This window comes from Bos indicus x Bos taurus, chromosome 17, assembly GCF_003369695.1.
Source record: "Bos indicus x Bos taurus breed Angus x Brahman F1 hybrid chromosome 17, Bos_hybrid_MaternalHap_v2.0, whole genome shotgun sequence".
NCBI lineage: Eukaryota > Metazoa > Chordata > Mammalia > Artiodactyla > Bovidae > Bos > Bos indicus x Bos taurus.
The window spans coordinates 68,450,030-68,686,149 of record NC_040092.1 but is presented as its reverse complement, the minus strand read 5'-3'; the positions used below and the strand labels follow the sequence as shown (position 1 = coordinate 68,686,149).

General features: G+C 45.8%; 2 protein-coding genes across 4 annotated transcripts; both read right to left on the bottom strand.

Moving 5' to 3' along the window:
• Positions 1–2,647: 2,647 nt before the first annotated feature.
• On the bottom strand, positions 2,648–15,458 carry TLR2 (toll like receptor 2). 2 transcript variants are annotated; one of them, XM_027513488.1, is made up of 2 exons: positions 15,216–15,458; positions 2,648–5,983 (listed from the first exon to the last, which is right to left on the bottom strand). In XM_027513488.1, the coding sequence occupies exon 2, from the start codon at positions 5,965–5,967 to the stop codon at positions 3,613–3,615; it is 2,355 nt and encodes a 784-aa protein (XP_027369289.1). In that variant the 5' UTR covers positions 5,968–5,983; positions 15,216–15,458; the 3' UTR covers positions 2,648–3,612. The 2 variants fall into 2 exon arrangements, with proteins under 2 accessions (XP_027369289.1, XP_027369288.1); XM_027513487.1 differs by lacking the exon at positions 15,216–15,458 and adding an exon at positions 14,694–14,891.
• A 29,026-nt stretch (positions 15,459–44,484) lies between these two features.
• TMEM131L (transmembrane 131 like) lies at positions 44,485–219,716 on the bottom strand. 2 transcript variants are annotated; one of them, XM_027513485.1, is made up of 35 exons: positions 219,514–219,716; positions 218,767–218,837; positions 205,814–205,857; positions 129,337–129,405; positions 124,401–124,524; positions 123,283–123,399; positions 122,325–122,435; positions 99,569–99,646; positions 99,219–99,372; positions 97,914–97,972; positions 97,482–97,590; positions 95,198–95,288; positions 94,513–94,666; positions 93,784–93,954; positions 92,415–92,484; positions 91,252–91,369; positions 89,335–89,476; positions 88,072–88,181; positions 87,020–87,092; positions 84,097–84,224; positions 81,353–81,495; positions 79,267–79,453; positions 78,882–79,067; positions 78,106–78,255; positions 77,182–77,780; positions 70,323–70,471; positions 61,826–61,950; positions 58,841–59,007; positions 57,561–57,746; positions 55,100–55,178; positions 54,132–54,211; positions 49,061–49,181; positions 46,960–47,051; positions 45,517–45,656; positions 44,485–44,891 (listed from the first exon to the last, which is right to left on the bottom strand). In XM_027513485.1, the coding sequence occupies exons 1-35, from the start codon at positions 219,635–219,637 to the stop codon at positions 44,616–44,618; spliced, it is 4,797 nt and encodes a 1,598-aa protein (XP_027369286.1). In that variant the 5' UTR covers positions 219,638–219,716; the 3' UTR covers positions 44,485–44,615. The 2 variants fall into 2 exon arrangements, with proteins under 2 accessions (XP_027369286.1, XP_027369287.1); XM_027513486.1 differs by having other exon boundaries at positions 46,960–47,048.
• Positions 219,717–236,120: the final 16,404 nt, after the last annotated feature.

Below are 236,120 nucleotides of genomic sequence, written 5' to 3'. Positions count from 1 at the left end.
ATTACTGGTCATTTACTAAATAGTCACCACTATACATCACACCAGACATCTGCAACACTTGACGACATTACACTTGAATGAAGTAAAAAGGAAACACGTCTATTACCAAAACACGGGCAACACGTTGCAGCAACATAGGTGACCTAGATTATCCTACTGAGTGAAGTAAATCAGAAAGACAAATATCCTGATATCACTTATACGTGGAATCTAAAATATGCCACAAATGAACTGATCTATGAAACAGAAAGACTCCCAGACAGAACAGACTTGGAGTTGCCAGTGCGGAGGGGGGCCAGGTAACTGTTGGATTGGGAGTTTGGGATTAGCAGATGCAGACTATTATATATAGAAAGGATAAACAACAACCTCCTACTGTGTAGCACAGGGAACTATATTCAGTATTCTGTGATAAATCATAATGGAAAAGAATATGAAAAAGAATGGACACATATGTATAAATGCATCACTTTGCTGTGCAGCAGAAATTAACTCAACACTATAAATCAATTGTACTTAATAAATTGAAAAAAATGTTGGCAATGTCCTTTATACAAAATTCCATCATAGTTATGATGAGATCTCACATTAAGATTTTTTTTGGCTGTGCCAGGTCTTCATTGGAATGCATAGGCTTTCTGTAGTTGCAGGGCAGAAGCTTAGTTGCCCCGAGGTATATGGGATTTTAGTTCCCCCACCAGGAATCAAACCTACATCCCTTGCGTTGGAAGGTGGATTCTAAACCACAGGAACACCAAGGAAGTCCCTCACATTAAGATTTCTACCTTTTGGTAATTTTCCTTCTTGAAACTACTCAATGCTTCAGTATTACAACTGGCTCATCATCCAGATTATTAGAAGATTTAACTCTAGTTTATTTCCCTACTCAGCAGACATTTCAACAATTCCATATATATTACATAGCAGCCATGTGCAAGGTTAAAGAGAGAAAACGAGATTCTTGAACTGGGTATTGACAAAGCACCTTGCAGTTGGATAAACACCAACTAACACTTAGTTTCTCTTCTGTACAAGAGTCCTTAAATGACCTCTGTTGTATGTGACCTCTGATGTGTTCGACCTCTGGGGTATTTGCCACTTATTTTTTATGGAGAGCTGCATGATGGCCCTTTAGAACTCTGAGCAAGTAAACCAATAGATGTCTGCATGGAATTGTGACTGAACTTCAGAACTTAGAAATGTTAGATAATTACCAAACAATATCAGGGGCAAAAAAAGAGATGCTATTTTCTTTATACAGTTTAAGCATGTAAAATCTAATCTCAGTTTTATGAAGTAATATATATATACACATTGAAAAAATTATGGAGAGCACTAACCTATCTCCAGTTACCAGAGGTTAGCTCAAGGTGAAGGGATAAGAGCTGACTCTTTCTTTTATATGCTGTAGTTTCTTCTCCAAAATTTCTACAGTTTAACATTTGTAATGAAAAAAAATAAAGATTCTTTTCAAAAAATTATTTTAGATCTATCAATTAACTATGAAGCTGTTCCTGTTGCTGTTTAAATTATTGAAATGAAATCTACAGATCACGTCCATGTTAAATTTGTCTGGTTCTCATGACAATGTTATACTTACGTAGGAAATAGAGAAGTGAAGCAAAAAGTCCATTTTGTCTTTGGTTTCTGTGGCATCTCTCGTTTCCTCTTCCTGAACTTGCCTGTTTTTTATTAGACTGGCTACTGTCTCCTCCATTGCATGCTCCCAGGAGTTTGTAAGAGAGAAGAACCCACCCTTGGGTTTCCCAAGGACTAAAACCTATTATGCATTTAATGGACTTATTTCTTTGGTATAACTTTCTGCAAACAGCAGAAAATATACCCGAGATCCCCACTAGGACCCATAACACAAAAATGTTCATTTACAAACCATAATATCTAATGAGATGAACCACTCCGTGGAAATAATAATCGCTAACATCCGCCACAGGCGCCTGTCGGCCTGTGTGGGCACCCGGGTCTCCATTCCTGCGGGCGTTCTTCTTGCCTCCTCAGCCTGAACAGCACCCCGGGTCACACGCCCAGTGCTTCACTGACTCTGCTGCATATCGGTCTCAACACAGGACCCTCTGATGAATTCATTACTGCCCTGTCTTTGTGACAGGGAAATATCTTCGGTCAGACCGACTTACCCAGAGATGCACTGTCCTAACCCAGGGCTTTCTGACTTCAGACCCCAGTAAACCACACAGACCCAGTTCTGGCTGAAGATGAAGCAAGGTCACTTCCTTCACACATGGTTCCCAGCTTACCAAGAGAGTTGCACAAAATCCAGGATCAGCTCCTTGCTTTTAAATTTAATGCATTCATTTAATGCCTTATTATCTAGATTCTAAAAATTAACATATGGAAGTAGTATCTTTCTTTTAAATCACTGTGTATCAAATATTTTTGAGTCATTGTGAGGAACCTCTAGGTCGATGCTTGCTTAAAAATTTATTTAGCTCACACATACTTCTATAACATTTCAGAAAGAGAAAAAGAGAGCCCTTTTTAGAATTAGAAACAAGACTTTTTAAAAGAAGGAAAAAGCAATATGATTCAGGGAGCAGAGTAACCAGACAGTAATGAGAACCTCACACATAACTAAAGGCTGAAGATCAGCATCAGGGATATAGAAGACTGCTTTAAATTCTTCAAAACTGAGTATTTATTTCATCAGTTTCATTTCCATAGAAATACATAATTTACTGCACCTTGGGTTATATACACTCTCTCAAGTAACTGTGGCTGGAGAAACTTAACAAATTCTGAGGAAGACGCACACAGTTCATTTTAAAATATACCCTCTAGGTATTTTAGTATCCTGTAAAGCTTAATGGGGACACAAAACAGCACTTTTTTTTCCTGAGAACAATACATTTGGCTGAAGGACTTTAACATTTTGTCTTGTTGCTCCTGAGAGCAGTCACACACAGAAGGGACAGCTGGGGGACAAAGAACACCCTCTCCAGACATGGATGAGTCCCCTGGCAGAAAGCTGATGGAAAGTCACTTAAACTCTATTCATTTCTGCTGTTTCCTAATGAACTAAGCCAATTGCTACAGATAATTCACATATCAATAATGGACTGAGATCATGACTGTCTCATAGGATAAATAAAAGCCTAGAACCATGTTTTTCCAATTTGGTCACAGTTTTGATAAAACAGCACTCTAGACAAAATTTGAACAGTTTTAGTCATTTTAGTAAGCAGGTCCTCATTCAATAGTTTATATATGGTTGTTGTTCGGTCGCTAAATTCCAACTCTTTGCAACCTCATGGACTGCAGCACACCAGGCTTTCCTGTCCTTCACTATCTCCTGGAGTTTGCTCAAATTCATGTCCACTGAGTCAGTGATGCCATCCAACCATCTCATCCTCTGTCATCCCCTTCTCCTCCTCCTTCCCTCAATCTTTCCCAGCATCAGGGTCTTTTCCAGTGAGTCAGCTCTTCACATCAGGTGGCCAAAGTATTGGAGCTTCAGCATCAGTTCTTCCAATGAATATTCACTGGATGGTTTACATATAATTAAGTCAGAATGGACTCAGTTATAACTAGTGATAGAAGGACCACCACCAGACCAAGACTGACCCTTAATGAAGGATCCTAGGACCTTATTGCAGCTCTCAAATTTAACCAAAACCCTTCCTGCTGAGTCTCATCCACGGGCCACTCCAGGTAGGTCTTGGTGTTCATGATCTTCCGCAGCTTACAGAAGCGCTGGGGAATGGCCTTCTTGTCAATGGGCTCCAGCAGAATCAGAATGGCAGCATCATTGTTCTCATCAAAGAGACGGAAATGGGAGAAGTCCAGCTCATACTTGCACCACTCGCTCTTCACAAAGTTCTCCGAAAGCACAAAGATGGTTTTGTGGCTCTTTTCAATGGAGTCAATGATGTTGTCGATAATCCACTTGCCAGGAATGAAGTCTCGCTTATGAAGACACAGCTTAAAGGGAGGGTTGAAGTGCTCCAGCTCCTGGACCATGAGGTTCTCCACCCAGTAGGAATCCCGCTCGCTGTAGGACACGAAGGCGTCGTAGCAGATGTCCCTGCGGGGAGCCTTCCTGGGCTTCCTCTTGGCCTGCAGCCACGCCCACATCATCTTCATGTACCACAGTCCGTGGAAACGGTGACACAGCACCCCCGTGAGCAGGAGCAACAGGAAGAGGGCACAGCACGCTGCGGACACCACGGCCGCCCTGTGGCATTCAGAAAGGGAGAGCCGGGCGTCCTGCACCCGCTGGCCCCGCACATGGGAGGGAGAGTCACAGCGGTAGTCATCGGGCCAGTCGACCAGGACACGGCCCAGTGCCTGCTGTCCCTGTGTGAAGGACAGGAAGTCACAGGAGCAAATGAAGTTGTTGCCACCGGCCTCCAACGTCTTCAGTTGCTGAAAAGAATCAAGTTGTTCCTTTGAGAAAGTATTTATTATATTTCTGCTAATTCTCATAACTGATAACACGGGTAAGAAGGAGGCATCTGGTAGAGTCTTCAACTTATTTCTGGAAATATAAAGTTCTTTGAGTTGTGGCAAAATCAAAGAAAATGAATCGAGATTGTTATTGCTAACATCTAAAATTTCCAGGGTCTGGGGAAGGCACTGGGTTAAACTGTGTATCCTTGTGCTGGATAAGTTCAGCTGTTTCATTTTTCCTGGCCACTGACAAGTTTCAGGCATTGAAAGAAAATTATTCTTACTGATATCAAGGTTATTCAGATTTTCCAGAGTAAGCAAAAGTTCTCCCGTTTTTTCTAGTGATTTCAAACGATTCTGCCTTAAAACCAAGGTTTGAAGGAAGGGCCAGGCATCCTTACAGGCTGAGTTTTTCAAGGTTTCTTCAGACATTAAGTTTTCACTGAGATCCAAATATTCTAATGATTTTAAATGTTGTGAAAGTAAACAAGGAACCAGAAAAACCTTACTGTTTTCTATTGTGACTCTTTTAACTCTGCCTGTGAGTGGATATATACTACTCAGATCATGAAATAAGAAAAACTGTGGAATATGCAACTTCCGTATTGTTAACGTCTCCACATTACCTAGGTGTCTAATTCTGTCCAAACTCAGTGCTCTAAAATCGCCAATTCCATCATGGGTACAGTCATCAAACTCTACTTCTAAGATCCCAGAAACATAGTTAAACAGTTTGACAACTTCAACAAAACTTTCATCGGTGAATTGCACATTTCTAAATATAAGCTTTTTAACCGATGTACTCATTTCACTGATGGATGCTTCTGAAAAATGGAAAGTGTGCAAATTAGTATCTCTCAGTTCAAAACAATCTAAGGAACTTACAATATCTACAAGAATGTCCACGAGTAAAACAGGCTGCTTCAGATGTAGAATCAGATGGCTAATGTTCTGGATTGACTTTAAACTCTTTGGCACATATATCTGCAGATTTTGAGCACTGATCTCAAGCTCCTCAAGAAAAGTCAGTCCAGTGAAATCCTTTTCATGAATCTCAGTGAAGCTGTTACTATTTCCTACTTTTAGGGTCCGCAGATTTGGGAGATGAGAAAAAAGAGATGTTTCCCCAAGTGTTTTGTATAAATTTCCCAGTAAGTTTAAGAATTTCAAGACATAAAGGGACCTGAACCAGGAGGATGATAAGTTAGATAAGCGATTATAGGATAAGTCCAAATATTCAAGATTCCTCAGGTGAAAAAAAGAATCTTCCTCCACTGTGTGAATTTCATTGGCCCCCAGCCTCAGAGTCTTCAGGTTCACACACCTCTGCAGGTCTCTGTTGCCGACATAGGTGATCTCATTGTTGGACAGGTCAAGGCTTTTCACACCTGCCGTGAGACCAGAGGGGATGGAGTTTAAAGATCTGGAATGGCCATCGCAGACACCAGTTGGGTCACAAGACAGAGAAGAAGCCTGGTCAGAGGCTCCTTCCGTGGACAGGATGATGACAGCCCAGACCCATGCTGTCCACAAAGCACGTGGCATTGTCCAGTGATTTGACCTACAAAGAAAAGAGGTTCAAATGAATGACTGTGTTTGACATCATGGCTTAATTCCAGTTCTTGAGAAATGTTCTGTAAGATATAAAACATGGGACTTCCCTGGGGTCCAGTGGTTAAGAAGCCACCTGCCAATGCAGGAGACTCAGCTGCACCACAGCTACTGAGCCCATGTGCTGCAAGTACTGAAGCCCATGCACCTAGAATCCATGCTCCACAACAAGAGAAGCCACCTCAATGAGAAGCCCACACGCAGCAACACAGACCGAGCCAGCCATAAATGAATGAGATATAACACACATCAGCTCAGTTCAGTCACTCAGTCGTGTCCGACTCTTTGTGACCCCAAGGACTGGAACACGCCAGGCCTCCCTGTCCATCACCAACTCCCAGAGTTTACTCAAACTCATGTCCACTGAGTCAGTGATGCCACCCAACCATCTCATCCTCTGTCGTCCCCTTCTCTTCCTGCTGTCAATCTTTCCCAGCATCAGGTTCTTTTCAAGTGAGTCAGTTCTTCACATCAGGTGGCCAAAGTATTGGAGTTTCAGCTTCAGCATCAGTCCTCCAATGAATATTCAGGACTGATTTACTTTAGGATGGACTGGTTGGATCTCCTTGCTGTCCAAGGGACTTTCAAGAGTCTTCTCCAACACTACAGTTCAAAAGCATCAATTCTTCACACACACACACATATACACCAAGAAATAACCAAGAGGGAAATGGAATATATGAATAGGATAAAAAATGAACTCCCTAACACCTCCAACAACACTAACACAGGTAGACCACCACTGAACAATGACATAAAAAGCACAGTACCACGTAGGAATATGGAGCAGGACCAATCATGGATTGAAAAATGAGTAAATGAATTATAGAGGATGAAAAAGCAAGCAGTTTAAGAAAAGGGCTAGGCTTAACCAAGTGGATTTACCACCTCCTACCTGTACCCTTCAGATCTTCCACTAGAACACACCTCTTGTCTGACCTGATGCCCCCAAGAGTTAGAGGTCTCACAAAGCCAAACAACAGCTCTCTCTGACCACCTTTCACTAGAAGCAGCTCCAGGAAGAGTGTGCTCTTTAACCAAAAGAAAAAGGTTCCATGCTCTTCAACCTGTTTTGCACTTAACGACTAGCATACAGGAGGGATGCTGAGAATCCCAGGCAGAGCAAGGGGGTTTGTTGGGTTGAGGGACAATCAGACCATCAGAACTTTCTCTTCCTGAGAAACTAAGTGCAGAAAGCAGTGTTTGACTCGGTGTGTGTGTGTGTGTGTGTGTGTGTGTGTGTGCTCGCGCCCGTGCTCAGTGGCTCAGTCATGTCTGACTCTTTGCAACTCCATGGACTGTAGTTCACCAGGCTCCTCTGTCCACGAAATTCTCCAGGCAAGAACACTGGAGTGGGTTGGCATTTCCTCCTCCAGGGAATCTTTCTGACCCAGGGATCAAACCCATGTCTCCTATGTCTCCGCACTGCAGGAGGATTCTTTACCTGCTGAATCACTGAGGAAGCTGTTTGACTCAGTACCTTTTTCAAAAGATCATTTTGGGGAAACAACAATACTACCTTTGCCAATACTCACACGTCCATCTAAGGGTGAGTGTGCCTCCTCAAGGCTCTCTATTCCAACCCGATGTCTACGCATCTGTCTTTGTACTGGCAACATTACATATATGACTCATCTTCATATCCAGAAGAGCAAGGCCTTCCTCCTTGTTCTTCTTTAAGTGAGCCTTGGTTAGTCTTGGCCCTCTGTATATTCTTATGAACTACAGAATTAGCTTAACAGTTTCAAAAACAAAATCCATTGATTTTTAATTGGCAATACCATCAATCTATAGATAATTTGGGAATTATTGACATCATTATAATATTGAAGTTCTCAATTCATGAGCATGATATATTTCTATTTATTTTGGTCTTCTTTATTGCAATAATACCTTATGATTTTTCCATACAGAGGTCTTGGCATATTTTTGTGATATTTATTCCTAGGTATTTGACACTTTTGAAGTTTTAAAAATAGTATTACTTATATATGGCATGTACCTATATATACAGAGAGAGAAATTCAATTAAATTTTACATATTTACCATACATTGAGCAACCTTGCAAAACTAATTCAGCAATTTTCACAGTTTATAAATTCCTGGTTTTTTGCTACATACATAATCATATCATCCAGGCATAATGATCGTTTTATTTCCTTTTTTCATTTGATTTCCTTTTTCCTTATACTTTATTCTGTTTATTCATAAATGCTGAATTTTATCAAATTCTTTTTTTCTTCCTGTAACTATTGAGATAATAACATTTCCTTCTTTACTTTGTTAATAAACATTGGTGACTACACAGATAAACTTTAGTGTTAAGGCAACCTCGCATTTTTAAAATAAACCCATTTGTCTGGATGTGTTATCCTTAAGAATGCTCAAACTACCACACAATTGCACTCATCTCACATGCTAGTAAAGTAATGCTCAAAATTCTCCAAGCCAGGCTTTAGCAATACATGAACCGTGAACTTCCAGATGTTCAAGCTGGTTTTAGAAAAGGCAGAGGAACCAGAGATCAAATTGCCAACATCCACTGGATCATCGAAAAAGTAAGAGAGTTCCAGAAAAACATCTATTTCTGCTTTATTGACTATGCCAAAGCCTTTGACTGTGTGGATCACAATAAACTGTGGAAAGTTCTGAAAGAGATGGGAATACCAGACCACCTGACCTGCCTCTTGAGAAACCTGTATGCAGGTCAGGAAGCAACAGTTAGAACTGGACATGGAACAACAGACTGGTTCCAAATAGGAAAAGGAGTTCGTCAAGGCTGTATATTGTCACCCTGTTTATTTAACTTATATGCAGAGTACATCATGAGAAACGCTGGGCTGGAAGAAACACAAGCTGGAATCAAGATTGCTGGGAGAAATATCAATAACCTCAGATATGCAGATGACACCACCCTTATAGCAGAAAGTGAAGAGGAACTCAAAAGCCTCTTGATGAAAGTGAAAGTGGAGAGTGAAAAAGTTGGCTTAAAGCTCAACATTCAGAAAACTAAGATCATGGCATCTGATCCCATCACTTCATGGGAAATAGATGGGGAAACAGTGGAAACAGTGTCACACTTTATTTTGGGGGGCTCCAAAATCACTGCAGATGGTGACTGCAGCCATGAAATTAAAAGACGCTTACTCCTTGGAAGGAAAGTTATGACCAACCTAGATAGCATATTCAAAAGCAGAGACATTACTTTCCCAACAAAGGTTCGTCTAGTCAAGGCTATGGTTTTTCCAGTGGTCATGTATGGATGTGAGAGTTGGACTGTGAAGAAAGCTGAGCGCCGAAGAATTGATGCTTTTGAACTGTGGTGTTGGAGAAGACTCTTGAGAGTCCCTTGGACTGCAAGGAGATCCAACCAGTCCATTCTGAAAGAGATCAGCCCTGGGATTTCTTTGGAAGGAATGATGCTAAGGCTGAAACTCCAGTACCCTGGCCACCTCATGTGAAGAGTTGACTCATTGGAAAAGACTCTGATGCTGGGAGGGATTGGGGACAGGAGGTAAAGGGGACGATAGGATGAGATGGCTGGATGGCATCACTGACTCGATGGACATGAATTTGAGTGAACTCTGGGAGTTGGTGATGGACAGGGAGGCCTGGCATGCTGCGATTCATGGGGTCGCAGAGTCGGACGTGACTGAGCAACTGAACTGAACTGATTATCCTTTTTATATATTTCTGGATTTTGTTTATAGTATTTTGTTTAGAATTTCTGAATCTATATTCATAAATAAAATTGCCTTTTGAATTTCCTTCCTCCTAATGCTGTTGTTGTTGTTAAATACATTAAATACATTAACAGTTACAGAATGATTCAGATTTTCTTTTTATTCTTTTGTCAGTTATGTTTTTCAAGGAATTTATCAAATTTTCTCCTAATTTGTCAAACTTACTGACATAGTTACTTACATCCTCTTATTATTTTAATGTCTACAGGACCTCTATTCTACTCCTTAGATGAGTTATTCATGCCTGCTTTCTTTTTCGATTGTCTTGTCAGAGGTTTATCATCTTTATTAGCATTTTCAAAAAACCAACTTTTCAGTCAACAGAGCCTCGATTCTCTACTTCATTAATTTGTATTCTTATATTACTATTTTCTTCCTTCTGCTTTCTCTGGATTTATTTTAACGTTCTCATTTGCGCTTCCTTGGACAGATGTTTCCTCATTCACTTTCAGCCGTTCCTCACTGCTGACATACCTGCTTCAGGTCATGGATTTTCCTCTGGGCACTAGTTTAGCTATGTCTCCATGTCTCTCTCCACTCTGCTCTTTCCATACTTTGGTCTCTTCAAGTTTCAGTCTAAACATTTTCTTCTGATCTATTTTCTAGTTTTTTTTTCTTCAACTATGTTTAATTTACTGTTAAATCTACCCACTGATTTTAAATTTTTTATTATTACAGTTTTAAGCTATGTAATTTCTATTTGGTTCCTTTACACATCTGCCATGTCATCGCTGCTGCTGCTGCTGCTGCTGCTAAGTCGCTTCAGTCGTGTCCAACTCTGTGCGACCCCACAGACGGCAGCCCACCAGGCTCCCCATCCCTGGGATTCTCCAAGCAAGAACACTGGAGTGGGTTGCCATTTCCTTCTCCAATGCATGAAAGTGAAAAGTGAAAGTGAAGTCACTCAGTTGTGTCCGACTCAGCAACCCCATGGACTGCAGCCTACCAGGCTCCTCCATCCATGGGATTCTCCAGGCAAAATAGTTTCAAATTCTCTGCCAAAATTTTCAGCCTTGATTTTTATCACTTTGAACACAGTATCACAGTCTGACAAGCTGCAGAGCATTTTTGACAGCCTCAGAAGACAGGGAGTTAAGTGTTAAGGTCTGGGGCAGTCATGGATTGGATAGGAAAGGCCAAATTAGAGGAAGATAAGTCCTTACAGAGGTTCCATCACAGCTCTGATTTATCCAGATGGCTCAGGCGGCCTCAATCTCTGAATAAGGACCAAGATCATTTCTGGAAAGCTAGTGCTCACGGGTACCTAGCACTAGGCAGCAAAGGAAAATTTGCTTCAGAAGAAGACAGCATCATCCTAGGCCTCAGATGTCATTTGAAAATCTGAAACAAGTTTTCAGATACAATGTCCAGTATAAAACAAAAACAACCAGGCACTAACGGAAGCAAGGTAATAAGCACAAGAAGAGCAGAAACAGCAGACAATAGACACGAACCCACAGAGGCCACAGATCCAGCATTGTCCCCACCTCTAAAAGTAACAGAGTTAAGATGAAATGACTATTACTGTTTGCGCCTATGTCTATGCCACTGTCTTCCTGCTTAATCATTGTTGGAGGAAAAATCCTCTTAGTATAATTTTACTGAACAACCAAAATTTACTTGATTTTTGTCCACTTTGTAAGATAGTACACAAATCTTAAGGAATCTATACCAATTTTTTTTTATTATACTAAGATTTAAAGTCAAATATGACTATGCCAAAGCCTTTGACTGTGTGGATCACAATAAACTGTGGGAAATCCTGAAAGAGATGGGAATACCAGACCACCTGACCTGCCTCTTGAGAAACCTGTATGCAGGTCAGGAAGCAACAGTTAGAACGGGACATGGAACAACAGACTGGTTCCAAATAGGAAAAGGAGTACGTCAAGGCTGTATATTGTCACCCTGCTTATTTAACTTATATGCAGAGTACATCATGAGAAACGCTGGGCTGGAAGAAACACAAGCTGGAATCAAGACTGCCGGGAGAAATATCAATAACCTCAGATATGCAGATGACACCACCCTTATAGCAGAAAGTGAAGAGAAACTAAAAAGCCTCTTGATGAAAGTGAAAGTGGAGAGTGAAAAAGTTGGCTTAAAGCTCAACATTCAGAAAACTAAGATCATGGCATCCGATCCCATCACTTCATGGGAAATAGATGGGGAAACAGTGGAAACAGTGTCACACTTTATTTTGGGGGGCTCCAAAATCACTGCAGATGGTGACTGCAGCCATGAAATTAAAAGACGCTTACTCCTTGGAAGGAAAGTTATGACCAACCTAGATAGCATATTCAAAAGCAGAGACATTACTTTCCCAACAAAGGTCCGTCTAGTCAAGGCTATGGTTTTTCCAGTGGTCATGTATGGATGTGAGAGTTGGACTGTGAAGAAAGCTGAGTGCCGAAGAATTGATGCTTTTGAACTGTGGTGTTGGAGAAGACTCTTGAGAGTCCCTTGGACTGCAAGGAGATCCAACCAGTCCATTCTGAAGGAGATCAGCCCTGGGATTCCTTTGGATGGAATGATGCTAAAGCTGAAACTCCAGTACTTTGGCCACCTCATGCGAAGAGTTGAGTCATTGGAAAAGACTCTGATGCTGGGAGGGACTGGGGGCAGGAGGAGAAGGGGACAACAGAGGATGAGATGGCTTGATGGCATTACTGACTTGATGGACGTGAGTCTGAGTGAACTCTGGGAGTTTGTGATGGACAGGGAGGCCTGGCGTGCTGTGATTCATGGGGTTGCAAAGAGTCAGACACAACTGAGCAACTGAACTGAACTGATGCCCATTTTAAAATTTGTCCTCGCTTCTTTTTCTCTTTAAAAGGTGAAGTGTATATGAGCAGAGGTCTTGGGCTATTTCATATAAATGTTATATGACACCTATTGCATGACCAGTTTTCAACAAATAATAATTATTGATAATGCTAAAACTATGGTTAACAACTTGATACTTAAGGTTAGAATTACTTGTCTCTCCTCACATTTCCTCAAGACATTATAGCAGGGGGCAGAGAACTCTTCAGTGTAAGACACCAGGAAAGGGAAGGGATGCTCAAGTTAGATGGAGTGGAGTCACATCTAATGAAGGATGTGGACCTGCACAAAGTATAAAAATCATGTGCCTAAAGAATTCAGAAAGTTGCCAGAGTGGTGAGGAATTATTGGTCCCAGACTTAGGATAGGACAGGAGTCTGAGGAGTAAGCCTGGCATTAGAGGCGATCTAGCTGAGAGGAAGCTGAAGCCCTGTGGCTCAGAGTGAAAGCAGGAGCAGACCTCTCTCCAGGGCAAGGGCTGGGATGCCGAGGTGAAGCCGGACTGGAGAGGGACAGGCTGGTGGCCAGATGCCTGGCAGAGAAGTGCAAGTGGGCTCTCCATAAAGCCAGGCGCAGAGAAGAGGCTACACCTTCTGTGAACAGGGCCCTCACAAATCTCTGCCTTCTGACCCTCGGTCTCCACCTGGCTAGAAGCTAGCATCCTAGAAATCTCCCATAAGGTCTGCCACAAATGCTGGTATGGATCCAAATATTAAAAGATATCAGTTTAGTTCAGTCACTCAGTCGTGTCTGACGCTTTGCGACCCCATGGACTGCAGCACACTAGGCCTCCCTGTCCATCGCCAACTCCCAGAGTTTACTCAAATTCATGTCCATTGTGTTGGTGATGCCATCCAACCATCTCATCCTCTGTCGTCCCCTTTTCCTCCTGCCTTCAATCTTTCCCAGCATCAGGGTCTTTTCAAATAACTAAGAATTTTTCAGAACTTAAGAAAAATGTAAGTTCATGAATTATAAATGTATATTAAATCCCAAGCAAAAAAAAAGAATAGAAATTTCTCATCTAACCTCAAAACAATGGAATAATAGCCCCAAAGGGCTGAGAAAACATACCTGTTAGTCTAGACATTTACATCCATTTAAATAATCATCCAAGAGTAAAGCTAAGACATTTCCAGACATTAAAGACCTAAAGAAGAATTTTATGCATAGACAGTTGTTAAAAGAAGTACCCAAATACATATGTTCTTTAGCAACATGGAAAATAAACCTAGTAAGAATAGATAGCAAGAAGCAACAACCGGATTTTTTTAAACATAACGATAGATAAGGAAGAAGACAGCACTCAGAAACTCAGACATGCCTCTTCTGTATGAGGGCACAGTGATGTAAATTTTAAATGATATTGTGGAGATAAAAAAAATTTTTGACAAGCAATTTACTTAAAGATATTTATGAAGAGGTTACACCAAGATGCCACATATAATTAATTATGCTCAATCAGCAAAATCAAAACAAGATATTTAACCAATCAAATCAAATTCTTAAGTAACACAATGAAAAAAAAATTAACTGACGGCTTAGAAACTTCCAAAACAAGTTGTCAACTTCAGGCAATGTTTGTAAAATGCGTTCACTACAAAAAGTTTAAAGATACAAATGTTTTCTGCTCAGAACAGGAAGAAACAAAATACTGGTGAATAAGGATATCTGCCTTTTTTGTGTCTCTACTTTCAAGTCAGGTCATCCTACTTCCCAGTTGCTTTTTGCCAAGATCTGAGTTAGCAACATTGCAGGCAGTGCAGAGGAGACCTTTTACAAGAGTACAAGCATCTCACCCACCTGAACTGCTCACACCCAGAACAATTTCTATTCTCCCAGATTTTTTTTTCTCCCCAAACAGGAAAAAGTATTTTCCTGCCTGGGATAGAAGTTCTAAACACAAGTTCTCATTTATAGAGGTTCAAAGGGCGTGAAGCCCACCCCGGGGACAGAGGCCAGGCTCGGGGTGCGGGGAGCGAGAGTCCTGGGCAGATCCGAGTCCTGACCCTGTCCCACTTCTGAGCCCTGGTGGGAAATCCCAGCCCTGGAAGCCGGGTCTCTGCGGTAAGCAGTGAGCGCAGACGCACCTGTGCACCCCGGAAAGCTTCCACCTGGGCCCCGTCACAGCCGCTTCGAGTGAAAGAGGCGGGAGCGGCCGGGTCAGGCACAGCGGCCGGCGAGAGGGCGGCCCTTCGGGGAACCTTGGCCACCCGCCCCTCGCCTCCGGGAACGCGGCCGCCCGCAGCGCGGAGCCCCGCTAGGAGGCTCCAGGACTCTGCGCTCCGCCGCCGCCCGCGGACACCCGGACGCCGAGGGCTGGGCGAACCCCGGCCGCGCCCCCGTCCCTTTCCGGGCGGCCCCCGCTCCTCCCCGGGACTGCGCGGGCGGGGCGGCGGGAGCGTCGCGGCCTCGGGGCCCAGTGCCCCACTCTCCCAGGGACCCGCGCGGTACGACGGGGGTCCCGGGTGCCGCCGACCGGGAAGCGGGGATGCCCAGCGCCCGCGTCCGCGCTCGGCCACCCTGGGGCCCTGCCTGCTTGGCCACCCGCCGGGTCCGGAGACGACTGCGGAGCGGGGATGCCAGCGGATCCTAATTCCTGACCGACGTACCTGGGACTTGCGCGGCCTTGCAGCGCCTTCCACAGCCTCCGGCCGGGAGCGGCCCGGGAAAAGCGCGGGAACGTGCGCACCCCCTCCTCGCGGGTGCGGGACCGCCGGTTCCGCGGAGTGCGCGTAACCCCTGCGGCCCAGCGCGCCGCCGCGCTTCCCCACGGTCTCCGGCGGGGACCGTGACCCGGGTGCTGCCCGGACAGCTGCCGGGTGCTGCCCGGGTCGGAGGAGGGCGCTGGGGCCCGGGTTGCGGGGAGATGCTTCACGCCTCCGTGTGGGATTCCCCCACCACACAGTTAGATTTCGAAACCAACGAGAAGGCTTATTACCCAACCAGTATTTTCCTGAAGCCTCGAGCACCCAAAGCCTATTACCCTGAAACACTCGGTCTTTAAACTCCACCTCTCCATTCTTCTTGCACCCGTGGATGCCCAAATTCAGGCTCACCCCTGCCCCTACGCCCTCTTCAACACTATTTCCCCGTCAGCATATCTACACGGCCCACCTCCACTCTCAAGTTTACAGTCTCCTGCATTAGAATAACTCATCAATCACTATCCAAACCAACGCAGCAGAATTTTGCCTGAAGAGCAGATGAGGATGAGACGGAGTTTAAACATTTCAGTCCTGTGGTGGTCCCTTTGTGGTGCGCTGACTGTCCGTCCGTAGCTGCCTGCCACCTGCCATCCCTGCTCTTATGATGAAAAGATGTGGACTCCACTTGCGTCTACGATTTGAGCCTAAGCATTTCCATCCTTGTTTCTCAAAGTGGGTAATTCCCAAAACAAACAGCCTAGTTTGGCTTTCTTCTTTGCCACAGAAACTAGTGAAGCGTGTCTGTAAGGGAAACGAACTACCTTGATAGTCATAAACTACATTTTATTTTCATAATTACATTTGCCCTTCCTAAATTGAGATCAGAGACTGAAGAAGCATTCTTGTTCCTCTTTGACACAGGAGGAAATGCCATGCAAATTCTAAGTGGCAGAAATGAGACTTGAAACCAGAATTTTACCCGAAACTAAGGTTTCTTTCTTTCTATTCTACATGCCTAGTCCTCATTGCAAAGGCACCCCACTCCAGTACTCTTGCCTAGCAAATCCCATGACGGAGGAGCCTGGTAGGCTGGGGTGGCTAGGAGTCAGACATGACTGAGTGACTTCACTTTCACTTTTCACTTTCATGCACTGGAGAAGGAAATGGCAACCCACTCCAGTGTTCTTGCCTGGAGAATCCCAGGGACAGGGGAGCCTGGTGGGCTGCTGTCTCTGGGGTTGCACAGAGTCAGACACGACTGAAGTGACTTAGCAGCAGCAGCAGCAGGTCTCATTAAAGGCCCCAGTCTCAGGCAAACTTAATCTACAGGCATGAACGTGAACTTGAGAGGGTGGAATCTGGTTTTCTGTACAGTTTACTGATTACCTGTGGACTTTTCTCCTCATTCCTGACCATCCTGGCTCTCCAGTTGTCGGAAAGACTTCCTTCTTATTACTTCAAAATCCCCCCCACCCTTCCTCATGATTTCTCAAGTGGATCCTTGGGAAAACTTCTTTCCAATTTTTTTGCCCTGAAACTAAAACCTCTGTTCTTTCTCTGTGAATCTTTTCTAGTAGAGCTGCCTAGATAGACTGATGTTATTGCTTTGTAATCCCAAAGTCGATTAGAATATTCTGACAAAATAAGGTAAAAATCATGTATTTACCCACAACGTATTACCAGTATCATCTCCTCGCAATGAAGATTTCTCCTACACTCTCCTCAAAACTCCGCATGTTCTCCTCTGGCACATCTTTGTACGTGTTCAGTTCTTCACATTTTCAAAGCATTTTCATATGAATCTTTTCACTTGAGTCTCCCAATAGCAGGTGAAATAAATAGTTTTGATATTATAACACCTTTCAGTTCAAGTGATTAAAGAATTTGACTCAAGCCATATGGCTCACAGCCAAGTGGCAAAACCCAGGTCAGAGTCCAAAATACCTTAGCTTCTTTTTGGTAGGATATCAGACCTTCTCTAACTCAAAACTTATTTAACCACAAAACTTATTTTTTTTAAAAAAATGAACACAATATGAAAATGTATTCACTTAAATATAACTTTAATGGTATCCATATTTTTGAGAATCTGACTGAAATTCTAAAATGAAGTTATCAAAAAAAGTCTGTGTCTTATTCACATAAAATATTTTGTACTAGTTAAAGAAAATAATAAAAAATAACATCCATCAAAAATCACTTAATGAAAATCTGCTGTAATCCTTGCACTAATTAATATACAGATCTTTGTACACAAATAATCGTTCTTCAAAATGTTTCTACTTTGAACAATGTCAATAACATCTGTAATTTTTGAAGAATAGAATTTAATAGTCCCTATGTAAAATGAATATAATCAGATTGATTATATTCTTTGCAGCTAAAGATGGAGAAGCTCTATACAGTCAGCAAAAACAAGACCAGGAGCTGAGTGTGGATTCAGACTTAAATTGAAGGTAGGGAAAACCACTAGGCAATTCGGGTATGTGTGCTGGTGGTTCAGTCATGCCCGACTCTTGCAACCCGACAGGCGGCGGCCCGCAGGCTCCTCTGTCCATGGGATTCTCCAGGCAAGAACACTGGAGTGGGTAGTCATTCCGCCTCCAGGAGGTCTTCACCCAGGGATCGAACCTGCTTCTCCTGACTACAGGCAGATTCTTTACCCACTGAGCTACCAGGGAATGACTTAAAAATCCCTTATGAGTATACAGTGGAAGTGACAAATACATTCAAGGGATTAGATCTGATAAACAGAGTGCCTGAAGAGCTATGGATTGAGGTTCCTGACATTGTACAGGAGGTGGTGATTAAAACCATCCCCAAGAAAAAGAAATGCAAAAAGGCAAAATGATTGTCTGACAAGGCCTTACAAATAGCTGAGAAAAGAAGAGAAGGGAAAGGCAAGGGGAAAAAAGGAAAGTTATACCCAACTGAATGCAGAGTTCCAAAGAACAGCAAAGAGAGATAAGAAAGCCTTCCTAAGTGAACAATGTAAAGAAATAGAGGAAAACAATAGAATGGGAAAGACTGGTGTTGAAGAAGACTCTTGAGAGTCCCTTGGACTGCAAGGAGATCCAACCAATCCATTCTAAAGGAAATCAACCTTGAATACTCATTGGAAGGATCGATGCTGAAGTGGAAGCTTCAATACTTTGGCCACCTGATATGAAGAGCAAACTCATTGGAAAAGATCCTGAAGCTGGGAAAGAGATCTCTTTAAGAAAATTAGAGATACCAAGGGAACATTTCATGCAAAGATGGGCTCAATAAAGGACAGAAACAGTATGGGCCTAATAGAAGCAGAAGATATTAAGAAGAGGTGGCAAGAATACACAAAAGATCTATATAAAAAAGATATTAATGACCCAGATAACCATGTGGTGTGATCACTCAACTACAGCCAGATATCCTGGAATGTGAAGTCAAGTGGGCCTTAGGAAGCATCACTATGAACAAAGCTAGTGGAGGTGATAGAATTCCAGTTGAGCTATTTCAAATCCTGAAAGATGATGCTGTGAAAGTGCTGCACTCAATATGCCAGCAAATTTGGAAAACTCAGCAGTGGCTGAGGACTGGAAAAGGTCAGTTTTCATTCCAATCCCAAAGAAAGGCAATGCCAAAGAATGCTCAAAGTACCGCACATTTGCACTCATCTCACATGTTAGTAAAGTAATGCTCAAAATTCTCCATGCCAGGCTTCAACAGTACATGAACCAAGAACTTCTAGATGTTCAGGCTGGATTTAGAAAAGGCCAAGGAACCAGTGATCTAATTGCCAACATCCATTGTATCATAGAAAAAGCAAGAGAATTCCAGAAAAAACATCTACTTCTGCATCATTAACTACACTAAGGTCTTGACTGTGTGGATCACAACAAACTGTGGAAAATTCTGAAAGAGATGGGAATACCAGAGTACCTTACCTGTCTCTTGAGAAACCCGTATGCAGGTCAAGAAGCAGCAGGTAGAACCAGACATGGAACAACGGACCGGTTTCATAACAGGGAAAGGGTACGTCAAGGCTGTATATTGTCACCTTGCTTATTTAACTTATATGCAGAGTACATCATGAGAAACGCTGGGCTGGATGAGGCACAAGCTGGAATGAAGATTCCTGGGAAAAATAACAATACCCTCAGATATGCAGATGACACCACCCTTATGGGAGAAAGTGAAGAGGAACTAAGAGCCTCTTGATGAAAGTGAAAGAGGAGCGTGAAAAAACTGACTTAAAACTCAACATTCAAAAAACTAAGATCATGGCATCCAGTCCCATCACTTCATGGCAAATAGGAGGGGAAAATGTGGAAGCAGTGACAGACTTCCCTTCTTGGGCTCTGAAATCACTGGGGATGGTGAGTGCAGCCATGAAGTTAGAAGACAATTGCTTCTTGGCAGGAAAGCTATGACAAACCTAGACAGTGTATTAAAAAGCAAAGACATCACTTTGCTGACAAAGGTCATAGTCAAAGCTATGGTCTTTCTAGTAGTCATGTATGGATGTGAGAGTTGGACCATAAAGAAGGCAGAGTGCCAAAGAATTGATGCTTTCAAACTGTGGTGCTGAAGAAGACTCTCAAGAGTCCCTTGGACTGCAAGGAGATCCAACCAGTCCATTCTGAAGGAAATCAACCTTGAATACCCATTGGAAGGACCAATGCTGAAGTGGAAGCTTCAATACTTTGGCCACCTGATATGAAGAGCAAACTCATTGGAAAAGATCCTGAAGCTGGGAAAGGTTGAAGGCAAAAGGAGAAGAGGGCAGCAGAGTATAGATGGTTGGACGACATCACTGATTCAATGGACATGAACTTGGGTAAACTCCAGGAGATGATGAGGGATACGGAGGCCTGACATGCTGCAATCCATGGGGTCGCAAAGAGTCGGACATAACTTGGCAACTGGAAAACAACAATATTGCTAACATCAAATATGCGATTCTACTTAATATTTGCATTGGATAAATTTTCTGGCCACTGATAAGATTTAAGTGAAGAACCAAGTTGACACTGACCAAATTCAATGTTAGGTTTTTCTAAAGAAAGTAACATTCTCCAAAGTTTATATATTATTTTGTCTTAAATGAAAAGTATGTAGGTAGCACAAGGCATCCTCTGAACTGTTTTCAATTATTCTCCAATCATCAAATTTTCACTGAGATCCAAGTATCCTGTGGATTTTAAATATTGTGAAGGAAGATATGACATTGAGCAGACTTTGGCACTTTCAACCGTGAATGTCTTTAGTTAGTATAAAAAAGCATGTCTTTAAAGTTCTGTCATGGTGGAAAATTCTCATAGCTAAGCTCTCGTTATTACAGTTTCTATTCAGCCTGGTCTGATCATGGAATTTCAGATATCTTGCTATCCATTTTCCATTTTCCTGAAGTACAGTCTTCCAGTTCTACATCCTCTAAACAGATTTTCAAATCATCTTGTTTAATAGCTACAACTTCTTTAACTATTAGTTTTTTCATGGGCCCGAATGTGAGATTGTCTTCTGTTGCCTATGATCTCATATGAAGAGCAATATTTTTCACTTTTAAACATTTTGGAAACTTGGAAAATTTACCAAAACCTTCAGAATAAAATTGACCTCTTCATATGTGGTCAAAAGGTACAAATTCTCAGTTATCAGATGCATAAATTCTGGGAAAGTAATCTTCAGCAAGGTGACGATAATTAATAATACTGTTATTATAACTTTGAAAGTTGCTAAGAGAATAAGTCTTAAAAGTTCTCAACACAAGAAAAAATGGTAACTGAAGTGATGGATGTTATTAACATGCTGGATATTATGTAAAAAGGTTGTAATAATTATTTCACAACACATACATATATCAAATTATTAATAATAATAATATCAAAATTATTATTGTTGTATTATTAAACTAATACAGTATTACATGTCAATCATGTCTCAATAAAACTGGGAGGTGGGACACATCGAGATACCATGGCCTGTTCACTGTGTTGTTGTCGGTTGTGTCCAACACTTTGTGACCCCGTGGACCTAGCCCACCAGGTTCCTCTGTCCATGGGATTCTCCAGGCAAGAGTACTAGAGTGTGGTGCCATTTCCTTCTCCAAGAGATCTTCCCCACCCAGATATCAAACCTGCATCTCCTGCATTGACAGGCAGATTCTTTACCACTGAGCCACCAGGGAAGCCCACGTGCTCACTAGAATGGCTAAAGGAATAAAGACTGACAATACCAAGTGTTGATTAGGATACAGAACAAACGTTTTCATACACTGCTGCTGGCAGTGCAAAATGACACTCCCAGAAAGTTTGAAAGTTTCTTGTAAAATTATATTAACACCTTATCAATGACTCGGTAGTCTCAATCCTGGGTATTTACCGACTAGAAATGAAAAATAAATCCACAAAAAAGCATATTCTTCATTCAGGGCTAGAAACAACCCAAGTATCTATCAACTCATGAATAGATAAATTGTTGTATATCTATACCATAGACTACTGCTGCTGCTGCTGCTAAGTCACTTCAGTCGTGTCCGACTCTGTGCGACCCCATAGATGGCAGCCCACTAGGCTCCCCTGTCCCTGAGATTCTCCAGGCAAGAACACTGGAGTGGGTTGCCATTTCCTTCTCCAATGCATGAAAGTGAAAAGTGAAAGTGAAGTCGATCAGTCGTGCCCGACTCCTAGCGACTCCATGGACTGCAGCCCACCAGGCTCCTCCATCCATGGGATTTTCCAGGCAAGAGTACTGGAGTGGGGTGCCATTGCCTTCTCCTACTCAACAATAAGAAGACAGAGGTACTGAAATATACAAGAACTGGATGATCTGAAAAGAATGATACTAAGTGAAAGAAATCAGACACGGGCAAATACATAGTACAGAATCCACTTATATGAAATTCTACACAAATCATGACAGAGAGCAGAGATATCAGAAAACCAGCTTGGGAAGAGGGCTGACTATCGGGGCCAAAAAGGGGCTTTGGGACATAATGGAAATGTTCTGCATCATGATTGTGATAATGGTTACACGACTGTATGTCTTTGTCAAGCTCAGCAAACGGTACTTCTTAGATTGATAAATTTTATTCTATACAAATTATCTCAATAAAACTGAGTTTAAATAATCCTCTCCAAGAGCAAAGAATGGGTATATCAGGCCTCCAAAACAGAGGACCATTTGTCTGTTTTTTATAGAACGAAGGAGAAAACATCTAATTTCTCCAACAGGTCATTCTGCCTTGCTTATAAAACATCTACTTTTACCTTAATAAGTTTACATTAATTTCTCACTTGCAAGAGATCTAACTAGGGTATTTCTTGATGGAAAGAAAATTATTTCTTAAGTAGCTCAGGAAGTCTAAACTACACAGAAGTATAAATCATAAAATCTTCTAATATCATATTCAGATGGCTTTATCCCTTCTGGAATGCTCATTTTCAGCTTTCTGTCTTGCCAATACTACTCCATGCATAGTCAGAGCAATTCATCACCCAAATTTTACAAAATCCATTCCAGGACTAGACTCATTGGGCTACAATGATTCCAGGAATTAATGTATTCCTAGACCATTCCTGATGGCCTAAATGTTCATTCTTTTAAAAAAGAAAGAAAGAAAAAAGAAAGGAGGGGAGAAAGAAAAGAAAAAAAGACAAAAGTTCTCAGAGTAAAATTGACTATTTCATCTGTTAGTCCAAGTGACTGGTCTACATTGATTTCAAACTTGTTGGTACATATTTCTAAGGATCAGAAGCATCAGTCTTAAGTTAATTCAGAACATAAAGCCCATAAAAATTTGTGATTCTTTTTTAGTTTAAAGAATTTGTAAGTATTTCAGGAATCTACAACTTGGAGAGATGAAAAAAGAGGGAAAGAGACTTTTCTTCAAGTTCTTTGATGCACTATCCCAGATGCAAAGGGCCAAACCACGAAGATGACATATGAGGTCAGTTGTTATGAGTTAGATTCAAATATACAAGAATCCAGACAAGGCAATAATCTTCACCTGTTGCAAGACATGTACTAGACGACAGACAAGGAGATTTCAAATTCGCATACAGCAGCTGGTTGTGGCTGGAGTATATCTCATGAGGGCGTGGCCTTTGTGCTCCTCTGTACAGGGACGCCTCAGCAGCCCTGAGATTGCAGGAGGCGCTAATCAACTATTACTTGTTGAGTAATGGGTTGATGAGTCTTTTTGGAGGGTTAGTTGGGTCTAGAGGAATGGAGTGTGGACATTACAGACACAGTGAGACTTCAAGGGACAGAAGTGTGACCAGTGACTTCTTGCCCCAACTTCCTATCCTTGCCACACGATAGCTGACCTTGTTTAAAAACAAGAATGAAGAAATGTTGGTGTATTCTTTCCAACCACAGAGTCAGACGAAGCCACTAGTGAGCAGCTGGTATCATTTTAATTCTGCATGGCCTCATCCATCAGGAAGAATAGGGAAAGAAGGCAGAATTTTATCAATTTCCCAGTTCTTTGGAGCGCCTGGGGAAATATGTTGAAATATTTTAAGAATCAGATAGCTGCTAAATCCAACCATGTGATGTGGCAACCTGCATAGAAGTTGCTGCCTTCCGTGTGGATGGAAAAAATGAGCTCATGATAATGACTCAAACCCAGGGACATTGCTGTGTGACCACTGCCTTCTCTAGCTTCAGTCCTATTAAAAAGCACAAACAGGGCTCAGTGTGTACCAACCACGGTCACAGACAAGAATGTTGCCAGCTTCATAATCCATATCATTGGCCACCTCTCTATGAGGGAATTCACAAATTATGTATGATGATGTAATGATTTCTTATTTGTGTTACCTTTCAAAGCCTGGAGGTTGCTGTCTTCTTGGACACTGTATAGATGGTTATGCTTGACCCAGAAAGTTTCTGGATGCAAACTCTGGAAGACTTTAATTAGTATTTACATTAATATTTTATGTTAAGGAATCCGTATTTGTTTTTTAAAGACTTGTCACATTTTTTTTTTTAATTTGGCCTATTAGAGTCAAGGTCAGGCTTGTAATTCCAACTTAAAATGCTTACTTCATTTATTGTGATTTTAAGCTGAAATTTTTCATTGTATAAACATGTATCCAAGTACTTGTCATACATTGAAACATTTAACAGAGTTTACAGTTTATCATTCTTATAAGTGTATTAGTTATATAAGCATTGTTTAAGAACTCAGTAAAGTTTTACTAAGTCAAACTAATACAGAGAATATCAAATACATTACACTTATAAATGCTGCTAAAATTATTTAGGCTTAATTAGCAAAATTTGTAAACAGGATTAAACAAAAGCCAAAGTCCCTTTTAAAGTGATGTTTAAATTTGGTAGATTTATGAATAGTGGAACCTGAACACTTAAGGAAGGACAAAGTTTTTAACTTGGCAAAGTTAGTCATTTAGATATTAAAATCATACAGCAAAGTTAGTCATTTAGATATTAAAGTTGGCAAAGTTAGTTATTTAGGTATTAAAATCATACAGCCAAAGCAAATTTCCAAATTCTCACTTCTGCAGACAAAGAAATTCTGAAGACTTTTTTAAAAAAGCCAACGCTGACAAAATTAAATTTGAGTCACTAACTAAAGTTTGTCGTGTCTTCCTTCCTTTCCTGCCGCCTGTCCCCGCGGCTTCCTCGGAGCTGAGTCAGCTTCCTGACCTCAGACCTCGTCTTCTGGTCTGCTCCTGCATGTCCTGCTGGTGTCCTTCCAGCCTCCCCTCAGCTGTGGCTTCCCTGAACTGTCAGTCACTGGGACAGATTCAACTGCGTATCCATTATTTACCACGCACTATTAACAGTGCCAGGCCTCTTAGATTTCTAAGAGATGATTTGAACTAAATCTTGGTTTATACAATGGGATTAAATCTATAGGGTTAAATCCGCAGTGTCCCCCAAAAGGCATCATCAGACCCAGGAACTCCACTTCCTGAGATGTGAGAGCCACTGACTCTTACCTCCCCAGCTACTTGTAAGAAAACCAGTTCCTCTGAAGTTCCAGGCTCACACACACCATTTGCCCTCACAGCCTCTTTCGTCTCACCACCTGCGCACCTCCTATGCCTTTGCTTTCACTTGTCAAAGACTTTGGCACTTAGACCTCTTAAGATCTACCAGGAGCCCAGATTCCCTGGTCATAGAGGTGACCTCCTCATCACCTCTCGGTTCCTACGCCAGCTCCTCCAGACCTCCTCCCCAGCACTACCTCGGTCACCCCCTGAACCTGGACATTACCAACTGTTGTCCAAGTTCAAAATGACTCACTTGGCCTCCTGCATCTTTCTCAGGGTCCACTTGTCCTGCCTCTTCCTCCAACTCACTGGTCATTTCTTACCTTCTCTTTCTTCCTTCTTTAGATTCAGGCCAGCACTTGGCACAAGCTGGAGCTCACAGTGGAAGGGCTAGCAGACCCTGGGGTTCCTATTCTCTAAGCATTCTATGGAGAGTCATACTTGACCCCAAATTTCTGGTTCACTAGGTTTTTCCCCCTTTTTGAGGGGAAAATACCAGCCTGAGTGTAGCCTCCAGATGGTCTGAATATGCATGTGTGCTGCACAGGGGCACCAGAGTAGCCAGCAGGAAGCCTGGGGGAAGTTGGGATGATGCAGCTCTTCTGACTTCAGAATCTCTGAATCACCCTTACCTCCCACACAGGCAGGCTCTTTTGTCAATCGTGCCACCAAACACAGGGTTGAAGGAGAGGGTTTTCCTTCCCCCCAGTCACCAGAATCTTCCCTGTCCTTCCATATGAACAATTGGAAGCACCATCACCACCACCAGGTTCGATCCCTGGGTCAGGAAGATCCCCTGGAGAAGGGAATGGCACCCCACTCCAGTATTCTTGCCTGGAGAATCTCATAGAGGAGCCTGGCAGTCTATGGTCCATGGGGTCACAAAGAGTTGGACAAAACTGAGTGACTAACATTTTCCCTGCCCCTCCATATGAACAGCTGGAAGCACTGTGACCACCACCTCTGCCAGCACCATCCCCACCGTCTCCATCGTCACGGCATCCCCAGCACCATCTCCACCATCTCCATCGTCACGGTGCCCCCAGCACCATCCCCACCGTCTCCATCATCACGGCGTCCCCAGCACCATCCCCACCGTCTCCATCGTCACGGCGTCACCAGCACCATCCCCACCGTCTCCATCGTCTTGGCATCCCCAGCACCATCTCCACCTGCCATAGAGACTCTCACTTCTCCTTCAGGTCTCCACTCACCTTCACTTCCCTTACTCTTCAACCTAGATATGTGTTCCCTTCCTTCATAGAATTTAGCTTAGATTGCAGCTAGATTGCAACTAGATGCTCCCATGTGTGTGATTAATGCCCGTCTCTCTCATGAAGCCATAAAAAGAATTATTTAGCTCACTATTGTATTCTTAATGCTTACCCAGTAACTTGTATATGGTATGTGTTCAATCAAAACTTTTGAATAAATCAAGATACTCAGGAGATAAAGAACTACAAAATGGAGTGCAGAAAGAAGCTTGAAGAACCGAGGAGAAGTCAGGAAACACTATCAAACTTGGCAGGTAGATTCCAAAAGAAAAATGGAGGAGTGGGAGATAGTTCCTTCTGTTGAGACCTCATTTTGTGTTAATATCTCTGCTTGTAGTTTAATGTGTATTTGTTTAATGCTTTAACAAGTCTATGAGGCAAACATGACCTGCATTTTAAATATAAAGCAGCTCAGAAGGGTTTAGGACTTGCCAAGTGACAGTTAGGATTGGAACCTCAGTCTGTGTGATTTCAAAGTCCCTATGCCACGCCTGTCACTAGATCTCCATAGACAGCTTCCTATGCTTCATAATCTTGCTTGTCTTAGTAAGGATAATATTATTCAATGAGAATGTGAATAAGCACTCAAATCATAGAAAAGGCTAGAGTTTTTATAGCATGTGGGTGTGTATATGCCCCTATTTTGTTGCAAGACTTCTTCATACAAATATTGTCCATATGAACTGCACAGTTCAAGTGTGACTGCCTCATATGAGACTCTTAAGCAAAACAAACCTTTTTAAGTGATTTTTATGAATCAATATTCATTCCTGGCTTACAACAGTGTTTCACTTATTTTCTGCATACATACTAAAATACAGGTTCATAAAAAATGCTACTCTGGCTCTAGAGGACTTACATGAATCACTGCCATAAGTCAGCTTCTGGACGGACTTAGGGCGGACATCAACCATGACCCACGCACAGCACAAACACAGATCCAAAGCCCAATGGACTGGTTTCCAGGACTCAGCACAACCGGTCACATGCCTCCTCTGCAGCCTTGCAGGGATAGGGCAGCACGGCTTGTGAGGGCAGCAGCTTTGCCTGAGAGACGTGGGCTAAAATCTTGCCTCTTCCACGAGACTCAGGTTTTATGTCTGTTACAATGCCCCGAACCTGGTTAAGAGCTCAGTGTTAGCTGCTGTTTTCAATAAAGGCCCCAGTATTAGAGGGGCTTCCCTGGTGGCTCCATTGATGGTCTGCCTGCAGCGTAGGAAACCCAGATTTGATCTCTGGGTCCAGAAGATCTCCTGAAGAAGGAAATGTCAGTGCACTCCAGGATTCTTGCCTGGGAAATCCCATGAACAGAGGAGCCTGGAGGGATACAGTCCATGGGCTTGCAAGACTAAACCATCACCACCAGCAGCATTTAAACTGTGGGGATTTAGTTCCTGCTCTAGTTTGCTGTAGGTCAGTCAGTCTAATCAAGTTATTGATGGATCCGGAAATAAATAATGAGAACATTTGTCCTGAGGGAAAGGAATCTCACATAGTCACTTGGTCTGCCCACAGCCACCTTTCTATTTCCGATTCAAGGGGCCACTACCTGTAATCCTCCGCCTCCCCCCCACCCCACCCCGAATCTGGGAGAACAGGGCACTAGGGAACAGCAGGAATATCACTCACCAATCATGAACCTGCTCTGTGTCCAGTGGGGTCTGGTCCTCCCTTGACTGTGTACCTGTTGGACAATCCAGATTGACTTTTAGAAAGTTAGGATGCCATGACTCTTGTTTGTTATGAGAAACAATATTTAAAAGTGATTTAAAAACATGTCTGCTGTGAAAGTGCAGTAGAGAGGGTGTGTGATCCTCACCAGTTATCATCTCTGTAAAAGGAACTTCATAGGATTGTTATGAAGATTAGGCATCGGGCCTTCTGCAAAGCACAAGCAGTGCCTGACCTTTGAGAGTGCTATGAGCTGTTTGCTATGAGCTGTTTGTCAGTCAGTCAGTTCAGTCACTCAGTCGTGTCCGACTCTTTGCGACCCCATGAATCGCAGCACGCCAGGCCTCCCTGTCCATCACCAACTCCCGGAGTTCACTCAGACTCACGTCCATCGAGTCAGTGATGCCATCCAGCCATCTCATCCTCTGTCGTCCCTTTCTCCTCCTGCCCCCAATCCCTCCCAGCATCAGAGTCTTTTCCAATGAGTCAACTCTTTGCATGAGGTGGCCAAAGTACTGGAGTTTCAGCTTTAGCATCATTCCATCCAAAGGAATCCCAGGGCTGATCTCCTTCAGAATGGACTGGTTGGATCTCCTTGCAGTCCAAGGGACTCTCAAGAGTCTTCTCCAACACCACAGTTCAAAAGCATCAATTATTTGGTGCTCAGCTTTCTTCACAGTCCAACTCTCACATCCATACATGACCACTGGAAAAACCATAGCCTTGACTAGACGGACTTTGTTGGGAAAGTAATGTCTCTGCTTTTGAATATGCTATCTAGGTTGGTCATAACTTTCCTTCCAAGGAGCTGTTTGTCAGTAAAGCCAAATGAATAAATGTATTTATTTTGTGGAAAATCAACTGGAGAAATGAAGCTGCCTGTCTGTATATGTACACACACATTCAGCATGTGAGTAATAATAATAACCTCAAAAATATGCAATGATAGGGTGAATGAGAAGAGAAATTGGATTGTAGGTCAATTGACTAAAGAACTCTTAGTTAGACACATGAAATTGCAGAGTGCAAACTGCGTTGGATAAAAATTCAGATGATGTGAATGGCTGTGGACATCTGGGTAGATTTCCCCCCCACTCATTCCAAAAAAGCATCTGTTTCTGTTCTTAAGCTGATTGCCAGGAAAATAACCACATAACAGCTGCCACTCAAATAATCGGATCCCAAACCTATCTTTCTGGTCCAGTGAGGGCAGAAGACCCAATAGGCAAAGAAAAGCCTTATCCAAAGTCGACCAAATACCAAGTCACTGACCCTCCTCTTGTCTCACTCTGAAAGGCAGAAGGTTGTCAAGAAAGAATTATTCCTTGAGGGACCTGGGAAGGACTAACTGGGCAGAAAGTCTCCATGAAAGTGGTGCCATAGAAAGTATTCACTTGGATGAATAAGGCCCTTGGATAAAAGTAAATACACTAAGGAATAAAAATATTATGGGCTTTCAACTTTAGGATGAATACTGTTTCCTTCTTGCCAACTTTATGAGCTCAGTTTCTCTCAGGAAATGAGGGTGTTGGGGACACAGGTGGAGGTGCGATTTGTGAGCAGAGGGTGTGGCCTCAGGCAGTTCAGTTGGGACGATGAAGGCCAAGTGCTGGGGAGCAGGGGGACCCCTGCAGCAGCAGAGAACAGAGTCCAGGAAAAGGGAAGGGGCCGAGAAAGGTGTGGGGGGAACCCAGGCCAGGAAAACCTCATTTGAGGAAGTGTGTGTATCTTTGTCAAAGGAGGGTTCCAGGCCAAACCCGCAGGCCCAACAATAACTTGTTGTTCCTGTTGGAGGGGAGAAGTCCCGGGCTCTGGGAGGGGAGGGACTCTTATTCTCAAGGCTGTGGCCAGCTCTGCCAAGGACACTCACTTCCCCTGGCATCGAGACGCAGGGGAAGAGCTACTATGCCTGAAATCACAGAAGGTTGGGCAACTGAGCCTGCCCCATCTCTGCCAGGAAGCTCTGTCCTGCTGCGGGCCACCCAGGGAGTGACTGTGCTGAAATTCCACTCTTGCCTCACATGTTTCCAGAAATTTCAGTTTTAGGAAATGAAAGGGACTGCTCCGGAGAACCTGAACTTCCTACGGTGTTGAAACCGCCCCAGGCTGGCACAAGTCATCGTGCAGGAAGCCAGCCCAGAAAGTGGGGACCTGAAAAGGGAGGCTGGCAAGACAGCGGGGCATCAGGCCCCTGCAGGCATCAGGCCTTTGCTTCCTGTCAGCCGTAATTATTCAGCGTGTCCTTCTATCAGGCAGGGAGTTTGTGGCCCGGGGTGAACAGCACAAAGTCATGGCCCCTGCCCTTGAGAAGTTCACAGTTTAAAAAAAGAACAAATACAAGAAAACAGACTCACAGATACAGAGACCAGTCTCACGGTGGCCAAAGGGGAGAGGTGGGGGGCAAAATGAGAGGGGGATTCAGGGGCACACACCCCTGGGGTAACATGAAGGTACGAGGATGTAACGCACAGCACAGGCGTTACGGCAATGTTCTGTAACAACTTTACGTGGAGTGTGCTCTATAAAAGTGTCAGATCACTACGGTCAACACCTGAAACTAATTTAATACTGTGAGTCAAATATACTTCAATCGAGAACAGAAATTCAGTCTTACACACGCAAGTAATTCCAAGAGGAACAACACAAACATTACAAGTAGGCGGCAGTCTCTCCGCATCCCCGTGAGAGAATCGTGAACCCCATTTTGCAGATGGGCCAATGGAGGCTCATAGAAGTCAGAGGATCTAGTAACACAGTTTAGAAACACAGTCAGGATCTGACTCTCAGACACCTAATTCTTTCTGTTAGCTGGCTTGGTCTCTACCACACGCATGTCACCAGGGTGAGCACTTGAATACCTGTTTACACGGGTGAAGAGCTGCACAAACAGTAGATGGATTTGCCAAGGGCAGCAGAATGGAAAGTGACAGGAAACAGTGGCCCCTCTCTTATGGGGTTGGTGGTTTTATGCACATCAGTGTTTCTGGACCTCGGTTTCTTGAGAAAGTTGCATTTTTGCAGGGTTGTTAAGATAAACTTAGATAGTAGAGGTGAAAAGTAGTTTGTAAGTTAAAACCACTGTTTCCATGCTTAATATTCTCGCTACTACTTTTCAGCTTTGCAAGAGATAGTACTGCCTTGGAAGCAAAGAGCAGGCACACTGACTGCCCAGTTGGAAAGCGGTGCGTTCCCCAAGTTCAGGCTCCTCCATTACACACCCCACTGTGTGTGCGGCCTCCTCACCCTGCCCTGTGGAAAGCTGGGCTCAGTGAACTACCCACAGTGCTGCTGCGCTAGCTGCTACCCTGGCCGAGAGAGAGAAGCTGGTCTCCTGTGTTCTGTCAGTACCCGTGGGACTGTGACAACGGGACTCTGGAACATGGCCCCTCATAACCAGCCTACATGCCCAGAAAACGGAAAGATGGAAATATTTGGTGAGCAGCATTAATGACCTACGCTTCCCCGGTGGCTCAACAGTAAAGAATCTGCCTGCAGTGCAGGAGACTCGAATTTGAACAGGATCAGGAAGACCCCTTGAAGAAGGAAATGGCAACCCGCTCCAGTATTTTTGCCTGGGAAATCCCATGGACAGAGGAGCCTGGTGGGCTACAGTCCCTGGGGTCACAAAAGAGCTGGACACAACTGAGCGAGTAAACAACAATAGCAACAAACAATGACCTACATAAGCAAACATGTAAATATACAATGTGTCGAGTGATGATAAATACTATGGAAAAAATAGAGTAGTGTATGGGGAGAGGGACTGAGGGCATGTGAGAATGGGCATCAATCAGGAAAGCTTAGGTTATGCTGCTGTAACAAGTGTAGAGTCCCCCGTGGGTCCAGACAAGTCTCCAGGGAAACCTCGGTCCAGGTAGTGACTCAGCAACTGAGCTGATGTCGGTTGCACCACCCTGTGGTCAAATCATCTGGAACATGTGCTCTGCCCTGTGACTGCAGAAGAGGGCAGACATCAACGTTATTCACTGACTCTGAAGTGCTTCAACCCGGGAGTGACACGATCCATGCTCAAAGTCATTGTCTGACGCTTCCAAAGTTCAGAAAATACGGAAGTAAAACCGATGCAACACTTAAATAGAAATTAGTAACCTCATTTGCTGTGTAAAATAAGTTAAACTAAGCTTTGTTTGTGTGATCCCTTGGGAAATGTTCAAGTCTGGTCTCTATCTGTGTTTGATTTTAACAGAAGCAGTAATGATGGGCAAGGAAGTACAATCTCCATGAAAGCGATCAGGTGATATTTGGATAAAAACCTCGACAGAGAGAGGGAGTACCATGGGGCCATCGAGGGAGTGAGTGCCCTGGGTGGTGAGAATAGCCAGGGTAGGAGATGAGGAGGTGCAGACAGGTCCTGCAGGATCTGTGGTGTCACAGCTCTTGGGCAGCATGGGAAGCCCCAAGTGGGTACAGAGTGGAAGTGTGACTCGGGCCAGTATGCTGAAAGGACCCTTTTCAGTTGCTCTCTAAGAACAGACCATCTCAGTACCCACTCTTTCAAACCAAAAGCCCCTGTATTCCATAATCCAAGCTTTGCTGAGGGGTGGGGCAGGCAGAGCCCTCCTAAAGCCTGGCTCTCTCATAGGTAACTTTTAATTGGTCTCTGAATATTGGTGGTGGTTGTTCAGTCACTCAGTGTGTCCAACTCTTTGTGACCCCATGGACTGCAGCTTGCCAGGCTTCCTTGGCCTTCACTAACTCCCAGAGTTTCCTCAAACTCATGTTCATTGAGTAGATGACACCATCCAACCATCTCATCCTCTGTCGTCCCCTTCTCCTCCTGCCCTCAAATTTTCCCAGCATCAGGGTCTGTTCCAATGACTTGGCTCTTCGCATCAGGTGGCCAAAGTACTGGAGCTTCAGCTTTAGCATCATTCCTTCCAATGAATATTCAGAGTTGATTTCCTTTAGATCTCCTTGCTGTCCAAGGGACTCTCAAGAGTCTTTTCCAGCACCACAGTTCAAAAGTATCTATTCTTCGGTGCTCAGCTGCCGGGAGCCAGCGTGAGGAGCTCCGCCTTTGGCAAAGGTCATGAGGAAGGAGGCTCGACATACGCAAAGGCGGGATCAAGCCTCAGGAGTCCCCCTGGAAATTCTCGAGCATCTACCCCCATAACCAGAGCCTGCCTACTTTACCACTTTGTGCTCTCACCTACACCTCTGACTTTACGGGTGGCTGGCCCCACCACCTCTTTCGGAGAAGGAGTTAACTTAGAGCTCCAGTTAATAATAATTCCTGGGCGTGACAGGAGTGTTCCAAACTTAGAAACTCCTCTGAAGGTTCTCTAGCCTGCCTGACAGGCTTGTCCGGCCACATGTGATTGCTCACAGCCTCCCAACCGTGAGAGGCATGAGATGCTTTAAAACTTCTAAAAACAGGTTCTTTAGAGAAGTTAGAAAACTATTAGTATAGTATAGTGGGCTGATTAGAAATTGTATTGGTGAAGGGTTTTTCATTTGTTGAGCCAATGTTTACTGCTAAGTCTCCACATCCCCTGCCCTTACACACATTAATGAATATATAGAAGCAATAAGTATTAACCTTTGATATTAATCACATTAGACCTTAGGCTAAGCAAATTCTTTCCTTAATTAAAACCCACTAGACCCTCACCCTATATTAATGTAACTTTATCTGGTACCTTCAGAAGGTGGCGTCTCTTTTAATAATCATCATCCCTGGAGAAATAAGTGTTCTGGTTGACTGACCACTGTCACAAGGAGAGGGTCATAAATTGTCAGCAGGCCCCCTGGCCAGAAGATGATGTAACACCCCTAAGACCTCTGTATACATTTGTATGAAGCACCTGACTTTAATAAAAGTCAGGACTGCTGACCCCACGTGACTTTTGTATCACATCTCAGTGTATAAAAACAGACCCTGGAAAAATAAAAAATGGGATCAGTTCCTCGAAAGACTGGTCTCCCCATGTTGTTCTTTCTCTCACCTTCTGGCTGAATCCCTATCTGGAACGTGGAGGCTCGTCAAGCCTACTAATTAGGCCTGGGCTTCTAAGATCTGACCGGGGAGGCCTTAGTGTCTCCTCTCCTTCGGGAGAACGGGAGGATGCCTGCAGCCTACGTAAGTGACATAAATTCCTTGCCTTGGAATTTTATTGGCTTTCCACGTAAACCAAGTTATTCAGCCTCTTTTCTCCACTGAATTTTCCTGCTGAGCTATCCTCATTCTATTACTCTTTATATCTCTAATTAATATTTAATTAAAGCTATCGTATCCTGATCGCCAAAGCTGTCTCCCCTTCGAATTTCCCTGGATCCACCAGGGCTGGACCCCGGCACTCAGCCTTCTTTATGGTCCAACTCTCACATCCATATATGGCTACTGGAAAAACTACAGCTTTGACAAGATGACCTTTGTTAGCAAAGTGATGTCTCTCCTTTTTTTTTTTTTTTTTACAATTCTTGGCATTATTTTATATGCTCTTTCAGAATGTATCAATTCTCCATTTCACCGTGAATAATTACTGGGAAGAAGCTGCCTATTCAGTCACTCTCAGAGATCTGATCCCATTTGCAAATAGTCACTTTTCAATGATGTGCTTTTTATGCTACCATCAGCTTTGGGTATTCTAGAGAAAACAGAGAGAAAACCAGAGGCATTTGGTTTTCTCCTTCTGAATCCCAGGCTGAAAAAGAAGCCTCTTTCTGAGCGTGCCCTTCCGTGGCAGAAGGAAAGAGAACGAGATAAAGGGCCACGCAGCATGTGTTCAAGCTTCTCTTGGAAATTAGCACAGTGTCACTTCCACCCACATTCCAGGCCAAAGCAAGACATCAGGCCAAGCCCGACAACAGTGCATGGAGTGTGTTCCATCCACAGAGGGTGCTACTCAGAGTGAGCACGCATGATCTACCATAGTCTCTGAATCAAGTCAGTCTGGTCTGAGATCCCTGCAGGAGGTCTCCAGCTTAGAAGTGCAGGTTCCAACCCAGTGTGGGGCTCTCTGGGGAGGGGGACAAGGAGGCTGAGAGCCCAGTCTCGGCATCACTCACTCTCCAAGGCAGAGTGAGGCCAGGAAAGGAATTAGGAGAGGAAAGGATATAGGGAGCAGAGGAGAACCTCCAGGTCACAAAGTTTGCGAGAGAGGTTCACCAAAGAGAGGGGGTCTGCAGGGGAATGAAGGATCGGTTGCCTAGATGAGGGGTGACCAATCCCACTGGGACAGTCTTTGAGCCACTGACCTCCTGCCTCAAGTCACCAGGATATGGAAAAGTGAGCAAAGCCAAGCCATGCCTGTAGCTCAGCCTGCAGCTCTCCCTGGTGTGGCCTGTCCGGTCCCATCACACTTTGCTGTGCACAGGTCACTGTCACTGGACTGCCAGGTAGCAGGCCCAGTGCTGCATGGAGGAGGAAGGGGAAGGCAGGATTCAGGCAGGGGTGTGAGGTACCCATGCCAGCATGTGTGCTGAGAGCAGGGTGCCCAGTGGGAAGCTGTCCGAGGCCCAGGGGGCCCAGCTCTGCTCCTGTGACCTGCTAGGTGGCTGAGGACAGGGCACCTGCCTCGGTCTCTCCCAGCCCTCAGGTCCCCTGGCCATGCCTGAGAGCTGGGTCAGCTTTTCTCCCATGAATGACCTGAGAAAAACAAAAGGCAACAAAACTGGAGTAAACATCATATTTTAACAGCAAGGCAGGGCTGTGCCGGTTTATTCTGTTGGCAACAGAACACACAGCTGAACCTCTCGGGCTGGCTCGCGGCTGCTGGCTTGGCCTGGGCTTAACACCACATCAAAGAGCCCCAGCGCCGTGCTCTCACTCAAGGGGGCCAGCCAGGGTCACTACCCTGCTGCCTCTGGACTGTCCTGGTCTCAGCCACGGAAGTCTCAATTCCCGGGAAATTGCTCCGTCCTGGGCAGTTCATCCTGCAGTGAACCGCAGACACATGCATCCCAACGTCAGGTAGACCCAAGTTCAAATCCTGCATGTGCTGCGTCACCTCCGAGCTATGATCTTAGGGAAGTCACTTGCTATCTCAAAGCAGGGGTAACGTTTGCCTCGTGCGATCTGTTAGAAGGTCTAAGTTCTTCCCTAACCGGGCACAGTGTCCCCATCACTTGTGTTCTTCCGTGTCACTGGCCGCTGTGCTCTTTTCCAAGCATGCAGAGCTCACGCTTCCTGCTCCTCCGTCAGGGAGAGCCTGGGTGTTCGCACACAGGCCCCTGCTTGCCGTCGGGCCCCGCAGCTGTTCTCGCCTGAGGTCTCTCCTGCCGGCTCACTGAGGCGTCTCCCAGGCACGCTTCGTCTTCTCCCATTTCGTCCCCTTCTTAGTGCTGAGCTGGAGCCGGAGCTGTCTTGTCCACTTGTGATAGGGGCAGGCAACCTTTGAACATGGCTCCCCGGGACCCCCACTACTGCTTGTCTCCACCCCGTAAGTGGGCGCAGGACCTAGGGACATACTTCTCACAAAGAGCATGTGGCAACGTGATGGCATGCTTCTGAAATTGAGTCCCACAGATGCAGCTTCTTCCTCCCCTTTCTCTTCCCTTCCCTCTGTCTCTCCCGCCTCCACCCTCCGCTTGCTTGTTCTGTTGAAGCCAGCTATCCTACTGGAGAGAGCCGTCTGCCATCAACAATCTGCAAGATGCTGAATCCTGCCGACGACTATGTGAATGAGCGTGGAAATGAACTTCACCTCCCCCCGCCGCCCTGCTGCTTGCTTAACTCGAAGGCAACTGCAGCCCTGACTCACACCCCGGCTGCAGTTGTGGGTGAAACTCTGAGGCAGAAGGCGCCGAGCGGAGCCACGATTCCTGACCCGCAGAAACTGTGACGTAAGACTTGTTATTTTAAGTCACTAAGCTCAGGGGTCATTTGCTCTGCAGTAATCAAGGACTAGTGCAGCGTTGCACTCTTCATTTCCCCCCGTAGATTCCTGGCGCCCTGAAGAAGGGAGTATGCCTATCTGGTTCATCCAGAGCACAGAACAAAGTCTGGTGCACAACAGTTGCTCAGTTATTGAATGAGCACATCGTAAGGACACAGACCGCTCACAAGGTGTGTCAGGACAGATGGAATAAATACGTGTTGAATGAATGACTCAGTGACCAATTAAACATGAAAACGGTTGGGAAGAGAGAGTGTCTGGGCAGACTTATCTGTAACTATCCAGTGTCCGGGCCCCTATTGTGGGCTCAGAAGATGCAACAAGGAATATGTTAGTAACTGAACAAACTCAGGCATAGATTTAATAAGGGATAGATAAGAAGTGGTGTTTGGTGTTGACACACTGAATGAGAAATATCAGTCAAACTTCTGATAGGCATTCAGAAAGAAATCTAGCTTTTTACAGAATATTAAATGAGAAAAGTATTTCACAGAATATGTGTATATCCTATTTTTGTAAAAACACACATATACACACGTCTGGAAGGAAATGTACCAAAATGTCAAGTGTTGCTTGGTGGGTGGTAGGATTACACTGGTTTTCATTTTATTTATTTTTTTTTGCTTATCCATATTTTCTACAACAAACAGAAGAAACAATAAATCTATTTCCACTTATTCTTAAAAAGTGATTTAAGAGCCCACAGCGGTTTTAAGTCAATACCCAGGTGGAAGAGTAACCATATGAGAGGGAGGGGAAAGGATTTGGTTGCTGTGGGCAAAACCCTAGGCGTTTGTAAAGCAAGATTTCTGGTTGGGCTAGTGAGAAAGCATTTGGTGTTGACTATCGGCAGCGATGACCCCTCCTCTGTGGCCACGTTCCCTCTGCCTGGCCCTACAGTCCCCATCTCTGAAACGTGTCTCAGGCCCGCTTTTCATTTCTGGCCACCACACCAGCCTAACCATTCTTTTATGCACACTCGCATGTCTATTGCCTTATCTAGCATTTGCCCAGCCCCAGAGGCTGTCTTGCATTGGACAGCTAGACTAACATCCCAGAATTGTTTTGGTCATCCTTCTTAATACAGGCTGGGCATGAAATCATGAGCTTAAAACTGCTTCAGCCTTCATCTCATCCCCGAATGAACTTGACCAGACTTTCACTTCCCATCGAGAAGTGAAACACAGGAAACCGTGTTATTTCCAGTATAGCCACTACCTGTTTCTCCAAGTTCTGCCTCAGAATTCCTCCAGCAGTGACTCCCTTCATGGCTCCCTTCATAGTATTTCAGGCTTACTTGTTACTCTGGCAGGCTGTTTGTGAATAGCTATTCAGCAGCTGACACATGTGACCGTGATCTTAGGCCTTATTTTTCTGAAGCAGCAGCCACACAGGGAACACTCACTGTGTTGGAGGAGTCAGATCTCCACGGGGGTATGAGCTGCATCTCGCTCCCCCAGGATGTGGGAGCCCGTTGGCGCAGGCGCTGCTGCCTTGGGTGAGTGACTTTGGGGCGCTCTTGGGATGGCGGGGCTCAAAGGCAGTGTCTGCTGGCTCTGCGGAACCTCTTCCCCACAAGGTGGCCTGGGCTGTGCTGGCCGCCTGGGGTTTAGACACCATGAATCTCTCCAGCTAGCAGGCAAAGACAGACACTTCTCCAAGACTGTGCAGTGCCGTTCAGTTTTAGGAATGCTCAGCAGCATCCACTTGCCTCAGCTTTGACGCATGGAAGCCTCTATTTCCTCTCGACTGGGACCATGTGACTGGTTCCAGTCAACCAACCAGCTGTGGGCAGAAGTGACAGAGCACAGTGAGTCTCCCCCAGCCCGAGCCAGGCAAACCCGCTGCGCCCTGCTGCCGCTCCTGTGGGTGTCAACAGCGAGACCGCGCGGAGACGCCAAGCGCCCGAGCTCAGCGGTCTGGACAGTCTGGACGCCGAGTCCCGCAGGGGGCCCTTGCCCTGAAGTGTCACCGAGCCCTGTTTGGGGATCTGTTTGTTCTGCACTGAAACCTAGCCTATCCCAACTAATACACAACCAGTTCTCGATTCTGACACATTATTCTGATTTAATGACCTTTTTAATTAAAGGCAGGCAAATGTGTGGTTGGTTTCTTTTCAGCAGCACCGCGGTTCTGGAACACGCGATGGACTGGGGGACACGGCCTCACCCAGACTGCTTGCTGCTTCTGAGGCAGGACTTGCTTTGCAGAGTGAAGCAGGCCAAGCGGCCGCGTTTCCTGTCAGTGTCGCTGTCCACACAGTCCTGAGGTCACAGAAATACACATTCATCAGATGAGATGACACTGGGTGAAGTTTTGTTTTCAGCTTCTAAATTAAGAGTTTTCCTTTGAATTACTACATATATTATGCATGCTGCTGCTAAGTCGCTTCAGTCGTGTCCAACTCTGTGCGACCCCAGAGATGGCAGCCCACCAGGCTCCCCCGTCCCTGGGATTCTCCAGGCAAGAACACTGGAGTGGGTTGCCATTTCCTTCTCCAATGCATGAAAGTGAAAAGTGAAAGGGAAGTCGCTCAGTCGTGTCCGACTCTTCGAGACCCCATGGACTGCAGCCCACCAGGCTCCTCTGTCCATGGGACTTTCCAAGCAAGAGTACTGCAGTGAGTTGCCATTCCTTCTCCAATATTATGCATACACAAATAATAAATACATTGTTTTACTGACATCTTCTCTGCACTCCAGTGTATTAAATTATGCAAATGTATGGGTCACACAGAAATAATTATTTTGAAATGTTGAGTTTGCATAAACATATATATTTTAAGTTGTATTTTAACTAATTATAATTAGACTGCATTACATTTTGTATGTTGGCTATAGAATGTTTAAAGACATTCTTATGTGCCTCTAATCCTAGCCCAAGTAATTACTACATGCCTCATTTTATAGGGTTTTTATTAGGGAATGCTTAGTGAAAGTTTCACTTTGCCTTTGCCTTTAAATTATGTTCTTTTACAGCATAATGTAAATTTTATTGACTTTAGTGTTTGTTTTTAGCATACTTACTTTCACCATTGTTAAATAAAACATACATTCCCTTAAGATTTAATTTTGAGAAGGGGGAATAATAGTTATACATACTTATAATAGGAAATACCAAAAAAAGAAAAGAAAATGAAAACCACTCACAATGCCGCCCACCAGATGGTGCGCCCCCTCCTCCCCCAAGTCCAGATGGGCTCCTGCTGCTCAGAAACTGCATCCTGCCTTTCACTGCCCGTGTCATCCTCTTCCAATGATTTTTAGAGGCTTCCTCATACTCCAACATCTGTATGTACTGTAATTTAAACATATTCCTGTTGTAGAGCGTTTGTAGCTCAGCACTGTTCTGAACACTGGGACGAATATACTAACACATCAGAGGCAGAACAATGCCCCTGTCCCAGAGATGCCCGCGTCCTAACTCTGGAGGCTCTGAACGTGTGACTGCATGGTGAAAACGTGTGACTCTGAAGGCATGATTCAGTTAGGAACCTTGAGATGGGGAGATTCTCTGGGTGGGCCCAATCTAATCACACGGGTCTTTGAAAGAACCCAACTGTGGTCAGAAAAAAAAAAAGATGTGACAACGGTATCAGAGTCAGAGGGAGGCCACGTTGCTGGATTTGAAGACGGCAGACGGGGGCCGCGAGCCAAGAAATGTAAGCTGCTTTTAAAAGCTGGGGAAGTCGAGAAAGGAGCAGATTCTTCCCCAGAGCATCACCTTGCTCTAGGTGGTAATTCCTAAAGGAATTCCGCCTTGCCAACACCTTGATTTTGGCCCAGCAGAACTTGTGTTGGATTTCTGACCTACAAAGTTGTCAGATGATACATTCGTATTCTTTTAAGCCACTAAGTTTGTGGGAACTTTTTAAAGCAACAACAGAAAACTGATACCTGATTTTTGTGCATGAATTTTTTTTTTTTTTTTTTACTGTTTTCCTTAAGAGTCAATTCCTGGAAGTTTTCAAGGTACCTAATACACATTGCCAAACATGCTGCCATCTCATCAGCAACGTATAACGGCCTGCTTCGCCTGGCCACTACTCAACCTGAGATTTAACGTCCTATGTATCCTGTTGTTTTGTGTTCATTTAAACTGATGTTAGTAATTACATCGGATACTAATGGTAGCCAAGCGTTTACTATGTGCCAAGCACTATCTGAACACTCATTTAATCCTCAGGCTTCCCTGAGAGCTCAGTTGGTAAAGAATTCACCTGCAATGCAGGAAACCCCAGTTTGATTCCTGGGTCGGGAAGATCCTTCCCTGAAGGGACAGGCTACCCACTCCAGTATTCTTGGGCTTCCCTTGTGGCTCAGCTGGTAAAGAATCCGCCTGCAATGCAGGAGACCTGAGTTCAATCCCTGGGTTGGGGAGATCCCCTGGAGAAGGGAAAGGCTACCTTCTCTAGTATTCTGGCCTGGAGAATTCCATGTACAGTCCATGAGGTTGCAAAGAGTGGAACACAACTGAGCGACTTTCACTTAATCCTCACAACTCTATGAAGTATGTTACCATTGTTATCCCTATATTACAGAAAGAGGAAACCGAGGCACAGGAAAGTTAGTTCAGTTCAGTTCAGCTGCTCAGTCATGTCGGACTCTTTGTGACCCCATGGACTGCAGCACGCCAGGCCTCCCTGTGCATCACCAACGCCCGGAGCTTGCTCAAACTTAACAATGAGAAAGTTAAATATATGATAAAGCTGGAGTTAAGACCCCACAAAGTCTGGTCCCAAAGGGGATGTTAATTGGTAAGTCTTCCACTAAAATCAAAGCTCCTGGAAGGCAGGGTTGGCCTCCTCTGCTGCTTCGCTTACTCTAGGCGTCCACAAGTTTCCCAGGTGGTAGTATTATTCAACATCATGACGACTGTCCTGAAGAGCTCTGTACATGGAGCTTAGCCTGTAAAAGCAAGGAAGTATGTTTAGTACATAAAGAACTGTGGTGATTCTTTTGCCTTTGCTTGTGGTCAGCCACAGAATAATGGAATTATTCTCTAATCATGAAGACTCACCTCTTCAGCTACGAGATACTGGTGCTCACACATGTCCCTCCACTCACTCCTTCCCACACACTCCCGTGATTCACACACTACGCCAGACAATGAACAGGACACGAGGGGAGGACCGTGTCAGCTCTGAGGCTGCCACACAAACCCCACACAGCAGTAGCCGAACAAGCAGATGCGTGTGCTGCCGCCGCGAGGCCTGGCCCCTGCTGTCCTGTTACCGGAGCAAAGGCCACAGACATTCTCTGCGAGGGACTGGATGAGCATCTCAGGCTGTGCACTGCTGGGTGGAGTCAGCAGTCGCTGTGTTCCAGGATGACCTGATCCACACAACAGTCCACAGGCCATGACATGCCACCAACAGTGGGCATCCTGTCCCTTCTCTAACAGACTCACCCCGCTCAGGTCTCCGCTGCCCACCCGCCCGGGGAGATGCACTGCCCTGTGTGCCAAGGCTCAGGTGCCTGCAGGTGACCCCCAGGCCTGCCTGCTCCCTTTCTGCCCAGTGGTCCCTGCCCCTGGCACCCCACACACATAGGCTCAGCTCCCCCCACATCTTCTCTATGGCCACCTCGTCTCCCATGTCAGCTGGCTGTGGCTGGCCTGGCTGAGGGCACCGGGCAGGTCACAGCCTGACCAGCCCTCGGGGCTCGTCTGACCACCTTCCTGCCTTCACGCCATCGTGGCCACTGCCTCCCCAGCAATTTCTCCCGTCTTCTCAGCCACTGCCTCCTCTTCGAAACAGGGGCCTTGGCTCAGAGCTCTGGCCCCATCTCCCAAAGAGGCCCCTCTAGAACCGTCCACAGAGGCCAAGGATGGACACCCCCACTACCTCCAGCCCTAAACTCCCACAACCTTCAGATTTCTTGAGGCCACAGTCCCCGCGCTGTCTGCATACGAGGTGCCAGCCTCCCCCAAGCCAGCATGTACCTGTCCCCTACATGGGGGCTGGTCCCCATCCAGCCCCACTCCCCACTCCCACAAGCCCCTGGTAACCTCTATTTCTTGACTAACCCCGACCACACTAAACTCTTCATCACAGTGGAATCACGTACTCCTGGCCCTTAGTAACTGGCTACTACACTCGGCTTCTTTTCCGAGTTCACCCGCGCTGCAGCAAGCGTCAGAACTCTCTTCCCTCCCGAGGCTGACCAGTGCCCGCTGTGCACTCACCGCAGTCTGCTTACTGTCTCCCGTCGGTGGACACTGGGGTTGTTTCCGCCTTTCGGCTACTGTGAACAGTGCTTCAGTGAACACGGTGCACAGGGTTTGTTTCTGTTCCTTTGGGTGCACACCTAGAACCCAAACGACTTTTCAGTACTATTCAGTTCTAAGGACGGGGTCAGTAGCCTGAGCGTTCCAGCAGCCATGCATGCCAGCTGGTGCTCCCTGCAGGAGGGCAGTCCCAGATTACAGCCCACTTACCCTCCAGTACTCTTGCCTGGAAAATCCCATGGATGGAGGAGCCTGGTGGGCTGCAGTCCATGGGGTCGCTAAGAGTTGGACACGACTGAGCGACTTCCCTTTCACTTTTCACTTTCAAGCATTGGAGAAGGAAATGGCAACCCACTCCAGTATTCTTGCCTGGAGAATCCCAGGGATGGGGAGCCTGTTGGGCTGCTGTCTATGGGGTCACACAGAGTCGGACACGACTGAAGCGACTTACAGCAGCAGCAGTACCCTCCTCACCCAGGCCCCACAAGACCATGAGAAAGAAAAAGCAAGCGAAGCTGACATCCCACTCAAATTCCAATAAAGACACAACATGTAAAAATAAGCCATTTTTATTAAAAGTTGAAAAGTTTTCAAAGTTTATACATGCAATCAGGTAATTCCAACATCAGGTGAATCTCTAAAATCACTGACAAGCAAATACACACTGGCCTGGTGACCACGCACCAGCTCTGTGACCTGCTCAGAGCTCGTCTGTGGACTCGGCCTGCTCGCTCGGAGGGAACCCTGACACACTTACCAGCACGTCCCTGTTGCTGCCGCCCCCCGGGACTGGCCTGATGGAGACGAGGGAACATGCCTGCCACGTGTCAGCAGAACAGCGCTGGGCTCTGCTCCACCCCGCAGCCGTGCCCACCAGGACCGGTGTGTCCAGGCAAGTGACTGGCAGTGAGGTTCCCAAAACCGGAGGCTTGTTTCAACAAAATCTCCCCACCTGAGCCGTGGGCCAATTATGACAGCATACCTGGGAATGCTACCCGATCAAGGTGGCTTTTTGCAAGCTCCCGGGGAGCCGATGCTCATGGAGGTGGACCCACCACAGCCCCTTCTTTCCCCACTCTTACCTTCTTAGATGCCGTCCTGGTTCCGATGTGAATATCTGGCATGTCGACGCATTTCTGGAGTCATGAGGCTTTGTTTCTATCACCGATTTGTGAAGGGTTAAAAAAACAGAGCACCCAGATTTCATAAAAAAATTTATTTTCATATAAAAGTGCCAAAATATCCACCAACGTCAATCTATCTCAACACCAGTTTACGCTAGTCACCCAAACACAAGCCTCTTTATTCACATTGTTTAGACTCGAATCCTTTTCATACGTTCCCACAGTAGCTCGAGTCTCTCGACAGTGGGAAGTTTGCATTCCTGTTCGCTGTGCTAGTCCATATGTCCAGGTCCATGTAGGCACGGAACGGGTTAAACCCGGGGTAATACTCCTTGCACATGACTGCCTGGTTCTCCATGTGAGCCGAGTGTTCCGTGGTGGGGTTGATGGCGCAGCAATTCTCATACACGTCGCTTTGCGGGGCCCAGATGGAACCAAAAAGTCCAGACATTGGAGACAAGCTTCGGGTGCTTGTGAGGTAGGGCTGAGGCATGCACGAGGAGGGGGGAGAAAGGAAACATGTAAAGAAATAAAGAAGCCTTAGAAAGCAAAGTCAAGGCTGACTGCATCCTCGGGGCTACCGCAATGGAATGGACCCCGGCCGCCTGGATGCCACCACACTATCCTCAACCACCTTGGTGTCTCTAACTCCTTTACTCAAACAGAAGGTCATGAAATTCCCATCCAACTAGATAAGCTCATTTCAGGTCGAATGCCCTCTATCTGTAAAAACGCGGTGGAGCAGGTATGACCGGGGGGAAGCCCTCCAGACCAACGGGTGACCCTGCCTGACCTTCCTGGAAGGTTCATCTCCTCTCCTCCCGCAGGCGGAAGGTCAGCGGGGCCACAGGAGCCCACCTGCCTCCCGAAGGGCTTCCTGGCCCAGGTGCAGCGTCACTGACAACCCTCTCTCCTTGATGCGGTTTAGGGCATCCTGACTGCCAACGTCTGCAGGCCCCCGTCCATCCGTCCACCTGGGAGGCTCCTGCAGAGAGGAGCTAGCGACCCAGGGGAGCAAACTAGGCTCCGGCGCATCTGCACCCAACCCTAACCCAGGATGACGGGGGCGGCGGAAGAACCCAGGGCACAGCAGGGCAGGCGGCACTGACCGGAGAGCTGATGAGACTGGCGTGTCCCCAGGCGGTCGGCACGCTGGGGGGGCTGCCCCAGGCAGACGGGGAGCTGTGGTCAATGAAGTCCGTCTGAACCTCAGCAGGACAGGGGAAGCCGCTGGGGTAGTTCATGCCTTCTGCAAAGAGCGGAGACATCAGCAGAGCAGAACACGGTTCAGGAGAGAATGGAATTCTCACCCTCAGGCAATAAGCTTTCAAGGACTTACTGTGTTGACAAGTTAAAGACAGACATAAAATAATTACTCCATGAGACACAGCACCTGGTAAGCCCTCAGTGAGGAAGTTCTTCCTCTGGGCTTCATTTTCTGTGTGTGATAATCTGGCGGGACTCTGTAATATACAGAGTATGCTGTAATACTGCTATGCTTTATAGTAGTAAATACTACTGTACACTTAAGAGTGTCATGGTTCTTTCTAGTCCTTAAACTTTTCTTTTATTGCCTGTCATGCCAACGTTGGCCATCTGCACATACACCACATGCACTGATAAAGGCAGGAGGAGACCAGGCATTTCTCAGACGGCAGTAAGAAGGCATAAACACAGCCTCACGCACAGGAAGACAGCAACCACAGCACCCCCTTGTGGTTGCCATGGAGCACTGCATGCATCAGAACCCAGATCCGCACAAGCATCTGCACATCAACACACTTGAGCACAAGCATCTGCGATTCATCAGTTTCCCCTCCGTGCGCTTTCCCTTCCTTCTGCAGCGCTATCCAGGGGTGTAAGAGTCAGAACATGCTGAGGAACAAGCACGTGAATCATTCTACCTCTCTTGGGACTTGTCTGCCTGAAAAGAGTAACTAACAGGGAAAGACCCAGCCCCCCAACAGATAGTGCCCATTCAGGTTCACGTAGGTCCAAAAGGCCCTGTTCCACCGAATCTGAAGCACTAAACAGAGCAGGGTTATTTGTACATGTCCCAGGACCCCTGGGTCTAGCAGGCTTTTTGAGGCCATATAAAATTACAAAGGCAAGCGTGCGGCACCCACATGAAGGCTCGGCGGACAGCTGGAAGATGACTCGCAAAGGCACTTTCTCTGCAGCTAGCGCCCTAAGTTGGAGAAGGCGACGGCACCCCACTCCAGTACTCCTGCCTGGAAAATCCCATGGATGGAGGAGCCTGGTAGGCTGCAGTCCATGGGGTCGCTGAGGCTCGGACACGACTGAGCGACTTCACTTTCACTTTTCACTTTCATGCACTGGAGAAGGAAATGGCAACCCACTCCAGTGTTCTTGCCTGGAGAATCCCAGGGACGGGGGAGCCTGGTGGGCTGCCGTCTATGGGGTCGCACAGAGTCAGACACGACTGAAGTGACTTAGCAGCAGCAGCAGCAGCGCCCTAAGTACACACACCCTTTCGGCTTTGACTTTCTGAGAATAAAAGGATGTCACTGGGACTGTCCAAGCAGCTTTACCTTCTGGAAAGGCATTGTAGTCGTTCAGTTCCAGGGGGCAGTACACACTGGGAAACTGGCCTTCACACGTGGCGTTCCAATCAATGAAACTGCTATAGAAAACAAGGGGTCTAGTTTCAGAAACAGGATGTCGACAGACCAAGGAAAGAAAGAGGAAAAGGATCTTACTGTCCAGCATCCTCATCACTGCGAGTTCTTCAGTTTGGGAAAATAAAAGAAGAACTTTATCGTCACAGGATCAAAGACCAACTCCAGGCTCACCACCAACAATACAGTGCGGCAGGAGGGACGGCTGGGACCGGACACCCCCCCTCCCTTCTCTTACTGGATTACAGCTGCTTTACGTCATGTGAGTTTCTGCTGTGCGATGACGTGAACCTCCGTGCACATACACGTACCCCCTCCCTCGGGGGCCTCCCCCGACGCCCCAGCCCACCCACTAGGTCACCACAGAGCACCGAGCTGAGCTACCACGGCTACACAACAGGGTCTTTCTACCTATTTTTTCATGGTAGTGTATATACGTCAGGGCTACGCTCTTACCTCGTCCCCCCCTCCTTCCCTTGCTGAGTCCACAGGTCTGCTCTCTACATCTGTGTCTCTAGTCCTGCCCCGCAAATAGATTCATCTGTACTATTTTTCTAGATTCTATATATATGCGTTAATATATATGTTTTTCTCTGACCTACTTCACTCTGTATGACAGACTCTAGGTCCATCAAGGGGACGTAATTAATGTACAGCATAGCGAACACAGTCAGTAATGCTGTAGCACTCTGGTGAGAGAGACAGAGGTAAGTCTTTATGTGATGATGATCATTTTGTAACTATAAAAATATCAAATCACCATGCTGTACACATTGATTATAATTCCAAAGAAAGTCAGAGGTAGAGTTTGAGCTCTTGAGTCCAGTGAGTATTTGGGTGAAAGGGGAGCAGGGGAGCTCTTTTCAAATGAAGCAAAACAAATAAATTCTAGATGGATAGGGGAATGGATCAAAACCTGGCTTTCAGTTTGCCAGAGAAGTACTTCCACTCAGACTGCAAAAACTTCTCACCCCTGGTTAGGTGTACAGCCATGTAAGCAGGACTAATATTTGAAAGAAAACTGCTCTCCCTTCTAACTAATAGCTATCATATTCTGAAAAAAAAATAAAATAAAAATAACCCCAGCCAGGTTTGTGAAGTGAAACCAGAGGCAGGATCCACGGCTGTGGCTCTGTCTGCAGCAGGAGAGCCGGATGCCGCTGGGGGTTCGGGCACCCACTCTGGGACTCTCTCACACCCGCGCTAACGACCACCTCCGCTGGCCAGGCCGGCACTCAGCTCCCGTGAACCGCGCCATACAGAATGGGATTCTCGGTAGATGCTTTGATCCCGATTGCAATCTGGATCTTCATTACAGAACAAGAAAGTAACAACTTTGTAATAAGCTGGAGCCCCTAAAAAACCTCAAATGGATTCTGATAAAACACAGATATTAACATTTTCTCAAGTGTTCATCATCAAATGATAAATCCAATGGTAAGTCTAAGACGCGGCCATTGTGTAACTATTTTTCAATACGCAAACTATTCGATCTTAAAAAGCTTTAAATGTGTTCAAGATTAATGCTGTGGAAAACAGAAATTCCTGTTCCGTTAGCGAGGAGGAATTATGACGGGCTGTTTTTGTTTTTTCAGTTGTTCCTTTCATCTGTTCCATTTAAAAAGGAAAGCACTGATGTGGTTACTGGCTTCCTTCCGGGCTTCCCTCAATTTCTGGCTTACAATTTCTCAGACATCGCAACTCAAGTCCGAAAGGCAGATGGCAACACCCCGCCGAGAGGCTGCGGAGGCAGCCGGGTCAGACTGCGGCGAGGACAGGCTCCCAGCCCCGCCCTGGGCGGGAGAAGGTACCTGCTGGGCACCCAGGCTGCCGTGAGGACCGGCTCCCAGCCCCGCACGCGGGGCCCCCAGGCCGCGGGAGCACGTACCTGCTGGGCACCACAGGGCCTGAGGGCAGCGCGGCCGGCCTGCCGCTCTCCGGGGCGCACCCAGGCTGCCGTGAGGACCGGATCCCAGCCCCGCACGCGGGGCCCCCAGGCCGCGGGAGCACGTACCTGCTGGGCACGGCGGCGGGCGGGGGCAGCGCGGCCGGCCCGCCGCTCTCCAGGGCGCAGCCGAAGCCGCCGGTCACACACACGGGCTGCGCGGGCCACAGGTCCCCTGGAGCACAGAGACCTGTGGGAGAGAGCAGCCCTCTCAGCCCCGCTTCCCGCAGGGCACGCACCTCCTCGCCCCCAGACAGCACCCCCACGTCCCCCACGGGCCTGCCACGCCCAGCACCGCGGATAACGAGGTCACGGGAGTGACTCCTCAGCATGGAGGGCCTGCTTCCTGCAAAGCCCCGTCAGGGTTCCAGGACACGGCCATGAACAGGCTGACGTTCAGGTGAGCAGAGACACAACAGGCAGGAAGAAGCTGGGGCAATGGCGCCGTGACAAGAGACACATAATTCTGTGGCAGAGGAGGGGCGGCGGCCTCGGCCCCAGGAGGCTCAGGGCGCGGGGGCGGGGTGGACATGAGTGAGCCCCGCTTTCCAGAGCCGCCCCCACGCCTTCCTGGGAGGTACCTATCCCGGCTCCCCCGTGCTGTGGAAGGCCTGCTTGCGGGGTCAGCGGACACCCGCCACGCGGTTCTGAACCGTCTCCTAAAGCTGCCCCAGGTACCCAGGCCTCTGCTCCTCCCAGCCAGCACCTGCCAGGACTTACACGGGCCTCCACCTTCACCACCACAGCTGCTGCCCAGCCATCTGTGGGATGCACGGAGAGCTGGACGGACAGACACACGCCACTGGTTGGTGGCAGAGATTAGAGACAAGCTGGCCATCTGCACACAGGCCGGGCCTCCACAAGGAAAGACTAGACTCAGCTGTTGGAAATGCACTCGGGACTGAAAGATTCACCAGCCAGCCGGCCACACGGGGGCACTGCCTGCCTGTGCTCCTAGAGGAGGCGGGGGCACTGCCTGCCTGTGCTCCTAGAGGAGGCGGGTCCACCGTGGGGGCCCAGCGTGTGGACACAACACTCACTTTGCAGGCATCCTATGAGCCCTCGGGGAGCTGGTGGTAATCACCCGCCTGCAGACCTGGAGACGTGCAGCTCAAGATGGTCCCAGTGACCCTCCAGCATTTAAAGAAACACCACTGGAGACGACGTAGCTACCACAGCAGTGGGGGTCCCTCAAAGATGAGGCCTGCCTCCTAGGACCACCCTGGTGCTTTAGGGCTGGCTCAGCGGCTGGGCCCAGACCCTGTGCTCAGTCCTGAAGGGCAATGCATCCTGTCCCGAGTCCTGGTGAGAGCCGCTGGAACCAGAGGCTGGATGAGCTGATGAAGAGATCTGGTTCCCGTTCTGTCAGTCAAATTCACCAAGAACTGCTTCTAGAGTCACATGCTCACGAGCAAACGAACCAGCGGCCAGGACCACACAGAGACGAGGTGCGTGCATGCTGCTGTGAGACCGTCTCTGGGGGTCTCAGGCGTCTCCACGCCCCCGAGAGGGTGCTCTGGCCGCCCACATTCTGACCTGTCTTTCCAAGGACAGCCACTGAACAAGGTCTCAGGAGATGTGGGGAAGGTCTCAAGTGTAGAGCAAGGGGCAAGTCTGCTTTGTCCAAAGTGATAAAGACGTCATCTCCTACCTATTATTAAAAACCAAAACACGTAGGTTTCCTAAGCGTGGGGCTCCCTTCCTGTAACGCGACCACAGAGCACTGCAGGTGCAGGTGGGCCCTGGGTGCCCCCCACATCACCCCTCAAAGTCTGAGGACCTGCAGAAGTGTGCTTATGAGGCTCTCAGGCTGCTCGTTGTGCTAAGCATCCTGTGCCTCTGACCCAAGCCTCCTGTCCTCTGGTAGCGTCCAGAGAATCACAGCAGGCAGGCCTGAGCTCAGGTGAGCACTGCAGACCCCTCACCGCTCTCCACAGTGACGCGATCCGATTCAGACCCAACACCACCCTCTGGCTGCAGTACTAACAACAGACGGTGAGGTGGCAACACATGTTGACTAGGCTCACTGTGGCGACTGTTTTGTAAAATGTACGTATATTGAAACCTGGAGGCGGGAACAGCAACCCACTCCACTATTCTTGCCTGGAGAATCCCATGGACATGACTGAAGTGACTTAGCATGCGTGCACACACATACATTGAATCACTGTATTACTTATATGCCAGAAACTAATAAAATGCATGTATCAGTTGTACCTCAAAAGAAAAAACAAAAGATGAGACAGTGAGGGGAGGTGAGAGCAGAAGCAGAGACTTGTCAGGAGATTGTGGTGATACCCCACGTGAGAAATAACGGTGGCTGAGAGGAGATGTGCTCAGACTCTGGGTCTATGTGAAAGGCAGAGGCTGAGAGGTCAAGGATGAGCCCCAGACCTCTGCCTGAGCAACAAGAAAGTGCGAGTGGGAGGCTGTGTGAGGAGCAGGCTGAGGAGGGAAGTGTTCAGTCTGGGACGCCCACAAAGCCCCAAGGACAGACGGCAGACGGCAGCTGGTGGTGCGGGGTCCAGGCTGACCGAGCAGAGGTGGGGCCATCAGGGGGCTGGAGGGGGACAGCCCCCCAGGGGAGCATGACCCAGACGAACAGGAGAGCTGGGGGAGTGGAGGGGGACTGCACCAGGACCCCCAGGTCACAGCCTGAGCAGAAGGGGCAGGGTGGGCGTGGAGACTGAGGACAGAGTGGGGCTCACAGACACAGAGGCAGCGGGGCCCCAGACACACAGGCATCACCGCACAGCCAGCCCCGCAGCCTCAAGGCGGACGGGAGGCTTGTCAACAGGCAGATGCTGCTCTAAGTGGCTCTGCAGAGACTGCCAGGCCCGGGAGGCCAAGGGAGAGAGGCTGCTGCTGCACTCAGGCCAGGCTGGCAGGGAGGCTCCCAGTGCTTCTGCTGTGCAGAGGGGGCTGCCCACTTGGAGAGAGCCCGGCAGCGGCACTGTGACACATGGGCTGCAGCAGAGGGTGGAGGACAGGGCGGGCGGAGCTTCTGAAGGCCTCTACCAGCTCCTCTCTGCCCCAGGCAAACAGGAGGCCTCGGCAGAGAAGACAGGGCAGAGCGCTGAGTGTGGGAGTGGGGAGGGTGGGGTCCACAGCGGGCCGACCAGTCATGTGCGCTGTTCTCCACTCTCTCAGCCACAGGCAAAGGAGCCGGAAAACCTGGGCAAAAGCATGCCTGTGGCTGTGGAGGTGCGTGCAGTACAGGGGAGAAGGCTCAGCAGGGATGTGATAGCAGGGCAGAGGGCAGAGGCTGGCATGGGGGCTGAGGGGTGGGGCGGAAGAAGAGGCTTGAGATAGGCCCTGCGGACAAGGACTATGAATAAGGGCAGTTTCTGCAGAAACTAAAGGGCCTAAATAGGGATTTTAACAGGTCACCAAAAAGTAAAGTAAGCAAACTTAATTCAACATTCAAAAAACTAAGATCATGGCACCTGGTCCCATCACTTCATGGCAAACAGATGGGGGAAAAATGGAAACAGTGACAGGTTTTATTTTTTTGGGCTCCGAAGTCACTGAAGATGATGACTGCAGCCATGAAATTAAAAGATGCTTGCTCCTTGGAAGAAAAGCTATGACAAACCTAGACAGCATATTAAAAAGCAGACACATTACTTTGCCGACAAAGGTCTGTGTAGTCAAAGCTGTGGTTTTTCCAGTAGTCGTGTACGAATGTGAGAGTTGGACCACAGAGAAGGCTGAGTTGAAGAATTGATGCTTTCAAACTGTGGTGCTGGAGAAGACTCTTGAGAGTAGTAAGAGACTCTTGAGAGAAAGGAGATCAAACCAGTCAATCCTAAAGGAAATCAACCCTAAATATTTACTGGAAGGACTGATGCTGAAGCTGAAGCTCCAATACTTTGGCCACCTGATGCAGAGAACTGACTCAATGGAAAAGACCCTGATGCTGGGAAAGATTGAAGGCAGGAGAAGGGGATGACAGAGGATGAGATGGTTGGGTGGCATCACCGACTCAATGGACATGAGTTTGAGTAAGCTCCAGGAGATGGTGATGGACAGGGAGGCCTGGCGTGCTGCAGTCCATGGGGTCACAAAGAGTCAGACACGACTGAGCAACTAAACAACAAAAGTAAACTGCAGACTGTTAACAAAGACGAGGCAAAAACGCACTTGAAACACATACGCACAACAGGCAGATGAGAAAAGATTCTCCAACTGACAGAAACACACAGGAGAAAGTGGGAGGCGTGCCTGCTTTGACGCAGGCTTTCTTCTTCCTCATCATGAGCTAAATCTCTCTCCCCTCTATCACCTCAAAGAAAAAACCTTTCTAAATCTTGTCTCAGAGAACTACTGAATTTAACAGTATTTTTTTCATAGAAAACACTTATTTTTATTGGACTCACAAATAACTTATTTCTGGTGATAATCGGACAGCCTCACGGAGCCTCCTCCTGCGTTCAAAGTTAACGCGCTCCACTGTGCCGAGCAGCCTTTACCTTACACCAGGGACACAAGCAAAAGCAAGAGGTAGATGGTGCCCCTGAGGGTGACCAGCAGGCGTAGCCTGCGCCTGGCGAGGCAGGACGGAGGCCCAAGGAGAAAACAGGAGACGTGAGACAAGGGCACGAGAAGGGATGGGAAGGAGAGGGGAGGAGGAGGAGAGGGGAGGCCTCCAGGACAGACCCTGGGCGGAGCGGCTTTCCTTCCCACCAGCCCCAGGTCCACGCCCCGGCCACTGTCCCCACCCGTCCCCACTGTCCCTGCTCAGAGGGGCCGTGGAGCTCAGCATGTGGCCTCGGCTCATGCAGGGAAAGACATGGGTGTGGTCGACGTGGCTAATGGAGGCACTGGACACTTGGTCTGCTCCCTGCTTTTCCGCCCTCTCAGATGAGAAGAGGAAATAAAGGCAGCGGCAGACCCCGTTGAGGGGCTCCCACCCCCGCTCTGGGGCCACAGGCCACCCGCGCCTTCCCTTCCAGGAAGGAGGTCAGGGTCCTAGCAGAAGGGGCCCCAGGAACACCAGGGTGGAGGGCAGGGATGCTCAGGAGCTCAAGGTGGGGGCCTCGTCCGGCCTCACCCCCAGGCCGGCTCCGTCCGCCCTCAAACTCCCTGGCCAGCAGGGTGGCGTGGACACCTGAGCAGGAGCAGGAGCCACGGGCCTCACCTTGCTCTTCAGCAGCAGCAGGCCCAGCAGGGAGGCTGGGGCAGGGAGCATCTGCAGGCGCGGGGAGGCCGCTCACATCGCTGAGGGAGAGCAAGGAGAAGAGGAGCCGCTGAGTGTCTGCAAACAAGTCTGACTGGGGCTTGACATAAATCCTTCCCCACACCAAAACAGATAGATACTACAGACGTGAAGGCATACACCGAAAAAGGGCTGAAGAATATTAGATTCCTAAGACCCAGCCAAGTCTTGTTTTAATAAACAGCACCTGCACAACTTTAACTAAAGTAGCTCAGACGCTCTGCAGTTCCCACTCGGCCTCCCTGCAGTTCCCACTCGGCCTCCCTGCAGCGGGCAGCAACCTTCCACACCGTGTTCATTCTCTACCCCAAAGAGAAAGAGCTCGCGCAGAGCTTTCCTCATCCAATTTCATTTTTGTGACATCCCCCTGTCCCGTGGCACCTAAAACCTATCTGCCCCCTCACTCTGAAACTCAATCCAGCTTACATACCCTACCCACCTCACCCCGCTCAGTAAATGGGCTTGTTTATGTTGTCTGAGGCTGTGGAAATCATCACACAGTGAAGCTGTAAACATGTGATGGTCTACTAGGTCCTTTCACATTTCTAAGAACCATCAATGCTGTTTTATTTCAAGTCCCAGCAGAGTACCTGGCTCCCATTCTTATTATAACTACTGTTCTTTCTACTTTCAGGACATAGAATTTTTCTAACACAGCTGTATCACTGAAAGGACCAGGGATACCAGAGATGCTCCTGCACGAATGTGTTATCTTGGAAGGAATGTATGTTTTAAATTATTAATAAAACCAATTCTACTCTCATATCATTAAAAGGTTTTCCTATTTTTAGCCTGCAGAACTGAAAACAAAGAAGAAACACACAAAATAGAAAAAACAAAAAAGCGGTACTTGAAACATATTTATAAAAGCTGGAAAACCAAACACTTACGTGGGATTGCAGATGTTACGAGAAAGATTCAAGGAGATGGGAGCTTCAGAAGAAAAGTCATTTTGTGAAACACTGTCTCCTGCATAAAAACAAAAAGATGATCAGAACTTTTTATAAGCATAATCTAACTGTATCTGTTCTGCATTTAAGATGCAGATTGCTAACATCATTGACCTCCTTGAGTGACTTGTTTTTCACTATTCACACATTCAGTACTTTTTTAATTAAAAAACCTTTAATGTATAAATATATATAAAATTGGGATCATACTTTAAAAACACTTTCTGCTTTTGGTCTTCTACATGATTATTATATTGGGGACATTTTCCTGATATTATGCAATCTCCAAACACAAGGAGACTGCACCTAATGCCCTGCGTCACAGGAAGGCATCAATCACCATTCTCTCTCTTACTGTGGGCCGCATCCCACAGGCAAGAGCTGCTCTTCTGTTCTTGTTCATGTTAAGCACCAATTTAAAAACACCCCACTAACATCAACAGCCAAACTGCCTTCAATGGCCAAGAACACCAAGCCCACCACAAACAAAATGCTGCAATCCGCCCTGCACCCAGGCTGCACGCGCTCCTCACGCGGGGGGCGTCGTGCCTGCTCAGGAGGGGACTGGAGAACAGCTGACGACTTATGTGTAAGGCACGGGACAGTCACAGAGAGATGTCTGCTGTATGCAGGTGGCACTGAAATTTTATGGGGGGGTCACTAGGCAAGCAGCGCCTAAAAAGATGCCTGCAGGAGAAGCCAAAAACGAGAAAAAGGCTGAGAAGACGGAAATCACAAGTGGGTGGCTGTCTCGGTTTTTATGGGATCAGGGTCCTGGTCCCCAAGACAAGAGCTTCTGTTTAGGTATCACTGTCGGCAGGAGAGAGCGCAGAGGTCTCTGTGAGGAGCAGGAGGCTGGGAAAGGGGCTGGGCTCTGGGGAAGCCATGGATTTCTGGGTGTCCAACAAGCCATGTGACCTCTCCAGGCCAGACACTTCGGGGCCAGGGAGCCAGCCCCCACTCGTGACCACGCACACACACAGTGAGTGCCCCCAGGATGAACCCCTGTCTCCCTGCTTGTCCTGGTAAGAGCTCAGCCTGTGCCATGCTGACTGTAACAGTGGAAAGAAGTGGATTAAATCTTCACATAGACACAGAGCTAGAGCAAACCACGCCAAGCGAGAAGCTAACAACGCAGCATGCTCCCTGAAGCACGGTCTCCTTTACGTACGTTAAAGACGATTCTCTACTTTGTTGATGGATGTATGAATGTAAAATAAAGCACAGCGGACAGTGAGTCTCTCAAGGAGGGGGAAGCGGAACAGACTATGACATATTACTTTAAAAAAATGAGGGTAAATATGACAAAATTAAGAGTTATTCATTCTAGGTGATAAAAATATAGGTGCTTCGTTGACATTTCCTGTATCTGTAAATTTTTCAAAAATAAGGGAGGACCACTGTTCATAGCAACATTAGTAGAGTACTCAAACGATAGAAAAATCCAGGTGTCCATCAAGAGATGAACAGCCAGATAAACTGTGCTATGAAAACACAATGAATAGTAACTCAGCCTTAAAACGAAGGAAACCCTGGTCCATCACAATGGGGATGAACCCTGAAGACATCACACTAGATGAAATAAGCCAGTTACAGAAGGCCAGGTATGGTATGACTTGACTTACCAGATACTAGAGTATTCAAATTCACAGACAGAAAGCAGAGAAGTTCACAGGGTTGCAGGGCATGGGGAAGGGAGAGCTGTGGATTTATAGGTACCGAGTTTCTGCTTGGGAAGGGGAAAAGGTCTGAAAACGGATGGTGGCAATGACTGTACAATAATGCGAATGTATCTAATGCCCCTGAACCGCACACTTACAAATTGTTAAAATGGTAAATTTGGGGTTACATGTATTTTACCACAATAAAAACATGTACAAGTGAAAAAATAAACATGGAAGTTCTCTGAGCTGTTTTCAAGATACAAACTTAAAATAATGATAATAGAGTGAGGGAGGGAGGGAGGAAGAAAGCACAGGGCTTCCCTGGTGGCTCAGGGGTCAAGAATCCGCCTGCCAATGCAGGAGACACAGGTTCCATCCCGTCTCTGGGAAGATCCCACCTACCACAAGGCAATTAAGCCCGCCACAACTTCTGAGCCTGTGGTCTGGAGCCCAGCAGCCGCATCTACTGAAGCCCCGGCACCCTAGAGCCTGTGCTCTGCAGCGAGAGAAGACGCCAGGAAGAGGAGCCCGTGCACTGCAGTTAGGGAGCACCCCCCACCGGCCCAACTACAGAAAAGCTTGTGCAGCGAGGAAGACCCAGCACAGCCAAAATAGGTGAAATAGATACAAACATTAAAACAAAAGCAGAGCAAAGCAAACACTGGACGCACAGCCTTCTGTGCCTGGGCGGGCCCTGCGCGGGGCGGGGGAGGCCCCTGGCGCAGCCGCGGACTTACCGGGCAGCAGGCAGCGCGGAGGGCCCACGGCCGGCTTCCTGTCCCCGTCCGAGCTGCTGGCGCTGCTCCAGCTGCCCCAACTGCCCCGGCTGGCACGCACGCTGCCTGAGGAGCTGCCACAGTCTGAGCCGGAGTCTGAGCAGGACTTCTCTGCGCCCTTCTTCCCCGGTTTCTGAAAGTAACCCTCTGCGGGAAGCGAGAGAGGAGCTGGGCCACTTCCAGAAGAGGAGAGTGCCCGGGTGGGGAGGAAGGCAGGGCTCGGCTTCAGGCCGCGCTCCCTCTGCCCCTCCGGCGGGAAGAAGACGCTCCCTGAGCCTGAGGACTGGCCTGAGCCAGCCGCTGCTGACCACGGGCCCCCACACTCTGCGGGCGATGCACGCCATCGGGGTGAGGCCGCCAGCAGCCGGGATGACGTCAGCCTAACAATAGTTCTGGGAACAGCAAGGATTTCTCTCCAGAAAATCAAGACTACTCTCCTTGGACTGGAGACATGGAGGTCATTTCTTCTATTCAAATGTCTAAATAAAACTGAATCATGTTGCTGTACATCTGAAACTTGACACAACATTGCAAATTGACTCTACTCTAATAAAAATATTTTTTAAAATGTTCATCTCGCATTTCAGAATATTATTTACGTGAAGGTGGGAAGAACCTCCAGGAAGACCACAAAGACCCAGGTCTGGGCAGACCCACGTGTGCAGGGCAGGAAGGCGAAGCCCATCAAGTCTGTGTTCTGGGTGCAGCCCGGTGGGCACATGGCTGGGAATGTGGGTGCTGGTAGGAGGATCGTGACTGCCCGCTCTACACCCCACCCCGGTGCTGCCACATCCACGGCTGTTCCTCTCCCGCTCTCTGCCCTCCCTAGATGGTCCCCGGCACCTCCACTGCCCACTCCTGGGGGCACTACCCACTCCTCTGCAGACGGCAGCCGGCTCTGCAGGAGGTGCCTGCCCCCTGGGGCAGGGGCAAGAGAACAGCCACTGTTCCCCCCTGGCTCTCCCCGGCTCCCCTCTATCCAAGGGGGTCCTGTCTCGAGCAAGCACCCACTCTTCCTCCGGCCGTCTACATGACACCATCGAAAATGGCCAGATTTCAGGGGTGTGGAGGTCAGAGGCGCAACGTGAGGGCTCGGGAGAGCCTCAGCCTCCTGTCCCATCCAACAGCTCTCCATTCAGGCATGACGACACTGCCTGGGAAGTGATAACCTCTCACCCCGGTACTTCCCCACGGAAACAAGCCCAGCAGAAGTGGGTTCGTAGCTCAAGGCGGTTCCGTACCTGCCTCTCCCTGCGTGGCAGGTAAGCTGCTTCCAGAGCTGGCACCTGCTTTGCATGCTTCCCCAGGGTTTTCCTGGATACGCCAGTTCCTTACGTTGATGTCACTGCTCAGCTCAGACCTTTCAAACTCACTGCACACCAGCTTTAACTCGCTCTGGTCGGAAGGCCTGGAAGAGCCACAGAAAATCCCGTCTGCACGGTATCCTGCACACACACATACCTGCTCTCCTTGAGACTGAGCAGAGGTGCGAGTATGAATCTGTGACAACTCAAGCTCTCTTCTCTCTGGGGGTGATGATGAGTAGGGCACAGAGATCAGGAAAGACAAGACTTTGCCATTTTAGAACCAGAACTAAGGTGGAGTTCATTTACTCGCTTTGCATTTTACAGTGAGCGGAGTGAAACTGCACAGGTTAAATGAGTCGTCCAAGGCCAACTGCTAAGTGGCAGGTGCAGGTCTAAAACCCACAACTCTCGGCGTTTCTTCCTCGGACTTGGTGTAAAACGACTCTGGGTGGATGATCCTGCTTCCTGGTGTCTGGGGGAAGGTCTCGGTGTTAACTGTTATCTTTTCTCATTCATTCATTTAGCAAACGTTTATGCAGTGACCACCACGAGTCACATATTGTTAGGAAAGGTGCAGTATCTATAAAGAAGAACATTTTTTCCCCAAGGAATTCACCGTCCAACACTTACATCTCTCTAACTAGACCATGAACTTGAAGGAAGACCTGAAATACAGGTCTTATAAATGGAGACACACAACTGTGCTGAGAACACTACAGGAAGACCTAGGTGCTTATTTCACACAGTCCGACTTCTGCACCTCACGTCACGTACGACTGCAGGATCTGAGCGTGAGACGGAGTCGGTGGTCTCCCTGGTTTCTGAGCACTCAGGGCAAAGAGTAGAGACAGAAGCAGGAGCCACGGGAGCAGAACGGCCAAGAACCGTCAGCTACATAAGCATCACGTGCTCATCTGGTCACCTATAAGATACTTCACAGTTATTCTGTAATAACTTAAATTTGTTTCTTTCGCATGTCAGAAATCTGCTTTCAAAAATATATCTTAACATTCAATTGATGAAATTCCGCCCTCACCTTTTATCTTTCTGTGTGTCCATATCAAGCAAATACACCACTTTAAAGGAACCACATAAGTCCATCAACCTTTTATGAGAATATAAGGGATGACTTTCCTTTCTATAGGAGACCACATTGTAGCTTTCAAATAATGTAAGAATAATTACCCATGAAAATAGTATTTAACAATTTAATAGATCAATAATTACCCATCAATAATCTAACAGTGGGTATCTGTCTTTTTTTTCCTATTTGCATGCTGCTGATTGCAGGGCACAGAACCAGAGCCTAAAGGCCCCCGGGGGGGTGGGGAGCGGACGACCCTAGTGGCCCAGGGGCTAAGACTCCAAGCTCCCGAGGCAGGGGGTCCAGGTTCGGCCCCTAGTCAGGGAGCTAGGTCCCACATACTTCAACTAAAGATCTGTGTGCTGGAGCTAAGACCCAGCACAGCCAAATAAATAAGTAGCTTTAAAAAAAAGGCCCCCTGGGGTCATTCGGCCCTCCTCCCCGTAAAGCAGGACACACAGGGGCGGTGGAGGGGCAGGGGGTGGGCATGTCACAGGGCTGCATCCCAAGGATCCAAACAAAGGACAGATGCTGTGAGCAACATCTAGGTGCCCCCACCCGGGGGTCCTGGCCGCCAAAGGGGCTGTTCTGCCAGACTTCCCTTCCAACCATGAGAGCAACTACCACAGCAACGTGGACTCTTCTCCACACAAATGTGGAGCTGCCAGAGAACAATGGGACAGACACACATGTAACCACCTAGCTGAGCTCACAAGAAAGAGGAACCTCAGAAGCCAGTGCCCAACAGAAGACAAGCCAGAGGGCGGAGGGCCAGCACAGGAGAGCAGGCTCTGAGGCCCACCCGGACAGGGGTCGGGGAGCCTGTCAGTGAAGGGCAGCTCAGCATGCGCCCTGGGGACCTGTGGAGGGCGGGGTCCGCGGGAGGGGCAGCGCGGGAGAGCAGGCTGAGGCCCACCCAGATAGGGGTCGGGGAGCCCGTCAGCGCAGGGCCGCTCAGCAGGCGCCCCAGGAACCTGCGGAGGGCGGGGTCCGCAGGAGGGCTCCATGTTGGGAGAGCAGACTCTGAGACCCACCCAGACGGGTCAGGGAGCCCGTCAGCGTGGGGCCGCTCAGCAGGCACCCTGGGGACCTGTGGAGGGCGGGAGGCGCTCCGCACACGGAGTCAGGATGGACACACTATTGATCTAGTGGGGAAAACCCTCGAGCTGTGGAATTGATGCAAAATTAGGTTGAGAGAGCCACTTGTGGAAACTCAGGCAAATGGGATTCTCACAAATCCTGGTGGAACCTTCACTGGCAGATAACCAAGGTTTATCAACAAAAGTGTCTAACTGCCTGGGGTCACATCTGGCTCTGGGTGCAGCCCAACCTCGTAGTGTCGGTACCTCACTTCCTGCAATGGAAGAACCTTTCTTCTGCAAGACGGAGCAGAAGATCCAGTGCCTGGGGCCATTCTCTTTCATTATCAGGACCCCAGGCACCCCAGACAGCTCAGGGTCAGGCCGGGAAGATAAGCCCAGGGCTTTCTCTACCACCTGCTCCCGTCACTTCACAGGCAGAAGAACAGAGGCCCTGGCGAGGTGGAATGGCAAGGTTTTCCCCTAAAACCTCCCATGGCTTTTTGCATTTTACCAAGTAAAATTTTAAAAATTTGTTCACTTTAAGGGGCTTTCAACAACAACAAAAGTAACCAGAAGATATGTTAATTTTAAGAATATTAATAACAATATATTTTCCTCTCAAAACACAAATATCTACACTCTCACATTATTGTATCCAACTCAACAAAAATAAGATTGAAATATAACAGCTAAATGTAAAATTACAAAGTAAATAATAGTTGAAAATTTAAAGGGATTGTAAAAATTACACACCTCAAGACCTGGGCAGCACCCCTTTTTTTGTTTTTTCTGCACATTCGATTTTTATTCCAATTTAAATTTTGTACATTTCCTTCTTTCTTCTCCTGAAGTGCCTTCTTCCTATAAGGATCTTCTTGCTAAAGAGGAAAAAAAGAAAATGTTAGTAAAGGCTTCACCTTTCTAATACACAGAAAAACCTCTGTGTGATTTTAACTTTTGAAGATTAACCCCATCTGAATTCAGAACATTCCAGAACTAGTGAACACCGAGGACATATATTTCTAAATCTCTAGTCTGTTTTCATTTCCTTTCTTTTTCTACCTCCTTCAACCTCTGCAAAAAGAAGAAAAAAAAAAAACACAAACTGTTGCCTATAAAATTTCTCAGGGGCTAAAAAGGAAAAACATCTGTTAGCAATTTATGGTCAGCTTGCTGTTAACCTCAACAGCAATAAATCCTCCGACCTTCACCTGTTTATTTGGTATGTGCAATTCACATGAATTACTACTGAAGAAAAGTCATGTAAAAACTCAACTTAGAGGAGTAATTTGTGTATTTATGTTTTTATTTGTTTATAAATGAACTTTAGGAGAACAGCCAAAACTCCAGAGAATACTCCAAACTAGTTTAAGCTTTTCAAGTAAACAAAACCAAGAATATGCTTGATGTTTTTAAATGTGGTTCTAAAAAACTTAAATTTAGCATGAGACATACATATATTATATATCAATTTTTAAAATTTGGGTTTTTTCCTCTTTCAAATGTTGAAGGGCATGCATGCTCAGTCGTGTCCGACTCTGTGTGACCCTGTGGACTGCAGCCCACCAGGCTCCTCTGTCCATGGGATTCTCCAGACAAAAATACTGGAGTGAGCTGTCATTTCCTCCTCCAGGGGATCTTCTCGACCCAGGGATCAAACCCGTGTTTCCTGAGGCTCCGGCACTGGCAGGCGGATTCCTTACTACTGAGCCACCTGAGAAGTCCTTTAAATGTGAGGCATGGTCATATTTTTCTAACAGACCCAAGGGGAGGAGGGGTCCACTTGCCCTTTAAATAAGTAGCTCATCTCTTTAATGTCCTCTAAAACTTTTTTTCTTTCTTCTACCATGCTGCCCCTTTAAAGCAGAGGAAAAATAAAAGGTTTCAGATGCCTGCATGTTACATGTCTGGGGCAGTGAAAGCCTCATGTATCTATCAAAGAAATATGATAGATATCACTACCATAAACGAATACTAGAAACAAAATGATATTTTTAAACTGCGTATGTGGTTGGATTATTGTATTTTTGCTATCTTTAACCTTTACTTCCCCCCCCAAATAAGTATTAACTTTTTCCTGATTCTGAGAGTACTTTTAAAACATGGCAGCCAAACACACAAAGTCCTATCCTATAGGACTTAGTGCCGAAAAGTTTGAAACTAAATAGACACACTAAAGATGTGTGGTCAGAGAAGGTGCGATTTTAAACATCAAATACAAAACACTTTTATTTGAATATTGCTCTCTTTGCAACTTGTGGTCAGGTAGGGGAAAAGCAGGCTCCTCCCCACCTCACTCTCCCCCTACCCCACCACAAGTTGGAAATACACAACACAGCGGGGATCTGAGCCTTTCTGTCCCAGGGTCACCCACAAGTGAAGGGCCAGCTTCTAATGGAGCCAGAAGGGCGAGCTGGGCCAGAGCCGCTCTGCTCCGTGGCCGCCTTCTCCATGCAACCTGGGGAGCGGCGAGGTGGCTCACAAGAGGGGAGCGCCGGAGGGCTACCCCAGAGGGAGGGCTGCCTGTGGGCTTCAGGAGAGTGAGCCTCAGGAGAGTGGGGGACATGCTGGTCAAGGCGTCCGCAGCAAACACAGGAGCGGCAGGGGAGAGGGTGCGTGTGTGTCTGTCTGTGTGTCTGTGTGTGTCAAAGAGAAGCATCAGGTGGTGCAGAAGCAGGTGGCCAGGATTAGCTAGGGGAGGACAGGCCAGCAGTTGAGGCCGCAGGTGGAGCTGAGGGGAACCGAAGCTACAGACTGTCGGGAAGCGGGAGGAAGACAGGGACAGGGGGTCTCTGGTTTTTGGTGGTGAGGAGGCAGGGCTAACCAGGGTCTGAAGAGTCCATGCAGATCTGAAATTAAGTCTCTGAGGCTGAACCGCCTGACCTGAACCCCACTCTGTATGACAGGCTCAGTCACCTTGGGCAAGTAGCTTCACCTCCCTCTGCCTCAGATGGCCAAGTCTTCCAAAAGGCTGTTGTGAGGCTTCAAGTACATGACACAAAGTAAGTAGCATCCATAAGACTGAGCTATTATCATCATCATTGTTGAATTACCTGATCTTCCTGAATGAGGGACAACTTAACTGACCACAGGGTGGGGAAATAAAATTTCCTAAGCTTTAATAATAAAAGCAAGGGAAGAAATAAAAAAGAAATCACAGACTGCACAAAGGCATTCTTAAAGCTACTGTACATAAGTCAAATAAAAGGAGGGAAGGGCAAACTACGGGAAAAAATTGTTTTACTATTTGACAAAGAGTTAACACCTTCACCTATGTCCTCAAAGAAAACAAGGGGCGGAAAAACACATTCAACAGAGAAGTGGACAAAGGACATGAAACGCAAGTTCACAAAACAGAGAAGGCCAAAAACACGAAGAGTTCCTCCAAAATGTTTAATAATAAAGCATGTCTTTAGAAAAGACAAATTATAGACCAACTTGTATCTCATCTTTCCATTTTGGCTTTAAAAACACAAGTGTGTTTACACTGCGTGTTTATGCCTGCAAAGACAGGGACAGGCCAGGGGTGGGGCAGTGCTCTCAGCAGGGCGAGCAAAACTGGCTTGGACATTCACATCTTAACTTAGAAAAAATACAAATTTTAAAAAACATCAGTGGTAGGATCTTAGATAATGGTATCTTGTGTTTTTCAGAATTTTACAAAAAGAATGAAGGAAAATCCTTACTTTTCTCTAGTAAGAGATGCAAACTGAAAGGAAGAAACGCAACTGTTTACCTATCCCACTGACCAAGACTTTGCCAAAGAACAGTGCTGCTGAGACCGGACTAATACGACCATTGTCATGCACCCTGCACGAAGCGAGACAGGCACCGCCTTTCTGAGAGCAAGCTGGAGGTACACGCGAGGGACCCTGACAGCTGATACTCTTTAATTCTATTTCTAGAAACCTATAGCAAGGATATACCAGGTATACAGGCCAGACTTAGTTCACCATCCTGTTATTCATGAAAATAAAAAGCTGCAAACAACTCTAATGTTCAACTGCAGGGAAATGGTTTGGATTACAGCACAATTAAGTGATGGAATGTTATATAACCATTGAAAACAAAGTTCCTCATTAATTTCTAACAGGAGAAAATTCAAAATTATGACATTACAACAAAGCTCTGTATACACAATAATATAATTATCCCGAGTTTTTCAATACTTGCACAGAGAGGCAAGAGAATACAGAAAAATGCAAAAAGTGATCCATTCTGGACACATCTTTTCCTCCCTTCTTTACGCTTCTATAATAGTCATGAATTTCTTTTCTAAGCGGGGGGCGGGTGGAGATCTGCTTATAAGAAAATAAACAGCCAGGGCTGGGACTAAAATTTGGTTTGTGGCTCCCAAATCTGGGCTTCAACCTCCTTCGCCAATAAATCTGGAGGAATGCTCCCCATGTGCTACAGACAGATTTAAACAGTCTTCTAAGCTGCAAAGTTAGGCCCCAAGAATGCACAGGAAAAACAAACGCTGAGCACTGCACTTGGGAATGTGTTTATTGAGAATGATTTTCTCCAAATGAACAATGAAATGGAAAGTACACTCAAGGGTTTGTAAAGAAGAGGCTACGAAACGGAGAGCAGGCCCCAGAGCCAGCAGAAAGGACTGCCCACAGCCCACCCCAACCCGGCCGCCCCGGAAAGCCACTCAGGGACTGTGAGGAGCCTCGGACCCCCGAGCACAGCCCGAGCCCCCAGACTCTTGGCCCCAGTGTGGCCCCCCGTGGAGCCTACTGCCAGCACAGAGCAAGGATGGGAGGAGGAGCCTACACGAGCCCTGGACCAGAGTCCAACAAGCGTCCGGGCTCCGTGCACGCAGGCACCGATGCAGAGGGCGAGTCTGGACAGGAGCCAGGGAAGCTCTGTGGCTGGGGGCTTGGGGGCGGGCACGGCGCCCCCCACGCGCAGACAGGGCCACACCTCCAGCCTGGCGGCCCTGCCCTGAGGACCCTGCCGGTATCGGCTCCCCACTCCCCTCCCAGGACGCATGGCCAGGGGGCAGCGGGGTCGGCAGCCCTTAGAGTCAGCCTCCCCTTCGCCGCAGGGCAGCACAGCATCCTGTTCCCAGCTGCCTCCAGTCCCTTCTCCCCCAGGTCCACGGACTCGACTTCTGCTCTTGACCGTGCGTCCTGTCTCTGTGGCCCAGCCAGCTCACCTGCTGTCTGTCTGTCCCACTCGCCCCGTCAAGCAGACTCAGGCCGCTGGCCTCGGTGTCCGCGTCAGAGAGCTGACATCACCTTCAATGCTAACCTCCACGGGGATGCCCCTGAGTCCCGGGCCCTGGGCCTGCCTCGCAACAGTGGTTCCAGTTCCGCATTACCCACCCACTGGGTGCTCCCGTGCCCGTCTGGCCTCCCCTCTGTTGGCAGTGATCACGGTCACACCTGTCACCTCCTTGATTCTAACTACTGGGCAGTGCTTCCCAAGGGCTGCCGTCCCAAGCACTTATCACAGTCACTCCTCTAATCCTCGAGACCCTAAGAGGTAGGAACACCATCACTACTCTCATGTTTCACATGAAGAAACTGATGTTGAGTAACTCACCCAACACTAAGGAGTAAGAGGGGCTGGATTCACATCAGCTGCAAAAAAACAAAAACAAAAAACCATGCCGCTTAACCACTAGGCAACACTGCCCTGAAATGAACAGGAACGCATCACTGGGGAAGTCCCGATTCCCCAAATTCTAGTTCCCCAGACTTCAAACCCTGGACCTATTTTTGCAAATGGCTCCTCTCCTTCAAGCACTGAGGTCCTCAGAAGTCCTGAGGTCTGTCTCCTACACTGTCCCATCCTGTACACCCACTCCTGCCAAGCCCGGCCTTGATTACATCACACCGCCCAGCAGAGGAACAGCGTCCTGGTGAGAAGAGAGCCGGCACCCATCCCTGCCGCCCCCAACCCAGCCTCCAAAACACCCAGACTGGTCCTGCAGAAATGCCCTATTCACACCTTCATTCGAGCACGTGCTAAACCGCCACACTGGCTCTTCATCACAGGCACTTCGCCACCTTTATGAAACTGAATTTAAAGATCCTCAATCACGACCTTCACGAAGACGGCAGCCTGCAGGTTGTTTTCCGTTTGTCATCCTGCCTCACCAGCCCCCGACCCTGCCCAGGGCAGAACCCTTCAACAGCTCTCATGATTTGCAGCAGGGTCCCCAAACGGGCCACCCACAGGCCAAATCCTCCAAAGAGACTTTTTGTTTGGGCCAGAGTGCTTTTAAAAATTTGATCCTGGAATTCCTGAGCAGGCAAGCATCCCTTCCCAGGGCCTGTGCTCACTTACTTCATTGAATCCAACTGAGATTCAGGGACTAAAATCTACACTTTGAGTCGGCCTGAAAGGCCTTGGCAAGCTGGCTGGACTCTGACTCTGCCTCCCCCACTTCCCCTCCTGATTGAGCTGCTTCTCGGTCAGACAATTCCCTCGCTGTGGCTCCCGACCGCGCTTCAGGGTCCCGTGTGCCGGGTGCCCATCTGCCCTCCCCAGGCTCTCCGAACACCCCCTGCACAAGCTCCTTACTGCTCGGGGCTTCCACGGCCCTGCAGGCTAAGCCGATGTTCCCACCTCTGAAACCCCTGTGACAACGCGCTGACCTGAGCACTTGACTACATGGAAATAGCTTGTCTTTCTCGACAGACCACAAATTTCTGGCTTGGAATGTCTGTGATTTTCTTATATGGTATCACACTCATTTACTTCAGTGAAAAATTCATGCTTTTTATAGAGTTTAAACAAAAACAGAATAGTATAAAAAAGGAAAAAAAGAAATCATGCAAAATCCCACCATTGAGAAATAACCCAGTTCTCCCATTGATTATTTAGCAAACCTTATTTTTTAACATGACTTTTCAAAACCTATAGGTACATAAGGGTGGCAGGACAGATGATGGGAGTAATTTAGAAAACTAACACCATGCATTTTTGGTTTTTTTTTTTTTCGTGATTTTATTTTATTTTTTAATTTATTTTAATTGGAGGCTAATTACTTTACCATATTGTATTGGTTTTAAATAAAAACTTAAGGCTCAATTTTATTTGAACCTAACAGAAGAAAATCAAGTAGAACCAAAGGAATGCAACTTTCAATACATGTTTCTTTTCCACGTGAGGCATTAATTTCCCAAGGATGTCTCTAAGGCTAAGAGGAAGACGGTGAAGCACATTTTGTAGGTTCTCACCCTTTCAAACTACATGCTTCAGTTTTGTACAAAATTGGCTCGCTACCAAGAAAGAGAAAATTAAAACTTACTTTACACTCATCTTTCAATCCCACCTCCTGTTTTTGCTGATTTTATTTCTATTTCTGCTTCATTAAAGTTTTAATATTTGAATTCTGTTCTGCAACCATAATTGACAACTGTTCAGCCTTAGTTCTGGATATAAAATAGGAAGAAACCTCAAAAGATCTTTAACACTGCTTCCTCGATCCTGAGTCTATCTTTATTTTTATCTTGGGTGCCTAAATTTCACTAACTTTGTTTTTCAAGCAAGGCTGCCAAGTTCATTTGCGTTTACAGATGTGTGTTTACTGCCTTTGAGCCTGAGTGCAAGCTTCCCTGGACATAACGTTCCTGTTCACATTTTCACTGTCTCAAGGAGAGAGCACTTCTGCTCTCAGATGTTAGATGCTTCTACAAAGTCAGAGGCAAACCTAGGTGTGTGTTTGATTTTTCCTGCCTTTTCTTTAAATTTTTTTATTTTTAATCAGATAATGATTGCTTTACAATACTGTATTGGTTTCTGCCATATATCAACATGAATCGGCCATAGACATATGTATATTTATTTCCCGTCTTCTCTGCACAATTCTTTAAGCTTTAAGTCCAACACCTTAACCAGGATGTGCCTACGTTTATTATCACGGATCAGCATTTCTGGTGTACAGACAGTGTCTCTGAATCTTTAAATTCAGTTTTACCATCACATTGGGAAACTTTCCTTCTATCACATCGCTGAATACTTTTCTGATCCATTGTTGGGTCACTTACTGAGACAACCGTTCTTTTACATTGGACTGTTTTTGTCTTTGTCCCCCTGGTGGCTCAGCAGTTAAGGCGTCTGCCTGGAATGCAGGAGACCCAGGTTCAATCCCTGGGTCGGGAAGATCCCCTGGAGAAGGAAATGGCACCCCACTCTAGTATTCTTGCCTGGAGAATTCCATGGAGTGAGGAGCCTGGTAGGCTACAGTCCACTGGGTCGCAAAGAGTCGGACACGACTGAGCGACTTCACTTCACTTCACTTCCCCCTATCTATTATCATCTTTTCCCTAAAATCTTCAATCTCTTAAGATGTTTCCTCCACATTCACTCTGGTTATCTCTAAGCCTTTCCTTCGGCTCAATAAGTCATTTTCAGCCACTGCCATACACCTCTTCCAACTACATCCTCACCTATTAATTTGCCTTTAAGAGCTTGTGTTTTACTGAATTCAGTCTACTGTGTGAGGCGTTCTCAAAGTTCCCTTCATGTCTCTGGATAGGTTTTCTGGATTGGAATCTTGGTCTGTTTCTGGTACTTTCTGTTCCTTTTCTTCATTTTTCCTACGGTATATCTGCAGAGTTGCAATTCTATTTTTCCCATTGTGCCTGTGCTAATACATAGACAGCTCTGTTCTGAGGTAAAGCAGATAAATCCTCCTAAATCCCTTTCCCACCTTTATCTGGGAACTTTGTTTCCTATCAGATCCAAGGCTGGGTTCTGCTTTTTAGACACTTTGCAGTGGTCTACACGGTGGGACAGTACAGAGCCAGCTGGGTCAGTACCCAAGCTTTGCTCTCTCTTCTGGGAGTCTATCCTGCCAGGGCCCACACACTGAAGCTAGATGGACATCCCTCTCCTGTGGGACACTGGCTTATGCTTCTAATCAGCAAGACTCTGCCCTTAAAAAGGATGTTGGGTAACAGTTAGAGAGAAGATATATGTGACCTGGTTCTGCTCTACCAATTTTACCCAGGAGTTAACCCATTTTGCTTAAGAACAGCTTCTCTTGCAGATAAAAGCTATCTGATGTCATCAAAAATTATTTTAGTATCTCCTATAGAATTAGAAGATAAATTTTCTGAACACATCAACCTCACCAATTATCCATGTGAAGTCAAAATATATAACAATCCTCTTTGAAAAGTATGAAAAAGTATGAAATACAAATGTAGAGTTATTACACAGATATTTGCAACTTAAAGCCCTAAAACTGGGTTTTGTTCTAAAAGGCAAGAAAAAAATGGATACAGACCTCGATTGAAGGTATGTCCTGTTTCTCAGAACATCCGTCTTCTTTAGCTGCTTTGTGAATCTTCTTCTCTGAAGAAGACTTTGTGTCAACCTTTTTCAAAGATTCACAATTGTCTACTTCATTCTTGACAGGCACTTGCTGGTTATTCCCTTGAATAAATAAAAATGATTCAATTTCTAGCTAATTATTTCCATTCACATTCCCCAAAGTTAAATTTCATTCCTACACCACGCAATCTCATTTGATTTAATGAGGCTTAGACTTAAGGGCTGTTTCTGACATCCACAATGAACGCTCTAAAAATTTATCTTGTTTACAGGTGAAAATGCACTTATATCGAGTTCTCCAAACAGTTATTAAGAGAGGTCATGGGAAGAAAGAGGAGGGACACACCACTACTCACTGCAGCATTATTTATAAAAGCGCAAAGGTAGAAACAACCCAAATTTGAGCACAGACAAATGGATGGATAAAGATAATGTGGTAAATAGCATGGAACACCATTAGCTTTAAACAGGATGATTCATCACACTACAATACGAATATAATCAGCACTGCTGAACATACAAACAAAAACGGTTAAGAAAGGGGAAAAAGGAATGAAGTTCCAGCATACGACACAACACGGGAACACTGAAGACATCATCAAGTCAAAGTGTTGGTCGCGCAGCCGTGGCTGACTCTTTGCAATCCCATGGACTGTAGCCCATGAGGCTCCTCTGTCCATGGAATTTTCCAGGCAAGAATACTAGAGTGGGTTGCCATTTCCTTCTCCAGGGGATCTTCATGACCCAGGGATCAAATCTGGGTCTCCTGCATTGCAGGCAGATTCTTCACCATCTGAGCCACCAGGGAAGACACTGTACTGAGTGAAATAAGCCAGTCACAGGACAAATACTGTGTGATCCTACTTGTCTGAGGGACCTAGAGATGTCAAATTCATGAGATAAGAAGGAGAATGGTGGCTGTGGGACTGGAGGGGACAGAGCTCAGTGGTCACTGCTTGATGGCTTTATTGGGAGGATAAAAAAGCCCTGGAAACCAATGGTTTCCACTGAAGGCTGTACAATGATGTGAATGGACTTCACGTCACTGAGCTTCATAATTTAAAATGGTAACTTTCAGCTTGTTTATTTTACCAAAGCTTTTTTCTGGCTGCATCATGTGGCTTGTGGGATCTTAGTTCCTCGACCAGGATCTAACATGCAATTTTTTTTTAAGTTGGAGGAGGAGGTAAACTCCTGGGTTATGGACGTGATTCAGACACTGATCAGTTTTATGATGGAGAAGGCAATGGCACCCCACTCCAGTACTCTTGCCTAGAAAATCCCATGGATGGAGGAGCCTGGTGGGCTGCAGTCCATAGGGTCGCTAGGAGTCGGACACAACTGAGCGACTTCACTTTCACTTTTCAGTTTCATGCATTGCAGAAGGAGATGGCGACCCACTCCAGTGTTCTTGCCTGGAGAATCCCAGGGACAGAGGAGCCTAGTGGGCTGCCGTCTATGGGGTCGCACAGAGTCGGACATGACTGAAGTGACTTGGCAGCAGCAGCAGCAGTTTTATGATCAGAAGTAAGTCTCTTAAACTGTCTGAGCTACAGTTTTCTTAAATATGAAATGAAACACACCTTATCCACCTGCCCTGAGTGACTGTTAAAAAGGTGCAACCAGAAAAGACAAAAATATTAAGGGTCATCACGGACAGACACACGAACGATGGGAGGACAGGGTGTCTTCCTGCAGGAGATGCCCTTCTGCCAGGGGAACAGCACCCTCGGGTGAGAACTGGGCTCGAGCCACTCACGAGGCAAGGTCGGCATCAGCAGGAAAGTGAAGTCGCTCAGTCGTGTCCGACTCTTTGTGACCCCATGGACTACAGCCTACCAGGCTCCTCCGCCCATGGGATTTTCCAGGCAAGAATACTGGAGTGGGTTGCTATTTCCTTCTCCAGGAGATCTTCCCGACTCAGGGATCAAACCCGCCATCTGAAAATGTGATCTCTCCGTTGTTCTTCCAAGTAACTTCATTCCTAAGTGTGTTTCTTCTTCTATCCTTGACTTCAAAATAAGGTAAATCAACCTCAGCCCCATGATAACTGGCCTCAAGACACTAATATGAGTCAGAAAGGATTTCATACCTTCCCCTTTCTTCTTTAAGGAAGAGTCCCCCATAACACCCTGGCCACCTGGGGAAGTGTAGATGCCTGCCTGCAAACACACCGCAGCCGAGCAGGCTACAGGCTGTCATCTGCTCGCTGAGGGGCCCGGGGCAGCACGAGGCCCTCAACACAGACAAGGAGAGCAGTCAAATGCCCTCCAGATTCTGCAACCTTGAAGCTGCACATCAAGCTGACTCAAGGCAAGAGGCACCCACTGTATCAGTAACACTTACAAGGTAAGTGCTCTTTTATTTTGTTAATGGAAAATTATGTAAATATTATGTAGCTATAAACATGCGGGGAACATGAAATCCTCTGCAACACAGATCAGGTGTGAGACACCCACCGGTGAAATATCCAGCACCTGTGGGACAACCCAGAGGGATGGGATGGGGAGGTAGGTGGGAGGTGGGGTTCAGGATTGGGGGACACATGTATACCCGTGGCTGATTCACGTTGATGTGTGGAAAAAACCACCACGATACTGTAAAGTAACTAGCCTCGAATTAGAATTAATTTTAAAAAAATATCTAGCACCACGAAGGAGTTGAGAAAGAGCCAAGAGCAAGGGAGACAGGATTGAAACAGAAAATAATGTCACAAAGACATCACTTTGGGTTCCTGAAGCCATCCATGTGACCAGAATACAGTTATTCTCTAAAAATGTGCCATGAATTTCCTAGAACCTTAATTCACGAGAAAATTATTTTCCTCAAGTTTTCTTCAGGCCAAGAACAGTACTAAAAGTATCAGACATCAAAGTTTCTTAGAAAGGATCCAAACTTAATATCTAACACTAAACTACCCCTTAAAAGGGATAAAGCACAGACTCAGAAAATTGCTAATACCTACTGTAGGGGTTAAGAATCAGGCAGATTAAGTCACTTCAGTTGTGTCTGACTCTTTGTGACCCTTTGGAGTGTATCAGGACCAATAATAAAACGAATTCAAATTTGGTCTTCCAGAAACTCTAACATGGCAATACTCAAGAATTCAGAAATAACCGTGAGCATATACTTGGCTTTAAAAATGGAGCCACCCCCGGGCATGCTACTGAGTGTGCGCGCTCACGGGCTCACACGCTCTTCTGCCACAGCAGGAGTGCCTGAGCCACAGAGATAAAGAACAAAACAAGATAAAAAGGAAGATAAAAAATAAAAAACAATCGAAAAATAGAAACAAGGAATGGGCCAGAATCCTGCTCAGAGTTTTGAAGCTATGAAGAACATAGCTTCAGTCTCGTGAGCTGAAAGCCCCCCAGGAGCCTCTTGGGAACGGAGGTACCACTCCGCTGAAACCAGTCAGCATCTGGGCCGTGTTCTCGCCGTTCCTCCCAGAGCGCCCAGACGTTCTTAGAAACACGCCTAGTGACAAGACAGCCTTTGGGAAGAGGGTCTGGGGAGGCGGCCTGTTTGCCGAGAGCACCGAAAGTGGGGTCCTGAGCCCGGTGGGACTCCGGAGCGCCTGAGCGTTGCGCCTTCTCACTCTGAGGCAGTGCTTTTTCTGAGCTGTATCAAATCTAGTTGTATGCTGTATTTTGAGTAAACCACTAGATTTTCATTTCTAGTTCTTGGTATCTGTAAGTATTTAAATAAATGAAATTATTTTTTTTAATTTCTGAAAATACTGGTATTTCAGAAATTTTGTAAGTATCTGTCCAATTCATTAAAGACTTCCAAGCACTGTTAATTTCAAGGCTTTAGGGTATTAAATTTAAAAGTTCATTATCCCTTACATTATTACAAGCAGAGGCAACAAAAAATTTGCCAAATATTCCTCTTTCATCATGCTGAGGCCAGGAGCGATTGGTCCCCAGCTTTAAATGTACATTATTTTGATCATAAAATGAAAAAATAATAGTTACAAACATTTGAAAAGAGATATATTTCAAAAGATCACTTATTTACACTACACATAAAGCCCTGCTCCTGTCAGACTGTCAAGAGACTCTGGACCATGTAACACACACTTCGAGGGTGTCACTGTTTCACAGCTGTTTGACAGGCTGATGGCCGTAGACAAGTGTGTCAAACAGAGCCCTGAGGAATCTGTCGGCAGACTGCACGTCTATCACGAATTTTAATTTATTATTTACTACAGGCCTCTCAGAAGGAAGCAGAAGAAAGAGCATGAAAGGGATGACACATTTTCTGTTACTCAGAAAACAGTTTCTCCAGAATAATGGTGAGCACGTAGCCGTTCACACACAGCTCAGAAGACTATTCTCATACAGCAGGCTACGCTCAGAAAAAGCACTGCCTCAGAGTGAGAAGGCACAGCGCTCAGGCGCTCCGGAGTCCCACCGGGCTCAGGACCCCACTTTCGGTGCTCTCGGCAAACAGGCCGCCTCCCCAGACCCTCTTCCCAAAGGCTGTCTTGTCACTAGGCGTGTTTCTAAGAACATCTGGGCGCTTTGGGAGGAGAACACGGCCCAGATGCTGACTGGTTTCAGCGGAGTGGTACCTCCGTTCCCAAGAGGCTCCTGGGGGGCTGAGTTCAGCTCACAAGACTGAAGCTATGTTCTTCAGATTCTAGAAAGGATCTTAAGACGGAAACACAAAGTGAAATCCTTTTCAAGATAGAAAAAAAACTGATGCTCCAAAGTTGGAAGTGAAAACTCAGAAGGGTCTAACACTTCTGGTTTTCTCATTCTTGAGTATTCTTTATACATGACGACTCCCCGCCTGTCACCATCTGCCAGCTTATCACAATGCCATCCTTTAATATCTGACAAGAGAACCCTGAACCCTCAGGATTACCATAAACCCCAATCCTATCTTTAAACTACAATTTTCTTGCCCTAGATTTCTCAGTCCGTTCTTACTTTTAAAATTCTCAATTCTTTAAAATGCTTAAATCACAAATTAATGGTGGGCCATTTGTTTCCTTATTAACCTCTTTGATATTTTCCTACAATAGTGATGTAAAGAGAAGACAGATCCAAATACATGTCAGTGAACGGGTTTCCCTGTGAGGAGCCTCTTGCTGACAGATTAATTCTGGGGAGAAATACAGGCCTGTGAATTAGCACCTCAAACATGGTGAAAAGCCATAGATCTTTGATCAACCCTGCTCTGATCTGACCCACAATCACCCCGACACTGCTTAACAGGCTGACAAGTCAGCCAAAGAACAGTTTCTAAAAAATTCTTGAAGTGAGAGATTTGTTTCCATTTAAAGCATCCTAAACATACCAGTCATTTGCACAGGGCAGGAAGGTTTGGGGACGGCGGGGAGTAACCATCTACAATCTATAAGGATACAAAAGCAAATTCTATGTTTGTGGGCTCCTCTATTTAATTTATTCACTCTTCCTGAGTGCTATTAGATATTACATGGTCATCTAGGCTCTATTACAGGAACTGAACAGCAAGAAGTAGACAAGGATCCAGGAGCATGGGTCTGAATCCTCTGACCCTCCCGGCAATTTCTCATTTGAAGGTCCACACCCTTCAAAGTGCTCTGACGCAGCAGAAGGTCCATCCATCCACCTGCAAGACCAAGCCCTTGCACACAGCAGGCACGTTTACACAGACGTCCGACAGATGCAACGGACCACAGAAGACGCACTTGTGGAGCGACAATTCCTTCAAACAAGTCTGATTTTAAGTTTGTGTAAAGTCAGTCTATGTCAAATACTGTTCTCAGGCCTATGTGATGCATGAAATGAGAAATACTCAGCTAGACTCACTCCAAAATTTCACCCTTTTCACAAGAGTTTTGTAGTCTGAGCTGCAGAGAACATCTGGGACAGAAATGGAAGAACAGGCACCCACAGCCCCACCATCGGCACCCTCAGACAAGCAACGCTGTGCCTTGATGAAGATGTGGTTGAGCACGTCATTCGAGGGCGCCCTCGCATGCCGGGAGAGGCCACAGGGACAGGAGTCCTCAAGCAGACACTGCTGCACGGAGCCAATGCCAGCAGGGCGGACAAGGGGCACCAGGAATGATGCAAGTGGCCCAAACCATGTCCTCCTCAGAGCACCCCGGCTTCCTTTCAAATTAGAAATGTCCTTTGAGGGAACATTTAAAATTCAGCTTGGAGTTTTTGTCCCCGTTAAATGCATAAAGCTCGTCAGCATCACCCAATATATGACTTCCTCTATAATATCAAGGAGTGAAAAATACGAAGTTATTTATATTCTGCTGTTTCAAGTAAGATCGGAGGTAACGAATTCTTCAAGATTAAAAAGTGTCAAAAATCCGACTGCTGAAGGGAACAGAAATGTGCTTATTAAAATGGTCAAGATGGATACACAAAAACAAGCGCACAAGTAGAGAACCAAGGATGAGCAGCATGCTATGGGGGCAGCTGTTAAGCCCAGGAAGTTGGCAAGTTTCATTCTATCAGAAGCATAGGTTGATTGATCTTTGCAAACAGTCTGAAAGGCCAAGACAAAAGATACTTAGGAATAGGTGTCCAACAATAAAACATGGCACCTGCATCATCCCAACGAATGTACTAGAAAAGTAAACTTAACCGCAAAGCTCTAAAAACTTGGTGTCCCACCCTACACTTTCCATCGAGCAAACAGTATTTCAATATTTACACCTGCGCCAATAAAACTTAAGGCATGAACTAAAAATTCAACAGCCACAATTCGAACTGAAGTCACAGGGGGAAACGAACTGCACCAAGAACGCACTGGAGACAGACAGAGAGAAGAACCACCGAGGAGGAGGAGGAAAACATTACCATTATTTTTCCTGGAAATGTCTGGCAAGTCTGACTGGCACTGAGGTGAACTTCTCGGCAAATGATTTTCAGGTAGTTTCTTAGGGGTCTTCATGGGACAGACCTCTCGCTCCTTGAGCTCAGCTACGCTTTCTGAAACCTGAAAGTCCGTTTCCTTAGGAAACACACACGTCTGTGCTCCCTCCTTCACGTGGCACTCGGAAGAAGGGCTACTGGCAGCAACTGCGCTTTTCAGGGTGTTTTCGTCTTTACCCAGGAAGCTCCTGGGGAGCGCTAAGCTCTTCTGCAGGTTGGCGCTCAGGCCCCCGGCGCACCTGAGGCCCACCCAGGCCTCGCCCGCCCCTGCAGGGCACCCGCCCGCCTTGGCCGGGGCTGGCCTGTCCTCCGAGGGGGCGCCGGCGCTGCTCGCCACGGCCGCGCCTCTGTGCCGCCCGTAGTACACTGAGCACTTGTGCTTCTTCTGGGAATGGCCGCAGGTGGCCGGGCTCCTCTTCGTCGCATTCTGGGTCCTGCTCTGCGGGCTGCTGACTGGAAGGCAGCTCTTCCCTCGGCCTTTGTCAGAGGGGGCGTAGGCATCGAGAAAGTTCTTGCAGTTGCTTCTGAATTTAAGAAGAAAAACATTTAACATGAAGGCAAGCTGAACAAACCTCTCCTCTCCAACTGCAGGAGAAAGACGGCGCAGTCAGTATGGTGGGGGCGGGGGTGGACTAAGGGCTTCTCACCTTTCATTCAAGCTCCACAAGGTACAAACTGAGCCCTTACATGAAGTCTAGCATATCCCAGAAGGGACGGCTTAGCTGCCACACAAGGACTTGAGGAAAACTGTACAGACTCTAAAGGTATATCACCTTAGCATAAAATCAGAAGTAATATCAAAAGTGAGACCTGCCACCATCTCCCCCACCCCACGACAAGAACCCTTACTTGTGAGAATGAGCGCTGATTACATCCACTGGAGCAGTGCTTTGCTGCGAAGAGGAGCTGGCGTTTTGTCTCTGTCTCGTTTTCATGAACTCCATGAGAATGTACTGTGCTTGCTGGAAGGCTATTAAAATCACACCCAGCAGGGACAGACTGAGGACAAAAACAACACGTTCATTCCTGCCTGGTTCTGAGTAGCATTAAAAAGACAAGCTCTACAAGAAGGGAATGAGTGGTGGCAGACGTCTAAAGAGACACTACTCAGATTCTGTAAGACGTACGACATTAAAATTTCTGATGTCTCACAATTTCAAGATGCAAAATTTCTAAACAGGTGAATAGTTATCATTCTGACATTTCAATTCAATTTTTATAGATTTTTCCAGGATAAAAATCACACCCGAAAGACTCATTCTAGTCTTGTAATCTCAAACTGCCATTGCCCTAAGCTAATAACACCATATACCATAGGTGATGTTCATATATCTTAAACGTTATACACAACATCTGTATCTTCCCCTGGGACTGCCAGTGAACATACTTGGAGTGCAACTGTCTGTTACACTCTCAGATCCTCGAGCTCTCCTACACTTAGTTCTCTGTTCTCTTAAAGCTCACCAGGAACCACTTAGCCTACTTCATGACTGTCAGGGTTCTCAAAGCAACGTAATCCACTCAATCCCTATGCTTCGATTCTGCCAAGCCACATACATTCCCTGCAGCTCGGCTGGATGGCGTCTCCCTTGGTGAGGAGGCGCAGTGGAGCAGGGGTGGCCTACCTAACGAAGAAGACAGTGAGCCTCCAAAACGACTCCTCCCAGCTGGGTCCCGGGACCACGTCCGCACACAGCGGCAGCAGGTGATGAGGCAGGGTCACGTTGAGAGTGAAGCGGAACTCCAGGTCTGCCGCTGTGACCAGAGTCAGCTCGCGGATGACCCAGGAAGACGTGAAGTCCGGAGTAAACCTGACGACAAGAGGCATCGTTATGAACTTCTGATGGTTTTCACTTTAGGCACAAAACAATCCTAATGACAGCAGAATTTTTACCTCTACAAGACAATTGTTTACATGAAAACAACTTAAGACAATCTTACCAGTGACAAAGCTTTTCCCCACAGTATAGTGAATGCACCCCCGAACTGAAGTCGAAACCCAGTGCTTACACGATGCTGATGTCGCGGGACGTGTTGGGACCCAAGGAAAACTGATGACAGTCCAGCACTTCGAATCCATAACCTTGGCAGTTATACCCATTAATTTTCAGAGATGTCACAGTTATAGGAAGTGGTCCAATATTCTCAACCTTAAAGTTCTTCGTAATTGATAAAATTTGCTTGCTGTCTTTCAGTTCTAGGGAGGATGAAAATGGAGATTTTAGTACAGATGAACTGCAAAATTTATTTTCAAATAATTTACTGAATCATTTACAGAATTAACAAAGCATGATCTACATGACTAAAATGCAGAAAAATTCAATATAACCTCAAAGCATGATTCCTAACTAATTTCTAGAACAGTTCTAGATGCTGCTATATTACCAAGATATGATAAAAATACTTAACTCATTAAGATTTTTCTTAAGTTAAGTGACCTGCCTAGGTACCAAAAGTAACCAAAACCTCTTCTTTGTTCTTTTACTTATTAAAGGTGAAGGTAGAAGATTTCATTCTTCTCAGAAGCCTCCTAGTTTGGATTTACCAAGAGCTAACAGGCACCCAGGATCCTTTCAAACCCAACAGGGCCAGTCAGGAGGGTGTGTGCGCTTCTGCGTAAACACACCACAGACATGAGAAATATGGTTAAAACTCTCATTACGTGAAGGGCAGGAAGCAGCAAAATCTTTGTAAATAAGTGAGAGCACATTTCATACTGGGCATTTAAAAAGGGAGGAAGTATCAGTTTGTAAAATATTCCTATATATCCATAATCTACAATCTATTCCATATTAGGACTAACATTTTATCTGGTTCCACAGTTTTTATATTCTTCCTTAATTCTAGCTTTTAAGGTCAACTCTAAACTATTCAATGAGTAAGTGAAGGAATGATTTAAAGAACACTGATGAAGATTTTGAATGCAAAATGGCTAATCTTTTCAGACAGTGCTCATTTGGCACAGTTTTCTTATAAAAAAAATCCAATCAGGCATTAAAATAGTTCTACAAGTTATCCAAAGGTTTCACCAGTTTTCTCCATGGGAAATATACTGTTACTCTAAAATGCTTTCAGTGTGTCCTAAAATTAAAAATAGTAGTAGGAAAACAAGACAGAATTTATCAAAAACATTTTATATCTACAGTTTGACTTTTGTCTCAGTTCCTGAGGAAGTTCTTAAAACTAATTTAAGTACTTTAGAAGCATTTAAATACATGCAAAATTTAGAAATTTCTAATGGAACACTTAAATAAATTTCTAAATCTGCATAGCCTGATATAGTTGCCACTGGACACATACGGCCACTTTAAATAGACTTGAACACCGAGTTTCTCAGTCACACGAGCTCTGTTTTAAGCGCCCATCACCCACGTGTGGCACGTGGTTGCCGCACTGGACGGCACAAACGCAGAGCATCTCCATCACTGCAGAACGTGCGCGGTGCTACTGGGCAGCTCTCCCTTAAGCCCCTCTCCACTGACATTTGGTGTGAGTTTCCATGATTAGGTAACAGATAACAAAATTAACAGTTTCATAAGACTGGTCTTATATTTTAACACTATTGGGAACTTAACATTATACTCCCCCCAACTACCATCTATTATTTAAGTTGGGTTACACATTTAAACTGTTGTTTCCTAACCAAGTGGTACCAGACTACATATGCTCAAATGCCTGCCTGATTGAATTACTTGCATCTGTACAACGAATTACTGTAAACTGTTAAAGACTCTGATAACCACCTCTTGCCCTTGGCTTCAGCACCCAGCCCCCCTGCCCGAGCGCCCTTGGCTTCAGCACCCAGCCCCCCTGCCCGAGCGCCCTTGGCTTCAGCACCCAGCCCCCCGCCTGAGCGCCCTTGGCTTCAGCACCCAGCGCCCCCTGCCCGAGCACCCTTGGCTTCAGCACCCAGCCTCCCACCTGAGCACCCTTGGCTTCAGCACCCAGCCCCCCTGCCTGAGCGCCCTTGGCTTCAGCACCCAGCCTCCTACCTGAGCGCCCTTGGCTTCAGCACCCAGCCCCCCACCTGAGCACCCTTGGCTTCAGCACCCAGCCCCCGGCCCAAGCGCCGTGCACAGACGACGCACAGACTCACGTCGCCGGCAGTCCATCAGCGTGGACTCGGGCACCTTAAACCGCAGTGAGCCCCCGGTGCCAGGCAGTCTTCCACCCACTTTCAGTAGCTCTCTCGCCCCAAATCCTTCCACACCAATCATGTCGATAACAGTCAAGTTATTCCTACAGAGACAGCAGACACAAACAAAAAGGCAACGCAACAGAGTTACAGCATACAACGCCCTTGAATTTAAATATTCCTCATTAGCCAAAAAGCATTTCTAAAGTTTTGGGGAAAAATCAACTTAAATAGTATGGCATCTCCAGCCATCTCGGAGCAGAGAAGCTGCTAAACGCACCAGAGTCAAGGCAAGCCAATTGGGCAAAAACGAGCAAATGACCGTGATCACTCTCCAATTTCCACCCAAGAATGGAAACCCGCATTTTTCTAACCAGGCACCAGGACGGTGATCAGACATCCAAGTGACAAAGGTGAGTAAACTGGGAGCCACAGAAAAATACTAATAAATGTAGACAAATTGATAAAACTGTTTACAGGGTGAATTAAGGAGTTTCCACAGGAATTGTTGACTATAAGCAATTCTTCCTTAGGGGTATTTCTAGAAATGAAATGCCACCCTATATTTTGAACCTAAGATTTAAAATAGCAGCCCTCAAATAGCAAGAATGTACTCAAGTTCTTATTAATCAAACAGTAATTCAGATTAGCTTTTGCCTTTTCATTAACGGAAATCATAATTCTGAGGATGGAGAAGTGGTAATGATGTTTAAATGATGCACTGAAAGGCAGTTATCATTAATGTAAACGGTAGAAGCAGACAGAGAATTCATTCCTAGTTACACAGAACACACTGAGATAGCTTTCCATCTGCATCTAAAGGACTACAGCCTTTACTGAACCATTTAAAAGCCTTTAAGTGATGTTAGATGATTGATATTGTTTACAGAAAAATACTGTGTCTCTCAATACAGAAACTACCAAGAATAAATTAGCGACTACAAAAAGCCGAGACTTTCAAGTCTGGGATAGCTGAAGCTGGGATAAGGTAAAGTTTAACTCTAGACTTCCCATGACCTTAGTTCATCAACAGAGAGTGAGTTTAAAGTGAAGCACCTGTCAGCAGAGCACTAACATGCTTATTAGAACATTAGCTACCGGTTCTACTCAGCATTAGTTGAGTGAAAGCCAAAGTCGCTCAGTCGTGTCCAACTCCTTGCAACCCCATGGACTGTACGGTCCATGGAATTCTCCAGGCCAGAATACTGGAGTGGGTAGCCTTTCCCTTCTCCAGGGGATCTTCCCAACCCAGAGATCAACCCACGTCTTCCGCATTGCAGGCAGATTCTTTACCAGCTGAGCCACAAGGGAAGCCCAAGAACACCAGAGTGGGTAGCCTATCCCTTCTTCAGCGGATCTTTCCGTCCCAGGAATCGAACTGGGGACTTGCGTTGCAGGCGAATTCTTTACCAACTGAGCTATCAGGGGAGCCCTAAGCATCAGGTAAAATGCTTAACGAAACAGACTCTTTTAAGAACTTTATTTTAGTGTACTTTCTTTTTAGTAGCATTCACTTGCAGAAGAATAAACTCATATAGTATATCAAAGAAAGTCAAGAATAAAGTTTTTGCCAGCTGTTCTGAAACTAGAGATTAAAAAAAAAAAAAAAAACAACTAAGGTTGGGACTCCACGCTTCCACTGCAGGGGTGGGGCACAGGCTGAACCCCTGATCAGGGAACTAAGATCCCTCATGCTGCATGATGTGGCCAAAATAAAACATAAAATCAAAAAATATCTAAACATCATTAATGAAAAATTAATTTGTGTTAGACATCTCACCAATGCAGAGAGAGGTTCAATCTATATTTACTGTAAATTTTTGAAACAAGACTCTCAATAAATTTAAGAATGAAAAACATTTAGCTGCTTAAATCAGTTGGCAAGTAAAAAGAGCCAGTGGGCTCAACTAAGCACTTTTTTCATTATCCTCTGGTGCTACCAAGAAGTACAGAAGCAAGACAGACAGGTATGAGACTGGTATAAACCCAAACACTGAGGAATGAAAACATATACAGCAGTGCTCCAATTATTCTTCTGAGCTGAGGACAGAAAAGTGCGGACATGTGTGTGTTCATGTGTTCATGTGTGTGTGTTCGTGTGTGTTTGTGTGTGTTCGTGTGTGTGTTCATGCCTGTGTGTGTGTTCGTGTGTGTTCGTGTTCGTGTGTGTTTGTGTTCGTGTTCGTGTGTGTGTGCACGTGTGTTCATGTGTGTTGTGTGTTCATGTGTTCGATCATACGTGTTCCTGTGTGTCCGTGTGTGTGTTCATGTATGCTTGTGTTCGTGTGTGTGTCCTTGTGTGTTTGCGTGTGTGCTCGTGTGTATGTTCACGTGTGTGTCCGTGTATGTTTGTGTTTGTGTGTGTGTCCATGTGTGTGTGTTCGTGTTTGCGTGTGTGTTCGTGTGTATGTTCGCATGTGTGTTCCTGTGTGTGTGTGTGTGTGTGTGTGTGTTCTGCCCTCTGTGATGGTGGATGAGGCACCGTGTGAAGGGAGCACACACATTCTGCCTGTACCAGGGAGGAGCCTGACACCCAGGGAGATTAAATGTGGAGCTTCGGGAAGCTGCTCTCCTCAGCCACTGCCTTTCCAGTCCAGCAACACAGCTCATCACTGGGGGCCTGAGGAAATCTCTTTTAGCTAAAGAGATCATGTCTTCTTGAGAGAAAGAGTCAGTCAACAAGAAAGCAACAGAGACACACCTACCGGATTAGGATGAGGGAGCTGACTTTTCCGTAGTCAGCTGGAGTGAACACTACACCAACCCTTTTCCTTTCCAAAGGCTGCAAATGTAAGTGGAGGATGCCAAACCTGGATCCCTCAGACCGCACGCCCTGAAAGTTACCAATAAACGCAATTAACTTCTGGAGAGCAAGACTCTATCCTCATTAAATGCATAAATGTGACTGCTGTTCCTTTAACATGGGGATCTGACCATCCAAATCAACCTGTGGAACTTGTTCATCACGACAGTTCACGCCCATCGACAGTTGCTGAGCCCAGCTGAGAAGCACAGGCAGAGGCTGCAGGACAGTCCAGTGTGGACGCTGGAAAGGGGCTGGGCCTCCTGGATCGGCTGCGAGCTGGGGCTACAGACCTTATCAGCAAGCTCACCTGAATGAAAAACGTCACTGAGAAAACAGACCACCAGCCTCTGCCTGAATGCTACAGGGATCCGACCAAAGCACTTTCCACTGCTGGACAGCCCTAAATTCTCTGCATTATTGTTTAAAAAGAAGCCATCTTTATTACATTTAGTCTCTCCATTCAGGAGAACGACCTATTTATTCACACCCTCCTTTTATTCTCCCCAAGATTTCTAACTTTCTCTGAATAAATTGCCTTCTAACTTTAACATTCAAGATTTAGCTCTTCATTACTGTGATAGACTTTCCCTCTTTCCATTGTTTTTTCCTAGCTCTTTCTCACTAAAAGTAATTTATTAATTTTCAGAGCTCTAACCATGTAATCTGCCTAATATCTCTCTTCTGTATTTTTAGTTTTTGCATTTGTTTTATCCCTCAGTTATTACTGGCATTTCCCATACTATCTGAAAGAAGAAACAGTAGTGCCATTTGATTCATTTTCCTTAAAATTATAAACTTCATGAAGGAATTCTGCTTTATACACATATGAATACTGAAAAAAGCTGCCAATTTAAGTATTAAAAGTATAAGAACGCACTAATTATTAAGTAATTCTTATATGCCAGGCACTGGACTACAATTAGGTATATAAAATGCTAAGCGTTCTATAAAACTATGAAATTTTCAAACATCATTATAAGTGAGAAAGAGGAGACTTGGAGAGGCCAAATTATTTACCCAGGACCACATGGAGGTACCTGGATTTGGAACTTTGAATGTCCAATTCCACATGCTCTTAACCAAAGGAGCTACACGTCTAAAAGCAAACCAACAAAAGAAAAATGCAGGCCTTTCTTAAACAACAAATGATTCTATTAAAAACTTTAAGTTAAACTTGTGTGTCAAAAGCACTGATATTGCTCAGGAGGGAGGGGATACATGTATACTTATCACTGAGCCACACTGTTGTATGGCAGAAGCCAACACAACACTGTAAAACAATTATCCTCCAACTAAAATTTTTTAAAGAAAGGAACGTTGATACTATCACTTTTTGTAAATGTAATAAATTAACAATGGGGATAATCTCCTTTGTCATAAAAAATGTAATAATCTATGAAAATCTTCAATCACAGATTACAGACCTTTTCCAAGTGAGTTGCACCATTTGCTTAAGCCTGAATAGAATACTAACGTGTAAAAGAAACAGGCATCATTTTTGGAATTTCAAATTACATATGATTAAATGGTCATGGGGCGAAATTATCTGTTAGCATAGAGGACTCGCTATACCTCCCAGCACTCCTGGGAAGCTGCCTGGTTGGAGGGGCCAAAAGCAGGACCAGCCCAACAGCACAGGACTCTGCTGCCTGGACCACTGACAAAGGGAAGGAGCACTACTGCTCGTGTCTCTTACTGCAAATAAGTCTCTGCTAAAAACCCATTAAAAACTTTGTTTTGATTCATTCTGTTTGAACTCACACTGGACGTTATCTGTGGCCTCCCTCTTTCAAGTTTCTAGAGCCAACAGTGTATCTTTGGAGGGTTATGAGTAGAGAAAGAAGAAAACATCTATGACATTTAAATATGTGTGTGCATTAAAAATACAGTGATAAGCATAAGTATGTCTACACGTGTTTGTATTTCTTTAGGAGATGCTTCATCTTTTAATTAACCTCAAGCACAGAATGCTGTGCTGTGCTGCTCAGTTGCTCAGTCATGTCCGACTCTTTGGGACCCCAAGGACTGTAGCCCGCCAGGCTCCTCTGTCCATGGGGATTCTCCAGGCAGGAATAGTGGAGTGGGTTGTTTTGCCCTTCTCCAGGGGATCTTCCAGACCCGGGATCAAACCAGGGTCTCCTGCATTGCAGGTGGATTCTTTACCAGCTGAGCTACCAGGGAAACCCCAAGCACAGAATACCCGTAAGTAAAATACTCGGCTACACCAGGGACCCACAGAAGGAATGAGTGAAAACTCAGTTTCTAGTCAAGCGACGTCCTCGCCACGTGACATGCTTATTACTCCCTCTCCAGAGTACTTATGCAAGACTTCATGAGGGCCCAGAGGTGCAAGAATTTCAGAGAAATCCTTTTATATAGGTAAGGTCAATATCACAGAAATTGGGTTATCTGCTAAAAACATGAAGCCAGCTTAGTAAGACTTAAAAAAAAAAAAAAAAGTGTTTGCTTTTACTTTATCTTACCCCAAAAAGAATTGATGGGGCTGAGGAATTTTAAGAGAATTATAAATTCTGGGGTCTCAAGTTTTACAGTTTTCTACAGAGGTCTGATTCAATTGTTATTTCTTCACTCACATGAACCTAAATAATTAAATTAAAATGATTTACAGGCTCACATGAACCCCAGGCTCCTGCTGCATTAGTTAACTAGAAAAAGCTGCTATGTATACTTAACTGCTAGAATAGAAAAATAGAGAGCCACATATATTACGAAAAGACACTTGAAACATAAATCAGTGAGGCCCATATGCTATGAGTCTAATTTGTCAGCATTCTTTTTTCTGTTTAAAGATGACATCCTACCAGGTAAGGGCAAGCTTTGGTAAGCTGGAATTCACTGGTTGTGAGATTAATCATTTGCATATCGGTGCCAAACCTATAAAGAAAAAAAAAAAAAAAAAACATTTAAAATAGCATTCAGATCACCAAGAAAGAACATATGTGTGTGTTTTCACACATGTCCAGTTCACCCTGACCTCTCATTCCTGTGCCCAGCTCCCCACACAGCACCTGGCACGCTGTAAGAGCACAGTGAATACTATGGAATGAATAGTGTTGGCAGCACAGAATGTACAGACTCCTTTGGTGACAAAAGCTCCCAATCTGAAGCAATTCTTTTCCTCCAAATGGTTCAAAGCTGTGGAAGCTGACAGGAGGTGACTCTCAACCAAGGACAACGCTATCTCCCAGCGGCCCCCTGGCCACACCTGGAGACACTTTTGATTGCCCGGCTGGTGAAGTCCTACCAGAATCTACTGGGTGGAAGCTAGGGATGCTGCCAAACAACCTCCAAAGCACCGAGCACATCTCCTCTCTCATCAGTCAGTCAGGGTCCAAAACACCAGCAGTGCTGAAGCTGAGACATGGGGGGTGAGGTGTCACTAAGCCAGAAGAGGAAATGTTCTAAGTGAAACCATGACTGTTGTACAAAGATAAGATTAACAGATACAAATTCTGATCTTACCTTGTATCAGAACACTAGGCTAAAATATACTAAACCACCACTAAACTCACTGCTTGCATTGCCCGGCGCTCACTGCTTTCAATTCTAAATTTTAGAGGAGTATATGTGAAAAATCATGGCGGGAAAGCTTCCCTGATAAGAATGCTGTTGGGCCCTGAACTTGACACAGTAACACTGAAGAGCCACATGATGCACGGGACTGGCATGTGCCATGGGGTCTGCACGTAGGGGCAGGGGTGGATGTCACAGGCTGAGCCCATGTACATCCATGCACAGAACCGGGGGAAATGCAAAGGACGCTGAACAGTTGCGGGTCTTAACAGGACAGGCCCTCAACTCCTCCTAGCAACCGCCCCTGCCCCGTGAGAGGTCTTCACCCGCTGGGCGTTACCATTTGTGCAGCAGGCGCGCAGCGGCCTCAGGCTTCGGGTACAAAGAGACGGGCAGGAGCTGCAGGGAGACTGGCCACGAGGAGGGGTTCTTCACCACAAAGTACTTCACCTAGACGTGTGGGAAGGAGAGTCAGTTCCGGAGACAGCACCACCCCTGAGATGCAGCTACAGAGACTGATCACCTGCATCTCACCAGGAACCATCACCTAGGCAATTCCAGGAACGGTCTAGAGAATCAACAGCCTGCGTGCATCACAACAGCTGCACAACGTGAGGTAGAGGAGCTGCAGAAGATGGAAGGAGACGCAGGCCACTGGGCCAGGCAAGGACAGGCCCTGGGCTGGATGCTGTAAAGTACGCATGTGAGTGGGATAAGTGGAAACCTTTGTACGGAGACTGCAGATCAGGCATAACTGTTGTACTTAATGCTTACATTTTCTGATTTTGATAGTTAGACTCTGATATGCAAGAAGATGTCTAGTTCTTAAGAAATTCACATGGAAGTGGAGTCGGGGCATCATGTCCGACCCTCTCACACAGCTCATAAAAACACGTGTGTGGAAAGAGAGGGGAAACATCAAGCCAAGTACGGCAAATGTTAAAAATAGATGAATCTGCATGAACGGCAACTGGGAGTTTTTGGTACTGCTCTTGAAACTCTTCAAGTTGAACTTTTTCAAAATAGAATGCTTTAAAAAAGCAGTCTTGGGATGTCTTCCCTAAGAAGCTCAATGAGTACCTGAGGAAATATAAATTATTACAAGGACCACAGTGACCTGGCTCTCAGGTAAGGAGACTTTCCAGATAAAACCTCAAGGCTGCTGTCACTGCCTTCGCTCTGCCCTCCTCCGCCATCAGCTCAGGAGAAGCTTGCACACAGGAAGGGAGCCGAGGATGCAAGCAAGTGACAGAGGATGCTCCCTTCTGAGCTGCAAACTCACCCACTTCTGCTGAGCCTGTGTCAGCCACGACCTCCTCTGCGGCTACAGCTAAGTACTCTCTTAGCTGGTGGATTCTGAGCTGAATACAGACTTCATAACATGTATCTGCTTAAAGCATTTCAGTCTATTCCTGAGTTTATTCCTTATTTTGTTCTTCCGACACCTCCCTCCTAAAAGCGCTGAATAGCATACATGTGTCACTTAAATTTCAACTAACTTTGATTCTGGAACAGTATCTCAAGGTGGAAATACTTGGTTAATGTAAAAACTCAAGAGCCGAGGTGTCGCGGATGAAGAAATGAGAAGACGTGGGAGCCTCACCATGCTGTTCCTCAGGGCGGTGGCACTGAAGTTCAACACGAGGCCAGGCTCAGGGACCAAACGAGGCAGGAAGACAGCAAAAGGCTCCGACTCCTTGGATTTCTTTGAATGGGCAAACCGAGTCACTCCTAAAACAGTCCTTCTGCGAAATTCGTAAAGAAAGAAATTACAGGAAATAATTTTGACATATAGAAAAGAAATCACTAAATATCACTCCAACTAAAAGGAACAAGAGTCTCTTGGGAAAAAATGGCTTATTCAGGGTATGCGTGTGCTCAGTCACTTCAATCGTGTCCAACTCTTTGTGATCCCATGGACTGTAGCCTGCCAGGCTCCTGTCCATGGGTTTTCCCAGGCAAGAATACTGGAGTGGGTTGCCATGCCCTCCTCCAGAGGATCTTCCAGACCCAGGGATCAAAACTGCCTCTCCTGTATTGCAGGTAGATTCTTTACCACCGAGCCACCTGGGAAGTCTATTCAGGGTATGGGGGAGACAAAGTACAAGATGATCTTGGAACATCCCGTCTTACTAGAAAGCAAGGAAGTGCTCAAAGAATGATGGGTACACACCAAAGACCCAAAAGCTTGCCTCAACGGGCTCCCATCAGCCTAATCTGGGACAAATCGACATCAAAAATGATGATGATGCTAATGATGGTAATGACCAAAGAATTCATAGTGATGCTCAAGAGTGTAGAATGAATAAAATAATTAGCAATATCACCATTTTTGCCGCCATCAATTCAATAACTGATCTCAGGCAATGATTATCAATGGGTGCCAAAATGCTACAGCGAAACATTCTCAGGGAACAGGAAATGTGTACAGACTCAAACTATCATAGCACATATTATTTATTAATTGCAAAAGGAAAAACATAGTCTACAATGGAGTCAAATGATTCAACCAAACAATGTCAATAATGGGACAAATTGATATTTATGTCCCTCCTCAGGTGACGCAATTATAAGCACACAAGAGCAACCAAGTAATTAGTACTTACTAATTTTAAAAATGTTTAACAGGAATGTAAACTTGAAGAAGCAATCCCAAAAAATCCAGAGTGTTGAATGTTCCCTAAGACAGCTGGCTATGATGCTTTAAAACATCACACTATGAAAGATGAGGAAAGGTGGGGGCACTAAAGAAAATTAAGGAACCATGATGACTAAATACAATGCACTCTCCTTGAATGCATCCTGGATTTTACAAAAAGGAAAAGACAGCTATAATGGATATTTTGGGGTCAACTAGGGGCTTTCCTGGGTTCAGATGGTAAACGCATGCAACGTGGGAGACCTGGGTTCAATCCCTGGGTTGGGAAGATCGCCTGGAGAAAGGAAGAGCTGTCCACTCCAGTATTCTTGTAGAGAATTCCATGGACTGAGGAACTTGGCAAGCTACAGTCCACGGGGTCGCAAAGAGTCAGGGCCGACTAAGCAACTAGCACTTACACTTTCACACTAGGGAAATGTGAATCTGGACGTTTATTAGTTCATATAACCTCATCAGTGTTAAGCTTCTTGGGCATGTAATGACAGTGAAGGTATATGCAGGAGAATGTTCCTTAGGAAAAAAAGTCTTTCTTAATAAAGTACTAAGGGCTGAAGTGTCATGGTATCCACAGCTTATTTTCAAATGACTCGGCAAAAACGAAGTGTGTGTGTATGTGTGCATATAGACACAGGTAGGGAGAGAGAAAAAAACAGCAGAAGTGGTAAGATGTAAACATCTGGTGAGTCCAAATTAGGAATATTTGAGTACTCATCATATTATACTTTTCAACTCTTCTGAGGTTTGAAATTTGTCAAAATAAAGGCTGGATATTAAAAATTCACTATTGAAATGTCAACACAGATTATGTTAAAGTGTCCCCCCAGTGCTGAATAAAAGAAACAAAGAGAGGTGAAAACATACTTGCAGACATCACCATGTTTTAACTTCTTCCATCTTTCATATAATGTATTTGCAAGTTCGGAATCCACATCCCAGGTAGACGGATCCAGAGAAAGGCTCCCTTCCCAGTCAGGATTTTCTACAAGTTAGACCAGACTTACTGTTTAGACGCACAGGAAACATAATTCACTTAGTAAATAATGCCAAGGGTTGAGGGCTAAAACTTCTCAAACGCAGAGGACAGTAAAGTGATCAGTGACTCCTGTCCGCTGATTGCTTTACTACAAGTCCCTCTAACTCAATGGCAAATGAGATATCAAATCAAAGGAACATGTATAAAACAAAACTAAATCGAATTATGGGAAGGTAATAACATAAAAGACACATGGCTCATGAATACAGCCTGAAACAAGGTAAAAATCATACTCAGACCATGTTCAACAGCTTTAAATCTAAAAGGCTAAACACTGCGTCATGTACGTGCTAGTCGTCTCTGCGCTGGGTTACCGGGCAGAAGGCCAACGCGCCAACAGGCGGCAATCCTCAGAAACGAGGGCTGCGAGCAGGGCTCAGCCTAAAGGCGCGCGTTTACACTCATAAACGGGTCCCCGTCTGCTGGTCTGCCCTGCCTTGTCTGTGCTAGAAGACAAGGGTGGGGAAGTGGGAGTCATGCAAAGGAAACTCCTGTGCTAGAACTCTCTCCTTAGGCTATATATTTTAATAAGTCAACAGGCAGGAAGCAAACTCGGAACAGCTTTCTCTATCGACACCTTGGCCTCCAGTCTCACACAACAACGAGTGCTCCCTATAAGATGCTTATACTCTCTTCAAAGACGATTCCAAATTATTATTATTTTTTTTTTTACTAACTTCTAGTCGGCCCCTTTATAAAAGAATCAGAGTCCAACTGTTCCTGGTGACAAGGTTGCTATTATGATCAAACATCGTGTTTGAAAAAGTCCCTTACAGAAGTGCAGGTTAAGACGTAAGGGGGTGTTAATTACACAGGCACCTCAGATGGTTCTGGAAGTCATTCGGTTAATGATCATGCTCTTAAAGAATAGAATATGATGCAATGATGTTAAAGGACTAATCATTCCATCTACAAATGTGAATCTTCCTCACTACTTCCCACCCCACCCAACACTAGAGGTCTACAGAAAGCCTAAGGGCAGAATACTTACCTGCTTTTGATTTTCCCATGAAATAATGCATGCCACAATGTGCTATCACTTCAAAACCCAGACTCCCTTCCTAGATTGAAAAGTAATATATGAATAACTTAAAACACAACACTAAACACAAAAATCCTAATGCACTCAAACGCACAGCACACATGGGCCTCCACCTCTGCGAACGTCCCTTTAACCAGAAGCCAAACAACTAGGAAGTGATTTCTTGGCCTTCTTTCTCCTTGGTTGAGAGCTCTGACTGTCCCTCACAGCAGGGTCACTACAGTGGATTCTGGGCAATAATCAACACCCACAGTGACCCCCCAGGGCCCTACAGACACCAAGCTGCCTTCTAAATTAAAGACTAAATTAGTCTCAGGACATTCTCAGTAGGGTTTGTAAAACACTGCATTCTAACCCATCGTAACTCCTAAACTATTCAGGACATTTAAATGAATGTCCCACTTCCTAAATTGGGAAAGCATAGATCGCCTCTTCCACACGTTCCTGCAGCCTGCCTGCTCCCTCCCAGTCACTCTTCTCATATGCAGCCCTTGATGGAAAAAGGAAATATCTAAGAAATCTCCCCTGCTCAAAATATGGATTAATAAAATTAACCTTACATTTTGTTTAGCATACTTTTAGACACCCTATCTTTAAGTTTTTAGCAAAACATGAGGCACTTCTATCTATGAAACACCAACGCTAATAAGTGAGAAAAATCATAAAGATGGTTGTATGAATGTCTCATAGTGAAAAATTAGAACCCAGCATTATACAGAAGAGCTTGGATAAAAAGAAGCAATAACAGTAACTAAATGAAAAGAAATAAACATTAAGAAAAAATGAGACATGTTCAAGGTAAGATCTAAATTAAATACAATATACAAAGACTTTAGAAAGTATTTGCTTAATCGTGAATCCTTTCAGGCTTTAGATTATGGCCCACTAGGAAATTCAAGGACTATGAGCAGCTGAGAGTCACTTACCAGAGGTCTAAATAAAGCATTTTACAGTTTATTTGAAATCACTGCAAATATGTACTAATGGCACAAATGTGTTTACTAGAGCAAGCACATATTCCTTGCTCATTTTGGAAATAAGTGAAAATGAGATCTATCGGTTTGTAATGCCTTATTTTCACTTGAAAATTACTTCATGTATTACTTTACGAAAAAGAGAAGCTGTTTTCAAATAGATTTCCATACTAAACAATTTATCATCTAAGACTGGCCTGGTAATATCCATTAATTTCTTAGACAGCCTTAGAAAATATGAGGTCAAGTCCATCAACAAAATCCAAGCACCATAAGGTAAGCTAATAAGAATAAATAGCAATTATTACAAAAGTTGTAACACATATGGAGTGTGTCAACAATACCTTGGTGGGCGCTGAGTAAATCTGAAGAGGTATTGCAAAAACAGCACCTATGTTTGTAGTCAAAAATACATGGGTGAATACATTTATGGCAATGTCTTTAACAGCAAGTTTCAAAGAAAATATTTTCCAACAGCCTGGAGGTAGAAATAAAGGGCCAGTGAAATTCAGAATCTAAAAAGAAAAGAAGTAAGAGAAATTACTTTCCTAACTAATGCTAATTATGATTAAAATCATCATACTGTGTGATACTAAAGTTCTTCTATACTTTGAGAAATAAAATGTTACTTAATTATTTCCAAGTCAAATACTGACATATTTTTCTATAAATAATAGGTTTCATTTAATATTTAACATGCACTTGTTTTTAAATTTCACAAAATAATCTTGATATGTTCATAGCCAGTATTTTACCAAAACCTACTATTTTATCATGAACGAGGCTTATTTTTACTAAATGTAATCTTCTTAGGATAAATTGTAATTTACAATATTCTTAAATAATGGTAGTAATAAATATCTCTAATGGGATATACCCTGGTCCCTTTGAGCTCCTTGAACAATAGTTTGAAAAAATAAAGAGAGCCTAAAAGTAATTCTGAAAATTTTTAAAGAAACATACTTGCTTTAAAATTTGTAAGTGAAAGATTTTATAAATAATTAATTTCATAGTATTTGACCTTAAACAAAGCTTAAAATAGGCTAAAACTTAAATAAAAATACCATATGTACCTTTAAAACGTGCTTGGTCTCCTTGGAAACAAACACATCATTTAATACAACACCATGGTCAAAATGGTTGAGGTACCACAATGACCAAAGCCCTGAAGTATTCTCGTGATTCTCTATGTGAAACTGGGTTGCAGAAGGGTCCATTCGAAAATACCTGTGAACACAGGACAGTCATGACATCAGTCCCGTGTATACAGACAACCGTAAGGGCGAGAATGAGCCTCTAACCGCAACACAGCAGTCACACATAACCCTAACCTAGCCTAAAAAAAAATACCATCGTTGCATAAAAGCATCACAGAATGAATGTGAGCACCTTCTTCAGCCTTCCTGCCCACAAGCGGAGCATCCGGAGGCGCAAGGGTGCAGTGTGGCCAGCACCAAGACAGCTCACAGAGGCCAAGGCAGAAACCAGGCCCCGAATGTAACTCAGAAATGTGGCGGGAATATGCTTTCCTCCTTCCACACACAGCTGCCCGGCCCGGATCCCATCCACCACCTCCATCATTCAGCTTCCCCTTTCCCATCCTGCAAATCACCCTTGCACAGCCTGCTAGCATTGCTAACTCTGGAAGGCAAGTCCAGAGAGAGAATCATACACGTTATCACTTCCTTGTTAAATCACCTCCGGGCTACGGCGGGGTGGGGAACCGAACAATTTCAGGGAAAGAGGAGTGAAACCCACCCTTGAACCACAGGGGAGGAGAGGCATGCTTTTAGTGTCGGGGTATCTTTTTTCTTGCCGTCTTCTCTCGCCCCACTCTCACAGGATGGAGCTGTTGGGAGGCAGAAGGAAATAAATGTGAAGAATCAGTATCTTTTCTTTCGTTTGCCCAAATGAAAATAACTGTTTTATTTATAACATTTTAATTACTTCACATTTTTGTCTCCATTATAATCGCGCATGAGATATAAATGGTAAAATCCTTTCTTGAACACTATCTTTCCTCCTTACTGGCTGGTTGTCAGTTACCCAGAACATAGTACTACCCAGCTCTTTGCTAAACCAACCTCTCATTTCTTCTTTTGGAGGAGAAGAGAGTCAACGCTTTGTGGCTCTCCTTTTGTAAAGATCTTAAGAGGCAAAATTGAAGGCAGGAGGAGAAGGGGACAACAGAGGATGAGCTGGCTGGATGGCATCACTGACTCAATGGACATGAGTCTGAGTAAACTCCAGGAGTTGGTGATGGACAGGGAGGCCTGGCATGCTGCAGTCCATGGGGTCGCAAAGAGTCGGACACAACTGAGTGACTGAACTGAACTAATAGGTAAGTCCTTGGGTCTGCAGAGACGACAAAAGTGAACAGTCAAGCCCACTAGGGTGGGTGAAGAGATGCTTGTGGAGGTGTAAGCCAGAAATGAACAGGTGAACCCAAGATCACAGAGGAGCCTCACAGCCAAAGTGGGACCTCGCTGCCAAAACACTGTTGAATCATCAATCACTCGTATGTGTTCCTTGAGCCAGGTCAGGACACCATCACACTGGGACTAAATTCTTAACTCTGATACTAATACCTGACTTTTTTTTTAGCTGTATGTTAATATATGTTCCCCTCCTAAAATTCAAACACTAACAAAAAGATGTGAAAATAAACATCTACCTTTCCCTAGACGAGAGAAACAACTGGCAGCAGACTCCTGAGCATCCTTCCAGTGCTCTAACACATGCAACACACAGGGACCCTTAGAGAACCACCCTGCCGACACTGCAGACTCCTGAGCATCCTTCCAGTGCTCTAACACAAGCAAACACACAGGGACCCTTAGAGAACCACCCTGCCGACACTGCAGACTCCTGAGCATCCTTCCAGTGCTCTAACACATGCAAACACACAGGGACCCTTAGAGAACCACCCTGCCGACACTGCAGACTCCCGAGCATCCTTCCAGTGCTCTAACATATGCAAACACACAGGGACCCTTAGAGAACCACCCTGCCGACACTGCAGACTCCTGAGCATCCTTCCAGTGCTCTAACATATGCAAACACACAGGGACCCTTAGAGAACCACCCTGCCGACAATGCAGACTACAGAGCATCTCTCCAGTGCTCTAACACATGCAAACCCACAGGGACCCTTAGAGAACCACCCTGCCGACACTGCACACCTGTTTATGACTCTTATACCTAAAAAGGCCTAGGCCCCACCCCCATGCAGATGAATTACAATTTAACCAATCTCCTGTTCTGTTGCCACAAACAATGCATATTTTTGTTATTACAATTCTGAATATATACAAGTGTATCTCTCATAAAGATACACTCCCAGGATAAGCTCGGAGAAGTAGAATTCAGGATCAGAGAGCATATATGCACATCTTAAGTTTTCAGAGAAATTGCCAATTTTCCCTCCTAAATAGCATGCATCAATTTATATTTATGTCCAAAAAATCAGTGTTGTTTTCTTTCTAGGCATTACTAACACAGAATACTAACAATCTTTTTAATCTTCACAGACCTAAGTCCCGAGTTATATCTCACTTACTGCTTTAAATTAACATTTCTTTCAATATAAGTGAGTCGGGTCTTGTTTTCATATATTTAAAATGCATTTCATTCCTTTGTAGAAACCTTCTGAACTATAAATAAGACTGAGGAGAGGACTGGGTTGACACTCACTAGATATCCTGCATTGCATTCTACACAAAGAAACCAACCTGGGGATGCACAACCCTACCTGTAAAAGCAGTACGTCCGTCACACACGTACAACCTGGCCTTTGAAACCACCAACTGAGTTTCGACCTATAAACTCAAAATCCTGCTCACGTGGCGTCACAGAAGCGGCACACCACTACTTCTTCCATCAGGTTACCTCTCAGAACTGTCAAGGCTGTGGAACTGAAATGAAGCCCACTGGCTTCAAAAGCCTTGCCTAGGCTGTAGCTGAGTCATCACAGAAAGAACTAGTGTCATAACGACTAAATGACGAAAACAAAGACAGTCTCCAGCATTTTAAAAATCTGTACCTTTGCAAGTAAAAGAAGCAATTTTTGTAAAGTTCGTTGTGGAAGTAGGTAGGAGTACCGGTTCAAACTGCAGAGACAGGACATCTCTCTGGGAGAAATGACGTACATCCTGTAAAAAAAACAATCCGCAATACTGCTCTTAGCGGGGTGGAGGCTGATCCAGGTTGAATCAACCCTGTCAAAACGGCTGAGAAGCTCAGACTGGCACAGAGAGCAACTGTTCAGTAGAAGGGTAATGACACGTGCTATTCTGTAATAGCACGAAGGGGTGCTGACAACCTTCACCCAAATATGGGCTCGAGCAAGGGAAAATGCGTTTCAATGGAAGCAAAAGATAACAGAGACAAGTGTTCTCTCAAAAATCCTCATGTTCTGTAATTAAATATACACTTGTAAGTTTAAACTATACTTTACACAAGTATTTAAAATTACCTGTATCCATATAAGGCTGTTTCCTGAATGTAATATATACATATTCACTGCTGAATCGTCTGTTCAAAAGAATCAAAGTAATGAGATTAAAATAAAGGGCCATCTCATTCTCACATTTTCATACTGAAGTTAAAGCATCACAGAACGCATTTCTATTAAAAAATGCAATTCATCTTCCAACACTAAAATTGAAATGAGGAGCTGTTTTCTGGTGGGTATTCTTTGAAGTCACAAGACAAAGGACTCTGGCAAAAAGACTGACCTGTCAACACTGACTCTCTAATGATGAAGTACTAGGAGAAAAAGTCTGAGTGTAGGGTCACACTCCTGCTCCCTAGATGAAACTAACCAACTGGACTGCTTCCAATAAAGCTGAGGTCTCCTACTGACCAGACAGCCCCTCACTTCCTTACTGGACAACCACACTCGGAAAAAATAAAACCCTGGATCTCAGGATGCAGGCTTCCCTTTAATCTTCACCAACAGAAACGCTGCCCACGCTGTAGGAGTCTTCCCTACACTGATGCCCACCTGGCCATCCTGGGAACCGACAGAAACTCAGAACCCCAGGACAAGAAAGCTCTCCTGCTGACCCATGACATATGTAATCGATTCTGAGGACGGGAAAGTAAACCATGTTTGACCAACAATTAAGACGGCCAATGTAAAACTGTATTTCGGTACCAGAACAGTATTGATAACCAATGGCAAAGCTGACATGGTAAAATTCATGGATCCTATGTCCTCTACAAAATCTCTCAGAAACTTAAACTGATAAACAAGGTTATTCTTGGCAAGTAGGACGCACAATTTCAAAGGTAAAATTCAAAGACAGGAACACTGAAATTCACACTACTCTAAGTTGTCAGGCATCCAGGATCCAGCCATACCAGGAACACACCATCAACCATGAAAAATACAAGCACCATGACTTGGTCAATTGAGCTTCTGCAAATCATAAAACAGAACCAAGACACAAGACTTAAAATACTGTGTAAATATTTATATTAGACTGTAGTGCCCATTTAATTTGTTCACCATCTTCAAAATGTCAAGAAAATTATTCCTCGGGAAAACACAGAATGGTTTGCTGGTGCCACTTAATTTACTTTAAAATAATACATGCTTACGAGCAGATGCAGATGGAAAACTAGTTACTACTGCAGTGTATTAATAATGAAAGCAAAATCTCTTTGTCTGGGATTGCAACAATGCAATCTGCGATCTCTAAGTAAATGATACAGAAAGATGATGCAGGTGAACCAAAATATATTTTACCAGAAAAGTTTAAAGAGTCTGCCATACCTGAGCTCTCAGATTTATCTGTAGCTACATAAATAATAGAGAGATGATCTAACAAATCTTGTGTGTTTTCTTCAAATTCTTTTGAGGTGTTTTCCATTGTTACAATTATGCTCATCTGTAGCCGTAAAACGTCATCCGATTCCACATAACAACTCTGAGATCGGAGGGATGGAAAAAAAGGAAAAACTCGAAAAATCAACTGAATTTTTTTATTTCAAATTTTAGGGGTGAAAAGCACTTAGGGGAAAAGCATATGCAATTCTGCAAATAAACATGCTGTTTTATTTTTTATTTCTAAACAAAGAGGCAGGAAGGCAGGCAGGAAGAAAACACTAAATTTTTAATTTTACCTTTAGTCGCTGACACACTTTATTATGTAAACTGCATTCCAGTTGCACCTGCAAGAGGCTAGAATTAGTGGTTTCCGCCTAAAAGAAGAAAAAGGAGAGAAAGAAATTACAAGGAAGCAAAAGTCTCAATCTACTATCAATAGTAAATAATCTATCACTTAATCAGAAATTAGATTTCTTCATTCATTTTATTCATTCAACATGTATTTGAGCCTCTGCTAAATGTTAGGCAAAATTCTATTTGCTGGGAATACAATAGTGAATAAAACAGAAAAATCTCTTCTGTCACTGAGCTTACATCTAATGGAAATCACAAGCTCTCCCATGGGCAACACGAAAATTCCTGTTATGGCAATAAGCAGATAAATATGTTCTAAATATACACAGGAACACTGTCGCTTGGCATTTCTTATATTTTTTGAACATTCTGCTCCAACACAGGAGCCTGCCCTTATTTGAAAGTAGGTTCACTCAGCTCAGTCGCTTAGTCGTGTCCGACTCTTTGCGACCCCATGGACTGCAGCATGCCAGGCTTCCCTGTCCATCACCAACTCCCAGAGCCTACTCAAACTCATGTCCATCAAGTCGGTGATGCCATCCAATCATCTCATCTTCTGTTGTCCCCTTCTCCTCCCACCTTCAGTCTTTCCCAGCATCACAGTCTTTTCAAATGAGTCAGTTCTTCGCATCAGGTGGCCAAAGTATTGGAGCTTCAGCATCAGTCCTTCCAATGTACACGCAGGACTGATTTCTTTTAGGATTGACTGGCTGGATCTCCTTGCAGTCCAAGAGACTCTCAAGAGTCTTCTCCAACACCACAGTTCAAAAGCATCAATTCTTTGGTGCTCAGCTTTCTTTATAGTCCAACTCTCACATCCATACTATTGGGAAAAACACAGCTTTGACTAGACAGACCTTTGTTGGTAAAGTAATGTCTCTGCTTTTTAATATGCTGTCTAGGTTGGTCATAGCTTTTCTTTCAAGGGGCAAGCGTCTTTTAATTTCATGGCTGCAGTCACCATCTGCAGAGCCAATTAATGGTTCTGATGCCTGGCTCTCATCAGTAGAGTGAACTTAGATGCTGCGACAAAACCATAGGAGAAGGTCCACCATTCAACTGGCTATAATTTTTAAGAGGTGGAAGAGAGGTGGATGGAAGAAACAAAAGTATATGAAAAGACTGCAGAATGTCATAAAGTTCAAAGATCTTAACACATGGGATGATACCGAGGAAATGCAAAGTCAATCCAGGCACGTGGCCATCTGGGTGGGAGGGAGGGGGAAGCAACAGCGAGCACACAGCAACGTCAGGCAGTGCAGCACGTCCATCTCAAGGACTCCCTCTTTTCTTGAGTCTGACACGTCTGGCATAGTAATTATAAAGGTGGCACGTGGCTTGGCAGTCTCAGTCAGAACACGAGAAAATCTCAGCAAGGCATGAAGGTATTCCCTACATCCTTGGCTGACTCACCTGTGGGTACATGTCAATTCACTCCAGGAGGATTTCATTTTAAGCAGAATCACCACAATTATGTTTAATTTGTTAGATTTATAAGAATATCTAAGTATATTATATAAAAATACATCTTTAACTACCTCAACTGTCATTCAGCAATTAATGTACAAAACAAGAATAAAACATAGCTAGCTGATCCTCAGTTCCGTGGAAGCAGACTGGAAGGAACATCAGCATTCTTGGGAGTGTGGTCCCTGGGGGGCTCCTGGATCCCACCCGCTGCAGACACTGAGGGACCATGGCATATTACACTTTAAAGTGTGGTAAAAATAGTTAAGGGGTTTAACCAAGCTGGGCTTCCCTTGTGGCTCAGCTGGTAAAGAATCCACCTGCAATGCAGAAGACCTGGGTTCGATCCCTGGGTTGGGAAGATCCCCTGGAGAAGGGAAAGGCTACCCACTCCAGTATTCTGGCCTGGAGAATTCCATGGACTGTATCTATGGGGTCCACTGTAGTCCACAGGGTGGCAAAGACTCGGACATGACTGAGCGGCTTTCACTTTCACTTAACCAAGGTTGTAAATCGGACCAAACGTTTAGCCAAGGCTCTTTTAAAAAGTAATTGCTCAAGAGAAACACCAATACAGTATGTTAACACATATATATGGAATTTAGAAAGATGGTAACAATGACCCTATATGCAAGACAACAAAAGAGACACAGATGTAAAGAACAGACTTTTGGACTATGTGGGAGAAGGTGAGGGTGGGATGATCTGAGAGAATAGCACTGAAACATGTATATTACCGTATGGGAAACAGATGACCAGTGCAAGTTCCATGCATGAAACTCGGCACTCAAAGCCGGTGCTCTGGGACAACCCAGAGGAATGGGGTGGGGAGGGAGGTGGGAGGGGGTTCAGGATGGGGGACACATGTGCACCTGTGGCTGATTCATGTCAGTGTACGGCGAAAACCACCACAATGTTGTAAAGTAATTAGCCTCCGATTAAAATAAATTAATTTTTAAAAAGTAACTGCTCATATCAGTTAGATTTAAACAGTAATATCATTTGTAAACTGAACCTCAAATCTCAAGGAAGAGCTAGATTTTTAATTCTGTGAGCCAAGTCTCACATCAAAAACATAAACAAAGAAAGCCCACCTACTCCTTGAAACTGTTAGTCGAGCTACAAGTGACCCCGTGTATCCCAACCCAATAGAAACCCCTCTTCTGCCTGACCCTGCTCCCCACTTGGCCGTCTCCTGGTGTCTCTCGTCCTCTTTGGCGCGTCCGCTGGCTCTGCTGCCTCTGGCACAGATGTTACAGTCACTGCAGACTCCGTCTGTCCCCTGCTCTCTCGCCCGACAAGAGGGGTGACCCTGCCCTCTCGCCTGACACGCCGAAGCCACCCACGCTATCTCATTGGTGCAGGCGTCCCTGCTCACACACAGTGCAGCCAGTGTCTGGGTGCCCCCTGCACCCTCCCACACAGCCCCTGCCGGGGGCCGCGTCTGCACGCCACTGCTCATAGCACTGTTTAAGCCAGAAACCTGGAAAGCAACCTCCCCGTGCCTTCTCACTCAGCCTCCCCCAACAACCCAGACCCAGGCGTACTGAGCGGCCGTCTTCTGCAGCCCCTGGATGTGTTCACTTCCCTTCATTCCTAACAAACACCCTAAGGATAAGGTCAGCACACTGTGCTCATGGCCCAAAGCCAGCCTGTGTGCAGATAAAGTCCTGTTGGAACATGGCCATGCTGTCTCTTTCGCAAACTGCCTATGGCTGCCTTCAGGCAAAGACGGCACAGTAGAGTCAACAGCCTACAAACCCAAAACGAACGCCTCTCTGGGCATTTACAGAAAAAGCTGACGGACCTCTGCCCTGGTGGGAGGAAGGAGGGGGCAGCAGGCTGGCACAGCAACTCCCTCCCCGTCTCCGCGTGTCTACCTGTTCTCTCCTCTGCACTGTCCACAATGCATCAGGAATGAGTTTACTAACACACAAACCAAGTCACATCACTACCTGCTCAGAACCCAGCCAAGACTGCCTGCTCAGCCAAAGCCCCACGTCCTTTACTGCACCAAAAACCCGGGCACCTGCCTCTTCTCTACCTCCGTGCTTATGCTTCAGCTTCATCTACCTTCTGCTCCATTTTGCCGTCAACCTCTGAACATGCTGTTTCTCTGCCTTGAACTCTCATTCCCAATCCATCCTCCGCTCCACCTAACTGAATCTGATTCATCCTTCATGTCCCAGCAGAAACACTACTCTTAGGGAGGTGGTCCTTGACAGCACCACGGGGGTAAACGCCAGCACTCACACTCAGGCCATAGGTCATGACGCTATAGCAACCTGTTCAAGGTCTGCCTTCCCCAGCAGACCGTAAGCACCCTGTCTGATGCTTTTACCATAGTGTCTACCACTTAATCAGCACACAGTAGACAGCTGATGTTGGAAGAGAAGTGTCACAAATGCTCACTTGAAAGGTGCAAGCCTGCTAGGGGCAAGAAACTAAAGATAAACAATGGCTCTAAAATAGAAGTGTGCATCGGAACCTGATATTTGGCATGTGCTTCTGATCTGAAACTTTCCCCAAAAAAAGTTTAAAGAGAAACCCATATCAACACATTTACGACTAGGTTGGGTTTTGTTTAATTAACCTACAACATTTTAACTATAGGTCTTAATCTGACAAGGCAATTTTCTTGCCTAAAATATTTCTTCACAGGTTGAAATAAAGTTAAAAGTCCAAAATTATGACTTTGAACATGATTAAAAATCCTACCTACACAGTGATTTGATGTGATTTTAGAGCCCACTATTTTGTCATTCTTGGTAAATTTTTGGATGAATGAATTTATAATTTACCATGTTAAATAAGATTCTTCTATCAGTTGGAAACAACAAAATAAATTATGTCGTTTTATTTGCTGCACAACATATTTCAGAACCCCACAAGGGGGAGTGCCAGCACCTCCAAACTGCCCTTGAAGATGCAGACTTTTCTCAAAGAGAAATTTAAACGTTCACGTCTCTTTCCCAAAAGAACAAAAGTACTGCACTCTTGACTTAAAAAGGGAAAGTACAACCAAAACACGCGCCACGTGGGGCAGCCACTGGCACACTGGGATAATAAATTCCCTCTGAAAGAACCCCAGCTGAGCACATTTGTTTGGACCGCTTAGGCACAAGTGTGCCTGGGCAGGTTATAAAAGAAAAACAAAAGCCTACTTTTCTTTTGAAACCTCCCACATTATTTTAACAAATTAGTTCATAAATTTGACAGCTGAAAGAAACAATAACTCCTCAGCAGTTTTCACATAAGTGTATGGTGGGAAAAGATGCAGTCTGCAGGGCTTAAATGACTTATCAAAGGTCCCCAAAGGTTAGCTAGTGGAAAAACAGGGGAGAAAATAAAAGCAGTTCTTTTATTAAGTCATCAGTATTTTTTCCACGTAAATCTGAACAGGTCATGTTTATTTCTCAGGTACTTGCAAGCCTAAAAATTCTTCAACATGAAAACATGTCTTAGAAAACTATACCAACAGAGAATGTAACTGTCAAGAAAACAGCCCTGTTAAGATGCCTTTTGTATGGCATGTATTTCTAAGGTTTTGTGGAGAAGTAGTCTAAACTTAGGTAATGAGATAAAAGAGAAAAAAATTACCTCCCTCTACTTGCTTAAAAAACTGGTCTTTGTGTACCAGGCAGGGGCACAGGGTGATTCTGGGGGGCTGTGTGCAATCAAACAAGAAAGAAAATGATGGGCTGAAAGTTCTAAGTCATTTGAGATGATTTTCATTGACAAGAACAAACCATATCCTGACAAAAGTATAGAAGAGTCTATAATGCATTAACTCAGAATGAACAAGAGACTTGAAATTATGATGTTTCCATTAATGATCACACATGAAAACTTCTCATTTAAAGAATATAATGCATGAAATATGAAAGAATTACTTAGATTACCCAATTACTTAGTAGATTCCCTTTCACGGTTTTTCTCACACGTGCTGACTCTCTTTAAACACGTTTACTTGTGTGGTTGTGCCCGTCTCAGTGGCACCACGCAGGATCTTCATTTGCAGTGCATGAACGCTGAGTTGCGGCGTGTGGGATCTAGCTCCCTGATCGGGGATCAAACCTGGGTGCCCTGCACTGAGGGCCCGGAGCTTTAGCCACTGGACGACCAGGGAAGTCCCCCTTTCACAATTCTGAATGCTAAACCCTAGAGGTCTTATCCAGGTAAATCTCTTCTGCCCACATGTGCCTTTGGAACACAGAGCCCACGTAAGTCATGTGACCGATCATTCCAGCCAGTGGCCCACCCACATGGTGCTACGTGAAACACATTCCATACAGGAAATGATTTTGTATAAAATGAGTACTTTCCTGGTCCCTTCTACACAGCGCTCACACTCTTTAACCGCAGTCCTAAGTTAGCGTCTCCTATGCAGCAGACAGGCTCAGCTGACTCACCAACAGGTGCTGAGGGTTAACTTACCCTGATATTAACCAGCCCTCACCACTACCACTAACCTGGTTTTCACATATGTAACCACTGAAACAGAATTTACTTATGTTGCCAGGCCCACTCACTAAAGTATCTGTAAAATCCTAAGAACTGGCTGAAATGAGTTTATTTATTTATTTTAAGGGAAAAGAGTTCAGCACACGTACATATTTTCCCTTACCCACATCGTTTTAGAAAAGGCAGTGCGGCCAAGTGACTTTGCAGTCAACACAGATTCAGGATGAAACCCCAGACATGAAACCTTGGGGATGTTCTCTACGAGCCTTTTCCAGGACTCAGCTTTCTCTTGCATAAAGCAGAGGTAATGGGCTCATGGACGTGTCAGCAGCGTTAAATGAGACACATGCCAATCACAGCACACCAAACAGACCCTCAAAGGGAGCATTTGCTTGTTTATTCACAATTAATGCATTCCATTAATGAAATCCCACAAGTAACTTAAATGCTTCTAGAAAGTATTTTCTCCACATCCAAGTTGTTAGAAGGGGGGACTTCCCTGGTGGTCCAGCGGTTAAGAACCCATCTTGCAACGCAGGGGACGCGTGTTCGATCCCACAAGCCTCAGGGCATCTAAGCCTGTCAGCTGCAACCAAGACCCAGTGAAGCCAAATAAATGATTTTTTTTTTTAAGTTGTTAGAAAAGAAACTCCTCTCCCCCAAACCTTTGGTTTCCAAGGGACTTTTTTTTCCCCTTAAACGCTCCAAATTCTTCTTGTCTTACCTCATAATTGGTTCAGAGCTCAAGAAAAGAGAGAGAAGTCATCCACTGTACTCCACCTCCCCCTCCCCCAACCCCTGAAATGTGCCAGGAATCATGAAAGACTAAACGCAGTGTGGAGAGCAAGCTAACACTGACTACGAAGATGTCCAGTGGGACCAAGTGGCAGCGGCCTGCCCTGTGCAACGTTCCTAGCCTCTACAGCCGGCAGCTGGCTTGAGCTACCACAGCCAGGCTGGCAGCTTCAGGGCCTCAGTGGGCTTCCACCGCAGTGGGTCACGGCGGCTCAACCCGACGGCAAGCAGCTATTTTATACAACTGGCTGATGCCGGGCCATAAGCAAAGGTAAGGGAGCCCTGAAGGCCTGGCCCGTCCTTGAGCGGGGGCCCCGGCCCTGCACGAGTGCAGGAGCAACACCACACGGCTCTGACCCAAGTAGGCACGGCACAGAGGGGGCTGTGAAAGAAAGGGCGTCTCCGTGGGAGACAGCATGGTGGTTCCTCAAAAAAGTAAACGCGGAACCTCAGCATGGTCCAGGGGATCCGCTCCTGGGTGCACGCCCGGAAGTGACGGCAGGCGCTCCAGCAGGTATTTCTACACCTAGACTCACAGCAGCATTATCCACAGTAGCCAGATGGAGACAGCCCAAAACCCACAGACAGCTGAACACGGGATATACACAGAAGGGAGTATTATTCAGTCAACAGGGGAGGGAATTCTGACACCTGCTACCACATGGCTAACCCTTGAAGACACCTGTGCTAAATGAAAAAGGCCAGTCACAAATGGACAAACCTTTAAAACAACTCTTATTGGAGAAGGAAATGGTAACCCACTCCAGTGATCTTGCCTGGAGAATCCCAGGGACGGGGGAGCCTGGTGGGCTGCCGTCTATGGGGTCGCACAGAGTCGGACACGACTGAAGTGACTTAGCTTAGCTTAGATTATGTATATTTTATTACAATTTAAAATCCTTTTTTGGGGGTGCTGCACCACACAACATTAAGGATCACAGCTGCCTGACCAGGGATCGAACCTGTACCCCCATGCAATGGAGTGCAGAGTTCAACCACTGACCTCCACGGAAATCCCGGAAGGACAAATGCTGTACGAGTCCACATATGCGGGAACACAGGACAGTCAAATTCGGGACAGAAAGTAGAATAAGGTTTACAAGGGACTAAGGAGGAATCGCTGCTTAACGGGGGCAGGGTTTCAGTCTGGGTGGACAAAGAAGTTCTGGGGGTGGATGGGGGTGGTAGCCACACAGCAATGTGAGTGTAATTCACGCCACTGAAGTGTACACTTAAAAACGGCTAAAACGGTAAGCAAATCGGGGGTTACCACAGGAAAAAAGGCGGGGGAAACAAAACAAAAAGGTATCCCAGAGTCAGGGCTCTCGTCAAGATAGAGAGAGCTTCCAGAACACGAAGGGAGCTGCGCTGAGTCCAACACCAGGCAGGCAGTATGGACAGGCTGCTCCAAATTCTGTTCCTTCTTATGCATTATCTTCAGGCCAGGAGTCAGAACTGTGAAAGGGTCTGTTTACTTTCATGCGGTTGGTCCGCAGACTCAAGAATTCCTCTCTAACTCACTGGCCCCACAGCTGACAACCGTCTAAATGCCAACTGCCACTTCCGATTTTCAAGATCCAAAGAGGTAGATTTATCCAGGGGTAGCAGCTCTTACAATACCTAAAGAAGCAATAAGGGTATTCTTATTAAAGAGACATGCTGTCATCTGGGCTTGGGGCAGAGAAGCAACGTAACAAAAGCACTGCATGCGTGAAGAAGGCAACCGCTAAGGGCTGTCCTTGGAACGGTCAGGCTCACTCCAGAAATCAGAGCGGTTAGAGAAACATTCTCGTCTTCCCATCAGGACAAGAGTAACTACAACAAAAAGAGGATGGCAGACTGATGAAGCAGGAGGGAGAGAGGGCTGCCCTCTGAGACAGGCTGACACCTTTGGGAATGACTAGACAAGGTACAACAGAAAAGGAGATCACGCTGCCCGGCTCAGCGGGCAGCCAGGGACAGCCTGGAGTCGACTCAAGTGATGGAGCTGCATCTTTGCGCTTGCTTGAGCTTTAAAAACCCACCAAAACTCTCCTACTCAAGGAAGACAAGCAAGATCTCAGAGGACTGGAACTGCTCCTTCAAAAGGCAACAGACTCAATTCTAGGAGCTTTGGGGAAACACACTTCTAAAGCCGGGTACAGACCCGCAGTGAGACAACTGAGGACCCATGTACATCTCTAAAGACGGAGACAGCTCTGCCGAGGACTACAGAAACCGGGAAGGCAGCGAGGCAGGGAGACGGCAGGAAGAGGCCTGTGCCCTGAGGGAACGCGCTTCCAAAGTTGATGGAATCAGGGCTCAGTCTGACAGAAGGCAAAGCATCGAGGAGACCCATTCAAGGGAGCCAGGGAGAACCAGCCAGACTGACCCCAGCCCTGTATTCAACGTTGGTCCACTGGGAAGGCGTCGCCAACAGACGAGCACCCAGTGTGGGGAAGAGACACAAACTCAGCAGACCCAGAACCTAGCAACTGTACCTCTCATGCTTTGGGAGAACTCACAAGAAAATATCTAGAGGAACATCTCGAGGAAAAACTACCTCTAGACCAAACAAGAAGGAAAAGGTTGAAAGGGGGCAGTGGGGTTGCACCAATTACAGCACACAGCAGGAGCTTACAAGTGGGAGGGACAAGGCACCAGCAAAAGCAGCTGGTTAAACAGAAACTCATCCGAGCCTCGCTGACGGAAGAGGGGACAGGAATAAACCAGCACAGCCTGAGGGCAAAGGATGGCAGGCGCACAAGCCGGAGGAGGGGGCACAGGACTGGGGCCCAGGTGCTAACCCCCCACTGGGCCCCCAGCCCCCAGAATGTCAACCACAGTTCCCCGTCAGGAGTCTGCTGCAAACAAGCTCCACCCGAAACCAGCAGGATGAAAAGGAAACACCTTCCCACAGAGCAGATTCCAGGACTCTCTGTGAGAGGTGGGGAAACCACATCCCACATCAGGCACAGGTCTCAAAGTACTCCCCACCCGCCACTCCATCCTGAAACAGAGCAGGGGCTCCACTCTGCAGAGGAATGCCTGCAACACGGGCTCCCTGCAGCAGGCAGGGGACAGACGCACGGCCACTGCAAGCCTCTCGGAGTCGCTTCCCAAGAGAGGAGGTGGCAGGCGCAGGTGGCTCCACCTCCGATTCCCCTCTGGACAGGCAACCTCTGCCCGTGGAGCTTAGGTCCAGTGGTGAGGGCTCCACCTTTTAACGCAGGGGGTGTGGGTTCAATCCCTGGTCAGAGTTTTTTGCCTCATGGCCAAAAAACCAAAACATAAAAAAGACAGAAGCAATACTGTAACATATTCAATAAAGACTTTTTTTTTTTTTTTTAAAGGGCACAGGTCTTAGTCTCAGAACAACCGGCACACACTGAAACTGAAACCACAGGTGCTCTCTCTCGGCCTCCACCCCTCTCTCTGGCAAATGACGAAATACCGGTGCCAGCTCTGCTCAGAATGCATGCCCTGAGGGCTGGGGGGCACGCTTTCCAAGTTTGGTGGATGTAAGGTTGATAATGTAATACTCCTACGTGTCAGAATTCTAGATCAAGAGAGACTTGGTGTTGAACTATATGCCTCCTGAAGCCCTGGGAAAGCACGCACATCCTCGTGGGGAGGGGTGGGGGCCAGGCTGGGGCTGCTGGCTCCCCTGCTGCACACAGGCACGGAGCACCTCCCTAAGACATAAGACAAAATAAGGAATGAGGGAGGACTTCAAATGCTCTGCATGTTAACTCACAGCCCAACAAAGTCTGATATGGGAGTAGAGCCTCCAACTTTCATGTTGTATGAATCTCTGAATTTTAAATTTCTCCCTGAGAGTTCATAGTAGGAGAGAGTTGATACACAAAACTTTTTAAAGTGATAAATGCATTTCAGATAAGTTCTAAACTTTTTACATGTATTAATTTATTCAACAGCTACAGCACTCCTAAGAGGTAGCACTATTATCTGTATTATAAACAGACATAAAAAGATTAGGTAATCTGGCCAAGATTACTCAGAACCAAGACTTTAATCCAAGTGGGTTTTAGAATTCACTTTATTTACTACACTATACAGCTCTAGGATGGGGCATCTGTACAAGGCTGGAGTTGTTTTTTTAATTGGAATATCTTAATTCTGCTATTTGAGCCTCTTTCAAAGCTCTGGGGAGCTATACTGGATACTCAGAAAGAACCTGGGATGGGAACCATGAGGACATGCACTTCAGGCTCGGGGCACAGAGTGGCTTTGGAGCAGACCACTGATGGGTTACTATAGGGCGGCTGAGAGCTTCCCGGGGCAAACCCAACGGCGCGCCCCAGCAGTCCCCCAAACGAGGGCTGGTAAACCGAAAGGAGAAGGAACAGGCTCGGAAAGGAAAGTGTATGGCCACAAGCAGTCAGCTCACCTCCGTGTCAGGGGTGGGGGGCAGGGGGGAGGCTTAACCACAGGTAAGTCCAATATGTCAAAGGTACAAAACCAAGGAGCCAATGGCATAAGGAAATTAAACAGGGATACTCCCGCCCCTCTGCCCCAGCCTGCCTTCCCCTCAAGGCGGAGGCGGTCACCTATGAGTGGGCCAGACAAGGAGCCTGTACTGCAGGCAGGGTGGCAGGCTGGGGACTATCGGAGGAGCTGGTTTCTTTCCTCCTCCTCTCTACACCCTGGGGAAGGGTGCTTGTCCTGGATTCAAACATCCCTTCCACAAGAGGAAATGCGGATGGCCGACAGGCACATGAACGGATCACTGCTAGTCATCAGGGGAAAGCAAATCAAAACCACATGAGGTATCACCTCACACTTGTCAGAACAGCTATCCTCAAAAAGACCACAAGTTACAAGTGCTGGTGAGGATGCGGAGAAGAGGGAACCCTTGTACGCTCTAGGTGGGAATGTAAATTGGTGCAGCCACTCTGGAACACCAGGGCTTCCCTGGTGGTTCAGACGGTAAAAAAATCCACCTGCAGTGTTCGATCCCTGGGTTGGGAAGATCCCCTGAAGGAGGGCACGGGAAACCACTCCGGTATTCTAGCCTGGAGAATCTCCACGGACAAAAAAGCCTTGTAGGCCACAGTCCATGGGGTTGCAAAGCGTCAGACACAACTGAGTGACTATCACACACAGCGTGGAAAACAGTCTGGAGGTTTCTCAAAGAACGAAAAATAGAACTACCATACGATCCAGCAATTCCACACCTGGGTATACATCTAAAGGATACAAAAACACTCATTTAAAAAGATACATGCATCCCAATGTTCCTAGCAGCATTATTTACAACTGTCAAGATATGGAAGCAACGACAGATAAATGGATAAAAGTGGAATATACATATACAATGGAAGACTACTCAGCCATGGAAAAGAATGAGATTTTGCCACTTGCAACAACGTGGATAGACTTAGAGATTATTATGCTAAGTGGAGTAAGTCAGACAAATATGGTATGGCATCACGTACATGTAGAATCTAAAAACTACAACTAACTTGTGAATCAGACAAAAAAGCAGCAGACTCACAGACATAAAGATCAAACCAGTGGTTACCAGTGGGGAGACGGAAGGAGGGTGGGGTAAGACAGAGGCAGGAGATTGAGAGATATAAACCATTCTGTCACATAAACTAAGCCACAAGGATACACTGTACAACACAGCGAATACAGGCACTATTTTACAACTAGAAATGAAGTATAACCTTTAAAACTGTGAATCACTATATTTAGTGTACACTTGTAACTTACATAACACTACACATCAACCTTTCCTCAACTTTTAAAAAAGTCCCTTCCAATGGGCCACACCAAGGTCTACCCTTGGGGACAGGGAGTTAGCACCTCTGACTCAAAACTGTCAGCTGACACAGGAGAACGCGGCTTACCAGCAATATAAAGAAGGCATTTTAGTGCTCCAGCTTCTGATTCTTATCCACCAGTCAGAACTCAAGGGGAAAAGTGCTGTTTATTAGACATGTTCAAATCTTCTCTAACAGAAGCTTCTAGAATATTCTAACACAGTTAATGTTGGCAGGACAACAAAAAAGATTCATGAATCTCCCTGCTGACGCAGTGCTAAAGCGTCTGCCTGCCAACACAGGGACACAGGCTCAATCCCTGGTCCAGGAAGATCCTACGTGCCTCAGGGCAGCTAAGCCTGCGTACCACAACTACCGAGCCAGTGCTCTGGAGTACACGCTCGGCAACAAGAGAAGCCAGCACCATGAGCAGCCCACTGGCCGCCACCGAAGAGCAGCCTGCGCGCAGCAACGAAGACCCAGCACAGCCCAAAGGAAATTAGCTAACTAATTAAAAAAAAAAGACTCCTTTCATAACTTTGTCAATAGCTGAAATTGCACCTTCTTGCTTTTTAAGGTGATTTATTCAGTCCTTAGGGAGGCCTGGCACACTGCAGTTCACGACTGAACAAAAACAATTCAATCCTCAAGCATTTATTTACTACAAGTTATCTGATGAGGCTGAGGCTCTGTGCCAGGTGATAAAAAAAAATTCTGATTAGAACATGATTGCTGCTCCTACGGTGCTTATAATCTTAGTGAAGGAAAACACACACCAAAAAAACCTTCCAGCATATTATCCTTGCTACGACTGGGGTCTCACACGTTTTTCAGTAAGGAGCTAATCAATTTTCCCAGGAGGCAAAAAAGGGACCAAGCAAATGCTGAGGTAATAGAGGGACCAGGAAACTGTTCCAGAACACTGTTGAGCTCTGCCGAGAGAACAGACACTTCAGAGCTGCAGGGGCTGATGGGTGGGGCAGGGGGGAAGAACGCCCCTGGCTGGGGGTCGGGGTTATACCACACCCACACCTCTGGGTATCTTCCTGGGCTCCACCAGGATCCCTCCTGGCTGCTACTTGCCAATCCTCTATCTCTTCCAAACTCCCATCCCACTGAGTCATTTTCACTGGAGGCGCCAATGAAAAAAAAATTTTTTTTAATAAAGCAGTTTCTTTGCTTTAAAAGCTGTATTCTGAGATAGGTAGGTAATGCAATATATTTTCCTAACATACAGTAATAACTCTCCAGAGTTGGACAGCCTAATGTTATTATGTTAAAAAAAAAAGATAACTTTTATCAGGCAAATTAGTGTTATTAGAAACATTATGATTCTACCCAGACTGTTAGGAATTCTTAATTATCACACCCAGAAAAGCTGTGTATTTCATTTAACTAATTATGTAAGATCTCAGGAAAACACGGCAGCTACTGAGCCCTTTAACCTTTCCCTGTTTTTATTTTCCAGCTCCAGATCCTCGTTCAGACCTTTGCAACTGGTGAGTGAGAAACCCGCCCCTTTCCACTTCTCCGTCAAACTGTGGCTGGAGCCGTTCCTCGCCTCCTCCCAGCAGAGTTTACAGCTTCCCTTGCGCACGGCCACCCTCACTTGACAGGGATCAGCACCTCGGCAGCAGCAGTGAGGCACAGGACAGCACTTGGGGCGCCCCCCCCCACCCCCGCCCAGCCTGGCCCCACGGCCCAGCCCACACCTGTCCCGCCGGGGGGGGGGCAGGGGGCAGGCCCGGGGCCGGCGGCGCGCCCAAGCCAGCCTGCGCCAGGCTTAAACGGGCAGGAACGCCAGGGCCGAGGTACATTAGATACCACCCAGAAGATCCAGAAATAATCTCCCCTTTACACAATCTAGTAACAGGACGCCGTGCCGGGAGGACAGCTCCCACCACGCACACAGGAGAGCTCAGCAAGGAGGTGAGGACACGTGCCCCTTGCTCCCAGTGCTGAGGCGCTGGTGCCCAGCTCTAATGTTTCACTCCTCTGGTTTCCTGCGCTTTCTTAAAATTACGCTGTAATTTATCATCATCACAATCTCCCTTTGAGAGAATTCAATACTATGATACCATCTTAGGACACACATATAAAGAAAAAGCACTTTTACTCGGTGGGCACTGTGTGTCATTGGTTTCCCTTGAAAGCCTCTCTGTTTCCCATACTGCCTTATAATTCCATCTTTGACAATAAATATTATTTTACAGTGATTCCAATAATAATTATTTAACTCTCTGAGACAACGTCATTGTTATAGGGGCCTTATATGCCAGATTCTAAGAGAATGCTAATTTTAAATTCTTTTTTGCTCAAATAAATCACTAAAAAGTTTCTCAAATCTCAATGGCTTGGATCCAAAACAACATTAAAGAAAAACGTTAAAAAAATAGAACTTCTTGGGACTTTCCTGGTGGTCCAGACTCTGTGCTTCGACTGCAGGCGGCAAGTGTAACCCGTGGTCCGGGAACCAAGATCCCACACACCGCATGGCACAGCCAAAAACCAAATGAATAAAAACAGAACTTCCTGCTTTTTCGTGAGCCTAACACAACTCTATTTACATATTACATCCCACTATATACTTTCTAGTTATAATCACAGAATGCAGTCTAGCTTATATTTTTTGCTTGCAGACATTTCTACATAGCATTATAACTGTAATTTGGAACAATGACTTAATATTGTACTATGCTGACACACTTAAATTTATCACACCCTTTCCCCACGTTTGAGCCTTTAAGCTGTTTCTACTGTTTTTGCCATTATATAAATGCTGCAAAAAAATTTTTATCCGCATTTATCTTTCCTGGAACATCAATTACGAAGTCAACAATATGAAAATCATTACCTGGGGAAAAATTTAAAGCAAACTCAGCCGGGACTGCCAATCCTAGCTGTGTCCTCAACCTCCACCAAGTAACCTAAACTCTAAGACCATTCTACAATTTCTAAAATAAGAATTTTAATACCACCTGCCCTGGTAGTAAATCTGTAGAAGGTCATCTGGTTGATGTGGTGAAAAGGTGAACTTACACAAATCTTAGATATTATGTCGAGGTGATGTGCTATTTGGGGCACTTAACTCGGATGCCCACTGACTCATCTACCTATTAAAAACTCTGGGGGCTGCCCTCAATGTACTAACTGCTGAGCTGATGCTGAGATTATAAAAATGAAGGAGAGACAGGCCTGGGCCCAGAGAGCCTCGTGGTAGAGTAGGGGAAGGAGGCAGCCCAGGAACCTCAATGTTGAAGCAGGCTTGAACCACGTGTCGAGGGACCTGAGCAGACATTGGCCCGGGGATCTGACAAGGAAGGGGTGGCTGAACTGGGTCTCAAAGGATGGAAACAGAAGGATAACGGGAGTTAGAATGGGAAAAAAGCTTGTGAATGGGGAGACTGCTTGGAGAAAGGGATGACAAGGGCTGCAAGCAAGAGTGGTTTATGAGGCCAAAGCTGAGAAGAGCAGGGGTATCTCTGAGGATGGAGAAGACGCTGGACCTGGGGGATGAAGGGCCCCAGGTCCCAAGCCAGGATGCTTGTGCTGGGTCCTGCAAACAACGGGGACCCAGCGATGCAGTGACCAGGGAGAAGAGCTCTGTTTAAGGAGACATCACCAGCCCGTGTGGCGGGTGCACTGGAGGCAGGAACGCCTGACCACGGAATGATCCAGGTGCCAAACGCGGACAAGACTGCAACAAAGCGGAGCGACCTGGGAATCTCACTTAAACCCACTCACAGTGACACCTTGTCCACCAGGAACGCTCGCTCAATAAAGGTCAAAACAAATAAGAGGAGGACCAAAGGAAAAGGCAACTCAACTCCCTGTGTCGGCCGCCTTTCTTCCCCCAGAGCAGCTGCAATGTGCACCCTCCTGTCCCCTGAACTCAGCCACTGCTAGAGAACTCCCGGCCAGCACCAATTTAGACAGAAGACCAATCACACAAACACTCTTGGCTTCAGCATTAGAGAGTGAGCCATTTAATCCAATTTGACTGAGCAGGAAAAATGCAAAAGTCAGATATGAATGGACACACACAAAAAGGGCCAGAATGAGCTCAATACTACAAGAAAAAATTAGATAACCTAACAATTTTTCATGGGCACCCTAGTTTATTCCACAGGATGAACACATTTTTTTTTGTTATTCCAGAAAATAAACAGATCTTAAACTCAGGATTCATATTAAGAGGGCAGAACCAATTATAATCTACATGACATTATACATATTCACATTATTTTCCCCCCATTCACAGAAATAAGATCATCAGTTCAGTTGCTCAGTTGTGTCCAAGTGTTTGCCACTCCATGGACTGCAGCATGCCAGGCCTCCCCGTCTATCACCAACTCCTGGAGCTTGATCAAACTCACGTCCCTCAATTCGGTGATGCCATCCAACCATCTCATCCTCTGTCATCCCCTTCTCCCCCTGCCTTCAATCTGTCCCAGCATCAGGATCTTTTCCAATGAGTCAGTTCTTCACATCAGGTGGCCAAAGTATTGGAGTTTCAGCTTCAGCATCAGCCCTTCCAATGAATATTCAGGACTGATTTCCTTTAGGATGGATTGGCTGGATCTCCTTGCAGTCCAAGGGACTCTCAAAAGAGTCTTCTCCAACACCGCAGTTCAAAAGCATCAATTCTTTGGTGCTCAGCTTCCTTTATGATCCAACTCTCACATCCATACATGACTACTGGAAAAATTATAGCTTTGACTAGACAGACCTTTGTTGGCAAAGTAATGTCTCTGCTTCTTAATATGCTGTCTAGGTTGGTCTAGCTTTTCTTCCAAAGAGCAAGCATCTTTTAATTTCATGGCTGCAGTCACCATCTGCAGTGATTTTGGAGTCCAAAAAAATAAAGTCAATCACTGTTTCCCCATCTATTTGCCGTGAAGTGATGGAACCAGACCACCTTACCTGCCTCCTGAGAAATCTGTATGCACCTCAAGAGGTAACAGTTAGAAACAGGCATGGAACAACAGACTAGCTCCAAACTGGGACGGAAGTACGTCAACTGTATACTGTCACCCTGCTTATTTAACTTACATACAGAGGACATCATGCAAAATGCTGGGCTGAATGAAGCACAAGCTGGAATCGAGATTGCTGAGAAAAATATCAATAACCTTAGATATGCAGATGACACCACCTTTACGGCAAAAAGCAAAAAAACTAAAGAGCCTCTTGATGAAAGAGGAGAGTGGAAAAGCTGGCTTAAAGCTCAACATTCAAATAAGATCATATGGACATATTTTATTTGACCATTTTCCCTAAATGCACACTCTTTTAAGAAAGGAGGACGGAATATGAAACAAAACCCTTTTCAGGGTACTTAATTATACTCTGTGAGCTGAGGTTGGGCTCTGTCCTGGGGGTTTTACAAATGCTCATTTAACAATCCAGCAGGATAAAGTGGGCTCAGTGGAAAGCTCAGTGGAAAGCTCTGCTTTCAGGCCTGGAAGCAGACTGAGGAAGATCAGCTTCTGCTTTCATGGATGTAGTTAATTTTTCCTCCAGTTTGTATCTGTAAAATAAATCCTGTTTTTTTTTTTTTTTTTTTTAAATTTCCCTGGTTGTCCAGTGTATAAGAATCTGCCTGGGAACACGAGTTTGTCACGAGTTTGATCCCTGATCCGAGAAGATTCCACATGCCTTGGGGCAACTAAGCCTGCTCACCACAACTGCTGGGCCCAGGTGCTGAGACTCCTGAAGCCCATGCACCTAGCACCCACGCTCCCCAACCACAGAGGCCACCAAAACGAGATGCCCGCATGCCAAACAGAGAGCACCCCTCTCCTCACTGCGACCATAGAAAGCCCGAGTGTGGCAGCAAAGACCCAGCACAGACGGAAAGTAATCTATTAATTTTAAAAATCAAATGAATCCATGATTTTTAAAGTAGCATGATGTAAACTTGATTTTGTAATAGCTGACTACATCTTTTAGAAGCTTGGAAGATACGACCAAGTACCGCCAGTCCCTCCAAGTGAGGCAGTGTGCGGTAAGCTACAAGGAAAAGTGAGCCGACGTGTTCTGACTGCAGAAACTTCTAGCTGCTGCTTTAGGAAGCAAGTTTAAGTGTGAGCAAAGACCCTATCTAAAAGATCCAGGACATATTCCTTTCTGCCTAAACCCTGCTCTTTAGCTTCTTTCCACCAGATACGCTTTCCACTCCATGCTGAAAAAGATGCAATTGTGAGCAATCCCTCCCACAAGCCCTAGCCCTCCGAGAGAAATGACTTCCCCAACTCGGCACCCACCCCAGATGATGGGTTCTGGACAACAGGAAGGAAGGAGACAAGAACAGGACAGAAAGAACATCAAAATAAAGACACTCCTTCCTGAGAAAGGACAGCTGGCAATCGTCCATCCATTTAAAACAATACAAAGACATTTTATGTCTGTGGTTCAAAGGTAAAAATATTGTAAAAAATAAATTTTGTAGGCTTTTTTGTTTCCCAGTGTATGTAGTAAGCCTTAAAAAAAGACTTTAAAATTTCTTTTTCTGAATCACCATAAAAATGAAAGAAATTTAGTAACTGACTTTTAAGAGAATTTTTTTAATATTTAGATCTCTGAATACTGGGCTCTAACAGAAGATCAGAACAAAAAAACTGAGCTTTATGTACAAACTCTTGAAATGTATTCTACATTGTCACATCACAAGAGCAGGGTCACTGTGCTGTGTTCACTGCTCTAACATTTCCTGGAACATTCGAGAGTGATAGCTAACAACTGTCTGCTGACTGATGGAGCAGCCTCAGAAAGTGACTTTACTAAACTCACAGATCCCAGTACAGATGAAACGGAAGGAGAGACTCTACTGCTGAGAATGGAGTCGAAGCTGACAGGTGCAAGGAAGAGCCGAGACAACCCAGTGGGGGAAGAACTGTCTGTTCCCCAGAGGTACTGGAGCACCGGAAACGCACGTGGAGAGAATGAACTCGGAACCCAAGCTCACGGCCCACACTAAAACGAAGCCAAAACGGGCCACAGACCTCACTGCAGGAGACGAACTGTAAACTCTCAGAAGAAGACAGGAGTAAATCTTCAAAACCCTGAGCCTTGCTAGATATGACACTAAAAGCATAAACGACTAAATAAAAAATAAGTAAACTGGAGTTCATCAAAATTAAAAATAAAAAGACAACCTACAGAATAGAAGAAAATATTTACAAATTGTGTCCCCGATGGAAGTCCAATATCTAGAATATACGAAGAACACTTACATCTCAACAATAAAAACAAAAACCCAATTTAAAAACGGGCAAAGGATTTGAATACACATGTCTCCAAAGAAGATATACACATTACCAAAAAGCACATGAAAAGATGCTCAACATCATTAGTCATTAAGGAAATGCAAATAAAAACCACATGAGATACCACTTCACGCCCACTAGGATGGCTATAAAAAAAACAAAACAAAAAACAGTAAAAAAAAAAAAAAAAACAAGCCTTGGCAAAGCTGCAGAGAAACTGGAATCCTTGTATATTGTGGTGACATTATAAAACAATGGAACCACTCTGAAAACAGTCTGATGATTCCTCAAAATGTTAGACACAGAATTATCATGTGAGCCAGCAAAGGTTTACATCTACATATAAACCAAGAGAATAGAAGACATACATCCACACAAACTTGTCTGTGAATGTTCACTGAAACATTATTCATAACAGTCAAAATAATGAAAATGAATTAAATGTCCACCAACTGATAATGTTTAAACAAACTGTGGAATATGTCTATACAACAGTATAGTATTTGGCAATAAAAAGGAAGGAGATTGATGCCATGAATGAAACTTGAAAACATTTTGCTAAATGAAAGAAGCCAGTCACAAAAGACCACACAATTCACTTGCACGAAATGTCCAATACAGACAGATCTATACAGAAGGCACAGCAGTGGTTGCCAGGGACTAAGGCAGCGAAAACGTTCTAAAATTGGGTTGTGAGATCGGGGTGATGGTTGCACAATTCCGTGAGGGATCGGGAGGCACTTTAAGTGGCTGAATTTTGTGGGATGTGAATTATATGTTAGTAAGAGCTATTAAATATAAACAAAAAGGGAAAAAAGAAACAGAAAAGTTTCACACCAGCTAGAGCAGAAACATAAACCAAGAAAAGCCACTGCTGCGCTGGGCCACAGGGCAGGGAGCAACAGCCACTGCTCCTGATTGTGAGGTGGGGAACCTGCAGCGCCTTCCTGGGCCCCTCTGACAGCAGGCTCAGGCTGGGCCGGGGACAGGCAGAAAGCCGAGTCAGGGGGCCCTGTCTTCATGGGGCTTAATTCCTCAGAGGGAAGGAGAGACTGGGTATGGGATCATCTCAAGGGATATGAGTCCTAACGGGAAAGAACACAGCTGTACTGAAGTCTGACCAAGGTCCGAGCAGAATGGGAGAGGCAGCAAAGTCCCAGGAGCGCCCCGGTGAGAAAGGAGCGGTGACGTGCAGGTGCACGACGGGACGCGGGGAGGTGCGTCTGGGCACGTGGCAGGACCAGCCTGAGAGCAGAGGCGGGGAGAGGCCCACGCGGGCGGGGAGGACGGTGCCAGGCTTTCCAGACACAGCCCGTGCCGCTCAGGAAGGGGACTGGAAAGGCCCAAGCAGGCACTGGGGACCAAGGAAGGGGTTGCTGTGATGCCCAGATGACGAAGGCCCGGATGTGGGGAAGGGCAGAGGGCGTCAAAGGAAGGTTGGGCTCTGCCAGACACAGCGGATGACAGGCAAGCTCTCACCGAACCAAGGCCTCTCTCCGAGGCCCCTAACACCATGTATCCTTTAATCAACTCCATTAACTGAGGAGATCTGAACACTCGCCTTGCTTTTAATGCTTTTATCACCACTAGCACGGCACCAGGCATTCAGAGCTCTCACTCGCAGTCAGCAGAGAAACCTGGCCCATCTCACTCCCCCATCTCCCGCCACCAAAGGACAGCCCCAAGATAAGGCTGAAAGTGCTCACAGGAAAAGCCCTTGCTGTCAGCACATGCAAACTGAACTTTCTCTAGGCCTCCCAAGCCCTTAACAGAATGCAGGTCAGATTAGCGCAGTCTCTGGCCTAAAACCTTTCAGTACAGTCCACTGGTTTGGGGACTTACAGCAAATCCAAATTTGCAAATTAAATCTTCCTTACAATTCTGAGGAAGGGCTATTTCATTTTCTAAAAAATGAAAATAGTAGTAATATTTTAAATCCCTAAGAATAACATATTTCGTGGCAAACTGCCCAGACATTACAAGTAAATTAATTTTTTTTGTCTCCCCACTGGAATGAGAGCTCCATTGAGACAGAAGTGCCAGACCATTACCTGGCCGAGAGCAGAGGCTCAGTGAGGCAGATGGTGAAGGAAAGCCTGGATACAGAGACCTACAGAAGTCCAAGCAGTGGGCTTTATTTACTCATTAGAAGAAAGAGCAGAGTAGTAGTAAGTAGTAGTAGCAGTAAGGAAGTAGTAGTAAGTAGTATATAAGGAGTAACATATATTCATAATATGTTGAGTCAAGAGCTTTTGGAATGTCAACAGTTGTCCACACAAAGAAATATAAATAATCAAAGGGAAAAATGGACAACCCTATAAGCTATTCATGAAATGTATATTAAAAGAATTTTAAGGTACCATTACATATACCTACTAAGACATGGGAAACCCTTCTTTCTGGTGAGCCACACCCAGGCAGGACTGGAGGCAGGTGGGGAGGGAAGATATTTGCAGGAATGTCATTAGTGGGGACCAGGGAGGGTCTGGCTTCCTGAAGAGCACTCTGGCAAGATTAACAAGCTGTACAGAACAGTGCACAGTCTTTAACTACAGAATCCTTTTTAAAAAATACACTCCAACAAAACAGGTAGTCCAAAAGAAAACCAAAGAAAGCTGTAAAATATGTACACCTGCTAATGACCACAATGAAAACCGGGACCCACTGCAGATGACCAACAGGGCTGAGCAACTACGAAATATCAGCACCATGAAGTACACAGCCATTACAAAGGAGTACACGGACTCCTCTGACACTTTACACACGCATGTTATTTCCCTATGTACCAGGATTTTCCCCAAGAGCAGAACACGTTAAAAATCCCAATTCTGACTATGTAAAAAGGGCTGTTTGTCCTCTTCATCAGACACCAAAATGTAGAGGCTCCAAAGTTGGGTGTTTACCAGCATTCAAAATAAAGGTACTACTAAAATCACCTGTGTTTGAGAAAGCTGAACAGTCTGGACCTGTGGAAGCAGAAAGTAAGCATTCGGAAGCTGCTCTGCAGACCCTTTTGCAGACATTACGCGAGTACCAAATCCAGATACCTGCAGAAAAAGAAAAAAACAAAAAAACTGAGTTTCAAAACACATTTGACACAACACTGAAATACTTTTCCAAAGGAAATTTGTGTTCCTCAACTTGGCCTTCAAGACTATCCAATTATTATACTTATCTTTGTCTACTTAAAAAATTGCAACAAAAGTTGCTGTATTTAAGCTGAGTGTTTCTCACTGTAGCAAATCTTTACAGAAATAGACAGCTCTTCTGAATGGGACAAAAGTTTAATGGAATTTAGTTAGACTTAGCCACAAAAATGCTAGGTCTTGGCACTTAAATGAAAGATGTCACAGATACCACTTAAGATAAAGATTTCTGACTGTTTTTGTGAATAAAGAGACTCCTGTCCTTCGCTCCCCGCCCCTGCCACCCCGCCTACCCGGGCTTTGCTAGAACAAGGAGCCCCTGAGGACTGGCCTCCGAGCCCACAACCCTCTCCCAACAAGCAGAAACAGTCCTGAGCCCAGCAGAGGAGGGGGCAAAATTTCCAGAGGCACTCACAGCCCCCAGCCCTGGACTGCTTGAGGTGGAGGGCGTGAGCTTTGAAACCCCACTATATTTCACACTAGAAAACTGTGCAGTGCATTTCTCTGTTTTGTTCCATCACCTCTCAAGATCCAAGGTGCGTTCCAGCCCTGCACTCTGCAGGATGGACAGCGGCCCATGACAGTGGAAGGAGGCAGGCTGCTGAGCTGAACACCAACTAAGCAGCCTTACATTTGAATGACACAAACCAGGGGGCGACATTTCCAAAAGGCTTTTTTTCCTTTAATATCCAAACACCCTCATTAAATCAGCAGCCAAATTATATGACCAAAAGAAAAAGCTACTTACATGATAAGAGAGGACTCCGTGTGAGGAGGTATTAATAAATAAGGAACTTTCAATGCTTCCTTCTTCAGTGGGTAAGAAAATAATTCTGAAGGAAGTTTTCCCCATTGCTGGAATTACCTGAAAGAAAGGCACTTCATTAACCACTTGGAATGGCCCTTCTTTGATAAATTATCTTTCACAGATTTCTTTTTTTTACAATTTCAGATATTGGCATGTTCTTGCACCCTCGATTTATACATATCATGGATCCCTGAGAACATCCATACAGATCAACACCCAAAAATCTAACAGAAAATATCAGAAACACCGTGGACTTAGGGCAAGACCACTCTCAACCAGCTGGAGTCACGTGTCCCACATCTTTTCTCTTCCCTCCTCTTCCTCATCCTCGTGTTCAAGGGCCAGTATCTACACGGTTCTTTTTCTACTTAAGTAAACAGAACCACCAGTATACAAATATGCTGCTGCTTAATAAAAGCCAGGACGGCACTCATCTGGACGGAGTGCGATGAACAAGATACCAGGCTCCCCCTTACACCACTTCCTGAGTCCCAGTATTGTTTTTAAGAAGCGGGTATCACAGAGACATAGTAAGGAAAATAAATAAACTCTACTAGGAACCTGGATTTTCATTAAAAATTAAAGGAAAACTGAATTACTAAAATTAAAAAACTATTGGAAGACAAGGGTTTGGAGCTCTGTGTTGATGCGAATGAGCTTCACAAGGAACCACTCACTCTCTCTTAGACCTATACTAAGAAAACAGTCTAGTAGGCTGGCCGGGTAAAAAGATCACCACTATAAACTTGACTAGTTACTACATGCTTCAGCATTTGTAGCCATCATGAGATAAGCAATATTAAGTTTCTTTAACTACGAAAAAGTCATATTGAATATACATGCTTTTCTTTCCACATGAATATCAACAACCACAAAATTATGAATCTGAACAACTGAAAAAATAAATGCTAAAGCAAACACACAGAAGGAAAGAGCTTGGGTAGCAGAAAACGGAGAGACAGGCAGCAGAAAGTAAAAAAAAAAACTGCAGGCCAAAGAAAGCAAGAACAGCTGGCAGCCCGCCACAGCTTAGCTTCCAAGAGCTGGTCTACACTCACCCTGCAGTGAACAGGAGGCACATGGAAATGTCTCGCGGCTGTAAACACGGAATTCACTACAACCTCACTCTCCCTGCTTGGGTTATAAGCATAGAGAATCTTTGCTGCAGGCTGTCCCAGGAACCTAGGAGGGGAAAGAGAAGAAAATGCCAGGGATTGTATGGTTATAAACAAAATATCTATCCATTCACCCACCCATCAATACATATATACATACGTATACACACTCTTAACACAGAAAGCTGTTGATCTTCATTACACAGTTAAAAACAATCCTATTGCTAATAGAATGATCCTATCGCTAATTCTATCCACAAAGAGTCCAAAAAACTTTTTTAATTCTTTCTTTTGTAAGACCTTTATGCCAACCCACAGCAGCACCCCACTGATTTTTGTTTTAGAAGAATTCAACCCTCTAGGCCATTAAACAGGCTTCCCAGGTGGCGCTAGTGGTAAAAAACCTGCCTTCTAATGCAGGAGACTTAAGAGACTGGGGTTCGATCCCTGGGTCAGGAAGTTCCCCTGGAGGAGAGCAGAGCAACCCACTCCAGTATGCTTGCTTGGAAAATCCCACAGACAGAGAAGCCTGGCCGGCTACAGTCCAAAGTCGCAAAGAGTCAGACACAACTGAAGCGACTTAGCACGCACAGGCTGTTAAATGCTTGCAAAAACCACCTAGAGGGATCTAGGTACGTGTCTGACATGGTCTCTGATTTGAATGAAAATATATTTAGAAAAGAAACTGTACTCACAGAAAAATCCAATCTTCTTAGGGTTCATTCACTGAGTAATAAATTTAAATAGACTTTTGTGGGGAATGGATTTTAACTAGCAAAGAGACTTTATTAAGTCTTATAAAAGGAAACTTAATCATTAAACACCATTCTTCTGAGAAAAATGAAAACTCTGCAGCACTTTCTAGCTTTGGCTCTTATCCATTTAAATCATGAGTCTTTCAAAAACCTCTAATGAAAGCTTTGGCTCCTCCATCCAAAATATGCACACAAAAGTTTTATATATACTTTCAAAACTTTCCATGACCCTCACAGTAAGAGTTTCTGTTCTTCAGCAAATACCCTAATCAGGAGACCCTGATGCCAAATCTTTTCAGCAAAGATCTCTGTCTACAAGGCGGGCTCTCACAAAGAACTGCAAGAGGAAAGGGACTGGTTTCTGGCCCACCTACCTGGAGCTACCTGCAACGTTTCCTGGAATAATCTACTCTGATACCTACCACCCAATACCAAATTCACTCTAGTTAAGTATTCTGATAAACAGATAGCCAGAAAAAACTTCACTGAAGTCATCTCTCTAGTTTTAACACCCTCCGTGGCAGAGACCCAAATAGACAGTTCTCATCAGTACGACCCAGAAATACAACCATATTTCTAAATTCAGCAAAAAATCATCTACACTATATTTGTGTTTCTCTGATTGCGTTCCAATTTCTGACATTAAAAATGTATGCTTTAGGAAAAATTAAATGCATACTCTTTCTCTTACAAACAATGGGGTTTTCAAAATACTGTATTTGCCATCAATTCCTTGAAGTTTTTCTTTCAACTTTTCCTCCTACTTTTCATCACAAGTCTTAACTGAAGGCTTAATATGTCCAATATGTATTTTAAAAGTCCTTAACAACCAGTAACAAATAAAATACATATCAGTGTGATTAAAACTTTGATTTTTTTAGAGTGTTCTTAAATAATACAACTAAAAAATGTCTATACTATCATATATAGCAGGTCACCTCAGAAAGCCCTAGCTCAGGAGTACTGGGATCATTTCTGCCTTTCTCCTCAAATAAATCAAGTAAAAACTTCCATGATTTTGGGTTTTTCAGTGAATAATATGAATCAATCAGCAAAGTTACTAATACTTATCTCATTCACATTGTTGCAATACAAGATTTTTCGTTTCAAAAGACACAAATGTCTCCCAGAGCAACACAAAACTGCCATGTTGCAGAGTCCAGTAGCTATGTCCCCCAGAAACCTCAGCAGACCTAACAGAAAATGCTGGCCAAAACCTAGTTACCACTGTGCTATTTTTATCCTATTTTTTTTTAACTCTATTTTTAAAAGTGTCATGAGGATAAGAATTTCCTTCACAAGTGACAACTGGAAGATACTCTATTAATTTAATACTACAAAAGAATGATTAGAATTTCTTATGAATGATTAGCACTTTTAATCTCAGGACCAGAAGAATATTAACCCTTAAAATAAACCCTAAGAAGCAGGCAGAGGGTAACAGAATAACATGATCCTGATTCTGTATCCTAGAGAGAAACTAGAGCTGTGAGAAGGGATGAGGTTTGCTCAAGGTCAATGTCAAATAAACAATAGCAAAACTTGACCTAGGGCAGACAAGAAATGAGGAGAACGTGCTGGTTAAAGTGTGTCTAATGCCTTATAATTGGAGAAGACAATGGCACCCCACTCCAGTACTCTTGCCTGGAAAATCCCATGGACGGAGGAGCCTGTTAGGCTGCGGTCCATGGGGTTGCTAAGAGTCGGACCCGACTGAGCGACTTCACTTTGATTTTTCACTTTCATGCATTGGAGGAGGAAATGGCAACCCACTCCAGTGTTCTTGCCTGGAGAATCCCATGGACAGAGGAGCTTGGTGGGCAGCCATCTATGGGGTCGCACAGAGTCGGACACGACTGAAGCAACTTAGCAGCAGCAGCAGCAATGCCTATAAACTGGGCCATTTGTTAGAAGTAAGATAAAACCTGACTAATTTTGGGGGCTGTATTTTGTTATCACTGAATGACTGTTTTAAACTTTAGCAAAAAATAATGTTCCCATAACCATATCCTAGATCTCAGTTATGAGAAAAATAGCAGAGAACATACTGGCTTAGAAATCAAGGTTTATTGCCACTTCTAGGGAAATAACCAACAACCTTGGGGAAAAATGCATTATTTCTCAGCCCAAATATATGAGCATCTATAGTACATGCTCAAATATAGAGATATTTGGAAATAATTCTCTTTCAGATAACACCTATCTCCACTATCCTCCGTTCAGTTCAGTTCAGTCGCTCAGTCGTGTCCGACTCTTTGGGACCCCATGAATCGCAGCACGCCAGGCCTCCCTGTCCATCACCAAGTTCACTCAGACTCACGTCCATTGAGTCAGTGATGCCATCCAGCCATCTCATCCTCTGTCGTCCCCTTCTCCTCCTGCCCCCAATCCCTCCCAGCATCAGAGTCTTTTCCAATGAGTCAACTCTTCACATGAGGTGGCCAAAGTACTGGAGTTTCAGCTTTAGCATCATTCCTTCCAAAGAAATCCCAGGGCTGATCTCCTTCAGAATGGACTGGTTGGATCTCCTTGCAGTCCAAGGGACTCTCAAGAGTCTTCAACACCACAGTTCACAAGCATCAATTCTTCTCCACAACCTACCAGGATTGATATAAGACTCAACTCACAAGAGATAAGATTGCCTTTTAGAACTGTAAACTACTACATAAACAAAACTGAATCATCCAAAGGTGATCCAAGTCTAAAACTTATTAATGTTTTCACGTCAAAAACTTTAAACATTTCTTTTCAACATGACTTACAGCTATCAGAACCAGAAACTGATGCGCAGCGCTAAGTAACACATGCAGACAATGCATACACCCATCCATGGGCACCGACTGCAGGATTTTTATACTGACAGAGTAAATATACTACAGACAGCCAGTGTCCCATGAACTGGAATTGCTATCACAGTCTAACTGTATTTACTGCTATCCCTCTTACAATATCTACCAATCTATAGTATGCAAGTAGGTCCTGCATTAAGAGTTCTCTTAACCATACTTTTGACAGAAGTACAATAATCTCTTGGAAATTGACACTGATGAGGTTTTATTATAAAAACCTCATTCTTTACTTGAGTAAAAATATAAAAATTCAAAAACAAAAAAGCAGACACCTAGAATCTTATAAATACAGCAAATTCCCTTTGCACTTTTATCGCGTCTTCCTCTTATACACTCTCCTTAAAAAGTTCAACAATGTACTTCTAAATTTAAAATTCATTAGTCTTCACTGCAGCTCTGATCTTCTGACGATCAGAAGGAAACCAGACAAAATGAAGGAGGACACGCCAGGCGAGCGCCACTAACTCACCCCAGATGCTCTCCAGCACCACGGTTATTTCACTCACATAACTTTTTTTGCAACTCAAAAAAGTTCTTCATAAAACTGATGTTGCAGGATGCTAAAACAAGCAGAGTTTTTAATCCTGAAACACTCTTTTACTTCCACCTTGAAACTCTATTAACATGAAACTGAATCTGTTCAGTACAGCAAAATTCTACATCCAGTGAGTGGAACACTTCACATCTTAAACTTCACTACAACCAGCATGAGTCCTGAAGTTCCCGCCTGAGAACAACTTCATCCTTCTCTTCCTTAATTTCTGAGTTCCCAAATCAGTCCCTCACCTGACACTCAGATCACCCCCTTGATCTCATGGCTCCCAACAAGATACTGTAAGGAATTACAGCTTCCACTCCGCCTTCCCCACCTGTTCCCAAAACCCCAATCACAATAACTAACGCAGTACAGTTTTGAATCCCAAAGCACAAGGAGTAGTAAAAACAAGTGCGTAAGTGAACCTAATTTTAAAAATTCAGAAACCATTGATATGTAGAGTTTTCCATTAAAAAATAGCCTGCTTTATTTCAGAAAAACAAGGATATAATACCACAGACTTAAATTATAACACATATTTATTAAAAACTAAAGAAAGGACTAAAACAATGCTCATACTCTCCTTTTCACAAAAAAGTTCCTTTCAACAAGTTCTAGAAACAGTATCTCTTGATATTATCTATTTAAAATATATTTAGTATCATACATATATAAAAAATATCCTAAAGCAAATAGTTTAAGTAATAAATTGCTAAAAATTATAAGGAGAAAATACTTACTGAACTCCAAAATCTAGAACTGATGGCTGAAAATGTAAGCCTTTTCCACTAAATAGCTTGTCTGAGAAGCTAAAAAGAAAAGAAAACACAGATTAACTTTCGTTTGTTATATGCTTTTGTTGAATGCCAAGTTAAGAGGCTATATACTTACGCTGATAGCTCTCACGAGATATAATTTTACTCCCTAAAACATGAGTTTGAGCTAGATCTTAAATGGTAAAATGTTAACAGTTAAATTATTTAAAGCCTAATATAATTCTACAGCTTCAAAAATTTAAGTCACCAACGTGTGTCTGACTCTCTTGCTACCCCATGGACTGTAGCCCACTAGGCTCCTCTGTCCATGGAATTTTCCAGCAAGAATACTGGAATGGGTTGCCATTTCCTTCTCCAGGGGATCTTCCCAATCAACCAGAGTCTCCTGCTGCATTTGCAGGCGGATGCTACTGATACTACTGAGCCACCAGGGAAGCCCAAGATACTCTTAGATTATGGTTAATACACAGCTTTTATAAGCATTCAGATAAAAAATGGAGATAGATTTAATTCTGATTAGGCTTCATTTCTGGATGAATTCAGGAAACATCTATTTTCACAAGCCCCAAATCAAGAAAAAAACACAGGGATGCGAGTTGAGGGTAGGGGGCTGGAGAGGGAAGGAGCTCTGCCCTCTACTTTCATTAGACAAGTTATAACAGGAAAAGGACTGGGAGCAAGGGTTGCCCCTTCAGACTGAAACCATCATCAAGTCTGTATCTTTAAGATTAACAAATCAAATAAAATATCACACAACAGGTCATATTTTCAGCAGTTGTCAATCATTATTATGATTTCATTTTCCTTCAGAATCAAAAACCAGAAATTAATATACCCCAAAAGACACATTAAAAATAAGCCATAATGATATATATAAATACATAAAATATAAAAACTACATACAAATATATAGCATATATAATATAAAATATGTGTATCAAGAAACTATTAACTGTCATGTAACTTTTTAAGTAATTTTTTAATCCATTTTAAATCTAGCGGTGTGTACATGTTAATCCCAAACTCCCAATCTATCCCTGCCCACAACCTTCCCCTCTGGTATCCATAACTGTGCTCTGTGAGTCTGCTTCTGTTTCAGAAATATTAATAAGTCCATTTGTATCATTTTTTTAAGATTCCCCATATATCATATATTTGTGTTTCTCTGACTTACTTCAGAGTCATACAAGATCTTAAAATCCATGTATTCCAAAAATACTTAGAGGAAGCTCCTAAATGTAGCATACATAGCTGTTTTCAAACAGACAAGTTTTCCCAAATAACAATCTTTCCATTTCCTCCTCCCACAAGTAGCCCTGCGCCGAGCACAATCCAGAGGCTGGAGGAGTGGACATTTGAGCTCCACACCTGCCGGCCCACAGAACTGCCATGACCCGCAGCAGGCCGGCTCCCGACTGTCTTGAAGGTGCAACAGTGCAGAGACCAGAGACCCCGTCTAAACCCTCACCTCACATGAAGGATCCCGACTGCAGCCTCTCCTCCCTCCCCTTTTCTGACTGCATGTAAGCTTCCCTTCCTCCCTCCTCTCGCCTTAGAATCCCATCTCTGTTCTCTTATCTGTATCTCCTTTATTCTACATCCAGCATCATCTTTATTAATAATAAAGGTGACACTTCAGTCTCCCATCTGCCAACTTCTTTCCTTGTGTCCATGTCAGGCAGGTAAGAGGTATGCTATTTACTGGGCGTTCTCAAACCCTAAAAGGCCAGGACTAACTCCATGATGTGCTTGCAAAAACAGGCCACAAACACACCCAGCTGCCTCCAGAAATGTTTTGAAAAGCCACAGGAGGCCAATGGTCATAAAGAGTTGCCAACATCAGAGGCACCACAGTCACCCCTTCTACAGACCGAGCTGGCCAGGGCTCAGCATTCCAGAAAGAAAGGAAAACAGGCAACTTCACATGCCAAAAATTACCTTAGAAAAGTCAGGCTAATGTACTAGTAAAAAGTAGAAGAGTCAATGACAGTCTACCTCATGCCTTGCATACTGAAGGCGAATTTATCGTCAAGACTTCACACACAACTTCTGAATGAAGACAAGCTTTGGAGGATTTAAGTAATTCACCCAAGATCACATAGCTACTAAGAGGAAGAGCCAAAACTCCAATGCAGATCTGTCTGGGTCAGAAACATGAACCCTGTACGGAGTTCAAGCCTATCCAAGTTCTTGTGACCTACCCAAGGAGCCAAGGTAGTCTCGCCTGCCAGGAGAGGCAGAGGCTCTGGAGCCGTCACTGTTTAGTACTGAACGAACTGGTCACTTAGTACCGCAATATGAAAACGACGACAGGATCTGCTTACAGTTTTCAGGAGGTTAAAATGAAAGGATGATGCCTTTGCGTCATGCCTGGCACAGAACGCAATACCTATGAGATCGTGTTACCAAGAGGATGACTCTCGTCTAACAGAAAAAGCAATGGCAACAGATGCAGAGGCCAGCTGAGCTTCGGGCAGAGCTGACCCTGGGATTTAGAAGTCCCAAATGGAGCAGCAGTGATTACCTGTGAATAGAACAAGCGAAACAGAAACCTGGGCTGTCTTACACCACAACAGAGTTCACTAAAGCGCACAATCAGGAAGTTCTTCATACCCAGTGAAAGTAAGACATTTAAGAGTCAACCTAAAGCAAAAGGGTGGAAACAGCCATCATTTCTCTAGCTTCAAAGAAGTCAGAGATCTTAGAATGGAGAAATAAAACCATGTCAGTATTTCTTCTAAAAATCGCAGAACAGATACATCTTTCTCCTTCGGTCAGTTTTAGCTCAACTGACTTTTACAATCTGGAAACTGGATTAAGTTACACAAACAGAGTGTGTAGCAGGAGAGCCGACTGTGCATCTACAGCAGGGACAGGCACGGGGCCAAAACAGGACAGTGACAGCAACCCGAGGCAAGGCTCGGGGTGTAGGGACCCCCTTGTCCACCCCCACTTTTTCTGCAGACGTCCACCTCCTGCAAAGAGCCATGCCTTCCTCAGCTGCAGGACATGTGGACAAGGAATTCCACACATGCTTTTATGAAAGAGTGTCTTTACCTAAGAGTATCTGACTTTATCTTCTCTTTTTTTTTTTAAAAAAACTTTGGCCATCATTTATCTCTGTATATGAAATAAAGAAACACAGTTCAAAAAAGTGGCTAGTATGAGAGGAAAAAATTCCCCTGGAAATGAGAAGTGAAATGAGAAGGTCCCAGCCAAGAGCTCCTACGTGAAACAAGGCTTGGTCTCCTCGGTCTCCTCCTCAAGGGGGATGGGATGGATGTGCCAAGATCCTTAGAAAAGGGCTCAGGTGTAAATTACATCTAGGAAAATTATATCCATCTGCCAATATCAGGCACACCCTTTAAAAAATTCAGCCCAGTAACAGGTATAAAAATGAATTAACTCTAAGCAACTGTTCTGGCCATTCACAGGTGTTATCTAACCAAGGCTCCCATCTTGGGAATAAGCGTCAGGGCTCAGGGGCTGGTTCCAGTCTAGCAGCCCCCTGAGTTCAGAGCACCGGGCTGCAAGGGGTGGGGGGCGCAGCCAGCTCAGAGGAGCCTCCCCTCCAGATCATGATGCAGAAGGCCAGGCTCACGTGCCAACAGGCAAAACTCACAGATCAAGACAGTGCAAAGAGAGGGAAGGACAAACTTCCTGCAAGAGTCACAAAGGGCTTCAGGGCTGGGGCTCCACAGACAGCTACCCTGGAGGTGCCCCCAGCCAGGCCAACAGCTTCAAGAAGCACAGGTCACTCTGAAGAACGCCATCTGAGCATCTGGTGGTGCCAAGCAAGCGGCAGAGTGCGGAGTGCAGAGACAGGAGGCCGCATGAGCAGGGAGGAAGGGGCGGGCGGATGGGGGCAGCCCTGAGACGGCTCCTGGACCCCGAGAGTGGGCGCAGCACGTGAGGTCTGCAGGGCCTGCACTGGACCTTCTCCTCCAGGTCTCACTGGTCTCTGGGAAAACCGCAGCAGTCCACAAGCCTGTGGGGGCTGCATTCTCCCCAACCAGGGAGGAAGGAACCTCACCTTCCAGCAGAGATCTTAGAAACAGCAGTGACTACCGAAGGGACGGTGGGGCTGCCTGGTGGTCCACATTCCTAAATGGACCGGTTTTCATCTGCCTCTCGAAGTCCCGCCTACAGCCAGCTGCCTTTTATAGCCAAACTGTTTCAATGGAGGGGCGGAGAGAAAGAGCACATTTTTTTTTTAAGGTCAACCACGACAATGGCTTTGACGTGCTGCGATTCATGGGGTCGCAAAGAGTCGGACAGGACTGAGCGACTGAACTGAACTGACGACAACGGCTTTAGGCACTGGATAAGGATGAAAAGGCTGCAGCGGTCTAGATGCTGAGGTGTTGAGGAAAAACAGGTTATGCTAATGAGCTCCTTAATGAGCCACTTACTGGGCTGTTTTTTTATTAAGAATCTGAGCACCTATTCAGATCCCAGAGCTGGGAAACCTCTCGGAAGGTAGGGATTCCTGCACTATTAATCCCCCTGGGCCCTGAGCAGGAAATAGGGATTTCTGAGAGTCAGCTGCCATTCCCAGGGGTCCCAGAGGAATTCAGTTCTGGCCCTCTATGCAGTGGCCTGGCACCCACCCTGTAGGGATATAGGAAGCTCCAGCCTCCTGCAGCCCCCAGTCAGATGGGCAGCTTCAGGGCAAGACCTGCAGCTCCCACCAGCAGCACTGCCCGCCGTGAGGACTCCTGGGACCCACCCGTACCTGTCTGAGGGCCTTCCGTGGAAACACAAATGCCCAGGCTGCATGACTGATGAAATGAGTTCTGTAACTACATGAGTTATAACATTATAATCATGGTGCTACCAGTCACTTTCTGCTTTAAATTAAAAAAATACTTCTCCCCAGAAGTTTACTGAAAGGAAAAAATATGAAATACACAGGCGTGTCTACTTAAGTTAGAAATGTCATTCTTCCTGGTAAATTAACTTGCAAGCAACCACTTAAAAATGGAGGCAGAAATCCACATTCTTCCCCATTAAGTTCCCACGGAGAAAAAGTCATTTGGTAGGACACAATTTTCCTAGCTTCTTCTTTTTTAAAATATTATTTATTTATTTGGCCACGCCAGGTCTGAGTTGCGGTATGTGGGATCTAGTTCCCTGACCAGGGATCGAACCGGGCCCCTGCAGTGGGAGCACAAAGTCTTAGCCATTGCAGCACCAAGCAAGTCACCTGGTTTCTTCCACTAAACGAAGGCCTGGGCTTCAAGGTCAAAGCCAAGGGAAGTTCCTGGAGCAACATCAATAGTGGTGTATGGGAGGCACCCTCAGTGACAAGGCTTCCCTGGTGGCTCAGACAGTTAAGAATCTGCCTGCAATGAGGGGGAACCTAGATTCAATCCCTGGGTCAGGAAGATCCCCTGGAGAAAGGAATGGCAACCCACTCAAGGATTCCTGTCTGGAAATTCCAAGGACACAGCAGACTGGTGGGCTACATACAGTCCACGGGGTTGCAAAGAGTCGAACATGACTGAGCAAATAACACTTGCCCTGACAAGAGATCTGGGGTTTTAAGCCACCTGGCTGGTTGGTGGTCAAGCACTCCAAGGACAGGACCAAAGTCTTCCACGTCATTCTGTACCGTGAGTTGCTGATGACCTTTTCCAGCCACAGAGGAGGTGCTCCTCTCTCAAGGACGACCCCCCACCTCCCAGCCCCATCCTGCCCTGCCCGCCCCAGGGCTCTCACCATCTCCTTACCCGCACCTCCTCCTCCACTTACACACATGAAACTCATGCCCCCTCACTTGAGCAGACGCCCTGATGCTCTACACCTGCTCCAATCCCCCTTCTGCCCTTTGCAGTCAAACTGCCGGTGAACATACCACTGGGAGCACGCACATTTATTGAACACTTAGAGCATACAGGATGCTGTGCCAAGCATCTGATTATCCCATGGATACTGGTGCACCGATGGAGACTATTACTACACATTTTCATGCATACAGACACAGATGTGCTGAGTGTTTAAACAACCTGCCAAGGCCCACTTGGTGGCTGAAGGGGCCTGTGAGCACATGCCCAGAGCCCATCCCCATCTGCCCCCCACCCCACTTCTCTCCCACAGCCCGCCCCTCCCCTCACTGAGGCTGCTGTGCCGAGGTCGCCAAGGGTAACAACCTGGGACCTGAGTGCTGAGCTGGCTTACCCGCTCCGCCAGCTCCTCCTTCCTGAGCTGCCCTTCTGTGGTTCCTAGAAGTCTTGCCCAGCCTTCCTCCCTCCCCTATGGCTGCTCCCGCTCAGCTCCCCTCCAGGCCCTCTTCCCCTGCTCACCTCTCCCAGGCCACCCTTTCCTCAGTCCTCACCCCCAGGCTCACCCATCACCAACAGTGTGATGCTTCCCATAGAGACATCTGGGTTCTTCTGACTGTTCAGCATCATCAGAGCTTCCTTACCCCATTCCCAGATATCACCCCTTCTGGGCTTTGGCAAAAGGGCCAGTTACGGGTGACCCTGGCACAACACTGGGGCTCCGGGGCTCCGCCCACACACAGTCACAAGTCTGTGTGTAACTTTACAGCTGGTCCTGGGGATCTGCTCCATATTCTTGGTTCTGCACCAGAGTCAACCAAGCGTGGCTCATGGAGTCCATATTTATAGAAAGCAAGCACGTTTAAGTGGACTTGAAGGAAATGGCAACCCACTCCAGTGTTTTTGCCTGGAGAATCCCAGGGACGGGGGAGCCTGGTGGGCTTCCTTCTATGGGGTCACACAGAGTCGGACACGACTGAATCGACTTAGCAGCAGTAGCAGCAGCAGCGCAGCTCAAACTCGAGTTGTTCAAGGGCCAGCCGTCCTAGTTTCAGTGGCCCCGCTTGCAGCCAGGGGGCCAGCATACAACCCAGACTTGGGCAGATACACCTGCAGGGCAGTGGCGGTGGGAGGCGGGCGGTCTCAAGGGAACAAGCACCATGGCCACGCGGTGGGCCGGGGGTCTCGGGGGAACGAGCACCATGGCCGGCGGTAGGCCGGGGAGTGCCGGGCAGTCTCCCTCCAGAACACACTCTGGCTGTGGTTCGAGCTACTAAGTCCCCTTTCTGCTTGTTTGTTTTCTGAGCCAGGTTCTTAAGACTTCCTCGAGATTCTGTCAGCTGCCCAACATCTCTTCAATAAATTCCTTTTCTGCTTAAATCAGCCAGAGTCGGTTTCTGTGGTCTGACTGATTCATTTCCCAAGCCTGTGCATCTGTGGCCTGGACTCCTCTGCTGAGCTTCTGACTCTTGTTTCATTCTGAGGCAATGCTATCCTGCAGATGCCCCCACCCCCGGCACCCCCCAACTGTGACTCAGGATGGAGCTCAGCATCTGCCTTGGTCTCCCCAGCGGTTCACAGCATGGTCTGCCCCTCCCGGTGAGCGACAGCCAACCTGCCCAGCCCGGAGCCCCCCAGCAACCGCGACATCTCCCGGCTTTCTAACTCCACACATAGCCAACACTGACAGGTACCCTGGGACCCACACGCCGACACCATGCAAAGCGGTCCCCTCCTTCTAGTCTCACTAGCAGGACCTTACATTCAAAAGTCGTTTCATTTGCACATTAAAGAATTTTAAAATCCATAACTGGATTTACACATTTAATCATATCACAGTCCACATGCTATAAAGAACTTTAGTCAAGTGTTTAAACAGCCTTGCAAAAACCTATAAAAGAAAAGGCTGGTAATTAAGCTCATGTTTCCTATCCCTGGTCCAACTTTCTCTTTACAGCAAAGCATGGTTTCTCATCTATGAGTTGAAGATTTCACATCTTTTCCCAGGCTACTATATGTTAAAATACTTAAACATGATTTTTAAACCTGCAAAATACAAAATACATTTTGCACTCTCTTTCAGCTCTAAGACAAGTTAGCATGAAAAAGTAATTCAGTCCTAGACGTCTCCAGCAATAAGAGTCTTGACCAAATGCTACATGTGAGCCAAAGCAGAAATTCACACAGACAATAAGTGAACTGGAGACTGGGAGTGAGGTCTTATTCTCGACCACAGGTGGACCAAGCACGTTTATGCAATACAGTAGCTATTCTCAGAAAAACAACTGTGACTTCTCTAAGTGCCCAGATGAATTTAGATATCAGTAATCTGAACATGAAAAAGCTGTTTTTTTTTTTTAATTGAACTACTCTTGACTTACAATATTGTTAGCTTTAGATGTAGAGCAAGGTTATTCTCATATACACACACACACACACACACACATATACACACACACACATTCTTTTTCAGATTCTTTTCCATTATAGATTACTACAAGATACTGAGTATAGTTTCCTGTGCTATTCTGTAAATTTTTGTTGTTCATCTCTTTTATATACAGCAGTGTGTATCTGTTAATCTCATACTCCTGATTTATCCCCTGCCCTTTCCCCTTTGGTAACCCTAACAGAAACAGACACATAGACAAACAGAACAAGCTGTTTTCTAAAGCTTTTCTGTGAACTAAAATGGACGGGAATGGGCAAATTTAATTCAGGTGACCATCGTATCTGCTACTGTGGGCAGGAATCCCTTGGAAGGAATGAAGCAGCCTTCACAGTCAACTCAAGAGTCAGAATGCAGTGCTTGAGTAGGATCTCAAAAACGACAGGATGATCTCAGTTCATTCCCAAGGCAAACCATTCAACATCATAGTAACCCAGGTCTATGCCCCAACCTGCAAGACCTTCTAGAACTAACACACACACAAAGTCCTTTTCATCACAGGGAATTGGAATGCAAAAGCAGGAAATCAAAGGATAGCCAGAATAACAGCCAAGCTCGGCCTTCGAGTACAGAATGAAGCAGAGCAAAGGGTACACAGATTTGTCAAGAGAACACGCTGGTCGTAGCACACACCCTCTTCCAACAACACAAGAGACAGCACATGGACACTGCCAGACAGTCAGTACTGAAATCAGACTGATTATATTCTTTGCAGCCAAAGATGGAGAAGCTCTACATAGTCAGTAAAACAGGACCTGGAGCTGACTGGGGCTCAGACCATGAACTCCTTATTGCAAAAAGTCAGGCTTAAAGTGAAGAAAGGGAAAACCACTAGACCATTCAGGTATGACCTAAATCAACTGCCTTATAATTATACAGTGGAAGTGACAGATAGATCCAAGGGGTTAGATCTGGCGGACAGAGTGCCTGAAGTGCCATGGATGGAGGTTACTAACACTGTACAGGGGGCAGCGATCAAGACCATCCTCAAGAAAAAGGCAAAGCAGTTGTCTGAGGAGACTTGACAAATAGCTGAAGAAAGAAGAGATGTGAAATCAAGAGAGAAAGGGAAAGATATACCCAACTGAATGCAGAGTTACAGAGAATAGCAAGGAGAGATTAGAAGGCCTTCTTAACTGAACAACGCAAAGAAATAGAGGAAAATTGAATGGGAAAGACTAGAGATCTCTTCAAGAAAACTAGATATCAAGGGGACATTTCATGCAAGGATGGGCACGATAAAGGACAGAAAGGCCAGGACCTAACAGAAGCAGAGGAGATTAAGAAGAGATGGCAAGAACACATAGAAGAACTCTACAAAAAAGGTCTTAATAAACTGGATGACCATCATGGTGTGCTCACTCACCTACACCAGACATCCTGGAATATGAGGGCAAGTGGGTCTTAGGAAGCATTACTACTAACAAAGCTAATGGAGGTGACAGAATTCCAGCTGAGCTATTTCAAATCCTAAAAGATGATGCTGTTGAAGTGCTGCACTTAATGTGTCAGCAAATTTGGAAAACTCAGCAGTGGCCAGAAGACTGGAAAATGTCAGTCCTCATCCCAATCCCAAAGAAGGGCAACGCCAAAGAATGTTCAAACTACCATACAATTGCGCTCATTTCACATGCGAGCAAGGTTTTGCTCAAAATCCTTCAAGCTAGACTTTGGCAGTACATTGAACTGAGAACTTCCAGATGTACAAGTTGGGTTTCAAAGAGGCAGAGGAATCAGAGCTTAAATTTCCAACATTCACTGGATCATGGCGCAAGCAAGGGAATTAAAAAAAAAAAACTACTTTATTTCACTGACCACATTAAAGTCTTTGTGTGGACCACAACAAACTAGAAAGTTCTTTAAAAAGACAGGAATATCAGACCACCTTACCTGTCTCCTAAGAAGTCTGTATGCGGGTCAAGAAATAACAGAACAGACCATGGAACAATGGGTTCAAAATTGGGAAAGCAGTACAACAAGGCTGTCTATTGTCACCCTGCTTATTTCACTTCTATGCAGAGTACATCATAAGAAACGCTGAGCTGGAGGAAGCACAAGCGGGAATCAAGTCTGCTGGGAGAAATATCAACAGCCTCAAATATGCAGATGATGCCACCCTTATGGCAGAAAGTGAAGAACTAAAGAGCCTCTTGATGAAATTGAAAGAGGAGAGTGAAAAAGTTGGCTTAAAGCTCAACATTCAAAAAACAAAGATCACGGCATCCGGTCCCATCACTTTATGGTCAATAGAAGTGGAAGAAGTGGAAGCAGTGACAGATTTTCTTTTCTTGGGCTCCAAAATCACTGCAGACGGTTACTGCATGAAATTAAAAGACACTTGCTCGTTGGAAGGAAAGCTATGACAAACCTAGATAGTGTATGTATTAAAAAACAGAGACATCACTGTGGTGACAAAGGTCTACATAGTCCATGCTATGGTTTTTCCAGTAGTCATGTGCAGATGTGAGACCATAAAGAAGGCTGAGCACCAAAGAACTGATGCATTCTAACTGTGGTGCTGGAGAAGACTCTTGAGAGTTCCCTGGACAGCCAGGAGATCAGAACAGTCAATCCTAAAGGAAATCAACGCTGAATATTCATTGGACGGACTGATCCTGAGGCTGAAGCTCCAATACTTTGGCCACCTGATGCAAAGAGCTGATTCACTGGAAAAGACCCTGATGCTGGCTAGTAAAGAATAAAGGGAAAAGGAGAAGAGAGAGGCAGATAATGAGATGGTTAGACACCATCACCGACACAATGGACATTAATTTGAACAAACTCCGCAAGACAGTGGAGGACAGAGGAGCCTGGTGTGCTGCAGTCCACGGGGTCACAAAGAGTCAGACATGACTGAGCGACTGAACAACAATAAGGAGCTTGGTATATAAACATCATTATTTTAAACAGAATAATTTTCTTTCCTAACACATGGTGAAACATGGATGTTCAATATACACGTATCTTACATATTTATTCACAGATGACTTCCAAAATACAATCGCCTTGATATTTAAGCAGAATTAAATGTTACCTTAGTTGACGTGGAAATGCTTTTGGATGGAGAGCAGTGTGAATATTCTGGATTGGTCACAGCAAATTTGATTAATTAGATTGGTTCTATAAATTTAAAGCTTGAAAAAGCTATTACTTTCACATATGATGCTTTCAGGCAAACAGGATGTAGCACCTTCAGCTTGTATTCCAGAGGAACTCCCTTAGTTTTTCTGGTGATGGAACCACCATCACCAGAAAAAAAGCAGCGGGGTCAAATCCCACCCCACCAATTCCTTCACTTGAGCTGCACTAGCTGTTACACCTCAGCCAAGGCAGTTTGACCCAAGAAGTCAAACAAGAATAAAAAGCCTCCTAACTCCCATGGCTTACAGTCTCACATCTCACACAGGTGGAACACAGTCCATACGCGGGAAAGACGCTGCAAAGCAGGTTCAGAAAAGCTTTCTGGAAGAGGCGACGTTTCAGTGGGGCTGAGAAGGCTGGATATGCTGCGTTCAGTTGAACAGGGAGGAAGGAGTTTTTGACTAAGGGAAAAGCAAAGATGAAGGCATGCAGACTTCAGGGAGGCTGGTAACACAAAAACAGATGTACCTAAGGAGATCTTTCAGAGTTTCTTTGTACAATGAAAGAATCCTATGTAACTTCATGATCGAAAATTTTAATTCAAACACAATAAACTGATTTTTTTTTTTTAAATCCCCATGGGAGCAAGTATACCAAAACAATCTTCAGGCAACTACAAGGATATGAGCAATATGTGGGGGAAATCTACGAGAAACGCTTCCCCTTTCTGACTGTCCTGTGCAGGGCCCGCCCCCCGGCCACAGCATGAGCACACGGGGAGAGCAAGGACGCAAGTGCCGGGCGTTCCAGCCCCTCCGACCAGCTGGACAACGTGCACTAGCCAACAATCTCAGGGCTCTCCCTTGCAAAGAAAAGAACAAAACAAAATCCAACCTCGGAATGCAAACCTTTTTTGAAAACAGGAATAGAGAAGAAACTCTTTTAATTGGTCTGTCACAGAGTGTCCCTGTAACACACTGGCACAGACCCCATGCTTGCCTGCAGAGCGTAACTCCCCACCACCAAGCTCCTGGCTTACTGCCGTTTAGACACTAAGCCGTGTCTGACTCTTGATGACCACACGGACTGCAGCCCGCCAGGCTCGTCTGTCCGTGGGATTTCCCAGGATCCCACTGGAGTGGGTTGCCATTTCCTTCTTCACAGTTCATGGCTTATATGATATAATCCCACTACCAGAATGGCTTCAACGCTGAGCTTTCTCATGCGAAGCCCAAGGCTTACTGACACCGGAGAAACCGTCTGAATGTGCCCAGAAAAAGGACTCCTGAACACAAGCCACAGGGGCTAGGGTTTTCTCTAGGGGGTGGAGCAGTGGTCATTTTGGGATGTGCTACATCAAAAGCATTTGCTCTTGGGAAATAATGGTCGCGGTTTCACAGCTTCTTCCCCAGATCTGTCAGGCTCTCCTGCAGCTGGGTATGGCCATAGAACCAGGCTCCAGCAAATGGGGAGCAAGTTTCTGACACGAACCCTCTGGCCCTCCCTCCACCCTTTCTTCCACCGGCTGCCATGCACAGACGCCACCACCTCACATCCTGAGTACCAGGCTGGTACATCCTGGGGAGGGGGGACCTGGAGGGGCAGGGCTCCTTGAAGATTGTCTGGAACCAGATGTGGCACAAAGCACGAGAGAGGAAAAACTATCTTGTTTTAAATTGCTGGTGTTTTGTAACTGAGTTACCTTAAAGCTTAAGTCTAATTGAAACAGCTCTCACCAGAACGGCCAGTGGTCACTGCTCAACAGAACTCACACTGTCCAACAGCCCTACCCTCCAAGCTGCTGCTTGCCCTGGGGAGGCAGGTTCCTGCAGTGCTAGCCTTTCATGTGGCCCAGAACCAGAGCTTCCTGACAGATGAGAAGGCGAAATGGCTACAGCAGTAAAAGGAACCCAAATCTGACAGCAAGACAAAGACAATTCTCAGACAGTCCCTGCTGCCCCACGCGGAGAAAAGCCACCGATGATGCTGGGGGCCCGTGGTGGCTTTGGCCACACGCTGGTGCCAACTGACAAACGCCTGCACAAGAGCTGCCCCAAGGACAAGGGGCCCGGAAACTTCCTTCTAGTTCTGCCTCGTAACTGCACGTGCAGGGGCAGGTCCGTCCCGTGCGGGGACTGCAGGACCACTGTCGGACACTGCAGGGAACCCAGAGCTCAGTCCAACACCAAATACACCGCAGGGAGGGCAAGGAGCAAAATTACCCTCCTCTTGAAAGACTGCTTGGAAGTTCCTCAGTTATGGACACATGGCTCCTTCCCAGGACTGACTGAAGGAACCTTACAACAGGAAACAGCCATCTCCTGCCCTGTCCAGAGCCCTTCAACAAGGTGCCCGAGTGCAGAGCTCTTGCAGAACCAGAAGAGGGATATTTTCTCTCCGTCATGCTTTGCGCTGCCTCTAGTTTCAGAGCGTGTCCTGCTTCCTAGTCGGTCCAAAAAGGTTACAACAGTGGAAGAAAGAAATCTGCAAAATTCTCAGGGCCTAGAGTCACTGGGACCCCAGCTGAGATCAACCCTCAAAAGGTGGAAGCGACTAGCTAGACGAGCACACGAAATCATCTTAACAGTCACGTGACCAGAATTTCCGTTTCCACTACTATAAAATTAAGATAACACTCTGAAGTCCACTGTGAGGATTAAAACACAGCCACAGAGCTGTGCAAAGTGCCTGGGGTAGGGAGAGGATGGGGGTGTCAGCTCTAAAGTCAGCAGAAATGGCCAAGATTCATGTTCTGATTTCCATGGACTCTCCAAAAGCAAATCAGGGCAAGACCAAACAAGCTCCAGAATTGTGTGTATTGAGGAGGCGGGTGGCGGCGGAGGCTGAGCTGCTTCCAACCATCCCAGGGAGCTGACAGCTCCAGGCTGTTAGCAGTAGTCGCCTCCCTTTCAGTTCAGCCCAGGGAACTTAATTGTTCTTAATTATACAGATGCCACTCATATGCAAATAGTGCATGAAGGGCTTTCCTTTTAAATTGTAATTTTTCTTTCTTTTCTTGAGGCACTGAAGTGTTACTGCTGAAGACATTACAGAAGAAAGAATGGCCCAGAAGGGCCCAGGCCCAGGAGGCGGCCCTGGGCCCAGGCCGCCCTCCCTTTGTGCGGCCCTTGGGCTGGGTCCCCTCTCACGGGCCCGGCCTGCCAGGGTCTTGTCTCTTCTCTAACTCTTTCCCCTCTCCTCCCAGCATTCTCCAGCCCAGACCAAGCACTAAATGAAGCCCACAGAGGTCCCAGAGCCCAGTGGAGAGGAGGGGAAGTCAAGATCAGCGGGCCACAAGGTACCTTCAGCCAGTCAATCCTTCTATCAATGAATACCAACTGCAAAAGGAGAGCGCTCCAGTAAAACTGTTCTTAAGATAATAGCAACATGGGCGGGGGGGTGGGGGGGGGGTGGGCAAGCTGACAACAAGTAAATAAAAGGAAACACAACTGTCCTGTGCAATATGATTACAATGAAAGACTTACAAAGGAAAATGAGCAGGCAATTACTCAAATACTAACCGGCCACGTTAGGATGGGGGAAGGTCAGCAACGGTTCCCTCACCCCACCCCATATTCCAAATTTGTTACATGGAGCAATGTCTTTGAGAATATTAACAATTTTCAGTTATGTGCTTTTAGAAAACTCAAGAGCAACAGGAAGGTATATTCTTATTAAAAACAATTTGAAATTACTTTTCTATCAAGTAACATATTTTCATGTTCACAAGCTACTGAAAAGTTAACAAAAGTTTCAACTCCCAGTGTCCTGTTACTCTGCTCCACTTCCCTGTCTCTCAAGGATCTGCCTCCTCCACCACCTCTTTCAGAGACCCCCAAGCTTTAGCTACCGGCTTTCTTCCCCATCTACAGCCACTCACTGGCTGATCTGATCCAGTCTCCAAGCTCTGTCACCTGAAATTCACGTCTCCAACCCAGCCCTCCTCTCTCCAATCCCAGCTTTCCAGCTGCCCACCCACACACAGGTCTACTACTAGCAGCATAGTTTAGGAACTAAGTCAAGTCACCCTCTTGCAACCCCATGCCAGGCTCCTCTGTCCATAGGATTTCCCAGGCAAGAATACTGGAGTGGGTTGCCATTTTCTTCTGTAGGGGATCTCCCTGACCCGGGGATCGAACCTGGGTCTCCTGCACTGCGGGGCGATTCTTTACCACCTGAGCCACCAGGGAAGCCCAACGGTCTTCTGAGAATTCTCAAAGACATTAAAAAACAAAACCCTCCACTGCTGCATCGACAGCCATCCCGGCTCAGCTATTCCAGCCAAGAATCTTGAAATCATCCTTAACTGCTCTCTCTGCCCTACACTCCACATCAATCTACTGGAAATCCTGTGAGCTCTGGTGCAGAACAAATCCAGAACCACACCACCTTCCCACCTCCACCAGGCCTGGACACTTCACCACCAACTGCAATCAAGTGACCTCAAGTGGCCTCCCCACAGTGCAGGTCAATGCCAGCCAGGACGGCCTTTCAGAACCGAACTCAGAGTCTCACGGCTCTGCTCAAAGGCCCAGTGACTCCACATTCACTGCTTTCGTGAACTGAGTCCACAGAGCCATCACCCTGTGCTGCTGCTGCTGCTAAGTCGCGTCAGTCGTGTCCAACTCCGTGCGACCCCAGAGACGGCAGCCCATCAGGCTCCCCCGTCCCTGGGATTCTCCAGGCAAGAACACTGGAGTGGGTTGCCATTTCCTTCTCCAACACGTGAAAGTGAAGTCGCTCAGTCGTGTCCGACTCTTCGCGACCCCATGGACTGCAGTGACTCACCTTCAATCTGCTCCCTCTTCGGTACGCTCTGCTATAGCCCACGGTCTTCTGTCTGCCCTGGGACCACTCCAGGCACAAATGCCCATCTTAAAAGGCCTGTACATTGGCCATTCTGTCTGGAACATTCTTTTCCCAAGTAGCCTCATGGCGATCTCCTTCACCTCCTCCAAATCTTTGGAAAATCTCACCTCTTTAATAAGCCCAGACACTCTGTTTATAATGACAGCCCCCACCCTTCCTCTTTTTTTTTTTTTTTTGCCCCATTTTTTCCAGTTTCTCCACACTACATATCACCTTCCAAAAGCCATACAATGCAGCTGTTCCTTGCATCCAGGTTCTCTGCCTCTTTCCCACACCCAGACTGCAAGCACCACCAGGACAGGGGTTTTGGTCTGTTCTGCGCGGAATTGAACGTTCTTAGGCATTGCCTTTGAGATTGGAATGAAAACTGACCAAAAAATGCTTAAACTACAGCATAATTGCACTCATCTCACATGCTAGCAAAGTAATGATCAAAATTCTCCAAGTCAGGCTTCGAAAGTACGTGAACCAAGAACTTCCAGATGTTCAAGCTGGATTTAGAAAAGACAGAGGAACCAGAGATCAAATTGCCAACATCTGTTGGATCATAGAAAAAGCAAGAGAGTTCCAGAAAAACATCTACTTCTGCTTCATTGACTACACTAAAGTCTTTGACTGTGTGAATCACAAGAAACTGTGGAAAATTCTTCAAAAGATGGGAATACCAAACCACATTACCTGCCTCCTGAGAAATCTGTATGCAGGTCAAGAAGCAACAATTAGAACTGGACATGGAACAATGGACCAGTTCCATATTGGGAAAGGAGTACGTCAAGGCTGTATATTGTCACCCTGCTTATTTAACTTACATGGAGAGTACATTATGCAAAATGCCAGGCTGGATGAAGCACAAGATGGCATCAAGATTGCCGGGAGAAATATCAACAACTTCATACATGCAGATAACACCACCTTTATGGCAGAAAGCAAAGAGGAACTAAAGAGCCTCTTGATGAAAGTGAAAGACGAGAGTGAGAAAGCTGGCTTAAAACTCAACATTCAAAAAACAAAGATCATGGCATCCAGTCCTATCACTTCATGGCAAATAAATGGAGAAACAATGGGAACAGTAACAGACTTTATTTTCCTGGACTCCAAAATCACTGCAGATGGTGACTGCAGCCATGAAATTAAAAGACATTTACTCCTTGGAAGAAAAGCTATGACCAACCTAGACAGCATATTAAAAACCAGAGATAGATGGACAAAGGTCCATCTAGTCAAAGCTATGGTTTTTCCAGTAGTCATGTACAGTATAGTCCAGAGAGTTGGACCATAAAGAAAGTTGAGTGCTGAAGAATTGATGCTTTTGAACTTTGGTGTTGGAGAAGACTCTTGAGAGTCCCTTGCACTGCAAGATCAAACCAGGCAATCCTAAAGGAAATTAGTCCTGAATATTATTTGGAAGGACTGATGTTAAAGCTGAAACTCCAATACTCTGGCCACCTGATGTGAAGAACTGATTCATTAGAAAAGACCCTGACGCTGGGAAACATTGAAGGCAGGAGGAGAAGGGGACGACAGAGGATGACATGGTTTGACAGCATCACCAACTTAATAGACATGAATTTGAGCAAGCTCCAGGAGCTGGTAATGAACAAGGAAGCCTGTTGTGCTGCAGTCCATAGGGTCGCAGAGAATCGGACACAACTGAGCAACTGAACTGAACTTGTACAGAACTGTGTCTCAAGAATTTAGAGAACAGTTGCTCAATAGCATTTATTACACAGGTGAAATGTGTAATGGATCTTTAAAACCACAATCCAAGCCTCAGAATATCTTTTTAATTATCCAGTTAAAGTTAGCCTCACCAAAATATACCAGAGACCACAGGAAATGTCATGAAAAAAGATTTCTCAAATTTCAATGTAAGCCTTGACCATATCAAATTTTAAATGTGTGAGAGAGGGGAAAAAAAACTATGTATAAAATAGTTTTAAAAACCAATGTCAGGTAAGTTATTTTTTTATTCACCTTAGAAAAAAAAGTCAGATCTAATCAAACCAAGGGTATACAAATTATAGTGACTTACTAAATTACAAATGCTATACTTGTTAATATAATGCTGAGACAACTAAGACTTTTTTTAAAAAGAAAGGATCTTGAGTCTATTGAGAAAAATAAGGCGCTGCAATGCGGAGAGATTAAGCCAGGACTGTACGAGATCCCATCTGTTAACCCCCGGTTGGGAAGGATCTCTGGGAAGCAGCATCCCAGGCCTGGGCCTGTTAAAATTGTCTGACTAAGGCCCCGAAGCAGCAAGAGGCCTGAGATGGCAATTCTGGTTCCACTATTTGAATGAGTGGATTCAGAATCCCAGAATGAAGAAATAAACCAAAACCTACCGTGTTTAGGGACTTCCCTGGTAGTCCAATGGCTACGACTCCACACTCCTAATGCAGGGGGCCTGGGTTCGATCCCTGATCAGGGAAGTAGATTCCGCAAGCCCCAACTAAAGAGCTAGCATGCCCCAACTAAAAGTAACAAACCAAACAAAAAAGGGATTCCCCAAATGCAGCAACTAAGACCTGGCACAGCCCAATTAAAACAAAAAACCTACGTACTTATAGACAGCAGGTGCACAAGCACACAGGCACGCTGACGTGAGCTCAGCACCACGTCCTCGGCCGCGCGTCTGCTACCTCAGGTGCATTCCACGTTCAAGGCCGAGTGCAGAGACGTGTCCCCCACAGCCACACCCAGTCCCCCAGCTACCATGGGGGCAACGTGGCCAACATGGGGATGAAAGATCTGCAGGATGGACAGAAAGTCCCTGACTGCTTATCCCAGAAGCCATCACCTGTCCTTCTTTAGGCTATGACAACTAACAAATTCTTTTTAGTTGGAATCTGTCACTTGAGACTAAAAAGACCCCCCAGCTAATCATTAGATAAGCCCAGGAACTAAAATCTAATTTATGAGACTGGGTCCAAAAATAAGGACTGCAGGTAACCTCTGAAACATTAAAATACATTTTATTGCTATTTATGAAAACAAATGCTTTCTGAGAAACAGGGTGACTGTGCAAAAGGTCTAAAAAAAACTGCATCTCGACCCAAAAAAAGTGTCCCTTAAACACTGTCTTTATAAAAGCACCACAGCTTCTTCTGAGAGGCAAACATTGCAAAATTAGATTGTGGTGGTGGCTACCTAACCCTGTGGATGTATTAGAATAGCTGCACATTCTAGATGGGTGAATTGTAGGCTGTGTGTATTGTATCTCAATAAAGCGGTTTCAGAAAAAAAAAAAAAAAGGCAAGTATACACATTAGGAGGCAAGGCCAGCCTCCTAATTCCATCTTTCTGTCAGGATTCAGCGTAGGAAGGGAAGGAGGCCATTTCTGCAGACGCATCTTCTCAAACACGGAAGCGCCACAATGCAAGTTCATTTCCTCTCTGTGCACACAGATGCCTCCTATACAAAATGAAAATGCCATATGCAGATGCCTTTGATTAGCACGGCCACGTTTCCCATTATTATGCAGCACTCTGTAACAAGCTGCAGTTAATGCCTGCCTATTATCCAAGTGCAAAATCATTCTGCGTAATTTCAAGCAGTCTGACAGCTGCCGGGGAAGAACAGCCTTGCCCTTCAGTCGAGGCCATCTGACATACAACCCCTGCCGCTGCAAGGACCCCAATTATCTAGGGCTCATCAACTGCAATCAAGCAGGCACTCTCAGACTTCATTTGTTGTCACGGGCCTTCCAAATGCCAGCATGAGAAGATGAAGAGAAAGGCAGAAATTAGGACTGGAGCAGTTTGGGGGCGGAGGGGTTGTTTTTGGTGGCCCTTTTTTTTTTTTTTGGCACGGGGGCGGGTAGGATGCACAGGTGGTGACGAAATCTAACAAGAGCAGAACAAGCGCTTCCACGGAGAAACGACGTCCCCTGCTGTGTCCACCCCCGTTCTCATCTTCACAGGCCTGGGAGCCGGGACCTTCCGCGGCCTGGCCTCCAGGGCCCAGTGAACTCCAGTGCTACTCAATGACTCTCAATTTGCCAGTTTTCCAAATAATCCTATGACCTCTCCTCTGAGGAGGCATTTCCGTATTTCAAATAGTCTCCATTGTGGTTTTCCTTTAACTATAAACAGAGATAAGAACATACACTAACAGTACTTTATACAATGGATCGGGGGATTATACTGTGACATGCCACAGTTACTACAGTAACTACACTGCATATCAAGTATTACATTTTTAACTCTCGCGACAAACAACTCAATTTTTATTCTGTGTTCAGGAACACTCTTTCCAAAATCTCTGTTTCTTTACTTTCCTAGTCACAAAAGAAGGAAATCCTGTATATTCCACACTAGAAATACTGCCACATTCTGGCACTAGTTACAGAATTAATCCCTTTGAATCCAAGAAAAGGTAAATCCCCTGCAGTGGAATTTTAAAATGTGTAGCTCCTGAACACTTCTTCCCTTTTAAAAAGAATCATCGTGAGCACCAGATCATGGAGTCAAGAAATTATTTAGTCCACTGGAATTCAACCTGGCCACCTCTCAGGATAACCAGGAACAGCTTTTTTAAAATATGGATTCCAGAAACTTCCCAAATGGACCAGCCGTTAGCTAGCTGCCTGGTCCGGAAGCTAAGATCCCACATACCTCGTGGCCAAAAAGCCAGAACTTTAACAACTGAAACAATATTGTACAAATTCAATGAAGACTTTAAGAATGGTCCACATTCAAAAAAAAATTTTTTTTTAATAAAATAAAATCCAAATTCCAGGAATCCACTACTTCCTCCTGAATCAGAATCTCTGGGGAAAGAGCCTGGCAATCTGTTTTGGGAATAACACCCCCAAGCAATCCACTGCTCTTGCACCCACTAGGAGAGCAGGAGTCACGCATCTGGAAACCGCAAATCCACTCATCCGTCTGTCTGTGGCTTATTCCAGAATCCACTCAGTGTACTTCTATTTCCAATGCGGTTTATTCCCATTATGTTGATAAAATATTTCCATCTCAGCAAAAGTCAGGTTGCAGGAAACAAGCTAGCTGTTTTATGCAGAAAGGGATTTTAACATAGGGAATTAAGTGCTCATGAGATCACTGAAAGGTTCAAGAGGGAAGGCTCAAGCCTGGGCTTCCAGAAAGGAGCCCCAGAGCAACAGGGAACCGCCCTGCCATGGGCGCTGGCCTCTGTCCCACAGGGAAGGTGGAGCCCCCCTCTAGGGAGGCCGTCCTGGAACCACTGAGTCAGGAGCACCCCAGGACTTGACCACCACAAGCTGTCCTACACCTGATGGTCACTGAGTCGGAATGTGGGAAGAAGCACTCACTCGAATGCTCCTGGAGCATTGAGTTGGACACATTTGCACTCTGGGGTCCCCAGAATTGCAGCCAGCAAGCCAGCCCACTCTGAGCAGAGGCCTTCACCTCTAACACACAGCACTCACCACCAAGCAGTCTCCCTCCCCTTTGCAACCTCCGCAGGCCTCTCTCCTTTCCATTTCTCCCTCCTGTGGGGCCAATCCTCACTCCACTACTGTACCTAATGATACCTTTTGAATTTCTTCTTCTATGATTCAGCTCATAATGCAATCAGTCTAGATCTTTTAGGGTTCTGATTTTTATCATTCAATAAGCTGACTCTTTGTCGCCAAATTCTGTCATGCAACAAATTAATGATATAACATTGAAGAGATAGAATTAATTTTTAAAACATACTAACTTCTACTAAACATATATACTAATTTCACTGGGAAATTGTAATAATCGCATTATCAATATCTGCCCAAATTCAACCAGCCTTTTTTACACGGTATTTTCTGGACCATATGTCCAAAAGAGTATGCGATGCTACAAATGCATAAAAGCCCCTGACCACAAACAAGGAGTTGCTATTCTTACAGGAGTGGCAGAGACTTAGGAAAAAAGAAGAGCAGACACAGCAAGAATTTTAAGTGCTGCAAACAGAACATCTGACTCCAATGTGAACCATGAACTACTCAGACTTGAAATAATGATGGTGGTTCTCTTCGTAAAGCATGGTTTCGTGAAATGAACATATGGTAACATCTTGTGTAACAGCCCACAGAGTCCATTTTTGCAATCAGATCTTCCTTAATTCAACACACCATGTGAATTCAAAACGTGGGCATATGTCAAATTTGAAAACTCTCCCACAGTTACCTGGATGGGGTAAGGAGGCAAGGGAGGTCTTCTGAGCAAATGAAATCATTCCTAACTCAGGCAGCAAGTGTGAGTCATGTGTGTGTTAAATTCTAATCTGTCTTCTCTAATGAGTAAGATTAATTTGGTACCTTATTTTGACCCGCAGGAAGACTTCCCCCCTGAAGATTCAGTCTTCTCTTCTCACTGGTTTTTCACTTCTTTCAACCCACTCCCTTCCAAAGCAGCAGCCTGTTTCTAAATGAGTCCACACAGGTCTCTTACTTTACATACTTATTTCCATTCAGTGGAAACACTCACACCGAGTGAGTTCTCTTCAAGGTGTGACTGAAGAGGAGGAAGGCCCACACCCACAAACGTTTGCTAATTTAAGTGGAAATTTTACTTTCATTTCTTTTGTAAATGGATTCCATCCCACCTACCACAGTTTAGAAGTACGCTGTATGCAATGTCCTTAAATAGAAAATTCAAAGTAATCAATCATTTCTTTTACTACTGGCAAGTAGCACCAACTCTGTGTGGAACATTTCCATTTTATACAGATGAAAGTCAAAGTTCACAGATGCTAAATTCAGTGTAATTTCTCAGAAGCACCAAGATAAAATTAATCACAAAATATACTGGAAATCGGGCTTCCCAGGTGTCGCAATGGTAAAGAACTCATCCATCAATGCAGGAGATGGAAGAGACACAGCTTCAATCCCTGGGTTGCAAAGATACCCTGGAGTAGGAAATGGCAAGCCACTCCAGGATTCTTGCCTGGAGAATCTCATGGACAGAGGAGCCTGGCGGGCTACAGTCCATGGCGCCAGAAAGGGTCAGACACGAGTGAGCAACTGAGCACACACACATCCAAGAAATCACGAATGATCACGGAAGAGGCCACAGTGGTGTCCAAGCCCTCTGGACAGTCGGGGCAAAGGCACGCCTCCTCACCCCCCAGGCCACACTGAACAGTCTGTCCGCAGAAAGAGCAAAAGAGCAGCACCTCCTGTGACCCACACCACACACTTCAGATAAGAAAGCGTGCTGCGCTTCTACAGGATCCAGCCCCTCTCGGCCGCACTCTCCCAGGAGGGCTGGCTCCCCCCACCCCCACATCCCTCCCCCTCAGCCCCCTCCACCCCCAGCCCAGCAAGCCCTCTCCTCCCTGCGCTCTAATGGGCTCAGAAACTCTAGACCTGAGGCCTATGCTGGAATCAAACTTTGATACCAACACACTATGAGACAGGCCTAGGAAGGGAGCCAAGAGACAAGACCAGTGTTTTCAAAGAAGAAAGAGGGGGACCACAGGAGAAAATGGGCACGAGAAAGCTATTTCCTCACGCTCTGAAGTCAGTCTTCCCCTCCGCTCCCGGCTTTTAAGCCGACACTTGCTCTCACTGGTGATGGCCCTGTTGTTTCTCCACCCAGAGGCTTCCCCTACCCCTCCACAGGTGGATGGTGGATCAGCATCATGGCAACCAGTCTGCACACTGTTTTTAAAACCAGTCCCCTTTTCTCAATATTTTAAAACAGCTTCATGGTTTTCTCCAATCCCTGGAAAAGGATACACTAAATATAAAACTTAGGGTTTTCAACCCACGCAAATCTACCAAAGCCAAGTGCTAGGAGCCCAAGTCCTGACTTACTCTCGGTTCTGTTTTCACAGCCTAGGTTCTTTCAATAAATTTCCATATTTACAATTAAATAATACACTCTTTGAAGAGGCAAGCTCCAATCTGTTGTACATTATCTAAGGCCAAAATCTGAAAGTGAGCGAGGCTTACTTACTTCACCCCCAGTTCTAAAAACCCATAGGCACCACACTGCTGTCCCTCTCACAGACACAGAGCTTGTGGGAAGGGCCGTCCCGGGCACGCAGGCGGCGGCCACGAGGACCAAGGACATCCAGGACAGACCCCAAGGCAGACCAGGGACACTCAGGACAGACCGCAGGGCAGACCAGGGACACTCAGGACAGACCCCAGGGCAGACCAAGGACATCCAGCACAGACCCAGGACAGACCAGGGACACTCAGGACAGACCGCAGAGCAGACCAGGGACACTCAGGACAGACCCCAGGGCAGACCAAGGACATCCAGCACAGACCCAGGACAGACCAGGGACACTCAGGACAGACCCAGGACAGACCAGGGACACTCAGGACAGACCCCAGGGCAGACCAGGGACACTCAGGACAGACCCAGGACAGACCAGGGACACTCAGGACAGACTCAGGACAGACCAGGGACACCCAGCACAGACCCCAGGGCAGACCAGGAACACCCAGAACAGACCCCAGGGCAGACCAGGGACACTCAGGACAGACCCCAGGGCAGACCAGGGACACTCAGGACAGACCCAGGACAGACCAGGGACACCCAGCACAGACCCCAAGGCAGACCAGGGACACCCAGCATAGACCCCAGGGCAGACCAGGAACACCCAGCACAGACCCCAGGGCAGACCAGGGACACTCAGCATAGACCCCAGGGCAGACCAGGAACACCCAGCACAGACCCCAGGGCAGACCAGGAACACCCAGCACAGACCCCAGGGCAGACCAGGGACACTCAGGACAGACCCCAGGGCAGACCAAGGACATCCAGCACAGACCCAGGACAGACCAGGGACACTCAGGACAGACCGCAGAGCAGACCAGGGACACTCAGGACAGACCCCAGGGCAGACCAAGGACATCCAGCACAGACCCAGGACAGACCAGGGACACTCAGGACAGACCCCAGGACAGACCAGGGACACTCAGGACAGACCCCAGGGCAGACCAGGGACACTCAGGACAGACCCAGGACAGACCAGGGACACTCAGGACAGACTCAGGACAGACCAGGGACACCCAGCACAGACCCCAGGGCAGACCAGGAACACCCAGAACAGACCCCAGGGCAGACCAGGGACACCCAGCACAGACCCCAGGGCAGACCAGGAACACCCAGCACAGACCCCAGGGCAGACCAGGGACACTCAGGACAGACCCCAGGGCAGACCAGGGACACCCAGCACAGACCCCAGGGCAGACCAGGAACACCCAGCACAGACCCCAGGGCAGACCAGGGACACTCAGGACAGACCCCAGGGCAGACCAGGGACACTCAGGACAGACCCAGGACAGACCAGGGACACCCAGCACAGACCCCAGGGCAGACCAGGGACACTCAGCACAGACCCCAGGGCAGACCAGGAACACCCAGCACAGACCCCAGGGCAGACCAGGGACACCCAGCACAGACCCCAGGGCAGACCAGGGACACCCAGGACAGACCCCAGGGCAGACCAGGAACACCCAGCACAGACCCCAGGGCAGACCAGGGACACTCAGGACAGACCCCAGGGCAGACCAGGGACACTCAGGACAGACCCAGGACAGACCAGGGACACCCAGCACAGACCCCAAGGCAGACCAGGGACACCCAGCATAGACCCCAGGGCAGACCAGGAACACCCAGCACAGACCCCAGGGCAGACCAGGGACACTCAGCATAGACCCCAGGGCAGACCAGGAACACCCAGCACAGACCCCAGGGCAGACCAGGGACACCCAGCACAGACCCCAGGGCAGACCAGGGACACTCAGGACAGACCCCAGGGCAGACCAGGGACACTCAGGACAGACCAGGGACACCCAGCACAGACCCCAGGGCAGACCAGGAACACCCAGCACAGACCCCAGGACAGACCAGGGACACTCAGGACAGACCATAGGGCAGACCAGGGACACTCAGGACAGACCCCAGGGCAGACCAGGGACACTCAGGACAGACCCCAGGGCAGACCAGGGACACTCAGGACAGACCCAGGACAGACCAGGGACACCCAGCACAGACCCCAGGGCAGACCAGGAACACCCAGCACAGACCCCAGGGCAGACCAGGGACACTCAGGACAGACCCCAGGGCAGACCAGGGACACTCAGGACAGACCCAAGGGCAGACCAGGGACACTCAGGAGAGACTGTAGGGCAGACCAGGGACACTCAGGACAGACCGCAGGGCAGACCAGCCGCTCACGCAGCGGTTGAGCAAATGCTTGAAACACATGGGACCAAAATTCAAAGAAGCCTCTCAAGCTGCAAAAACATGGTGCCGAAGAGATGAGGCTAAAGAGCAATAACTGCAGGATGTCCATGAAGGCAGGAAAAGCTAGCGCAGGGAGAGCGGTGGGCGCCGTCCATGCAGGGACCCTGTGCCGGTCCCCCAGGCAGCCCACGGAGGGCGGGCACCTCCTGGACAGCGGGTCGTAACAAGGGCCACCCTCCACAGGGACAGTCCCCGCCTCCCCTACAGCACAAGCCCAGAAACCCAGAGGAACACAAAGCCAATCACATCTCCCCACAGGAAACGGCACAAAGAGTCACAGCCTGGCAAAGGCACCAAATACACATGCACACCAGGGCTGCACAAAATCTTCAACACAGCCACAAACCCTCTACACAACACGCAGCGATGAAAATCAAGCCCCTGAAATTCTGTGTCAGAGTGACCTGACATACCCCAGGGTCTGAGTCTCTCCTTTGCCAGGCCAGGAAATGGACACCCAGAGGGTCACTTGCCCACAGTCAGGAATCCAGTCAAAAGCCAACCTGGAAACAAACCCTATGCCTCCTGCACACCCGTCATGCGCGACCAGACAAGCTTCTCTGTACAAAAGTCCCTGGAGACAGGCAACACACACACACACACACACACACACACACACACACACACACACCCCCATGATTACTTATGCTGGAGACAGGCAACACACACACACACACACACACCCCCATGATTACTTATGCTGGAGACAGGCAACACACACACACACACACACCCATGATTACTTATGCTGGAGACAGGCAACACACACACACACACACCCATGATTACTTACTCTGGAGACAGGCAACACACACACACACACACACACACACACACACACACACACATGATTACTTACGCTGGAGACAGGCAACACACACACACACACACACACATGATTACTTACGCTGGAGACAGGCAACACACACACACACACACACACACACCCATGATTACTTATGCTGTCTCCAAAACAGGACACACATAAATAAAAACATAATTCCTGCGTAACACATTTTCCCTGCCAACCGTGTCAGCCATTATAAATTACGTATCTGTGCGCTTGTTATTAGCTACCGCTTTTTCTTTGGCAGTTTTTTTAAAGTTAGAGAGTATTGGGAGAAGGCACGTGTGGAGCAGCCCTGGCTTCTGGCCATTTCTCCTGCCGGGGAGAGGTGTGTCCTCCCCAGGACCTGCCATGTGACCCGAGGCAGGTCCAGCAGAGCCCTCTGTGGGACCACGAGCGCTGGGAGGGAATTCTCGGGATGTGAAGCTTTACCTGGCACAGCCAGCAGCCAAGCTTCCCACCAGACTTTCTGAGGGAGAGCCTGAAAAAGTCAAGCAGAGGGGAAGCATATGGAGACAAAAACAGTCCCACACCTGGAGTGAGGTGTGCAGGTTAGGTAGTGCTAGTGAGGAGAGTGAAGAGGACAATTTCTATCTCTGTGGTTCTCTTCTGAATTACCTAATCCTGTTACAACAAACATGACTTCTGTAATGAGAAATGCAGGGAGAACGCTCCGTCATGAAGTAAGGGCAGGGCTGACACTTGACAGGGCTGGCCTCTCCTTCCTGATTGCCTAAGACCTCCTCTGATTGGCTGGAACCCAGGGTATCTCAAGGGGTAAAAAATGAAACTTTCCGCATAATGTTGGCTGCAGGAACCGGGCGACAGCTTCTCTGCCGGGTGTGGCGCCCATTCAGACATAAATTTTAATGTTAACACTAGCTAACTGCAGACCTTTTGCCACAGCACTATTGGTAATAGTATGTTAACTAATGATCACCTGGAAATTCAACTATAAAACTTGAGGGTAATTAGAAGCATGCAACCAAACTCCTTTCTGACAGCTCTCCCCACAGCACCCTTCACAGCAGGGAGCCAACTGACTCTGCAAAGGTCGGACTTTGCATTTCTAAACCTCAGTTCCTCTTCCTCAATGACTTCCCCTTCTTTTTACACCAAATCTTACCTTTGGACTTGCATCAGACCTGGTTTCCTCCTACACAAGGAAGGGATGCTTTTCCTTCAAATTTTGAATTTTTTGCTTACTATCATGCCTCTCTCCCAGCTCATTCCTGAGGCTACTGTGCCCTTCTCCAGCCTTAGGCAAACCGCCTAACCTCACGCCTTACAGAAGGAGTCCCATTCAACACACAGCCATGGAGACAAACGGAGGAAATCCCCAAATTCCACCAATACTCAGGGAGCAACATCGTGCTGGAGGCTTTAACCAATGTAGTTTGCCAACAACTGACATAGTATTTGGGAATTACATTCGCAGGAAACTACTTCAGGTCTTACTTTGACATGAAATGCTAAAAAGACAACAAATGTTCAAGGCAAAAAAATACAGGTAATGCCACAGTCACACAGTCTTCATTTTTTTTTTTTTTAAGACCAAAGAAAACACAGTACCTCAGAAATATTACACAATGTTTAAGTCAACAGACAAAGCCACGAAAACCTACTCAATCCTTCAGTCCTGTAAAGTGTAACCACCAAGTACCAGAGGGGGCTAAGGGGAAACCCAGAGCCCGGAGCCCTGGCAGAGGCCTCGGGGCTTTCCTATGATTTTTCTAAACCACCAATGGTAACTAGACGCAGGGCCTCAGGCAAATGCAGGGCAGAAAGGGGTCCGTGGGAAGCAGGAGTGACAGGACCGGGGAGGCCCCGTGGCGGGGGAGTAGGGAACACGCCGCTAAGAAAGGGGAAGCCGCTCACCACAGACCGGGGCTTCAACCCACGTGCGGGGCCCCAAGCCAGCCAAAGCCCTGCCTGGGACTCGGACCCAGTCAAAACCCACAGTACCTGGTGTCAGGACCCAACGAAGCCATCACAGAAAGAATTCAGGGAGAGACAACTTGATGTCCCATCACAGAAAGAATTCAGGGAGAAACAAAATGATAGGTAAGAAGCAAATTTATTCAGATTCAGAGAGAAGCACACTCCACAGACAGCGTGTGAGCCATCGCAGAAGGCAAGTGCAGCAGCTGCGAAACGTGGCAGTGGTTAGTTTTTATACGCTGGGTGATTTCATACTCCGAGTGGGAAAGTTCCAAAAAAGAGAATTCCAGAAAAACATTTATTTCTGCTTTATTGACTATGCCAAAGCCTTTGACCTGTGTGGATCACAATAAACTGTAGAGAATTCTGAAAGAGATGGGAATACCAGACCACCTGACCTGTCTCTTGAGAAACCTATAAGCAAATCAGGAAGCAACAGTTAGAACTGGACGTGGAACAACAGACTGGTTCCAAATAGGAAAAGGAGTACATCAAGGCTGTATATTGTCACCCTGCCTATTTAACTTCTATGCAGAGTACATCATGAGAAACGCTGGGCTGGAAGAAACACAAGCTGGAATCAAGATTGCTGGGAGAAATATCAATAACCTCAGATATGCAGATGACACCACCCTTATGGCAGAAAGTGAAGAAGAACTAAAAAGCCTCTTGAGGAAAGTCAAAGAGGAGAGTGAAAAAGTTGGCTTAAAGCTCAACGTTCAGAAAACAAAGATCATGGCATCCAGTCCCATCATTTCATGGCAAATAGATGGAGAGACAGTGGAAACAGTGGCTGACTTTATTTTGGGGGGGCTCCAAAATCACTGCAGATAGTGACTGCGGCCATGAAATTAAAAGATGCATACTCCTTGGAAGGAAACTTATGACCAACCTAGACAGCATATTAAAAAACAGAGACATTACTTTGTCAACAAAGGTCCATCTAGTCAAGGCTATGGTTTTTCCAGTGGTCATGTATGGATGTGAGAGTTGGACTGTGAAGAAAGCTGAGCGCCAAAGAGTTGATGTTCTTGAACTGTGGTGTTGGAGAAGACTCTTGAGAGTCCCTTGGACTGCAAGGAGATCAACAAGTCCATCCTAAAGGAGATCAGTCCTGGGTGTTCATTGGAAGGACTGATATTGAAGCTGAAACTCCAATACTTTGGCCACCTGACGCGAAGAGCTGACTCATTTGAAAAGACCCTGATGCTGGGAAAGATTGAGGGCAGGAGGAGAAGGGGATGACAGAGGATGAGATGGTTGGATGGCATCACTGACTCTATGGACATGGGTTTGGGTGGACTCTGGGAGTTGGTGATGGACAGAGAGGCCTGGTGTGCTGCGGTTCATGGGGTCGCAAAGAGTTGGACAAGACTGAGCGACTGAACTGAACTAATGAGTGGGAGGACTATTCCAACTATTTTAGGGAAGGGGTGGAGATTTCCAGGATCTGGGCCACCACTCACTCCTTGGTCTTTTAACAGTGCCTTGGAACTGCCATGGCACCTCTGGGTGGGTCATATTACTTGCTGATTGAGGATCAAGGTCTAATCTTGCCTGCCACTGGTCCCATTTGATTCTAACTGGTTTATGCTGTGTCCTTGGGCTATGTCATTCTTTCAGAAGTTGTGCCCTGCCCCTTTCTATCCTGTTACAAAGGGTGGAGGAACAGAAGTGGGCGTGGTGTTAACCAGGAAACCTGGGACCAACCATCTGGGGAGGCTCTCCTATTACTGAAAAAACATCTGTTAAAGGCACTCAGAGAGGGGCTGAGGATACAAAAATTTTAAAGTAACAGAAGGATCTTGCTGTGAAAGACCTTCATCAAGTGGGTGGAGACAAGCCAGAGACTGAGACTGGGGCAGGCGGAAGGCAGAATGTTCTAGAAGGAGTCAAGGGCTGGGGGAGGCCACCCCTAGGCCCCAGGGAGAAGCCTTCTTGGCACCGCATCCACCTCGTCATCCCGGGCCCCCTCCTCGCCCTGGGGTCCAGCACAAGGTCTCCCTCCCAGCCCGCCCCCACTTCTGAGGCCTCCTAAGACTCACACACAGTGAAAGCCAGCGCATCTCTTTACTACAAACTCAGGAACTTCGAAAGTTGAAATTAAAGGGCACAAAACAGGAACTCAAAAGCCACAAGCTGAAGCTTCAAAGGTGAGAATGTCCCACTTCATACATGGCGGTTGAGGGTTCCCACTCCTCGGCTCCATGTTCTCCCCGCTGCCGACACACGCTCGACTCCCCCTGTCCCCATGACTGGAGAGCCCCCGTCCCCTCACGGCCCCCCATCTGACAGGGAGCAGGGCCCCCAGGACGTGCACGAGGAGACTCAGCCGCTCCACTCTGAGACACAGCCTCAGCAGAAGCGCACACGCCGAGAGTCAGGCTGGGAGGACAGTTACGGTATTGCTGAAAAACTGAAATAAACCTGCGTTTCTTCTGTAATAAAAGTAAGAAAGAACAAAAGGAGACCAATACCAAAACAAAGCACACAGGCTTCAACGCGGATGAACCCTGAGGAGAGAAACCAGGCCCGAAAGGATAAACACTGCCAACTCCATGTAACCCGTGGCGCTTGGCGTGGTCACACTCATCGTGATGCACAACACAGGGGTGGCCGTCAGGGCTGCGGTCAGGGAATGGGGAGCCAGTGTGTATAAAGCAGAGCTGCAGGTCTGCAAGAAGCAAAGAGTCCCGTGGATGGATGGTGGTGACGGCTGCTCAACAGTGGGAACGGACTTAATGCCACTGAATGATCACAATGGCAAACTTTATATGACATATTAAATATATTGTATCACTACTAAATAAATTTTGAAAAGGAACAAGCTTCAGGAATTTATTGTATCTGAAGTAGAGTCCATCTGAATTTAATATATTTTTCGAGTAATGCACAATGCTTCTAGCAGTTATCAAGGAGACTACCTAATTCCTAACCAGAATGTCAAGGGTGGACGTGTGTACTGAGAGAGACCTGCCTGAAAGGCCAGGACCCAGACTCTTCCCTGAAGCAGCAGCCAGCACCTTCCCCGCAAGGACACCGGCACCATCACCCTCACCTCGGCCGCCGCCACCATCTGCTGAATCCCCAGTACACAGGAGCCTGATCCACATTCTCTCCACACCCAAGATCAGCGAGAAGAGCGGACACGACCCCCAGACTACACATGAAGAAACGAGGCCTGAGGCAACATGGCCAACAGAGCCTGCAGCCTGGGTACTGCCCACCTGGGGCCAGCGGCTTCCCAGCGTGGACCCCCCATCACCCCAGCCACCCCTGAGTCACATACACAGAACTGGCTTCCCAGGGTGGACTGCAAGGCTCTCCACCCCCTCCTCCCACTGAAACTGCTCTACACCTGCAGGAAGCCGTGGACGTGCTGGATCTAAAGACTTCAAGAGAAAAAGCAGAAGCCACAACCACCCCCAGAAGGTTCCGCAGGGCTTCCCATTAACTAACTCCAGAGCAAAGGGAAGGGAGAGGTCTGCGCAGGGTTGAGCCCTTCTCCGCTCCCACCAGTGCTCCTTCCACCTGCCCTCAGCTCCCAACAGAGAACACTCAACTCCAGGAGCCTGAGGCCTCCAAGGTCTCCTGCCTTAAATGTGAGAACTAATTAAAGGCTAGTTGTCTATTTTTAAAATGGGTGAAAACTAAACATTCCATTTTTAGGGTTCATTTTAAGATTTAAAAAAAAACAAAAACAAAAAAAAACTCCCTTCCAAATTTAAGTAAAATCAGCAGCTAGAAAGACAGACTGAGGATGATGCCCAAAGCCTCCAGAGACCCCCCACCCCCGAGTCAGCCCAGAGAGGAGGAAGCTGATCCGGCTGTCCAGCAAAGGGGGCGCCCCTTCCTGGCCTGACAGGAACCCCTGGACTGGTGCTGCTGCCGGCCTCATCCATGTGACGCGCACCGGGCTTTTTACCCCACTGGTTCTGTTTTCACATGCATCAGTGTAAACTCCCCGTGGTCAAGGGCTGTCAAACTTCCCTATTCACCCCCGGCATTGAATCCTGTTTCCTACACAGAAGAGGCACTTGGCAGTGCCAGTTCTTCAGAAGGCCTTGTATGAAAGGACAGTGTGGTAGGAACCAACAAGCTGCCTTCTGGAGACTCAGGGAGTGTCTGTCTCTAAGCCTGATGAGCCGCTCGGCTCTGATGGGGACCAAGGAAGATGCACCCCCACCAGCGAGGAGGGCCCTTCTCCCTGCATCCCTGCTGCTAAACTGGCCAGATCACATACACACTGCATTCATGTATCTTACTTTTTTTGAGGTTCAGTTCAGTCGCTCAGTCGCGTCCGACTCTTTGCAACCCATGGACTGCAGCACCAGGCCTCCCTGTCCATCACCAACTCCCAGAGCTTGCTCAAACTCAAGTCCATCGAGTCAGTGATGCCAAGCAACCATCTCATCTTCTGTCGTTCCCTTCTCCTCCAAGCTTCAATCTTTCCCAACATCGGGGTCTTTTCCAATGAGGGAGTTCTTCACATCAGGTAGCCAAAGTATTGGAGTTTCAACTTCAGCATCAGTCCTTCCAATGAATATTCAGAACTGATTTCCTTTAGGATTAACTGGTTTGATTTTTTTTTTTTTTTTGAGATATGATTTACTTTTGGCTGTGCTGGGTCTTTCTCCAGTTGTGGTCACGGGCCTCTCCCGTTGTAGAGCGTGGGCCCTAGGGCTAGAGGGCTCAGAAGGTGTGGTACATGGGCCCTGTGGCTCCTTGGCATGTGGCATCCTCCTGGAGCAGGGATGGAACCAGCAGGTGAACACTCAAACACTGGACCATCAGGGAAGTCCACGTATCTGCTTTAAAATTACATTTGCCTGTCGTTTCCCTCCTATGCACACCCAAGAATTAAAGTTTCAAATTTCTCATTTTCCATACTGTAAATGTGTTCACTAGTAGGTAAAGATGGCCAATTTAAAGTGTCTACTCCCAGCTTTTCTCCTTCTATGGTGTTAATGTCACCTGAAGTTTAAGTAAAACTTCAAATTTCTGTGGCATGAGTAAGAAGTGATTTGATTTGGGTACAAAGTCTTCAGATTCAAAAATCTGTATACGAGGCCACCAACATTAATTTTCTATCACAGCTTTTGTCACTTCAGCAACTTTGACTGAAAGCTCGGCCCCAAACAAGCGACTCAGAAAGACAATATTTACACAAGACATCAGAACAAGTGTTGATGGAATCCCAGAGAACTTTCTCTACCAAATTTCTAAGCAGAGAGCAGCAGCACTGTACACCTCTCCCCAATCTCTCCAGCAGGCCAGCACACCCAGGATGCCCCCTGCGGCTGCTGGCTCACACCACCCCTGCAACAGGCTCCTCACACACACACCCACGCCGCCCCACCCGCCCCCGCCACAGCAGGGCCAGGAGAAAAGCTCTGCACATGAAGACTACACGCTGATCACAGGGCACGTAAGTGGTTGGTGATCAAGAGTTGAAAACATAGCAAATAAACCACTGGCTCAAGTCTCTCAAAGTCTGTAAGGCCCCAACAAGTAGGATGTCCAAGACAGTCCCTGTCCTGACGGTGGGCAGAGACAGAAGAGGAGGCCCCGCTGGCAAACAGCTAAATGATAGCATGTGTGTCACATCAAAAAGCAGAAAACTAGGTCTGATCCATTTTCAGGGGGTGATGGGGAGACCTCAAAGAGAGCCTGGGCACCAAGTTAGGACACCGGGTTTTAGAGTACACGTGCTTAGTCGTTCAATCATATCCAACTCTTTGCAACCCCACGGACTGTAGCCCACCAGGTTCCTCTGTCCATGGGGATTCTCCAGGCAAGAATACTGGAGTGGGTTGCCATGCCCTCCTCCAGGGATCTTCCTGACCCAAGGATCAAACCCAGGTCTTCCACATTGCAGGTGGACTCCTTACCGACTGAACCCACAGTAAACACATACTAACATATACCAAAGCCTGTCATTCTTTTCTGAAACTGTCACACATGATTTAATCAATGGGAAATTGCTCAATGCCTTACCAAAATTATCCCTTTGCATACTAGACTCATACTAGAGGCTCACCAGTCTTTCCCCTTTCCCTGATACAGCACACACACACAAACAGACCTTCTCTCCAGGGTGAGTTAATGCTGAGACAAAAACTCAGTTATTCACTGTTTTCAGCTTTTCTATTCCATTAACAGTTTCTCAGCTAATTATGCCTGCTTCTTATTTTCAGAGACCTTGACACTGGGCTCAGTCCCTTCTGATTCTGTTTTCTCTTTGGGTCTGCTCTGGGGTATCCTGCCTCAGCCCTGGCCGACACAGCTTTCTCTTAGACCAAAAACACCGCCTTCTGAACTACTCAGCAGCATCCAGCAGTGCTCGCCGAAGATGAAGCTGCTCAGGAGACGAGGAGGCACGTTTGCGGTAAGGGCTCAATCTGACAACCACAGTGCAGACACGTCCGGGGGAACTGGCAAGAAGCCAAACCCCCGCTGACCTGCCTCAGCTCCAAACCCGGACCTGGTGGGGGTCCAATTACCACCCTCCGTGTGTACCCCTTTCTCCACGTAGGTCTCGGCGCTCACTGTTTGTTGGGTTTTTCTCGCGCGGTTAGAAACCCACACACAGTAAGTTTAGGAAAATATGGAAAACTAGTGATAAACAAATCACCTTGAAACACCACCACTCAAGTGGGGCAAATTTCCAAGATAAAAACAGGGTTCCAAAAGACTCCTACTCCATGCAAAAGGCAAAAGAGGTGACTCACAGAGTGAGTTTAAAAAGAGGCTAGAAGGGCAGTGAGTAATGTGACCCGGTTATCACAGGAAATCAGCAATGGGCCGAAATAGATTTTCAGCTTCTGGCTAACAGAGTCTGGGAACACACGATTGCATAAATACACACACTGCACACAGAATTATCTTAACCGCTGAAAACCTTCAGAGAGTGCTTCTTTCACTGCTACCACGAACCTACCAGGAACCAAGCCTCAGACAAACAAAAGGTTCCTTACCTAAATGCTAAAAAAGCTAACGAGCGCTACACTTCATGGGTTCAATTCAATTCAGCTCTGTGTTGAACACCAGATGGGTCTCAGGCAGGGGCAGAACTGCTTTCATGGGGCCTGAAACTTACTGCTTGGAAGGTGGAAAGGGTGTTGTTTAATGGGAAAAAATACACAATGTATTTTACTTTTGAAAATTTAATAAAAAGCGTAACCATGTGAACACATTCCTAGGCTCCTCCCAGTCTTGGAAAGGACTCATGAATGGAGAATGAGAGTGTGTGTGTTGTGTGTGTGTGTGTGTGTGCGTGCGCGTGTGTGTGCGTGCGCACGTGTGCGCAGGTGGGGGGAAGGGCAAGAAAGGCTTCCTAGACGAGGGGGTGTTCAGGGAGAAATCAATCTGGAGGAGGTACAGGAGACCTCCAGGCTCAGGGAACAAGTCCAATGGTGGGAATAAAAAAAAAAAACTTCAACTACTCTCATTAACAAATGAATGCAAATGAGCAGCATATAATACCAATTAGGGCCTCTTAGATTAAAATTAAAATGTGCTTCCATGGTGGCTCAGTTGGTAAAGAATCCACCTGCAATGGAGGAGACCCTGTTGGATCCCTGGGTCTGGAAGACCCCCAGGAGAAGGAAATGGCAGCCCACTCCAGGATTCTTGCCTGGAAAATCCCAGAGAAGCCTAGTGGGCTACAGTCCACGGCGTTGCAACAGTCAGACACAACTTAGCGACTAAACCACAACCACAGATTAAAATTACAAAGAGTAAGAAAATATTGGTGGGCCTTCCCTGGTGGTTCCATGGCCAAGACTCCACAGATGCAAGGGGCCCAAGTTCGATACTCGGTCAGGGAACTAGATCCCACATGCCACAATTAAAGAGTTCATACAGGGCAACTAAAAAACCCATGTCACACAACTAAGACCTATGGAGCCATACAAATACATATGCATTTTAAAAAAAAGAAAGGGTTGTTCAAAGACGCAGATGCAGTGTGGCAGATACAGTGTGGTTGAGTTTTTTCTTTTTCCCCTCTTAAATAAACCTCTTATACAAAGTATTAGATTTTAAATTATGGAATATTCATACAATGTACTACAAAGCAGTCATTAGAAACAATATTAAACTGAAAAATCAAGCTGCTGCTGCTGCTGCTGCTAAGTCACGTCAGCCGTGTCTGACTCTGTGTGACCCCAGAGACAGCAGCCCACCAGGCTCCCCCGTCCCTGGGATTCTCCAGGCAAGAACACTGGAGTAGGTTGCCATTGCCTTCTCCAATGCATGAAAGTGAAAAGTGAAAGTGAAGTCACTCAGTCGTGTCCGACTCTTTAGGACCCCATGGATGGCAGCCTACCAGGCTCCTCCGTCCATGGGATTTTCCAGGCAAGAGTACTGGAGTGGGGTGCCATTGCCTTCTCCAAAAAATCAAGCTACAGTAACTCAAAAGATGTCTGTACCCTATGTTCACAGCAACATTATTCAATAGGCAAAAACTGAAACAGCCTAAGTGTCCACCAATGAATGAATAAAGAAGTCATGGTGCATATAAACAATGGACTATTACTCAGCCATAAAAAATAAGGAAATCCTGCCATTTGCAACAGCATGGACGGACCCTGAGGGCATCATGCTAAGTGAAATAAGTCAGACAGAGAAAGGCAAATACTGTATCATCTCACTCATATGTGGAATCTTAAAAAAAAAAAAAAAAAAACTCACAGGAAAGAAGATCAGACACGTGGTTAGCAGAAGGAGGGGCTTAGGGAACGGGGACCTGAAGGAAGCTGGTCAAAAGGTACGAGCTTCCAGGGACCTCCCTAGTGGTCCGGGGGTTGGGAATCCACCTTCCAATTAGGGAGCTAAGACCTCACATGCCACAGGGCAACTACTAAGCCCAACTACCATGCCACAACCAGAGAGAAGCCGGCGAGCCACAATGACGATCCCACGTGCTACAACTAAGACCCAACCCAGCCAAATAAATAAAACCTTTTTAAAGATGTACAAGCTTCCAGTTATGAGACATGTAAGTACTCTGCATATACGTACAACGTGATGACCACTGTTAACACTGCCATAGGACACATAGGAAAGCTGTTAGGAGAATAAACCCTGAGTTCTCATCACAAGGAAAAGAATTTTTTTTCATTTTTTGCTTTTTCTCTTTATTGCATGTAAATGAGATGATGGATGCTAACTAAATTTACTGTGGTAAGCATTTCACAGTAAGTCAAATCGCTACGTTGCACATCTTAAACTTACACAGTGATATCTCAATAAAACTAGCAAAAAGGGGAAAAGTCAGGTTACAAAATCGTGTGTCAAATAATCCCATTAAAAAATATATAATAAAAATAATACAACAAAAAACACAAAAAAGTGCTTTATTAATAGAAAAGCGTTCTGGCAGGATACATTAAAACATTAAAATACACAATTCAACAACAGAGACACGAAGAATCCAATTAAAAAATGGGCACAGGATTTGAGCAGGCATTTCTCCAAAGAATATAAACAAATGGCCAATAAGGGCATGAAAAAATGCTCAATATGATTAGTCTTTCGTGAAATACAAATCCCGACCACAAGACGCCACTTCACAGCCACCAGCACAGCTATCATCAGAAAGTCAGCTCAGAAGTGCCGGTGAAGATGCAGAGAAATCAGAACCCTTGTTCACTACTGGAAGGAATGTAAAACGAGGCAGACGCTTTGGAAAACAGCTCAGCAGCTCCTCAAAATGTTACACATAGAGTTACCATAGGAACTAGCAAATCCACTCTTATATACTTAACAGAATTAAAAACATATGTCCACACAAAAGCCTGTACACCAATGTTCACAGCAGCACTATTTGTAAGAGTCAAGAGCTTGAAATATCTGAACGTACACCGACTGATGAATGAATGGACAAAAGACGGTGCCTCCACATAAAGGCTCATTATTTGGTACCACAAAGGAGAGAAGTCCCAACAGATGCCACAACCTGGGAAAGCAGGAGAACATCCTACTGAACGGAAGAAGCCACTCACAAGACTGACCGGATAGGACACGATTCCATTCATGTGAAATATTCAGAATACAAGTCTGCAGAGACAGAAAGCAGACTCGTGAGCGGTTGTCAGGGGCTGGAGTGGAGGGATGCGAAGTGACGGGAAATGGGTGTGAGGTTTCTTTTCAGGGTGGTGAGGATGTTCTAAAATTAGATAGTGGCGTGAACTGCACACTGTTAATAGTCTAAAAACCACGGAACTGTACACCTTAACAGGAGGCATTTACCAGGCATTGTGTGAACCATGTCTCAATAAAGCCACTTTTTAAAACATGTTTCTTCAAATTTATTTTTTATTGAAGTATAGCTGAATTATGTGTTAATTACTGCTATACAGCAAAGTGACTCAGTTACACGCATACGTGTATTTACATACATATATATATATATTCTTCTTCATATCCTTTCCCATTCTGGCTTATCACAGGAAACTGAATATAGTTCCCTGTGCTATACAGTAGGACCTTGTTATTTATCTGTATCTACATACGCCACTTAGTATCTGCTAATCCCAGCTCCCAACCCTCTCCCACCCACTTCCACTTATAATTGATTTTCAGTGTTGTGTTAGTTTCTGGTGTACAGCAAAGTCATTCAGTACATATATATTTTATATATGTACATACACATATTCAGATATCTCTCTCTCTTTATATATAGTTGCTATTTTTAAAAATACAGTAGTTATTTCCATACTTTACATAGCTGTAATTTTCTTTATATTTCATAATATTTTCTAAGAAAAAATTAACACCAGCTGGGCAAGCTTGAGTTAGTACTAACTTTAACTTTGGTTTCCTGTTATTAAACGAGGATAGCAGCAGTACCCATTTTAACAGCATCTAACTTATAGCTTTTTCAAAGCAGTAAATGAGATTCCAAATGTAACGGGGCTGCTTCCCAGGTGGCACAGTTGTAAAGAATCTGCCTGCCACTGCAGGAGACACAGGTTCAATTCCTGGGGCGGGAAGATCTCCTGGAGACGGAAATGGTAACCCACTCCAGTCTTCTTGCCTGGAGAATCCCATGGACAGAAGAGCCTGGACAGCTACAGTCCCTGGGGTCACAAAGAGTTGGACATGACTGAGCGACTAAGCACGGGCGCTTGCACAAACACACCATGAAGTAAGCACTTAAAAATCAGCTATTGACTCAATGGACACGGGTCTGGGTAGACTCTGGGAGCTGGTAATGGACAGGGAGGCCTGGCGTGCTGCAGGCCATGGGGTCGCAAAGAGTCGGACACGACTAAGCGACTGAACTGAACTGAACGAACTGAATGAAGTGAAGTGAAAGTCACTCAGCTGTGTCCGACTCTTTGTGACCCCATGGACTATACAGTCCGTGGAATTCTCCAGGCCAGAATACTGGAATGGGTAGCCTTTCCGTTCTCCAGGGGCTCTTCCCAACCCAGGGATTGAACCCAGGTCTCCCGCATTGCAGGTGGATTTTTTACCAGCTGAGCCACCAGGGAAGCCCAGCTATTATTATAACCTTTAAAATTAAAAATGATTTCTATTTTGAAAACAGAAACATGGCCTCCTCCTGACGTCACGATTGCCGGGAGAAATATCAATAACCTCAGACACGCAGATGACACCACCCTTATAGCAGAAAGTGAAGAGCTAAAGAGTCTCTTGATGAAAGTGAAAGAGAAGAGTGAAGAAGTTGGCTTAAAGCTCAACATTCAGAAAACTAAGATCATGGCATCTGGTCCCATCACCTCATGGCAAATAGAGGGAGAAACAATGGAAACAGTGAGAGACTTCATTTTTCAGGGCTCCCAGATCACTGCAGATGGTGACTGCAGCCATGAAATTAAAAGACGCTTGCTCCTTGGAAGAAAAGCTATGACCAACCTAGACAGCATATTAAAAAACAAAACATTACTTTACCAACAAAGGTCCATCTAGTCAAAGCTATGGTTTTTCCAGTAGTCATGTGTGGATGTGAGAGTTGGACTATAAAGAAAGCCGAGCGCTGAAGAATTGATGCTTTTAAACTGTGATGTTGGAGAAGACTCTTGAGAGTCCCTTGGACTGCAAGGAGATCCAGTCAATCCTACAGGAAATCAGTCCTGAATATTCATTGAATATTCACTGATGCTAAAGCTGAAACTCCAGTACTCTGGCCACCTGATGCGAAGAACCAACTCACTGGAAAAGACCCTGATGCTGGGAAAGACTGAAAGCCAGAGAAGTGGACGACGGAGGATGAGATGGTTGGATGGCATCACCGACTCGATGGATGTGAGTCTGAGTAGGCTCCAGGAGTTGGTGATGGACAGGGAAGGCTGGCATGCTGCAGTCCACGTGTGTGGACACGACTGAGCGACCGAACTGAACTGACATCACTAACACGTTCTTGACTCGTTTCTCATCATTTAAGAGGCAGGGATGGCGTCAGCTGAGACAAATGCCAAGCGCAAAGTAAACACGGTGCAGGAGTAACAGGGCCCCTTCCTGACGACAGCCTCCAGCTAAGTGCCCTGTATGCAGTCTGCATTCCCAGCATGCTCTGGGAAAGGTATCAGTAGGCCCCTTTTAAAAGAAGGAAATCAGAGCTTGCAGGGGTTTATTTGACCAAGGTTGCCCAAGGCAAGGGGCTAAACCGGGATTCAAACCTAGGTTTATACTTCCAAAGCTTATACTTTGCCATATCCAAGGGGCAACTGATACCTCGAAAAAAAAAAAAAAAAGAGCTCAAAGGAATCTATTTAAAGTCCACAAAAGTGAGAGAGAGAGAAAAAAAAAACAAAGACAGACAGACTTATCTGGGACTTTAACCTTCAAAACACTAAGCTACAAAAATCAACGTTTTATATTTAATAAATTCTGTTATAATTCTAACCATGCCCTAAATCTCAGTAGAAACAAAGTCAGAAGTTGAGAATTTTTAGTGTAATTGCTGACAAATACTAGCATGATATGACAGAAGTAATTTTTGCTAAAACATTTAAGGGCTGTATTAATTTTCATTAAACATTAAATATTATTTTCACTAAACATAATTTTAATTAAATATTAAGGGCGTGCCTTGATGCTCTGACATTTAAACCCCCCTCTTCTGAAGCATCAAACATATCATCTGTGTCAATTTTCTCTTCTTCAGTCGTGAACTCAAAGACACTGGCTACCAGTCAGAAGGGACCTTGATGGAACAGAAGCTAGTATTAAGCAGGAAGGCATGTCTGAATGGAGACCAACTTTACAAGTGCTACATTTATTATTAAATATCTTACATTATGACAGCTTCCGCAATACTTTGCAAACTCAGTACTGAAAGTCAGAGAAGAAGCAAGAAAACGGGTTTCCCTGGTGGCTTAGACGGTAAAGCATCTGCCTGCAATGCGCGAGACCTGGATTCAATCCTGGGTCGGGAAGATCCCCTGGAGAAGGAAACGGCAACCCACTCCAGTACTCTTGCCTGGAGAATCCCATGGACACAGGAGCCTGGTGGGCTACAGTCCATGGGGTCACAAAGAGTCGGACACGACTGAGTAACTTCACACGGTCACGGTCAAGAATGCCTATGCTGTTTTCCCAATACCGGATCTGCTCACATAATGTAACCAAATGCGTTCTGTCCTTTTTCAATCTTCAATTTACTTTTTTATTAAGTATATTTTGATTGTAGTATCTGTTCAAATTATCAAACAATTCAAAAAAGATAGAGATCCAATCCTACCTACTCGAGACCTAGAACCAAAAGCATTAGCGTCTGGTAGTCAAATCTCACGGTTCTCTCTAATGAGCACACAAACGTGCTCAGGTAATGGTGTCAGGAAAAGGCACACACCAATTCCCCCTCACATTACCATGACACAGAATATCTGCACACGCAAACAGCTTGCAGCAGGAGGTCCCAGAGTACCCTGACCTTCTCCAGGGCCACATGTGCTGCTTCAGGCATTCCCAAGCTGTCTAGACTCCTTGATAATCAGAACCAGCAGATAAAAATGAAAATTAGCAAAAGATAAGGGCATACCTGAGCGTGACAAACTGGTGAGTTAAAACCCCAGCAATATCTGCTGATAAATGCAAAGCGCCTGCATATCTAAACTGGAAGACATTCTCTGAGCAGGAAGGCAGATGACAGGGAGATATCAGGAATGTTATCGACAAAGGCTCAGAGAAGACTGGGCCTGGAAAAGTTAAGCGATCTTTAAAAACAAAGAAGAGCGAGCATTTTTGAACACCATACTAATATTTGGCAACTATCCTTTTTTGTTAAAATACTCCTGACACACTTAAAAATACAGAATTGTGTCATCTTTCCAGGTATTTTACCTAAAGAAAAAGTAAGTAAATAAATGACATCTGTCTTCCTCCTCATCCTTGCCCCTGTGATGGGCCTGAATGTTTTTGTTTGCATAATCCCAAAAAGGATTTGGAAAAGCTGTGTACTGCACACATTTTGAAGCTAACATTTAAAATCTCACATTGTCATTTTAAGTGGATGCAGAGAAGATAACTTCTTACTTGTGAATATTGTTTTAAATAAAACTATTGTATCACTTTTAAATATATATCTTCCAGTCTAAATTCTATCATCTTCTACCAAGATATATCTAAAAAGTAAACGAATCAACCAAGAGCTGGCAACTGTACATAATTTTCCTTTCTCCTTGAGTTCATCTTCCCATTCCACTCTCCCCAGACTACTGAATCTCAATACACTTTTATGCATTAAAGTCCCTCACACCTCAAAAACCTGTAAATAATTTGAGATTTACATATCTAACCATAAAAATCAGTCTTAAAAGTTTCTTCTAAACTGAGGTAAATGCAATTAGTATTGTAAGGACAAAACTGACCAAAGAAATATCACAAATTATTCTAAGTAAAATTGTATTGGAAATGTACATCTGAACGACATGGATGGTATTCCCCCTCCCGTTAGTTTATTCTGTGTAGAAGATTATTACTTATTACTGGAATAAGACAAGATACCGCATGCAATTTAAGATTGTTTAGTTCTTACAGATGCACGCACTGAGAAGATGAGCGCACACAAACAGGCAGATGGAAATGGAAAAAGATTGTTCTAGCAAAGCAAAATACTACGCATCCATGGCAGTGATACTCAAAGTTTCTCAGCTGACCACTCAGTCGGCCTCCTTTCAATTTTACTGAAAGTAAAGAACGGGGAATTTATTTGCAGAGGACCTTCACCCAGTGCTTAGAGTCATTCACTTTCAGCAGTCACACCAGTTTTTTCATCATCCCTTTGCTGGGCATCAGATGGTGAGAGGTGGGTGAGAGGTGGTAATTCTGTAAGGAGCAGGCCACCCGGCCCACAGGCATTTTCTCAGGCAGGTCAATTCTAAGGCTGGTCACACGCAAGCCTGAAGAATCTGAAATGGATTCCCTTTAAATGACAGGTGCCAGTATATCCGGGGGAAAAGGCTTCACCAGGCGTGTATCCTCCTGGCTCTGAAGGCCGAAGCTCTAAGAAGCACAGGATGGAGATTAAGAAAAAATTACCCCAAATCTGATTCTAATCTGGGCTGTTTCATACACATATTCTTTGATGAAGGAGAGTCAGGTATCAAAATTACAACCTAAGGCTGAGTGTTTTCATATCCTCTCACATTATCAGACATGCCGCCAACTTTAAATGAAAATGTAGACTTCTGCAAAATAAACATGTGGTCCCCTTCCTGACAGATCATATTCCAGTGAGCAAGAGGGGAACAAGAGCTCCATATTCAAAGGTTTAAGTTATTTCAAAGAGGCCATTTAAAGGAAACATTAAATCAAATCTTTAATTCAAGGAAACCTATAGGAGACATCTTTAATCAGTGTGTGCTGGGAATGCATTTAGTGAATAATATAGAGGTGAGAAGAAAGTATTAAACGAGAAGACATTGACAAAACCTAGCACACTGTGTGATGCACAGGGGAATCTCAGTAACTGCTTCACAAGTTCTGAATCTAGGATTCAAATGGGAGGCACGTCAATACAATTTTCTAACTATACCATTCAGTCTTCATTGCCTTCTTTCATTCGACTTCTCAGATTAAAAAACATGTTAACACACTCAAAGACAGGTATAAGACATACATCAAAATTTGATACTTCCACACCCCAACTTTTCTAATCCTTCCGGCTCAAACCTCAGAGCTCTCTTTGTTAAAATTATGAAAATACTGTAAGCAAACAGTCAACGCAACCCATGGCGGGGTAAAAGCTGAAAACTGTGTCTGCCTCCCTGTCACTTCCATACACCCAAACATCCCCATCACACCCAAATCCAATCCGGAGAGGCAATGCTGAATGCTATCTGATTTTTTCCCATCAATTTCTTATCTAAGCATCATTAAATGTGACTCACTGCTTCTTTTATACTCTCTCAAATCCACTCAGGTTCTACCAAGTCCCTCCTGCTGCTGCTGCTGCTAAGTCGCTTCAGTCGTGTCCGACCCCGTGCGATCCCATAGATGGCAGCCCACCAGGCTCCCCCGTCCCTGGGATTCTCCAGGCAAGAACACTGGAGTGGGTTGCCATTTCCTTCTCCAATGCATGAAAGTGAAAAGGGAAAGTGAAGTCGCTCAGTCGTGTCCAACTCTTAGCAACCCCATGGACTGCAGCCCACCAGGCTCCTCCGTCCATGGGATTTTCTAGGCAAGAGTACTGGAGTGGGGTGCCATCGCCTTCTCCGAAGTCCCTCCTAGGTCAGGCCTTTACCAGTTTCCCTGGACTGCGCTCAGGGTCTTTTGGCTGACCCCCTGCCCCGCGCCGGCTTCCCCACAATCTACTGTGTGCGTGTGTCAGGTTCTTAGCTGCCAATCACAGAATCCATTCTACACGTTTCACAGGCACTTCTGCAGCGGAGGACGAAGCTGTCACCCCGGGCCTAGGATCCAGGCTGAACCACATTACAGGCTCGGTCCTGTAAGGGAGCCAGAAACACCCAGCTCTACTGAGATCAGAAGCCACCTCTGAAGCCCAGCATCAAATGGGCATTTCCAGCCCCGCCGGCATTTTTCACACTTCAGTTTCAAATCCAAGTCTTGCCAGGGGCTCACATTCTAGCTGGCAGCACTCAGGTCAAATGTCTGCAGCCTAACAGCAAGAGAGGTTGGTAATACAGTGCGAGGGGTTCTTCGGTTTGGGGGTTTTGTTGTGCATCCTCTGGGGAAAGTCAGAATTCACAATATAGAGAGATACCCAGATATGACAAGGATGTTCAGAAGATTCAGGGAAACCACAAAAGAAAAGGGGTCAACGGCAACGAGAAGAAATTCATCTTTCTAAATGATCACTTTGACCACAGTCTTCTACGAAAGAAAAGGATGGTGGGCATGGAGATGCTCAACCAGAGGGTGGTGGGCAGACAGTCTCCAGGGCCTACAGGGTCTGCCTGGACCACCCATCAAAAACACGCCCTTCAAAGGGCAGGCCATACCCACTGACTGATGGAGATGGGGGACAAGGGCCCAATTATTTCAGCCCAAGCCTGGACCACTCTGATGGGCCATAAACACTCTGAAGCTCCCTGGAGTGCTGGCCAAGACTCCGCAGACCCACTGGGCAGCTGGCTCCTCCCTCTGCCCCACCCTGCTTCTGCCCCCTCCCTTCCACAGGCGTTAATCCTTCATAAATATCCCTCACACCAAACTCCAGCTCAGCATCTACTCCTGGGAACCCACAGGGAGACAGAAACCACTGCCAAGAGCTTCCGGTTACAGTTATGGGGGTGGCTTTTACTCTCCCATCCTGTCTCCTCCTCCATTCCAGTCTTAAATCTGCAAACAGAATACAAAACACTCACCCTCAATCATCTTACTAAAGCTTCCCCAGACACTGCTTGGTTAAATGAAGTTCATTCTCTCACAAACTCCTCCACAAGGGCATAAAGATGCAGAACTTCCTGAGGTTGTGTATGTTTAAAACTGGTTTTCTGGCTTTGATACTTGAAGGACAAGACAAGTATCAGAAGCCTGTCTGGATATAAATCCATGATTACCATTTTAAGATCTTCTGCAAATGCTGCTCCACTGTGGTCTTGCTTTCTATGTGTCATTTTGAGGAATGAGATGATAAGCAAATCCTTATTGCCCTTGTGCCTTATTCAATCTTTTTGCAAGGAGTCCTTGAGAATTTTTTTTTTTCTCTTTTCTTTGAAGTCTAATACTTTTTCTTTAGAATATATCTCCAATTTGATCTTTTTGGGTTAATTTCCCCAGGTACTTGACAGGCTCTTCCAATTCACAAATTCAAGTCTTGTTTTATTTTTGGAAAGTTTTCCTGGATTTTAAATATTAGTACCACCAAACAACTTTGTTTTTCTCCTTCACAGTCCAATCATACATGTTTCTTTGCTATCATCTCCTACTTCACTTTTTCTCTGATCCTTTTTGCTTCATGAAAAAGTTTTAATGCCTCACACAAGAATTCAACCTGCCCTGGTGGCTCAGTGGTAAAGAATCTGCCTGCCAAGACAGGAGACACAGGTTCGATCCCTGATCCATGAAGATCCTACAGGCCTCGAAGCAACTAAGCCTGTGCGCCGTTAACTCCTGAGCCTGTGCTCCAGAGCCCTGAAGCCACAGCTTCTGAGGCTGCAAGCACTGAAGCCCGCGCACCCGAGCCCATGCTCCACAACAGAAGTCACCACGACGAGAAGCCTGCACGCCGCGGCTAGAGAAGAGCTGCCACAGCCAGGGAAAAGCCCGCAGCAACGAAGACCCCAGCACAGCCAAAAACAGGTAAGGGCTTAAGCTATCAAAACCTGGCATAACACACCCACGTGACTTATGTTTGCCACACCAATAAAACCCCTCTGCTCTGGCCGGAGGTGCTCTGGCAGAATTCTGGGTCTTGCTTCCAATTTGATGCCCAAATTGATCTGATTCCTCTCAAGTCCTCTCCTGCTCACTGATGAGTCTCTCTCTTACCTCCATTTTTCTGAATCCTTATTATTTTATTGTTCACTTCATTTTAGTGGCATGAGATATATTAGTGGGAAATAAACTTATCAGATCAGATCAGTCGTTCAGTCGTGTCCAACTCTTTGCGACCCCATGAATCACAGCACGCCAGGCCTCCCTGTCCATCACCGACTCCCGGAATTCATTGAGACTCACGTCCATCGAGTCAGTGATGCCATCCAGCCATCTCATCCTCTGTCGTCCCCTTCTCCTCTTGCCCCCAATCCCTCCCAGCATCAGAGTCTTTTCCAATGAGTCAACTCTTCGCATGAGGTGGTCAAAGTATTGGAGTTTCAGCTTTAGCATCATTCCTTCCAAAGAACACCCAGGACTGATCTCCTTTAGAATGGACTGGTTGGATCTCCTTGCAGTCCAAGGGACTCTCAGGAGTCTTCTCCAACACCACAGTTCAGAAGCATCAACTCTTCGGCGCTCAGCCTTCTTCACAGCACTCTCTATACCACTGATGTGTCATGAGGCTTACAACTCATTCTTCCAAACAGAATGACAGCCTGAATACGGAGAATCACGACTTAACATTTTTCTTTTCTTTTCAGTACATAACATGCTTTCAAATTCTAATTCAAGTGATACACAAATGTGTGTACACTTGCATTTTCTGAATCCTTATTATTTTATTGTTCACTTCATTTTAGTGGCATGAGATATATCAGCAGGAAATAAACTTACAGTACTCTTATACCACTGATGTGTCATGGGGCTTACAACTCATTTTTCCAAACAGAATGAATTATAAAGAACTTAATTCTTTATAATTAAAGAATGAGTTTAGAGTTTAGGAGTTGAATACAGACAGGTATTGCTACTGCTGCTGCTAAGTCGCTTCAGTCATGTCTGACTCTGTGAGAACCAATGGACGGCAGCCCACCAGGCTCCCCCGTCCCTGGGATTCTCCAGGCAAGAACACTGGAGTGGGTTGCCATTTCCTTCTCCAATGCATGAAAGTGAAAGTGAAGTCGCTCAGTCGTGTCCGACTCTTAGCGACCCCATGGACTGCAGCCTTCCAGGCTCCTCCATCCATGGGATTCTCCAGGTAAGAGTACTGCAGTGGGGTGCCACTGCCTTCTCTGATAGACAGGTATTACCTGCAACTATTTACGGGCAAAAATACATGTAGGTTGTGCCGATCCCCTCTCCAAGGTCCCCGGACACTCGCTCTCACACTACAATGCACTCCTGGCCAGCCAGGCCCCCTGGAACCCCAAGCTCTGCCACTGCTCAGCGACGCTGCTCACTCTGGAAAACAAGCTAAGATTTAAGTGAGCACATCTATCCTTGACAAAGGCATCTTGTCGGGCTGAAGTGATGAAGAGGCTCAGAGTCAACAATTCTGTTTTTCATATACCCTAAATTTCATTCATTTGTAGGAAAAAGCCTTTTGACAGGAGAAAATCTGATAACTTTGTTTAAAGAATTTTTTGCTAGTTCATGGAATGAATGAAAACACAAAAAATCATCACTTATAAGCTAGTATTACAACTCAGATTAACCAAGCCACAAAATAATTATTCTAACAAGTCAATATTTTCCTTGCTTAGGATAAAATACAACCAACCAATGCATTTAGCTTTCATTATTCACTTAAAAGCAAAGACATATATATATATATATATATATATATATAAAAATAACTGAAAAGCATTGAGTTTTCTGTTTCCTCTTCCTTATTAAAGATTTGCTTCTAGTCTCAGCTGTGATTCTTCCATTAACATAACCTGATACTCATGACCCTCAATCATTTTCAAAGCTCTTCCATAACCAGCACAGTATTAAATTCTTACAGTGAGGCTGCCAAGGTACACAAGTAGCCTTATTTTGCGTGTGGTGAAGTAAACTCAGCAATCAAATGACTTGCCCCAAGTCACATCACTAGCAAGGGGCAGGACCCAGGTTCCCTCGATCCTTGTCCTGGCTCTGGCCACGAAACTGAATTAAAGCATGAATTTAATACACACCTAACACTTTTTCTTAACTATTTAGTATTTAGGTTTATCCCATATATATCCTAACAATTCTTTCAAAGCTATATCCTAGTACTTGCTTTAAACAGAACTTAGAATAAATAATGACTGAATTTGAAAACGACAGTCACTGAGACAGAATCTACTCATTTCACCGTGTTTTAAATAGCCATCCATTTGCGCCACTTAGCCTAGTCAATTCTACCCTACTTAATATGGTTAGTCCTGTCCCAGCTTATGTTTAAAAGCTACGTTATGCTCCAAGGGCAAGAAGGAATAATAACCAAAATCCCTGAAATGTGAAAATTCTCTTGCATTCTAAAAAGCTGTAAGGGAAAAAGTGAACTGAACAAGAAAGTTATAGCAATGGAAAACATCACATGAACATTTGCTAAGTGTTAACAGTTCTTGAGAAATTTCCTAAGTGAAAAAGTACTCTTCGAGTTAAAGTGTAAGAAAATGAAATTAGGTCTTTAGCTTCAATTTACAGTGTATATAGTTTAAGATTAACCTTGAGGCATCTCTGAGTTTTCCCAACTAAAAATAAATCTCAAGCATTTGGGTCAAGAGAAATAAACATAGCCAGGAAGGCTGGGGAAAAAAAAAAAAAAAAAGAACATCCTACAAGATGAGACTTTGTAGTAACTGGCTTTCTAGAAATTTCATCTCTAGGAACAGGGTCATGGACCCCATGCTCGTCCTCCTAACACACGGGAATAACGTGAAAAATCTAAGATGCGGATTTCCCAGGAGTGATGATGGAGACTCAAAGCGCTCGCAGGGCAGAGGGATCAAATCACAAGAAGTTAACAAACACTGACCACTGTAAGCAGTCAGTCCAAGCAATCTGTGCAAACTGTCCCCACACCAGGACAGCATAATTGAAATCAGCTTCACAAGACCATCTCAATCATTTCCAATGTGCTCCTTATCAGCAGCTCCCTTCAAAAGTAATGCTCAAATGAACTTTTTCAGGTGAGCTCTTATTAAATGAATTTCAGCCATATTAAAAGCTTCTGTGGTTTAATGCCTGGTTTAACACATAACTCATAAACCAACCAACTTATTAGTTAATATGTCAATGAACCTTTGTGTGACATCCCAAAGAGGTGAAACCAATCTTATATTCCAGGAATTTGGGATCTGGTTCAGTTCAGTCACTCGGTCGTGTCCAACTCTTTGCGACCCCATGAATCACAGCACACCAGTCCATCACCAACTCCCGGAGTTCACTCAAACTCATGTCTATCGAGTCAGTGATGCCATCCAGTCATCTCAATCTCTGTCGTCCCCTTCTCCTCCTGCCCCCAATCCCTGCCAGCATCAGAGTCTTTTCCAATGAGTCAACTCTTCGCATGAGGTGGCCAAAGTATTGGATTTTCAGCTTCAGCATCAGTCCTTCCAATGAACACCTAGGACTGATCTCCTTTAGGAGGGACTGGTTGGATCTCCTTGCAGTCCAAGGGACTCTCAAGAGTCTTCTCCAGCACCACAGTTCAAAGGCATCAATTCTTCGGCGCTCAGCTTTCTTCACAGTCCGACTCTCACATCCATACATGACTACTGGAAAAACCATAGCCTTGACTAGACGGACCTTTGTTGGCAAAGTAATATCTGTGCTTTTCAATATGCTATCTAGGTTGGTCATAACTTTCCTTCCAAGGAATAAGCGTCTTTTAATTTCATGGCTGCAATCACCATCTGCAGTGATTTTGGAGCCCCAAAAAATAAAGTCTGACACTGTTTCCACTGTTTCCCCATCTACTTCCCATGAAGTGATGGGACTGCATGCCATGATCTTAGTTTTCTGAATGTTGACCTTTAAGCCAACTTTTTCACTCTCCTCTTTCACTTTCATCAAGAGGCTTTTTAGTTCCTCTTCACTTTCTGCCATAAGGGTGGGATCATTTGCATATCTGAGGTGATTGATATTTCTCTCAGCAATCTTGATTCCAGCTTGTGCCTCTTCCAGCCCAGCATTTCTCATGATGTACTCTGCATATACTTTAAATAAGCAGGGTGACAATATACAGCCTTGACGTACTCCTTTTCCTATTTGGAACCAGTCTGTTGTTCCATGTCCAGTTCTAACTGTTGCTCCCTGACCTGCATATAGGTTTCTCAAGAGGCAGGTCAGGTGGTCTGGTATTCCCATCTCTCAGAATTTTCCATAGTTTATTGTGATCCACACAGTCAAAGGCTTTGGCATAGTCAATAAGGCAGAAATAGACGTTTTTCTGGAACTCTCTTGCTTTTACTAACAAGTAAAATTTGACAACAAGGAAGATGCTGGCTACCAACAGCTGTTTTTTCCTTCTTCCTTAAAAGAAATGCTTAACTAGGCATATGGCTGTAGAAGACTCCTTTCCCCAGCCTGTCCTGCAACTGAGATGCAGTCACGTGACTAAGTTCTGGAAATGAGATGTGTGTTGAAATTTGGGGACTACCTCCAGGAAGTGACCTGGGGGAGGGGGTAGCCAAAAGCTACTGCAGCACCTTCCTCCTCCATGGGACAGACATGAACGGGACCCCCAACACGGAACCATCACATCAGCCCTGACCTGCCCGCTGGGCTCTCAGATAAACAGCCTCAAGGTGAACGTCTGTCCTGTTTACCCCACTGCCATCCTGTTTATGGCACTGAGTTTGTCTCATGAAGCTGATTCTGGCCCTAATACGCCACTTCCCTAGGGAGCAGAGCAGACGCAGCAATAGTAAGAACAGCAGTGACATCTGCACATACCTGGACAGCACTCACCACGCCCCAGGAAAGTACAGTGGGCATTCTGCACACACTACTGAACACTTTACACAGCCTCATGAGGTGGGCGTTCTAAGTCCCATGCCCTCATTAGCCATCCTGCACGGGTTGACCAGGAGTACCCCCGTGGTGTCTTCACTAGTGACCTGACCTGTTCCCCACCAGTCTCAATGCCTCCCAAGAGAAGCCTTCAAGAACCAATCTTTTCTCCTTACTGGTCTGAAGACCCACAGTATACTTGGAGGATCCCTTCAGAGCCAGGTTGTAGGCTTTCCTTGGTCTCCTTCATCAGCCACCATCTTCATCTATTTTCAATCTTCCAGGATTTTTTAGAAATTTCTTATCAACTGGTAACTCCTCCCCCAAACACTTGTATACTGTGGGCTTTTTCTACCTTTTAAATTTCTATCCTGTCATATTAAATGAGGTCTGGGGAGAGAGAGGAGACTAAGTCACATGGTCATTTGGGACTCAATTTTCACAACTAGGGGGAAAAAGTGCCTGTGTGTTTGTGTATGTGTGTGTAATTTTCTTTTGGCTCAAAAGGCTAGTGAGTGAAGTAAAGTCTCTCAGTCGTGTCCAACTCTTTGGGACCCCATGGACTGTAGCCTACCAGGCTTCTCCATCCATGGGATTCTCCAGGCAAGAATACTGGAGTGGGTTGCCATTGCCTTCTCCAGGGGATCTTCCCGACCCAGGGATCAAACCCGGGTCTCCCACATTGGAGGCAGATGCTTTAACCTCTGAGCCGCCAGGCTAATACAGGTCTAAATCAACAGAATGAAACCTTATAAGACCCAATGTAAATACTTACATTTAAAGTGTTATTTTTTTTAAAGAGGGCAGTTGACTACCTGAGTAAATATTAAGAAAGAGAACTGGCAAAAAGAAGAAAAAGGATACAAGAAAAAGAAAGGCTTAAAGGCTTTTGTTTTGTTTTGCATTTGTTCCTGTTTTCATCTGGCCATAAGATCAACACAGTCTAAGCAGGAAGGGACTGTGCAGATGTCCTCATGAAATTCTTAGGCTTCATTAAAACAAAGAGAGTCCAGACAGAAATTAGTTCTCTCCATGTGGCACCGTTCAGATCTCAACTGAATTCTTTATCCAGGACTGGCCAAACTCTCAAAAAAGTTCTGATCAAGTTAACATCAGAGCTGAAAAACAATGAGGAATAATTTAGCCTGGAGATGTTCAATCAAGAGATGAGATTTGACAACTGTCTCTCAAACCTGTGAAGAACTCTGTCCTCCAGGAGACAGGGCTGTCTCGTTCTGCGTGGCTTCAGGCTGCATGGACGCAGCTGGTGGAGGCCAAGCCAGTGGATGGGAACCCAGCTCAGGACAGCCCAGCAACGAGACCATCAACCACGGGAAGCCAGCCTCGGAGGAGGCGCGCTCCCCATCACCAGGAGAGGTCAAGCCGAGGCTGAATAACCAATCAAGCGTAGAGGACGCTATAGCAGGACTGACTTCTTCACTGGCAGGAGGTCAGACGACTCCCAGCAGGCCTGAGGCTCCAGAGGACATGCCTGGGCCTGGTAATAGGAGCTGAGAGGACGGCAGGCGCTGGTGGCTGCCACACCTCCAGGAGCCTGCAGGGACTTCAGCGTCTGCCATCTCTGCATCACCAACCCTGGGAAAGGGACCAGCGCTCACAAGGCATAAGGCGTAATCTCAGAGCCATAAAACAGTGCATTTAGGCCTGGCCCAGCCCTCAATATCAATACTCACAGAAGAAGAAAAAAAATGCCTAAGATAAGCCAGATAAAGGTTTTGGAAAGTCAGAGGCAGCCCAAGTTCTCTACTAAAACTGCATTCCAAGAGAAAGACAACAGGAACAGGCTGCCACACTACAAGGCACACCCAGCCGGGCTGTGCGGGACTGGGACATTTCTCTCAACTCCAAAGGGCTTTTTTTTTTTTCCAAGAAGGGCTGGCAAAAGCTCCAAGCTGATACAACTGCAAAGTTTGGAAAGACCCTCTCGCATATGCTGTGTAAACTTCCAAATGGCAACTTCTTGATTTCCAGCTTCTAACTATTAGTTTCCAAAGTGATTGAAAGAGGAAAGCATGAGGGCGAGTGGCAGCCCCAGCCTCCCCCAGAAGGACTGAGTGAGAAGATCCTAGGGTCCCGGAGGACCACGGCATTTCAACTCTTCCTTGTTTGCACTCTGCATACATACTAAGGCAGGAAATAATTTGCATCTTGTGAAGACAGAGTTTAAAAGAACTGTATTCACCCTCTACCTCCTTACCCACCCCAAAAATACACACACGTTTCTCTCTCACACATAGTGCAATGCCCATGTATGCTGTGCAATACCCATACTAAAGAATGGGCAGCCTCTCTTCCAGAATCCTGCAAAAAACATTTTTATGAACCAATTCACTCACACACATGTTCCAAGATTTCAAATGAACCAGCGAGCCGGAAACGAGACAGAGGGGCGGGAGAGCTGGCCTGGGCCCGGCTCTGCGGCTGCAACCTTGCTTCTCTGCCTAGAGTGGACTTTGAGGAACAGTTTCTAGCAGGGCAGGGCCCCTCACTATCTCCCTCACCCTCTTTGGGCAAAAGATGATAAAGGACTGGAGGGAAAGGGCTTCCTGCACAGGCCCCCGGGGACCCCTGTCTCTGCCCAGAACCCACTGGGCAGGGTGTGTGGATAAGGCAAGATGCTCTCCCTCTGGCCTCCACTCTCCTCTCCCAGCCACCCCCTCAAACTTACACAGACTCAGAGAACAGCAGGTAGACAGAAAAGGAGCTTTGCCTTAAATCTGAAAATGTGAAAAGGCAGGGAAGGCAACACAGTGTTTTTCTTAATTTAGCCAGCAACTTCGAAATGCTGAAACACTGGCCTCTGCTATCAAAAGCTTTAAGGATGCCAACAGAAGCTGCATCTCGGAAAAATGGCATTGGGTGTCCATTCTACAATGTTTACACGTTTCCTTTATGTTTGAAAAGTGTCAAGAGAAGAAATTTCTGCATTTTGAAAGGCATCTCTGGGAACACAGATGAAACGGTAAAAAATGGGAAAGAGCAGTCTTTGATAGCGATCCAGGTGCTGATGTTTGCCAGCACTTTCTAATTTCAGGGCTTCCCTGGTGGCTCAGAGGATAAAGTGTCTGCCTACAATGTGGGAGACCTGGGTTTGATCCCTGGGTCGGGAAGATCCCCTGGAGAAGGCAATGGCAACCCACTCCAGTACTCTTGCCTGGAAAATCCCATGGACTGAGAAGCCTGGTAGGCTGCAGTCCATGGGGTCACAAAGAGTCAGACACGACTGAGCAACTTCACTTTCAGGCTTTCCCTGGTGGCTCAGATGGTAAAGCGTCTGTCTATCAATGTAGGAGACCTGGGTTTGATCCCTGGGTTGGGAAGATTCCCTGGAGAAGGAAATGGCAACCCACTCCACTCTTACCTAGAAAATCCCATGGACGGAGGAGCCTGGTGCAGGCTACTGCCCATGGGGTCGCAAAGAGTCGGACACAAAGGCTGTGAGCTCAAAGCCCAAGTTAACTTTCTTTTATAGAACAGGACCCAGTGGCACCAGTAGACGCGTTTCAACTACGGCGTGGAAAATGCTCTGAGATGCAGACTTCAAAAATACACCTTTAAATATATGGACAACAAAATATAAGGCCTAATTTAACCAAATTAACTCTCTAGGCAGACGATTCTATGGAGCAAAAAGTTTCAAACTGGGAGAGAGTCTCGGGTTTGTGATCTGTTTATCTCAGGGGCTGCAGACGAGACACCTAAAACACAGGTGTAACAGGATGTTTTCAGCTTCAAGCAGCACGAAGCTGAACTTGAAACAAGGTAAACAGGAGCGTTTCTCTCACATGACTCACAAGACCCACAGCCCGGAGCACACAGTCCCCGGCGGTCTGTCTGGTTCAGCAGCTCGGGGACATCGCGGGACCCGTGCAATCTTTCTGCCCAGCATCACAGCCTCAGCAGTGCTCCAGGGACCTGGGGAGGATGCTCCTCCAAGTCCCCAAAAGTGTTCCCTTCAAAACCGTCCTCATAACGTCCAGTCTTAAACCAGTCCCGGGCAAAAGTGAGGGGACAACTGTGACACGGCCGTGGTCCCTGCACACACACATCCGTGCAGATGGGGCTGACTCAGGCTGACTGCACGCTGCCTCGGGGGCTACGGGAGGGGTGGCCGTGAGAGGCGCCCCAGCTGAATGATGACATGGGGGGGTCTTGAAAGAAAAATACCCCTGTGCCTCCGGGAACCTCCCCAACCCTGGGGGAACAAGGCAGCCTGTGTCTATCATTTGTCTACCTGACTTCTACAGAAAATTCTGCTTAGGTAAAGCATTCAGTGATTTAAATGTTTTCTAAGTGATTTACAGTTTTTTAAAACTGTTCTTTAGGCTCAGCTTCTAGCCAAGGATTATTTGGTACCATTCTAAAGAATTCCTGTCCATTAAAGCCAAAGCCCGATCTATGTTGACACCCTGACTCCAAATGGTCTTCTCTCCAACCCACGCTTTCTGACCCCAGCTACCCCACCCCAGGGCCCCGGACCCCACTGGTCCTCAAGGGAAGGGATTCAGCTTCAAGCTTCTTCTCTGGCCAGGGCGGGCCACTCCCTAACCCTAAGGCACAGCCACATCCTTTAACAGGCCGAAGCATGTCACACTTGTCTGATAAAGAGCTACTACGCCTACCCTGGTGCCCCTCACACCTCCCCAGGATGGAGCAAGGAAAGGGTAGACAGCTGGCAGAGCCCCGTCAGACAAGAGCCAGGGTTCAGAGCACTGCCCTCCCCTGAGGCCACGAGCTCTCTCCCGCCCCTCTGAAACCCAGCTCCAGGTAACCAAACAGCTCTGCAGGTGACCGGCCTCAAGCAAGGTCTACTACTGGACTGAACCACCTTCCGGGAGGGGCTCTCCCGGTGGCCGTGCTTAGCTGCGATTAGGGAATGTGGTTAGCTACTCTCAGTCTATTTCCCCTCTTCACTGTGAGTTTCCCTAAGCCAAGGTGCCTTATTTTTTAATGTACCTTACGGTATAATATGGTATATGTATAATTACGGTATAGTAAAACCAGAAATAACATTTCACCACCAAATGAAAACACTGTAACAACTTCTAGCATATTCCTCCAGACTACCCAAGTGCTTCTGTGCAGCGTCACACAGGTAGTTCCGCCTTTGGGGCAGCAGGCCCGGGAGCTGTCAGAAGAACAAAACAGAGTAACACACAAGGAAGCTTATCACAGTACCTGGCACAGACCCACCGAGCCAACAGCACCCTCTAAGACAAATGACTCCATCATTGAAGTACAACTGACATACGACGTTATTATTAGTCTCATGTGTACAAACATACTGACACTTGTATAGACTGCAAAATAAGCAGCACAGTAAGTCTAGTTAACATCCGTCTGTAATTTTTTTCTATTAAAAATTCACTATCATGAACCTCTTTCTCTTGCAAACATTTCACTGCCACCTATACGAATGTACTGTGGGATACATGCACTGTTCCTAATTCTTTCCCCATAGAAATTAGGTTGTTCTCAATTTTTTCTCACCATAGAAAGAAGAATATCATTTTACGTAAGTCTTTGTAAAACAGTCTGCTGTTTATTAAGACACATAGTATAATGTCTTTAAAGCATGTACACGCTCTGATACGTGCTGCATATTCCATGCTGAAGAGGTTCTTTTACACATAACCCCTTTAACCCTCACTTGATCCCGTGACTGTCCCAGTTTCACAGATGAGAAAACTGAGGCTCTAGATCTCACAGCTGGTAAAGCCACACAAACAGGGTTCAAACTCTGAGCCTGGGGCCTTGGCTGCTCTAGTGCTGACTTCTCAAATGCAACCATTCATTTAAAAAGCATGCTCCCCTGCAGAAGGGGCGGGTGCAGCCAGAGCAGGGCCCCTTGATACAGAGGCAGCCACAGCTGAAACGAGGACGACCTTCTCCACCTCGGAGCAGGTGAGACTGGAGCTCCTACACGCACGGGACTGTTCCAAATACCACACCGTACTTATTTCTTCCAACAAACTCCGCAGGAGGTATTATTCATAACACCTATTTGAGAGAAGAGGAAAGGCTCCTCCACTCCCATCCACAACTCCTCAACCTCCCCACGTCACACTTTCTCTGTTCCTCCCCCACCAGCCCCAATTCAATGTCATAGGAAGCCCAGGGAAGATGTAAATAAAAAGAACTAAGCTGACAACCCAGGGCATAAACACACATTAATCCAGGTGTCCTCAAAGTCACGCGTTCCTTCCCTTAAAATGATGCACAATCCTTGAGAGCAGATCCTGCGTTCATAATGTCCTAGTTTAACCAGCACACTTCAGGGCTTTCCAGAAATATGAAGCACCAGCTTCCTATTACTGGCATGTTATCTTTTAACCACTGAGTACAGCAGAAGTCATTTTCCCCAGGTAAAATGTAGGAAATATGAGCTATTTTATGGATAACCTTAAAACTCAAACAATGATTTAAGCAAAGTTTGAGCACATCTATTAATGTCTAACCTTAAAACTCAAACAATGATTTAAGCAAAGTTTGAGCACATCTATTAATGTCTAACCTTAAAACTCAAACAATGAAACAAAGTTTGAGCATATCTATTAATGTCTATTCAGTTCAGTCGCTCAGTCGAGTCTGACTCTTTGCGACCCCATGAATCACAGCACACCAGGCCTCCCTGTCCATCACCAACTCCCAGAGTTCACTCAGACTCACGTCCATCGAGTCGGTGATGCCATCCAGCCATCTCATCCTCTCATCCTCTGTCGTCCCCTTCTCTTCCTGCCCCCAATCCCTCCCAGCATCAGGGTCTTTTCCAATGAGTCAACTCTTCGCATCAGGTGGCCAAAGTACTGGAGTTTCAGCTTCAGCATCAGTCCTTCCAATGAACACCCAGAACTGATCTCCTTTAGGATGGACTGGTTGGTCATTTATTAATTATTATTAATCTTATTAATAGTCATTTATTAATGACTATTCAAAATAGTCGTTGAAAACATCTCCAGCTGAAACATCATTAAAATTTGTAAAATGTAAAGACCTGAATAAGGGTGGATGAAAACACAGATCTTCAGCAAGCTCCCTCTATTTTTAATCCAGGGTGAACTCAAAAGAAAAATAATACTACACATTTAATTATTAAGAATTACCTACAATCCAACCACAGGCTAATTTGTAAGTCACCATCACGGTGGATATTAGATCATTTCCCTTGGGTTAAATTATGTATTTTTTCACTGTTCTTTTAAGCTTTAGGTCAAAGATCCCATAACTCAGTGCTGCATTTTCCAGCTTACATGGATTAACAACATTTCAATACATGTAAACAAATGGCACTATTCCATCTTGTTTTTCTTGTTCTACTCATCTTAGAATAAAAGGAAACTAGAGCAGGAAGACAGAAATGAGAGCAAGTGAGAATTTTCTAATTCTTCTATTAATCATTGACATCACACCTATAGATGGGAGAAACCCAAAGTCTGGTGGTTTGACAGCTGGACTCCCATCTCAGCTCCATTCCTCTCGGCTGTGGGAGAACTCAGGCCTCTAGAGGCACAGCCTCCGAGTCACAGCAGAATGGAGAGACAGCTACTTCCTCTTGGCCTATGAATTAAACAAGCTGATACTTGGAAAACCACTAGAAATGTTCAATGTTCAACAAATGTCAGTTCTCTACACACAGAATCTTGGTGTCTCCTTTACAAGGTCAGATGGATCAAATGAGAACACAAAGCTATGTGCTTTACACTGAAAAGTGCAACAGGTTAGCAAGTGCACAGGAAAACCAGTATGCTAAAGCATGCTTAAAGAATTAACGTTTTAATTAATACCTAAGTGGGTTTTTGAGGCTACAAAAGGAATAATGCTCAGTATAATAAAAACTGTAGCAAGCAGAGCCAAGTTCAGGGCGTGCCCATATGGTGCTTTTGTACAAACTTGAATGAGACACCCCCTCTGGAGGACACAGCTCCAAGGTCAGAGGGCCAATCTGACAAGCCCATGTGCGGCGGCATCTACAACGTCAAATGGTCACGTCAACCTCCCCTCCTAGCCCTCGTCCCTGAAGACCAGAACTAACTTGACTTTCCAGGTCTTTTCGTAAGAAATAAAAGCTAAATATTTACTTACTATAGTAAGCATGCTAAAGTCTTACTCAGGTTTCTATTTTACAGTGGAAGTAACATGCACTGAGTATCACCAAACACATCCAGAACTAGACATTACAGGAAAAATACTCCAAAAGCTATACACGTTTAGAAAACTTACACACTGTAATAGCCTAAGTAATTTTCAGATACTGAGAATCTTTATTTGGGAAACCAAAAAGAAACCTTAAAAAAAAAAAAAAAAAACCACTCTATAGAAGTACGGAAGTTCTATTCACCATGAGGTTACATCCAGACAAACTCACTGTAAGTTAAAAATGCATTTAATACACCTAACCCACCAAACACCAGAGATTGCTTAGTCCAGCCTACTTTAAAGGTGCTCAGAACACTTACGTTAGCTCACAGTTAAGCAAAGTCATGTACCAACAAAGCCTATTTGATAATAAAGTATTGAGGATCTCATATAGTTGATGGAACACTGTACTAAAAGTGGGGAGCAGAATGGCTGTCAGTGTATCAGCTACTTCCCCTTGTGATGGCAGAGCTGATGGGAGCTATGGCCACCCCACCCAGCATCATGAGATCGAATGCCACCTTCTATCACTAGCCTAGGAAAAGACAAAAACTCAAAACTCCAAATACAATTCCTACTGAATGTGTATCACTTTCGCGACACTGTAAAGTGGAAAAATTGTAAACTGAACTATCCTAAGTCAGAGACCATCTGTACTACTAAAAAGCAACACAGAGATAAACTATATAAAATGTGTATGGAGAGCTTTTACTATGTTTAAAAAAAAAAATGCAAACCATACAAATTGGAAAAAAATGACTAGTGTGACAACATATTTAAAGTTGTTGCTAAACAGGAATAAAGTGATTTTTACCAACCACCTGAAGGATTTTACTTATAGAGGGACAGAAAACTGACACAGGTCACTAAGAAAGCAATACAAAAGACTGGAGACTTAATTAACACCTTAACCACCAACACCTATAACCACCATCTACCTGATCAAAATTCCAAGCTGCAAGGAAGGCACAGACCCCCAAATGCATGCAATCCAGACCCTCTATCTAGCTGGTTTTTTTTTTTTTTCTTGTCCCAGTTTCTTATTCCATTTACTTCCCCCTTCCCTCCTTTTATTAGTCAGTATTACAGATGTGCAGGTCTCCTGAAGCATCTCTCTCCTTCTCCAGTTTCCCCTTTAACCCCCAATTCAAAAGCAGAAATAAAAAGAAAATGTAAATAGTGTGCATTTAAGTGAGAGATGCTCCTTAAACTCAGCAAGAGACCAGATTACTTCATAGGTGTGTGTCCACGAACTCTACACCACATGCCACAAACATACTTAACTGGGTTCTGTTTTTGTCATGCCTGTTTCTTTTGGTTGTCAGCTCACTTTTTCAACCTGGAATTTCAGTTTCCAACAGGGAGCAACACATTTTTAATGGATTCTTGCTGTACCCACGGTAACTTTAAGGAGTTTAGGCAATTAGGAATAACCTCCCTCCCTTAATTATGGTCTAAATGTGGTGAATTAATGAAACCTCTTCAAGCTACCTAAATATATTTCAAATTAAAACGAAGCCTGAATTTACAAACCAGGTTAAATGGATTAAAAGATTAAGGGATAGAGCACAAGAGCTTTCTCCACCTCATTCTCACATTTCAACCTCAAATTACCCCAGCCCTCTAATGACTAGAGGAGTCACTGCGAAGGCACCTAATTACCCATGAATTACGCCAACCGTAACCAATTTCAAGATCACAGATCAGATGTTCCCAAAGCATTAATCTACTAATTCAAGTTACATGAAAGTCAAACCAACAGGCAATTTGAATGGAACATCCATCCACCTGAAAGGAGACTGCTAGATGAAGTATTAAAGTCCACAGCACCAGCGCCGATGCCTCACGGTTGGCACTCTCAGACACCTGGGTAACCGCAGTCCAAGTACACGAAGCAGAAAAAGACTCATGCTGATTCAAGCACTTCCAGGGAACAACAAAAGGATTCTCCCTTCAAACTGATGAATGGCTCACAAGGATCTGCTTCAGCATGTGGGTCAACCCACACGGATTCACTTGCTGGGTTTAAACTGGGAATGAAACCTGTTTAAGGTACGTCCACACACCCCAACACAGCACACACCGCCCGGCAGCAGTTTCAGTAATTGTGTTTTTCTGAATTCTAACCTAAGGACTGTGGTTTGATTGCAAGGCTTTGCCTATTTGCTAAGCTTCGGTGTATACTGAAATATTCTTCCACCTTCCCACTTTTTCCACCGAGTTAAAAAAAAATCATAAAAAAATACTTGTACTTGGTGTCCACAATTTGGTGTAAAAAAAAAAAAAAAGGAATTCCCATGGATGTGCTCTTACAAATACAGCTGCATAACTATAAGTGCAGCTCTCAGAATGCAAACGCCCAGCCCAACACCAGTTAATTCCTAGAAGGCCCAGAGTCAGGGAAGGGCACGGGATGTGGGTGAGGAGACCCTCGAAAGGCTCACAAATGAGCCTCTGTACATAATACGTTGAACTGTGTCCCCCTAAGATGACACGCTGACATCCTAGCCGCCAGGACCTCAGAATGAGACCTTACGGGAAACAGGGTCGCTGAAATGATTAGTTAAGATCAGGTCATCCTGGGGTAGGGCGGTCCCCTGACTCAGTATGCTGCTGTTCTGAGACAGCCGTGTGCAGATACCGAGACAGCACAGGGAGCCGGAGGAATGCAGCTGCAAGCCGGAGTGGCGAAGGTCATGGCCCAAGAAGCAGAAGCTAAGAGGGGGAAGGAGGGAGTCCCTGCGGGTTCCGGAGGCAGAGGGGCGCTGCTCTGACTCCTGGTCTCCAGGACTGAGAATAAACTTCTGTTGTTTCAAGCTACTGGTAAGTCCTTTGCTATGGCCGCCCTAGGAAGCGAACACAGCACGCTTCAGCTTGGGCTTCCGCCTCCTGCCCCTTCTGGGGGCAAAAGCCCCCACTGCGCCACGAGAGCCCCGGGAAATCCCTGTCTGGTCTGGCTGGCGGAGGCCTCCCCCCTCCCAAGGCTCCGCCGCCCCAGGCCCCGGCCCCAACCATCGCCCTTCTCTCCAGCTCCCCCAACCCGAGGGTCCCATCCCGGCTCCTGCAGCCAGGCCGGCACCCTGACGGGGCTGGGGTGTGAGGCGGGATGGCCAGGTGCCCCCCAGAGTGGGCGGCGCCCCTGCCACTCCCCCCGACCCCAGGTCCTCACAGAGTATTTAGAACATTTCTCTCAGTTTTTACTTAATATCCTCCTGCCCCAACAAACCCCCTACAGACTCGTGCTCGCTCTCTCTCGCTCTCGCGCGCGCGCTCTCTCTCTCTCACACTCACACACACACACTCACACACACACACACACACAGAGCCACGTGCCTAGAGGGAGCTGGGCCAGGGACAGATGCGCGCTCACACACACCCTGTACCGCCGGTGGCCACTCCCCTCCCATAACTGAGACTTTCTGTTACTGGGCCAAGGTTTTCTGCCAGACTCACTTCCCCTTATTTATAATGAGTGAATTATCCCCAGAAAGTTCCTCCCTCCTCCCAGGAAGCCGACCTCGACGGCCTGCAGGGACACGGTGGGCCCGGGTGGGGGACCCGCCCGGCCCATCACCAGGACAGAGCTCGTTTAGGAGAAACGCATCGGCGCGCGCGCATGAAGGGCGTGCAGGTATCCGAGGTTTGCGCCCAGCCCAGGGTGGCCCGTGCGCGCGCTGAGCGCAGGCGGCCTCCCCCGCCCATCATTGCACCTTCAACCCAAGGTGTGTCTTGAAATGTGCCGTTTCGGAGGCCTCGGCTGGACCTCCCGCGCCAGAATCACCCGGAGGGCTGTGAAAACAGGTCGCAGATCCCGCCCCGGAGCTTCTGATTCAGAAGCCGGGCTGGGTGGGGTCTGGGAGCCGGCCTAACAGGTTCCCAGGTGGTGCTGATTCTGCTGGTTCCAGGACTGCTCGTCCAGAAACGCTGCCCGGGCCGCAAGTGACGAGCTGCTGACACCCCTGCAGCCAGCCTGCCCTCCCTCCCCTTTCACCCACCCACCTCAAAGACAGAGCCTGCGCCAGGCAGGGAGCACCCCTTCCAAGCCTAGCAGCCCCACCACGACCGACGCCCGGGAGGGGTTCAGGCTGAGATGGACCTATTTTGAAGTGTGAGGCGTAAGGGGAAGTCGCTGAGGAGTGCTCCTGAGAAAGGGGCCCAGGAGGCAGGTTCTTCACCTGCCCACAGATGCTCACCCAGGCAGTGAGCACCACCCGGGCGCGGTGGGACGCAGCAGCGCGGACAAGTGGGAAGCGCTGCCGCGGCCAACGCCCACTGCTCAGCATATCCAACCAGCACCACCCTGCCTCCTGGTTTCTTGTTAGGTGACATAAGTCCTTCATTGTTTGAGCTTGTTGAGTCAGGACTTTCTGTTACTTGAAGCTGAAAATCGCAAAGCAAGCTAACAGGATAACATGTCCATCCAGGACAGAGGGCAACCTCTGAGCATGTATTACACAGACATGTGTTCCACCAAGTACTAAAAGTCCAGATATGCACTTTCCAGACTATTCCAAAAGCTACGGAGCTGACAGGCAGTGGGTGAGCAGCACCTAGAAACAATGTAAACTGACGAAGCTATCTGCTGCTGCTGCTAAGTCGCTTCAGTCGTGTCCGACTCTGTGTGACCCCAGAGACAGCAGCCCACCAGGCTGCCCCGTCCCTAGGATTCCCCAGGCAAGAACACTGGAGTGGGTTGCCATTGCCTTCTCCAGTGCATGAAAGTGAAAAGTGAAAGTGAAGTTGCTCAGTCGTGTCCCAACTCTTAGTGACCCCATGGACTGCAGCCTACCAGGCTCCTCCGCCCATGGGATTTTCCAGGCAAGAGTAGTGGAGTGGGGTGCCACTGCCTTCTCCAGAAGAAGCTATCTAGCAGCCCGTGCAGGCTGACTGAAGACCCAGCTCTGGGTCTGTCTTACAAGTGCCATGCTCCTTTGTTCCAGGGGGTTTGCCAGGTATGCTACACTACCAAAGCTTACTAGAGAGTTGGACCGCTTTCACCCATCAATCCCGGGCACCAGTACATCTAACTGGGAGAAGAGTCATCTAACCGATTCCTCTTTAGAGACAAGACAGACGGGTATATCTACAAAGAGGACACTTCCACTTACGGGCCTGCCACCACACAGCTCTGTGATCTTCAACTGCTGGGCTTTATGAACTCGTTCCTCAGCTACAAAATGGGAAAACCAGCACACATCCACCTGGTTTTCTAAGAACAATGCACGAGAAAGGACTCTGCAAACTAAGTACAAGGGCAATGACTTAAATCTGATTTTGAACGGATTAACTGGATTGACATGGCCTGATTTTAAGAGAGAAAGATGAATCATGTTCCCAGAAGAATTACTCCACCAAAAATCACAGTATGTACACACACACCTGCTGTAACTTATCACTTGGAACACTGCTGCATTGTTATTCAAACTGGACTTCACCTATTATCAACAATTTAGTGGCAGCTAAATAAAGGAATGAACATTCACAGGGTAGCACAATCCTGAAAGTCACTGTTGTACCAGGCATGACATCAACATGAATTAACGTGCACATTTTCACAAAGGTCAACTTGGGAGGTCACACACTGTGCCTTTGCTGTTCCCTAGGAACTACTTCAAGCACAGCAGTGGGCACTTCCGGACATACCACAAATAGCAAATCATCTTTCCTACTGGACAAGTGTGGTTTTAGCCCAACAGCCACATGCTCTGAAGGCAGAGCTGTGTTTACTTGAACAAATGGGTAGAAACAACGGGACTTGGAGTAAGGGGTAAAAGCAGAACGGCACTAAACCCACGCTTCTCAGACTGGGGTAAGCATCATCTGTGTAGCAGAGAAGAGATAATGCCAGAAGGTACACAGGCTATCTGTGTTCCTGAAACATGGATTTTATTAAAAGATTTCGGAAGGAAAAAGAAAAAAAGGAATAATCAGTGAGTAATTTTTAAATGACTGAAAATTCTCAATAAGTTGTTTAATTTAAAAGAATTTTCATACCCACAGCAGACTTTTCAAAACTACATCCCCACTACTTTGGGGGAAAACATTGGGAAGGACTACAGTTCACAAATGAGACTTTTTCTCACATCATTTACAAAGTAGATGCAATGGTAAATCCTAAAGCAATGGTTCCAAAAACATCTTTATTGAGCACCTCTATGAAACACTGTCCAGACTACTGCAGTAATTATTTGTAAAGTGGCAATGTTCTTTTGTCACATTTACTGGGGAGGAGGGATCACTATTACTCTGGAGTCCTATTTCCTATGTGCAAGACTCTAACAACAAACTAATAATTTGATGACAATTCATTTAAAAGTAACAAGCTCCCAGGAGACCCCATTATCTCATTACTGGTGTTCCCAGACACAGAATACTGCCTTGGGAAATTATATTTCTTTGAACCTTGAAATCCCAGGCTCTGCCACCTTAAGCAGTAAGAGGCTTGATGTCACAGCACGTCTCCAACATCTTTACAGAACTTTACAGAAACGTAGTAAGTAACCAGGCAGGCCACTCGATGGCCTAGGGAAGGACGCTGGTGAGGCCGGGCCTTCAGTACCGAGTTAAGCGACTTCTCCTAAAGGCGACTTGATCAAGTCTAAGTTAATGGACACAGAGGTTCTTAAGAAACACACCCAACCTCTCCAATGCCCCTTTTCTGTTTCGGGATCTCCAAGTCCCCTTTTTTATTTCAGGAATATCAACATTAAGGACACGTTTTGTCTGTTCTAAACTAACCCTTCAAAATACACCTGGAATCATTAAAGCTGGCTCAAATATCCTGTTTAATTAAAGATACAAATTAGCACAAGTCTAATCACGCCAGTGTCATATCTTTTTGCCTTTTCATACTGTTCATGGGGTGCAAGAAGATACAACCAGTCCATCCTAAAGGAAATCAGTCCTGAATATTCACTGGAAGGACTGATGCTGAAGCTGAAGCTCCAATACTTTGGCCACCTGATGTGAAGAGCTGACTCACTGGAAAAGACCCTGATGCTGGGAAAGATTGGAGGCAGGAGGAGAAGGGGATGACAGAGGATGAGATGGTTGATGGCATCACTGACTCAATGGACATGAGTTTGAGCAAGCTCTGGGAGACAGTGAAGGACAGGAAAGCCTGGTGTGCTGCAGTCCACGGGGTTGCAAAGAGTCAAACACGACTGAGGGACTGAACTGAACTGAATCACACCAGAGTGTGTGAAAAATATATATTCAAGAAAAGCAAAACTTTCCGTGAAAATCAGTATAAGATTCTGATCTTATTATACCATTTTCCCAAGTGATTTCAGTTGAGGCCTAAAAATTATATAAGTGTCAAAAAGCTTTGCTAGAAATTTCACCACCTAAAACAGATGAAAAGGATTTTGTGGCTTAACAAATTTAATAAGTACAAAGAACCCTGTTTAAAAGCTTGTAATCCTAAGGCCAACACCCAAATTATGAGCCCTATTACAGTCTAAGGAAATTCACTTCACACTGTCACAGCCACGAAAACCATGACTGAACACGTCCACTCCGCACCCCTCAGGCCCCACGACCCTGCAGAAGGCACCGCAGGGCACAGGGACAGAGCTAACAACCCATTCTCATTAAAAACACACCAACTGCAACAATCCAATTTAAAAACCACAACCCCTAGTAGGAATACCAGTACCGTGGTTTCAGTGACAAGTATGGTTTGTGTGCTTGGATACGAAAGGCACATGAAGTATGACAAGCGATCAATTTCAGAGACTTAAAGATAGGAGGGTTTGTCCCTTCATTTAGCAGATCCTCTCCTAGGTGTTAGCCAGTGGTTAGGTGCTGGGGGATCCGTTGACTGAGACTCAAGACAGATAGGTGACTTTAAACACAGGAGTAAGCGCCGGAGCCAGCAGAACTGCCCTGGTCCCTGCAGAGCAGGACCAACAGAGTTGGGTTAGGGCCTTGCCGGGGAAGAGACAAGTGTTCCTGCAAAGGGAAAGGGGCCACATGCATGAGAGGAAGCAAGAAGGGTGGGGGAGTAAAGTGTGCAGAGGAGAGCGGCATCACAAAAGGCCTCTGTGCCAGGCTCAGAAGGCAAGGGGTCCCCGAAAGGCTGCTTGTAAGAGGAAAGGCAGGCAAGGACGCGCCCAAGTTTTAGATACATGACTTGGATAGGGACGTGGAGAACAGGCTAGGGTAGCTGTAAAACCCAGGCAGCAGACCGTGTGAAAAAGACGCAGCCAGACGTAGCAACCCCCTGGGGACAAGGAGCAGACAGGAGGCGAGGGAAACGCTGTTTCTGGCTTGTAGATGACCGCGGGGCGCGGGTCAGCGGAGGGGGCGGCTCCTGAGGGCGGAGTCGTGCTCCTCCAGGACTGCGCAGTGCCACCCGGGGCAGGAGGTGCCACCGGGTTCAAGTCCCTCCTCCATGAAAACCCGGGAGAGGAGGCAGAGGCAAGCTCAGGTTAAAAATGCACGACCCTATCAACAGACAAGGAACTCCAGGGCTGAAAACAAAGAAGAGTTTCGGAAAGTTGTTCCGTTCCTGTGGGGGCTCTGAGACCGAGTCATTGCCAAAAGGAAGCTTCCCTGAAGATTAAGCCATTACTGTCTGCAATTACATCTTTCAGAATGTTGCTGAAAGGTTAACGAGATTTTCTTCATGTTCTGACTCTCCTCTAACTAATGGAGAGGGTTTCAGGAGAACACATGTTGCCGCTGCTACCAAAGTACATTAAAAACAACAACCACCTTCCCCCGACACCCCAGAGCCAGTCAGAATGGATAAGTTTTACATAACCATTTTAAAAGAGGAAATAACATACTATTTATACTTTGCCAACGCTTAAATTTTTCACATTCTAACAAACTGACCCCAAAAAGGCTTTTCAGAGATGCATCCAGAGAGCAGCCAGTTCTAAGAAGGGCTGAAGCCAGCCAGCTCCCCTTTGCTCCCGCCACTGAATCCCCAACAGCAATCCTTCTCAGCAGAGGAGCAGATTACTGCTGATATCTGAGAACACCCAGGAGAAAAATGGGGATGGAGAAGAGCGAGGGGAGAAAGTTTTTCAAATATTGCTTTTCTGGCTTTCAACCAAGTACAATTACATAGCATTCACAGAAGATGAAGTCAAGATAATATAAACAAAATCTTCAATGAGGCCAATTACCCTAAAAGCTTTCCCAAACTCTGTCTGAGATCACAGGCAAGCTGCTCTAGAAACCCCACACCCCAGAATCTACAGTAGTCAGCGAGGACCCCGCCCTGGCTAGTCTGGAGGGAAACACAGAGCCCCCTTCTCTGTCTGCACTCTCTCCAGTGCCAGAGGTCAGGGCCACCGCCACTTTTCCGAGAACGTACTGAGACTGTTTTGTGGTCAAATCTATTGCCCAAGTTAGCAGCTGTTCCTCTACACAGGTTCTCTCAGAGACAGAGCATTCATTCTGTGGAACTCATATGTGCTGCCTGCACTGACTTCCAGTTCACCTCGATGTCATTAACGCTGGCACAGCAGGGTAGTAATTAAAATGAAAATCACAAAAATGTTTGAAAAATGTGTAAGGACATACTAATGACTTTATAAATAAGGTTAAGAATAAAGGGTGTTAAAATAGCAGGGCAGGGCTTCCCTTGTGGCTCAGTGGTAAAGAATCTGCCTACCAATGCAGGAGACGTAGGTTCGATCCCTGATATGGAAAGATCCCACACACCACAGAGCAACTAAGCCCGTGCACCACAATTACTAAGCCTGTGCTCTAGAGCCCAGGAGCCACAAATACTGAGCTCGCGTGCCGCAACTATTGAAGCCTGAGCACACTAGGGCCCTTGCTCTACAGCAAGAGCAGCCGCCACAACGCACCGAGAGGGTAGCCCCCAGTCACTGTGGCTAGAGAAATGCCCGAGCGGCAATGAAGACTCGGCACAGCCAAAAATAAATAAAATAAAAAGTCAAAATAGCAGCACAACCCTACTATTAGACTATCATCCAAAGTATAAAATAAACATCCATGACATAAATAAATGATTGAATAAATCAGTAAGAGAGAACAGACAAATCTCCCATATGGAGGAATTCTAAACAATTTATGTAAGTGGAGCTTATTCTACTTAATGACTTGCCTCCAAAGAGGGCAGTGTGGAAAGAGGTAAGCAAAGAAGTTTCCAGTCGACAGAGCTGACAAACAGTACCTCTGCCAGGTGGTCAAGGTCAGCACTGAAGGGGTGTCCCGTTGACGGCCAACACCCTTGCTGTGTGACAAGAACGGCAGTTTGTAACTGAGGTCTTCCTCCCCCATAACCTCAATCTAACCACGAGGAAAAACCTCAGACAACCCCAAATTGAAGGATGAACTCCTCAAAACTGCCATGGTTTCGAAAACAAGGGAACTCTGACCGACTGTCACAACGAAAAGGACCTTAAGACACTACAACTAAAAGTCATGTGGGTTCCTGGACAGGATCCTAGGACACAGAACGTTAGGGGAAAACCAGGGAAATCCGAATCAAGCGTGGAGCTGAGTTCACAGTCACATACCCACACTGGTTTCTGAGTTGTGGTCAATGGACCACAGTAACATAAGGGATTACCACTGGGGTAAACTGCGCCAAGGGCAGACAGGAACTCCCTGTACCATCTTTACAACTTTCCCATAAACCTACATCTATTCTAAAGCAAAAGGCTTAATTTAAAAATAGCAAGAGGGACTTCTCTGGTAGTTCATTGGTTAAGACTCTGTGCTTCCACGGCATGGGGACACAGGTTCCATCCCTGGTTGGGGAACTAGGATCCCTCATACTGCATGATGCAGCCAAAAAAAATTTGTTTAATTTAAAAAAAAAAAAAAAGGAGCAAGAGAATCTACGAGCTTTGAAAGTACTAAAAATCTTCATTTAAAAAAAGTTCCAACTGCATAGTAGAAGGTAAATGAACAGTAAGACCCATCCCAGGATGTAAGACTTACAGAGAATTCATGGTGAAATCTCCAGAAGCAACATTTTCAGAAAATGGACACAGAGAAGGTTTTCTGGTTGCAGCATCCAACCTTCATCATGATCTTGCCTTTACACAAAAGGAAAAAAACTCAACAACAACAACAGAAAAACCCAAGAGGCTTGGAAGTCCAGCTAAAAGGAAAGCAACGAGGGATAAAGTAACAGCAAAACGCTGGAATACTGGTCCTTGAGAGGATTAAAACATACAAATCAGGGTTGAGCCAACAGTGAGTCATGATGGAGGAGTTCTGCAATCAGTTCGGCAGTGGCAGCCGGTGTTTTTTCAATGAAAGAGAATGAAACAACCTCTGTGGAGCCGAGAGCTGCACGACAGTGTGAATATACTCAGCACCACAGAAGCGCACACTTCAGACTGGCTGAAGTGGTGGGGTTCCACGGATTTTGCCACAATTTTTTAAAATGGAGAAGAAAACAGAGTACACCACAGGCAGCACAGGTTAAGTGCTATTTTACAAATAAATAAGCAGGAGTACATAGTCATACACCCCATTAACTGCCTGTGGGTAGTAAGTAATCACAGTGTAAAAGGTCTCTCACTGAGCTGCTGTCCCTAAGTCTGAAAGCCACTGACTCAACGCCCCCTACACCCGCACACCAATTATCCACGTCAAAAGAGGAAGAAGGGCAAAATCGACTCCATATCTTTAAGTGTGGCGGGAAACTGGTGAGAAGAAACTAGTTCTTCGTAGTAAGAAAGAAGCATCTATGAAAGCAGAAATCCAGGGCAAAAGTACACAGGACAAGGCCCCTGAAGACGCAGGCTGGCCTCCCTAGCCCACACCCTAGCCCACACTCATCCCCCAGCTCCCAGCAGCTGACACTCACTCCCGAGCCCGCACTGCCTCCTGTCTCATCAAGTCTGAGATTCCTAGGAGGCAGCCAAGCAGAGTTCCCGCCTGCCCTGCGCCAGACCTTTCCCACCACATCATCGCTGCTCCAGGCTTGTCTCCATCTCCACAACTGAGTCAACCAAAGCTCACCGCAGAACTGCCCGTGTCTTCCGTCCCCCCCGCTGCCAGCCACGCTGGAACCACCATCGGCACTCAGCTGCTCTTGCTCCCAGACCCTCAAACTGGACTGTGACAAACATCAAGCTTTGACCCATATATTTAAGGAATCTCAAACAGCTAAAATGTTATATATACCGTGAATATAAATGTTTACAAAAAATGTAATTTCTGACATATTGTAAATACTGGCAATTTTAATCCGACTCACACTTTTACAATTATATTCAAAGGAATCTAAATACCACTGCAATAACTTTCATAATCATCAAAATATACAGATGGACTTTCCTGTACTGCTGAATATTCTCTCAAAAGGATTTTAACCTAAAATAGCTTTATGTTCAAAGCCTCTTTCAACAAAACTATGGGCTCTAATTGAGATTTCAGGATTTTTTAAAATATCTTATGACCATAGGATCTAAGTGTTCATTTTTTTCTTCTGAATTATCATTATAATTTTATTAGCACACAACTGATCAAACCAAGAAATTTTACAAATTTTCAGAGGTAATTGAACATAATTTTATTGAAATTGCATCCTTTAATGAGATGAATAAACTGTCTTTTCCCTCCTAATTGATGTATGTGATTACTGTTAGAATGAGACAAGTTTAATTAGCATCAATTTGTTCTTATTTTCCTTGTCCTTTTTTTTTTTTAATGTAAGCACTGAGAAAGTTTGTTCATATAGGTGTGAATGGAAGAACAACCTTTGCTACAGCACTGTCCCGACATGCTCTAAACTCCCTCAGCATTTTAGCCAAAAGTCTATCATTAAAAACAACTTTTAAGAGAAAATATTTGCAAACAAAGCACCTGACAAGGGATTAATCTCCAAAACGTACAAACAGTTCCTGCAGCTCAATATTGAAAAAGCAAAAACCCCAATCAAAATATGGTGAAAGATCTAAACAGACAGTTCTCCAAAGCGCACATACAGACGGCTGACGAGCACGCGAAAATATGCTCGACATCACTAATTATTAGAGAAATACAAATCAAAGTCATAAGAAGGCATCACCTCATACCGGCCAGAACGGCCATTATCAAAAAAATCTACAAACAATAAATGCTAGAGAGGGTGTGGAGAAAAGGAAACTCTCTCACACTGTTGGTGGGAATGTAAATTGGTACAGTCATTGTGGAGAACAGGAACAGTTTTAGTTTTAAAAAACTAAAAATAGAACTACCATATGACCCAGCAATCCCACTCCTGGGCATACATCCAGAGAAAACCAAAATTCAGAAAGATACATGCACCCCAATATCCACTGCAGTGCTATTTACAATAGACAGGAAAGGAAGCAACCCTAATGTCCATCAACAGAAGAATGGATAAAGAAGATATGGTATACATACATACCATGGAATATTACTCAGCCACGAAAAGACATGACACTGTGCAATCTGCAGACAGGTGGATGCACAGAGAGACTGGCATACAGAGCAAAGGAGTCAGAAAGAGAAAAGCATATAGTATGGTTAACGTGGAAGCTAGAAAAATGCTACAGATGAGCTTATCCGCAAAGCAGACACAGAGACACAGACACACAGATCCTATGGATACCAGGGAAAGAAGGGGGAGCAGGAAGAACTGAGAGATTGGGGCTGACGTATATATACTACTGTGCATATGATCTGGAGGAGGGCACGGCAACCCACTCCAGTATTCCTGCCTAGAGAATCCCATGGACAGAGGAGCCCAGCAGGCTACAGTCCACAGTGCGGCACAGAGTTGGATACGACTGAAGGGACTTAGCATGCATGCGTGCATGTATCAAACCGGTAACTAATGAGGACCAAACTCAGAGCACAGGCAACCCTACTCAATGCTCTGTGGTGACCTACACAGGAAGGAAATCCAAAAAAGGGGGCATGTATGTATATGCTTAGCTGATTCACTTTGCTATACATTGCACAGCAATGTTCTGTACAGTGTTCTAACACAACATTATAAAGCAACTATACACCAGCAAAAACTAATAAAAAGAAGAAGAACTTTTGATAGTCTAAACAACTGCCAATTTGATTGGGTCCGCTCAGACGGTAAAGCGTCTGCCTGCAATGCGGGAGACCCGGGTTCTATTCTTGGGTCGGGAAGATCCCCTGGAGAAGGAAATGGCAATCCACTCCAGCATTCTTGCCTGGAAAATCCCATGGACAGAGAAGCCTGATAGGCTATGGTCCATGGGGTCGCAAAGAGTCGGACACAACTGAGCGACTTCACTTCACTTCCTTCAATTTTATAGAAAGTAAAGACTGGAAAACCACTAGAGTTACCAATGACACTGTGATCCAATCAGAGTTAAATCATTTTCTCCTAACCAGTAACAGTATTTTAAACTGTCCCTTTGCCCAAGGTGAAGCACAAAGGAAGATGAGGCCCCAGTCAAAGGCATGCCTTTCTTCGGCAAAGCAGAGGAGTGAGATTGTGAGAGAAGAGGTGGGAAACGATGACTTGCGATCTCAGATCAGTTCCGGGACAGTACACGGATGCTGGGAAGCCAGAAGCCGATTCTCTGAAACATACCCCCTTGCCCAGGCACCACTTAGAGAGTACTGAGGCCCTTCCAAGGCACCAGATACCCCAGTTTGACAGCAGTGAACCCAGGGGGCCCTGGGACCAAAGATTCTCTTAAAAATGGACTTTACATCTTTTGATTTGCCGGCCACTTTTACCCACTCACCTCACGCTTACAAAAATACAGCTGCATCTCGTCATTGTGGTCTCCTCTCAGGTCCCGCCTCACCCCTGATCCTACAGAAACGCACTGGCCGTCTCCAGGCCCCTGCACCGCCTCCAGTGCCTCCCACTGCGGGCCCTGGCACCCTCCCTTCCTTCCGCCCGGCACGTGGCTGCCCCCACGCATTCCCACACTTCAGCTCCAGCGTCACCTCCGACCACCTGTCCACGTGACCCACCGCACTCATCTCTCCCACAGCAGTTGAATTACTGATAGTTCTTATTATAAACATAACTGTTTTGCTTTATTTACAGTAATGTCTGGCTTCCCTACTGCACACAAGCAGGTCTTAGTCAAAGTGTTGTGTTCGGCTCCTAGCACCGTGATGACCAACAGGTGTGTGTAGACAGAACCGAGCGTGTACAGCACGGAGCGTGCAAGGACGTCATAGGAGCGTGAAGCTGGGACGGGGGATGTCTCCAGAGCTTTCGGTGCAACTTCATTTTAAAACAAAACCGTATTATTAGAGAGTCCAGATACCCCAAATGTCAAAAAGAAACATTTCTCACAGGTATTATTAAATACATAAACACACATTCCAAGACGTGAGACAGCATCCAAAGCGGGCAGGGAGCTTTACCCGGATTCGCTCCCATCCTTTCCTTACCTCTGTTCTTGAGACTGCTCCTCTGTGTCGTCTTCAGAATCACCCTATTGAGAAAGAACATGCTTTAGCAGCTGTTTCAGAGAAACACACCATCTCCCAAAAAACAAAAATAAAACCTTCTTCAAATCCCGCAAGGGTGATGAACTTGTCTAAAACAGTGCCTGCCACACAGCACACACTCAATAAACACTTACTGAAAAGAATGACACTATAATGGTGCACTGACAGCCGGAGCCCGCCAAGTGATCCCTCAGATGCGCACTGCAAGCAGACGGTCTACCTGTTTAAGACTGCCAGCAAAGCGCGGTCTCAAAGCTGGCAGGACACCACTCTCCTCTCCAAAAGCCTTTTTCTGACGTTCAAGCTTAATCACACCAAAGTTTAATGATAATTAAAATCCCCAAATATAAAAACTGTACTGAATAGCTCAGAATCCCCTATATGAACACCCTATATATGTCGACTCCGACATAAAAAAGCTGACCATGCTATGAATGGCATAAACACTGAACTCCGATCCACTTCCAAAACCTCTGCGACCTACCATGCCACACTGTGGCCAGGAGACACACACCAAGAGGGTGAAAAGACAAGGCACTTGCAACAGGAGCAAAAGGGCAGGTCCACTTCAGCGCTGCGCGGGCGCGTGCGGGCACTCACGCCCTTGGCTTCTGTCCTCTCCCGAAGCCGCACCGTGGGCGGCTTTCTACCCAGCCCTCCTTCTCCTCCGCACCCCAGCCCCAGCCCCCCGCCCCCCCGGCCGCCCTGCCCCCTGAGCCCAGACCTCCATGCACTGACACCCTCTGACTGTTAACCTGCTCCTGGAGCCACAGGGCCCAAATCCCTGTCTATAGCCCCAACCTCTCACTCAAACACGTTTACATCAATGCCCACCTTCCTATGAAAGCTGAGGCTCAAACAAGCTAAGTCAGACCCCACAGGATGGGAAGGACCAGTTAACTTAGCTGCAGCGCCACCACCAAACAGCTCCAGGGTCTGCACACCATCTCCCCGGAAACAGCCACACCAGACTCACAACGTCAGGGGTCCCTGCCAAGGGCCCACTCATGTCCAGGAGGCCCTCACACCCCCTGACCCCTGGGCAAACCTGTCACCCCCAAGCAGAGGATCTGTCCCCTCAGCAGACCTGTCCTTCTCCACCCCTTCTGCCTGCAAATGAGCCCGAGCCACCAGCGCCCAGGCCTACATGACCACTGTGACAGCTTTCCAGGCTATGGAAGGCTGCTGCCTTTCCGGGACGTGGAGAAAAGGAAACCCTCCTCTACCGCTGGTGGGAATGGGGGTTACAGAGAGTATTACAGAGGTTTCTCAAAAAACTAAAAACAGAAGTACCATATAGGCAGCAGTTCCGCTTGAGTATGTATCTGAGAAAAACAAAAACACTGATTCGAAAAAGATACGCGCACCCGTGTTCACAGCACCTCTATTTCCAAGAGCTAAGATATGGACACAGCCCAAATGCCCATCAACACATGAACAGATGAAGATGTGATACACACACACACACACACACACACACACACACACACACAGACAAATGGAATACTACTCAGCCATAAAAAATGAAAATAAGACAGAGAAAGACAAATACTGTATGATATCACTTGCATGTGGAATCTAAAAAAAATTACAACTAGGGAATACAAAAAAAAACACGCACTGATATAGAGAAGAAACTAGGAGTTGGCACAGGAGAGGGACAAGATGGGGGCAGAAGAATCACCTCAATTTATCTAATACTGACATCAGTTATACCTCAATAAAAAAAAATTTAAAGATTGCCACTGAGTCTGCATACAAAATCAGACAGAAGGAGAAAAGATATCTATGTTAACACATATACGTGGGATTTAAACAATGGTGTAGATGAACCAAGTAAGCAGAGCAGGAACAGAGATGCAGAAATAGAAAACGGACATGTGGCCACGTCGGGTGGGGAGGAGAGCAGGTGGGAGGAATCAGGAAATTAGGGCTGACAAATACATACACTACCATGAGTAAATCCGATCGCTAGTGGGAAGCTGCTACATACGCAGGAAGCTCAGCTCGGTGCTCTGAGATGACCTAGAGAAGGGGGAGGGTGGGAGGCTCAAGAGGGAAGGGATGCGTGAATACGTATAGCTGACTCTTCACCACTGGAGACACGGGTTCAATCCCTGGATCAAGAAGATCCCCTGGAATAGGAAATGGCAACTGGCTCCAGAGGAGGCTGGAGGGCTACAGTCCATGCGGTTGCAGAGAGTCAGACATGACTGAGCAACTGAGTACGAACACACACACACACACACACACACACACACACACACACACAGCTAATTCACTTCATTTACAGTGGAAACTAACACAGTATTGTAAAGCAACTATACTCCAATAAAAAATAATAATAAAATTTTAACAAATAAAAAGACTGCTGCACTCAACCCATCCTGTGTGTCAGTCCCTGAGTGGCCCCTCTTCCTCAACATCAGTCATTACTTACAGAACCCGGCAGTCAAGGTCACCACGTTAATCTCTGCTCAAGAACCTGGCTCCAAGCTCCTGAACTGGGAATTGAGCAACCGACACTTGACTTTGACACACTCACCCCAATCTCTACAGCCACACTTCAGCAGGGTTCTGGCTCCCATTCAAAACACAAGCATAAAACATGCCCCCCTGTGACAGCGTGTTAATGCAGGACTCTAAGTGGGCCACAGCAAAGAAATAGAGGAAAACAACAGAATGGGAAAGACCAGAGATCTCAAGAAAATTACAAATACCAACATTTCACGCAAAGATGGGCATAATAAAGGGCAGAAACAGCAGAAGAGATTAAGAGGTGATAAGAATACACAGAACTATACAAAAAAGGTCTTATGATCTAGATAATCAAAATGGTGTGCTCACTCACCTAGAGCCAGACATACCAGAGTATGAAGTCAAGTGGGCCTTAGGAAGCATCACTACAAAGTTACTGGAGGTGATGGAATTCCAGCTGAGCTATTTCAAATTCTAAAAGATGATGCTGTGAAAGTGCTGTCCTCAATATGCCAGCAAATTTGGAAAACTCAGCAGTGGCCACAGGACTGGAAAAGGTCAGTTTTCACTTCAATACCAAAGAAAGGCAACGCCAAAGAATGTTCAAACTACTGCATAATTGCACTCATCTCACACGCTAGCACAGAGAAGGCAATGGCACCCCACTCCAGTACTCTTGCCTGGAAACTCCCATGGATGGAGGAGCCTGGTAGGCTGCAGGCCATGGGGTCGCTAAGAGTTGGACACAACTGAGCAACTTCACTTTCACTTTTCACTTTCATGCATTGGAGAAGGAAATGGCAACCCACTCCAGTGTTCTTGCCTGGAGAATCCCAGGGACAGGGGAGCCTGGTGGGGTGCCGTATATGGGGTCGCACAGAGTCGGACACGACTGAATCAACTTAGCAGCAGCAACAGCAGCACATGCTAGCAAAGTAATGCTCAAAATTCTCCAAGCCAAGCTTCAACAGTATGTCAACTGTGAACTTCCAGATGTTCAAGCTGGATTTAGAAAAGGCAGAGGAACCAGAGATCAAATTGCCAACATCTACTGGATCACAGAAAAAGACAGACAGTTCTTGCTTTTTGTTAGTCTCCTGCTTTATTGACTACACCAAAGCCTTTGACTGTGTGGATCACAACAGACTATGGAAAATTCTTCAAGAGATGGGAATACCAGACCACCTCACCTGCCTCCTGAGAAATTTGTATGCAGGTCAAGTAGCAACAGTTAGAACTGGACATGGAACAGACTGGTTCCAAATCAGGAAAGGAGTACCTCAAGGCTGCATATTGTCATCCTGCTTATTTAACTTTTACGCAGAATACACCACGCAAAATACAGACTGGATGAAGCATAAGCTGGAATCAAGACTGCCAGGAGAAATATCAATAACCTCAGATATGCAGATGACACCACCCTTATGGCAGAAAGTGAAGAACTAAAAAGCGTCTTGATTTCTGAAAGTAAAAAGAAGAGAGTGAAAAAGTTGGCTTAAAACCCAACATTCAGAAAATTAAGATCATGGGATCCAGTCCCATCACTGCATGGCAAACAGATAGGGAAACAAGGACAGGCTTTATTTTTGGGGGCTCCAAAATCACTGCAGATGGTGACAGCAGCCATGAAATTAAAGGACGCTTGCTCCTTGGAAGAAAAGCTATGACAAACCAAGACAGCGTATTAAAAAGCAGAGAGATTACTTTGCCAACAAAGGTCCATCTAGTCGCAAAGCTATGGTTTTTCCAGTAGTCATGCATGGATGTGAGAGTTGGACTATAAAGAAAGCTGAGCGCCGAAGAATAGATGCTTTTGAACTGTTGTGTTGGAGAAGACTCTTCAGAGTCCCTTGGACTGCGAGGAGATCCAACCAGTCCATCCTAAAGGAAATCAGTCCTGAATATTTATTGGAAGGACTGATGCTGAAGATGAAACTCCAGTACTTTGGCCACCTAATGCGAAGAATTGACTCACTAGAAAGACCCTGATGCTGGGAAAGACTGAAGGTGGGAGGAGAAAGGGACAACAGAGGGTGAGATGGTTGGATGGCTCACCAACGTGACGGACACGAGTTTGAGTAAGCTCCAGGAGTTGGTGATGGACAGGGAAGCCTGGCATGCTGCAGTCCATGGGGTCACAAAGAGCATGACTGAGCAACTGAACTGAACTGACATGTCCATCCCAAGCTCCCTAACTATCCCTTCCCCTCATCCTACCCCCTGGCAACCATAAGTTCATTCTGAGTCTGTAAATCCCTGTTTTGTAAAGAAGTTAATTTTATCATTTCTTTCTAGATGCTACATATAAAGGATATCATACGATATATCTTCTCTAACTTCACTCGGTGACAATTTCCAGGTCCATCCATGCTGCTGCACATGGCGCTTTCATTCTTTTTAATGCTGAGAAACAGTACACTGCATACATGCAGCACATCTTCCTGATTCGTTCCTCGGCTGATGGACATCGAGGCTGCGTCCATGTGTTGGCTATTGTAAACAGTGCTGCAGGGAACACTGGGGCACACGTATCCTTTTAGATCATGTTTTTCTCTTGATACTCGCCCAGGCGTGGGACTGCAGAGTCATATGCCTACCTTGACCTCTTAAATTAAAACTGTAATTCCTATTGTCCAAATCTTCCTCCAGTCTGCCACCACATTATCACTGATGCCCTTCTAACAGACTACATAACTTACAATTTTGTCTACTTCTCATTTATCACCCATGTGCCTCCATTAAACAGGCAGCTCAGTGCAGGCAGTGGTTTTCTTTCCTTGTTCCCCGTGACAGCCTCAGCACCTCAAACAGTGCTCAGCCCACAGTATGTGTGCATAAATGTCTGCAGAGCTAAGCACAATCTGTTTCCTAAATACTAGTGAGTACTGCCAAATACCTGTCAGAAGGCTATTATCAAAAAGACAAAAGATCACAAAGGTTGGAGAAGATGTGGAAAAAAGGGAACCATCGGGCACTGCTGGTGGGATGTACCGTGGTGCAGCCACTATGGAAACAGTACGGAGGTTCCGCAAAAAATTAAAACCAGAACTACCATACGATCCAGCAACTCCATGTCTGAGTATTGATCCAAAGAAACTAAAACAGTAACTTGAAGAGATATATAATAGATAGATAGATATACACATCTAAGCTCACTGCAGCATTATTTACAGTAGCCAACACAAAGACTCAACCTAAGTAGTAATCTAAGTGTCCACTGATGGATGGATGGATGATGAACATGTGGTATGAAAACACACTGGAATATTACTCAGCCATATTAAAAAAATGAAATCTTGCCATTTGTAACAACATGAACAGACTTTGAGGGCATTATGCAAGGTGAAAGAAGTCGAAGACCAAATTCCGTATGATCTCGCTTATTTGTGGAATCTTTAACAAAACAAAACAAAAAAACAGAACACCAAGTTCACAGATACAGGGAACAGATTGGTGGTTCCCAGGGGCAGGGGGACGGGGGTTGGGCAAAATGAATGAAGGATGTCAAAAGGTGCAGACTTCATTTATAAAATGAGTAATTTGTCACAAGGATATAATGTAGAGCCTGGTGACCACAGTAAATAATATTGTACAGCATATGTGAAATTGGCTGAGAAGGTAAATCTTAAAAGTTCTCATCACAAGAAAAAAATGTTTGTTACTAGGTATGGTAATAGATGTTAACTAGACTTATTGAGACTTCCCTGGTGGGCCAGTGGTTAGGACTCCAGGCTTCCAATACAGAGGGTGCGGGTTCAATTCCTAGTTGGTGAAGTAAGATTCATATGGCGTGGCCAAAAACTAAAAAATAAATAAAAGTTAACTAGACTGACTGTGGTGATCATTTTTCAGCAGCTCCAAGTATAGAATTATTATGGTATAAACCTAAAACTCATGGAACATTTTATGTCAATTATAGCTAAATAAAAATTTTTTCCAATTAAAAATGTTAATAGCAGCAGATATAACTATTTTTTTAAACTCAATTAAGCAAATTTTTAAAATTTGAAACTGAACATCCATTTTTTCTCTCAGACATGGGCACTTTATCAGCACCACAGTATTTTTCTGGTCAGACGGTGCTAAAACTCACACAGGAGCAAGGGGGCCAAAAGCCCGATCTCACGCTGAACATCTCCAGGGTTCAAATTCCATGACTGCTGCGTGCTTATCACCTTGGACAAGTTACTTACCCACTGTGGGGTCTCAACTTCCTCATCTGAAATCAGCTCTCAACACTTCATAGCTTCTGGAGTCTTAGCATGAGTTAACATCCGAGGCTGTTATAGAATGGGAAAGACTAGAGATCTCTTCAAGAAAATTACAGACACCAAGGGAACATTTCATGCAAAGATGGGCACAATAAAAGACAGAAATGGTATGGACCTAACAGAAGGAGAAGATATTAAGGAGAGGTGGCAAGAATACACATAAGAACTGTACAAAAAAGATCTTCATGAGCCAGATAATCACAATGGTGTGATCACTCTCCTGGAGCCAGATATCCTGGAATGTGAAGTCAAGTAGGCCTTAGGAAGCATCACTACGAACAAAGCTAGTGGAGGTGATGGAATTCCAGTTGAGCTATTTCAAATCCTAAAAGATGATGCTGTGAAAGTGCTGCACTCAATATGCCAGCAAATTTGGAATACTCAGCAGTGGCCACAGGACTGGAAAAGGTCAGTTTTCACTTCAATCCCAACGAAAGGCAATGCCAAAGAATGCTCAAACTACCACACAATTGCACTCATCTCACATGCTAGCAAAGTAATGCTCAAAATTCTCTAAGCCAAGCTTCAACAGTACGTCAACCGTGAACTTCCAGATGTTCAAACTGGATTTAGAAAAGTCAGAGGAACCAGAGATCAAACTGCCAACATCCACTGGATCACAGAAAAATTCAGACAGTTCTTCTTTTTGTTAGTCTCCTGCTTTATTGACTACACCAAAGCCTCTGACTGTGTGAATCACAACAAACTATGGAAAATTCTTAAGAGAGATGGGAATACCAGACCACCTGACCTGCCTCCTGAGAAATCTGCATGCAGGTCAAGAAGCAACGTTAGAAACAGACATGGAACAACGGACGGGTTCCAAATAGGGAAAGGAGTACATCAAGGCTGTATATTGTCACCCTGCTTATTTAATTTATATGCAGAGTACATCGTGTGAAATGCCGGGCTGGATGAAGCACAAACTAGAACCAAGAAGGCTGGGAAAAATATCAATAACCTCAGATATTCAGATGATACCACCCTTATGGCAGAAAGTGAAGAAGAACTAAAAAGATTCTTAATGAAAGTAAAAGAGGAGAAGTAAAAAAGCTGGCTTAAAACTCAACATTCAAAAACCTAAGACCATGGCATCCAGTTTCATCATGGCAAACAGATGGGGAAACAATGACAGACTTTATTTTCTTAGACTCCAAAATCACTGCAGATGGTGACTGCAGCCATAAAATTGAAAGACGCTTGCCCCTTTGAAGAAAAGCTATGACAAACCTAGACAGTATATTAAAAAGCAGAGACATTACTTTGCCTACAAAGATCTGTCTAATCAAAGCTATGGTTTTTCCGGTGGTCATGTATGGATGTGAGAGTTGGACCATAAAGAAGGCTGAGCACAAAAGAACTGACGCTTTTGAACTGTGGTGTTGGAGAAGACTCCTGAGAGTCCCCTGGACTGCCAGGAGATCCAACCAGTCCATCCTAAAGGAGATCAGTCCTGAATGTTCACTGGAAGGACTGATGCTGAAGCTGAAACTCCAGTACTTGGGCCACCTGATGCAAAGAGCTAACTCATTTGAAAAGACCCTGATGCCGGGAAAGAGTGAAGGTGGGAAGAGAAGGGGACAACAGAGGATGAGATGGCTGGATGGCATCACCGACTCAATGGACATGAGTTTGAGCGAGCTCCGGGAGTTGGTGATGGACAGGGAGGCCTGGTGTGCTGCAGTCCATGGGGTCACAAAGAGTCAGACACGACGGAGTGACTGAACTGAACAACTCGAGGGCTTTTAAACAATGCCAGCAGTATTCATCCCATGTTAGTATTTTTTGACGTTAACAGTGGAATCTGATGTAACCAAAAATAAAACTCTATGACAAAAAGCTTTCCAAATACTAGGCGGTGCTTCCTGGCCTGGAGCAAGAGGCTATTTCCTTAGTACCTGAGATACTCTGCCATTTCCTGTTTCACTTTTCCACTGATTTCCGTTATCTACACACTCAGGCTTGAGAGGGTAAAATAAACAAGCTGTGGGATTTTTAAAGGCAAAAACATTTCTTATTCAACACTGTACTATCTGAACCCAGGTCAGCTCTTTGCTAGATGGACCAACCAGGCCAGAAGAGCGTGGCCTCCCCATCCCATCCCACCCCATCCCAAACCAACACGCTTCTGGACCAGGTAACAGCTGCTCCTCCTCAGCAGCCATGTTCAAGGCTCAGACCCTTAGGAGTGAGGCTTCTCACCCCAGCAAAGGCTGAAGAGACTAAATTAATAAATTCTAGATTGCCCTTCTTGTGCCTAGAACTAATAGAAATGTGATTATTAATAATAAGAACTCAATGTCTAAGATAGTCCATCGGCCATCTTTGAGAAAGACTAACCTCCTAAACAGGGAACTAGAAAAGACACTGACCACTGCTCCTCTTTCAGCAGGAAGAACCCCTGAATGCCCCACAATGGGGCCACCAAGCGTAGACGCCCAAACTCTCTTAAGGGAAACCCAATTAGGGCAACAAGGCATACACAAGAGAAAGAAAACAAATCCATACCCTCAAAGAACTCAAAGAGGTAAGAGATTTGTAGACAGTGCCAATGCCAAGGTAGGGGTCAGGAAGGACTGGTCTTGGATAAACGGCAAGGCAACAGAATTCATGGTTCCATTCAACAGACCCGTGTTGGGCCTGGCTAGCCAAGGGGCAGACGAGTGTCCTGGAGGAACGAGCAAGGCCATGGACAAGGTCAGATCACAAAAGGCCTCAGGCCCAGAATAGGTCAAATGGTTCACAGGGAATCCCAGAAGTTTCTGATCTTGGAGGAAGAGTAAGAAGGGGCACACAGCAATGTCTTGCACACACGCAACTACTTCTTGACAATAAAATATTTGACAAAAGCATTTGCTTGGGAGTTGGCATGGTGAAAGCCTGGATAAAGCACAATCAGAGGAGAGGGAAAATTCTGTAAATCTAACTGTAAAATAACATGTTTTCTTCTCCCTTCTTGTTATCAACACAGATCAAGTTTTAATGTCCTTAGACCAAAATATTTTACAAAACAAGAGTATATAACAAAAAGATATGAATAATATAACCTACCTATGCAATTGCTGGGCACATAATAAATGTGAGTTGCTCAGTTGTGTCTGACTCTTCAACCCCATGGGCTGTAACCTGCCAGGCTCCTCTGTCCATGGAATTCTCCAGGCAAGAATACTGGAGTGGGTTGCCATTCCCTTCTCCAGGGGATCTTCCTGACCCAGGGATTGAACCCAGGTCTCCTGTACTGCAGGCAGACTCTTGCAACAGTCTGAGCCACTATGCAATTGCTAGGCACATACTACTGTTCAGTTATCTGCACTGGCTCAGCCCCTTCAAAGCAGGAAAGCTGTTCCACACTCTCCAGTGACCAAATATAGGGGTCAGATGAGAATACTGCCACAATAATAGGAAACCTGTATTAAGCACTCACTAAGTTCAAGGCACTTAATCGGCACAAAATCCTGAGATAAGCAACACTATTAACCCCATTCTGCGGATGAAGAAACAGGATAGAGAGGCGGGAAGAACGGAGCCCCGAGTCAAACCCTGGAGGTCTGGCAGCTTATAACAACTCAGTTATATCTGGTTTTACTAATGATGCATTATTCAAGGTCTTGGTCCGTTAAGAGAGCCATTAGAAAAAGAAAAAAAGAAAAAAGGCCCAATTGACAAAAAAAACATTTCCAAAAGAGAGAACTGTGCAAATGACAAGTGTCGGCCAGTGTTAGTATTCAATTTTGCAACACCACAGCTTCGGACACTCCTGTTTTACCAAGCACTGACAAATCTTAGCTTCCGAAGCCATCTTTAAGTCTTCCTGAAAGCAACCCAACTTACAAATTCATTAAGCAGAAAACCTTCAAATTTAAATAACACCTATAAATAGTCTACTTTGAACTGACTCCATAACACATATGAGGGGAACTTTTTCTGAAAAAATTCAAACTACTTTGAAAGAATTCCCTAAAAATAACTCTCTTCAGAATTCTCTGCAGTTACACTTACACTGACACACACACACACACACACACACACACACACACGAGCCACTGAGACAGACATGCAGCTTAGATAGATAAATACAAATAGACCCACATCTATCCCTACCCCTACCCAGGTACATGCACGGTAAAACAATTTCAAAAAAATACACATACACACAGAGATGAAATATTTAGAAAATGATTTTGAACATCAGTTTCACTTTCATTACAGCTTTGATTAAAATAGCTTAGGTATAAACGCTTCTATAGTGAACATGCCAGAGGGACAGCTTCTAAAATTCTAACACTATTTTACCAAAACAAACTATATTATACATATAAACAAAACCAGAAATTAAGAATTAAATAAAATCACTTTTGAGCCTATAAATAAAACCCTTCATCATATCAGAGACTGACATTTCCACCTCTGAGGACAGTGACTGGGCCTTCCGCTACTGCTGTAACAAATGAAAGTCTATAATTTCCTTTCCTTTCAGTCTGGGTTGGCTGTCAACACTAACCAGTTAAGAGGTAGAGGGTACAATTGAGTAAAAATGCAAATATGTATAGATATACACCAGTGCTTCTCAACCCAGGCAATTCTGCTCCCGAGAGACATTTGGCAACGTCTAGAGACATTTTTAGCTGTCACAAATTGGGGAGGAGGGGGGAGGGACAAGGGGGAGAGAGAAGTAAGAGCCACTGGCATCCAGTGGATAGAGGCAGATGCTCTAATGGCGTGACAGCACGCCAGCCCCCAACAATAAAGAATTCTCCAGCCCCAAATGTTACTAACACCTCTGTGGAAAACTCTGATATACACAAATATGACCATACTTTGTTAAAAGTAAATATGTCAAATGTTAAGTATGGTTCTCTCATCAGGAACTGAATGATTTCTATTTTGTTCTTTTATCTTATTGCATTTTTTAACACTACACATTCGCCATTTACAATGGGGGTGGGGGGGTGGGGATCCATTTATTCCTTTTAAGAATAAATGTCCTCTATTTAAGAGGACAAACTGTTGATCCCTATCCCGACAGGAGTTTTTCTCCTAGGACTGGTCTTATGCAGCACCCTGGCCTTCAGCGAAGGGTCAGGAAATTTTTCCTCTAAAAAAATTACCTCTCCACCTTGAAGCTGTTATTCATTAGCACTGTATTAAAACGAATATTCCAAATATCTAGCAGCGCTCTGAAATGTAAAACTGCACAGCGTCACCAATTTCCAGCTACACATCCTGTTTTCTAAACAGCCACAAGAGACAACATAGAATTAAGTGCTACCACCAATGGAGGAAGTAATGAACATCCTCAAAACTATGGCACACAAACTGACTATTCCCTGAGGATTCAAAGCACTCCCCCACGTACCCAAAACATGCATCTCCCATGCTGTGCATGCATACTGTCGCTGCTCAAAGACACTCAACAATATCACATTTAAGTATGTACATCTGCAGTCAATGAAAATTTCTCCTGAAGTTAAAAAACCTTAAACACAAAGGCTTTGCTGTACTCTATGGCAGTGGTAAATCCTGGATGATGCCAAATGTCCAACCAATCTTTACCAACGACTTTTCCACGTGCCATCATTATATCGCATGGGGTGGGAGTGGGGGCCTTAAATTCGAGTTCTTAACAAGAGGCTGTATTTTAACACAAATTAAAGGGACTTGGAAAAGATCCAAGATCACCATCCTTTAAAGTCCCATCTTCATCCAAACAAAGCTACTTAAGGCCAATGGCAAGGACCGCTCACTAACATTTCTGCAATCAACACTGCATCCTCCGGTGGTCCTCAGGCGCACAGCACGGCTCACCGAGAGATCAGGGCACGGGCCCCTCGCCCACCCCGGACCACAGCCGGCCGAGGGGCCCGCCCTGTCCCTGGGCACCGGCGCCGCGGGCCGCGGCCCTGCTGAGGTGGCCTCGGCTCCCACCTCCTGAACTTGGGGCCGGCGTGACTCACGCTCTGTCACATGGCGCGGGAGGAGGCCGCGCAGGCCACCGTGGCCAGGTGTTCAGGCTCGGCCGGACCGTTTATTTGTCTTGCAAAGTGGCCCAAGCGCCCGCGCTGCGGGGGGGCCGCGGCCTCGGAGCCTCTCCCCCTCCCCCCTCCCGCTCCCCGGCAGCCGCCCTGTCACCTCGGCCGTCCTCACCTGAGTGGGCAGCAGGAGTTCCCCTTCCTCCGCCTGCCACAGCTCCACCACGTTCGGCATGGGCTCGATCGCTGCACCAACACCAAAAAACATACCGCGGTTTTAATGCACGGAAAAGAAACGCTTCCTGTTTCCCGATCGTCTCCTCCGTGCACCCGCCTCACCAAAACAAGCCTCCCTTCCCTTCCAGAAGCGGAGGCCACCCGAAGAGCCAGCCGCAGATCGGAACACAATGCACCCGGTGCGAGCCGGCAGCCCCTCGGACTGTGAGGCGACTGCGTGCGGGCTCGCGGGTTCTCGCGCTTGGGGGCAAGGCAGGCCACCCCGCGGGACCCCGCGCTCCGCATCCCGCAGCAGCTGCAGCGGGCGAGTGCGGGACGCGGCCCTGGCGGCCGGGCTCCGGGAACAAAGCTGCAGGAAACCGGGCCGCGGCGGGGCCCCAGCGCGCGCCACACAAAGCGGGGGCTGCGCCCGGGGCGCCCGGGGCCCGCGCACAAAGGCTCCGGGGCGCGCGCGGCTAGCGGTCCGCGCCGCGGTCCCCGAGCCCCGCGACTGCCCAGCTTTCGGGTGGCGGGGGCGCGGGAGCGGACGCTGCGGGGGGCGGAGGGCACCAGCCCGGAATTGCAGGCTCTCCTTCCCCCTTTCCCGTTCCTCCCCTCGCCCTCTTACAGATCTCAGCGGTTCCCCCAAAAGAAAGAGGGGGGGGCGGGGTGGAGAGAGGAGCCCGCGGAGCGGCGCCAGGCTGACCTTGTCCCTGAGCCCCTCCCGGGCGGCCGCAGGGCAGGAGAACGTGGAAGACGCCCAGCAGGAGGTTCACGGCCGCGGCGGTGCGGCGGTAGCAGCCGGGCTGCGGGCGTCGGGGCCCCGCCATGCTGCTGCTCGCGCTCCTCTCGGCTGCTCGCCGCGCTCGCCGCCCGCTCGCTGGCGCCCCGGCCGCCTCGCCCGGGCCCGCCCCCGCGCCGCCCGCTCGCCCCGCCCCGCCCCGCGCCGCCGCGCCGCCCCGCCGCCCCGCCGCCGCCGCCGCAGCTGCTGCCTGCCCGCCTCGGGCGCGCCGCTCGCTCCGCGCGTGTGCGCCACAGATAGGGAGGGACGGAACGCCGAGGGGCGCGGGGAACGTGGACAATGCGAACGCCGCGGCCGCCGCCCCGCCCCGCGCGGAATGCAGGGCCGCGGGCCCGGCTCGAGGCCCCTTGGCGGCCGCCTTCCCCGAGGCGGGGGCTCCGGGCATTTTCCGCGACCGTGACAGGGGCTCTGAGAGCCGGCGGAAGGGATCCCGGGCCACTGTCGCCAGGAACTTTGAGGTGGTTTCTGCTTGGTTTGGGCACGCGGGCCACGATCGCGTTATGACCCACGGGGACGCCGGGTGATGGTGGGTGGTGGGATGAGGAGTCGCCCAGCTGGAGGCTCTGGGCAGGCTATTAGTGGAAATAATGCACTGGTTGTCCGGAAAGGCGAGTGCAGGCACATGGCTACTGCCAGTCTGCAACGAGGGTATCCGGTGGCTGCGAAGTCTGTAATTTAGCATAAAAAGAGCTCCCGCAAGACCCGAGAGGCTGACCTCAGCGCCGCGTGGCGGTGGCGCGCCCGGCACCCTCGGTGGAGACCGTCCAGTTGTGACAGGTGGGGAAGCCTCTTCGGAGAGGATTTACAGTTTCAAAGACCCTGCACACACTCCTCTTCGGATTCCTATTGCAAAATTTAGCCAGCCTCTTCTGAAATCTGGCTGCGGTCTGGGACGTGGTCAGTTGCCTGTCTCTAACATTCCCGCGGAAATATAAGTGATACTCGGAAATGTGTTTTCTGGCTCCATTTTTTGATGCCTAGAACCAAAAAGTACACATAAGATCGGAGATCTCTTTTAAGTTAATGCTATGCCAACGGGATCAACAGCAAAGGTTTATTCAGGAAGCCATCTACACAAGCTGGAAGTATTGGCAGTCTTAAGATATTTTTAGTTAACTTGCTGCTTCCAGAGTAGCTTGTATGAAATTCAGAAAATAAAAGCAATATAAAGAGGGGAAGTGACCGGGGCACACCTGTCTGCTTACATTGATCCTCTGTTTAATTGCTTCTGGTGCCTTAGAGTCTAGACAATGGCAAAGCAGTGGTCGAATAGCAGGACAGATGCGGAGGGAACTAAGTCAATTATGGATCCTCTCTTTCCCAAGGACATAATACAGTACTGTGTACCCAGCCTCACACTGTCTGGGCATAACTCTAAACAAGGTTAAATAGCATAATGGCTTGGCCAGAACTTAACATTTAAGAAGATTAGCATAAATATAAAAATTCCATGTTAAAAATACAAAGCATGTTGCATTATCTACTCTCTGGTATCCTCCCCTCCCTTGCCTTTTTTTTCCCACTTGCCTGCCAGCATCTACCTTTCCTTAGCAATAATCTCCAGTCCCAAACCAGCATGTCCCTTTTTTCTCTTCATTTCACTTCTCTAGGTTTGCTTTTGCCCCTTTGGCTCTGAAGGTCTATCTTCTCCTGTGTTAAGGAGGCCTCTTAAGAATACTTGCCTAGTCCACTTAGGTAGTAACTGCACCTTCGAAGTATGTTTTTACATGAAAGTTCCCTCATTGACCTGTTTATTTACAATATGTATTTTTTCTAAGATTTTTTTTGAAGTAAATAATTTTTAAAGCCTTTTTTGAATTTGTTACAGTATTGCTTCTGTTTTATGTTTTCTGGGTTTTGGCCAAGAAGCATGTGGGATCCACCTGACCAGGGATCAAACTTCCACCCTCTACATTGGAAAATGATATCTTAACCACTGGACTGCCAGGCAAGTCCCTACAATGTGTATTTATATGTCTCTGACCATACTACTTAGAAAGAAAAGCAAGCAAACATCGGCAACCTAACAGGTTTTATTAAATAGTTTAATAAACAGTCACAGGCAAAAACTTTTTTTTTTACTAATTTTTAAACTGTTTTACTTTTTACTGAAACTTTTTCACACCAGCCAATACCATAGAATCAATGAAAATGGCTTAACAGATAGAAGAAAATGGCTATAGACAGTATGTAAATACAGCTCTATTTTGTATTTCTACTGAAGCCTTTTAAAGGTCAGCTTAATTTTTCAAGTTGTGGTCTTGTGGACTTTACAGAGTTGGTAATGCTATTTGACTGTTGTTCAAAAGCCAGAAGTATGTCTGCAGTGCCATGGGGTTGGAGAGGGATACAGGATTACACAGCTGTCTTCTTAGATAAATCTGACCTACTTAGCCTTCTCTGGAGGTATTTTTCATGCTGACTCATGAACAACAGGAAAGTTATGGCCCATTAAGTAGCATCCCTGTTTTGAAGTAAACTTCTTCTCCAGAAAAGACTCCTGTGTCATTCATGCTATATTTCTATTATTCCCCTGTGATAATAGGTATTCTATTAGAGCTAGAAAAACTTTGCTATTAAATAATAGCCTAACTGCCTCATTTTACAGAAGAAACTGAAGCCCAGAAAAGATGAGAAATATCCACGTTACAGTGGCAGAGTTATGGAGAAGTATGAAATAATGTTAGCTGAAAAAAATTAATGTAAACATGATTTAACTTGATATGCAAATTATATACAGAAGATCAAAGCATGGAAGAGACATGGAAGGTAAAAAGAGACATTTTACCAGAGTATATCAGTTTTAAATTAGATCTATATGTTTTTTTTTAAAACCATGTCTAAGAGCAACTAAATCTACCTTTACTTTAAACATGCAAGATACTGACCATGCTTTTGACTTACTTTACCCTTGTTCTTTTTTTTTTTTTAACAAGTACAGATGAAAACCAAGCCAGTTTATAAATATGAGTTATATCTCATCATATCCTACAGAAAATTGACAGGGAAGGGTCAAGCCCAAATCATTTATCTCTAATCCAGAGAAGATTCAACACACCAGGTTACAAGGTGGTTGTGAAGATTAAATGAGAGACTGTAGGGTAAGCATCCAATAGGTGGGCTCACTAAATGCTTGTAGTGGCATTACCATATGCTCACCCTGTGGGGATGTGCCAGACTTTCATGTATATGGTAAGTTTGATACTGACGTTCAGTTACTTGCATTACCTATTCATTGCCATTCACTGTCATCTCTTATCACTCAGACATGCTGGAAATGGGAATGATTAATGAAAATGTACACGTAACAGCTGTTTTCTAGTTCATTTATTCATTTACATTCATGGCCTCACCCCACTGGAGACAACAAAACTAAGTCTCCTATCAAATCGTCACTGCAGTCACTGCTGGGACACAAGCCTCTTCCTAGCCTGGGAAGAAAAGCACAGAAGGGATGGTTCTTGAGCTTAGCAGAAACCTAGGGATTATGGTCGAGAACTCTTGAGATGCAGCCTGCCCCCATGACTCAAGAGGACCCTTATCACTCTTTATTCCACTTGAACTCATTGCTGGAATTCTCCAGGCCAGAATACTGGAGTGGATAGCCTTTAGCTTCTCCAGGAGATCTTCCCAACCCAGAGATTGAACCCAGGTCTCCCGCATTGCAGGCAGATTCTTTACCAGCTGAACCTCAAAGGAAGCCCTTATCTCATCTCAGGAAGCATCAATTAAGTATTCACACCTTTTTCCAACTACACATTTTGTTGAATAACTGTCCTTTGCCACTGTTGGAACATCAGGCAATTTGGCAGGAGCAGCAGTAGCCACAGTCAAAAACTCATCTTTTCTGTGTTTTTTAAAAACTCATAAAACCATGCAATAAAAAACGTACATTTTTACAGTATAAAAATTAACTGATTAAATTTTATTAGATAGCTTCCAATAAAATTAAAGTAAAAAACTTTAAAGAGAAGCTAGAATGTGATTTACACAGGATGCCTTGAGTGTGGTCCTGCTACATGTTTAGTTATGATTAAATGAATGAGAAATGAATAAAAAAAGTAGTCACCTTCCCAGCCTCCTTTGCAACTTGGCATGGCTATTTGGCCAATTTCTGGTCAATGTGATGTAAGCAGACTTCTACTGGCATGGCTTCAAGAAAAGTTATCATTTTCCTGATGAAGAGGAACAGACTCAGCTAGTACAAGAGTTTTGCTCCGTGTTCTTCTTCCTGCTGGAATATAGATACAGTGCCCTGAGGTTTGGCAGCCTTCAGATAAGCCTGAGGAAGCAAACCCCTGCTGAGGATGGTGCATTGGAAAGGTGAAGTGTTGATCCTAGAGGATTTCTAGAATTGCTGGATTGTCTACCTTTCAACATCTTGTTTGTAAGCAGAAATAACCCCTTCTTATTGTAGTCAAGTTTTCTGTTACTTCCAGTCAAAAACAATCCCAAGTGAAGGAAAGAAAAAATCAATACAAAAATGGAAGTGAACCATAATCATTTACAAGAACCAGTCTCAAAGATATTAACAGATGCTCATAAAACAAGAGGAAACAGTAAAGTAATACTTGGTTTGTTTTACAAGTGCAAATTAAAAGAACTATCATATCATTTTATAGCAACTAAATTAGCAAAATAAATGAAAGCAACAAAAATAAATACTGATTGATAGCTGCAGAGGAACAGTGTTTATTACTTAGTAAACTAGTTTATTCTCCAGAGAGGAGCCTGTCCCCCCAGGGCCGTCCCTGTAAGTCTGTGGGAACCACACACCCAGCCCCCGTGATAGACAGCTCTATACCGTCCAGGAAGTTGTCCTCACCTCTTCAATCTACTTTGCAGCCATTACCTCCTAAGCCCAACCTTTGAAAGTAAGAGGACTCAGGTCTTGGTCCTGTATTCTTTCTCTCTCTCTAGATCCAGCCCTGTGCCTTTAAATATTATTTATAAGCTAAAAGTCTCAAGTTTAGAATTTTAGCCTAAACCTAAGGTTCCACACTTACATATCCAACTGCCTCTTGCCATATCCATTTGAATGGCTAATAAGTGTCTCAAACTGAACATGTCCAAACTCTTGACTGCATCCATCCAAACCTGTTATATCCCTACTCTTCTTAACCTCCCGCCCATGGCAGTGCCATCTACCTGTGCATGTGTGCCTGACTATTTGTGACCCCATAGACTGTAGCCCGCCAGGCTCCTCTGTCCGCAGGATTTCCCAGGTAAGAGTACTGGAGTAGGTTGCCATTTCCTCCTCCAGGGGATCTTCCCGACCCAGGGATCAAGTCTGAGTCTCCTGTATCTCCTGCATTGTAGGCAGATTTTTTTACCCGCTGAGCCATCAGGGAAGCCATCTACCCGGTTGCTGAAACCAAAAGTCAAGGAGTCATTTTTTTTAATTAGTCTTTTTTTTTAATTATATAGTTGCTTTACAGTGTTGTGTTGGTCTCTGCTGTATAACAAAGGGAATCAGCTATATGCATATGTATATCCCCTCCCTCTTGGGCTTCTCTCCCACTCCACCGGCCCTGTCTTCCCACCCCTCTAGGTCATCAGTGAGCATTGAGCTGAGCTCCCTGTGCTATACAGCAGGTTCTTACCCGCTATCTGTTTTACACATGGGAGCGTGTATATGCAATCCTAATCTCCCAATTCATTCCACACGCCCTTCTCCCACTGCGTCCACATATCCATTCTCTATGTCTGCATCTCTACTCCTGCCCTGCAAGTAGGTTCATCGCTACCGTTTTTCTCGATTTCATATGTGTGTTAATATGCGATATTTGTTTTTCTCTTTCTGATTTACTTCACTCCATATGCAGACTCTAGGTCCATCCATGTCTCTACAAATGACCCAGATTCGTTCCTCTTTATGGCTGTAATATGCAAGGTGAAAGTGAAAGTTGCTCAGTTGTGTCGGACTCTTTGCAACCTCATGGACGGTATGCAAGGAGTCTATTTAATTCCACTTTCCTTTATAGCCTCTAACTCTCTGAGCAAGTCCTGAGGCACTCCCCTCTCCTTTATTCCTCAGCCACTAGCCCGACCTCTGAATCTTGGGACGTCAGCACCCCGTCGCTCATGGAGACACCCGAGGTTACCTTCTACTGGTCCCTCTGCTTCCACGCTCATCACATATCTTGGCTGGACTGTGGCCAAAATGATCTTTGTAACATAGATTTCATATCATCTATAAAACCCTTTGGTGGTTTCCCATATAATTAGGATAAAATCTAAACTCCTGTCCTCATCCTGCAAGGAACTGATCAGTCTGGTCTTGCCTGCCTTTCTGGCCTCATCTTCCACAGGCTTCCCCTTGATAACTGCTCTTCAGCCCGGGGACTGTGTGTCCCCCAAGCTCACCAGGCTTGATCCCCATCCCAGGGCCTTTGTACTTGCTGTGTTCTCTTCTCAGAAATCCCTCTGTCCTTACAAGCACACGTCTGGCTCCTCCTCATCACAGACACAGGGCTGCTGCTGTGCATGCTCATGTCTGTGGAGCCCGGGGACTGGACTCCAGCTCAAACGCACCAAGCCAGGCCCTGGCTCCAGGGTTCCTGCAGTGAGAGGAGCTGCCTTCTGATTCCGCAGGGGCACTGACAGCCCGAAACACAGACCCAGGACACTGCGTGCTTCCATCCTCCGGGAAGAGGCAGCTTTTTCTAATCAAAATATTCTTTTTTTTATTGAAGTATAGTTGATTACAATGTTGTGTTCATTTCTGCTGTACATCAAAGTGACTCAGATACATATATGTGTATATATAAACTCCCTTTTTCATATTCTTTCCCATGATGGTTTATCACAGGATATTGAATGTAGTTCCTATGCTGGATAGTAGGACTTTGTTGTTTATCCATCCTATATATAACAGTTTGCCTCTGCTAATCCCAAACTCCCACTCCATCCTTCCCTCACCAGCCCTTTGGCAAACCCAGTCTGTTCCGTGTGTCTGTAAGTCTGTCTCTGTTTCGTACTTGAGTTCATTTGCGTCACGTGGCTCAGATGATAAAGAATCCACCCACAATGCAGGAGACCCAGGTTGCACCCCTGGGTCGGGAAGATCCCCTGGAGAAGGGAGTGGCTACCCACTCCAGTACTCTTGCCTGGAGAATTCATGGACAGAGGAGCCTGGCGGGCTACAGTCCATGTGTCCACCGAGAGTCTGACTCGACTGAGCAACTAACACTTTCACTTTAGATCCCACATATAAGTGATAACATAATGTATTTGTCTTCCTCTGTCTGACTTACTTCACTCAGTATGATAATCTCTAGGTTTATCCATGTTGCTGCAAATGGCATTATTTCATTCTTTTTCATTGCTATGTATTATTCCATTGTATGTATGTACCACATCTTTATCCATTCATTTGTCGGTGGACATTTAGTTTGTCTCCATGTCTTGGCTATTGTGAATAGTTCTGCTATGAATATAGGGGTACGTGTATCTTTTATTATTATAGTTTTGTCTGCATCTATGCCCAGGAGTGGGGTGGCTGGATCATATATCAACTCTATCTTTAGTTTTCTGAGGAACCTCCATACTGTTTTCCACAGTGGCCACCAATGTAGGAGGGTTCTCTTTTTGCACACCCTCTCCAGCACAAAATATTATTTCTTACGTCTAAAGAGAGAGGAGGGGCTTCCCTGATGGTCCAGTGGTTAAGAATCAACCTTGCAAGGCAAGGGACGCGGGTTCAATCGCTGGTCTAGGAAGATCCCACATGCCGCCAGGCAGCTGAGCCTGTGAGTAACAACTACAGAACTCACACGCTGCAACTACGGAAGCCCGTGAGCCTCGAGTCCACACTCCCCAGCAAGAGAAGCCACCACAGTGAGAAGCCTGTGCATTGAAACGAGAGTGTGGCCCCCACTCACTGCAGCTGGGGAAAACCCACACGCAGCAGCAAAGACCCAGCATGGCCAAAAAGTAAGTAAATCTTTGAAAAATACAAAAGAGAAGCGAGAACTGTCACTGGGCACTCACTTTATATGCAGCTCTTACATAAACCTTGCAAAAATGAGGTGGGATTAGCCTTATTGTCCTTATTTCACTTGCTACAAACCGAAACTGACTGTGAACTGTTGCTCTGGAGTTAAAGTTGGACTCCAGCTCTACTGCGTCATACAGTCTCCAAAGATAAAGGAGAACTCACTTGGAAACTTCCATTCCACCACCACCCCGCCCCCCGCCCGTGTTTTAATTCTACTTATTTTAGGATGCTTGTAGGAAGGTTTAGAAAAGTCTATGAAGGCCCAGCTATAGTCACTAAGAATGAGTTACTATTGCATGTATAGCTACAAAACATACCCCATCTATGCACCTGCCAGGTGACAAATTAAGGTCAAGATGAAATTCAGTAAAAATCTCTCATTTTTCTTTGGAGCCATAACACTTTTGGACTTACCGATCTTGTCCCTTTACTGACCTTTGTACATACTAGCTTACAGTCTATTTGAGAAGGTTATTTGTGTAAACCTCTAAAGTAGTGACTGCGTTAACTTATTTGTTTATACATGCTATTAAAATGTTCTACTTGGGAACTCAAAATGTAGAACAAAGAATAGAATTTATTTTTCTCTTCCTTTCTTATTTGTTATTGGAAAAGATAGAGATTTCATTTAAAAGGTTGGCAAGAATTCCAGTTCTCAGTAGTGGCATTGCTGGGTCGTATGGCAGTTCTATTTCCAGTTTCTTAAGGAATCTCCACACTGTTCTCCATAGTGGCTGTACTAGTTTGCATTCCCACCAACAGTGTAAGAGGGTTCCCTTTTCTCCACACCCTCACCAGCATTTATTGCTTGTAGACTTTTGGGTAGCAGCCATTCTGACTGGCGTGAAATGGTACCTTATTGTGGTTTTGATTTTCACTTCTCTGACAATAAGTGATGTTGAACATCTTTTCATGTGTTTGTTAGCCATCTGTATGTCTTCTTTGGAGAAATGTCTGTTTATTTTTTATTTTTATTTTTTTAAGGATAACACAGTATTATTTATTCAAAGACATGTACAGTAAATAAATCCATGTTCTTTCGGTATTATTGGCTCAGTTCAGTTCAGTCACTCAGTCGTGTCCGACTCTTTGCAACCCCATGAATTGCAGCACGCCAGGCCTCCCCGTCCATCACCAGCTACCGGAATTCACTCAGACTCACGTCCATCGAGTCAGCGACGCCATCCAGCCACCCCACCCCCCCGTCGCCCCCTTCTCCCCCTCCCCTCAATCCCTCCCAGCATCAGAGTCCTTTCCAGTGAGTCAACTCTTCGCAAGAGGTCGCCAAAGTACCGGAGTTTCAGCTTCAGCATCATTCCTTCCAAAGAACACCCAGGGCTGGTCTCCTCTAGAATGGACTGGCTGGATCTCCCCGCAGTCCAAGGGACTCTCAAGAGTCTTCTCCAGCCCCACAGTTCAAAAGCATCAACTCTTCAGCACCCAGGTCTCTTCACAGTCCAACTCCCACATCCACACATGACTACTGGAAAAACCATAGCCTTGACCAGACGGACCTTTGCTGGCAAAGCAATGTCTGTGCTCTTCAACACGCTATCTAGGTTGGCCAAAACTCCTCCTGCAGGGAGCAAGTGTCTTTTAATGTCATGGCTGCAACCACCATCCACAGCGATCCCGGAGCCCCAAAAAACAAAGTCTGACACTGTTTCCACTGTTTCCCCACCCACTTCCCATGAAGTGATGGGACCAGATGCCATGATCTTCATTTTCCGAACGCTGAGCCTCAAGCCAACTCTTTCACTCTCCTCCCTCACCTTGCTCAAGAGAAATGTCTGTTTAGTTCTTTGGCCCATTTTTTGATTGGGTCGTTTATTTTTCTGGCATTGAGCTACAGGAGTTGCTTGTATATTTTTGAGACTAGTTCTTTGTCGGTTGCTTCATTTGCTATTATTTTCTCCCATTCTGAAGGCTGTCTTTTCACCTTGCTTATAGTTTCATCGCAACGCTGTTTACAATAGCCAGGACATGGAAGCAACCTAGATGTCCATCAGCAGATGAATGGATAAGAAAACTGTGGTACATATACACAATGGAGTATTACTCAGCCATTAAAAAGAATACATTTGAATCAGTTCTAATGAGGTGGATGAAACTTGAGCCTATTATACAGAGTGAAGTAAGCCAGAAAGAAAAACACCAATACAGTATACTAACGCATATATATGGAATTTAGAAAGATGGTAATGATAACCCTGTATGCGAGACAGCAAAAGAGACACAGATGTATAGAACAATCTTTTGGACTCTGTGGGAGAGGGAGAGGGTGGGACAATTTGGGAGAATGGCATTGAGACATGTATAATATCATATATGAAATGAATCGCCAGTCCAGGTTCGATGCAGGATACAGGATGCTTGGGGCTGGTGCACTGGGATGACCCAGAGGGATGGTATGGGGAGGGAGGGGGAAGGGGGGTTCAGGATGGGGAACACGTGTACACCCATGGCGGATTCATGTTGATGTATGGCAAAACCAATACAATATTGTAAAATTGAAAAAAAAAAAAAAAAAGAATTCCAATTCTGTAAATTGAGTCAATTTCTTAGAAGATGATCTTGGAAAAACTATTTTTTTAAGGTCTGACTTAAGCTGTAATAAAACAAGGCCCAGCCTTCATCTGGGAAGCAGAAATAGTACTTTTTCAGCTCCATTTAACAGTCTGAAGTGATTCCATTATAATTCAGCTTCCTCTTCTAGAAATAATGATGACCTTCATACGGTGCTTATGCTAAGCCCTATCCTAAAAGTGTTGCTTGTACTAAGTCACTTAATCCTGCCATCAACCCTGTGGGGTATAGGTACTATTGTTGTCCCTATTTTACCGCTGGAAAAATTGAGGCACAGATAGGCGAGGGGGAACTAACAAAGAACTGACTCGTTGGAAAAGACCCTGATGCTGGGAGGGATTGAAGGCAGGAGGAGAAGGGGACGACAGAGGATGAGATGGTTGGATGGCATCACCGACTCGATGGACATGAGTTTGAGCAAACTCCGGTAGTTGGTGATGGACAGGGAGGCCTGGCATGCTGCAGTCCGTGGGGTCTCAAGGACTTGGACACAACCGAGTGACTGAACTCAACTCAACTCAACTAGCCCAAGGTCACAAAGCAATAAGGTGCAAACCTAGGCTGATTTGGAAACCACATTTTTCACCATCAGAGATAAACCACCTTTATCCTCATGTGAATGGAAAGTGAAGGAATGGTAATCATTAGAAATGTATGCAAAGCACACGGGAATTGGAAACACTGATTAAAGGCCATAATGGCACTAAGAAGACTAACAATTGTCTTTGAGAGGATGTTGGTACTGTGCAACCAATTTCTGGATGTTGAATGTGTCATGGTTCCAGAAAGAATGGCATGCTTAGTGTTGAAAATGGATCTGTCTATGTGAGGTAATCTTGATATAGGATATGAAATAAGCCATATGAACCTATGTTGCTATAGGAACTCCCCGAACTAATGCCATGAGTTCCTTAACTAGATAGCATCCTAATAGTAGCATTTCAGCAACACTTAGCTGACTTACCCATCTAAACAATCTAACTGCAATTCATGACCTTGAACAAGGCACTTCAGATCGCTGAGCTTTTTTTTCTTGACTTTAAGTGAAGCCATAAAATATGACCTCTAATGTCCTTTACATGTTATGTAAAGAATGTTGAATGATTTTCTGTCCAGACTTGATGACTTGAGAGCAGGAAGCCTGCTTTTTTTTTTTTATTATTATTCATCATTTCTTACTATTCCAAAATCCACTGAGTAAAGCAGCTTCACAGCTTCCTGAATCTGCGTGCTTTCAGATTACAATCATGTTAAGTTTGGCACATCAAATTCAAATAAAAAACTGCCAGGTCAGCAGCAGGGAGCCAGATGTTATGGTTCTGAGATAAGGGGGACTCTTCTTTCTGCAGCTTCAGACCTGGACTTCCAGGCTTGGGCCACTGGCTAAGAGCACAGCCAGCAGAGTCCAGGGTCCTAGCTGGGGAGTCCAGGCCAGTTACCTTGCTTCTCTGCACCTCAGTTTCTCACCTGTAAAATGGAGATAATCGTCTACCTCGTAAGTTGCAGCAGAAAACTGAGCTCCTATATATAAGCCTGTAGAAGAGCGCCTGGCACATGTTGGTTGGTTGTTATTTCCTGTATTAAGAAAAAACGGGAGCTTGAAGGAGGTCAGGTGGAAGCGTGGGTAGGATCACAGCAGGAGAGTTGCTCAGGGGATGGCCTTGAAGATGCTTCTACCAGTCACCGTTAGTGCCAGTGTGAACCGAGTGCCCTCAGGTTGTGAAAGGGCCCCACTTCAGTTATTTTATTGTGACTTGTGTTTCAATTCCCAGGTGCCCAAGCCACTATAGGACTTCCTTATTTTTCCTTCAACTGCAAAGTAAAACTACCCACCCACTGGAAAAGGAACGTCTCCGTTAAGATCTGATCTGGATTATCGAACCGTTCCCGCTCAGGGTGCACAAGGACTCCACATCCTGCTAAACCCAGAGCTCCCACACCCCTCCCTAGGGAAAGGAACTGCAGACACGCAACCAGGGAGAGTCTTTACTGCGCACAAAATCAGTTCCCTGCACCTGGCCATTCCAGGGATCCCCTGACCGCCAGCAGCGCGGGAGAGCAAGCCCTAGAAACCAAGCAGCAGGCAGACAAAAGACAGGGAACACAACCTTGAGTAAGCCTGCCACCAACAACAGCTTGGAGTGAGAGCAGGAGCATCCCGAACTGGGGTTCAGCTCTTCCAGCGCAGCGAGAGGCCAAGGGCAGAATCACGCACAGCGGCGGGTGAGCCTTGCACAGTGGCTGCGGCGCCTACAGCTGAAGGGCTGGAGGGAGAGCCTCCAACATAAGCCAGCAGCTCTTCCGAGGCATCTGGATTCTCAGAAAGTGGTGAGAAGCACAAGATGCAGGAGAAAGCTCGGTAAACAGGCTGTGCCCCTGACCCTTCCCCCACCCTATTTCCTCTGTGAGCTCTTTAAACTGGTGGTGGTGGGGGTTCATGCCTAAGTCATGTCCGACTCTTTGCGACCCCATGGACTGTAGCCCGCCAGGCTTCTCTGTCCATAGGATTCTCCAGGCAAGAATACTGGAGTGGGTAGCCATTCCCTTCTCTAGGGGATCTTCCCAACCCAGGAATCCAACCTAGGTCTCCTGCATTGCAGGCAGATTCTTTATCAACTAAGCCATAAACCAGAGCTGTGGGTAAAGGACCTGGAGAGTAGAAGGTTGGTGAATTTGTTAAGAGACTTTGGCAGTCACCGGTGAGGAGAGAAGACTCTAGACCAGAGTGGTAATGGCAATTTTGGCTAAACAGCCATCAAGAGTTTCTCCCTGCCAGCGTGTAGGCAAATTCTTCTGAGTCGGCCTGATAAATTTGAAAATGTGACCCACTCCCACTCCACTTGGAAGTTACTTTTGCTCTACGTTAAATTATTATTTTGCTCTACATTTCAGTCTTGACATTTTTTTATTGACAGGTCAGCCTCACTTAGAATTGAAATAAGTTCCCAGTGGCATTTCATGATGGTTAAATGAATGACAACAACAAAGCAAATTATTATAAAACCCAGTGTTGGGAGGAATTCAAAGAAGCCCACTCTAAACAGTGCCAAGGGTAGGACAAACAGATACTTCTTGAGGGTAACCTGAATACAGAACAAGAGCTGTGAAAATGACCTTACCATTTGACATAGTAATATTCTTGGAAGTTTGTTTTGAGGAAATAATTTTAAATGAAAGATATTTATGGCCATGTTCCTTGTAAATAGCTCCAAATTGGAAATACCCAAAATAAATCCACTAACTCGGAAATGGCAAAGATAACTATGATAGATTCTGTGAAAAGCTACTCAGAACAATGACAATATGTAAAAGATTTTTACAAAGAAAAAAAGTGCACCGTGTAGTTGGAGCAAAAGGGACTTGTGGCAACAAAGCCGGGAGAGGGTAGAGAATGGTGTTTCATTTGGGCAGAACCTGGGGCTTGTGAAAGGGGAAGGGACATGCAACTCCACTTAGAAGGCTGTGAGTGCCAGGATCAACAACGACGAGGCATGTTGATTTAAACACAAACCACGGGACTTCTCTGGTGGCCCAGTGGGTAAGACTCCATGTTCCCAATGCAGGGGCCCGGGCTCTATCCCTGGTCAGGGAACTAGATCCCACACGCTGCAACTAAGAGTTCATATGCCTCAGCTGAGACCCAGCATGGCCAAATAAATAAATAAATGTTTAAAAAACAAACAGAAACCAAGACCTGAAAACTCAGGAGGTCGTGATGTGAAGTGAAATTCTCCCAGTCGTGTCTGACTCTCTGCGATCCCATGGATTATACAGTCCATGGAATTCTCCAGGCCAGAATACTGGAGTGGATAGCCTTTCACATCTCCAGGGAATCTTCCCAACCCAGGGATCAAACCCAGGTCTCCCATATTGCAGGTGGATTCTTTACCAGCTGAGCCACAACAGAAGTCCAAGAATAAGGAGTGGGTAGCCTATCCCTTCTCCAGTGGATCTTCCCAACGCAGGACTTGAACCGGGGTGTCTTGCACTGCAGGCAGATTCTTTACCAACTGAGCCATCAAGGAAGCCCAGGAGGTCATAGTCATAAACAATCGGAAGACTGCAGAAGAGGAGGTGGTGAGGAGTGCGGTTGATCACCTCAGTGGGCATAGGCTCAGTGGCCAGTCCTCTCTCTGCCCCTCCAGTGAGTGACTAACAAAAGGCAGCCCTGAGGCCGGAAGCCAGTGTGCAGGTCAGTGGCTTAGAGCAGGCAGGACTCTGAACAGGAAATGGCTAAGACAGCCTTTCTGGCTGTCAAAGGAAGTTGACGTAATGAAGACAGGGCTCTGGGAAGATGTTGCTCAATTATTAAGACCTAACACTTCAGATCACCTCTGAAAAAGAAGCCCAGGTGGTAACTTTAAAAGGTAAGACGCAGGTCGAGAGGATTAGATAAAACAATATAGATGAAGCCCTGTGCCAACTGGAAAAGGCTCCTCTGGAGACTAGGGAGTCACTCTATGAAAAAGGCTGCAAAGTTAGCTGGTGTGTTCTTAATTCTAACCCTACATGGATAGGTGGCTTTATAAATTCTTTCAGTTCTAGTTTTGAACAAGTAGTGGCAAAACTGTATGCTTGTATCTTTGACTCATTTTCAAGAGATTTCTCGTGATCTTTAAGCCAGTCTATTTAAATGAATTAACTGAATTAGAGAAACAGTCTAAAACACCAAATCAGCCATGATTGGCTCCATGAGGTTTGTATTCTGAGTATTTTAATTGCACGACCGCTCCATTCATCATTCGTGCATTCAGGGCAATCTGGAGAGGAGTACGTAGGGTAAAGTGTAAAGAAACAGGTACAGAATGCTACAGATGACAGAAACAGAGAAATATGAAAGTAGGGACACGTTATACAGATTGTCCTTCCTGCTGACCACAATGAGTAAATAACTCACCTCATTGGAAAGAACAACGTTTGATCTTTCTTGTCTAAGCGTTATCACGTGGCTCCATGAGGCCGGGACATTCTGCTCGCTGCGTACTTGCACTTACATGTCTCCTTACCGTTTGGCTCACCAGCCAGGTCCCCGCTTCTGCTTCACGCTTCAGAGAGATCAAGTTTCAGTTCCCATTGTTTGACTCTTCTGTACCTCCCCGCAACGCACCCACCTTCTGTGTCTTATAAAAATGAACACTTTCTTTTGATTTCCTTCTTGTAAACACAGGTCTAAGGCTGTTTTCTCTCCCTGCTGCTGTGAACCATCACGTGTTACCAGTTGTCTGAAGAGATAGAGCAGGACTTCTAGCTGAGAAAGGTAGTCATCTTGACTTGATACCAGTTTATCCTTGTGATGAAAATACCATTTCATTTTTGATGGCCTTAATTTAGCATTTATCCTGGAGGCTGGGTTTTGTGTTGCCTTTATAAACACGCGCACACACAGAGCCTAGTTCTCTTTAGACACTTCTCCAGCTGTGAGTTTAGCAAGCCTTTCTGGTAATGGGGAGACAGACAGAATTACTGCTCCAAACATTCCCCTGCCACTGATCCAGAACATGTGTTATCATATCACACACTGTAAATTGATTCCGAATTCTTGCCAACGGGGCAGAGTCTGCATTCCAAATACCTAAGACCCTGGGACAGTGAGTTGTAAAAGAGAAATATGCCATGCTTCCTTCTTTAGTTTGAAGTGAGCACAAGTAAGTTTGCTAAACATATTTGAGTCTCAGAATATGTTTTTTTTTTTTTTTTCTGAAAACATAGAACAAGCCCGTGAAATCTCTATATCTCAGTGAAAATAGACTTTATCCTGAAAGCTCCCAGGTCCCCTGATTGTTAATGTCACTTCCAATCTCTTGGTGAAGGGTGGTTGACAGGAAGGAGGGCAAGATGGAGGGGGGTTCACATTTAAGATAATAAAGTCACTCTCGTTCAGCTGGTGAGAGACATAAACAGTCTGACTGTGATGGTCTCCTGGGAG

Coding starts and splice junctions, on each gene's coding strand:
- TLR2 (XM_027513488.1), bottom strand. CDS start 5,967: ATGCCACGTGCTTTGTGGACAGCATGGGTCTGGGCTGTCATCATCCTG.
- TMEM131L (XM_027513485.1), bottom strand. CDS start 219,637: ATGGCGGGGCCCCGACGCCCGCAGCCCGGCTGCTACCGCCGCACCGCC. Junction 97,591..97,913: donor ACAGCCTTATATGGATACAG/GTAATTTTAAAT, acceptor TTTTTTTTACAG/GATGTACGTCATTTCTCCCA. Junction 87,093..88,071: donor GCGCGCCTGCTGCACAAATG/GTAACGCCCAGC, acceptor TTTTCTTTATAG/GTTTGGCACCGATATGCAAA.